Genomic DNA, 229,938 nt, shown 5'->3' with positions numbered 1-229,938 from the left:
TTGATCCAACCATATATATATATTGATCCAAATCGTTTTTTTGAACCAGACATTGTAACTTTTCAGGTTTGGTCCCCCAAATCTTGAGTAGGCTAACTTGCATGAAAATCAGCATCAACTTTCCTCACTGCACCCACAGCAGCTCAGATACATAATTTCAAAATCACACTCAGTTGGAGCAAGTTCACTCAGATGATCCCAGCATTTTGGTTTCATTGTGAGCAGGAGTGCTGACCTGCACGAACACACTGGGGCCAAACCCTTTGTGTCTCCTGCTTTCACCCAAAACGCACTGCACTTGTCAGTGAATGGGCTCACAACACCCATGTGGCACTTCTATAGTATGTGCTGAGCTGGCGACCCTGTGGCCTGTCCGCTAGCCCATCAGAAGGCAGTCCACGCGCACCGCGCGCACAATGGCGGGAGCGCGCATTGGAGTGCGCGCACGCGGCGGTCGGTATAAAACTGAAGCGCCAGGTTCTCTCAAAGCTCCACGCGAAACAGGCGTTAAGGCGCGTGCCACTCTCTAGCTCAGTGACTAAAACGGTAAGAGTCCAAATTACATCTCAACGAGCTCATGGCACAATTATAAACTTATTATGGTCTACTTTACAAACATCTTCTTAGTATGGCCACATTATTATGCGAATGGTTTTGATTTAAATTTAACAATTTTTTTTTTTTTTTTTTTACATTTTATTATTAATAAAATACCTAATTAATCTAACATCGATTATTGGGTGTTTTAAGTAACCGTTTTTATTTGTAATATTGATAAAAACAGTTTACTTCTAATACTAACAAATTTATTCGAGTTAATTTCACAATTTTTATCTAAATATTTTAAATGATATTTAATATGTTTTTTCTGTTTTTTCCCCCCCTGTTTGTTTTTAGATATAAAGATGTATAGGTTCAATCGATCCGCCATGATGCAGCCCATGATCAGCTCTGGCATGGGAATGGCTCCTTTCTTCAAGGTAAACTGTCATTAAACACACATACATTCAATCTCTTTTGAAATTACCCATCTTTAATCCCAAAAAAGGATTTGTTGTTATAATGATGCATCTGGATCAATAGAATATGGTCACTTTTATTTTATATAGCAAACAAACCCATTCAAGTCATTTATTTGAGTACTTTTCACATATATATTATAAGAAAACAACATTTTCACACACTTTACATTTGTGCTTCCACTATCTTAGGTGACTGTGTTTGAGCAGGAACACTTCCAGGGAAAATGTCAGGAATTCACCTCAGAATGCTGCAACATTCAGGAGTGTGGCTTCGACAACATCCGTTCTATTCGTGTGGAGAGTGGCGCGTGAGTTGTAGTGTTGGTCAAATAAATGTGTGCCTATGGAACCTTTCAGCCAATAGAATGTGCCCATGTATGACTGGACGTTCTTTTACATAGCTGGGTGGGTTATGAGCACCATGACTTCCAGGGACAGCAGTTCATCCTGGAGAGAGGAGAGTATCCTCACTGGGATGCCTACAGTGGAAACCTGTCCTACCATGTGGAGAGACTCATGTCTTTTAGACCTGTCTACTGCGCTGTGAGTATTATATCCTTTCTTGTACTAGAAATCTTAATAGTACACAGTATTTTGTGCAGGCCGATATTTAATAATTATTCGTCAAGTGTCCATAACAGATACAAAGCGAGTAGCCTTCGACTGGTCATGCGATCTCAACATATCATCCCCAATGAGGCGAGCCGCTCCATGTAAAAACAAAAATCAAAAAGTCAAGTCAAATTTATTTGTATAGCCCTTTTCAAAGTACACATTGTTTCAAAGCAGCTTTACAGAAAATTATGATGTTAATGTTTATACTATCTTAATATCTTCAAGCCTTATAGTCACATTAAGCAGATTAGAGTCGGGCGATAATATAGTTTACATTTTGCAACGACACAAGCAATCAAGCATTTGAGATTTGTAATATAGTATTATGTACCATTTTGTGACAACACAAACAATCACACAGCCATTATTTGCTATATAGTAAACTGCTTTATGTGAGTGTACAGTATGTAAAATTGGATGTACTATATATCCAACTTTAATTATAAATTGCTGGTCTATAATATAGTTTACATTCTGTGAAAATATAAACAATCAAGCAGTTGAGATTTGCTGTATAATAAGAATCATTTTACATGAGAGTAGTGTATGTATCAAGGTAAAGTTGGATATACATTAAGGTTTTATTAGACTACTGATATGACTGTCTTTATCTCATGTAATGTACAACATATTTATGCAAACTATTCACTATTTATTCATCTCTAAAAAATGAATGCCTGCACCATTATATATTTTTATGTGATATATAATCACTTGAATATGTGGATATAAGGGGTCAAACGCTCTCTCGCTCTCCCCACAGTCTCACCAGAGCAGTCGCATGATGATCTTCGAGAGGGAAAATTTCCTGGGCCGCAATGTGGAGCTGTGTGACGACTACCCCTCTCTGCAGGCCATGGGATGGTGTAGACCTGAAGTGGGCTCCATGCATGTGCAGTGTGGCGCGTGAGTGTCTTCTTTATATTTTCTCTGTATTCATTTCCTTTCAGCACAGAAATACCTGACCCTCATTTCTCCATCTATGTGTGTAGTTTCGTGTGTTACGAGTTCCCAGGATACAAGGGAAGGCAGTACATCATGGAGTGTGAGAGGCACAGCGGAGACTATCAGCACTGGAGAAACTGGGGTTCCCACAGCCAGACCCCTCAGATCCAGTCCATCCGCAGAATCCAGCACTAAGAGCTCAGCCTCACCAGGGGACACTACACCAATCACCCTGCCGCCCGACAAACACGCTTTACACAAACACACACTCACTGTATTTCCTACCGAGTGTCTTTTTATTGCTAGGGCACACATACCATCGTGTCTTACACGAGGGTGCCAATCAGTTACTGACAATGACTAATGTCAGGTGCTAAACAACACCTTCCCGAGGTGCTCAACACAGCCAATGCAAACCAAGCTAAGTTAGGCCATATCCCTGGATGGGGACTGGCTGAGAGCAGCTCAGGTGTAATGTGTAGGAGGACAAAAACATGAATAAATGCTTAATAAATAAACCTGTTCACTTTAGTGACTCAGTTCTGTGCAGTTATTGTGTGTGAAGATGTTACATTAAGTATATTAATTTCTTTATGACAAATGCAAAATCCAGTTCCTTACACAACATTACATTTTCAAATAAACACTATAGATATCTGGAAAGGTGCTATTTGTAAAGTTTAAAATTTATAATAAATCACTGCTGATGCTTCTAATTAAAGCATATGTGATGAGTTTCTCATATATTCATATCAAAATCTTTGCACTTTATGTGTGGTTATGGTTATGTGTGGTCTGCTGTCCTAGACAAATCAAACTGTCAAGTACATGAAATTATTCTTCCACTATACATGATTTAGTATTATCGAACTAACATGTAGATTTGTATTTGAACACAAGAACAACTAAGGTCTGATCCATGTCTTTTTATTCAGAACATGGGAAACGACAAGAAAACTCTGCGGACATTAATAGCAGTCTCATTATTTATAAGAAGGCATGGTTGTCACACAAATAAACAACTTTAACATTCAGAACTTAAAACTATAAAAATTTCTGATGCCTGAAACTGAAGCCACCAAAGTCAAAATAGCAAATACTGCCAACGGTCACATTTGTGTAAACTCTGTATTGAATTATTTACAGGGAAAAGGTACCATGTACTACAAATATGCATCGATGGACATTTATTTAGTACTAAAGCTAAACGGTATTAAACAGTAAAGGAAATTTGTCCATGTTTAATTGGATCCTAAACTTATCACATCAATCTCGTAGTCTTCGTCATCGTCCTCCTCCTCCTCTGTGCTGAGAACAATGTCCGCAGAGACCGGCAGCACAGAGAAGGACTCGGACAAGGAACTAGAGACCTCCACGACATCAACATCCTCATCCTCCTCTAAACTGTCTGTGGCCCCTTGTGTATTTCGGAGTTTCTCAAGAGGCACGGTGGGATCCAGTGCATGCGAGACAAAAGGCATGTCTGACCTGTTTTTAAACATGACGCCTTCTGTGCTGCATCTTTGAAAAGGAGCATCATTGGGAGAGGCAGCAGTCTCAAGTCTTGCTTTGTTGTAGCTGTTCTCCATCGGTTTCTCTCCATTTGACATTCTGCAATCTGTGAATAAATAATAATTACCAGAGAAAAGTACTAATAAAAAACTGATCATTCATGTTATTGCTAATTACCAATAAACATGGAAGTTTGTTTTCCACGGAATAAAACAATTTAAAAGATAATTGAGACTTTTTATCTCACAATTCTGACTTTATAACACGCAATTGCGAGTCTATATCACGCAATACTGAGAAGAAAGAAGAAAAAAAAGTAGTAAAAAAGTTTTATTTTTTATTTAGCGGCAGAAAGAAGCTTTCATTAATAAACGACCAATCATATATTATCAGTCTAATAAATCTATGAAACTTTGTCTAAATGTTTAAAGTCTGGGTGGTTGTTGTAGTTTTGCTAATTGAAATAAGATTAAATAAAATAAATATAAATATTAAACAAAAGACAAACAAAAATAAGTTGTATTGGCAACTAACTGAAAAAATATAGCCAAGTAGAAATATTTAAAAAACTAATAAAGATGATAAAAGCACAAAACATTTATAAAAATATGAATAAATAATGGTATAAATAATAACACTGCTATACATTAATTTAGCCAACAAAACAATACACAGTAAAAAAAATCATTTTGAGATTTGCTAAATATTGCTTTTAATTAAATTAAACAAATTAATTTTAAGTGAGCACTAGATAGATACAAAGGTAATATAAATGTAAAATAGGGGAAATGAGCATGACCAATTACACATCCAATATCAGCCAAATCATAACAAAAAATCTCTATTATCGCCAAATAACTGAACTGTTGTGGGCACATACCTTTAGCTGAAGGCAGAGTCTGCTGAAGGCACATGGTCATCTGGTTGCCAACCTCCTCCATTCTCCCTTTTGTTTCCTCATCTTTTTGGTTCATTCTGCTATTATTGTGCTCTTCGACCATAATTGTACCATCCATCTCTGTGTTGTTCGTCATTTGTACCTCAGCTCCATGTACTTGCGTGTTTTTCAGCCTCCCCTTTCCTTTCGGTTTCCTCACAGTTCTGTGAACTTCTCCCTTTTGCTCTTCCTCTCTGTTCTGCTGATTTTCCAAGATCTTTTTCATTAATTCAAAAGCAGACAGAGCTGGACGGGACCCAGTGGTTTTTTTCTTTATGACTGGCCGTTTGGGTTGTGAAGTCCCTGTACTGCACTGCACCTTTAACGTTCTTCCTTCTAGAAGAGTTTTGGTCGCGTCTCTTTTAGCATGACCCACTTGTTTCTTTTTTACAAGACTGGTCACTTTGCGATCATGCAACTCTGAGGTTTTTGACCCATCTAAAGTCTTCTGAGACGTTGTTTTTGTGGTACATTTCACATTGCGAGCACTGGCTGTGTTTATGACTCTCTTCAATGCGCTCGCAACACTGCAGCTTGAGCCAACTGTGCTGCTGGTGCCTTTTTGCTCACCGTCCCTCGGTAGAGAAGCTTCCACCTTTGGCTTCTCTAGTCGTTCTTTTTTCCTTTCTCTCTTCGGTTTTGCGGGGAGCTCGTTTCTCCTAGGCAGTTCTTCAATAATTTCCAGCTTCCTCTTCCTACTCTGGCTTCTGGTCATCCTGACATTTTCAGGCTTCTCTTCACCTTGCTGTGTTAGTGATTTCTCCATTGTCAAATCTGACACCTGCCAATAACCTGATGGTTTCTGCGGTTTATGAACAAATGAGACTTGTGGTCTGTTCTTGTATAATGAGGCATTTGCCCCCTGAGTTGTTGTGTTCATAGAAGTAGCATGTGCATTTGATGTGTTTGTATGTTCACAGGTCTGGCTACCATCTGTTCCGTTGGACACCATCCCATCTCGAACATCTGATTCACTTACACCAACGTGTTGCTCAAACGTTCTCAGAAAACTGTCAAGTATGTCAGTCAGCTCACCTTCAGACTGTGGTTGGACTAAACCAAGATCTGTGAGCTTAACCGTAGACTGCGCTCTTGGATGATCCACGTTGGAATCTACATTGACAGGATTTGTTATTCCGTGCTGATTGTTGGGCATGAAAGGGAGCTGTGCAATGACGTCATCTATCAGCCAGTCCATTGGCTGAGTGAGGCCGGTCTGATTGACGGCTAGGAGAGGTGCGGTGTGCATCAGGGATGGAGCTGGAGGGTTCATGGTCTTCTGCTCAGGTGCTGATGTTCCACTAAAATTTCGGGAAACATTTTGTTGGGGCAAGGGATGTTTGCGAGGGCGACCTCTTCGTCTTGGGGGCGGAGCGGCATCCTACAGAAAAAGTGACAAGTGTTATTTCAGAGAATATTTGAGTGACTGCTTTGTTGCATTTGTATTTACAATTTGAAGAGATCATATCATGCATTTTTTAATATATTTTTTTATTTTTTAAATCAAAAGTTTGGTGTTGGAAAGATTTTTTTTTTTAAATGTTTCTTAAAGAAGTATCTTATGCTCTTATGAAGTCCCAAGGCTGCATTTATTTGATCACAAATACTGGAATATTATGAAATAATATTACAATTTAAAACAACTGTTTTCTATTGGAATATATTTTAAAATGTAGTTTATTCTTGTGACGGCAAAGCTGCATTTTCAGCATCATTACTCCAGTCTTCAATGTCCCATGATCGTTCAGAAATCATTCTAGTAAGCTGATAATGAGCTGAGATTCTAATTCATTTCTTATTATTATCAATGTTGAAACCAGTTGGGCTGCTTAATTATATTAATATAATATAATTAATCATATTTTTACAAGATTCTTTGATGAAAGTTTAAATTAACAGCGTTTATTTGAAAATAGAAACTTTAATTGAAATAGAAACTTTTGTAACATTATAAAATGTCTTCACTGTCACTTTTGATCCTTTCTGGTCTTTCTGACCCCAAACGTTTGGAAGGTAGTGTATTTTTAATAATTTAAATATTTTTTTGACATACAAGCATCATGCGTCATTGGATTCATCTATCAGACAATGTGGAAATTCGAAACGAGACATTTTAGTCTCAATGAATGGTCTGGGATGATGCTTTGAACACTGCAAGTTACAGTATGTGTCTATGTATTCATTAAGCAGAAGCACCTTTTCCACAAAAGATCAAGGGAATTTTGATTGATCACGATATGAATCATTTAAATCATTTATTCAAACTTTAAAGTGAATAAAAATCAAGGATTTTTGTTATGTTTTAGTCATACCTCCTTATACCTTCTTTTCTGAATATGTCGTGAGACACCTACCTGACACACTGGTTCTACCAATCTGCCTCTGCTCCCTGTCTTTCTCTGTCTGGCCCTTGATGAAGACTTGCCTTTCTCTCCTTCCTCTTTTATCACTCCTCTGCCTTGTCGTCTCCTCCTCTCTTGATTTTTGAACATTTGTCTCAAATCTAGCCTCCTGCCAACCCTACCCCCACCTTGCCCCATCCAGGCGGACCTTGGCACCCTTCCGAACCTATTCATATTTTGCTCTCTTTTACAAATATTCAATACTTCTCCCTTCAGAGCGAATCCTTCGCTTAACCCCGCCTTTCGCCCCCTTCTTGCCCTTCCCTCAGTTTTAATGTCCCCTCTCATCCCTCTCTGACTCTGCTCCCTTTGCCCTACGCCCTGCGAGATGTTAGTGTCAAGGAAGTAGTTGATAAAACCTGGGATATTGTTCTCAAACTGTGCAAACGCTTCTAAAACACACTCATCGCCCTCTAAAACGCTCCCCAATGTTACTCTGTCCTGATTAGCCAATTGCTCAACACATGTACTATGAGAAGGGTGAGGGTGAGTTGGCAGTGGGGTTGGAGGCTGCTGGTACGAAGCTGCAGGGGGACATACGTAGACCTGGGGCAAACAGGCAGGTCCACTCACTGTGGGATACATAGGGGTTTCAGGGACCACATCCATGACTTGAAAGGAAGGAATGTTCTCTGGATTACCCTGGCCGTTTTTAAGTGTTGCTAGGGTGATATCAGAGCCATCGGTATACGTGCAGAGGCCCTGATCACTCCTACATGACGACGGACCAATTACAGTTGCAATTGTTTCTATATGGTTTCGATATTCAGAGGGGAGTGTCGGAACAGACTCGGTCTGGCACTCTCTCTCCGACACCGCTTTGATCCACTCCGTCTGTGTGTTTTTCTCAGTTGCCAACCTCTTTGCTTCTCGTTGAGGTATGTTGATGCCTAGTTTGCAGGCTGCTAATAGGACTTCCTCTTTGTCCTCCTTGAACTGACCTGAGTACAGCAGACTGACCAGACTGAGCAACGTGCAGGCCTCTACGGCTTGGACTTCAATCAGTCGTCTCTGTCCATTTAGAGGTGATGGCATGGCTGACAGAGTTCCACAGAGCTTTGGGCTGAAGGCAGACAACACACAGCTGTGCACTGGCACTGAAACACCTGGACAGGGGTGGAGAGAGTACAGTAAACATAATGGAAGATGGAAAAGGATCGACTAATGAGCAGAGGATGGACTTCTGTGAGATGCCTAACCTTGAGTCTGCAGCACAGTATCACAGAACTCTGCCCTGCTCTGCTGTTTTTGCAGCTCTTTCACGAGAAGCGCCTCGAACGTCAACATCTGTGAGAAACGCAGGCATACACAGACACAAATGTAGAGGATTATAAATATGCAATTCCGTTTTGCGTGCATCTTTGCTGGAGTACAGACACCTGTATAACGTTAGGGTGGGAACCGTGCACGCTGATCACATGGGATGTCGCGAGACATGCAAAAAGTTGTTAACATCATGATTTAATTTTCATGCACTCCAATGGAAATTATAAATAGATAAACATAAAATTGTGTTTAATCGATGTTTGCATCGTTCCATGCTTGATATTGACACTAACCCAGTCGTCAACAGTCAAAACAGTTTCAGCGAATAAAAAATATTTACTGACCTTCTGCCGTTATGACATGAGAAACAGAACCTGCAATAACGGCTGTCTTTTATCCAAAATTGTCTCTCCTGTGTGTGTCGAAGTCACTAGACTTTAAGAAAGGTCGCGCGTGCATCACTACAAACTCGTGGAGCTCTACAGGCTTGCGCACACCGCCGCGCTGAACTGACTCAAGCATTTCCACAGTGGCTCTGATTGTCTGTAGGATGTAGCTTTCCAACTAACCGCTTTCTGTCGTATGTTTTTATTTTATTATTTTTCAAATTATTTTATTATTATTTTTATTATTATTATTTTATGCGTCCGCGTGAGAGTGATTTTTTTTTTTTTTTACATTTTCCGAATAAAATGTTAATTGAGAACGTGCAAAACTGGACACGATGCTAATGTCTTCTGAGTGGTTTTATCGTGTTTCTGGCGTGGTTTATAGGTAGTTATTTATAGTTGTTTATGTGATTTGTGGTCACAAACAGAGATTTTTATTATAATTATTATTATGTAAAATATTTGTTATTTATATATTATATTATTTTGGAGTATGTGTGAAATATTTTAGGCAGATATTTGAAATAAAAAAGCAAACAACACAAAACTGACAACGGTGGCATCTTATGGTCCGAAATATCGCGAGATTTCGGCAATCTGCAGAGGTCGCGAGACGCGAGCGAGGTCGCCTCAGCTCAGCTGACCAACCTCTCGTACATTATTCCAGAGTGAAGCGTGTGCGCCCCGAGCGGTGAAATAAAGCCGATTTTCCTCACAAAAACTGATAATTACCGATATATCACAGGTATTAATATTTATCTTTATCTATCTTTTATCTATTTTTGGCAGTATTAATACGCGCACAAGTTGGCGGTATTTCAGGGCTGTCAGTGGTTGTAGTCGGGCTGTGTGAAGTGTTAGCTTGTCGGCTAACGTTACATTGCTAGCTCCTTAGGGTAACGTTAATGAAGAGTGTTCTAGATTTTTCCAACATATTTCAACTGAAATGAATTGACTGCTTTATAACTACCTAATGGACCACACTTTTAATTTATTTAAGTATTTATTAAACTGTCAAGTGCACAGTAATATTCAGAAATCTGTAATTTGTCATGATGACTAGTCAGCAGTTAACGTTACATTGACAAGTGTAGTTCTGGTTTGGGTCGATATTATGGAAGTAATTCTTATTGCTTTGTGGTAGCGCATCGGTGATAAACAAGACAAATATCTTTTTCTCCCCAATAATTTGTTGTAAGAAAGCTTCATGTTTAATAAGTATAACTAATAAACATCGAGGTTGTTAGAGCTAATGTGCTTGTGTCTATGCCCCACCCCCACACACCTGACAACCACACAAAGAGTAACTGCTTAAAAATTGTTTCAGGGTTTAGAAAGATTAACTAAAGTCATTTTGTCTCTTCCTTCATTCCAAGAGTTCATAAGAAACCTGAGTGCATGATTGTGTAAAGCGTATTATCTAAACTATTGCATCCAATGCAAGCTTATAATGTTATTTCTCTCAAGAAATCGAGCCTTCTAATATTTGAAAGATGGCAGACACAGAGCAAAGGAGTCCACCTCCTCCCCCTCAGGCTGGACCTGTGGTAAGTACTACTTTTTTATGTATATATATTTTTCCGTGCCTTTTTAATTGCTTCATTTGAGAATGTTATGATTTATTATCATATCAATGTGTTACAGCAATTCCTCTTGAGTAATAAGCTGGAAACGGCTATGTGGCTGTCACGGCTGTTCACTGTCTACTGTTCCATCATGTTCATTCTGCCTCTGCTTGGGTGAGTCATGTTCTTTTGCAAGGCATTTTCACAAGCTTCTTAACTGTCACCCCCCTTTTTGAGCATAGATGAGCACTATCCCAACTTAAATGGTTTAAATTCATGAATGCTTTGGAATACAGACCTAAAGTTGGGTACATTTGCTGTAAAGCCAATGTACTGTACTAAACATTTTTTATTTTATACAAAATATATATTTTACAGGTAATTTTTAATCTAAAAATGCTGTGAAACCAAAGCCATATGTCTAACCAAGTTGTGTTCCAAATTTAAAGTTGATATCTCAAAAATTGAAATCTCTATGAGATTTGTATGCGCTATACCAAAAATAGCCACCGGGTGACACCCACATTCTATTGAATTTTTTCTGATGCGTTTTCCTGTCACAAATGAATACATTTTGTCACAATATCACTTCTATCACAAAACAATCACCAAATATGGACCTTGAGTCTCAGACCTTTCTGACGATATGTGTTTTGTCAAGATTAGAAAAGATTTGATTATAAAATTGCAGTAAATTTTGTAATATGAAACATGACACTGCCCACTAAGGGGAGGAGCCTGCTAAATTTAATTTAAAGGGTTAGTTTACATGGTTAACGGAAATTGGTCGTTCCATTGCTGTCTATGTAGGGGTCAGAAAGCTCTCGGATTTCATAAAAAATATCTTCATTTGTGTTCCGAAGATGAACGAAGGTCTTACGGGTTTGGAACGACATGAGGGCGAGTAATTAATGACAGAATTTTCATTTTAGGGTGAACTAACCCTTTAAATACCTGGAAACACAATGTTTGATTTCAAAATGGTTTTCACAGGATAAATATGGAGGGTGTAAGCTTTGAATACCTAATTTATGATGATTAGTAAAATATGTGAAAAGAAAAAGCTAGCAGGACGGTGACCGTTAAGGGATTAAAAAAATGATACATTGTGGAATCGCATTATGATGATGAGGACTATTTAGGGTGGTAAGGACACATCCACGCTCATACATTTAAAAAGAAGTGAAAGATTGGGAGAAGAATAATTGCTTTTTCTCTGTCCAGGCCCCAAGCAGCTGCTAACTTCTATCAGAGGGCATTGCTGGCAAATGCCTTGACCAGCGCTCTGCGTCTGCACCAGAGACTTCCTCACTTTCAGCTAAGCAGAGCCTTCCTGGCTCAGGCCTTACAGGAGGACAGCTGCCACTATCTCCTCTACTCCCTCATCCTAGTCAACTCCTACCCTATCACAAGTATCCTTTCTTGAAGATATGTTGAAGAATATTTTAAGGGAAAATATCAGTTTTTCTTTGTGTTATGGCATAATTTTGTCTTTATGCAGCCTTGACTTGTGTTGTCAGTGAGCATATTTCCTGTGTTCCTCTTCTCACTTCTCCACGCCACCACCTATACTAAAAAAGTCCTTGATGTAAGTCTCTGCCCTTCTCATTTCCATAGCTGAGATGTGTTTTTGTTGTAATTCCAGCCTGATTTTTTTTGTCTGTCATCTGTCTTCAGACCATGGGCCCAAACAGCCTTATGTTTGTGAGGAACTTTCTGAACAAGCTCACAGCCAATCAGCAGAACATCCTAAAGTTTATCGCGTGCAATGAGATCTTCTTGATGCCAGCCACAGTCTTCATGCTCTTCAGGTAAGGATTCTTAACCCAGTGTAAAGTCTGACATGAAATAATAGTCAGAAAATCAAATTCTTATTTTAAATGAAACCATTTCTTGGACCTTTAGACAATCTTTTTCTTTTCTTTCTTTCTTAGATTTATGTTGAGTATCACAGTTGATACATCAGGTCTTTATGACTCAGATAGTATGATATACTGAGAATATGAAGCTCATACTAGAGGTGGTATACATTTTATTAGAATGCCAAAACTAAGCAAAAATATGTAATCTCGTGCCAAAAAGTAAAATGAAATTCTGATAGCTTGTACTGCAAATCAATACAGTAAATCAGTCTTGAGTAAGATGATATATAAATGAATATTTTTATGATCAAAGCTCTGTAGTTACTATTGTGGGGGCAAAACATGTAATGCAAAACAATGATGATGTTGATGTACAGATGTACAATTAGATGTTCCTCAAAAGCCTAATGATCATATTTGATGCTCACTTTTTAACATGTTTTTTTCTCAATAAATAAACTGTCCGCACACTCAAATCCTTATAGCAAATTTAATAGACCATGCTTTCAGTCAAAAGACCATCCTCAGGGCATCCTAACATATTTTTTCTAAAAACATTATGTATGGATAATCAAATTAACCTAAGTTGCTTCAGTTCTGCAAGTGTTCATCTTGAAATATTACCAACAATATATGAGATATTCTTATGTTTACTTTCTAAAAACCAGTAAAGATTTCACAGCAAGTTGTGTACCACAACCTCAAGGTTGACATTTTTAGAATTATACTAAAAAGACTTTTACCTGCTAAAAAAAGAAGTATAAACTAAACTATCAATCAGATACAGAAGGCATGTAAGTAGATTGTGTACAAGTTTTTAAGCAAAATTTTGAACATGTTGAAAATGTAGAGGCCTAAGAAATGTATGTATCAAATATAATACAGTGGGCTTTATAGGGTGAAAAAAAAGAAGTTGTTTTGTACCGGTAAAAAGCTTGATTAAAGCCAAACTGTGTTTCTTGTAATAAGATGGAATGAATTTTGGTTTGTGGTTCACAGTGGCCAGGGCAGTTTGCTTCAGCCCTTCATCTACTATCGGTTTCTCACTCTGCGCTATACATCAAGACGCAACCCATACTGCCGGTAAGAATCATGTACACACTGACTAGTGTTATTTGTACACATGCACACTAATCCCAAAATAAGGGGAAATTTATATTCTCATTTCCTTGGAAAATTAAATATTTAGAGCAAGCTAAACTATTTAATCAGATCATTGATGTTTAAATGTATATTTAATCATGTTTAAAAAAACATGAGCCCTCTATCAGTGTTTGATTTTTGTTTGTGTCCTGTCAGGACTCTCTTCACCGAACTGAGGATTTTACTGGAGCATTTTGTGATGAAGCCCATTTGCCCTGCCTTCTTCAGGAGGATGTGCCTCAACAGCATTGCCTTCATTAGCCGCCTTGCTCCCACTGGCGTCTAACTGCTCTCTCTGAACATTCACACATTACTACAGTTCACAGATTGGGACAGTTTCAAGATTGACTTACAAGCAAGATGGCCAAGTCTGATCGCTCAGAGATGGATGTCCTCCTCTGCACTGAGGCGTTTGGAGAGACTCTCAATCTGACTGCTTCCAAAAAAAAACAAATCAGCCAGAAGATGTATCTCTGTGCACAGTTGTCTGTTAAGGGGGTACAACTTTTTTTTCAGTTCATTAGAGCTTTTATATTGATTTTGATTTTTTTTGGGGGGTAGAGAGGATCCCTTGAGACATTGAATCTTAAATGCTAGGTTAAATAGATATAGCTCTTAATAGCTTGTCCTTCTAATGAGATCAGTCTGGGAACTCAAATTTCAGCTGTCGTTACACTTGTCTGTTCTTCAGTTTGATTCCATTTGTATGTTCTTGCTAAGAATTTTTTTATATATTGTACTGGATTACCTTGAAAATCTTAATGTACCTTGCCCCCAAGCTTTTCCCAATATTTGACCATGATCTAAATGCCATTTGAGTCCATGAAGTTTTAAATGTTACTTCAGGATGCCTTCTTCATATGAACAGATGACTAAGGTGTAAATATCCTGTGATTCTCATCTATCACATAGAGAGCCCTATACTTAACTGTTCTTTGCCTTCAATGCTATTTATTGTCAGGGCAAGTTTTTTTTTGCATTTTAGAATTTGTCAATTGTTTGCTTGTTCAAGGCATGTTGTCTCTGTATTTATTGCCACTGTTTATAACTATGGTCTGTGTAGATTAATAAAATCTATGATCTAATAATAAATTGTAACTAACATTGGTGATGGTTTAATTTCAGAGTTTAAAACCATTAAACAATTGTTACTGAACAAGATAACGTAAGCAATGGCTTGCCTGTGTACTACAGCTGATGTGTAACTAACCGATCATTTAAAATACCAAGACTAGTATAAAAACGATTGGATCGTTCAAGGATATCTGTCAGTGACAGTTTCTGTTGTATGTAAAACATGTTATGGTTATGATAGTACTGGCCACTATAATATATTGAGCTCTGTATTTTAATGTTAAGATTTAATGTAGTTCATAAGTAGGATTACAAATGCGTGAAAGGTTTGTAGGGGAAGATGTTTCCTCTGAGATAAAGGATTAAGTGCCCATGAAGCAGGTCTACAGAATTTGCACATGCAGAACTTTTTGATATGTCTTTTATGAAATTAAAAAAATAGACAGTTTTGGTTTGGGATGCTGAGCTCTTGTATTCCATGATATATTATATATACACAGTATATTATGTATATATTCCGTGATGTAACAGTTTTGAGCTATGTTCAATTACTGTAACATGCTGTCAAGGATTATATACTTGTGGATTTTGCTATTCGTATTAATGAATACATTTTTTTTGTGGCAACAAAACACTTAAGGTCATGCTGTATTTTAAGAGACTATCATATTTATCCAAAGTATATATATAAAAAGATCCCACCTTTCCAAAAGAAATAGGTGGTAATGTAAGAATTATGAAATTCAGAAATATTAATTCAACCCCATCACAGCAGCATTTACCTTTAATGTATTACCAGGATAAAGTACATTATAAACTGTTCTTTAATTTGTCAACATTTTAAATTGTACCCAACAAAGAGCCATTATGCTGCACAGCCTCTGTACTAGTTCCTTGTGTAGTACACGCAACATTCAGATTCCTTTAGCATTTCTTTTATAACACTTTACAGCAAGGACCTATTATCATCAGCTTAATTGCTATAATAGCATTTCATTCTTTAAATATTAAAGCTTAATGTTAATTTCAAAAGTTGTATCTCATATTTAATGGACCTGAGCTAACATCAACCAACAATGAAGAACTGTATTTTTACCTATGTATTTTAATAAATACTGCAACATTTACTGCTCATGGTTAACATTAAGACCCAAAGAATCAATAAAACCATGTTGGTAAATTAAAGTGTTGTCTATCAAAACCAGGTTATACATTACACAGCCCATGAGACCCCCTTCAACATGGTCTAAAGCTTCAGGGATCCCACCTCCTCAACTTGTACAAGTGTGATAAAGAGAAACAAGACAAAGCATAATAAAGGCCAGCAGCACTTTTATTAAGATGTAAAAGGGGAAGGTCACTTTAACAGTGTAGAAAAAAGGATAAAGTGCACTGCTGGAGTCTTTCATAAAAATAGAATACAAACACTGAAATATAAGAACAATGCTTGATTACCTAATTTACAAATATCTGGTTGTTTCAAGCATTAAAAAGGCACAATCCTTAAGGACTGCTAATAAAAATGTACATATCACTAAAATCTCACCATTCCCCCAAAATTGAGGCTATGGCTTCAGTTATTGGAGATATGGAAATAAAGCATCAAAGGTGTACACAATTCTCATGGAGGTATGGAACCAATGAACACAATGTTGATGGTTAGTTCAGCATTAGCTTCTCAGGAGGCTCAATAAGAGAGACTTCATGGTACCTGGAAGAAAAAGAAAAAGTTATTATAATCTTAAGCAATCTTCCAAGACTTATGCTAACACACAGCCATTGGGCATTCAGGTTAAGTGAACTTACTTCGAGCCCTTGTACTTCTCCCTAACAGCCTGCTGTGCATGCTGAGCAGCACTGAGGTAGGTCTGATGTAGATCCTGAATGCACGGCATAAGATCCTCCAAAGTGTAGCCGGTCATCTCAATAAGTTCCTTTGACTGAAATGGAAAGTTGAAAAAAAAAAAAAAAAAAAAAACCAATCTCGATTATAACATTTTGGTGGGTCTAGTTTGACACCAAAAGAGTAACTACACCGTGGCTAACTGCTAGTTGGTCATACTAATTCTTAAAACAGTCTAAACATGATGGCTGTTCATACAACTTGCTCCAGCAGTCTAGTTTAAGAATATTCAGAATTGCGCAACCTTACCCATGATCCACCTGCAAGTGTGTGGTTGGCCAAAATGAAAGCCGCAGCAGCCGTTTGAGATGGGAGGTACTTCAGGGAAGGTTCACAATCTATCAAACTCAGCTCACCAAGAAACTGGTGGGGAAATAAAAAGGTGTTAAAACAATTTTACGTTATAATAGGGAAACTCCACACAAGGAAATGGTCTCACCATTGATAAGCTCTCCACTTTGCTGCTCACAGGCTGGTGCAAGAAATACTGGGTGAGGAACTGATTGATTGTTGGAGCAGCAAGATCAAACGAGAGAACGGTCAACACCAGATGCTCCATTCTCAACACTTGTTTCTTTGTGTAGGTGTCGTCAGTGATGTAAACAAATTCTGACACCTCTGGAGGGTAGATCTCCTCAAACTTCCTACAGTCAAACAGGGAGAGGTGAGCGTGGAGAAGGGGAGAGGTGAGCGTGGAGAAGGGGGTTTGTGTGGAGTCTGAGGCTGTAAGGCAAAGATACTTACGAAGCCAAAAGCATAGCAGCTGTGCCCACCAGCTGTAGTTTCCCTCTCAGTACAGACATGGAAGACAGAAAGCGATCAATGTAGTTCACAGCCAGGTAGAGGGTCTCGTTCTGCAGCTTGTACTCCTCTCCCACCTCCACCAACCAGTCCACTAGGATGGCACGCATGCTGTTTGTGATGTCGGGCTGTTTCTTCATGTAACCTGCTTTTGGTTTTGACTTGACCTGCATGACAGGAAGCACAAGCAAACACTTTAATGCATATTCTCTAAAGCATTGTCCAGAAGTTCAATATTCAGAAAGTAATATTACTTTCAACGCATCCACTTCCTCACCTCCATTTCCCGCAAGTGCGTGTGTATTTCTGCGGCATAATCTGAGACTTCATTGACATTTATGGGCCTCTCCTCACCATCAATTACTGACATATCCATAGGAGAGTCTTTATAAAGAAAAAAATATTGAAGTTATTTACAGGTTTCATATAGAGAACTACAAGACGGGCAATGAAATAGAAAAATACACATCTTACCAAAACTAGCTTCCATTGGATTTGGCAGATCGATAGTGGCGAGGGGCTGCCTTAGGCGGGTTACGGTGGGATTTAGAGTGAGTGGGGAGCAATCCATGGTTGCTCTTTGTGTAGACAGTTTCTTAGCGCAAGCACCATCAGGCTCATCTACATGAATCTGAAAAGCTGGTGGCTTGGTGGAGGGCTTCTCTCCAAAGCTCCTGCCATGTTCTTCAGATTTGCATGCAGTTATTTGGGGACCAGAAACCTAAAAAAAAAGAAAATTGGATTAGATGGCATGTAAAAAAGGGTGTAATAAAAGAGTAGTCAATTATAGGCCCTGTTTGCAGTAACCTTTCATATTATGTAGAGGGGTCAATTTGACCCCATTTAAATTCGAGTTGGTGGAAATACTGGTTAACCCATGTTGTTTTTCTTAACTTTGAGGGTCATGTAGAGTTTTGTGAAAGATCAAGAGCGTGTACACAATTTCTATTACGATTATAATTTAATCATTAAACGACAGCTGCACAGAGAACAAAAACAATTGTTAGTTTCTACCATCTTTTGAGGGCACTTACATTTATGCATTTGGCACAAGCTTTTACCTGAAGAAACTTACAGCACTGAAGACATTAATTGCATCATGCATATTTATTTCACTGGGAATTTGCACCCATGATCTTAGGGTTGCAATTAAACACCAACAAAAGAGACTTGTATAAGTATTACAAGTATAAGTATTGTTCAAGATCAATTGTTTTTACCTTGTGTGATTTGTGAATTGTATAGAATACAATTAGGGTCATTTTGACCCGACTCAAAAAACAAAACCCAGCACATTTAGAACCTAATAAATGGGTTGGACATTGCACCTGTCGAAATATTAACGAGTCAGTTCGCAAAAAGCTGAAGTGTACCTAAACTATCAATTCTGGAGAGATGTTAGGCAGAATGACAGCCTCAGTCAAACATCTTTTGTGCTTCAGAGAACATGTATAGTCATAAGACTGTATATGATCAGGGGACGTATAAAGGTCATTTTTATTGAACGATGCCTTCAAACGACCCAGTTTACTATAGCAACAGTGAGTCGGTTTGTAAAATGGCGGTCAGCGCATTGGGAGGGAATAAGCATAAGCTGCGGGCATTTAACACTGCGTTTCATTTTAACATGTGGCGCCATAAATGCCGTTTGACAAAAGGGAAAACGGATTAGATTTATTCGTGATTCAAAGGGACAAAACCTGCGAGCCGTATGACTGGTTAAACTAAAGCAACTTTCAATGATCTAATCATTATCCAGTTAGCAATACTTATTTTAAAGCATAACACTGATTATAAACTATCATGCATAAACGATAGATCATGAAACCAGTCTGTATTAAGAGAACACACTTTATAGTCATGTGCCCTGCATGCTCGAACCTGTTTAGCGGCGCGCAGGACGGGCTGTCTGCGCTGATTGTTCTCCAGGGCGCCCAATACAGTCCTGTTGCCTGGCTTAGGGTTGACATTTTCCCGGTTTTCAGTCCGATTCTTTGCTGCGCCGCGTAGTCTTGTAAGCATGTTTTCCTGATTGTGAATATCTGCTCCTGAATCATGAACCGCGCTTCCTTGTGTTTGGCCGACAGATGACATCCTTCCAGCGGTAGATCAGCTCAAGACGCCCTGCAAAAAGGATCGATGGTTGAAAGCATTTAAAAGCAGATTCTGATGTTGTTTTAACACGTTTATATCAAACACACGAACGTGAACATCGAATAAACACGGTTAATCACACTAACCAGGGGAACTGGCAGAAGTGAGCTGTTGAAATCCGGACAAAAACACAAAATAAACAGTTGCCAGCGGCGTCTTACAAAACCGAGATTCAAAAATAAATCATGCAACTATCCTACAGAAACCGCGCCATGCCGATGTGTAAGCCCCTGCAACACGCCTCGGCCAGCTCACAAAAGATGCTTCTATGAACTCAAACGGCGCCTTGTTGCTTTTTGCAGCTGCCTGGTTTGATATTGTGGCTGTCCCAGTTCAAGTAGCCCGCGACTATTGAAACGGTCCAATCAGAATGCAGCAAACCCAAACGTCATTGATTATACGGGAACCCGTAAAGCTCAAACTGCGATTCCGCTTTTACTAAGCGAGCCGTTGAGAGTTGCTTTCATTGGCTCAAAGGATTTTTTAAACTGTTTGAGGACAATGTAACTAAAGATGAATAATGGCACGTTTATACGTAATTTACAAGCTCAGAAATGATAATAAGAGTATTGGGGCAAGCAATTCTTCAATTTGTGGAACTTATATATATATATATATATATATATATATATATATGTATAATATATTAAAAGGTACATGTACTTAAAGTAGCTTTATTATGGGCCACCATTACTCATTACCAAATCTGCTAGTATTTGAGAATTATTGCTTGTGTAAGACTTATTCCAAAGTTTTTTTTTTCCTCCAAATTATTTCATTACCATCAAACACAACAAACATCTCCACATCATCCATTATATCAGAAATCACTAAAAGCTCAAATCTTAAATTATATATATATATATATATATATATATAGAAATCACTAAAAGCTCAAATCTTAAATATATATATATATATATATATATATATATATATATATATATATATATATATATATATATATATATATATATATATATATATATATATATATATATATATATATATATATATATATATATATATATCAAACACATAAGCCAAACAGTACGGAATAGGAAAAAACAGACATGAATTTTTCATGAGTTTTTTTATTTCTGTAGAAATGCATCTAGACAATGGATGAGTATTCTAAAAAATATAGTAAATACCTGTAGTCACACATAGTTTTTATAATTATTACATTGCACATTTTAATGTACCAATCTGTATTGGTACAATCTGTATCCCTATAGTATAACATATGTTTGCAGTATAAACTAAATTCACAAACACATTATTTTGATTGTGATTGAATTTTACATTCCATCAAGCTTCACTGAAAAAATCCATCAATGAATCAAGTTCATAGTTGTTCAAAATTGCAAGCAGCTGTGAAACCTTTGTTTTGACATTCTGTCCTTTAAATTTGAACTTGTCAATGAAAAGATCAGTGATCATACCTGTAAAAACAAAACAAAATGGTTTGTTTACTTATAGATGTGTCATTATTTCATTTGCAAAGACCTCATTGGAATATACAGGGGTTGTGTGTAAAAAACTTCTTATGGAATTCCACACTTCATGTAAATAATCAAAAATTCAGATTTAAAATTATATATTGTAAAATACAGTCTCCTGTGCTCATCTGAGTTCACTTACCGTACAATCGTTCTAAGTGGGCAGGTTGTTTCTTATATTCTTCTAAGAGCTGGGCAGATTCATCCAGTATACTGCGATACTCTGGAATCAGAAAATCTGCATTCCCCTCATGCACCTGCAGCTCCTGCATACAATACACACGCACGCACACACACACACACACACACACACACACACACACACACACACACACACACACACACACACACACACACACACACACACACACACACACACACACACACACACACACACACACACACACACACACACACACACACACACACACACACACACACTTAGTAGGCTTGTTTTTTTTAGCAGACTTTGTTTTTGTTTTTGTTTTTCTTTTTAATGTTTTACCTTTAAAGCATCAATAAGCTGAACTTTTTTGGCCAAAATCAGCTGATACTCTAGCTTGGGATGAATCATTCGAAGAGTATGGCTCACAGAGTCTTCATTCACCTCTGAAACCAACATAACAACAAACACAGCAAGCACTTATCACTCATATTTGTTGCATGAATAATTAAGATCACTGTAGTCTGACTACATCCATCAGTTAAAAGATCAGTTTGTGAACTCACCGTAGGATATATTCAGATTGATTTTTCGCTTAGTGGCCTCTTTGGACAAAACATCCTTCAGTATGGATATGGTAGAAATGTTGTCTGATTTGAAGTTTGCTTCACCTTTACTGGAATCCATTAAAATAAGGAACCAAAAACTATTATAATGATTCATCACAAAACTTTCTCTAATAATGCAATCATCTAGTAGAATCTTTGTCCAACTGTTATTGGCAAAAATAGATATATGTGAAATCAACAACAGCTATGTTTCCTTCCACTTTTTTTGATGCGAATTTTGGGATACCGCATAACAAAAAATGCTGGAATGGAAATGCCAACATACACATAAATAAAAATGCACATAAATAATGTATGTGCTCAATTAAGGAGGATAATATTTGGATAAAGGTGGATAAAAAGGCGCATAAACTAAGATGGAAACACATTTACCAAAAAAATTATGTGACGCACAACAAAATGACTGCCTCAACAGAGGATGTGATTGGATAACTGGTCTAACCAGCGGAACAATTTCATTGCACACCATCTCAAATGTTGGTTTGGTCGTTCTGAAATGCCTGAGCATGTCATCAAAATGATTGGGTATAATTACCTCCCAGAACTGTCTCACACGATTGCGTTCACAAACACCAGGCATTCACCTCTTAATGCAGGATAATATGACAGTTGTGCTTTGTCTGCACACTAGTAATTTATGATGTATTAAAAAAGAACCACAGTGGCTTCTTTTATATTTTATTACAGATATCTGCACCAGTTTCCAAGAAGCGACAATATAGTTCTCTAAAACGCATGGGATGAAAAGTGTGTTTTATGCAATATTCCAATTTTGCACACAAGTTAAATTCGCAATTTTGGATGGAAACATAGCTAATGACAAAACATAATCAGCCCTTTAACATATGCAATTGCAAACATAGATAGATAGTATTTATTTATGGACACTTTCATTTCATTAAGATGCATTTGGATATTGAACTGGTTGGCCTCACCAATAGGTGGCTTCTAGCTGTGTTCCCAAGAAAGTGTTCTGAAAGTAGAAGGTGATGCTGTCTCCTGCCGGGGTTTTCTCTGGGACCTCAGGCAGACAGAACACAACCCAGGAATGGATCTCGGCGAAACTGAACTGTCCTGTCAGTCTCAAGGTGTTCACAGGCCTAGCGATGAAGAGGGAGAATCATGTTAATGTTCATTTGGCAGGATAAATGCATGATATGCAAGGAAGAAACAGGAGTGGTGTCTAAGCTCACCGCTCCTGGTCGATTGAGTGTGTCCTCTGGTGGAGGGAAAGCGGTTTGATCTGGTACTGTCGCACTTGGCAGGTTTTGGGCTGAAGCCTTGGCGTCACGTAAGCCTGAAGGGTGCCATACTGACCCTCAATAGACCTCACCTTAGAGAAAAATCAGGACAAAAGCTCAAACGCAGCAATTTAAACAAAATACAATATATGTTATTATAATGGGAAACAATCCAAACACAAAATTACTATGAAATAGAAACCTTCAGTTCCAGCCTAGTGGTATTTGCTTGGCACCTGTAGGTGGCGAGGAGGAAGTTCCCATTTGACTGTGGGGTTAGATGAACAAACAAAAACAGTTTGGCAAACACATGTGATGTGATCATTAAGTAAGCTTAATGATATGGCACAAAGGATGGAACCCATGTGCATTACCTCTGAATCACATTCACTGAAACTGACCACTGCTGAATTCTTATCAACATCCAGCAGGTCAATTGGAACATCACTCTGTCAGAGTACAAAAACACATGTAAGTGAATGTAAGGAAACTTCAGTCTCACAATGCTGAAATTACAACATATGTAAAAAATAATGCTGAATTAATGAAGACGAGAAGAACTTTGGTTAAAATACATTTTTAATTAAAAATGGATAGTGCTGGTTCTGACTGCTGATACAGTAATCCAGGCATGCTAAAATATACTATATAGCAGGACCAATAGAATAACATTCTGTTCATATTTACATGCCATAGACTATCTTCTAATAAATTAATCAAGTGCACCTTTAAGCAAATACTAGCATGGGGTTATTTTTTACTGAAATAAATTAATACTTTTATTCAGCAACGATGCGTTAAATTGATCAAAAGTGACAAAAAAAATCAAACAAATTAATAAAAATGCTGTTCTTTAAGAATTCTGAAAAAAGAATGATTACCACAAATATATTAAGCCACACAACCAGTTTTAACATTGATAACAATAAAAAATATTTCTTAAACACCAAATCAGCATATTAGAATGATTTCTGAAGGATCATGTGACACTGAAGACTGGAGTAATGGCTGTTGAAAATCCAACTTTGCCATTCCAGGAATAAATTACATTTTAAAATATATTAAAATCACAGGTGTTTTAGAATTATAATAATATCTCACAATATTACTGCTTTATGTTTTTGATCAAATAAATGCAGCCTTGGTGAACATAAGAGACTTCTTTAAAAAAAAACATTAATAAATCTTACCAACCCCAAGCTTTAAAACACTAGTATAGATAATATTAAGCAGGATGAATCAGTGTATTTCTCTAACCTGTAACAGCAGGTTGTCAATGGCGGTCTGCACCTCTAGTGTGAGGCTGTAGCTGGCATCATCCTGGCACAATGTGAACTTGTCATTGATGCTAAAGACTGGCACAGCGGACACAGCCGTGCTGGACTGAGAGCTCTGCTGATATTTTTCTCTCCCCTGCAATACTTTCGCCTGCAACTGCTCCAACTCAGCCCTAAACACGCACAAGCAAACTAGGCATGTCAGAAGGCATTTTAAAATCTATACCAGTTTAGTTAGCAGATCTTTGGTGTTTTCATAGTCGAGAAACAGCTGGATGTGTAGTACCGGAGTGCAGACACCTTGCCCTGGGTCTCCCGGCTCATCTTGATCTCATCCCCCGGGCCTGCTACCATCTGCTGAGGCTCTGTGGTGAGACCTGACACCCATCCTGGAAACCAGCCACATGACCACATATTGCTTATGAGCTCTCAGACAGCACAGGTGAATGATAAACTGTAGAGTTTTAAAGTGTCCCTCTTATGATTTTCAGATATTTCCTTTCACGTAGTGAGTAATATAGCTGTTTGTGAATGAAAAATGTCTGCAAAGTGCATGATAAATGGAGTTATTGTCTCCCACAAGAAATAACCTATTCAGAAACGACTTAGTAATTCAGTAATTCCAGTCTTATTTCCTGCACGAACTACGTAGGTTTGTAACAAATTTGCATAATGCCAGCCTATGGTCTTCATTAGCTGCCTGTGAACATGAACAATACTACTGTCTACTCTGACCCGTCCTCAAACACTGTTGTTGTAGCTGAGGCTTGGAAGAGTTTGGTTTGCGTTGTTTTCTGCACAGCGAAAGCAAATCCACTTCACATGCACATCCAAAGGATGAGGTCTCGGGTTTGAATTGATATGGTAAAACCAATGACATCGTTACAGTTCGTATCAGTGTGCATACAAGTGTTGAGGAAGCCTCCGGAGCTAAAATACAAATATGGTAATATGGGCGCTTTGTTTCCAACACGTGCTGTGTAGACCATTCACAACAGACTGAGCCATCTGACCAATCAGAGATGAAAAGGCTCTTGGAAAGGAGGGATATAGAAAGACTTTATTGAATTTTGTTCCATTTTAGATGGCATGAGAAAAGAGGTGATACTGCATGTAAATTATAAGAAAATGTTTTTTTGACCTTGGATGCATGTAAAACTATTGTAGAGGACTTTCAAAACAAATTTAGGAACCTTTAATGCTGTTAATGCTAATAATAGGGTCACTTTAAGCACTGACATCATCCACATAGTATTGTTGTCATAAAAGACATGGTAAAATGGTTTTATCTAGCAGCCACAGCTAACCTGTGTAAGTTGTTGTAAGAACTTCATCGTACATTTCCTTTCCGACGCAGCCACCCTGGATTGATGTGACACTCTCAGACAAAACCTTGAAAACACAGAAAGACAAATATCACAATTGTAGTGTGGCAGAATTTAATTTGAGACAACGTCTTACTTGCTTTTTCAGAAACAAAACGAGGGTTTTTCATGCATCTCATATGATTTATTAGACACTCACATTCTCAAATCGCAGTGCTGGTTCATTTGAACCATCCAAACTGTAGACCTCCATAGTTCCATCATCCCTTCCCACCAGGATGTCCTTTACACCATCACCAGTAATGTCAAATGTATCGATGCAAAGCACACCTTAAAAAGACCAACACAGACTAGCATGAGTACAATTATATGGTAATAAAACAGGCATTATAGCTCACCCAAAAAATAACAGCATAAAGGTTTGGTAATGCACTACAAATAAATAAATATGTCTCAAATAATAGTGCAGCTAAATTAAATATTTCAATAAGTAATCAGTTTTCTACATTTTCAGTTCCTACCTCCTTTTTTCTTCTCATTATCCAGTTCCCAACCAGTAATGGGTCCAGATTTGGTTATTCGCACAAGACCCAGTTTCCCATCAGCTGTTCCATAAAGAACCTCTTCACCACCTTTTCCTGTGGACCGAGATTTTATGCATTATCAAATTCTTAGAACAAACCAATACACGCTTTCACACTAAAATGAATGATCATATTTTAAGCACATACCTCCATCTCTGTTAAGAAGTTCTAGAACAGTTGGAGGTCCGGGCACTTCTACTTCGTACTGAAGGTCAGATCCCTGATGGAGCACAAAGTGTAGAATGACTGTGGACCTGAGTCTGTTCTATTATGTATATTATGACCACAAGCGATTGCTAAATTATAACTGGGTAACAAAGTACAGACAGAGGGTGGCAATTATGGACAGGACTGGAGGTTGTGTCTGACTACCTGCAATACTCGAAGTACTCTGTCCTGGCAGGCCAGGATGGGTACAATGCGGCCAACGGTCTCCACAGGTAAACACAGGACGTCATTGATCTTGTCTCCTGAGAGGTAGTAGTCCTGATCCTTGCAGTCACAGTAATGGTTATAAATGTAACTGGCACACACAAATAGATCTGCCCCTGAGACATGCCTGAGGAAAAAAAGGGCAAATCTAGAAGAGATGCATCCAAAAAGACACTGTCAAATCTGCTAATCATTAATATAGAGATAGACACAGTCTGAAAAACAAGAAGCAAGATCTCACATGGCATTGATGCTCTCTGTTAGGTTGGCCTCAAATGTAAGGAACTGTTTGCCCTTTTTAGTGTATCCCCTCACTTCAGACCCAGAGCTCACAAAGATCTTTTCCTGTGGGGTGCCCAACGCCCCTCCAAGCTCAAGTCTGGAGATCTTTTGTCCTGGGAGCGATTTGAACACAGGCTGACAAAAAAAAAACCCAGACATTTATTCTTCCTTTGAAAAGTTATTTTGTGCGTTAACATCAATGTATTTTTATTGGTAATAAGATTCCATTCCATTATGGTTCTATTTCAATTTATTTGTAAATGTAATTTATTCCTGTGATGCATATCTGAATTGTCAGCAGCCATTACTCCAGTATTAAGTGTCACATGAGCCTTCAGAAATCATTCTAATATACTAAATTTGGTGCTCAAGAAATATTTATTATCAATTTTGAAAACCGTTGTGCTGCTTAATATTGTTTTGGAAACCATGATTTTTTTTTCCAGGATTCACAATTTATTTTAAATAAAAATCTTTTACTGTCAATTTTGATAACTTTTATGCATCCTTGCTGAATTGAAGTATTAATTTCTTTAAAAAAATCTTACTGACCCCAAACATTCGATCGCGATTGTACATTGAAACAGGAAACACTTCTGATACATACCACAGCCTCCCCTTTTTTCATTCCAAAACAGGTCACGACACCATCATGATCTGCAACAGCCACCTGAAATGAGAAAATGACAAACTAGAATGACAAGATACACAACAGCTTCATTTGTAAAGCCATCAGGATGGAAATGAGGGGGGAAATGTCACGCACATGCTCAAATAAATAGGACATGTCGCATGCTCTTTCACAAGTGGGGTCTAATCTCCAGCTTACCTTGTTCTATACTTTCAGTCAGTTTTAAGGGGGAAGTTTCTATTACAAGAATATTCCCTGTTCAATTAGATTACTGACAATGTAATTTAATGTAGGTGAAGTGAAGTATGATTAATATTATCTGTGCTATGAGGTATGGTAGTAACTATTTACTGAGAACAGATGATGCAGATGAGTTTGATTTACACTAAACCTGGAAAATTATTTCAAAAGGGATGTAGATATACCTTCTGAGTTGCTTTTCGCCCCACAGAAGGGAGGAGTTTCATGGTTTTTTGAGATGTCACTCCAACCTGAGAAAACAAAGACGGCATAATCATTAGTACATTTTCATTCTGATAATTAAACTAACAACCCTGAACCCATATATCAACTTCAAAATGTCAATAATCCACTCAGCCACATGACTCACAAGTCAAAGACCAAATGCATATTTGCCATCACTGTAAATCACAGATGTACAGTAGTGACCAAAAGTGCTGTCCATCCTAGGAAAAATTACATCTGGAACCTTTATTCAAATATTACTAAAAATGTGTTAAAGATTTTGTAAGCATATTTTTTAGTTGTGCTTGGGGTCAATTGTTTTATTTGTGAAAACACAATGAAACATGTGCAGGCATAATGTTTGGTCAGGCTGAAACTAACATGCAAAAACAAGAAAAACCAACGAAATATTAATAACTGATTATCTTAAAGTCAGTGTATGCTTTTTCCTCCTGTAAGCTTTTTGTTTTGTTTTTTTGCTTAGTAAAATAAAACCCGTAGCTTCCCTTTTTGTGCCAAATAATTGTCAGATAAATACCTTAACCAAGATTAGTGTTTTGTTCTTTCCTCATATTTAAAATATATATATAAAATATTTACCTCATGTTTTGATGGTTTAAACGAACTTGTAGGGTCATTAAAAAATATACCCTCCGTACATTACTTTTGACCACTAACGTTACTGAACAAATGTGTGCATATAGGAATGTTTGAGGTCTTACCTGGAGATAATCAACGTGGTTTAAGTTTAATTCCATTTCGTTTGATAGAATAATCACTCCACAGATCCTATTGAATTATGACAGCTTAACTGTTTTTTTATGCTTAGCGTTGATAATTTAAGATGTTCTAGTGCAGTTCCCTGTAATTCATTCCCTAAGATGGTACTTTGAAACAGAAATATATTTCGAGCTTTTCCGACAGACATATAACACAGTGGTCCCGCTATTAGTCACTCACAACCGACTGGATTATCCTGCGGATTAGTTAGTTAGTGGCTGATTCTGCTGCAGATGAACTGGCTAACGTTAGCTGTGCCAGTTTGTCCGCTTTACAAGATGATTCATGTCGCGTTAATATAACGTTATAGCAACCCCCATTCCGCATATTCGTAGACATTTATCCGAACAATATGCTTTGATCCGCAGATAAAAACAATAATTCGACTAAGTACAACAGCAAAAGTGTTTTTGTTTGCAGCTAACACGTTTCTTCTGTAGCGCCGCCATGTTTGTCAGCCACCCAAACTATCTCTGGTTACCATAGTAACAGCAACGAGATTTGTTCAAAACACTGGGAATATTTTTTATTTTTTTAATTCAAGTCAGAAGCATTTGAACACAATTTTATCTGAACATTATTTTTTCCTGATACCCTAAAAACCTGATAATACAGTCTTGAAATGTGGATAAAGGAAACTGGTTTCACGAAAATCTTATTACAGTAAGAAAGAAGTTAGGATTTAGGAAAGTATTTACTAAGGGGAAGAATATAACTAAAAGTTATATCCTACTAGAAAAAAAGACAATTGCAAAAACAATTGGATTTTTTTTTTTCATTTACCAATAAATGTTTAGGTTTGGTTTAAAGATGATTCTCAACTGGATGTGTTATGAAAGATATAACGGAATGAATATATATATATATATATAGGCTACCATATATATATATATATATATATATGGTAGCCTATATATATATATATATATATATATATATAGGCTACCATTTTACTTACTGCAGTATGTGAGTAAAATGGCCATAAATAAATACCATTAATTCAGATTTGATGGTAGAGCCATTAAATAGGCTACAATGTTTCTATACACTCTATCCAATTAGCATATTAATGTGTTCATGGAAAAAAAGAAGAGTTATAAAGGGAGTAGAGCGTTGTAGAGCGTTGGCGCTTGCAACGCTAAGGTCATGGGTCCGATTCAGGGAAAGCAAGAACTGATAAGAATTTAAAATGTGTAGCTACCTTGAAATGCCATGTAAGTCGCTTTGTATAAAAGCGTTTGCCAAATGCATAAATGTAAATAATTTATTTCCCTGTTCACTTGCCGTCTCTCCCAAAATGCCTGATACACATGATGTGTCCACATGAAGTGGACATCTATGAAATCAATGCCCTGTTTTGTAACAGAAATTCATATTTTGATTAAAAAACACATAACCCATGAGATGTTGATGAATGACAAACAATTAGACAATTAGTCAGATTTAAATAATAATTACACAATGATATTTCCATAAGAGTGCAAAATTTTATCACTAAATGAATGTCAGCAGAGACTATTTATGATGTCAGTCATTTTAAGGACCAAGGAGAAGTTGTTGTCATTGTGAAACCTCCAAACATTTGGTATCTCTGAAAAGCCATGAATGTGCTCTTTACAGGACATCCAGACGGTGACATGTATGTTGTCATAGAAATTCACTAAAATATAATGTCCACTACAGAGTACAAAAGTCTATTCATGTAGGAGGATATTTTATTCCTGAGGAATATTCATTAACTAATTCATTCACATGTTTTTAGTTGTAATTTTATGTAGGCCTAGTTTGTTATTGAAGCTTGTATGTTTTGTGGATACAGCCCAAATAAAACTAGGAGGAAGAACTCTGCTGACAAACCAGTCTGACTGTGGGTTGGGAGACCAGTGAAGACCAGCAAACCATTTTAGGCTGTTTAATATCGATCCATTGTGGATGCTTTTTCAAAAGCAAAACATACATTTGTTTTCCCATGATGGGGATTTTCCATTGACCTCTGTTGTTTTGGCTATTCATATTTTATTCGTTTTATTTATGACCTCGCTCAAACAAATCTTTCTGAATTTTTACGTTTTCATCCGTTGTTGCACCATATAGTGTAGGTGATTTTAGGGACATTTGATCATCACAATATAGTCACAGACACACACACACACACACACAGTGGATGAAGGGAGTGGATGTGACTCAACAACAGCAGGAGGGGGTGCAGCTGCAGAGAGGACTTCAAGCATCATTCTCATTTTGCACAACACCAAAGAGACAAAGCATGCTTCCTTGTGGATTACAAATTAAGATTTGACAGCGGGACATCAAGAACCTGTCATGGATAAATCTCGCAAACCAAGTTACATATCACCTGGCTTCATCAGAGGATTCCCTGAAGTGCTGCAGTAGTTTAATGCAATTTTATTGCAACTGATGCCTTCCCCAAGGAGGTTCCTGGTGGCGTCCACATCCTTGCCTCTCATAGCGGGATGGGGCTGGAACCTAAGTGTGTATGTGGGGCTCTTCACAGTCCTGCTGGTTCTGATGGGACTTCTTCTGTGGATGCTGATGAAACAGCTCGGGAACTCTGTAGGCAAAAGCACCCTTCAGCCACATCTGGGTTCCTGCAGACGTCAAGTGTTCTGAGGGAGAAACGTCGGATAAAGATTCAGCTCTGATTTCTGAAACAGCCGGACAATCAAAGATGTGACTGAAAAATATAGTGCATGGGAGTGATGAAAGAATGCAAAACAGTGTTGAGGATTTTTAAAGCTTTGCAAAGGAAATGTGAGATGTATTTACTGGCTTTCATCTATTGCGTATGCAGATGCTTATGTTCCAGCACACACAATTGTGTTTAGGAAGCGCACATTTTCTCTAAGGATTCAAATCCAAAATATCAAATTGTTATTCTGACATCAGTTCTTTGTAACACAGATACACAAAAATGAATTTACTATGCAGAGTTTTAATAACATTAATTCAATTTATATTAGAACACCAATATATTCACTCACAAAATTACACACACACATTTAAAAAAAAAAAAAGATTATTGAAAAGTCAGTCAATATTTCTGCTTATATTTTCAGAATAGATTTTTTCCCCCTACTGTTTGTCCTTGGCATGAAGAGGGTAATTTATGAATGAAAGAGTGAAATCAATTATGTTGCATATTAAGAAAATGTCTTGAATGAAAAATGACTTTCCATGACGCAACCCTTAATTCCTTTAGGAATTGCTAATTACAAAGGGACCTGTCACACTCAATACTGGTCAAACATAATGTTTGTGTTACAAAATATTCTGATAGCTTTGTAAAAGAAAGCGGCAAATTTTTACATCATTTCCCCCTGTGTCCTTGCATATCTTTCTGTGGTCCTTTTATTGTTGTTTCTTTGGCAGACTGAGTGAGGTGGATAAAGTTAATAAACATAATGATTGAGACGGAGAAAATAATATGTCTCTCAAAATGTTAAATGTTGTTAAAACAAAAAAAAAGCTAACCAAGTTTAACTAACTGTCAATGTTCACACCTTGATCTGCACACGGATGAAAGATTTAAGCACTGTCTAAACATGCATTTGCATATGTGTGCATGGAGCAGTCATAAGACACCACTCAGAGTGATATTGTAATGTTCTAATCAGTGGTCTAGTAAATAAAATCTTCATCCATGAAGTCAACTCTGTTGCTTTTATTCCACCGTTCACAGAAGACACGTGTGTTTATGTGTGTGAGGCAAGGGAGAAAATTAAATTCACACCACTGTCTGCATACTTGAGCAGTTTAAACAAACACAAACAGCAGGGTTCTTCTATTTGATGAGTGATATTTACATACGGTATGACTGAACTTAAGTGCACTTCTGCCACTGACGCATTAGTAATTGTCTAATAATTATATAAATATGAATGTTCATGGCTTGCTTGGCAAGTCACAATCCATTTTGCAGCAATGAGCATGATTTATTAAATTACCTCAACACAGCAAAAATACGTTGCTGTGTTGAAGTGATGTACTATAAATAAAATAAGCATCTCATTAAAAGTCACTGGCAAAAGCATAATTCTTTAAGGAAGGCACTGGCAATAATTCTATTATTGCCCATCATTCACTGTTCGGAGAGGGCTGTTCAGTGCTCTGGTTATTACTTCTGTCACAGCCTGAAAATGATATATAATAAATAATATTCAAACTATTGATTAAGTTCAAATCCAAGAAAAGACATGAAGAAAAGACAAACATCATCTGAACTTCATCTTAAACAATGATAATATCTTTAGTCCACACACAAACAACAATTTCAGTTAATAAAGTTGTCAAAAGTTGCTATTTATACAATTTTGTCAAAGTACGCAAAACACTGAAAATAGTTTATATGACATATTATTGCATAAGTAATTTGATAATTATTTTATTACATAACCATTTTGAGAGCTCTTATCTGAAACAAGAGTCATTTTATTTAAAAAATGTTTAAAGTGTAATTTCCACTGCAGAATGATATTAAATGTAATACACAATTCATGTGATGGAAATTACATTGTTGTGAAAATGGCCATGTCTTTCAGAAAAAATAATGAAAAAACATTACATAGGCCTAATTATTCAGTGATGCATAAAGACCTACATGCTGTTGAAATTCAATAACGAGAGAGTGAAAACTGTAGTATTTGAGCGTATATTTTCTGAAAACCAAGGCTAGGAAGTGCAAGAAGTGCGCATGTGTGGACGTTTGGAGTTTTGATGTAAAACAGTTTAAAACGGTGCCCTCGTCATTTCTATGACTATTTAGCCTATACTTGTTTTGACCAGTAATATTTTATAGCGTCTTATCTACTAAATGCTAAAAAATATAAAGTTTGTCACGTAAAAAGAATATTAAGCCCACAGTGTTCTCCACGTCAGTCACTAAGATTGACAGCTGTTTTTGTGGGCGTGTCCTACATCCTGCTACAACTCCCTCGCTGTTGACGCGCCAGAAGTCTGACCTCTCGCGCACAGGTGACAGAATACATCAACACCGCGGCTTCAACAGGTACGTTCGCTGTCCTGAATAGATGACGTAGCCTACTGTAATTTATGTTATGTATGTAGCGTCTTTCAGTCATTTCGCTATTTAAATGTCGATTAATTTCACAGTAGTTTCCGTAAATAGCCTACTGAATTGGTCTGATATAACGTTTCCTAATAGCCTACTCTTTCTTTTCAGAACTTCACATTGTGCTTCCTGTACCTGCACAAATGGTAAGTGAGGAGTTGCATTTGTATTAACATTAACATTTTAAATGATTTAGATAGCCTACATGAGTTTTATCAGGCTCATTTTAGGACTTGGTCTTGTGTTGTTTTGCGTGTTTAACTCCGGTCTTATATGTTTGTTATAGGTTTTTATCGGTTGAACATTACAAAAACAAGTAGTATAACGACTGTGATAATCATTAGTGTCATCAAAATATAGAAAAAATGTGAAATGTGATTGTTTTTCACGTACATTAATCCCCATAAATAAGGATACATGAGTTAAGTTATTAGATCCATGTTGGCATGGATGGTGATGGATGATTGAATTACAGCAGATGAGACCTGTATGAGGAAATCCACTGAATAGGTAACTGCGGCTTTATCATTCCACTCCTGCCAGAACCAAGTAAACCCCTATACTTTAGTACATAGACAAGGATTAGTAATGCTTGGGCTGGCATATTGATATCGTGTGTTGTTTCTTAAAACTTTAATGCTATGGCACAGGCAGTTTTACAAGATCGAATAATTCCAAGACATAATCCTACATGTGCTTTCTTAGCACTTCATTATAGAAAGCATGGGAGCAAGGAAAGATTAAAGCTACTGCTTTTGGTATCGAATTGGACTGGAGGTCTCAGGGTTAACTGATCCCTAACCTTCCACCTGAACTTGAATCCCAAACCCAAACCCTATACCTTATCTCATCCTTCACCACAGCACTATCATTAACCTGAGCCATAGTCCTGGTCTATCTTTAATCAGTCGTGTATGGATTACAGACACTCTGTGTATGTATGTTGTTTACAGAGCTTTTAAGTGGCTACCAGAAAGATTACAATCACATTGCTAACAAGAACTGTGGATTTGGTTGCTTCCAGCCTTTGAAAGGTCATCTAGAGACTGAGAGCACAGTTATTTGATACAGAATTATTGGTTCATATGATCACTTGTCTGCTATTTGGTGTATATTTAGTATTTCCATAGGATAATGATGAACGACATGAGGCATTGCATGCAGCTTTAATAATGAGGTTGATGTTTCATATTCTCAAACACCTGCGCTGGCTAATCCATTCAGAACTCAGCCGCTCCAGATGTCATCAGATTTTTTTATTGTCTTGAATTATGTAGCTTAATTATTTTTGTGTGACATTTTCCTATTTAGCCACAGTAAAAATAACAAAACCCTGCAAATACCAAACCTGACTTTCTGCTTTTGTTTCAATATAAAAAATATTTTGCCCTGCAAACTTTAAAAACTTGCTATCTTTTCTAATGTGAGTATATATTTGACAACCAGCAAGGGCTGCAAATAATTTATGATACTAAGAATATTGTTGAATATTCAAATAATATTTGTAGTTAACCTGACACATTATGCAGTTTAGTTGTGAAGAACAGAATGACGCCAATTTCCATTAATATTATATACTGGTATTATAATTGTATATTTTTTGGAATACATTCATTTTGGTTTTGTATTTTCTGCAGGCAACCCGAGGCAGTGTGAAACCCTTTGTGAGCTTCAATGCAAAGCATGATGCAGAAGTTTTGCGCAAGGCCATGAAAGGAATTGGTGAGTTAAACAAATCAGACCTTTATAACACACTAGAGAGTTCACCATTTGTTTGATCTAGGTGTTTTTTCCTGCTGATTTTGAATGGTCAGTGGACAGAAGTAAACCATCTTAAGCTCACACCTACACAATCTCCCACTCTTGTCCTCTTGTCTAAGCTGGTGTGGATGCTTTGTTTTCAGGCACTGATGAAGATACCATCCTCATGTTACTGGCAGCTCGCAGTAATGACCAGCGACAGGAAATAAAAGCAGCCTATAAGAAAGCTCATGGCAAGGTGAGTGAGTGTATTACATTATTATCTTGTGCCAGACCACAAATAATCAATTTTTTTAATCTAATGATGTGTCTTTTAACTCTATACATTCGTATACATAAAGTATACATTTGGAAAGTAGGGTTAAAATGATAACACAATAGAAATGCTGTTCAAAATGAAGACAAAATGTAGTCAAACATGATTGTTGTTCCATTCAATTGCTTAGGAATATTGCTGTGCATCAATAGCAGTACATCTAGATTACTTTTTTCTTTTTGTCCGTCGTTTTGCACACACCCATTTATTGATGTTGATATAATTCAGTGCTGACATGAACATCTAAAGCGGTGTTAAAATGCTAATGAGCTTTGCATCATCAGTTTAATGGCCATTATATTTTCTTCTGTTTCATGGTTCATGTTCTCTCTTTATTTCTCTCATGTTGTCCCTTTCTACAGGATCTAGGGAAAGACTTACGATCTGAGCTTGGAGGGAAGCTAGAGGATCTCATTGTGGCCCTCATGGCTCCACCCGCAATATATGATGCAAATGAACTCCATAAGGCCATCAAGGTAACGTCAACAACATTTTCATCATCTATGGGATATAATTAAAATTAGAAAAAGTAAAAAAGAAAGAATTACAAACAAATTGTTATGAAAATGCTTTCCCATTATGATACACTTGAGCTGATTGGTTATCTTTTTATTGTTTTTATTTACTTACAGGGAGTAGGTACTGAGGACCAAGTTTTAATTGAGATTCTGGCATCCAGGACATGTGATGAGATAAAAGATATCAGCAAAGCTTACAAGAAAGGTAATATTCATTGTGCAGGCACAGGTTTAGGCTGAATTTAAAATATCTCACCATTGCAAGGTTGATGCATGACCTCGCTCATTTATATTTAGTTTGGACACTGAAAATAATTCATTTAAAATGGTAAGGATCAATCTTTTGGTAAATGTCCATTGTAAGCTGTGGGTTTCCCTTACCCAAATATGCCTTATTGTCTGTATTGCAAACAAACAGGCAACCAAACAAACAAACAAATATGGAGCACAGATCTGATGATATTTGAGAGGACTTGATCATAATTACTGCAGGGCATCACTGTTACAACTGATCACTTCCAATTAGACTCAGTTCAGACCAATAAGCAGCAATTGTCGAGATAAGTGTGAACTGTCAATAGACCCTGTCTCATGTGTCTTGACCTAGAACATGGAGGCAAGCTGGAAAAAGACATAATCGGTGATACATCAGGACATTACCAGAGGTTGCTGGTGATCCTTGTACAGGTAAAAGAAAACAAGCCAATGGGTTCTCAGTTTAAAAGGAAATTGAATAGAGAGGCTAATGTTAAGTGTTAAGCAGTAGGATGGCACATTCTCTAGACAGAATATATATAATAATTTCCATTATTTCCAATCAATAAATCATTATCAAGAGCCTATATAAAATGACTTATACTGTGATATATGAGTTTGGTCATCGTCTTGAATAGGATCAGAGATAAGAGGCGAAGATTCTAAAAAAGGTAAAGAAATGAAACCGAGCATCTTCCTCTTAGAATGATAACACGAGCACCCTTGAAGTCATCCTTAAGTAATTAAAACAGCTCTTGAGTTAATGTTGTGGAAAAGATTAAATGTTTCTCAGGGGTAAAGTGTAGGTAATTCAATATCAGAGTTTAACAGGTTAGGGGAAATTCCACACCCAGTCCCAGCATAAGTGGTGGGTGGAGGAGGGCTGATGTTTCTCTGATGTTCTCTCACCTTGGTTATGTTTCTTTTCCTATAACAGGCAAACAGGGATGAGGGAGTGGATGAGAGCAGAGTGGAAAAAGATGCCAAGGTAAAGTTCAAAACAGTCACAAAAATGACGATTCTGTATTTTACTATACCCCGTGTCATTCCAAACCTGTATGACAAAATAAAGAAAATACATTTTCATTTTTGGGAGACACAATTTTGTGATTTACTCACTCTCATAGGCAGAATATACAAGCTTCTGTTTCCTTTCAAAGTGGATGGTGATTTATACAGTCAAGCTCAAAAAAAGACAAAGAAGCACCATAAAAGTAGCCCATATGAATTATTCACTATATTTCATGTCTTCTGAAACCATACAATAGCTTTGTCTGAGCTTGTATGGTGCTTTTGTATCGCTTTTATTATACTGAACACATGCTTGGACTTTGTGCTTAGCAACTTTTGTGTTTCACAAAATTAAGTTTTGAATCTCTTGTTATAAATTGTGCCCAATGGTATTTGATGAATCATTAGAGTTGCGTATGTATGTTGGTGTAAAAAAGACGTAACCAGATCCTCAGGTTTAAGTTGCGAACCTTAGAAGTGTTTGTTTGTTGATTGTATTTCAGGAGCTGTTTGCTGCCGGAGAGGAGAAATTCGGCACGGACGAGGACAAGTTCATCAACATACTTGGCAATAGGAGTGCAGAACATCTGAGAAAAGGTGCGCGTTTGTATATGTGTGTTCAAAGCCTTTTAATGCATTCAGAATGGCCTTGAAGGGCCATCCTAATGGCTTTGGTGTTCTTGTTTCAGTGTTTGATGCCTACAAAAAGATTGCCGGCTGTGACATTGAAGAGAGCTTAAAAGATGAGTGCACTGGGAACCTGGAAGCACTGCTGCTGGCTGTGGGTATGAAAATTCCTGCAGTATGGCTATACGTACAGGATTAAGTTAACCTGATTTTGCTATTTGGATGGACTGAACATAACTCTACTATGAAAATTAAAAGAGTAGTTCACCTATAATTGCAAGAATAAAAAGGCAAACTATGATGATCAAGAGATCCAAGAAAATGCAAAGGAAAGTATTTTGTAAGTAAGTTGTTAAAGTTGACTTTTTTTTTACTGATAATGTTGCTCTTTATGAAAGGGATTAATTTGGAGACAGGCTAATAATGGTGCTTTTATGGTCACTATTAACTGTAGTTGCATGACAAGAGCTGCATAACTAAAAACAGCATACAGGTTAAGAACAACATGTGGGTGAGTAAAACCCTTTTAACTGAAATTTAAAACTGATTTTTTCCTCTCTCTCTCCACTCAGTTAAGTGTGCAAAAAGCGTGCCTGCTTATTTTGCTGAAACCCTTCGAGAGTCAATGCGGGTATGATGAAGGCTTATTTCCATGAGATTCTCATCAATTTCCACCCTCTGACAATCATGAATTGGATCATTTGATGCTCATTTTGGATTATTAAACGATGACACTTCAAGTGGAAAAATAAAAACAACTTGTGGCCTGCTTAGTAAATGAATGTGTTGATGTGAATGATAATGAAACAGCAGATTTCACACCTTATTGGTTTGTTTATTTACAGCGTGCCGGCACTGATGATGAGACTCTCATAAGAATCATGGTGTCAAGGAGTGAGCGAGATATGCTGGACATCAGAGCGATATACAAGAAGAAGTATGGAGAATCACTCTATAGCACCATACAGGCAAGTTATGCGCAGACGCACACATATTCTCTCTCAGACAGAGAAATCTTAGCATGGCTTTTGTACATATTTTTAGGAAGACACTGACGGAGATTACCAGAAGGCCCTGCTCTACCTGTGTGGTGGTAATGATTAGAAATAGTTCATATTTTGTGCTTATTCATGTTAGTTTAAAGGATCTTGCACACTGAGGCCGAAATTTTCGTATGCGTTTTTTCGTATTCGTGATTCGGTGGCTCTGAATTGTCAAAACACCATTCAAACCCCATTCAAACTGCTTGCTACGGATGCGAAAAACGCAGAAAGCTTTTTTTATGACGGACGAAAGTTTCGGAGGCAGTGTGCAAGCGTGATTGACATAACGTGAGGTCGTATTTATTTTTTAACGTGACGAACGCGAATTTTGGACTCAGTGTGCAAGGGCCTTAAGTCCTTATCTGATCTTCAGCTTTCTCATGTATATTTTCTCATTTGTGTTTATCTTTACATATTTATGGTTTGAGAATAAGTAGTGTCAGTATTGGAGAATAGGAGGTTATTTGATGGTTTTGATGTGATGTTTGATCTATTTATTCTGTGATGTTTGATCTATTGATTCTTTAACAGAATTTGGTTGTTTAGCTTGAATCATTGTTTCAAAATAGAGACTATGAAAATAAAATGTAATGGACTATATCAATGTTTTTTTGAATTCTTATGTTGTTCCTCACTTTGTTTCACTTGCTCAAAATAATACTTTTTAATCAAAAAATTGTCAGTAGATGGCAGTATTGTTTTACAAATTCTTTTAGGTTTACTCAGCCTATTTTGACCTATCAAGTGCAGTTTTTCTTCTTAATAAAAGTGCTTGAGATTATTTCCTCGTTCATACATGTTAACGTTTGAAAATAATTTATACTCCAGCTTAAATGCATTTACAGTACTTAATTCACACATTAAAAACTGAAGAAGTGATACTGATAAGTAAGGGAGTTAACACCTGACAAGATAATATTTCAATAAATGCTCCTTCAACGAAGTCCCATTTATCTATTTAATGCAATGAAAAAGTCCCTGACAATAATAATAATAATTCATTACATTTATTAGGGCTTTTCTTGGCAGTCAAAGCGCTTTACATAGAGGGGGGAATCTCCTCAACCACCACCAATGAAACATACACTGCTGTTCAAAAGTTTGGTGTCAGTAAGATTTATTCAGCTATATCTTTCAAACAAATGCTGTTCTTGGGAATTTTCTATTAATCAATGAATCTTGAAAAAAGTTATTGCGGTGTCCTGAGAAAAATAAGCAGCAACACTGTTGATAATTATAAGAAATGTTTCTTGAGCAGCAAATCAGCATATTATAATGATTTATGAAGGATCATGTGACTCTGAAGACTGGAGTAATGATGCTGAAAATTCAGCTTGGACATAACAGGAATAAACTACATTTTAAAATGTATTCAAATAAAAGCATACAAAAACAAAGTTATTTTAAATTGAAATAATATTTCACAATATGACTGTATTTTATTTTTGATCAAATAAATGCAGCCTTTCTGAGCATAGATACTTATTTCAAAAACAAAACTTTTGAACAGTATAGTGTAAATGACAAAAAACTCACACAGTTTCTACAAAACTTTATAACTTATAGAATGTAAAATTGATATGTCCCCATCCTGTATATATTATACGTGGGTGAATTATGTGCTAGTGAACACTTTTGTTTCATACTGTTATCTCAACACAAAGTATGATAGATTTGACTCTGTGGTTTCAAAAATGATTTCTCCAAATTACTTTTTCAAATGCTCCACACTGCTCATTTTGTAGTGAGTAGGTTTGGGTTAAAAAGCAAAAACTTTGCTTCATAGATTATCACTGGCACTTGATTTTACTGTTAAATATTATGTGCTTCCTCAGATATTTACTTCAGCAAAGACTGAAAACTTTCATACACAACCTGATAATAAAAGGATTCTTTAAGTATTGGGAGAAGATGGAATTAGTTGTGGTGCCAATTATTAACTGTTTCTTGGCGGTGTAATTAAAATCTTTCCTCCAGTCCTTCTCTGTAACTAATGATTTGACTTTTTCCCCCAAATATTACACTTGTTGACTCTAGACTGAAAAAATGTACTGCAGCAGGGCCGTAGCTAGAGGATTCGGGGCCCCCTGACAAAATTTTGATGTGGGCCCCCACCACCCTCCACCAATATCATACCGTACAATATATTATGAGCATGGAGGCCCACATATAACAGAAGAGGGTGATGTTGTTGCAAAAGCTTTATTTTAAAAGTTAAATGTTTATATAAAAATTACAACTAATAAAAACTAACAAAAAAAAAGAAAAGAAATTGTTAAATAATAATAAAACCAATTTTAAAAAAGTAACAGCAAAATAATGTCTTTTTTCCCATCAGTGTGTAATAATTCATAAATCAAAAAGTAAACATTTAGAAATTGACAAGAATGCGGTCAAATTTAAAAAATAAAATAATTTATTGTCTTATTTTTTAATAAAGATCATATGGAACTGGTAATATTATTAAATAAATCTAATAATTGTATTCATCCAAGTGCAGTGTGTTGTATTTGTGTTTTCTTGATGAAATAAATAGCCTACATCATCAGCTGGCAGGTCAGGCGCATAATGCAATGCGTCGTGACTCGTGTACATTTTTTAACTCTATTTACAATAGTGTAAAAAGACAGGAATTTTGACCACGTAATCATTCGGTCGATTGTGGTGCGCTGCGCACCGATAATGAAAAGTGACAGTACCCGGCAGGCTGTAGACGGTAGTTTTCTTATTCCCAGCAAAATAACAGCAACCTGTTTTTAAGAACATTTTGTTCGACTGGGATACAACAACTCTCCTGGCCTCCCTCTCCTTCTTTTCATGGCGTTTCTGGTACCTTGATTTCTGTTTTCTTTTCCCCGTCAGTTAGTCTCCTGCTCTTCCACCAAGTTCATTGTTAACTTCAGGCAGCTGCCGCCTCAACTCTGATTACTTCTGTTCACGAGCTGGGGTGGGACAGCTGGGACTTACCATTTTATTTGGTCCATCTGATGTTTGTCACTGATAAATAAATACTTTAGATCGGACTAAAACATTTTTAGGGAGGGAAGAGAAGCAGATATTTGGGAAAAAAATGCATGTTTTTGTGCTTTTCATTTAAATCTCAGGCACACAACTAATGTAAATATTCGAATTATTCATACAACAGGGGCCTATATAGTATAACTGCTGGATTTTGTGGGCCCGCCCGCCCCAATCTGTATAATGACCAATTATAGGCCCCCTGACCTATGATTATCACCACCTTTCAGCGACGGCCCTGACTGCAGTATGAGCTACAGAGATGTTGAGACTCTTATAGGATCACATTGTTTTACCATGTGTGGTATGTGGATTCTGTGTTTGTGCAGATAACAAGCTCTAAAACGCTTTACTAAATCCCAACACTGGCACTCTCAGCACAAAGCCCTTAATTTCTCAGGAGGACTCCACTATTTCCAAGATGGAATTTATTAAGGTCATCATTTCAGCCAATCAGAGTTCAGAATGTCAGTGTGTGAGATCAGGCCACCTCAGTCCACATGGAAACCATTCATGAAGCCCCACCCACAGGAGCCACCAGGAAGTAAAGGATCCCCTTGAGAGGTTACATGAGAGCAGTGTTTGAATTAATCACAGTGGGAGATGAAAGCATGAAGAATATTAAGTGACAATTTGGCATCACACACACACAAGTAAACACCACACCTTCATTAATCGATGAAAAGATAAATATTTGATAGTTGGTTCTATGAAACATGTCATTGTTTCAAAGAGCTGAAATCTAAACAATGGTCCTTCTTTTATTCCAAAATGTCACGCAACACAGTATTTATCTGGGAACCTTATGAGCAAATTAATTCTTCATGTGAATACCTGTTGAAAGCTTATCCTTGGGCAAAAATAATGCGGTTTTGGGCGCAGTCATATTCCACTAGATTTTCCCGTTGCTGTTTTCAGTTTAGTAATCACATTTCAATGAGTCCAGAAATGTTCCTTATTGCTGCTTTCTTTAAATGACATGATGAAAAAGTCAGCAAACAGCGATGTTGTTTTTGGAAAGGAAAGGCCACAACATATGTGAGCGTGTTTAATGTCATAACCATAGGCTCTTATGGTTACCATAAACCCACAAGATGCTAAAATCAGTTTTGTGTGCTTGAGTGTTTTGGTTCATGACTAACCAAAGTATTGTAGAAAGAGCCGCATCCTAGAATATGTTTATATCTGAAGCTTCAAAACAGTAATTTACTGCTTTCATAGAACATATTCAAACTCTTCATGATTCAGAATTTTTTTTATCATTAGTAAGAAACAGTAAAACTGTAAAAGCAAATTGTAATACAACATCAAAATTAACGATTTCCAATTGCAATAAAGGTATGCCAAATGGGGTGGATGAAAAAAAAAATCACAGATTGAGTTTGTTTTTATTGATCAAGTTATCTTGACATTTCTCCAGCTCTAAACATGGAGTTAACATGGACTCTTTTCTGGAATTATTTCAGAATATTGGTATATTGTGGCCTCAATTTTATTACACATCAGAACTTGAGGAATAATAGTTTCTAAGACTTCATGTAAGAAGCACATGGCTTTATGGAATGCAAGGATCACTGTTGGAGTAATTAATCTGGGTTTAAACAGGAGATCTAAAGTTATTCATTGTTTCTATTTGAGAGTACATGTAAGAAACAACCACTCTTCACCTGAGCTAAAGCTACAACTGAAACAATAGGAAAAGGATCTTTCTGGGTCAAAGTAACAAGAGCAAAGTCATAAGTTCCACACTTGCCAGTTTCCATCCGGGGCCCAAAACCTTTCCAAACTGTAATGAACATTCTTGTGAGGATAAGAGATTACTGTAAACTGAAAATTAAGGCATTTTATTCCAGTGACCAATCACACAAACACAAACACAAATTTAGTATGAATTCTGCCTCTATTACACAGGTTTTTCCTATAATGGCAAGGACTATTGAAATATAATGTTTCAAATTTTTGTCGGTACATTAATAGCCTACATATTTTTCTTTTCTTGTTGAGCGAACCATATATTTGAATGGTGTAGTAGCCTATAGCTTTTGGATTAATGTGTTTTGGATGATGGCCATACAGTTTAGCCTACATAATGGAATTAATTTAACCCTACAAGCCAAGGACCTTATGAGTGCAGAAATGACACAACAGGAAAAATACAAGGGTAATGAAAAATCAGAAAATGTCATATTTTTATTCCCAATAGTAAGACAAACCATTTTATAGAAGAACTGATTACGTGAAACCTTTACAAAACTTTAATCTCATAAATTGGTACATTTAGAAATCTTTAGGCTATATCAATGGAATATAAAATAATTTTTCATGTCAATCATGAACATTCATCATTCTCAAGCATCAAGAAGAGAAATGTACACAGTGAAGACCAGGAGCTGCTGCAGTATTCCTCGGCCACTTTCAGTCTCTCGATCCGGTCAGGACAGTGAGTGTTCCCCGCGGGCGACGGTAACGGGACTCTGGAAGAGGGACGCCTGTCCTTCAGTCTGAAGTGCGCATCCGCGGGCGCGCTCCTGCACATACCTGCTTTAACCATCGCTGTAGAGTCGCGACACAATCTCTTCTGCTTTTTCAGCGAGCGGGCGATCTGTTTCCAGTAGGCTATGGCATTGGATGCGTATTGCTGACATGCGGTGGGCTCTGCTACATATTCGCAGCCGAAACTCTTTGCCCCCTTTTTGCAGGTGACTCCCAATACAAAAGCATCACGCTCGCGCGCAGCGAGCCACGAGCACCGCGCTCCATCCTTCTGTGAGAATCTCCCTTTTAGACCATTTTCATTCCGTTGACCTCTTCTCCTCCCCTTCCCATCTGTCTGTGCTCTCCTCCCTCTATCTCTCAGGCTGTTCACCTGAACGAATTGTTGCAAAATACAGGCGAAACTCAGAACGAGAGCAATGTCTGTCACGCGCATCATGTCCTAGGAATTTATTTAAAAAAAACTTAAACGGAAACCGTACGTGACATTTGTGGTCACAGATGATTTTATAGAAAATAGAAAAACTCATATGGTATAATAATGCACTAGAACAGCGAAATGTTTGGTTTTGCACCTGCAGTTTCTTTGTGTGGCATTTATAGAGCATCTCGCGCACGCACCTCCCTCTTCACTCCATTCTTTCATCGTGTCTTGTTCTGGGTCTGGGATATTAAGTGGCGGTTCTAGCCCATTTCAACTGGGGGGGCCAAGCTGGGGCCAGTTGTACTGTTAGAGGGGCCAGTTACATTTAGACCTTATTGTTGTCATATCATTTTCTGCACTGCTGCAGGCATTAACAGGCAAAATACCGTGTTTATAATCATTCAACAATGTATTTGCATTTCCATTATATTTTTACATTTGCATTACATATTCAGTATTAGTCACAGTAACTGTAATAGACATGATGTCCTTCTTTCTCTTCATTTTGAGAACTATAGAGCAAAAGCAATGGGGACCAAGAAGCTTATTAATTCATTTACTGAAAATAACTGACTTGATATGTCTAACCGTTTACAGGGTTCCTGCACACTTTTTAAAGTCAAATTTAAGGCTTTTTAAGACCTAAAGAAATCAAAATTAATACCGTACATTAGGGGTGTGCAATATTGACAAAAATATATTTCAATATTTTCAACATTTTGTTAATAATTAGATGATATTTTACTGATTGTGTTTTTGTGCTGGTGCCATGGCTGGTTTAAGCCTGTTGTTGACAGCTGACTCACGAAGATATTAATATTTTTCATATTCTATGCAGTGGTCAGTTCACAGCAGTGACAGAAATACATTTTTTAATTAAGGGGCAATATTTCCCACCTTAAATTGATTTCCAGGGGCATTTTCACCTATATATGGACATTTTTTCTAAACTTATTTAGAGTTATGCATCACCTTTTATGTCAAATACTAACATTCAAATTATACAGTAATTATACTTATTTATACAATAATACTTAATTATGCAATAATTATACAGTACCACTGTTACCAGTCAAATTAATTAATTCAATCAAAATCCATCTTTGCAGTGCAGAGGTGACACAGAAGTGGCATTCATATATTTACACTCCATTTACAATTGCATAAATAAAGCTATGAGATTTTTTTTAAATCAATATTTAAAAATGAAATTATTTCTAATTTTAACGTTTTAATTAAAGGATACTTTAAATATGAAACTAAAACCGCCAGTAGGCGGCGGCAAGTCCCTGTAAGAGGGATTCATTCATTCAAACGATTTGTTCAAACGGCTGATTTATTCGGGAAAGAAGCAAGTGATTCGTTCAAAACGCGGATTTCAGTCATCGCTGTGTTGCATTGAGACTCACTACGGTTTCATTATGAAATTCTAGTCGGCGAAATAAAGGGAAAACAAACAATATTGACAATATTGTGTCTAAAAAGTAACTCCCAATGTTAACTTATTGTTAATTTAACTGTTGTATAACATAAATATCACAGTTGCAATTGTGCACGGGAAAACGGCACTCTTGCTGATGTGATAATATAAGAACATAATATGATATAAATATAAGACAAAAACTAATTTGGGGACATAGCCTACCTATGAACTGCACACAGCAGTGAAAGGACGATAGACAAATGCTATGTCAGCTCACAGTGCCTCGTACATAGTTAAAACAATGATTACAATATCATAATAGACAATACACATCGCACACCCCATACGCACATAAAGAATGAACTTACAACTGAACTGACATTTACCAAATTTCTTCTTCTCTCCTCTCTCGCGTGCAGGAGACAGGCGTTATTCTGCCGCGATTCCCGCGAATGTGATGCGAATTGTCACGTGAAAATGCAAATCCACAAAGATAGAAAAATAAAAAAAATAATACGCATACAACGATAGCAAAAAAACAGTTTTGTAAAAATTATTTCAAACTCCACATTTAGGGGGGCCACAAGGGGGGCCAAGCTTTTTGTCACAGGGGCACGGGCCCCCCTGGCCCCCCCTCTAGAACCGCCACTTGGCAAGCTGTTGCCTTGATAAGTCAATGTCTGAATAGGCATACTACAGCTTATGTGAACAATTAACTGTTACAACTGTAAAATACACTTTTACAATCTATGAAGTCAGCCTCAGATTTACTTTGGCGAATCGGTTCTGTTGAACAGTCCAACAGTCGGACTCAAATTCTCGAAAAGAGTAGGCAATATGGAGGAAGACAATGGACGCTTTCGTGCTCCTTACTCAGTGTAAAGACGTACAATAATGCAACAATGACCAATGACTGAAGAACAATGGCAACCGAATAGCAGTAGGCTACCCTAGCCAGGCCTATTAAATTTTTTTTAAAATTAAATTAACAGTCATAATTATTTGAAAGCGACGTTCATAGCCAGGCAATCCAACTTAAGTCAGCGACTGTAGGCTATTAGCCTACTATAAGCAGTTCTGGACTGATGAATCGGACATGATCGAAATACGGAACTTAGTTCGAATCACGAGTTGCTGTCTCGAGATCAACTCGGACCGATTCAGTAGTATTGGTCAAAGAATCATTCAGACCCGTGAACCGGTTCACCTTATTCATTAAAAGATCCGATTCAAACGAACGATTTGAATAACGAATCAAACACTGCTTTTTATTCCAATTTTTATTTTTATTTTAAACAGTGGTATTAAAACATATAGCCTAACATATAATTGTAGAAAGTATTTTGGTGGTAACTGTGGTTATGGTAACATTTTGTATGGGAAATAAATCCAGCCCTGTAGCCAAAAGATCTTCCTCGGTATGAAGCCTTTCAAACACAAAAGCGCCATCTTCTGCCACGCTCATGTAAATAAACTGCCACACAAAAAGCTAAGGTAAAGAGCCCAAATTTAATCAGAACATACACAAAACATACAGCTATACACTTGTGTATTACAAAAACATATATAGCCTGAGTATTACCTCACTATAAAAATGCAGTAAACAGAGACATATCCATGTACATTATGAGTTTTCACATGGATATATTAGCCTACAGTCTGAAGTGACCCGTGGTTCCAATTTTCAGAAATACTGACCCATAATTGGTCAGCAGTCATAAATAGGCTACATAATATAGCGGTTTAATACACATTAGTATTCAGTACACATGATAAGATGAAGTTCCTCATCATATAGTTTAAGGATTGGAAAACAACATCAGTATAACATCAGTTGGCAGCATTATGCTCAACAGCCAAATTCATTGCTAGCTTTGTAATCCTGTCTATTCTGATACATTGTGCATTAGAGTCTGAGCATTTGCAAACATAAGAATATATTGTAGAGAATGGTGTCTCATTTGTCTCTGTCAGTCCGAAACCTTCACGTTAGACATTCAGAGTCATCTTGAATGGGGTTTGTTGTCTGCGGAAATGTGAGTGACTGCAGAGAGGACACACACTTTTTTAGATACAGTTTTCAGATTTACAGTAACTCATATTGTTTTTGGTAATTTAAAAAAAGAGTCCTACCTTATCCTTAATTTCTGAACCACCCAATGACCCAGGAACACACACCATGGAAGGAGCGCCAGCAGTGGTCCTGAGCAAGTTTCTTGGCCTCACTCATGGGTACCTGCGTAGTTGGTTGTGGCACAGTTGGTTTAGGTGTAATAACTTTCCTCTGAGTGGTGGATTTGAGAGCATTGGGCTCTCGTCGTCTTTGTTGTGGTTTCATCTGCTCGGTTCTGACAGGGGCTGGTCTGTTGGGCCTGTCCTTTGGCTCGGCGTCTGCTGAGGATGCAGTTGTGAAGACCATCTGGGCCTCGTCGGATGCTCTCTTGCACATCTGAGGCTTTAATACACTTTGGCCCTGGCAAGCATTCGGCAGCTTGCGGAGGTTCCACATGATCTGCCTGAAATAATGCTGTGGATTTTTGTTGTAAGAGAGGCAGACCTGAGGCTTGCCCTGGTACTCGCACCAGTATGAATGCTCCAGGCCCTGGCAAGAGATGCGGAGCTTTGTCAGATCCCCATGTCCTGTCACGCTCAAGTAGCATTCATCTTTGGTGCCTTTGGTAAGAAACTCAATCACATCCTCCCAAATGTTCCTCCTGCCTCTTGGTTTATCTTCATCGCGACCCTGTGTTTGAGCGAGAGCTGCCTGGAGGCAGCATGTCAGCAGGAGCGTGCTTGTGATTGTCCACATGTTGTGAGTCGCTGACATTGGTGGAGAGACTTCTGACTCCACTATTTAAAGGCTTTGTTTGCCCCACATGTTGGCTTCTCGCCTGGGGTGTGTATTGTTGGCATGGCTATCTGGCGAATGTCAATGAAAAGCAGGCACACATATGTAACCAATTGAGAAAAATGCTCAATAAAGTAAGTGACAAAGAGAGCAGCCATTTACACACCCAATTCTGGAACTTTCTCCGCATTTGTTGTGTAATTCTCAATACACCACAGCTATATTCGTTTTGTGATTGTGTTTTTGTTTTTGATGTTGGGAAACAATCTGTCCATGCTCTTCATCAAGAAAACCTATTCTTGGGTTATGTGGACTTAAAAAATAACCGTTTTAGTGGACTTCATTGCAAGACCGTAAGCCAGTCAAGTTGGTTCAAATGTGATAAAAAATGTGATCTGCTTCGCTCACTAAACTATTGAAGCCTTTTCCACCTCAGAGTAAAGAATAAAAAGGTAATTGCGAGAAAAAGTTAACAATAAAGGTCACATTGTGAGATATGGAGTCACAATTCGTGGCAACAGGGCTTCCATGATAAAATATATAGTATTAACCTTAATGCTAAAAAGAATATTTTGACAGTTCTGCATGAAGGATCAGAATCATGCATGAACATGATTAGATCATTATATGAACATTTATATTATATGATTATATGATCACTTAAAGAGACGAGGCATGGAGAAAAATGAGAGAAAACACCTGAATTACAGCAAAAACATTAAACTAATCACATTTTTATTTTTCAAGCAAACAATCATATCTGGGAGAAAGAGGTCTCTAACTGATGCAGAAATTGAAATGCAAATCAGCTGAAATGCGTGAAATCAAAGGCTCTGTGACAATTACAGCTCTTTTTCCGGCTTTCTTTGAAGCGTTTTACTGGCTTCTACAAGTCCCAGAGTTTATTAACACATGGGGACAACTGACAGACACAGATGACGGGTGTTATATTAAAAAATAAACTAACCTTCTTGGATAGAGCAAAATCAGGTGAGCAGAGGTGGACAGTAACAAAGTACATTTACTTGAGTATATTTTACTTGAGTATATATTTTTTCTTGAAACTTTTTACTTTAACTTCTCTACATTTGAAAGACAAATATACTTTTTACTCCACTACATCTCTGTCAAGGTCCTTGAGTAGAAAGTAGTAACGTCAGTCAGGGGATGATTTTGGATGCAGGGGTTGCATTTTCGTTGGAAATGAAAGCCGGGTTGAAGTCAGAACCATACTGATGTTGGTTTATAACGTCAACCTAATTTTTATTTTCAACCACAATACGTCTGTCCAACGTTGGAGATTAAAGTCAATCTGGCGTTGGATTCTGACATCAACCTGATTTTCATTTTCAACGTTGGGTTTGGTCTTCTAAATGCAAATTTTGTCACTGTTTTGGAGCACACTAGCTTATAGATAACAGTAAGGCTAACATTCATACTAAAAGACAAAAAACTTTAAATAGGGCAATATTTGAGGGTACAGCCATTTGGGTGTCCGAAACCATCGTGGACATTATTGAGTGCACTTATTCAATCTCACATTCAATCACACTTCTGGAACTGTGGTCTAGAAATAAATTTGATATAGATATGAGTATGGGTAGGTAGGCAGGCATAGATTCAGAGGCATAAGGTACTAAGTATTCCATTGCCACAATAATAAAAAAATAAAACAATGCATTGACATTTACTTTTTACTTTTGATACTTAAGTACTTTTAAAAACAAGTACTTCTGTACTTTTACTTCTGTACTTTCACTTGAAGCGGAGTAATATTTGACCAGTTGCCTGTATTTTCACTCAAGTGAGAGTACACTCTTTCACCAATAGTAACAAAAAATGCTGATACAGTTCACACTATTCCATTATAGGCCTATATAGTGTTGGTTTTAGACACACTATAAACACATTTCAATTAAGTGATGCAGTATTTGACAAAATTGTTCTTTTTATGTTATAGAAAAAAAGTTCTTGTTAATAGTAAAAAGGCACCATGAAAACCAATTCCAGAGGGCACCTATTGCCCCTTTAAAGTCTAATAAAGTTCCTAACACTGTTTTTGTGTTTTCATAACATTCTAGTCTTTGTAAGCTATAACTTCACCTCTTAAGAAACAGTCTGTTTACAAATAGAAGTATTTCCCTTGTTTTTATTTTAAAACCTCTCCCTTTATTTTTGTCACCAATCTTATTGTAACTCAATTTGAATGCTATGTACAGTGGTTGAATTTGGAATTTACAACACCAGAGAATGTTATTTTCATCTGAAATTTTATTCACAATATTTTACAGTTTTAGCCAGCCTAACCACAAGGACTTGAAAGCCAACGGCACTGACAACCAGGCCCACCACAACTAACATCTTCGAGCAAGCTTGAACACCAAGTATGCGCATGCTACAAGTGGTATGGCAAAACAGTGAGACTGTGAGGTGAAGGGACCTTTCTGGGTATAAATCAAGTACAACATTTTACCTGAGGCCCTGATAACACTGTCATATACACAATGTGTGAAGGATCTGAGCAACAATATGTAGCACCTGACATGTCTCTAACATTAAACAGCTGAAATATTTGGTGGAGTAATTGTCAATGACTATGACAGCGTTAAATAGGCTCTGTAAAAGTCGTCGTAGAGGGGCTCTGTTGTCTTCCCTTGCTCTCGTACCAGCAAATGTCTCCGCGGTACATTCACTCGCTTTAAAGCTGACTGACAATAATTTCACATAATCAGCATATGTCCACCACAAATATGGTTATATCAAGTAAACAAAAAGCCCTAAGACCTGAGACCTACAATGGAACAAGATTTGGTGTCAAAAAGCAATAAGCATACAGTAATCCAACAATGTGTTGGAGAACAACTGTTAGTACAGTCAGCAAAATTAGCAACCGGAATATCATTAATAACTGTGAAAGTACATAAAGCTACCAAGATCTTTTAGTGATGTTACTAAAACCAAATGCATCATATCTTAAATTTCCAAGTACAAAAGAGAGCATAAACACATACAGACATCTTAAACGGCTAACCAGAGATCAGTATCAAATGTGGTTTTGCGTTCTTCTCAGTCTCAATAGTCTAGGTAAAACTAATCAAAGACCTTGTGACTGACTTGTGGCATGGCTTACATGTACCACGAGCTAAAAATCTGAAAAGGCAACAATGCATTCACCCTTGAAATGGCTTGACAACATCTATCTGTACCGTATTAGCACTAGTTAGCACTTAGCATGTTTTCAAACACCTAAACACATCGTTTATGTGTAATATTTGTGGCTCATGGGTGGCTGGCTTGCTCTGTTTCAACAAAAATCCCTTCGGACTCTCAGTGGTCTCGACTTCAATATGTTGAATTCTCCACAATGTTAAAAAGCACTATACAAAGAAAAAAGAAACGGAGCATTGTTATGCCCGTCACATGTGATTTATGACTGTAAACAAAGACACATGTAGTAGTTAAAACAGCCGTATACTTTGAAGCCTCTCTGACTGACAGGATGTGACATCAGAGAATAGCTCATTGAGGGGACAGTCCATAAGATTTAAATCATAAGGGTGCAAAATAGTCAAAACAACAACAACAGTAAGGACATTTCGATTAAAAATTCATCTTGATCGATGTCATGGGCACATGGACAGCAGGTCCCAGCTTCAAGTATACGAGTTTCCTTTTCTTAATGCCGTCTGTTTGAGCTGAGCCTGCTGTTCACAGAGAGAGTCTGTGGTAAAGAAGAAATTCACAGTGAGAGAAAATCATTAGTCTTGTACAATGCATGCAGTATTTTTGGTAGATTTTATACAAGCTTTTTTATTCTGTTTAGTGCAGTGGTTCTCAACCAGGGGACCGGAACCACTAGGGGCAGTGGTGTAAAACCAAAACATGATCTCTACTGAGGGGGAACATGATTTCTACCCCATCACCCCCCCGGAACACGGACTTGCGGTTCACTACTGACTATAGGGGGCCTCGAGATGATTTAAAATTAGACTAAACAAGCATTCAAATAACTAACTAAAAATCAAGATCCATCTTATTTTAATTCATCCCTCAACAACTGTTTTTTTTTCTTTTCCTTTTTTTCCTCCCAGCTAACATGTTCCAAGAACGTTTGGCTAACTTTTTGGTTATGCGAATGTTAAAGAAACATTCCATTTTATCATTCTTCAAACATTACAGGAATGTTACTTTTGAATGTTCTTTAAACATTCTGAAACAAGTAGTAACATGTTCGACGAATGTCCAACTAAAACATTTCAGAATAAAACGCTCCATGAATGATGTATAAAGAACGTTTTTGTGCTAACGGTTTGAGAACATTATTATGATGCATAGACCTGATAACTTTGAACAAATGTTCTATTAATGTTACTGGAGGTAACCTTGCCAGAACCAGTGGTGGACGAAGTACACATACCATGTACTTGAGTAAAAGTAAAGATACTCAAGGTAAAATATTACTCAAGTAAAAGTAGAAGTGCTGCCTTTAAACATTCACTTGAGTAAAAGTACAAAAGTATTTGCCTTCAAATGTACTTAAGTATCCAAGTACTTTGATTTTTTTTTTATGGCTATAATGTCCTATTATAATTTGTCACAAGACTCTTGCTTAACTCAGTCTAAGTGAAGACTAATGTCACTCTTGGCACACCAATCTATTAATGAAATGACATGAATTAGTATGATATATATATATACTGTATGTATGTATATATATTTGAATTGAATTAATTTTTTGTGTGTTTAATTTTGGAGGGAAGGGGACTGTTCCCATAAGGTATAAAACATTTACAGTATTTACTGTATATATTTTTCTCCAGCGCCTATGGTCATAATTATTAACATCTTAATGTTAAGATACATTCACATAAACCTGCACAACGCCATTAAATATATATATATATATATACACACACACACACACACACACACACAGACACATACACAGACACATACACACACACACACACACATATATTCACACACGCGCGCGCGCACACACACACACACACACATACATATATAGGCTATATATAGCCTATATATATATTCTATATATATATGTTATGGGAGCAGCCAATTCCCTCCAAAATTAAACACAAAAACGTATTAATGCAGTGTTTCTGCTAGGCTACTCCCCAGAAAAAAAAGCTATTATATGCAAGTCATTTTAGTGGCAAAGTAAGCAGTACATTATGCGTCAATACTTACCAATAATTGCTGCAATAACAGCTGCTGCTCTCTGTCCCGCTTAAAATCATTGTCAACGCGATTTGTTTGGAACTATTGAGAGCTACATGAATAACGTGACCGCGCGTCGGCGAGATCACTGTCACAACCATCTATGTTCGCAACTCTCATATTTAACGGCTCTGGGGTGCGTTTCCCGAAAGCATCGTTATCCAACTATGATCGCAATTTCCATTGAACTCTATTGTTAACGACGGAACTTGCGACCATAGTTGGCTTTGGGAAATGCACCCCTGGTTCGCGCTTAGTAGATTCCGCCAAGGCAACTTCAAAACAAAGCGCGCGCGCGCTGTACTGTGATTCATTGGTGGCTCGTTTGACCAGTTACGTTTTTATCCACTCATAAAAAAAAAGGAACGACTGATTTTGAAAATGTAGTAGAGTAAAAAGTAAGATATTTGACTTTGAAATGTAGTGGAGTTAAAGTAAAAGTCTCCCAAAATTTAAATACTTGAGTAAAGTACAGATACGCAAAAAAGCTACTTAAGTACAGTAACGAATTACATTTACTTCGTTACTGTCCACCACTGGCCAGAACATTAGCTAAAGTTCTGAGAATGTTCCCTGTTAGCTTGGCTACTGGATATATGAGGAAGGCTATTTGTAAAAGTGTGATTTTCAGACCTGGTCATGTAATTAAATTTTTTTTATAATTCCGTGCGCATTTTTCCCCCATAAAAAATCAGGTCGAAACTGTGTAAAAATATTTTTTAAATCCTTATCCTTAATCCTTATCCAGTAAATCACAAACAACTGGAAAAATCAAGTGGGCCTTTGAATATTGTTGTGGACAGTGGGAGGCCTTGGAGTCAAAAAGGTTGAGAAGCACTGGTTTAATGTAAAACAAGGCCAATTTAAACAACTTACATTCCACAAAGGTTCAATTCCAGTTTTCAATAGCACTGTGAGAACAAAGTAAAGAAACAATATTGCAGAATTACACCTGCTGCGTAGTTTCAAATGCACGATAAACGGCAAAGAGTGATACGAATGAACTGGTGGACATGAGACGTGAGAGGGGAGATGAGATTTTAGACCAAAGTAAAGAAACAAAACACACAGTGAGCGCTGGCATCTATCTGTTTGCAGAGGCGTCAGGAATGTTTGAAGTCAAACATCGGCGGATCACAATGATACGCGCAAGTGGTTAGTGATGGACCCTAAAAAACACAATTCACACAAAGCTTGGCAGAACTGTCAGCAGTTATCCAGGCGGAATGCTTCTGAAAATGGAAAGAGAATGCAAAAACGAAACATGCTGTTGGTGTAATGACGCTCACTAGATGATACATAATCAAGAGTGAAAGGTTAGGAAACAAATCAAATAAACGCATACTAAAATGTAATTAGTTGAACGGGAGGAAGATGCACATGCTTGTTAGAGAGGAAGAGCAAGTCCATTTGCTCTTATCTGCAGCTCCCAGTACCTTTCTGTTGTTAAAAACAGAGCGTCCTCCTCAGAGTCACCAGTCGGCATGGCGCGGGGGCGCAGAGGCCCGTGGGAATCGAGTCATAGTGTCATAGGTAGGGATGCTTGAGGCACAAAAGGAAAAACTGTCAGGGTCAGAGTGTATTAACATCCACACACAGCCCTTAGATGCCCCCCATCATCTCTCCATCCATTTTAACCCATCATTCTTATAGAAGAGCAGGACGGGGCTTTCAAAATGACACATACAGCACTAGTACTAATAATTAAAGGTGCTTTAAGTGATTTTTGATTGGAATGTCACACATAAAATGTTTCTTGAGCACCAATTCAGCATATTAGAATGATTTCTGAAGGATCATGTGACTCTGAAGAAGACTGGAGTAATGATACTGAAAATTCAGCTTTGCCATGATAGGAATAAATAACATTTTAAAATCTATTTAAAAAGAAAATAGTTATTTTAAATTGATTTATTATTTCACGATTTTAAGTTTATTTACAGTTCTTTTTTTAATCAAACACACGCTGCCTTGTTGAGCACAAGAGACATCTTTCAAAAACATTTCAAAAATCTCCCAGACCTCAAAAGTTTGAATGGTATGTATGCGTTTATGCTCTGTCATTCTAGCCCACCGTCCTGACCTCTGTTACATGTTTTGTTGCTGAAACACATGCCATTAGTGATGAGTTAGAGAAAAAGACCATGCACAGCCATAACAGCCTAGTGAGAGACTCAAATTCAGCCAATCAATAAATTCTGCAATATCATGCATGCATTAATATAAATTCAAATATTAAATGCAAAACACAAATTCTATTACTGCTATTGAGTTAGCCAGCATGCAAACACCACTGTAAAAAAGAGAAAAAAAATGAAATAGCCAATTCCTAGGTGCATGTTTGTGCAAAGGGCACCTTCAAATCACGCATGCATCAGACCTCTGACATCTCACTATAACCTCAATCGATTTGTACCTCCAATGCATGCAATTTATTAAGCGTGGATATGGTTCTGATTACCTTGCCATTACAGGGTTTTGGATACCTTCTAAATGTTCATTATAATAACCATTATTACCAAATTCCATACTGAAAAAAACATTACATAGATAAAAAAAAAAAAATCAAACAAAACATGATGTGACATAAGAGAAATGGCATGCGACTGACTATAAACAAGGTTCATTTTAAAAACGGTCTTGAAAAATGTACACGCGAGCTTGTGCAGTAGAGTATGATTCGGTATAAATTGCAATCGTATCTTGTAAAATGTACAGCAATTCTTTTGAAGTGTGCTCTTAAGGTTTCTGTTTTAACAGCCCTTCATGTTAAACAAGGGAGCTTCAAAGATAACACACCAACACAAACAGCGCCCTTCCCCGAAGAAGCATTCCCAGGCTTAGAGCTTAAACCAGCACCATTAAGCAGAAAGTTTTATGTACAAAACAGGAAAGGGATGTCGTTTTAGCGGGAAAGTGGACAGCAAAATATAAGGGGGAAAAACAGCTTACGTTTTCATGGGAATTGTCTCAATGCTAAAAAGATACAAGACAAGCAAAAATGTTACAGAGATGCACTGTAGTGGCGTACAGAGACATCACATGGATGTCAAAATGGACGTCTTTGGTCAAGACACTTGGTGACTTGTCAATCGCAATGGTTTTTGACTGTAAACGTATGAATGCTCGACAAATGCTAAAACAAACACTGTTTGAACAATATATACAGGTAGTTGTCATAAAGTGCAAAGTGCTGGACAGAAAGACGAAGAATGAAGAAAGATGGAAATAGCAAGAATGGTTATCATAACGTGAAATGCCAAGTCCCCGAGACAGAGGAACTAGAAAGAACAGAGAAAAGAAACAGAAAAAGAACACAGAGAGAGAGAGAGAAAGAAAAAAATTACTAACTACTCTGAGGCAAACGAAAAGAAAAGAATGAGGCATTTGCACTTTCATATATTAATGCATATTATTCATTATACAACATTCATCTGACTGAACAACTGCACTTTGGGTTTTCGTTAGCAGAGAAAAACAATATACAAACGATAATAACTGAACTGTAATCAGTGGGGTGATAAATAGCAACCACAAACTTGCTATATTTGGGATGCTTACTCGTCATAGACATCCTCTGTGTCCATTCTGCGGTAGAACTTGGCAAGCTTGATGGACAGGATAATGCTAGGGAGCAGAAACAACGAGGAGCAGCCCAGTCCAAACCAGAACGTGTTCTGCAACAAATAAGCACAAGATTACTTAAAGCCACCCAAAAACTGCACTCCACTTAACCATAAATGACATGTTTGATCAACATACTCTCTGTATGATTGCTTCTGAAAAGTAGAGTTTTTCAAAACACAGAAAGTAGAATTCCAGCATGGGAAGCTTTCTACATAAAGAGTTATTCACATTCCATCAAAGTGGGGGATCTGGTCCAGCCATGCAAGATGTCGATAAAAGTTGAACTTTATACAAATAAGTAGCCAAAAGGATGCAATGACTACCAACATGAGTAAAAATAAAAGAGAAACCAGCTAAAAGAAGAACCCACTGGCCCACAAGTACAAACTTGTTATTTGTTCTTGAAATTTGTACCCAGAAGTGAGCAAAATCTGACAAAATCTTTATTTAGGGACATCCTCATTTGTAAAAGGATATTAAAAAAAAGTAAATAAAGTTTTTGTTGTTGTAAAAATGCAGTGGGTTTTCTGTTATGGGTTAGGGTGTGTTTTAGGGTTAGGTTGTAGTGTTTATAAATTGATGTATATGAAAACAATAGAAGGTTACACCATTTTAAGTTAAAACATTAACCCTGGCCTGAAATTGTTCCGATCATATTATTGATAATTGGGAACTCTCAATGTGTCCTAGGATGCGATGCCTTCTCAGGGAACCATGGTTATATTTGTAACCGGAGGCGTTTTCTCATTCCACACTTCGTTTTTTCGGTTAAATAAGTGCATCATCCGGGTACTTAAAGTGCACTTTTTCTTTTTAGAATTTTCAGTGTGAACGCACTACTCGCACTATTTATACTACAAAATGGCATAGAATAGTGGAAAAGTACACGATTTGGGACACACCTATAGTGAAAGAGTAGTTTTTGTACTTTTTGAAGCTATGGCTGATAAATCACCATCCACTTTAATTGTATGGAAAACACTTCTGTATTTCATGGATGTCAGAAAAATTGGGGCTTGACATGAAGGTGAATAAATGATGAGAAAATGTTTTGAACTATTTATTTCAATGATTTTCATTATAGTAGCGATGGTTCTCTCACCATTGAATCCAGCAGGAAACTGCAGCCCAGGATCTCGGCAGTGTCCACAATGTTGCTGAGCGGTTTACAGGTAGCGACCTCCAAGGCCAGCTACAATGAGGCAGCAAAACAAAGGGGTTTCAACCCTACAATAATGCACAATAACTGATCGATCGCCAGCAATCTAACATTGATACTACTACAAGTGCATAGTTAAAAATACTCACAGACGTTCTGATCCAGTCCATATACTGCTTGAAATAGCCAATGATAGTCTGCTTGTATTTCTCGGTTTCCTGTTTAAGCATATATTAACCACCAGTACAATACAACCAACGCACCAATCATTCTTACATGGTTTTATTTTTTACGCTCGCATTACCTGGTTGATCAAAAATGTTGCATTGTGGGAAATAAGGAACTGGGCGGCATCAACGGCTTCTAGTACATCCCTAACTCTGAGCTAAAAAGCAACACATTTACAGCTAATCAGAAAGCATGTTCTGAAATGCATCTGTGATGATATTTTTGAACAGGTGGCAGTTTTAAAATGAGCAACTTACAGGCAGGTCTGAGGACGTCCTCTCCAGAAGTCTGATGCTCTGATTAAGCGTGCTCTTTAATAAGGAAGATAATGGAGGTATAGAAAGTATGAATCATTATGTCCAAATTATCTCATCTATAATGGTGCAAAAAGTACTGTAAATGACCATTTTGGAAACAAACTGACAGCTCAAGGGAACCAGAAGGGTGACAGAGGGTCATGCAACCTAACAGTTGCATTACATGCATTTCATGCACATCATGTCACAATAAATAAGAGATGTGACACAAAACAGTTGGACTAAATGATATATTTGGGATACAGGGGGAAAGGTCATCAATTGATGAGATTTATATTTCATATAAGATCACATCTAACCGGTAAAACATCTAGTATGGATGAGAAAATAAAAGTCCCAGTCCTGAAAATGCATTTTGAAAAGGTAGTGGTAACCTCAGTTAATCAACTCTCATCACATCAGCATTGGCAATATATGAAATGGTGCTTAAATTGCATTCCAACATTGTTTTTCAAAGGTGAAGAGTGAATTTTTCAATTTTAAAAGCTTTTTCTCATTCCATTCATTTCTGGTTTGATTTCTCCAAATGTGTAAAAACAGTGACACTGTACTTTTTTTTTTTTTTTTTTTTTTTTTTTTTTAGCAAAGCGACAATGCTTTAACCAATGGTCTGCAGACAACAGGAAGGATTGTTTGAGCAACATGTTAGAAAACATGACTATTTTCTTCAATTCTGTTTGATGCCACTAGAGGGACAGAAATTCCACACTTCACCCTTTTTATGAATCTGAGTTTATGAAACTGTATATATTAAAAAAAACTAATAATTATAAGAAGACCAATAGGACAAAGACAGGATGAAGTTACTCTAAAAAGATGCTTGTTTTTTTATGATGGCGTCAGAAAAAACTAAGTAGAAACCAAAAGGAGCAAACAACTTGTAAGTTATTACTGGTAGATACAGGCTTACCCTTGCTTTCACATATTTCTTCGAAGCCATAAATCAAGTTGAATGTGTTAAGAAAAATTCAAAAAGATCATTGAAAATCAGACAGGTGCAAACAGCAATATGAACATTATTCAGATGCTTTTCATTTGCAAGCGATCCAACAGAATGGAACTGATTCAGCAGAACCATTCATGAATAAGGAGGTAAAGAATCAAAAGAGAATCTATGAGACAGGAATAGATTACCATGGACTGCTCCAGCGGGATGACTTGCTGGATGTGGATCTGCCTTATAGTGTTAGCGTGTCCCTTTAATGAAGTCTGCAAGGTCCCTTTAGACTGGAAAAGAAAGAAACAGTTATTATTAGAGCAGAATAGAATATTAGTTATTCACATTGGTACTAACTAGTAACCATGAGTGTGAATTTCATGTAATACCTAAAATTATTGTAATATTTTTTTTTATATTATTTTAATTGAACCAAAAATAAATAACTTACCAACAGATCAGCTTGAGCATCAAGTTGACTGGCGAAATCAACTAAATTAACGCGAGTCACTCCTTTATTAACCTGGAAGATAAACAGAAACACATGAGAAGCCACAGGACACAGTTTCTATCTAATCTTGGACTGTACATGCACCAAAGCCTGTGGAGCAAACGTTTCAATCAAAATGTGTATGTGCTTTTATGTATGTTATGTACCTCCTCCGAATAGGCAGCAAAGTCAATATCATTAATGCCAGTTTCAGTAAAGCTGATAAGATTCTGTTTGCCTTCTGACTCCAGAAGAATGATGCCACGCAGGTCCACCTTCATCCCTTCAAACTTCTTCGACACATCCTTGGAGTACTGCAGAAAGAAAAGAGGCTCTGTATATGATTCTGACATGAGTCTAAGAAATTGGTATGGGTTGTCATAAGGAAATATTCTAGAACTAAACAGTGGGACCCTGAAGTCAAGACCACTAGTAAATAAAAATGGTAACACTTTGCAATAAAGTTCCATTTGTTAACAATAGGTAAGGTATTAACTGCATTAGTTAAGATGAACTAACAGTGAATAATTCTTCTAAAGCATTTATTAATCTAAGTTGATGTTAATTTCAGCATTTACAAATACATTATAAAAATCAAAAGTTGTATCAGTTAATATTATGTAATGGACCGGAGTTAACATGAACTAACAATGAACAATTGTATTTTTGTTAACTAACATTAACAATGATGAATGCGTTAGTTAATGCATTAACCAATGTTAACTAATGGCACCTTGTTGTAAAGTGTTACTATATTTTTTACTAATTTTTATGTATTTACTTAGTTTTAATATTTACTAGTGGCTCAGACTATATATATATATATATATATATATATTTATTTATTTTGTGTGTATATATATATATATATACACACACATACATACATGCAAAATAAATATAATAAAATTATAAAAATTATATATATATATATATAATACATTATTATTATTATACATTAGTGATTTGAGATGATCCAAAGAACATCTCGTGCTTCAATAAAAGCAAAAACATCTGTCTGTCTGTATAATGCAGTTCACAAGATTTCCTTTGTTTTATAAAATCCTAAAATTTTCCATTCGATGTGGTCTCAGATTTTTGAATCCTATGTTACAATGGATCAAGAATGTTGGCTTGCAGGATTTTAACTGAAAACAAAAATCATTCTGAAATGAAGGCATTTATAGACGCTGTATATAAAAGTTTCAAATGAAATGTTTTGAGATATTCTGCCAATTGCAGAGAACAGAGAGAAAAACAACTAACACTGGACTGGAAAAACTGCCTGTTCTTTTTGACCACACCACATCAGAGCTCTAATAAAACTGTATTTCACAAGAAATATATCTAAAGTTGGCAGAAATCTGCAGGAAAAGAAAAACAAGTATCATCTGCTTCAGATAAAAATAAGACAGACTCAAAAATGACAAAATCTATTATCTCCTTTCTTGTAAAAGTGTGTATGTGTGTATTTTAATGCAAGAACTCATAGTCAACTTAAATTAGTCTGAACAACCAAATTTGTCAGATAGTTATCAGTTCACACCAAGGACTCAAAAATGAATTAGGAAGTTTGCATCTCACTCATTAAACATTTCAATATACCCTCTTCATAATGGCATCTGGTGTAAACAGTAACATCACTAATCTCAGAGTGGGATTTTGAAAGCTACTGCATATTTAGCTGTGATTTTCGTGTTCTCGTGAGATAAGCCTTTGATCCACTCACCACACTGGTGTTAAAGAAGGCTGAGATGTTGAAGATCTTATCCAGATGAAGAGCTGAGTAAATCCCTCTGTTGTCCTTACAGTTACTGAGAAAGGAGAGAAAAAGGGAAAGCATTCAAACCATACTCTGCTGCCATCTGCTGGACTACGAACAAAGACAATTCTATTGTAAGATGGCTCAGAAAAGTTGGTTCTGAGAAAATGTCAAGCATCATTTGTTTGCATATGCCATTTGATTTAATATTTAGTTTTTAGTGCACTAAAATTCATACATTTGTCTGTTCATAAAATTCATAAAGACTTTTATATAGATGTGGTCTGTTATGTTGAGTTCAAAATTTGAATATTTTGAAATAAAAATCCTTACAGCACTTTAAAACAGTCGTTATTAGAGTAATATAAATCTTCAGTTTGATTAGATATACATGAAAAGGTTACCTGTAAAGAGAATATGCTGTAAGGTCAATCTCAGGGTCATTGTACAGGTATCCTGGTATGAAGTTTCTCCAAGCAGAGTTGACAAGGTTGGGCGTATCTAACACCTACAAAGAACATGATCACACTAAATGAGACAGATTTTTTCCTTGTATTTATTAGTCCTTTAGCTTTGTATTTCACTCATTTAAAACAAATTTAAACTAAATTAATTACAAATTATATTATCAACATGAAAATATAAGGGAAAAGTTTAAATGGAACATATATTATATTATTTAATATAATAGTAGGTAACACTTTACATTAAGGTTTCATTCATTAACATTAGTTAACTACATTAGTTAACATGAACTAACAATAAACAATACTTCTACTGCAGTTATTGATCTTAGTTATTGTTAATTTTAGCATTTACTAATACATTATTCAAATCCAAAGTTATATTTGCCAGAATTAGTTAATGCACTGTGAACTAACATGAGCAATTTAACATTAACAAAGGTTAATACATTTTATGCTAATGAGTCCTTATTGCAAAGTGTTATAATAATATAATATAATATACAGTATAATATAATATTTATTATTATTTTATTTTAATCTAAGGGGAATGATGAATTGAAAACATGAACATGAATTTCAGAATGCAAAAACATCTGACTGTCAGTTCACATGATCAATGCTGCACATTCATTTATTCGATGAGTGACCTAGAAAAATGCAGAATCTCAAGTAATCCTTAATAATTTTGCATCATAACTTAAATGTTTTAAAATCCTAAAACCCTATTTATTTCCTGGTTTTAAATGTGGTCTCAGGCCTTTATTGTTTATGAACCGTACTGCGAGATGCCGTGTCATTTCTCTTACCTTGAAAAGCTGTCGGGTTTGGAAGGGTTCACAAACAAGCTTCTCAAGATTCCCCCCTGCCAAGAACAGAGCTGTTATCACTCCCATGAGCACCCAAGAGAACAGGAAGCTGAATCCCACACCACTGAGAAACACAGGAAGAGTGTGTGAATGAGTGAGTGCAGACAAGTCTGTTTTATACCACATCCATTTGATGGGTTTAGAGACTGATATTACACTCAAACTCACGCCATGAGCAGGTTGCCTCCTGTGTTAGAGACACATCCACGTGTGGTTGGAGAAGCGTGCCTGTCAAATCCCAGAATACCACACAACAATCCCAGAAAATTGAAGGCGAGGATAAGCACAACCATACAGCACAGGGTAATACAACAGATCCACCTGAAGACAAAACATTATGAACAACGTCAAGGTCACATGGAAGACTTTTTACCTCGAAAAACAAAGAAGAGAGAGAGAGTTTGAAGTTGTGTAATTTAATATTCAACAATAATATTGATCTGCCTGCAATGACACCATTATATGAGAACTGAACTGAGCTGGACGTTGACATCACGGTTTTCTCCAGAGCGGCTATATATATATAAATGAAGTAACTAAATTAATAACTTTTTTACAACAAAAATGAAACATCCCTGAACTTACTTAAGCTGGACTGTGATGCTTTTTTCTTCTGGAAACAAACTTTGTTGCATTTTTTCCTGTTATCTCTGTAAAGCTGCTTTGAAACGATCTGTATTGTGAAAAGCGCTATAAAAATAAATGTGATGATGATGATGAGAGCTTGTGAAGTACCTGTAGAAATCCATCTGATCGATCTGTGGGTAGATGTCCTCGATCTGTGAGTGTGTGTGAGTAATCATTTTGGTGAAGTTGGTCAGAGAGCTGTGAACCGGGAAGAGCTTGGTGAAAGTGGTGATGTTAGACCCAATGTCTTCCAGCAGAACCTTCACCCCTACAGGAGAACAACCAGACACAACCGTATGTTTAGTATTTGTCAAGTGCTTCTCATAATCCATGGTATTTTCAGAGAATTTTGTTTTATTGTCTGTGTCTGGGTGAGCAAGCCAAAGGTGACGGTAGCAAGGAATAAAAGCTGGTGATGCCCATCATCCTCAGGCCTTACAAAGAATTAACATGCTAAATATTATCTAGGTACATATCATTTATAATACAAGTCATGTGTTAATTAAATCAATTAAATGATTCAATTTTCACTATGGGAATGTTTAAATGATAACATTTTACAAAAAGTTAAAATTTGCTAACATTAGTACAATTTTCTACAGCGTTTATTCATATAATTTGAACTATTGTTACAAAGTTTTGGGTCAGTTTATTTGATCAAAAAAACAGTAAGACATTGTTAAATATTATTACTATTTTGCTGCTTTATATATATATTAATATTAAAAAAAAATGTAATTTATTCCTCTGATGTCAAAGCTGAATTTTCAGCATCATTACTCCAGTCTTCAGTGTCACATGATCCTTCAGAAACCACTCTAATATGCTGATTTGGTGCTCAAGAAACATTTATTATCAATGTTGAAAACAATTATGCTGCTTAAATATTTTATGGAAATCATTTTTGATAAATAAAAAGTTAAAAATAACAGCATTTATTTGAAATAGAAATTTGTAACAATATAAATGTTTTTACTGTCATTCTTGCAGAATAAGATTTTTCATTTCTTTAAAAAAGTTTTGGACAGTAGTGTACTAGGTTAACTTCAAATGTTAAAAATGTATTAGTACAGTATATGTAGAAATGAACATTAACCTAGATTAATAAATGGTATAAAAGTATTCTTCCTTGTTAGTTCATGTTAGCTATTGTAAAGTGTTTAAATTTATTAAAAGTCGAAAAATATTTTTACAAATTACTGAAAGGAGATTTTGTATCAATCTTTGGGGAGATCTGAATTCTAATCTGCATTTGATCTCTGAACTCACCTTCAACAATATTTCGGGTTTGATCTGTTACCATGGTGGGAGTGTCATTGAATGATGTAAACCCCTGTGTGGCACAGATGAAAAGCAAAGCAGATCATTCAAAACCTTATTTATTTCTATATACCTTCCTGGTCTTGCTGTAAACAATTAAAAAATGTATTTGTAATTTTGTATAAAAAAATACTGAATGTACATATAATACTGTTCAAAAGCTTGGGGTTGGTAAGATTTTTTTTCATATTTTTGAAAGAAGTTTCTTATGCTCGCCAAGGCTACATTTATTTGTTAAAAAATAAAACACATTTTATAATGTAATTTATTCCTGTGATGCAAAGTTGAATTTTCAGGATCATAACTCCAGTCTTCAGTGTCACATGATCCTTCAGAAATCATTCTAACATGCTGATTTGGTGCTCAAGAATTTTCTTTCTGAAAAATAAATCTTTTGTGATGTCTTTGTTTTTGATCAACTAAATGTGTCCCTGCTGAATAAAAGCTTCGATTTCTTAAAGGTCCCCTGACATGAAATTTTCACTTTCTGAGGTTTTTTTAACATTAATATTAGTTCCCCTAGCCTGTATTTGGTCCCCTCGTGTCTAGAATTTTCAATCGGTGTAAACCGAGCTTTGGCTATTTTTCTCTTCTCTGCAGCTCAGACGCGCTGATCTTGAATCTCCTCGTTATGACGTCATAACGAGGAAAGGTTACCTCCCCTTTCTCTGCTTTGCCCGCCCGGAGAATTTGGCTCGCCCATGAGAAAACGAGCTAGGAACAGGAAGTACGAACGCGCCGGCGCGATTTGAGTTTTTCCTCGAGAGATATCATGGCTTGCAAACGAGCGAAGCATGGCAGTTGATCAGTGTTCGGATGTACAAATGAACACAAAAGTATTTTTTAGTTCCTTCATCCGAGCCTCTGAAGAAACAATGGGTTAATTTTATTTTCTCTGGAAATGCGCCGACACAACTTCCCAAAGTTTTGTATGGTCCAAACATTTCACCGACGACTGTTTCCTCAACTCGATGAACGTCTGAAAATAAATCGATCGAGCTACCAAGCAACAATTTCTGATGTGTAGCCTAATTGTTCAAGTTCAGACAGGTAATCTTTCTCTCAAAATCGTTCAATACTGTTTATGCATCAGTAAGTCAAGCCAGTGACTAAAATATCAACTTCACATCGTTTCTTTTAGTAGGATGAAAATAATCTTATTTAAATTCTGAACAAATTATACAGAAAGCGATCAAAGAACAATCTTTCCACAAAGCGCGAGTTTATCTGGACAACTCGTTATGAAATCAATGACGCACGTTACACTGCACAACGAAGCTCTTACTGTATGTACATCATCGTGTTTGCATTGGTGAAAGCATTAGAGAGAGTGCAGAAACTGCGTTGCAATGATAAGATCTTCAGTCTCGCGATCAACAGACTGTCATCTGCTTGCTCAATGCTCATCACGGCAACATTTTACGTGATGGGAATAGATCTAAATACTTTAAAAACTTCTCACGATTCGTTAATCTCGATAGCTGTAATAGTAAAAACGTATAATAGCTGTAGTAAAAGTTTTCGAGAGAGTTTCACATGTAATATGTAGCTATTTCATATGCAAGCATGTCAGCCAATCACAGCAGTGGCCGCGGTTCCACTGAATCCCACACCGACACGCCCCTTCAAACAGAGCGTTCAAATCAGAGGCTAAAATCAGGCTAGGAAAATTGCCTTTTATTTCTAAATTATGAATGCTTTTGATCTAAAAAACATACTAACATTATAAGGGCAACCCAGGAAACATTATAAAATAATAAAATAACCCCATGTCAGGAGACCTTTAAAGCTGCAGTCCGTAGTTTTTCCTGTTTGTCGCCATCTCTGTTCGAAATCTGCAATTGCAGTCATTCGCGGATTTATCAACTTTACGTGAGTTGTGCTTCGACACGGCACAGTGCGGATGAACACAATGTTTGAGGAGAGTGTGAGGCTGTCGATCACCGCGCCGATGTGGATACTGGCATTCAGAATCACAGATTATTCTTTTTGGAAGTATGACCAACATAAGAATTTTCACCGGAAAATGTCATCTGAACAAGTAAGAAACATCCACCTTTGTTCTGGTTCTGACATTGCAGTAAATCGCGCTGATTAAATCTAAAAATCGCTTATCATATCACGCAAAACCGTGCAAATTATACTTTGTTCTCAAATTGTTAATGTTAACAACGTCAGCATTGCGTGACTACATGTAATGTCCTTCCAATATGTGTCCTTGTTTTCTCATGGGTCGGTTGCAGTCTCTTTTTTTCTGTAGCCACTCCAAAGTCCGAACGAAGTCTTTTGCATTTTACAGCGGGTGAATATGTTGTCACTGGTGATTGTCGTTTGAACCTTTCTGGATCCGCCATCAAATTGATAAGTTTAATTATATCAAGTGCTGTGAGAAAAGGCTATAAATCTCCACCTCCAACATCCTCACACGCAATATAGCCTACTAGCCGAGAACCTTCTTTATGTGTGCAGATGTGACGTAATGATTCAATATAGCCTATTAGCTGAGACTCCTTCTTTATGTGTACAGATGTGACGTAATGATTCAATATAGCCTACTAGCCGAGACTCCTTCTTTATGTGTACAGATGTGACGTAATGACTCAATATAGCCTACTAGCCGAGAACCTTCTTTATGTGTACAGATGTGACGTAATGACTCAATATAGCCTACTAGCCGAGAACCTTCTTTATGTGTACAGATGTGACGTAATGATTCAATATAGCCTACTAGCCGAGAACCTTCTTTATGTGTACAGATGTGACGTAATGACTCAATATAGCCTACTAGCTGAGACTCCTTCTTTATGTGTACAGATGTGACGTAATGACGCAAAGACATGCTCGAATCTCCCGCGGAAATCCACCAGTACCACTGGAATTAAAAACATTATTACAAGCGTACCGCTTTGAATCGAGCTAAGGCAAGCAGATAGTTTTGAACACTGGCTGGTTATGTATTTTCTCAAATATGTATTTTGGATAATTTTTTACCCAAAAAAAGCTACGGACTGCAGCTTTAAAAAAAAAAAAATACTGACCCCAAACTTTTGGATAAAATTAAATTTTTGTCTCTTGTTGAATATCCTATTGTACTCTGAAATATAATACTTTCTGTCCTGAATCTATGCAAACACCTCATGTGAAAACTGGATAAAAGTACCTTTTCCACAATCTGGCTGAGATCCGTCTTCAGAACTTCGTTCACTTTGTCTAACTGTTCGGTCACATCAGGCAACTAAAATCAACAAAAAACAGCCATGCGTTTTGGTTTTCTGCTTATTTTCTACTTTAAAAAAACTTCTGTCAACCACTGTGGTAACACTACGTAGGAAAAAAAGATGAGAAATCATTTTCATACCGATGAGTAGTTGGCTGCAATTTCTAGCCTGGGAAGGGTGATAAGTATGTTGCGACAAATCTCCGACGAGCGCACATCTTTGCAGAGAGGATCGTTCAGGACGTTGCTAAGGCTGCCGCGCACCAGGCTGAGGTTAGCCTGCAGTTTGACCGTTCCTTCCTGCAAAGTCTCCAAGGTCAAATTCACATTCTCTAGAGCATCCTTGGTGTCTCGCATTGCTAAGAGAGGGAACAAATGAGCAAAGAAACACAAATGAACATTCAAAATAGAGACTGCTCAGTAACCAAGGCACAAATAATTCAGAAGATTTTGGACACAAAATCCACACATGCTTCTTTGATTTAAATGTGACATTATGCCCCTTTTCACAAGATGTAATGGTGTCCCCAGAATGTGTCTGTGAATTTTCAGCTCAAAAATGAAAATACCCCACAGATAATTTATTATAGCTTGCCAAATTTGCCTCTTTTTGGGTGTAAGCAAAAACGTGCCGTTTGTGTATGTCCCTTTAAATGCAAATGAGCTGCTTGTCCCCGACCTCTGTTCAGAAGACGGCCAATCCTTAAAGTCCCCGTGAACCGGAAGTTGCAAACGACTTTTCTCCAGTGTTGTGACGTATTTCCGAGAGAAACGGAATACTAAATGAGGCAAAATGGTGGGCGTGGCTTTTTCCCCAAATAGCACCTGATTGGATCTAGAAAAGTAGGTGTTTTCATTCAGCCTGTCTACTGTCAGTTGGAGGGGCGTGATTACGGATGTTAAGAAGACGCCCAAACCGTGAAACCTACGTCATCAGGCAAGGTCCTCCAACGCAGAGGGGAGGGGAAATTTCAGATTTTGATTAAAGATTACGAAGCCAAAAATTTTTTTTGTGTGGATTGACTTGCATGGATGAATTGTTCACCACAAAACGATCAATTTAGGCAAACAAAGTAAGTATGGTCAATTTTGAATTCATGGGGACTTTAACACGAGCTTCAGATACTCCGGAAATAACAAAACACGCGAATCTCACTCATCCAAAATCTCAGAAATAACCAGTAGCGGAGTGCAGCCTTACGGAGACACTCATGAAGAGGTTGCAACTTTTAGACGCACCTGGACGTTTCTGAATGGTTAGTGAATACATTTATGTACATAGTTGTTGTGGAGTTACATTGATGAATCTCATCGACTTGCATGTACATCATGTTTAACTTTTACACAAGTTGACAGTTCCCTGAGGTCTTTATAAGACAGCTGTGACATTTTTTGGTCATATAGTGTTCTGTGCTCGTCTGTGCAGCAACGACAGAACAGTTTGCATGCTTTGCTCGAACTTTCGCCATTGCGTTTGAAGTGGTTACACTGAACGGCGGCTCCGTGGGTGAAAACGTGTGGTTTAACCGGTGGTAATATTATAATAAGATCCCCTTACGTCAGAAGGGGAGCTAAATATGATCGGCTTATTTTTTGACATGCTTGCAGAGAAAGGCTTACAAAAACAAAGTTACTGGGTTGTCACTTTTCAAGCTTTCTGGGTTGGTAGAAGCACCGGGGACCCGATTATTGCACTTAAACGCGGAAAAAAAGTCAGATTTTCATGATATGTCCCCTTTAATAATGCTATAATAAATATTATCCATTGAGGTGAGATGACATTGTTGGCTTTGCATCTGTCAATGTATTTCATAACCGTTCAGATATCTTGGTTTTAAGACACGGGATGGGCAGGTTCCACCAAGGAAGGATACAACAATACACATGGGAAAATAACTGGGCCAGGTTTTGTTGGGAAAGAAAAAGGAGTCAATCACAACTTTGTTACAGATAGAAGGTCACGGGAAGGACCAGTCAGGGTGTATTACCACTTTACCTTTAATGGCTTTCTCCACTTTGACTAACAAATCAAAGACAAAACAGTGAAATAAGACACTACCAAAACCAACGTATTGTATATCAACATTATATTCTCATTTGATATATGATATATTACAATATACAGTTTTCCCAGAAAAGGTGAAAACAAGAGAAGAAAGAAAAAACAAAAGCGAGTGACATACTTCCAGTCATGCTGAGAGCAGCGTCGAGGGAGGGCTGCACGTCTTTTCCCAACTCCTCATGTATCCTTCCACCCAAGAGAAGACCTACATCTGAAGACACACCACAACATCAGTCCTCACATCAGCAACACCTTCTATTCCTCTAAAGAGGACCTGTAGCAAACTTACTCTCCAGGTCATACAGCACATGGTGCTTCACGGTGCCATACTGAGAGATCAGGTAATCAATTTGCTGTGGAAGACATTAACACATCAATATATTTAGCTGTCAAGTCATCACTCACCAATTCTAAAACATCTACTAAAAGAATACTTTCGGTCAATAGCAGCATTATGCAGTCAAAAATGCACATATAATGATCTCTGAACTGTTCAGTTGACCATTGTTTCAAGCAACCAGTTAACCATCTATCTATCTATCCATCCATCCATCCATCCATCCATCCATCCATCCATCCATCCATCCATCCATCCATCCATCCATCCATCCATCCATCCATCCATCCATCCATCCATCCACCTATCCATCCATCCATCCATCCATCCATCATCAATTTATCGATCAATCAATCTATCTATCTGTCTGTCATCCATCCATCAATTTATCCATCCATCCATCATCCATCTGTCTATCCATCTGTCTATCCATCTATCCATCCATCCATCCATCATCAATTTATTGATCAATCAATCTATCTGTCTGTCTATCCATCCATCATCAATTTATCCATCCATCCATCCATCTATCTGTCTATCCATCTATCCATCAATCAATCAATCAATCAATCAATCCATCCATCCGTCTATCTATCACAGTATAATAGTGTATGTTGGTTATGGTTGTATTACTCACTGCAGGGGTCTGATTGGCGAAGGTGTGCAGGTCTCTTAGGTTACTCTTCACCAGCCTCCTCACGCTCTTCAGCTGAGAACTCAGGTTCTGATTGGCTGCATATGCACAAAGGACCCCTGCCCTAATGAATAAACAACACAAATTATATCAGGCCAGAAAAGGAAAAATGGGACCATAATATGTAAAAGAACATGTTCCCCTCAATGTGAATAGTTGTCTATGGCCGTAACCAAAAGCTACTCTCCGGAGTGCCAGAAGGGGGCAGCACTACAGCACAATTACAAAATGCATATTCCTCACAGCTGGGTGAGGATACTTCCGTTAGGATACTTTAATTGCCTCGCTTTGGGAATGTTCTCTTACTCTTGCATAGTTTTATTGAGAACTGCGAGGCAACATCATACTGCTGCAGGTCTATTCAGGAAGACAGCACTTTTGTTATGCAACTCGGTGAATAAATCCAGAGGAACCTTCGTCTGACACAGTTGGCAAAGCATTTCAAACAAACAAGGGTGACTGTGAGCTCTCCTTAATTAGACTGAGAGACACTTCAAGGAAAAAACAGCCCTCTATTAGTACCTATTCATGATTCACACATCCTAATGGGTCTTTCTTCATTTGGTGCGCTCATGGCTACTGTGGGAGCAGCTGAACATTGGCAGCACCGTCTTCTATCATGCTAGGCTTTCACTGCAGTCTGGGACAAAAGCCATGATTGACTTATGCAACAATAGCGCAAACAGGAAGGCTTTTTATCATGTTGCATCAAAATGTGTGAATCACTCTTTTGGATTTGTGCATAAATGTATGCACCATACAAAGATGAGTCTGTGGGTGCTGCTGCTGCACATGAAGAGTATCAATGCTTCAACACACTCCTGATTTACTCCTTAGGTCACTTTTTCAAAACTCTTCACACAGTGATCACAACAGCAGTCTATGTGGGCTAAACTGTGGATCATTTATCACTACTTTGACACGAAATGCATTGAATGATTACATATTTCAAATGACATATGACGTTCTTTTCTCACTTAGACACAAACACAGCAAAAACGCTATTTACCTACAGGCTAATTTGCACGTGTTTACATACTCTTTTCAAAACTCTAAGGCTAAACTAAACAAAAAAACTACAGTAATACCATATTTAAACATATTCTGAAATCTAAAACAATTAGAAAACAATTAGATGTAGTTGAACACCTACACAGGTATTAGTTTATCAATTTCACTACAAAATATCATTAAATTATTTCGCAACATGGGAATAATTTTGTACTGTAACTTTAAACATGGACCATGTAACATATACTGCAGTGAATTTTAAATAGAGTGTCATTCTTGTTTTGTAAAGAAATTGTATACAAAAGAAAAGATTGTATAATGCTACCCATTTTTTAGGTCGTTGCTTTTATGAGTTTTTATTGATTTGCAATTTAAATACATTCTTAGTATTACATTGCTTAGAAGGCGACATCAAATTTAACATTTAATTTAATATTCAACAATAATATTGATCTGCCTGCATTGACACTATTATACAAGAACTGAACTGAGCTGGACGATGACATCACGGTTTTCTCCACAGCGGCTATATATGTAAATGAACTAAATTAATAACTCTTTTACAACAAAAATGAAACATCACTGAACTTACTTAAGTAAGTTGACTATGACGCTATTTTCTTCTGGAAACAAACTTTTTTGCATTATTTTCCTGTTATCTCTGTAAAGCTTCTTTGAAACAATCTGTATTGTAAAAAGCGCTATATAAATAAATGTGACTTGACTTGACATCAATAGACACACAACCGAGGAATTTCATTAGAGCAATAAGCAAACTGGCCAAATTTTAAGATGTGAAATCACTCACATGTGATGAAATGTTGTGCTTTGTATGCAGATAGGGGGGATTGCAGAATGGTCTCAGGGCGGGAAACAGACCACAGACTGATAGAGAATCAAAATGGGTGGCTGGCTACAAAGCACCATTGTTTTCCTCTTTCTCACCCCCTTATTCCCCATGTCCTCCTCTCTCTGTCTTCACTGTGTGTTGGTAAGCTGCTATCTGCTCTGTTCTGTAAGGTCAGGGAAAACATAGCAGGCAATGAACAAAGAGGCTTTGAAGATGGCGAAATGCATTCCACACAGAGGGCAATGAGATGGCCTAAAACTCTGCAGGGAACCTCATATGAACCAGCAAAGAGAAGTTTGCTTTTTAACAAGCAACTTTGGATCTACATTTCTGGTAAAAAAAAAAAAAAAAAAATCAATAAATGAAAAATATTAATTTTTTAAATATAAAATAATATACATACATACCATACATACCTACATGTGTCGACAACAAGTGACAACAAGTCACTTAGATAAGATATCTGAGGTACAGATAGACAGTACCAAAAAAGTTAGTTTAAATAGTTTTTAAACTATTGTGTGCTTAACTCCACCTGTATGATATTTCACCAATACATATTCCTCATTAAATCTTTCCTTTAAAGATGGCTCTGAGCTCACTTTGGCACCATGTTGAAAATAGGCTTTATAACTTGGGTTGGTTCAGTGCACTGAAGAATGTCTCCATAGACTAATGGAGGCAGGAATCGCGTTACTTCCACAATGATCGCTGTATTCATCCAGACTGGACCCTGGGGCAGGTCCCACAGCGTCCCTGTCTATAAATGCCTCTTAAGGGGGGTTGAGGAGCAGGGTGGGGGTGAGAACCTCCTTGACTGCCTCTTTAAACAGAAGATGACCCACCGGGTTTAATTTCGCCCTGCCGTGAAGGCGTTCCAGGTCTACCTGTTGGTTCCTCAGTGCTCGACAGACCTGTAATGCGATCGGCCCACCACAACGACACCACCAAGCTACTGACCCAGACAAAGACAGCCACTGTCGACTGGAAAATGAGGGTCAGACGTTTATTTTGTAAGGCTGGATGGAAAGGATGTTTTTAACTACTTTTCAATGTACTGAATACCATGACTGCTAAATGAAACATATGCACTAGTACCAATCAAAAGTTTGGACACCTTTGACAGAATTTATATTACTGTATGTTATTTCAGTTAAACAAATGGATTGAATTGCACTCGATAAACAGGCAACAAGTGTGTCCAGCATACATGTCAACCTCTAAGTAGTTAAAAAGCATTTCCGGATGCACCTGAGGACTTTGAAGACGCTAAAATGTAAGATGGGTTTGATTTGTTCATTCAATTTTGGTCAATTTATAGAATGGAAATGAATTAACAAAGCAAAAACATATTATATTGTATTGTTGATGACTGCTATTATAATATAAAATGAGTCCAAACTTTTGGCCAGAAGATTAATAAAAAAGCATTTTTTTTTTAAAATTAGACTTCAGATGTATTATTCCACAGGAAATTGAAGTTCATTTAAAGGTTTCCACAAGTTTTAAATTGAATATGTTTGTGGAAATGGAAGTGGCAAGCCCCATATGTGCAGTGAAAGTAGGCCAGATCTGGCGGGTAATTGAAGTGTGAGACAATCATTTCTCTTTTCCATTCAAGTGTAGGACAGAAGGAGGACACATGATTAACCACACAAACAAAAGCATTCTCTCTCCATTCTGTGCTACCAAAATACTGTGGGCGTTTTCTTTGAGCTGAATATTACAGCTAAAATACTCATTATTCATGATCATAACTGACAGAAGAAACTCTCGACAACGACTGATTTTTATTTGTATTCGGTGGACTGATGACGGTAATATCTGATGATGTATCTATTTAAAGGCTGCTTTATAACGCAATCACAACCCTGTAAATACACTGATGAAAGTCAACTGTACAGCTATGTGCCAAGGAGAGCTGTACTACACACACACACACAGTCACATCAGGACATATTGTCACCATAACCATGGTTTCTTTCTTACGCAAACACATTCACACATATTGCTAACCAGATATAGACAATCCTCAGGCACTAGTCACCTTAAATCAGGGTTTCTAAAATGTATTTACACCAAGGACCCCTTTCATAACTCCAAACTGTTCGAGGACCTCACAATAAGTCAGTGTGATTTCAATTTCCCAATTCTAACTGAAGTATCACAGTAGTCAAAATCCTGAAGAGAGGTCCACCAATCAGAGTAGTCGCTGTTACTATAGAAACTGAGAATGATGTCATGAAATCAGACTCCCCAACACTCAACTTTGCAGTCATGTGTTTATATACGTATGTTAAGATTTTGCAGTATATTGTGCTGACAGCTTAAAATCTGTAGTTATCTCCATTGCTCAACTACTGTATGCTACGGCTGGTGTGGTAAACAATACGCACGAACAGGAAAATACTCAAGGGAGTCTTTAATATAGATCGTTAGAGATGCAAACACAGAAAACGCAGGAGAAATGTAGACGATACCGAACACTGAACTGAGAACACTGCAGAGTCTAATTAAGGCTGAAAAGGTGGACGCTCATGCTAACTGTCTCTGATCACACACACATGCTAAACAAAAATGTAAAAATACAAGCACTTACACATATGTGCCTACAACGATTAATTACCAAGACTGAATCAAGATCTATCCAAGCATTATAACATTTCAAGGATGAACGAATCAAAAACAGGCTAAACTGACATTTAACAGCACAAATACTGTGTAAATGTAGCTTTTCTATGATTAAACGTGGGTGGTTTAATGAATGAATGTGTGAGTATTGCACAGCCCAGCTGCACTATGGATGTCATGTGGGTTCGCAGGCTCTACTGTATTGAATTTGACAGGCCGTCTCTGCAAGCTGAGCCCCGGGGTTGGCAGAGGAGCAGTGGCCCCGGTGACCTCCAGTGCCCTGAGCATAACACTCCTTCTGAGTAGCAGCCGGGTTTCTGCTCTACATCCAATCACAGCTAAGAAACAGTCAGCCGAGAGAGTCCCTCACGCATAGAGCGCCACACAGCAATGACAAATCACAAATTAGACCACTTTAATATCTCAATGGTTTCAACTAGATAGCAACGAGATTAAACTGAGAGCAAATGGAAATATTTGCTTCAGATTGTCCCGCAGTGAGCTTACATACAGGTCCTTCTAAAAAAATTAGCATATTGTGATAAAGTTAATTATTTTCCATAATGTAATGATAAAAATTAAACTTTCATATATTTTAGATTCATTGCACACCAACTGAAATATTTCAGGTCTTTTATTGTTTTAATACTGATGATTTTGGCATACAGCTCATGAAAACCCAAAATTCCTGTCTCAAAAAATTAGCATATTTCATCCGACCAATAAAAGAAGTGAATACTGAACATAATTATTTGAAGGTTGACTTTTTTTTTTTTGTGTATTAACACACAAAAAAAAAAGTCAACCTTCAAATAATTATGTTCAGTTATGCACTCAATAGTCAATACTTGGTCGGGAATCCTTTTGCAGAAATGACTGCTTCAATGCGGGGTGGCATGGAGGCAATCAGCCTGTGGCACTGCTGAGGTGTTATGGAGGCCCAGGATGCTTCGATAGCGGCCTTAAGCTCATCCAGAGTGTTGGGTCTTGCGTCTCTCAACTTTCTCTTCACAATATCCCACAGATTCTCTATGGGGTTCAGGTCAGGAGAGTTGGCAGGCCAATTGAGCACAGTAATACCATGGTCAGTAAACCATTTACCAGTGGTTTTGGCACTGTGAGCAGGTGCCAGGTCGTGCTGAAAAATGAAATCATCTCCATAAAGCTTTTCAGCAGATGGAAGCACGAAGTGCTCCAAAATCTCCTGAGAGCTAGCTGCATTGACCCTGCCCTTGATAAAACACAGTGCACCAACACCAGCAGCTGACATGGCACCCCAGACCATCACTGACTTTGGGTACTTGACACTGGACTTCAGGCATTTTGGCATTTCCTTCTCCCCAGTCTTCCTCCAGACTCTGGCACCTTGATTTCTGAATGACATGCAAAACTGATCAACAGTCCAGTGCTGCTTCTCTGTAGCCCAGGTCAGGCGCTTCTGCCGCTGTTTCTGGTTCAAAAGTGGCTTGACCTGGGGAATGCGGCACCTGTAGCCCATTTCCTGCACACGCCTGTGCACGGTGGCTCTGGATGTTTCTACTCCAGACTCAGTCCACTGCTTCCGCAGGTCCCCCAAGGTCTGGAATCGGTCCTTCTCCACAATCTTCCTCAGGGTCCGGTCACCTCTTCTCGTTGTGCAGCGTTTTTTGCCACACTTTTTCCTTCCCACAGACTTCCCACTGAGGTGCCTTGATACAGCACTCTGGGAACAGCCTATTTGTTCAGAAATTTCTTTCTGTCTTACCCTCTTGCTTGAGGGTGTCAATGATGGCCTTCTGGACAGCAGTCAGGTCGGCAGTCTTACCCATGATTGGGGTTTTGAGTAATGAAACAGGCTGGGAGTTTTTAAAAGCCTCAGGAATCTTTTGCAGGTGTTTAGAGTTAATTAGTTGATTCAGATGATTAGGTTAATAGCTCGTTTAGAGACCCTTTTCATGATATGCTAATTTTTTTAGACAGGAATTTTGGGTTTTCATGAGGTGTATGCCAAAATCATCAGTATTAAAACAATAAAAGACCTGAAATAATTCAGTTGGTGTGCAATGAATCTAAAATATATGAAAGTTTAATTTTTATCATTACATTATGGAAAATAATATAATATGCTAATTTTTTGAGAAGGACCTGTATGTCTTCCCTAGACACAGCCTCCAACTGTGTATCTTCAAAACCAAGAGATTTCAATGTCAAAATCAAATATTTCTCATCTAATTGTTCCAAAGAACAATAATTTGAGCTTTAGAGCCCCTACTTTCCATCAGCAATTCTCATTTGTGTCTATTTTTAATTCCCCTAAGGAATTTCAGGAAACATCTGAGGAAAAAGTTGATCCATTAAGTCTCATAGGCTTTAAAATTCAAGCTATTAGCAATGAAATGTTCCTCTCTGTGAATATGTGTGTGCGACTTTACATATAGGACCACGGTTAAAGATTATTAATTTAATGAATGAATCTGCCAATTTAAATGTATGTAAACCCTGATGTCTTATCCATGTCAATGCAAAATTTATGATCCATGTTTTGTTAAACTACTACTTTGATTTAGGACTGTTTAAAAAGAAATGCACATACGGAATTAAATAAATATATAATAAAAACGGCCTGCAAAAGCATCAAAGTGTATCATTATGTTTTAAAGAGCAGCTTCCTCAGAACGAGGACACACATTTATACGAGCGGTCATTTGTAAATAACGGCAATAGCATCTATTTTTAACATAATGGCACATGCCGTATACATAGTAAGACGTAGTAAGAAAACATGTAATATATGTTTTATATACACTACCATTCAAAAGGTTTGAGTCAGTAATATTTTTTTGAAGAAATACGTATTCAGAAGGGACACATTCAATTTATCAAAAGGAACAGTAAAGACATTTACAATGTTAATTAATTTCCATTTCAAATAAATGTTATTCTTTTGTACTTTCTAAAAAATGTGTCAGTTTCGACAAAAATATCCAGCAGCACAACTGTTTTCAACATTGATAATAACAAGAAATGTTTCTTGAGCAGCAAATCAGCATATTAGAAGGATTTCTGAAGAATCAAGTGACACTGAAGAATGAAGTAATGATGTATTATCATTAATAGTGACAATATTACTGACAATATTTTGAAGTCACGACAATATTACTGTTCTTACTGTATTTTTGGTGAGCATAAGAAACTTCTTTCAGAAACATGAAAAAAAAATCTTACCAGCTTTACGAATTAGTTACACAAATGACATCAAATTATCTTTCACTACTTGCAGCCATCTGAATCATGCATTTTAAGCATAAAACAAACAGATAGTCACGGATGTCAGGGATACAAAAAGTCTAGAAAACCGTAAAGTAAATTACTAAAAATACAAGTAATAGATGCCTAAAGCTGTTATTTTGCCTGACCATCACACACACCATTGTGTGCATGACTTGGCTGACAGTGTCCCTAAGAAATGCTTACTTAAAAGTAAGATGGCACTAATGATGAATTTTCTTGTCATAATTGGGTCACTTCTTTAATTATTCATCAAGCCTACATTACGCCCAATGTTTCAAAAGAAAACCGCAGAGTCCTCAGAAAGCGGCCCGAGTTCATCAAGCAATTACAATAAAATTTCTTGGACAAGACGGGTCAACAAAACTCCAGGTTTCACCCCGTTACTAAGACAAACACTATTCGTATTCATAACCTACACCCCTGGAGATGCTTCATACTCAAGAACATTTCCATAATCTCTCTTTGAGAGTCCTTTTAGGATGATCACATAATATCTGATTTTCAGTTAAACTTCCTACAAAGAGACTGGGTGGCGCCTGTCTTTCCTTTAAACAAGATTGACCCTAAAGAGAGCAGTGTGTAAAGTAGCCCCAGTTATGGCTTGATCAGAATCATGAAGGTTGAAATCCCGGGAGGTTTTTGCATGAGGAGACAAGCCCATCTCCAGGCAGCCAGGCATGTGCTATGGAATCTTTAATAAAGAGCCAGCCAGCTGAATCCATAAAGCAGAGGCACATCAAACACTCTATTCAGTGTGCCGTTGCTATCCTGGAGTTCCCGCTATTGTGCGATCCTGCTGTATTTCTTTCTGTAGTGTACACTCGTCTACAATATGCTTTTGGGAACATGGCGACTTTAGGACAGGGAGATTAACTGCAAGCTCAAAAGTATCCATGCTGAGGTCTTTGATTGAACTTATCAGCTTTTGAATTTGCTCTTGATGATTTAAGGTCCTTGCACACCGAGTCCAAAATTTTCACACGTTCAAAAATAAACACGACCTCACGTTGTGTCAATCACGTTTACACACTGCCTCCGAAACTTTAGTCTGTCCAAAAATTATTGTTTTTTGGATCGGGTTCGATTTTCTGTGTTTTTCGCATTCGTAGCAAGCATTTTGAGAGGTGTTTTGACAATTCAGAGCTACCGAATGACGAATAAATAAAAACGCATACGAAAATTTCGGACTTGGTGTGCAAGGACCTTTAGGCTGTGTTCCAAAAGTACTGAGCTGCCTTTGCTGTCTACTGCATACATAGTTTGCTGCCTTTTAAGTGGCACCTACATGACCAATTTGTAAGGTTTGCACAATTAGAGACATAATTGATTTCAATAGAGCTTGATGTTAGCATGTTGCTAAATTAAGAATATGACACTCTAAAAATTGGCAACACTTTATTTTACGTTGATGCAGTTACACGTTACTACATGTACTTACTATTGTAATAACAGTGAGTTTGAGTAAGTACAATGCAACTACGTCACCTTAAATATTTTTTTAAATTAACATTTTAATATTGTTGCCATTTACTTAATTATATTTACAATCAGCACATCTAAATTTAATTAATTTAAATTACCATCTTAAATGGTAATCGTTTTTATTTTTCATTTAGCTTGTTGAAAGCATTTAACATTCCACCAAAATTATATACAGTATGTGATGACTTGAATACGAATCTGCTCAAAAGAAGGCATCTTGGTAGACAGACCTTTTGGAACATCCTTTGCCTTTTTGTGCATATGAGACCTTAAAATACTGCCTATGTAGGCATCACACTAGGTTTTGAAATGGAAACTTACCGTGTTAAAGGTTAGGGATGCAATCGCACCTGCGCATTCAGACAAACGCAAAAAACTTACGTGATAATGAAGGTGGTTGTGAGTAACAGTGTGGTCAGCAGTCCTCTAAGGCAGTCTGCGTTCTTCCGCTGTCTCTGGTGCATCTCTCCTCCACAGTTATCACAGCAGCGGCACAAACAAAAGAGAAGCCCCACCAGCGGCAGCAGCACGGTGAACAGCAGGCCCAGTGCCGCACACACCACAAAACCAATCTCATAATAAATCACCTGCACACAACACAAAGTTTCACAGATTAGAATTTCTTAAATGTTTAATAAATGCAAACAAATTGAGTTAATATTTGAGATAGTTTCCTCAATGCAGTATAAGCCTGATCCACAATGAATGTCAGGAAAATAAATCTCAGTTAAGTCTTGATTTGCATCCAGGAAGCCATCTAAGTTATATAGGTTTAAATTTTCGGATTAGTTCATCCACTACTAAAAGGAAGCAAAGAGTGTCATGTGTGTAGCCTATGTTTTAGAACTACAATTACACTAAATGAGTATTTCATATGGAGACATATTATTATATTATAATGTTATTGTTATTATTATAATTATGTTAAACTGTATTTTAAAAGGAAGATCAACATATATCTAAGATACAAAATATTTTCACGGTTCATCATTTAAAAAAAAAGACAAGCAAAGCATTTGCTAGAGGAAGCTTTTTTCCAAGTGAAGCAAATATCCTCGTCTCAAAAGCCTTCCAAGGTAACTGCATTTCAAATGAGGGAAATTAAACCATGCAAAATTTCCATACTGTATGTAACATGATGGTATAATGTTAAACATTTTATCCATATGCTGCCATTGAATCCGTTTGCACGTCCCGAGGCATTATGGACACTTCTGAATGAGCAGGGCTCTCCTCAGGCCAGTCTGCGGATAAGCTTAATCCGCTGAATAAACCAGAGGCTTTGTCTGTCACCAAGAACCCTTGCTTCTCCTCAAGGGTAGAGCCTTTTCATATTTAAAATTCTCTAAAAGTGGTTTTAAAAGCTCATTTCCCATCATGCCTATGTGGGTAAGAACTGAAAGTCTCGCTGTAAATTACACAAAAGCTTAGCAGCTAAGACTATCAAGGGGGAATTCACACCTATAGGGTATGAGGTTACTGACCGTTCTACTCTGAGTCTCACTGACCCTCTGCTGAGCTTCTCTAGTATCAGCATATTCAAGCTTCAGACTGGCTCATCTATGGATGTCATCCTCCCTGTTAGCGCAGCCGCACACCTCACTGGGTTATAGCTGAGCTAAAAACTGCCGACAGCACATGAGGAAATGTCTGTGTATCTGTGATTATCTTACCAATTACAGAGATGAAAGAGACATTAAATACCTGTGATTTTAATATAGGATGGCCAAGAAAAAAGTTCAATGAATTCAATTCAATTCAATTATATAGTTCAATTATTCCCCATTTTAAAACTGTATTAAAAGTGTGTAATGTTGATTTCGAGCTGAGGTGTAGCAGTTAGAGCATAGATATGTGGTTCTAAGGCAATCAATAATGTCATGATCCCAGCCTGTGTTGAGTGTGTTCCCCTGTCTTGACTCTTGAGTGAGGACGTTTGTGTTATTTCCGGTCTTGTGCCATGTGTTGTAGTTCTCCCCAGGTGTGGGTTGTTAGTTCCCTTAGTTACCCTTGTGTGTACCCATGACAATTAGCCACTGTTATTTTGTTAACCTTGTTTTCCCTTTGTGTATATATACCACAGTGTTTCTTTTGTTCCCTGTCTAGCGTTGCCAATATACAGTTGTATCGTGTGCGTTTGTTGTAACTTCTTGTTCATGTGCTTGCTGGATTTATCTCGTTCCTTGTCTAGAGTTATTTCAGTTGTCCTGTTTCAATAAATGTTTGCTGCTCTTGGATCCAATGCCTCTTGTCTGCAGCAGCCACGTTAAAGATAAATTGAATTCAACTTGCAGCATCTTAGAAGAAAAATGTTATAATATGCTGCTTTTTTATAGATTAGGAGTCTTTATCATAAATAATGGAGGCATCAGGGCTCGATAGTGCGAGCATTTGCGACCAAACAGAGGTGTTTGCAAACTTTAGAATGTATTTAGGAGCATGTGTGCGAATGAAAAAAGTCCCTGCAGGTTCTTAGTTTAAATGAAGTTTAACATCATAAAAAAACTAGGGCTGTCAAACGATTAATTTTTTTAATCGCAATTAATCGCAGAAGCTTCATAGTTAACTGCGATTAATCGCGGTTTGAATTGCACGTGTAAAATTCTGTTATTTTGCATATCAAGGCAGTTCTAAGCCCATAATGTAGTATATCTTACCAGAGTTTTCATTGGGAATCAAAAGAACACATACAATTTCCTTTTTGACCTTTTTTTATTAAAAAAAAGGTGCAATGTAGACCAACTTCCAAATATTAGGAGGAATAAAGTAACGCAGTGCTTACTTTGAGAGATTACATTTATCAGGCCACTCTCATAAGCTACTTCAAAAATAAACAATAACATCATTAGCAAAACAATTCCTAGCTGGAAATAACAGCAATCAAGTGATATGTAACACTGGTAGGAAATTTCTAACTCGCGTTATGACAAACAGAACAGTCTAAAACATTGACGGCCACAGCGGGATATTTGTAACATTTTCTAGTTTTAAATGAAGAATGTCATCCTTGTAATTAACCTGTGCTGCACATGGATGAAAAAAAAAGTCCAAATGACAGTAAGATGAAATGAAAAATATTGCATGATTGGACATGAGATTCAGAACTATTTGAGTTCTAAGTTGTCTCTCCTATTTATTTTCTTTAACCCAATTGCTAATACACACCAGTCTGTTGACATTAGCAGTGGACAGTGCTGCTCTCTTTTTTTGCAAGATGTGACCAGAGAGTGAGAACAGTCTTTCACACGGTACCGTTGTTGCAGGTGTAGCCAGATATTTTTGTGCTAGAGGTGCCAAGGTTGGGTAGGCCCTTGCGTGTCCAGACCACCATTCCAATGGACAGTCATCGATGGAGATGCTGGGCTCACCTCTGTACCGATCCACAGACGTGTCAGATGCTGGGTCTTCTTCGTCATCTGAATCTGATGCAGCAGCTAACAGAAAGTGCATCTTCTTTTTAGGTGGACCTGGCTCAGGTTCTCTACGAGGCTCAGGTTGCTGGGCACTCTCCTCTTTAATCAACTTCCAGACTTCCTCCCTTTCAGATCTGGGAAGGCATTTCAGATCCTTAAATCTGGGGTCAAGCGCTGTTGCCACTTTCAACCACTGGAGATTGGTGCTTTGTTTTCGCTTTGATAGGTCAGATGTGAAGGCCGCTTTAAACCGGAGCACATAACCTGGATCATCGTCAGAAGCAGTCATCAACCGGAACAAATGACACAGTGCAGGCAGGACCACGGAGCAGGATATGTACTGTTCTCCTCCTAAAAGCTCAGTCACATACCTGCCAAGAAACATAAAGTGCAATCAATGACCAGTAATAAAAAAAAAAAAAAAGAAAAAAAAAAGGATGAAGTTAAGCTCCAGTGAAATAAAATTCTAAAAACGAAATTTTTAGAGCATGTGTGTAGTAGGCCTTCCTCCTCTTCATCTTACAGTGCTTTTCATATTCATATAACCAATGTTTAAAGCTACAAAAGCAGCAGCATCTAATTTTAGCAATAACTAAATGATTAAAGAGAGACTAATAAATCAGTCACATTTTAATTTTCAACAAAACAAATTCAAAATATTTACCTGCATGGTTCAAGGAGTGTTTCAAGCTTTTCGATCTTCTCCAGTTCTGCATTAGTCAGCATGGCTGGTGTGCCTCTTTGTTGATGGAGTTCAAGTGTAGCCTTGACAAGGTCCTTGTTTCTCAGAAGCCGGGTGATCATGCTGAGAGTGGAGTTCCACCTGGTGGAAACATCTTGGATGAGGGGCTCCTGTGGCTGTCCCAACTTCTCTTGTTGTGCTCGCAATTCAGCTGCATTTGCTGGACTATGCTTAAAATGTCCAACCAATTTGCGGCATTTTGCCAAGACATTCTCAAGACCACTGTCACGGAGTGACATTGTGATCGATCGCTGTAAACTGTGCGCAACGCACGGCATGTGCTCGTATGGCAGGAGTCTTGCTGCTGCTGTCATATTACGGGCACTGTCGGTGCCAATTGTTGTCACCTTCCCCGCAATTTCCCACTGCTCTGCAACTTCAGAAAATTGTTCGGCACATGTTTCTGCAAAGTGCCGTTCTTCTGAGTGTTTAACCGTTAAAGCAAACGAATGCAACTTCCAGTCAGCGTCTATATGGTGTGCAGTAACTCCAAGATAATTCTGGTTTCTTACTGACGTCCAATGATCCCCGGTTAATGCCACAGCATTTGCATTTCGCAGGAGATTGATTTTAGATTGTTTCTCAGCTTCATAAAGCTCCTCTATGCGAGCAACAATTGTTCCCCGCGATGGTAACATGTAAGCCGGTTCAGAACTTGCCAACCTGATTACATCCCTGAGACCCGAATCTTCAACAATGTTGACTGGTCTGCAATCAGTTGCCACCCATCTGGCGATCGCTGTGGTTAACTTATTTTCATCCAAGGGTCTGCTGCGACGCCCGCACTCAGGAATAGTTCTTTGGCGAGGCTGCGGGTGGCTTGGCGGGGAGGCGTCAGGTGAAACACCGGGGTGTTTCGCCTGGAGGTGGTAACTTAGACTTGACGTGCTCCGATGGTAGCTGAACTCCTTGAAACAAATGCTGCATTGTACCTTAGTGTTGTCAACGGAACCGTCTGTTTTTTTTTTTAAAGTTAAACAGGCTGTTTAAAAATCCGGTCGTACTTTTTCTATCCATCACTTTTTACCGCTTCACAAACCAAAGGGGCTGACTACGGGCTAATCAAAGGGACAAAAAGGCGTTCCTTGAAATGCGATTAAAAAAAATAACGCGTTATGGATTTTTTTTAACTAATCGCGATTAATGCATTAACGCTGACAGCCCTAAAAAAAACTTAAATGGAAAAAAACCTGATTATAACCTGAAAACTGATTACATTAAGAGGTATTTAATTTGGGGATTATGAATTATTGTTTTTTCCTGTTTTTTTTTTAGCACACTAAACGATATCTGGCATTTAATTCAACGTAAACACTTCCTGTAAAAAATATACACTCAAAGGATTATTAGGAACACCATACTAATACTGTGTTTGACCCCCTTTCGCCTTCAGAACTGCCTTAATTCTACATGCCATTGATTCAACAAGGTGCTGAAAGCATTCTTTAGAAATGTTGGCCCATATTGATAGGATAGCATCTTGCAGTTGATGGAGATTTGTGGGATGCACATCCAGGGCACGAAGCTCCCGTTCCACCACATCCCAAAGATGCTCTATTGGGTTGAGATCTGGTGACTGTGGGGGCCATTTTAGTACAGTGAACTCATTGTCATATTCAAGAAACCAATTTGAAATGATTCGAGCTTTGTGACATGGTGCATTATCCTGCTGGAAGTAGCCATCAGAGGATGGGTACATGGTGGCCATAAAGGGATGGACATGGTCAGAAACAATGCTCAGGTAGGCCGTGGGATTTAAACGATGCCCAATTGGCACTAAGGGGCCTAAAGTGTGCCAAGAAAACATCCCCCACACCATTAAACCACCACCACTAGCCTGCACAGTGGTAACAAGGCATGATGGATCCATGTTATCATTCTGTTTACGCCAAATTCTGACTCTACCATCTGAATGTCTCAACAGAAATCGAGACTCATCAGACCAGGCAACATTTTTCCAGTCTTCAACGGTCCAATTTTGGTGAGCTCTTGCAAATTGTAGCCTCTTTTTCCTATTTGTAGTGGAGATGAGTGGTACCCGGTGGAGTCTTCTGCTGTTGTAGCCCATCCGCCTCAAGGTTGTGCGTGTTGTGGCTTCACAAATGCTTTGCTGCATACCTCGGTTGTAACGAGTGGTTATTTCAGTCAAAGTTGCTCTTCTATCAGCTTGAATCAGTCAGCCCATTCTCCTCTGACCTCTAGCATCAACAAGGCATTTTCGCCCACAGGACTGCCGCATACTGGATGTTATTCCCTTTTCACACCATTCTTTGTAAACCCTAGAAATGGTTGTGCGTGAAAATCCCAGTAACTGAGCAGATTGTGAAATACTCAGACCGGCCCGTCTGGCACCAACAACCATGCCACGCTCAAAATTGCTTAAATCACCTTTCTTTCCTATTCTGACATTCAGTTTGAAGTTCAGGAGATTGTCTTGACCAGGACCACACCCCTAAATGCATTGAAGCAACTGCCATGTGATTGGTTGATTAGATAATTGCATTAATGAGAAATTGAACAGGTGTTCCTAATAATCCTTTAGGTGAGTGTATAAGTCGTGTTAAATATAAAATAACAGATTAATGTTAAATATATTTGCACATTTAACACATAAATAATTACATAATTATTAAATACAGTTTGAAGTAGAAATATTCAAAATCTAGTGTGCTTTTTGTATAAATTAAATAGTTTTAATCATTTGCTATCCATTAAATGGAATATTAAACAGCTCTGTTGTCATAATTCCTCCTTCTCGAACTTCCTGTCTCCTTTCTATTGTACCTGTACTTTAAATAACATTAAAAACATAAATGCCAGAAAATATTAGTTCTGCTTTTGTTCATAAATACCTGCAGTGTTATTGATGATGACATGACAACAGTTTCGTTGTCAATGTCCCAATGTGTAGTGAGCCAGGGTCCTTACTGTCCTTACCAGTGCCGGAATATGTGTACACGATATACTGATTCAGGAGCTAGGAAGCCAGGGAGCTTATTGAGACTATCTCTATTACAATTTTTGTCTATTACAATAGACAAAATGTACAAGAGACTATGTCTATTACAATTTTTTAATCTACCTAATGATGCATTATGGATGACACAATCACAATCAAAATTAGACCAGAAAGTTACACTGAAACAAACTTGTGAACAGCATGAGTACAGGGCTGGGTTCTGTAAGGGTTAGGAGGAACTAAGGAATAAGGGTGGTCAGTCAGACTTGGGTCCGGTTTGGCCCTTGACACGGCTAGCAGGACACACACATTACCTGTAGCGTCAGAACAATGTTTTCTGGCTGGGAGGTGCCAGATGATGAGGCATGCAGAACAGCAAAAATAGAAAAAAAATACAGAACAGATGGTAAGCCAAATCAAATAAACAGTCAAACAAATAAAAGGCAAATAAAATCACTTAAGAACCAGGAAGAACACTTGTCATCTGTAATGGGAACCAGACCCATTTTGACAGTCCCAGGGATTGAGTGAATCATGTATTTGGCCGACAGTCGCATCCATATCCAGCTTTCCATATTCTTAAGTGTTACAGAGCAAAACAGCAAAACTGAAAAGTGAAGTGTGATTATAGGTTAATTGGCTGATGTTTGACAATTTTGAGATAATCGTTCTTCAGCCTTATACAATGTCACTAAATAATTTGTAAAGACATGCTCATTTAAATTAAGGCCAAATTAATAATACATTTTAAGTGATTACCCTTGAATAACCCTATGAATAAAATAATATAAAAAAATACATCTTCATTCACATTCTTCAGTGTCACATGATCCTCCAGAAATCATTCTAAAATGCTGATTTCTTCATATTATTGATGTTGAAAACAGTTGTGCCGCTGGATGAATTCAAAAGAACAGCATTTATATGAAATTGAAATTGTTTGAACAATGTAAAAGCCTTAAATGTGATTTTAAATCAATTTAATGTGTCCTTGCTGAATATAAGTGTAAATAAAATAAAAACATTTAAATGATAGCCATTATAATATATAATAATTGTAATATAATATAATATAGGCTGTTTGCTGAGAAATAAATGTGGTAAATTGAAGCACTTTGAGCACTATAATCGGGCTGTGCATCTCCGGGATCATATTTCCTCTCAACAACACAGGAAATGTTGGTGAAACTGATTCATTAAGGTTTGCCCCATATGTTTGTTTGTTCCCAAGAGTTGGATGCTGAAACTTCAAAGCAAGAGCTGTTGTTTAATTAAACTCATTTTCGTTATTAAAAAGCAACAAATAGTTTCTTCCTCTATTTACTACAGGCTATAATGCCAAAAGCAATTAACAGCTCTTCCAGAATAAGAGCATAACAGGGCAAAGCTCGCTCCGTGGCTTTCATACTCAATTAAAATATTGTTTCATAATAGATGCGTTGAGACAATGTCCCCACAACTCAACTGCGGTGGCGGAGGTACACGTAATGGCATGGAGGTTCAGGTAGGCACAGTCACATGCACTTACCTTCTGGTACTCGGATTGTATGGCTCCGAATTTATCCTTCGCCACTCTGATGACGAGATCTGCAATGACAGGGGAAAACAAAGTCAGCATGCTTCGGCCTTGTTCAGTGCCGCCACGTCAGAACAGGTTACGTAATGTTATTCAGCATCCAGATGAAAAAAACACCAACAACGAGCCTACTGTGGATGAGCGTAACCCGTTTCATCGAGTGCTTAGCCCCCAGCTGCCCCCAGTGCCACAATCTTGAGAGAAAATGTTAGTTGTCTTCATACAAACAGACATCACAAAGTTTCCTCTGGGAGCATCTGAGTTTTGTATGACTGTGCTGATAAAATTTGCATTATAATGCATTAAACATTTAGATTACAAGCAAAAGCAATGACAAATCATCTTCAAATTATGTGAAAGACAAAAGAGAAGGAAACAGTTCTCTGTAACATTAAAATGTATGTGCAATCTGTGCAATGCATCCACAAACAGAGACAAAGTACAGGGGGAGGTGACAGACCACTTGTACAAAACAAATGAATGGGAGAAATCTTAACACATAGTAGGTCAACTGTAAAAAACACAATTTTTCAGATTGTATTTTGCAGATTTCGTTTTTTCTCCATTGAAGTATAGACATGAGCTGTAGTATCACTCTCTACATTCTGAATGTTCAGCTTTTCCATTCCCATTGCACCATAGTCTAATAACCCCCAGCATACAACCAAATCACCTGGATACAACTTCACAAACAAAAGAAGCAATGATGGCAAACATCCCAAAACGCTGAAGGAACAGCCTGCAGTCCCACAGCTGTAGACAATGAATCAGCACAGAGAGGGAAAATGTCTTTAACAAGCCATTACAAATTAGATAGAATATCAACAATGCAATGTGATGTAATATTTGAACGATACAGTAACTAAATTGGCCATATAAAAATTAATGAATAAATAAATTAGAAAAATATTTGTCTTTGTAAAGTTTGTATTGCCTCTTCTTATTTTACAGACACTCCTCTCAAACAACCTGTCATATAGAGAGCAGTTCTTCTCACCATCCAATCAGTTCCCCATGGAGAAAATTAAATCTCATCCAACATTTCTTTTCTCATTAAAAGTCCCGTTTCAATCAGAAATGCCACATTTGTAGTAGAACGCATTTCTGTTAAAATTGAGGCTAAGCCTCATAGTATTAAAGTGGGTTGAAAACATCATAAGAAATGAGTGAGAGACAGAGAGGTACATCCTCCATTTGGTGCATTGCAGGGATTTTCAAAAAAGTCAATAAAGTATTACTTAAGCTATTTTTGAAATGCTCAGGGCTCTGAACAAATATGTTTTTTAATAATCATCACTGTACCTGTACAGCCACCATTAAAGTGACAACTTGACAAGTCTTTTTTTGTTGTTGCAATAATATGGGTCTTATTGCCTTCATGCATTTTCTGTAAAACTTTAGAATACAGTTCCGTCATTAATGAATAACTACAGGAAGCTAAGATTAACTAACAAGAAACTGATTAATGAATTATAATGCATAGTCGAATGTGGTAATTCAGCTAATCAATAACTACTATTTTTCATTCCTCCCAGATGACAACTAAGAACTACCATATACAGTTTTATAATTAAAATGAATAATGCATAATGTATAATTAATTCTAAAGTGAAGGTAATGACAACCCACTAGTAATGTTAGTAGTTCACTTTTAGCTAATAGTGAACAACCTTATTCAACTGAGCACTATTACTAATTTATCAATCAGAGTTTATTTATAGTTAATAGTAGTAACTAGAATGTTAATAGTGTGAAACTCATTTGTTCCTTTGTAGTTATTCATTAATAACGGAACCGTATTCTAAAGTGTTACCGCATTTTCTACAGAGACCTCCAATGATTCCTGAAGGCCTACTCATCTTCAAAGTCAGACAGAAACAGTAATGTTTAGGGGATCATAGCATGTGGCCATGAACAAAACATCACCAGTCACTGCATTAGCCTGTCTAGCTATATTTTGCCGGTCCCTATAAGTCCCTGGTTAATTAGCATGACCTTAATTCAAGGAAAGAAATCTTCTTTAAAATCCCTTGGTACATGATTGCCTTACTTTTGCATCATACCCAACAATGAGGAATTAATTATACAGGAAGGAATGACTTTCTCAAAGAAATTTGAAACTCCTTAATAAGTGGCTCCCAGTCATCATGTCTAACTTCTTTTTTACCTTGAAATAACCCATGAAATAGCTTGATTAGCAGTTTTTGATATATTTCAGACTGAAGCCTTCACACCTTGTGTAGCGAGCTTATTTCATGTATTATGAATGTTGTTCTGTTGGTATACCTTGGTTTGGCTTGTTTCTGTTTTGTCATGTGATCGATGTAACCTTATGACTTCTTATATTAAGATGGCTCCTGCACTGAGTATTGTTTATTAGACGTTAGGTGTGTTCGACTTCACACGGCGCTGCTCAGACTGATCCGTTTGCAGTCGGGGTGGAATTGAAAACAGAGCCATCAAGTCAGCTAGTTTCTGCTTCCCGTAGAGACGCTCACGTGGTGTTTGGGTACTTTATCGCAGATGAAGTGGATTAGATGCAATACTTGTCAAATACACAGACGTTTCAGACGTTTTCATGAAGCATCAAAAACACTTTTCATGTACCGCTTAATACAGCGCCATCTGTACAAGAATAAAGATCAACATAAGCCTATACTATTTCAATACCAATAAAGTGGGTCTATACATTATATTATTTAACTTATGTTATTGTGATAAACATGATACAATATAACATTATGGTTGCATCAAAAGAGTTAACACGAAATAAACACGAAACACACGTGATCGTTGTCATAGGTGAATCTGGCCAATCGTGGGACAGCTGTGTCATTATCAGAGATTGTGCAGCCGTTCTGGAGAAGCTTGAAACGTTCTCGTGGTACTTTGATGCCATACATCACAGTGATGTGGCGTCGGCGCTGTCTCAAGTCGGACAAAATTTTAACCGGCATGCACTGCTTCAAGTCAGATGCCATTAAAGTGGTGGGTTTTTTCTTGCAATTGTCGGTTTCCTGTAGAATTTTAGAGGCGCAGTGAGTCTCTGGGGCCGGTTTCACAAAGATAGACTTTGACTATGGCTTAGAGATAGTAGATAGTCAGACTTCAGATAGACATCTAAATCAGACTGTTGCACAAAGCACATAAGACTCTGACTATAATTAGGATTACACTGCAATGCATTCTGGGTAAAATAAGACACTTTTCAAAACAAAAAACATGGCGGATCGAATAAGCGCATTCAACTGCTCAGTGCAGTTTACCCCAGCGGAAAATATGTGTTTGTTGGAGGAGTATAACGGAGACGGAGACGGACTTTTTGACTTGAGCTCGGCGACTTCTAAGGGCCCCCCCCCCCCTGGGTACTCGGTACCCCTTTTCCCCCCGCTACCACGCCCCTGCTGGTTGCCAAGGTAACATAGAGTCTTAGACCTAAGTTAGCCTGGGGGTAAGGTGTCTAATTTTTTGGGTCGAAATGAAGTCGGTCGTTATTTTTGTGAAACAGTCTAACTTGCATTAGACTAGTCTAATGGGCAAATTTTAGACTTGTCTAACACTATAGACCGGTCTAAAATAGCTTTGTGAAACCGGCCCCTGTGGTTATTCTTCAGACTGAAAACTTTAGACATCATTTAATTATATATGATAATGGTAGTGAGTGGCTGGTGGTATTAGGGAAAGAATAACATAATAAATATAATAACAAATACACAACAACAGTAAATACAATTAATAATTAAAATAAATAAAAAAATAATATAATAGAGACAGATAAGCCATAGATAGATAGATAGATAGATATTCATGTAGTCTTTAAATTTATTATTTATTTGTCAAGTCAATGCAATATAATCATGTTGGAGGAAGTCCTGCAGGTAAAATCAGCTGATGATTGTGCATTTTTGTCTAAAATATCATAGTCTAAGTAGGCTATGTACTACAATATTTTATGTTGGTCAAGCATTTCATCCAAATTTACCAAGAAAAAAGCATTTTCATTTCATAATATCACCAGGCAGACAGAGAACGAGAGAGTTCAGTGGTCTGTGGGCAGATTGGATTGTGGGTAAGGAATCAGTGGGGCATAGTCCTCCAGCTGTCTCTTCCAGATAGCTACAATTCTCAGCAAAAGGAGAGGACAAAAATATTGAAGAGTGCTGAGAGGAGGAGAAAAAGAAGATCAGTGTGGAGAGGTGGAACAGAAGCATGTCTCTTCTTATCCTTCACCGATCGATCGGGCTGTCGCATACTCACATACTCACACACAAACGCACAAGCAAATACACACTCAGAAATATACAAAAGCATATACTTTATCATCCAGCCACTGTCTGAAAACACCCTACAATCTCTTGCATTTCCAAATGCTATCCACCAAGCCAGCTGACTTCTTAGGGTGCGTGCACTGACAGCGATTTGCAGTGACAAAGCAACTGGAAGTCATTTGTTTTCAATGAGAGAGGGCGATTTGAGGTGACATGACTGGCAGACAATGATGTGGATATGACAAGGTTAAGCAGAGTTCAACTTTACGTGATGCACCGACTATAAATGCATTTAAACGTTTAAAAATTCATCTTGTCATGTGCTTTAATGTAATTGTAGCCACCTGAATAGCCACTTCTTAATGGCAACATTTTACTTTCCTTTACTGTCGGTCTACCCTCCATTAATCCCACCCGCAGCAGCACTCAGTCAGTGTCCAGAAACTTCAAAAAGGCTAAACAAACTGTGCTGGCAGTTTCTCAGGCCCGGTCTATTTCTCATGGACCTCTGTGAGTACATCTTCTCGTTCCTCTCTCTCTCTGACCTGGTTTGATTGGCTGTGCTTCCATTCATCTAACAGGAAGTAAACAAGCTACAGGGCACAGAGGTAAACAAAAGAGGGGCCAAAGGTGCTGAGTGACTCAAAATACCAGCGCACAGACACACACCTTGGGGGTTACTTGTGGTTCCCTGAGGTGATGACAAACGCCTAGTGTGTTTTGATAAATATTACCATTCAAAAGTTTGTTGTCAGTATTTAGTTATCAGTTTAAAAAAAAAAAATATTTTTTTTTTATTAACAATAAGAAATGTTTCCTGACCACCAAATCTGATGATTTTTGAAGGATCATGTGACATGTCATTGAAATATGAAAATTAAAATGACGGGTACATATTTTACGACCCTGTCCGCCAAAATGACAGACAATGAGAAAGTCTACCGTTGCTCTGAATGTAGTTTTGTTACTTACAGAAAATCATGTGGTAGAGAATGAACATCTGAGCATGTCTTCGCATGTACATGACTGTTTGTTCACCTATTGGTATGCAATGTATGCCACAGTCCTATTGTGACACAAATCCCTGCACATCATCAACACGTTTACTAGGCCATAATCAAGATGTTTGCTTCAGACTAATAGCTTCCTTCCTCTTTCTCTCTGTTAAGCTTGATAATACACTTTAGCAAGGAGTTGTTTGTAGTAGTGGTTCTCTTTTTTTTGTCACACTCCCCATTAAATCTGGAAAAACTGTTTTTTCAGGACTTTTTATCAGTTGGCCTGCATTGTTATTCTGAAATTAAATTTATTGATTTAAAAAATAAAATAATTTTGAATGAAACATATTTTTTATTGATTTAATTTAAAAAAGGGCTTTAAATGTATGTATGTATGTATGTATGTATGTATATATATATATATATATATATATATATATATTGAATAGCTTATAATATATTAAAAAATATAATAATAAATGTAATTATTTTTGTCAGTGGAACACAAAAGCAGATGGAAAAGGAATAATTGTTATTATACACATCAAGCTAAAAGTAAAAAATAAACTTTACTTAAAAGTACCTATGTGATTTGTACTTATTTTGAGTATTCTGAAGTCATACGACAGCTCTGTGTCAGGAAAAGAAATAATTTTTTGAGGCTTTATTAATATGCAACAGTGAGCCCACTATAGAGAAATAAGGAGGACAACGCAGCACATTTGAATTTAAGTATGTGCCTCCCACACTTTGAGAACCACTTAATTATAGATAAATTTTTGTCCCGGATAAAATGTGGCACTTTGTGGTACATCACAAAAACGTGTATTAATTCTAGTCTTGTAACGGCACGCAACACATTCTTTCATCAGGGCAACCTTCTCTTTGATGCAGCCATTTTCGTATCCATCCTCCACGGCACTCGTTCCTTCCTCCTCTCATCCTCCCAGCAGGACGCACTCTCACACCCACGACTTTGCTTTTGAGACGTTTCTCTGCTAGTGCAGAAGAAAGAAAGAGATTTTCTCAGAAGTACGCTATCCCTTTTTTTAAAAGTTAAAAACCCCACCATATCTTCATAAATATTTCATCATGAAATCTCCTCAAGGTTGGCTGTGGAGATAAGCAGCCTTGAATACATTTGTAAGCCACATCACCTCACATTATCATGGCACGCCAGAGACGTGAAACTCTAAAGGTTTTTACATCTATTCAGTTACACCTAAGACTAATATCTGTCAAGAGAAAGAAAGTGATTACAAATGCCCTTTCAGGGCACAAGTCTTCTGAAATGTGCCAAGCAATAGCTGAGATGACAATCTTGTGCCAAGAACGTACTGAAAATTGTATATGCTAGTTCAGCTAATGTTTAAATTATTATCTAGCTGAAGACAGCTAAATATTAACTAAACTCTATTACTCAAAGTCTGCTTTTTATTTTCAAGCATTTGGAAAAAAAAAACAGCAATTAGTAATCACTTTCAACTGAATTTAATTGAGAGGTCAGAGTGAAGTAACCCATGCCAAAGTGCCTTTAAGGGGACATAACATCCTCTGGCAGCTATTATATAGGCAACAGGCATTCATATATTTTAGGTTTCAGAAGAGTAACTATCTTAAATCAACTATCTAATCTCAAAATCTCAAAAACTACTGGCCAAGAATACATCAATAACATGTCAAGTCATGCTGAAATCTCAATGATTGAGTCAAATAAAAAAACACTTTCTTTAAGCATACTGGACTAGGTTTGTCATTGCATGTTACATGACTGATCACGACACGGCAGGTTTGAAAAAAACAACTACTACTTCATCATCATTTCATTCTTTTCCTCACATAAAGCTACCATGTGACTTATAACTATATTGTAAACGTACAAATCGTATTGACCACTTTTATGATACTATTAAGAAAATAACATGGTGTAGGAATAACATGACAGAGTAAATGATTTTCTGGAGTGAAAAAAGAACAGTTGTGCTGCTTAATATGCTTGTGGAAACCGTGATAGTATACATAATTTTTTTAGGACTCTTTGATTAATAGAAAGTTAAAAAGGGTTGCCATTGAAACGCATAAATTCGAGTCTCGAACCACTCAGAGTATAATGTCACAGGTTTCCATCCCTTCCAAATTACAGTAGTTATGGCGTGAACGCAGCAAAAGCTTGTTGTTTTGGTTCAGGAGGAACTGTAAAAAGTGGCTGCTGTTTCGTTTGCGGTACTTGTTGACTAACGTCTGTCTAACTCTGCATAGAAACGTGAAACATGAAATGTGTTGCTGAGCGTGCTGTATGATGTCTGCGCGAGCAGGGTGCTTGTTGAGGGTATGTAAAAACATACGTTGACAGGCAGGTAGGACATCCTTTCGTATAGCCCTCGGAACGCGGTCTATGATTGGACAAACGTTTTATGGTCCTACGCCTTCCAAAGACGATATAAATTCATATAAATACATTTAGACCACTTAACTTAGGCCCTGTCCCATGCACTTTCGTGACATAACACCAATTAGACTGTCGGGAAGAAGTCTGCTGTGGAGCTCGCTTCAGTTTGGGCTTGGCAAAAGTGTGCATCGAAGGTGCATATTGACCGCAAAGGGGGGCGCTAGCGAGCACCCTTCTGAAACATAAAATGTTAAATGGGACACCCTACGGCACGCGGCAAGTCCACAAGACCGAAATTGCATATGAAGTTTGCCATTTGGGACAGGGCCTTAGTGATCGCTATTGTGATGTGAAGAGACTTTCAACCTTCCATACCAAAAAAAGTTTTTGAAGCAAATCACATACCCTGCCTTTAATTCCTAAACAATTTCGGAATATTTTACATTATCTTTTATCATCAAACATGACATTAATCCTGTGGAAGATAAAATGGAGAAGTACAATAATCTTTTTAGAATGGGACTGATGGCAAGTCAATGCTAATAATGCACCAAATGTCTGCAAAGTCACCAAAGATTCCTGAGAGGCATTACTGTTATTACCAGGTTTACAGAGCTAACAGACGTCCAAGAGAACTGCATGAAGAAGAGGATTATACTGTAAAAAAGTGCATATCAGAGAGATGCATTTCTATAGGCGTTCTAAATTTTGCTCTTGTATCCTGTTTAGTGTGCCAAAAGCCTTAGGGAGATGCACAGAGAGCTAGAGCTGCCAGACGTCTCTTCCAAACCAAGCTATCGGTGCTCAGCAACCAGACCGAGGCATAGCAGTTGGCTAAACATGTTGTAACTACTATATTAAAACATTCATTCAAAATTCATTCAAAGATGAGTCTGCCTTTTCTGAATGATGCGTCTTTATGGGTTTTGAGTCCTCATAAATACATCAAATTGAAGAAAAATACTACTAATTTATAAAAACTGATTAGATAACATACAATACTGTTCAAAAGTAAAAGGGCCAGTAAGATTTTTAAAAAGAAAATTATTGCTTTAATTCAGAAATAATGCATTAAATTGATCAAAAGTGACGGTACAGGCAAGACATTCATAAAGATTTCTATTTTAAATAAATGCTTTTTTGAACCTTCAAAGAATTCATCCTGGAAAAAATGTATCATCATTTCCACAAAAATATTAAGCAGGACAACGGTTTTCAAAATTGATAATAAGAAACGTACATTTCTGAAGGACACTGATGACTGGAGTAATGGTTGCTGAAAATTAAGCTTTGCCATCATAGGAATAAATTACATTTTAAAGTATATTAAAATAGAAAACAGTTATTTTAAATTGCAATATTACAATACGGTAGTTTTTTTTTTTTACTGTATTTTTGATTAAATAAATGCAGCCTTATTGTCCATTAGATACTTCTTTCAAAACATTAAATAATCTTACCAATCCCAAACTTTTGCCATTTTCAGCAATTTTTTCAAATTCACTTGATTACCTTATAACACCAAGCTGGAAGCGTTAATTCTCAATCTTAAAGTCGGAATTAAAAAAAGTTTTTGTCTGAAGCCTCTCAGCTTAAATTTGTTCTTTTTTAGTATTATTGCAACACTGTGACTACATTCACACTACAGCAAAATATGACTGCCACTCCTAGTAAATGTTAATCTCGTTCTGTACAGTGTTCATAAGGTGACAACTGCATTCAACAACCAAAATCACTCTTTTAAAAATTCATCTTGTGACATTATATCGACACACTGTGTGAACTGAACTACTACTTCTTAATAATGTAAAGATACAATTACCGCATATTACTGTCACAACTCAACTGACACTCTTTTGGACACTGACAGCTCACCTGAGATGTGTTTTTCTTTTCCTTGAGGTACTTAAGTTACAGTAAAAGCAAATCGCAGATATGGAGGTACATGTCTTGTCTCCATTGCAAATTTTGATATGGTCTGTCTTGCTCTATCACAGTCGCTTCCTTCTGAGCCCTTCGGTGTAGAGGTAACCTATGTATTACGTTGGAGTGAACAGCAGCTTACACAAAACAGCTATAAACAAAACACTGGTTTATTAAAAAATGTCTAATTTTGTTAATTCACATAATATTAAATTGGTGAAACACAGCTAACACCACAGGTGTTTCTTGTTTATACTCTACTCAAAAGTTTGGGGTTGGTAAGATTTTTGACGGTGTGTTCACACTTGTAGTTCGGTTCGCTTGGTTTGTTTGGTCCAGACCAAAAAAAACCCAAAACATTTAGTCCTGGTCCGCTTAGTGTTCACATTGGCATTTTTAACACCGGACCTAATGATACAGAGCTTAAAGGCATAAGGATAAGTTCACAACTTGATTGGTCGAACCGAACTGTGATGGGCAACATCATGATTATGACGAGAAAAAACAGGTATGCTTGAGCATTCAGTCCTTTTTAGGGTCGCATCTTGTGACATCATGTCCTGTTTTTGGTACGTTTACATGTCTTTGGTCCGTGTTGCACTCATATTTCATTCGAACTGCACCCGAGTTCGTTTGGAAGCGGACCAAGACCCATCTTTTCAGTGGTCTTGGTCTACTTTTTTGGTGCGCACCAGGGTTTAGATGATAGCGTTCAAATGAACCGCACTAACAGAGCAATCACACCAGGGTTCGTTTTAATCGAACCAAACATGACAAGTGTGAACACACCCTGAATGTTTTTGAAAGAAGTCTCTTATGCTTAACAAGCCAGCATTTATTTGATCAAAAATACAGTAAAAACACCAGCATCATCATTACTCCGGTCTTCAGTGTCACATGATCTTTCAGAAATAATTGTAATATACTGATTTGTGGCTTAATCAACTATTTAAACTGTTGTCTTGCTTAATATTGTTGTGTAAACTGATATTTTTTTGGAATAGATGAATCTTCTTTGATGAATAGAAAGTTCAAAAGCATTTTTTGTAACCCTCTAAAGGTCTTTGCTGTCATTGGGCCCTATCATACACTTGGCGCAATGCAGCGCCAGGTGCGAAGCAAGTGTTTTTTGTTAGTTTCAGTCTGACGCAGTTATCAGTTTCACATCCTGCGCCACATTGTTTGAATAGCAAATGCATTTGCGCCCATTTGTGCACCCATGGGCTGCTGGTCTGAAAACGAGGTGTGTTCAGGCGTACTGTTGGTGCGTTGCTATTGTGAGGCAACTGAAATAGACTGTGCCGTTGACCAACAAAAACCTGGTCTAAAGTCAATGGCATTTATTTGTTTGTTATTTAAAGAGCACGTTAGTAATGTGCGCCTATAGGCGGGTCCACAATGCACGTATACACACTGCTCTACCAAACTTGGATGTCTTTTAATAAACAAACACTGTTAAGTTGTTTTGATTGATACTGTGAAGCAGCTTTGATACAATCTGTATTGTGAAAAGCGCTATATAAATATATTTGACTTGACTTGACTTGACTGCTTATTACACGCAGGGACGCGCAGCAGCACACAAACTAGTCAAATATTAAAAATAAAAGGATTACAATATAAAAGATTAATATTGTGTACATAATTTCCTCTCTGGAGAAGTGTTCAGTCTTTCCGCTTGCAAATTCCGCCATGTAAATATCGAATCTGCCATGGTACAAGCGCAACTGGCTTTTAAAGGGAATGTGAAATTACATTCTGATTGTTTTTTTGCACGTTACGCCCAAAACACACCATTTACTCATTAAAAGAATAGGGACGACCCTTTTACACCATGCGCCGGGTGCGCGACCATTTTTCCCGTTGTTAAACTAGCAAAAGTGGATTTGGACACGCCCTAAATGCACTTGCGCTCTGCGCTTTAGACTATGCACTTAGATCGTAAAAATAGGGCCCAATGTGTTCTTGCTGAAAAAAAGTTTTAATTTCTTTAAAAAAAAAAAATTTAATCTAAATCTCACCCCAAAAGTTTTGTGCCACACCAAAATTTTGCTATGGTAACCACTGTCAACCGTCATGAGTTCAGGAGTAACTCCTGTATTCTGTACCCAATCTGAAGTGTCACACAAATGTCAGCGGCTAAGACAACTTAGCTGATGACACCACAAGCACAAGCTCAGTCCCAACCCCTTCACTAGCAAAATACTGAGCTGTGCCATACGAACATCTGTTGTTAGTGACTCCATTACGTGAAAATCTTCAGTTGCAACTTGGTGACATTAGCCTGAGGTTTTTCACACAGTAGCTGTTGCACAGCAGAGAGAATCAGATGTGTTCAGAATATTCTGAAGGCTTCATAAACCATTGAGACATCTGCTATCTATTTAACATGAGTGATCAAGCATGTCACCTAATGCCTTGAAATCAATGCTCATGACTTTTCTCATCTACTCCCTGGTGCCTGGTTAGAGTCCCAGAGGGTTACAATCTGTACCTGAACATTAACAATAACAATCTGTTGAAGCACACATAAAGCAATAAGGCTCATCTGTAACCAAGGAGTCAGTTACCAAGAAAGAGGAACCCGGTGTCACAATCAGAAAGAACGCAACAGAAAACTAATAGAAAAAAGAAATTGGGGGTGGTACAAAATGTACAGTTCTCTCTTTCAAGACCAGTATTAATAAAAATGGAATTAAATGCATGAGTGAGTTCAAGCCGCAGTTGGAAACAACACCAATCTCTTCACAGCATCTACAGGCTTGGACTGCAACACAGAAGGTCTTTTTAGATAAATACAAAGACCAATTTGAGTTGCCCTGTATTCTGATACTCACCGAGGAAGGTTATTTTGTGCATGTGTATGTGAAATGAGTATGTACATGCATGATATATAATATCCTCACATTATCCCTGTTTTTGTCAGTTGCAGTGAAAAGGTAGCAATATGTTCTCTGTAGACAAAATAAAGCCTTCCACAAACAACACACAAAAATACATGTAAAGTGTTACAGTGCTCTATGAGTGTTTTCATCAGGAAGTCAGCAAAAACTAATACCGTATATGCATGCATCATATGCATGATATATTGATTATTGGCCAATATAGAATAAAAAAAAAAAAAAATCCCTAATAATTCAATAACACTGTTACATGTAATCCTTAGCAAACCTCAAAATGAATATCTAGTTCTCATAACTGCACATTCGAATAGTGTGATGCCTAAATTCACTTGTACCAATTACAATTACCGATTCTATTTTGAATTTATTTAGACAAAATAGTATAGAATGGGTTATTTTTTTTCTAGTGATAAAGTTTGTTCACAAGCTGTTTAATTCATACAATTTACTAACTTATCCATAAAAGGATCCCATGATGGGAACCCCTAGATTTAAGGTTCATTATATATGAAGCACCTGACAGAACCCTATAAAGTTCTAGAACCTTTTCTTCTAATAATGTGACGTAGAAGTGAATAAACCTATACAGCAATTATTGGACTCTGAGTGACAACATTAATCCAGCTAGCTTCCTTGTAAGTGCTCCATTTCTTTTTGCAACATATATCTCACTTGTTTACATCTACACAGAATCACTTTTTCAACTCTCCAGGAGACCTGAGGGACAATAACTGTCACTTCCTTGTGGTGAATTTTTATGAGAACAATGGCTTTTGGGTGGAAAGGAAAAACACTTGCTCAGAAAAGAAACAATACACACTATCCCTGGGCCATCTACTAATTAACGCACTGTACATGGTTTTTAACAGACATAACATCATGGTTTATGGCACAGATCCACATTTATGAGTCCATCTGTGCCCATAGCCTGTTTAAACCTATAAGGAGATTCACACATTGCTGATGACTTTGCTAAACTGGGCATTTGTGTTTCAGTTCACACACGAATAGGGTCCAAAACAAAAAGAAGGAAACGGAAACAAGTCCGGTTAAATGACATCTAGTTTCTCCACAAGCCTGTCAAAATGTATATCCATTTCGGTAACACTTTATTTTAAGGTGCTTGTAATAAGCAGTAATTAACAGTTAATAAGACCTTATAAGATGCATATAAGATGCATATAAGCATTAACTAATTATAATAAATAAATAAAATTAAATAATACATTTCTCAAGTATCAATACATTGCACTTTTAGAACAGCCGAACAAACATAAATGGTAACACAAACTCCCAGTCCCTTAAAAATTGATCTTCCCAAGAGGGAGTAGTTTCCCTGATCTCTTAAGGGCCTGGACCTTTAATTAACCCTTATATGAAGTAGTTAATGCTTATATGCATCTTATATGCATCTTATAAGGTCTTATAAGTGTCTTATTAACTGTTAATTACTGCTTATTACAAGCACCTTAAAATAAAGTGTTACCTAAATTTCAATGGCATTCCGAATATTTATAAAAGCAAATATTATAGAAAATACAGATTTATACTAAATTTTATTTTGAGAACAATCATAACCTCAAACTATATAATTTACTAAGCTTGAACGGTTCCACATTCCTGGCCCACTGTTTATGTCCTTACAAACTGTGCAATTCACGAGTCAGCTGACCAGACTATGTGCCCTACTTACATACTGTTTTTGAAAAAATGTATTATTTTTAGGTCCACATTCAAGGTTAATGAATTAGGTTGCAGAAACTGTGCTGGTGATCATTATTTTTGTGCACACTTCATACTGGATTGTGATGTTTTCCATTGTTAGTGTTTTGGATCTGTAAAATGTGTATATTCTTTTATGTTCAGTTTGAGACTTGTTTGCTTTGTTCCTGTTTCCTGCCTGTCTGAGGCCCTGTCCACACGGACACAGGTATTTTATAACCGTGATTTTTTTTACGCGGTTCGGCCGTTCGTCCACACGAAAACGCACTGAAACCAAATTTTTTTGAAAACCCCTGCCAGGGTGAGGATTTTCAGAAACGCCGGTTACAGTGTTGTCGTGTAGACAGTGAAACCGGGGGTTTTGCCTTGCGACGTCAGAGTGTGCGCTGTTATCAGCTGTGTTTGACGTCAGATTTGCGCTTCTGATTGGCCAACGTGGCTTTATATCGCCGCCTGCTGGCGTGGCATGCTCTTGACCGCGCTTGATAGCGTGTTTTTGCTTTGTTCCTGTTTCCTGCCTGTCTGAGATCTCCAGTCTCCTTGATTGGTCATTCTGTTCAGCTGTTTCCTAATTAGTTCCCTTTGTTTGTTCTATGTATTTTGTACGATGTTTTGTATTTCTCCACGTTCTCCAGAGTGTTTGTGATTAAAGACTGTTTATTTTGATTCTCCTTCAAGTTTCAAGTTTGTATTTATTTATATAGCACATTTAAAAACAGCAAACAGGGCTGACCAAAGTGCTGAACAATAGACAAGATAAATAACAAGGACAAACCACACATTCATGACAAAATATCACAATGAATTAAAAGCTAAAGAAAAAAAAAAAGGGTTTTAAGAGAGGATTTAAAAACAGTTTGAGATTGAGCCGCTCTGATGTAAACCGGAAGGCTGATCCACAGCCTAGGGCCAGCAATCGCAAATGCTCTGTCCCCTCTATTCTTTAACCGTGATCTGGGGACAGACAAAAGTCTCTGATTACCAGACCTCAGGTTTCGTGTGGGATTGTGTGGACAGAGTAGCTCAGACAAATAGCTCGGTGCCAGATTATTTACGGATTTAAAAACAAAGAGAAGAATTTTAAACTCAATTCTAAAATGCACAGGTAGCCAATGCAGAGATTTTAAGATAGGTGAAACATGATCAAATTTACGTTTTCTTTTGAGGAACTTTGCAGCAGCATTCTGTACTAATTGGAGATGAGCAAAATAGTGTTTGGGTACGCCATATTAAAGAGTGGTGGTGTAACGATACACAAACCTGACGGTTCGGTTCGTCCCACGGTTTTGAGGTCTCGGTTCGGTTCGGTTCGGTTCAGTTCATTTCGGTGGGGTGGGGGGGGTTTAGAAAGCTAAAATTGCTTTTATTTTTTATTAAACAGTGCTTTAATGAACAAATTGTGTCCTTGTCATTAAATTAATTCAATTACAAGTAAACGTTTCTCAAGGATAACAAAATGATCTGCTAATGCTGTAAACTACAGCCCTTACTTGCACATTACTATAACATTAAAGCTTAACAACAGAGCCTAGACTTTTAGCCTAAATGATATAATAATAATCAACACTCAAATAACAAATTGTATGAAAACATGTAAACTGCACATAAGGCAATTTTTGCATTAACATGTTTTTACTCTAATTTGTTATTGTTATATAATAATTTACACAGTTGCTGTTATTTTCATGACAACTATTTTAAACATACATTAAATAATCAAGATATCATAAACAGGTTAAGTAAAATATAATATATAGGCTAATATATAGCATTTATTTAGTGAAAGAGTTAGCAAACCAGCAAGCTGTGGACACTGAATGACTTGCCTGAGGTATAAAGCTATGTGAAAAACTAAGCGTTTTATTGACATATTTCCGCTGTTGAAACACTGATTGAGTGTTTACACGAGTTATGATGCCTTTCAGTAAGTATACTGTATCTTTCAACATACCTTCGGGTGTCCATTCATGTTTATTCTGTAACTGAGGAAGAGATGATCGCGCTCCGCGCTGCCGCATGCATACAGTGATATCTGTCACGCCACATCTAAGAGCGCCAAAACGGCATTTATTGTTTGCATTTCGTGATCAAATAGACATAATTTGAAAGATTACACCTTGCTTATTATCAAAAGTAACAAAACACTGAGCTTATTGCGATTATATGTGGTTAATGGTGGTTAGGCAACAGCCCTGTATTCGTTGTGTACACATAACACATGAGGTGCAATGAGCCGGGGCAGCAGGGGGCGGGGCGTGTTCGGTTCGCCATGAGAGTATCGCGATACGTATCGTGGGTGGTGTATCGCGGTTTTTCGGTTCGGTTCAAATATCGTTACACCCCTAGTAAAGAGAGTTGCAATAATCCAACCGCGATGTAATGAGCGTATGGACAGCAATCTCTAAGGTTTTCTCAGAGAGAGAGGATTTGTTCTTAGAGAGAAGACATAGCTGGAAAAAGCAAGAACTAATCACTGCATGTATTTGTTTTTCAAATTTGAGGTTCTGATCCCAGAGAACACCTAAATTCTTAATGCAAGATGAAGTTGGATAAAGATAATCCAGATCAATGTTACTGCTACTATTATAGTTGTCATGGGGGCCAAAGACTATAACCTCGGTTTTGGATTCATTCAAAAATAAGATATTTTGAGAAAACCACATTTTTACTTCTTCTAGGCATGCAAAAAGAGATTTCAGAGCAGTATCTTTGTTGTGTATCATCTGCATGGTAGTGAAATGATACACCATGCTTTCTGAAAATGGAGCCCAAAGGAAGTAAATACTGTATATGGAAAAAAGAATGGGTGGGAGAACAGACCCCTGCGGCTCTCCACAGGAGAGTTGGGCTGGCGAAGAAGAAAAATTACCCAGTTTGACAGAGAAACTTCTATTTGTTAGATACGATCTACTAAACCAACTGAGGACAGTTCCCTGGATGCCCACAAAATATTCTAGTCGGGATAAAAGAGTTTTATGATCAACTGTATCAAAGGCCGAGGTTAAGTCTAACGGTATTAGGATCACGGAGTCACCAGCGTCAGTCGCTAAGAGTACATCATTAGAAACCCTTAATAAAGCAGACTCAGTGCTATGCAGAGGCTTAAAACCAGACTGGAAAGTTTCAAGAATTTGATTTGAGCTAAGAAAAAAACTGGAGTTGATTGAGAACTGTTTTCTCCAATGCTTTTGTAATAAAAGGAAGGGTCATTAAAAGTGTATACTATTACTACTCTAAGGTACTAAAATGCACCTTTTAGGGGTAAGATTGGGTACAAAGTTGTCCTTTTAAAGGTACTACCCCAGCGAAAAGCTGTTGTACCCCTAAAGGTACAATATTTGCATATTTTTTCTGACAGTGTATAATACTGGTCTATAGCATTGCAGAAGTGTTAAAGGTAAGGTAAGCAAATGCGGAGAGGCTAGCGATAGCAAGTTAGCATAGAAAGCATGAGATCCCACCCTCCCTTCAGAGCGTCTCCAAAGCCACGCCTCCTTCAAAACACATGAATGCACACAGCAGAGTAGGGATGCGCCGATCCGATACTCAGTATTGGTATCGGCTCCGATTCTCCCATTCTTTGCCGGATCAGGCATCGGTCAGATGAGACCCATCCAATTGGGATATTGTGAGAATACTATTCTGTGTTATTGTTAAGTCCCACAAAAGGCACAGAAACATTATAAAGCACCATAAAGTTTTCATGCACGCACTATAAGTGTTCTGAAGCCAATCTATAGTATAATGTGAGGTAGAAATTAATATTTAAGTCGTTAAATTCAAGTTAACGTAAACTCTGTCTATGACAGTCAACACGATGAAACTGTCTCTAAGATGATTCAATGTTACTATTGTTGAACTAGATACTGTATAAAAGTCTATGGTTTCACATAAAACATCTTTATCTTGCTGGACTTTATTGCTGTACCTTATCATGTTACTTTCTACCGGGTGTCTGTTAGATCACAAAACTGGAGTAGAGAGCACTATAATTGTTCTTCACGCGCACAGTAACTGAAATTTAAGACTGTTAAAATAAAAGGCTCAATAATAGATACTGTATAATACACTACGCATCAATATGTCTTTCCTTTGCGCTGATGACGTGCGATGTCTGTGCGAACAGGTGCGTGGAGGTATGAAAATACATATGTTGACGGGCAGGTAGGACATCATATGCAATGATTGGATGGAAATGTTTTTGGTCCTGCGGCATCCACAGAAGACATATGTACATGTTTTAATGTCTAGGGACTCTCTCTCTCTTTGGACACAGAATAAACGCAATCCCTGCTTAATATCAGCTTACTGATCATGGCAAAGCTGATGTAAAGATAAATAAGGGTCACGGAGGTGTTACTGATTAATACTGATCACATTTTTGCCAGTCTTTGTGTGTCCACAGTGGCCTTCCCTAATCTACTTTGGGATGAATTAATCGCACAATTCTGACATGTGCAAAAACACTCTTCTGTCCCCGTTAAAAACTGCAAAAGAACACACAATTCTAGTCAGGAATATTTTTTTTTTGATTTTCCCATTGATTCTAATGAACATTCAAGAAGCCCCAACTTTTCTTCATGTGAACATTTGCTTACTTTTAACAACGGCATAGTTTAAAAAAAATCAAAATGAAGAGTGATATTCAACTGACATATACATCTGAAAATGCTTGAAGCAGTGCTAAATTAGATCAAAGCTAGAGGAAAGGATGAATATATGTGTGAATATTTGGATTCAGATTGTATCTGTGTGGGCCAAGTTTTCACAAAACCCACAAAGACATTCAAACCTGAACCATCCTTTTGGGAAGCAGCCAACAGAATAGGAAAATAACTTAATAAAGATGCACTACCATTACAAATTTTGGGGTAAGATTAAAAAAAGAAAACACTTTTATTCAGCAATTAAATTGATCAAGAGTGGGAGTTGTAATAGACATTTATAATGTTACAAAAGATTTCTATAAAAATAAAAATATTAAACTTTTTATTCATCAAAGAATCCTGACTCACAGATTAATCTTAGAATTTGATCGTAATTCAATTATGTGTGTCATGTTAAGTATCTGTTCTGATATACAGCTATATAGTAAGCTAATATTCAAGAAATCTGAACGAACAGCTGAATTCTGCCACATACAATTGATTTTCTGAATAAGGGGATTTACATTTATATCATGCCAAACATGCATGCAACGTTACGTGACATAGGCACAAGAAATATGTTTTTCCCCCTATTCTCGAGGCTCTAAAATTACCACAAGAGAATAACGTGAAAGAACGCGTATATCACATTTCTCTCTTATTATTCTCTCTTTTCCTTATCATTTCACATTCTCTTTTGTCTCTTTCATTTTTTCATTTCACGTATGCTCATTTTAGCTTTTCTTTATCATTATTATACACCATTGTCGCTCTCACTTACAGTCTATATAATCCTATCAGCCATCTCACTCTGCCCATGAATAACCCCTCTGGATTTTCCCAGAAGCCCTAGTGACGTAGCTTTAGAGCCCCCCTCTCCTCTATTCCCAGCTGGGATGCCATCTCACCCTTTCAGAAGCACTGCAACTCCCTGACCTCATGTTCATGACATTCTAGTGTTACCTGGAAATGTCCCAGTATGCTTACATTCTGTTAACCAGTTATCTAAGGCCACTTTGCAGACGTCACCTCATAACGAGGATTTCTTGCCTCAGTTTTGATTAAAGTGGTCATATGATGAGGAATATTGGGTGCATCACTATCACGCCTATTCGGTGATCAGATATTTGATATTCCTAAACTAAACTAGAAAAAAGAACAAAAACAAGAGTAAAACATGTAAAAATGTGAAATGAAATATGATATTATGAAAATCCACACTTTTGGATGTAGAACCTGCTGTTCTACATATGCTTCTGAAAATCCCAATATTAAAAAAGAGCAGCTGAACTTTATTTTTAATGAGGTCCCTCAGACTGTTTGAATCTGTGTTTAACAATTTGAACGGTACATTTCAGCGCAGAATGGTTTGCGAATCTGCAAAGAGACTGTTATTGAAGGATGGAGCAGCTCTAAATATTTGACTCAAACCCACAGCTTATAGCAAAAATCACTATTTCTCATTTCAAAAGCAAAGAGGGTGTTTCCATGGAACTCTTAAATGAATCAACCTAAAATGACCCCATTTAATTTTAAGGGTCAAAAAAGGATAGGCAATGGTACTGCCTAAACTGATATCTTAAAGGGGTCTTATGAAAATTATTTGAGTAGATCTTCATTCATCTTCGGAACACAAATTAAGATATTTTTGATGAAATCCGAGAGCTTTCTGACCCCCCATAGACTGCAACGAAATTTGCAACTTTAAAAGCCCAGGAAGGTAGTAAAGACATTGTTAAAATAGTCCATGTGACTACAGTGGTTCAATCTTAATTTTATGAAGTGACAAGAATATTTTGTGCACAAAAAAAAAAAAAAAAACAATAATAACCACTTCAACAATTTCTTCTCTTCCATGTCAGTCTCTGATGTTGTTCACGTAGTAAACACTGCTGTGCTTCAGGGTTCAACGTCAGAACGCCGGCTCATTATTGGCCGGCTCCTGCGTCAGCATCACACGCATACGTCATTTCTTTTTGTACACTAAGGCCCCGTTTACACGAGAACGATTCCGGGTGAAAACGTAAAAATATTTTATCGGATGTGCCTTTCGTTTACACGGCAACGGCGTTTTGGGGGCTTAAAAACGCAAAAAAGTGAAACCACCCTCCAGCGTGGAAATCTTAAAAACGCTCCACCGTCGCGTTCCCGTCTAAACGGTAAAAACGCAAATCTGCACACGGTGGCTCTCGTCGCGTAGGCGTTTACGTCACATGCATGCGCCAGTACAGGAAAATAACAACCAACATGTCAGATTATTTCCATTCGTCGGACCTTCAAGTTGCCCTAGCAGCTCTGAAAAACATACAAGAGTCTTTTCAGCAGTTGTACAAAATATTCTAAGATATTGGTGTTGTTGTAGCAGTGCTTGACATTGCCACCTAGCCGCCTGGAGTGCATACTACATCGAATTTCACACACTTTCGCGTCACCATATGCACGCGGATTTCCCAACCTAAACGCAGAATAAAAAGTAATAACGCAACGCCACTTTTGCGTTTTCTCTTCAGATCGTTTCCGTGTAAACATAGCCTAAAATTAAGGTTAAACCACTGTAGTCACATGGCCTATTTTAAAGATGTCTTTACTACATTTCTGGGATGAGGGTGAGTAATTAATGACAGAATTTGAATTTTGGGTGAACTAACCCTTTAATCTTTTCCTGTTTTATAATGTATTTCAATAGCATGATAATATTGTATACCATGATGTAATTATTGTGATATGAAAAATTTATACCGTCACTAGTAGAGGTCTACAAGATATAGGTCCAATGACCAACCCTATCACAGATTCAGAGAAAATACTAATAATAATCATTTTACAAATATGTGATAAGACACCTTCAAGATTTGAACAAACCTTTTGGATGATGCAAAAGTGTTTTTGAATGGTCTGTCTTTGCTAAGACTTTTGTATCTCTGGATGCCTAAATAGCCCCTTTGACTTGGTTGTATAATCGAGGGCAGTATAGCTCAGGATCACTGCCAGTCTTTCATTACACTCTCTCTCAGTTTAAGTCTTTGTTTCCCTCTCTAGAGAGAGAAATCCAACCCACACAACATACTGGAGAGAGAAAGTAACTGTGTGTATGTGTGCAGCTCTTCTAAAAATAAGTATTTCATTCAGAGGCTACAGCAATCCCACTTTCCTCTCAAAAACGCTGCGGAACAGAACACCTGATGGGTTCACTGTCTGACATCCCATAATGCCTTGCTAACATGAGGCAGCGGAGGAAAACGCTCACTGGAGTTTAAATGTAAATGCGATCATCACATTAGCAGCAGGAGCAGTTTAGTTATGACAGTCTAAATCTGAGGCGCTCCAGAGAGGCTTACCATCAACACACAAACATCCCTAATGTGGGCGACACAAATACAGAGGTTCCCGTCCCACAACATATTTGGACACTATACACACTAACTGTATGATAGATAACACAATATCAAACCAAATGGTGTCTGTAAACAAAAGCTTAATTCACTTTTTCAGTGTTGGTGGTAATGCAAGTTACATAACCAGATTATTTTTAATTAACTAGTAACTAGTAAAGTAATGCATTCATTTTAAATTTACAACAAAATATTTACTTTATATAAAATAAATGTAAAAAACTTTGCCATTTATTGACTGACACCTCTCCATTCCCCATGTTGAGAGAAATCGGAAGTGAATGTTTGTGCGTGGTGTAAACGTGATGGTTATTGTAGTTCTAGACTAAATGTAAACATTTACTCCTCTCACTTGCACAAAAATAGATTCAGAATTACTCAAAACTAATAAAAACAGTAAAATGCAAACTCAGAATATTACACAAACCTGTAATAAATATGTTAAATAACAAAAAATACTTTATGCATTTAATCACTTTATTAACCAATATCTTCGCTGCTGACCTTTGATGATCCAATTCAACCATACTAATAAGCAAAAATGACAAACTTCACATTTGTGTTTGGTTTGTTTGAGCTGCACCCTCTACTGTACAGGCGTGAATGCAAGGCCAAATTTAGACACAAATAAAATGGTTTTCTCCCATTCTAGTTTGGTTGCTAGATGTGTTGTCACTTTAGACAGTCATAATTTATCTGTTGAGAAGCGAACATATGACCACTCATGACCTGGTCATCATTATGCAATCAGTCTTTGAGATTCACACACCATGCACAGAAGCCTATAGCCACACTCTCAATATGGCTCAATGGCTACTAACAGTTTGAAATCCTCTTAAAGTGTTCTTGTGAATTGGCTTTCAACCAGAACCCCAGGTAAAGCACACCAAAGGTGACAGAGTGTGTGCGGGTGTATGTGTTGCTGTCTATCTGAGCAGGGCAAGATTTAGGGCAGCTACAAGCCCTGCAGTGCTTAAGCACATCCAGACAGGAGCGTATCAGCTCTCAGATAAGGGACTATGCTGCAAATAACCCTTTTGCTTATAACGTCTAAGCCAGGACTGGAGTGTTTAAGCTGTAAGCATGTCCAGGTGGAATCAGCATACTTATTCTGCGCTGATGTTGGGGGGAAACCTGCCAGTCTGAGGTAAAATGATCAGTTGGTAGCCGGAAGCATTAGTAAAATGCACTTAAATATTTAACACTTTTTAAATAAGAATAATCAAATATGTGACAGAAAAAAACACACACAAAAAAACAGTCATCCTCATCTATTCACACTTCAAAAAAAAAAAAGATTCCACTGCCTGCTATATGAAAATGATAAATTGACGATGTAAGTTACTGATAATAACATTTTGTCTGATAACAATGAGGCGATAATTATTTTTTAAAAGATATTCAAGTTTGTCTAAACAGATTTAAAATAAGAACACTATAAACAAACTTTTAAATGCTTCTTGTGCAACAGATGACAAAACTCACGGTTTCCATCATATTATGGTTTTTGAGTAACTGATCGGATAATTGAATTTGTTTGTTTCCAGAGTTCAAAACAGCTTCTTAAATGTTGTACTTGAGTCCGAGGCTCAAGTACAACTCAAGTCCTCTGGAAGTCCTCGACTAAAGTACAACTTGAGTCCTCTGGAAGTTGTAATTCTAATTGAAAGAGACACTGACAGTTTTTTAATGTTTAATACCGTAACGCTGCCTGCTTTTAAACAATCTATTAGTTCACGAGTTTGTACTTACATATAATAAGATAAAATACTATACACTTTGCAAATAAAATACACTTCACAGTGAGTATATCAGGGCCTTCAAGTCATTCAGTCATATGATTCAACAGATTCATTCAAATTGCTGATCCATTCAGGAACAGGTCACTGAATCAATGGCTCACTCGATGAGTTAAAAACCGTGGATTCATTCAGTAATGCATCACCAGCAGTGTGTGTTGCTCAGAGACTCAATTTTTTTACCAAAAAGCTTTTTTGGTAAAAAAAGCTTGGTAAAAAAGATTTTTTTACCAAAAAGCCCTTCTAGGGACAAATGTTGTAAATTAGCTTTGGCTAAAAACATTGATACATGCATCAGATCACTGTTAAAGTGTACCTATGTTATTTGTATCTGTCCCTATCTAAATAAAAGCTTAATAATAATAACTCACGACAGTTCTGCTGTGGTTTTGTTTGGAACCATTTTCATTGGTGAAATTTAGCAAAAACATACAATATTGCATCACATTTGCAATATCACTGTGCCGAGCAGGACGAGGCCGAGGGACGTGAGAGAACGGTGCGAGGCCGGTGGCGTGATTGATAATGAGCGACACCTGCGCGACGCACCGGTCTCGTATCTCTCACGGAGGAACGAAAGCATAAAAGGAGGAGCGACGACAGTGGAGATGGAGAGAGGCCTGAACTTATGTTGTGTTTTATTTTATTATATGTGACAGCAGTCGTCCGTGAGGGGCTGGTGTCTTTTACTTTCGATTTGTATTTGTTTTATTTTGTTATTAAAGTCAGTTGATTGTTCGCCAGTTTCCGCCTCCTTCTTCCCACAACAACGAACCTTGTTACAATCACATTTGCAGACATTCGGGAAAAAACAGCACTCTTGCTTGAGTGACATTGCTAAACTATATCATATGATATAAAAATGTGAGAAAAAAAACAACATACAGCGGCATTTTTGGGTCTGGGCCGGGATTCAATTCAATTCAATTAAATTAAATTCACATTTATTTGTATAGCGCTTTTCACAATACATATTGTTTCAAAGCAGCTTTACAGAAAGTGCATTTCAGAAATGTACATAGAAAAATACAGTTAATCAATCATGTATTAATTTAGGGTATAACATATCGCCGGGGTTGAGTCGTCTCTTCACAGGCGTTTAGTCATCTCATCGCAGGTGTTGGGATGACTAAATGCGTTAAAGGCATAGACAGTAAAAGAAATGGACACAGCGACCCCATAGACTTCAACGGAGAAAAGTGAAGTCAATTAGAAGCACTGACTTCCTGATTGCCAAGCGAACTGCGCAGGCTCAAACTGAGCTGGGCGACGTAGATGTGACGTGAGCAACCTGTCTCGCAGTTGTACGTCTTCTAGTAGCTGTGCCAAGAGGAATCTGAATCATTTCCTTCCGAATCTTGCAGAGCCGGAGATCGTGAGTATTAGCTGTCCATGAGCTCGCAGCAGGAGAAACTTTACAACTCTCTATGGGCTTCTCCCTTGACTTTATGCCTCCACGTCCACCCGATTGTGCGCGAGCTTCTACTTCTATCTATACGGTAATTTCTCTACTGTGCGACAGAGAGTCGCGTGTTGTGACGCAATCGTTAGCCTATTTTTACAAAAACGGCTTCTATGGGGCCATAACGTAAGATACAAGGTAATGGAGCCTTTTATACATTGTCGTGTTTCTTTAGAAATAAACAATGGACAAATGGAGTCTTTAAACGCCTCAGATGTAAAGTTATTCGCTGTCAAAGTGACGCCAAAATGAATGGGAGTCAATGGAATGCTAACAACAGGTGAAGGCTTGTTAGCCAATGGTGGCCCCCGGGGAGACTTCAGTTTCCGGTTGATGGATTACCCCCTTGGTTAAAGGGTAACTAAACCCCTGGTCAGAGCCTGACTCCACCCACTGGCAATATTTGAAAAAATGCTGGAAAAGTGGGCTTAGCCCAGCGGAGGAGGGGCGTGCACCTGAGACGTGTCTCTCTGTAGGCAGGGGCGTGGTGAGCTGGTACCCTCTTACATTACAGGGCACTACAACTTCCAATAGGAAAATTCAACTGCAATAGCCACCATTCAACCTGAAGAGGGCAGCACTCAGACGCTTTTACACCATATATTGTGGAATTAAAACACTTTATACCCATGTAAATGTAAAAACAAATACTTGAATCAATGAACAGCATTAATAAAGCCCCAGTCTTAAAGATCATTAACTAAAAAAAGTTGTTTTAGGGTTTAGTTACCCTTTAAAAGCATTAATAATTTTTTACTTTTTTTATTCCCATAATTAAATCACACCAAATTAACGTGTTAAATCGATAGCCATCGTTTTGATACATTGGAACTCTATTTTACCTTTTCAATTTTTAAACAATTACTAACAAAATTCAATTACTAACAAAATTAAATGCAAATTTTATTTGACACTTGATATACCTAATTTTTAATAAAATTCCTTAAAATCTATTTTTCAAAAAACATTCAATTCAAAGCATTTCCGTGAGCAAACTAACTAACTAGCCCTCAAAATGAACCAATCACTTCGAAAAGCTTTCATTGATGATGACTAAATCGAGCCACAAACAATGCAAAACAGTGCCAAATTAGAAGAATTTGCCCTAACATTATGCATTTGTATAGCGCTTTATAAGCTACATATTCAAGGTACACACTTTATCCGTTCAAGCATTCCCTGGGAATCGAATTCATGACCTAGCACCATGCTCTACTGCTTGAGCTACAGGAATGCATTTAATAGTATTATTACATTAAATGGTCACACTTTAGATTAGGGTACAGTTTTCACTATTAACGAACTATTAACTATGACTTTTGCCTCAATAAACTCCTAATCACTGCTTATTAATAGTTAGTAAGGAAGTTGTTACGTTTAGGTATTGGGTAGGATTAAGGGAGGTAGAATATGCAGGATAAGGCATTAATGTGCTTTATAAGTAAATAGTAATAGTGCAAATAGTTAATAGTGAAATAAATAAATAAGCAAATAGTTAATAGTGAGAATTGGACCCTAAACTAAAGTGATACCAATTAAATATCAAAAAATAAAAGTAACCAATATGCTACTGAAACACCAACATTATTTCAGGAAACAGAAATGATCACATTACTGGAAACCAAAAATAAGGTGTTTTATTAAGAATATTTTTAGAATATTCTTAGGATGCCAGCTCATTTTGATAATGCTGACAGTTAGGCACTGGGTTTACTGGAGCTCATGGGTCTCATGCTGGGTTAAAGATGCCCCAGGAAATCTAGTGACATGTGCCAGTCCCTGGAGCACCACAGTCATGCTGGAGTCATGAGAACACGTGACAAATCACACGCTCCCAACATCTCCAACTTCCTCCTCAAACATCAATAATGCTCACTATATTCAAATATGTGGGATGCATTTCACAGCTGCTCATAAAATAACAACCATAGTCTGGCACACACCCACTGTAATTTTAATGTATGAATATGATTTATTACAACAACTTATTTTTGAAGGTTTCTCTATTCCATTCTATTCTGAATTAAACATTCCATTCATTTGGATTTGTGTCCAAGTCCCTAGCATCGGAATTGAATATATTTGTAATGACTGTCTATTGTTTTGTTTTTTTAAGCCACCTCTAAAAATAACAGCAACAGCCCTTAAATATGAGTCTTTTTGAGGACTTTTGCACATGAATATGTATGGGAGGGCTTGCTGAGTGGAGGCAAGGAGGAGAAAGAATGGAGGTCAAGCAGAATGAGATAACTGGGGTATGGAAAGAGGGAAAGGGAGCAATAGAGAGGAAAAAGTTCAATTTCATTTCCCCTCAGCCTCAGCGAGTGTCATAACTGCCTCTCGAGATGTAGAGGAGCAAGAGGGAGCACAGCAAGCTGGCGGCCATCTGCCATCAACACTGCGGCTTCATCCTTCAGCAACCCTGCTGGCTGAATTTTTCAAAAATATGTCTAAGTTTTAGTTTTATTTGGTTTTACTTTGAGCATGCACAATTTCTTCGGACACTGCAACAGTCGCGATATCATATGACGTCACGCTCTGCAGCGTCTTTTTTTTTTATAAACATGCATTCAACATAACAATTAGTAATACATTCAAAATGTAAGAGTATACAATTGACTTTACTGCAAAAATATATACGTTTTATTAAATTATAATAGCCCTGGTATAAGCACTTTTGCATACTTCCTGGCACGAAAAACATTAATATAGTCTTGGTTGTCCTGTGGTTAAAGAAGGATCTGTTAAGATCTACTAAAGCACTGCTTTTCTCGCAGAAAGCACTGGCTATTCACACCTTGTATAACACTACAGCATTCAGACATATGTAGGCCAATGGGAGAAACTTATGTTGCCCTGGCAACTGCCTCCACTGCATATGTCTACTTCAGATGGACTCAGTTCATCACCTGGAATGCTGGATTTGGGATCATATAATCTGAGATGGAGCTCAAGGGTGTCCCCATTACAATAGCCCCCTAATGGAATTCATAAATGACTACTTATACACAATCTTTCAAAAGTTTGGGGTAGGTAAGATTTTTTAGTGTTTTGGGGGGGAAAAGTATTTTCTTTTGTTTTAAAACAGTAATATTGTGAAATATTGTTCAAATAACCGTTTTCTATTTTAAAATAATTTAAAATCTAATATATTCCTGTGATGGTAAAGCTGATTTTTTTAGCATCATTACTCCAGTCTTCAGTGTCACAGGATCCTTCAGAAATCATTCTAATATGCTGAATTGCTGCTCAAGACATATTTCTTATTATTTTCAATTTTGAAAGCAGTTGTGCTGCTTAATATTTTTGTGGAAACCGTGATACACTGGTTAAGGATTCTTTGATGAATAAAAAATCAAATAAAAATTAATTGATTTTTGTAAAGGTCTTTACAGTCACTTCTGGTCCTTGCTAAATAAAAAAATTATTTGAAAAATAAAAAGAGAGAAAAATGAAATCTTACTGACTCCGAACTTAAGCCAACAGGAGTTTTTAAATTGTGAAATCTGGAGAATCTTCACAGATTTTCTTTCACATCTCAAACCTGCACACACTACAAGATTTGAAAATCGTGCCGCATCACACACTACAAGATATTGTTAAGATGATCATGCCAGATTTAGCACCTCACTTGATCTCACGGGGAAGCTGATTTAAACTAAATGGATACTGTGTCGCGGCAAATTGCTGTAGACATTATATAAGGAGACATTATAAAGGCAGTCGTGTTGTTGGCACATTTGGACCAGCCGTTCCTCCGTCTCCGTTGTCCGCTGGACCCGTACAGCTGCTTGTTGTTTCATGGTCGCCATTTCAAAAGTTTTGTTGCGTCTCCTTGTACACTTGTCTCTTTTTGGCTATTGTGGAAGTACTAACGTAAACAGTCGTATTCATCCCGATTTAAAATCCTAAATATCAAACATCAACCGATTGATGCCCTGGACGCGATTTCGGGAGGGGTAAATCGGGCATAAATCGTCCCGAAACCCCTGTAGTCTGAACCCAGCTTTACACGACCAGTGGCAGATGTGGGAAATGTTTGATAAACCTGTACAGAAACAATCATTACTTTAACATTCGATTGGTGACACTAGTGCTATTGAAATGGCACAACATCTTAAAAGAGAAAAATTTGCTTCGAGGAGCAAAATGAGACACAGCCTAAGGCTCAGGGAACAGAGAGAGAGAGACCAAAGGTGGCAGTCATGACAGCCAGGTCAATGTCTGAGAACCAAGAGATCCTAAGTGCTCCCTAATATATTTCCTGGCAATATAACTCTGCGAAACCAGAGACCTCCACACGGAGCAATTAATAGGCCATTACCGAACCATCCTCCCCCAGCGCGCTTTGATCTTACGAGTAGTTTTGTAGGTCTAAAGACACTGTTTCTTTTAAAGGAGACAGGGGGTTACCATCACACATCAGTGTCCTTACTTTCACTTGTCAAAGTCCATTCAGATTTAAGGATCAAAGGATTTGAGCATGTCTGTCTACTCTAGGTGTGACGTGACCAGGCTTCTTAAACCAGCCCTGAAAATCCATGCTAAGAAATTACTTCCAAGAATGGCACAAACATAGTGGCAGAGAACAAATCAAGCAGGATTGGAGTTATGACGAGACTGCCGCAGCTCTACGGCTGTCTCTTTACTGCAAATCAAACGCAGCGGGCTGAATTATCATATACTGGAGGCCTGTCAGAGAGCTTTTATCATTCTAATTAATTTGCCGAAAGGCTACAGCTGTGGCTATTTTTATTTGAGAACGAAGGAGGAGAAATGAAAACAAAATGCCGACAGTGTTGCATGCGTTCAGAAGACGTATGCATGCACGGATGACTTGGACCTACTGCTAGAGGGGGGCCTTCACTACCAGATGAGAAATGAACGAGCCGCAGAAAAAGAAGGAATTATAACCTTGGAGAATTAAGTGAAACACAGAGAATGTAGAATAAAACAAGTATAATCCTTGCAAAATTATGCAAGATCTATACACTCTTAAAAATAATGGTTCTTTATTGGCATCTACAGTTCCATGATGAACATGAAACATCAATGGAATCATTCCACTGGATAAAATGTTCTTTATAGTGGAAAGAGGTTCTTCCGATTAAATGTTCTTAATGCTAAGAAAAGAAATGTCATCTTCAATGGCATTGCAGTGAAAAGCTTCGTTTTGGCACTTTTATTTATAAGAGTGAGGGTGCTTGGTGGCTTCTATTGTTGATTATACCAGCCCTTCCCAACCCTGTTTCTAAAGGATAACCAATAGCACACATTTAGGATGTCTACCTTATCAAGCACCAGATGCAACAAACCAGCTCTTTAGTAAAGTTCTCCAAGATCTACTATGTGTGTGTGTGTATGTTTGGGGTCCCTCCAGGAACCAGGTTATATCCACCTGTGGCATGCTGGAAAATAAAAGCGCTGCAACATATGGCATTCAAGATTAGCCTTTTAGCTCATTAGGATAGTGACTCACAGGGTCACTCACAATCTTAATCTCAAGATTTACCAAATAATGACGAACACAGTGGGGGTGGGTGGAGAATATGCCAGACCAGCCAAATTTAACCCCTCACACAATCTTATTCACCATGGAGAGATATCACAGGTGGCAGCTCTCTCACACTAGGCTACGCATGATATAGATGCTGTTGGAGAAATAGTGTGGTAGCATAGAAATAACCTGCTTTAAATTAATTAGTAAGTGAGGGAAACATAAAATTGATTCTTAAAGGTGTCCAAAAGTTCAAGAAAATCACAGGATTGAGCTCACCTTCAGGAAACGGGTTAGGCTGAACCACATAGAGGAAAGCGTGCATCATGTTAAATAAAATCCCAATGGCCCCAGGCTCGTAATAGGCGACGGTATCGTAAACTCCGGAGGGGACGAAGCCGAAATCCAAAGTTCTCCGCGCTGGAGTAGCAGGAGTGCCGGACTGCCCGTCCTGGAGTTCCCCGGACGACAAGCCCCAGCACAGAATAATCAGTCCCGTTTTCCACAGCATGATTAGTTCTAGTGTTAAAGCAATTCCAGATGATGAAAGTGGAGGAAATTCTGGGTGTACTGTGGAAGGACAATCTCGGCGATTGCGGATAAACCGCAGGTCTCAAGTCCTGCTGTCCGGCGAGCGATTCATGATGACCATGGTCCCCCGTGGCGAGCGGCTCCTGCAGGTTCACCTCGCGTCTCTCTGTCGGCCAGTCAGTCAGATGCCCCGCTGTAATAACACGGCTGGTGAGCGTGAGCCAGTGAGGTGTGAGTGAACACAGACTCGCTCGTGCTCGTGCTCCGCCTGCCGGGTGCTAAAGATCAGTGACGCGATGATTTCATTTAGGCAGTTTTCAATCATCTTTACCACTTTCAAACACGGATGAAAATGTGACTTTTTAAACACCCCTTTGTCCTTAATGGTTCCCTCTAGTTCAGAATATGACACGGCATAGTTGTTAATTTGATTTCAGTTTCATCTTGACATCAAACAAAAGTATCCTACTGAAATGACTCGAGGGAATTTTCTTCTTCTTCACATAGGCTATTTAAATAATTCCACTACTTTCCCGTCTTTTTAAAATCTCCCTAATCAAAAAAAGTAGGCTAATGACATCATCCTCTAAGCAACATTTTTTTGTTAGAAAACGACAAAAACATCTAATATTAGCAAAAGATTTAATAAAATATGTGTTTTGTGGTATTAGATGGGTTGTCTCACTCAACAAAATAAACATTATAGTTAAATATCAAAATGAACGTAGTCTATGTCTAAAATGGCCCTGATATTTTATGCACTATTTGATAGTAACATTTATCTTAATTGCACCAAAATAGCACTGTTATTATAATTCTTTGTGTGGCAACTAAAGACTCTAAAAATGCAATTAAACAGACTCTGAAACTTTCCTATTCGGCCTGAAGGAAAATCTTAAGCCTATATTTATTTTGATTTAGGCCTAGAACAACACTAATTTATATAGCCTGCATGTATCTTGGTGGAAACATCATTAGTGAAAAACTAACATCTTCCTTATGTCAGAGGCTGAGTAGAACATCATCCTGGATCAGCATCTTTTGTTGGTCCAATGGTCCCAGAACATTGTTTCCTGTCACACGAACATAGTCATATATACAGCACATTATTAGCCATCTCTGAAATCATGAGGAAATGGGAGGGTTGATAAAATTATTGTTCAAGCCCTACAATTCAATTTATATATGGGAATCCTATCCTGGCAAAATCGATCTTGAGAGTCATAAGGTGCAGCACAGGGAATATATGGATGGTATCATAAGCAACACACATGGAGGATGTTTATTTCAAACTTCTGAATTTGATCTACTTTCTCAGCTTCTCATGTGTTAGCCAAATAAGTTCACCCACTGAGTGGGCTCAGATCTCCTACAACATGACTCATTTGATTTCTCTCAGATTTTATTAAGGCATTAAAGGTTTGAAAACAAACAAGACCAGAAAGTACTTCATGTATTTCATTCATATAGGCCGACACATGGAGAGTACTTTATATTACACAACTAACTAATTAATCGATCACCACAGACCAATTTAACGTGACAGCATTATGTTAGATAAGAGTTATCATTCATAACTTGGTCACCTCTTACTGTGCAATTCCAAAAAGCCAATGGGATCAAAATCTACCCGACTACAGCAAATGGCCTTTCATTTACCACCAGGAATGTTATTCCTTCACTATACTCTGGGAAACAACTGCTTAATTCATAAAGAATGTGAGGAAGGTTCAGAATGCTGGGAGTACATGATATCAGAGCTGGAATCCACATGATTACATTCTCTTTCATATTGTGGATTAAAGGATTCTGTAAAGAATGCAATGGCTGCAGAATGTTCTGTGTGTCAGACATTTCCGAACAAAGGCAAAATCCAACAGTCAAAACCCTGACGATCTGTTTGGAGAAGGAACAATTCTTTTCCGACATGGCAAACAGTAAGATGACAGATTACCATGGTCGCATCAGTGGGCAAATATACTGGGTAGTCCAGCAAAAAAACTCTCATTAACATACATACTTTGAGATAAAATACTACTAAGGATATCTATATTGATATACTTGATAGATACTCGAGAGTAAAGATACAAGAGGATTTCTTTATTCTAAAGCCAAATGGCCATACAGTTGTCTTAGAAACAACCTACTGCTCTACCTCCTCCACACTTACAGTGTGTCTAACGTCAAGTAGGTATCTGTAGGTCATGATGGAGAAGGACAGGAAGGTTTGTGGTGGGTGGTGTAAGGGAGGCGAACATTACCTCATGAACATAGAGATGCTGGCGGCGGCTGAGGGCGGATTTACTAGCTGTCCATCAGTCTGTGAAATCTGTAGGAGAGAAGGTCACAAAGTGGCAGATTACAGTCTCAGGCTGCCTGATACAGTTTAAACCAGAGCATAACATGGACTGACAAAACTAACTAAAAGGTGAATAAAAACGGTAAAATACTTACAAGATGATGGCCAAGAAAAATACACTTTTCCTAATAAATGTATATAAAATTTCACCTAAGACTACAAAACAATATGGACATAGTATTGGACACTGACAGCCAAACAAAAATTCAAGAGATGACTGTCAAAAAAACATAAGGCACAAATTGCAAAACAACTTTTATTTGCCATCCCAAAAATGGCATTACATAAAAATTTGAGTCGTCACCCTTTACGTATGAAACCACTTTTTAGCATTATGGTACATTTGAAAAACAATAAGGACAACAACCTGTGCAACCCTGTTCAGAATCTTTTCGAAATTCGTCTTCCAATTTTTACAATGATAACGGAACAAAATACAACATACTGAAATGAAAATGACGCACATTTCAAAACATAGCAGGAACACTTCTATTAAGTTATTAAAAAACAGTTTCAGTCAAAAGAGAATGACGGAATATCCATTCAAGTCACTTGGCTTTGGGCACGTCTGCACCACATGACTCTATACTGGAGGTAAATTCTAGACAGGCTGCACGGACTTAGATTGACATTCAACTTTTCTCATTGCTAAATCAACTTCTACGCAACATTATAAAATAGTATAAACATGTTATTGAACTATTAATTACTCTATAATAATTTACTTACATTTAAAACAACAAAATAATTATATCAAACAATATAGTCTCCCACTATGTGATTGGTCACAGATGAGTTGAATTTCAAAACACAATGTGCATTCAAAAAAACACTCCTATGTTACACTTCATATGAAACAATTATTTGCTCTTTCATAGCTGGTGTAAACAGGTCAATATTATACTCATAAACAAAACAAAAATACTCTGTACCGCTTAAGACAATATGGCAAATCAGTGCAAAGTTAAGTCTGCTGGGCTGGCACCTTGTATATTATACAGAGCTAAATTATCAAGCAGCCTGGCGTTAGGCTAGACAAACCTTCCCTTTCTTTTAAATAGACAATGAAAAAACACAGTAATGTATCTAACCAAATAACACCTTTACAACTTCTAAAAACAAATCTTTGGCAGACTGAACAAATCTAATGGCAGCATTATTGGCAAATCTGTTTAGCATAATATTCTAAGCCAAAAGTGTCAATATGTAGAAATGTATCTATTCATTTGAATCAGATGGGAATTAGTAAATAGTTTAAGTGTTCAAAAATAAATAATTTTGTAATTCATGTTTTTTAGTTTCTACTCAGACCAATTTTGAGTGGGAAGAGTCTAGTTTGTAAGACGTTCATGCCTCATTTATTGTTCAATGTGTTCTGTCTCGGATAAAAATCGAGACAAACATATCCTAGAGCAACATTTACTAGATTCTATTCCACGTGATATGCCAGCCTGCCGAGGGTGAACAGATTCTTGGTTTTGATTTGAAATGCTTTACGCACTCGATCTGATTCCTTTAGTAGATATTCCACAGGAATAGAAGCAGACTCATTTTTCAGTTAGAGATAAATAGTAGCAACCTTTGAAGAACTCACTCGAAAGCCCCTCGCAATTATGTCAGACTTATACTCCTGAGTCTCCTCAACTTAGTTCCTGAGCTGTTACTGTGGTGATGGGGTTAAAGTTCACCCGATTCGGTTGCCGCATATTGTGAAGCGGTCGATCTCCAACAGATCTTTATTTGTGGTTCTGTGTTTAAGTTCAGTAGATTGTTGTGTCTCGCTGCTGCTCTCCTCTGGTTTAGGGGGAGAATCTGGTGGCGGATCACTGGTCACCACAGTTACAGGGGGTGGAGCCGGGGGAAAAGGCTTCGCCCTGGGGGTCGGCTGTTTGGTGATGGAGGTGGAGGGCTGCTGAACCTCAGGTTCAGCTAAAAACAGAGGTAAAGAAACAAAGCAGAAAAGCAACATGATGCTTTAAAAACTCTCCACACAAAACATCCTGTGTTTAGAATGTCTGAACAATAACTTGAATAATCCAAACTGGTGTTACCTGAGGGTGGGGGAGATTTGGCAGGGTTGGCTTTCTTGGGAGTTTGCTTTGAGGTCTGAGCAGTCGGTCTTTCAAACAGCTTACCCTCCATGTTAGCTTCTTTCACATATCGACAGGACTTTCCCAGAATAATTATACTATTCAACACTTTCAGTGTTATCAATCTGCAGAATCAGACCAAACAAGTAAAAAGAGTAGAGCTAAAACCTACAACTTCAAGCTTGATTCAGGCAGGCTTCCCCCAAAATATTGCCAAAATGTTACAAACTACTCCACAGAACAATTAGCGAAAGTAGCAGGTCAGACTACATTACAGCTAACCTCACTACATTAAGAAATGTTTTAGTAAAACTTAAAATACACTGACGTGTACACAAAAGTTTGGGGTCGGTAAGATTTTTGTTATGCTTTTGAAGTCACCATGGCTACATTTATTTAATCAAAAAAATACAGTAAGAAGAGTCATTTGGTGAAATATTACAATTTAAAATAAATGTCTATTTTAATATATTTGAACAATTTATTCATGTGATGGCAGATCTGAATTTTCAGCATCATTACCCTAGTCTTCAGTGTCACATGATCCTTCAGAAATCACTCTAATATGCTGAATTGGTGCTCAAGAAAAAATTCTTATTTTTATCAATGTTGAAAACAGATGTGCTGCTTAATATGTTTTGTGATAGCCATGGTACTTTCCTGTTAAGATCCTTTGATGCATACTAGAAAGTTCAAAAGACCAGCATTTATTTGAAATGGAAATCTTTTGAAATGTTAGGATAGTATTTACTATAAATTATGATCAATTCAATGCATCCTGGCTGAATAAAAGTATTAATTTCTTCTTAAAAAGAAACACATTACTGGCCCCAAAATTTTAACAATAAAGTATAAAAAATACCCCTTCTTTCACTACATGATTTGAAAACTATACTGGCACAACCACCTCTACTGAGAAATGTAGTTTGTATTTGTATTTTTACTACTGCCCAAAACTGTTCTCAGAATCCGTTCACAGACTGTATATTAACACAGCAGGAAAACAAAACATTCAAACACTAGGTCTGTCGAGATTGGGTTGCACGGTGAGTTATGCAGTAAAAATGATAGATTATGTGATGCCTACAATTAGGTCATTGATTTTACCCAAGATAAAAGAGGAGCAGACAGACAGACGAGAGAGCGCCCTGGATCTTGACTGAGCTCATCACCACCCGAATCAACTAAAGGAGATGAAAACAAAACCGTATCCTCAGTATCAGTAATATATCATTTGTTGTTTAATGTGTCATTTTACAATTTGGAATAAGCATGTTGGTAATCTAACAGCATGATACTCTAATAACCATTACAAATACATAGTACACATTGTTTCAGAGAGTATTTTTTGGCAAAAAATTAAAATAACAGGAGTAGCTAAACAAGTGAAATATTTTCTCACCAGTACAGCAAGAGGCAAAGGAATGAAGCCCATCCTTCTCGCCACTGAATCGCTGTAGTCTGTGTAGGCCTGTCCGCGAATAAACCGCATTTGTATTCTATTATTTTCTAACTTTTTTTGCCATTTTATGCTGTTTACAGATACTAGTGCTGTCAGATTTCTTTTTCAAATAAAAAGTCAGACAATAAATGATCACTTACATTTTGTTGTCGACTGCTGACAAGTTCAAAGGCCAAGCTGGCTTTATATTCACTGTAGACCTAAAGAACATGATGGAAATTAAAAGTGAATATGCGTTGCCTGTGTTTGTGTATATTTTAGTGCAATTTATGGCCCTGTTTAGAATGGCACACTTGATATGTACTTGTGGTCTTGAGATCGATTATCGTTGAAAAACAAATGACAAATCTGTGGCTCTCACATCAGCTGTGATGTCATTGAATTTTGTGATGAAGGCATGCTTGACGATGTCAACCGCAATCTCAGACATGATGACCATGAAGACATCAGGAAGCAGAACCCAGAGGTGATCTGCAAGCAATATCAACACTATTAACAGATTAACCAAGCATTTTTGAAATAGTAGGTTAAGTAAGTATCACAGTCATTATGAATCTGCCTCATAAAGATGCCAAGGATCCAAAACCTTCATTCTGGCACTACAATAAACCAACTACTAGACTAAAAAGAAAATAGATTCTACTTAAAAAATGTCTGCCTTTTAAATCAAGACTAGTTTTAATCAAGACCTGAGTTCCATGAAAACTGCTCCATGTTTCTCAGGCACACGATGAGGAGCAATACGTAATTGGTGAACCGTTCCTTGATATCTGCAAGACAGAAATATAAACCCAACACATGAGCAACAATGTCTGCACATCTTATATATTATATTCTCAAAGCCACTCTCCTGCGAAATGTGAGGGGAAACCACGGTCAACAAATAAAGCTTTTAGATTGTAAGACTTCAAAGGATGGTAATCCGTACGACACATGCAGATTGTGTATGAACAGTAACTTGAGGATTTCTTCCATCACAAAGACTTAAATGGACGACCACAAGACTTAGTGGCCAATTGAAGGTGGAGAGAGAGTAAACAGCGGAAGGCAGAATAGGTGCTGATTACAGTATTCATAAAAGGATGGGCTCTGTAGGAAAGAGGACCTCAAACGCACCACAGCCTGTCAGCATCTCACAGAGCGTTATCAGAAAGCTCTTGTGTGCTTTGATTAGCATTTCAAAAAGATGCTATAATGTTTCTGAGTCAGCCCACACACAACTTCACCTGCTTGTCGATCAAAGAGTCTGTAAGTGATTATAATAATGTACAGCTTGGTAGTCATTTTGAATAACCAGAACTGAGGCACACTGCTGTCATATTTCCTGACTGTATAATCTACATTAAAATGTGTTGCACAAATAAAAAGGGTTTGCATGGTTATAACAAAGTATTCTTTGCAGCAACTTAAATAGTATGGCACATGGACATAAAAATCACAGAGTACCAGGACTTACACTAATATTCATCAGTTTGGGGTTGGTCAAATTTGAATGTTTTTGAAATTAGTCTCTTATGCTCACCAAGGCTGCATTTATTTGATCAAAAATACAGTAAAAACAGAAATATTTTTACAATTTAAAATAACTTTTCTATTTGAATACATTTTAAAATGTAATTTATTCCTGTGATGGCAAAGCTGAACTTTCAGCAGCCATTACGCCAGTAATCATTTTCATATCAAATCATTCTAATAGGCTGATTTGGTGCTCAAGAAACATTTCTTCTTATAATCTATATTGAAAATAGTTGTGCTGCTTAATATTTTTGTGGAAACTGTGACACATTTGTTTTTCTATGATAGAATAGAATGTTAAAAAAAACAACATTTATTCAAAATGGAAAATGTTTGTAGCATTATTAATGTCTTTACTGTCACATTTGATTAACTTGATGCACCCTTTGATACTCTTATTAATCAAGGGTGCATTAAGTTGATGAAAAGCAACAGTGTATATACATTTACATATCCCAATATAACTTGGTTTTAAGACTCACCGCTGTTAGACATCTGAAAGAGGTTGTTCTTCTCAAACTTCTTAAACACACTTCCCTTGATTTCCACAAACTGAAACATGAACACATGCCTGTAAAAACCATGTTTACAAAATTCTAAATGTATATAGTGACACAATCGTTCTTGAACTAAGATTTGAAGATTCTGCCATTTGCAGAATGAGTTTGTGTGTGTGTGTACACTTACGTTGTTAGACATCATAATTGTGAGCAGAGATTTATTATGTGAGTTGAAGGCCACATTTAAAGTAGAGGCCTGGACCATGATGAGGATGGCATGCAGAACTGAGACAAATATTCACTGAGGAAAACAATTATATTGAACTACTTTTGTCATGGATATTATGTTATGGTGCTACAAGTTGCAGTAATCAGATTCAACAGAATATTATTTATATCAGAATCTTGAAAGTTCAGGCAGGAAATTCTGTTTTGATAAGAAATATGAGCAGGGTTTGTGGAAATCACTAAATTACAATTACACCACACCTCTTTCAACATTAATATAGAATTAAAGAATAATGATACCTACACTAAATTATGACACATTTGATCAAATGGGTTCTAATTTGCATTATCAAAATTGTCTCAAGTATCCTAAACACTGTAGACTGAAAAGGATACAGACATAGAAGACAGCCATGAAAAAATGAGGGATGACTCCAATGTGGGCTCTCTTCCGTGACTTTGGCTCAGTGGCCGTCCAGTAGAGAGCGTCCAGAATGTCTTGCCCAAAAGAAGAGAATAGACGGTCTGCCACCTGAGAGATGAAATAACACAGATATTTAAAGAATAGTTCACTCAAAAATGAAAATGTGATTAATTACAGACCCTGATGTTGTTCCAAAGCTGTATGCTGCTTTTTATTATATAAATAAATGCTGCGAGAAAATGTGTTCATGTGTTCAGAATACAGGTTTGAAACAAACCAAGTGTGGATAGAGTTTTCATTTTTGGGTGAATAATTTCTTAATAACATGATCCAAAAGAGCAGCTCGATACCTCCAGCATGTTGTAGATGATGTAGAGTTTGATGACCGACTGGCCACGGATCAGGTGGTACATCATAGCATAGTCGACATAGTGCATCATGGAGTAACAGAGCACCATGATTAAACCTTTCAGCAGGTCACACACCTGAGCCGGCTGCAGGAACCGAGAGCCACTGGTAAAAACAAACACACACAGCAGAAGTGTATTAAACAGGCCTGGGAGTCAGAACAAACTGCAGAGAAAGCTTACTGAATACATTCATTATAAATAAACCTTATGAGTTTACAAAATGAGGCCATGAAGAAAAGCTTTGGCTTTCTTTCAAACTAGAGAAACACACAGATGGGCATTTCTTCAACTACAGTCCAGGGACTAACTAACACACTTGAATGCCACATCAAAATTATTTGCATTATAATGTCCAAGACTTAAATCATTAAATATGAAAACCTATTTGAATTTTTACAACGATAATGATTCGAACACATGAAATATTAAACGATCAGTGTGTGAAAAGGATTTACATGATTGTTTTTCTGTGCATCTTGAAAACAAACTAGCAGAGTGTGAAAAGTGTGTTTAAAGTGAGTTAATAAACAACAACACAAGGTCAAAAGTGGTAGTAGTTGGAGAAACACCCAGATGGAGAAAAACAGCAAGGAACAACTCAAAACCCATGCAGATGTCTGATGTATGGTCCTCATGTACAGACAATGAGAGTTTAGCACTGACGTCTACCACAGCCTGCTTAGTTCACAGTTAAGACACTTTCAGCAGTAGACAAATGAACAGAAGGTTTCAGATTTATTTGAGGAGCAGAGCTGCGATTTAGAGGTGTGCAAAGATCCTGCACCCAGGGTGTGGGAAGGAGAATAAAAAAGGAAAAACTCGACACGTTTCATTTTTACTTGAGGCATCACACTCCCACTCACGAGGGCAAATCTACATAAACATCCTCAGGAAAACGGCAAGACTGAGAACCAGCAACAGAAAGCTAAGGAATATATACATGTTTTTAATAGAAGTCCCTTATGCTCACCAAGGCAGGATTTATTTGATCAAAATGAAATATTATTACAATTTAAAAGGACTATTTTCTATTTTAATATATTTTATAATGTACGTAATGTATTCCTGAGACGGCAAAGCTGAATTTTGAGCATAATTACTGCAGTCTTCAGTGTTACATGATCCTTCAGAAATCATTCTAATATCATAGGAAAAACTTCATATTATTAATGTTAAAAATAGTTGTGGCTTAATATTGTTGTGAAAACAGTGATACAGTACATATTTTTCAGGTTTCTTTGATAAATATATAAAGAACAGCATTTATTAGAAATAGAAATATTTTGTAACATCTTTACTGTCACTTCTGTTTAAAGTCCCCCTGTGGTGAAAATCAAGCTTTTAATGTTGTTTATGTCTATGTGGTATTTTTAATATGCTTTAAAACAAACCATGTGCAAATTCATAAGTCAACACCATTACATACTGAGTATTTTCTCCTTAAAACTGCAGTGAACCAAAGACAGTTTAAAAAACACGATTTGTAATCACTGGTGTTTCTGATGTCACAAACTACCTTGTAACCAATCACGTCAATGAGTGGATCTCTGAACTGGTGTGAGTGAGTGGAGGCGGGGGTAATTTGTAAATTTATTGAACAATGTATACTAATTGAGGCAAGGGTTTAGAGTTACATTCAAACTATTTTAAAGAATGAAGATTTTTTTTCCAAGGAAAAAACTTTTAAATATGTCATTTTGGTGATCAAAGATGAGTTTTAAGGGATACAATTATTGACTACAGAGGGACTTTAAAGCATCCTTGTTAAATATTAGTGTTATTTATTTTTATGTATATATATATATATATATATATATATATATATATTTAAATGACAGAGCAGAATTTGTTTACTTTCTGAGTATAACTGTGAAGCTCAAATACTACATTACCAAAATACATCAGATAAACTATATTTGGCACTACAATAAAAATATAATGAAATAGCTGCACAAATAAACTTCTTCATTTCTTTAAAATATTTACATTTTTACATAAGAAACTCATAGAAAAGTACTCAAGATGACAGCTGGGATATGAAATCTGTCTCTATGTAAGCAAAGACTGCGCACATACTGATATTAGCCTTTTATCTGCGAGAGCTTCTGCTTGTGCTAAAGTGCCAGGCTTAAGTGTAAGAAGGCGTTTCTATCCTAGAATAATGTTGAGGTTATGAGAATTTTAATGTTGAATGGTTTTAATTCTGCAAATGAACAGTAACATCTCAAAGGCTACTGAAAGGTCTCTCTCATCCATTGTGAAGGAATTTGTAAATTTAATCTTACCAAAACAGGAGTGTGACTGGTAAGCTCTTCAATTACATTTAAATAGAAATATTTTTTAACAATCTCCTGATGCTGGAGATATGACCGGGAGGTATTAATAAAATTAAAAAAAGTGTAGCTATGGATCTGAGGATCCAGTTAAACCTCTTTGCTGTTTGATAAAGCAAAGGGAAAAGCTGCTATGACTCGAGAGATCGTCACCAAATGCACCAGAGAGAGAAAAAAAACACATTTTAACAGTATAAACCAGCCTATAGTGGATTGCTGATCTTAAGTTAGTCTAGCTTGTTGGTTATGGCAGGTGGCTAGACAACAAGATATACCAGCTTAAACTAAATTTACCAAACTATATTTTTTCTTTCAGCAGGATGGCATATAATGTAGCACTTCAATGTCATACAGGTGCCAGACACACACTCAAGTCACACTCTACAGAAATGAAACACAAACACTGCCAGACAAGACACTTAACAGTTCAAAATTCAACCACTTCACTTGCCAGCAGCTGACATTTAAAATTAAAATGACTGCACCGTCATATGGTAAGCTAAACCATTCAATGAAGAGAGTTATCATGGGCAGTGACATATACACCCTACCAGGCTGGCAAATGCTACAGTGACATGCTCGTTATATAAAATATATGGATCAAACAGAATGAAGAATGGGTCACAGTCAGTGAAGGCAGGCGTCCTACCTGCTCCGTCTGCAATAAGGGCAAACGTTAGCGCTGAAGGGAGGAGGGAGAGGCACACATTAGGCACTTTACTGCACTCTGATATGAGGAAATGTCAATACACAATTGTTCATTATGAACATGGCATAATCAAAGCACAATGAGAAGAGAGCAAGATTTGGGGCTTCATTTATAAAATGTTGGGAAGAAACTGTCCTACACTTCATCTTACGATCATTCCTCCAATGTGCGTACATGTGATTCAGAGAACGAACGTACGCAAAAAAAAACGTGTCACAATCTGATTCTGAAATTATTCACAATGCATCTACAACTTTTATGTGCAGTCGCAAATCTTTTCCAAGTAAAGGTGGGTCAATGCTAAATACACTAATTTCTTGAGTCTTGTGGTTTGAAGACACTTGGCTTCACTGCATTTTACTGTCCTTTATGATTGTTGTTTGTCAGATTGTAAAATGTGACACTCCCTAATTTACCTGTGAAATTGAAATGCTAATGTTGGCAATGTTTTTCCACAGACGAAACTCTAGCTTAAAAGGTTATAAAGATGTGCATATGGGTAATAACTTGTGGCGAGAGATGTGCATGCGTACACGTCAAATGGAGTATACCGTGAAAGGATATGTGTACAACTGTACACTTTGGGCTATATATAAAAAAGTATACTTTGATACATATTACTACTTTAAGCTACTAAAATGCACCTTTAGGGGTAGGCAAGGAACAAAGTTGTAATTTTAAGGGTACTGCCCCATTGACAAGCTATTTTAGCACATTTTTTTGACAGTGTACTGTTCAAAAGTTTGGGGTAATTTTTTTTTCTTTTTTTTTCTCACTTTTATTCAGCAAGGAAGCATTCAAATGATCAAAAGTGACAGTTTATAAGACATTTATAATGTTACAAAAGATTTCCTGCTGTTCGTTTGAACTTTCTATTAATCAAAGAACCCTTAAAAAGTATCAGAGTTTCCACAAAAATATTATGCAGCACAACAATGTTTTCAACATTGATAATAATAATGTTTCTTGAGCACCAAATCAGCATATTATAAAGATTTCTGAAGGATCATGTGACACTGAAGCCTGGAGTAATGATGCTAAAAATTCAGCTTTGCATCACGAGAATAAATTACATTTTTTCTATATATATTTAAATATAAAAGAGTTATTTTAAATTGTAATACTATTTTACTGTATGTTTGATCATATAAATGCAGCCTTGGTGAGCATAAGACTTTCAAAACCATTAAAAAATCTTACCAACCTCACACTTTTAATGGCAGTATATCTTTTTGAAGATAAATGAGTTTTGTGTGTGTGTGTGTGTGTGTGTGTGTGTGTGTGTGTGTGTGTTACCCAAGGCCGCAGCAGGGTATCGTTAACACCCTCAGGAAGGCCAGTAGAGTTCTCAGGGGCAGCAGAGTGAACACGTACAGAAAGGCATCCAGACACAGGCAGACCCCGAAGATCATCAACTGTAGGAAGACACAAACCGTGCTGTTAGCATATGCGCTCACATTATGCGATATGCAAACCAGAAATCCATTTGTTTAGTCGCATTCAGTCATGTTATACAGAAACCACACTGACATCATACTAAGAAACCCCTCGGCCCTGAATCCTGATGCTTTACATGCTTGAGCGCACTGAGGCGTGTAATGTGTTGAAGGAGGCTTTGAATATGTCTGCCAGCACTCCGTAACCTTAAAATATTTTTCATCTTCAGAAGGCACTCCTTCGTTCGGAGAAAGACCATTAAGAACAAATTAAAACGTTAACATACACCACAAGCAACTGGCTCTTTAACCCCTTAACTGTCACCGTCCCACAGGTGGGACGTTTGCCATTATATTTTTAAAACAATAATATCTTAGTTAAAACCTTAAGTAATATTGACAAACTATATATCATTTGAAAGCTTACAATCTCTAGTTTCCATATTTGGTGATTGATTTTCAAAATAAATTACAGAGGAGCCGTAATTTATCAATTTGCAACAATAATATTTTCATACTCCTAGGCGTGTTCAGACCTTTATTTTGAAATAGCAATGAACATGAAAAATCATAAAAAAATAGTAGAAACCTAGTTTGTTTTCATGCCAAGAGTTCAAAAGATAGCATCCATTCAATTATTTTAGAAAAAAAGGTCTGAAAATGTTTTAAATATAAAGAAAAAAATAATAAATTCACCATTTGTGATGTGGCAGCGAGCTATGACGCACATGCGTGTTCTTTGTATGTGTTTATTAGAGGTTGAATTCATATCAAAATCTGCCAAACTTTCCCATACTACTTCTGAATAGGATCTCTACTTCATAAATTGTATGAAAATTGTGGAAATAATGGTTCATATCACTCAAAACACATTTGGAAATGGAGGCGCCCTTATATGGGCAGTAATGGAGTCTGGTTGTGACCTAGTGAAAAAGTTTGGTACTGCGCCCAAACAAAATCTTACTGAAAGCTCATTTTTTGAGATATCAACCTAAAATTTGAAACACAACTTGTTCAGATTTTTGGCTTTGATTTTTCTGCAGTTTTAGAGTAGCCCAGGTTTTGAAAATATATATTTTATATAAAATATGAATAATTAATTTTTTTACATTGTACATTTCCATAAACTCAAACTTCTATAACTTTTTTTCTGTTTCACTTTCTTAATTTATTTCACTTCTACATAAATCTGCCAAATGTCTTCTTTAAAACAAGACCAATCTTACGTCTATATTCCAAAGCATTCTTGAATTACAACCATTTATGTTCGAAATGTGCATTTTCATGTCAATTAAAAAAAGGGGGGTGACAGTTAACAGGTTAAAGTCTGAGTGAGAATCCTGAGGGACAGTTTTTACCAGCAACTATAAAATAAGGAGTGCTTGTTGGGAGATGAACACAGACCACTAGAACCCTCTCAAAAAAGTACAACGAAAATAAAAGGCCAATACTTTTACAGACCTCTAAAAAAAAACTAAAATATTTTTATTTATATATATTTTGCAATAATACCGTGAACTATACAGTTATGTAGCTCGGTAATCACTACAAATTTATAAACAAACAAATATGTAAAAGAAAGTACACCAAACAAAGTTTTCCAGAAAAAAAATGTTAATTACATTTTGTGCAAAGTGACAGTAACAACATTTATAATGTTACCAAAGATTTCAATTTTTTTTAATCTTTCTATTTATTATAATCCTAAAGGTGATGATACACAGGGCAACTTTTTGAGCAATGTTGCTGGGCAATCTTGCCGAGCGATTGTTGCTTGGGCACTTTCCCATTGAAAATGGGCAATACATTTCTATCTGGATACTTTAGGTCGGTCGTGGGCCCTGTGTCTCATCTGGTTGCCAGTTGACGGCAACATTGCCCAGCAACATTGCTCAAAAAGTTGCCCTGTGTATCATCACCTTAAGAATCCTAAAAAAACAAATGTATCAGAAAATATATTAAGCAGCACAAATGTTTTCAACATTGATAATAATGAGATTTCTTGAGCACCAAATCAGCATATTAGAATGATTTCTGAAAGATCATGTGGCACTGAAGACTGGCGTAATGATGCTGAAAATTCAGCTTTGCCATTGCAGGAGTTGTAAAATATTTCACAATTTTACTTTTTTTTACTGTATTTATGACCAAATAAATGCAGTCTTGGTGAGCGTAGGACACTTTTTACAAAAACATTTAAAAATCTTATTTAGTGTTGGAATGGTAGTGTAAATATATGACACATTTTTGACAAAACTCTTTAATACAATCTCGAAATCCACTGTTTAAGTTTGCAAAGCATAAAAACATAGGCCACGACTTTGGCCTCAATAAACTCCTAATTACTGCTTATTAATAGTTAGTAAGGTAGTTGTTAAGTTTATGGTATTGGGTAAGATTAAGGGATGTAGAATATGGTCATGCAGAATAAGGCCAATATCCCAGTAATATGCATGCTCATAAGCAACTAGGTAATAGTGAGAATTGGACCCTAAACTAAAGTGTTACCAAACATGTTGGGTGGCAACTATAGTGGCAACAACTATAGTGAACAAAATACTGGTCAATATAGTCAAGTGCCAGTTTCATCAACCAGGGCCCATCAGCCATCTTTATAGTTGAGCCCTGCGAGATGAAGGAAGCATGAGCCTTACCTGCTCAGAGAAAACACACTGGCAGAAAGCGATCATTCTGAATGAAGGTGGATATCTATTACGAAGCTCATCATTGACTGAGTGGATGTTAGTTCCAGAAAAGCATGTAAAATCGTGGCACGCGGGAAGCAGCAAAGCTGGTTTTGGGTTGTATTGTCTTCAGTCTGTCTGTACTGACCAGGAATCAGTAGTTCCAGATCTAGCCTCTCATCTGTGCACTGGAAACATAATGAACAAACTGTTCCCAGGTGAGCACTTGAGTGTCGTCTCACTGGTGTTTGGAGAGTTTGCTGAGCTCTTTCTAGGGTTTGAGGGGCGGAGCGACTTCAGGGTCACAGAGCCGTCTTTGTGTGCACATACCTCTGTCAACATATCACACAAACCTGAGTAGTGCGAGTGTGATCCTGAGGTCTTGAGGTGAATGGAAAAATGCTATGAGAAAATATGAAATCTGACTATATGAATCATTACATATTTGACCATCCTTCAATAACTCAATATCTGTTTTCAATAGCTCAATATCTCCATCTGGTGGCAATAAACACTTTTATTGTGTTTATTAAAGGCACACTGTGGAACTTTTCAACCTTTATAATATATTACCAAAACCCATTGAGATGGTACATCGACTTACAATAGGTTGAATGACACGTCTGCCGAAGCCTGAAGGTGTCTGTATCGCTTTTACTAGCACTATGTAACTTCGGGTTTCGGGTAGGAACCCGAGCACAAAAAGAACTACAAAATTCGACCGCTTTACGGCATACGTCACTTCCCCCACCACCCCAACTTCCTCATATTCTAACGTGAGAGCTCAACTCGCGTTTGATTGCCGGCGTCTGTATGTTGTCATCATGACTGAATCAACAGCTACTCGGAAGAAAGCGAAGAAAGCAAAGATTTTGTCAGAGGAGACCAAAAAAAGAAAAAGGGAGAGTTTAAAATAAACATCGGCATAAAAGTGTATATATAATGTAATATTTACTGCGAATTCGTGTAACAAAACTGATATAAGTCACAACATACTGCCGTATACAAATGTAAATGGTTTTTTTTTTCCTTTCAGCTCATATATGTTTGTATTTGTGTAAAAGGAAAAACAAACTGAAGACTACAAAAACGGAAATATGTAGTGAGTTATATCAGTTTTGTTACACGATTTCCCGACTACTCGATTTCATCTCCAACCCATTGCAAAGAGATCCTGAAGACGTTAATTGTTTGCTTCAGGTGTGTTTGATTAGGGTTGGAGATGAACTGTGCAGGACAGACGATCGGCAGGAGCAGGATTGGGCAACCCTTGTCAATGCGACTTACCTCAGACATTGTTTTCTGCGTATGCTACTTTTATTCAATTTGTTTTCTTTATAGGATTTATATTATTAATCTTATATTTATATTATTATTTTGGTCAGTAGTGAATCGATTAACTTTCTCCAACATACAAATCAAATGCCGTCTGCACACACATAAAGACACGGGAGGTTGACCGGTTGACTGTTTGTTGACTTTTGCGACAATGCTGCGGTGCTTGTGGCCTCTAGGGGCACTAGACGTGAAAATTACAGGTCGAGCGCACCCTAGTGGCCAAAAATTCCACAGTGTGCCTTTAAGAAAAGGTGAAAAATAAAGGAAAAGGATCTTCAGAAAATGTGGACTAAACCGCTCAATTCATACGGATTAGTTTTACAATCTCTTTATGAACTTTTTGAAGCGTCAAAGATATAATAAATAATATCTTCATTTGTGTTCCGAAATGAACGAAAGTCTTACGGGTTTGGAACGACGCGAGTGTGAGTAAATGACGACAGAATTTTCATTTTTGGGTGAACAAACCCTTTAAATATTTGGAAAAGTATCCATGCATGAAATACATGTGTTGTATTGTATTTGTATTTGAAAATGCAGCAATTTGTCCTCTGATTTACTCAATTCACATGGGTCACACTTCAGAATCGTTACCATGCTGAGGTGTTCCTTTAGGTTACACCTCAAAAGAAAGCAAAGAATTGTGGGACCCACCCTCTCCAGCTCTCTGGGGATCCTCATGCAGGTGTACACCCTTTCCCTCCGCTCCGTGTACTTGGCCTCGTTGTGCTCCAGGAAGTAGCCCCTGGTCAGCTCGGCACACATGAACCTCAACAGAGACGGCTCGTCAGAGTCATCCAGGTCTATGGGGTACAGACGAAATAACGGGTTCAATGCTATTAAATTAAAGGCTTAACATTTAAAATGGTGATCAACATAGAATAATTTCTACAAAAAATTGCTAAATTACAAACATAACATATGCATAATAGATAAAATAATTATTTCTATGAACTGGAAAGTGAAAAAAAAGAAAAAAATCAAGCATGCGAGTGGTGAGAAAAAAAATAGTGATAGCAAGGCTAACTATTCAGACAGTTTGACATTTTCGGCATCTGAAAAGTGCAAAGTCTGACGACAGCCTTCTCAACAGATAATAGACATTCTTTTAGGCTATATCTATTTAGTAATGTCACTGCTCATGTTAACTTAAAATACAAGCTTATTTAACTTGGATATACAAGAAAAAACATTATTTGTATATTTGTATACATTATTTGTAACTTATTGTATTATTTTGATTGGTGAAAGCGCACACAACATTTTTCCCCCCTCATAAGTTCAAGTCCCGAAGCTGGTTGCCTCAAGTTTTTGAGTTCTCATATATAGCCTATATATATATATTTTTTTTTTTTGGTAACACTTTCCAATAAGGTTCATTAGTTAACTACATTAATTAGCATGAACTAATAATGAACTGCACTTATTCATTTATTAATCTTTGTTAATGTTAATTTAAACATTTAATAATACATTATTAAAATCTTGTTAACATTAGTTAATGCACTGTGAACTAACATGAACAAACAATGAATGACTATTTTTATTAACTAACATTACCAAAGATTAACAAATACAGTAACAAATGTATTGCTCATGGTTAGTTCATTTGAGGTAATACATTAATGATTTTTTACTGTGTATTAGGCCTATCTTCTCTTTAACTATCTGGCTGTTGAAAAAAACAAATTGTGGATCGTTGACGATGAGTTTGCACCCCTGATATTTCCTGCAACATTAGGCTACATGCTGCATTTGAAAAGTAACTAGTTGCAAGCAATCCAATGATTTAAGTTGTAACATCAGATACTTGTAAATATATTTGGGGGGAATGATTTTAGGATGCCCAAAATCACAATAAAAACAACGGGCATTCATGTATACCCCTAGATAGATGAAAAATAAATAAAAATTCCAATTTGTTCACTTATTGCAGTACTTTCTGTAGCGAATACATCCATAGGGCACAGCTAGAGGACACCCTCGGTCAGCTTTTAAGTGCACATTTCTCTCTGGAACTGTTCCGAACACGACTTTGGAACAGAACCAGACCGGCTGTTTAAGAGAAATTATTCAAAGACCTCAAATTACCCACTCAGGCTTCCCATGAGCACTTTAGACAAGACACAGAGACTAGAAACGTTGATATCTGAATGAATGCAACAACATCTGCGTTCTGTAAACATTAAATTAACACAATTTAGAACTGGTTTCAATGACTGCTTATTAAGAAATATTCACCTAAACATCATTGTAAACACTTTAGATGTGGCCACATTAAAATACTTTTACATCCATTGAATTAGGAAAAGCAGGTAAACTAATGCCACGTTGGAAGCAAAAGGCGAAGGTCAGTTGTCAGATGCTCAAGCTCACCTGAGTGCTCGTGCTGCTCGTCTTTAACGGCGGGTTTCTCGTAAAATCCGAGAGTTTCCGTCATTTTCGCTGCCGACCCAGATACGTTTGTCTTCCTCGATATCGCTGCAGCACCCCAGGAACATTTGACCCTTTCGTGATCGTCATTTTCAGAATCTTTTTCGTCTGACGTCCCGATACCCAGCGAATCCGCCATCTTCGCTGTGGCGTCATCACACATTGTGCACGTGATATTGATAAACAGTGCAAAATTGTGATCAAATAAAAGTATGCCAAATAAGCACGTTATAGAAATATCACAGAAGTTGTAATATAAATTATAGTACATAAATAAGTTATATATACTTACCTCTGAGTAGTTTTTACCCCAAAATAAATGTAATTTATTCACTGAAAATGGATAAATTTATAAATTGAAATGTATACATATTTTTAAAACATTTATAATTATACAAAATAATACAAGCAGGAATATAATGCATTTTTAAGGCGAGACACTACAGGTGAATAGGGTAAAATTTTTTAAATAATAGATATCACCATGAAACTTTTTCAGTTGATTATTTACACAAGTATATAAAAAAATGTATTACAAGTTTTTGAAATTTGTATGTTTAATTATGCAAATTAGTAATTATCTCATTAAATATGCATCATTTTGCATATATTTTCGGTAGATAGATCTGAACATGTGATAAAGCCAGGCGCAAAATTATTTTTTCATTTTGTTTAAAAAAATAATTTCAGAGGGATTTCAGGATATATGCTTTCATTACCTAATATACTGTCCATAGCCTTAAAATATCAATTCTTGACATATTTTTTTATTATTAAAATGTCACATAAATCAGGCCAGGAATGATTTATAAACAAATCCCTCTGAAAATATCTTCAGAATACTGCTAAGTGTATAACTGGAAAGTTTGGTGTACATAGGTGCTACACAGGCTGAGATGTTTCTACTGGAGAATGACAAAAAACTCATTTTGAGAAAACAGCATTTAAAGATTTGTAATGTAAAAATTAATACTTTTTTTAGTGACAACAACTATTTACAGACACAATATATTATCAAATCATTAGCAACAACAATACAAACCACCTAAATCACATTACAACTTGCTTATAACACAGCATTTATGGCCTTCAACTGAACAGAAAAAGTGTCAAAAACACACATCTAAATGTCAGAGCACGTCACGTGATGTATCTGAACGAATCACGTTGTCAGAAATTGACATCAGCCAATGAGATTTCGGTTTTAGAGTTAAATGCCCATTGTACTTTCACGATTGGTGGCTGATAAAAAAGAAATGACCATATTTGGATCCGACAACATTGTGCAAGAGATAGAGCTTTCCAACGGTGTATGTGATGACAGACGCAAACAGACAAAGTGTAGTAAAATAAAGACCTAAATGTGTATTTTTGGAAATTTTTTCACCACAAGTCTGAAAGAAGACATGTTATTGAAGACAAATAGCTCAAAATCTCAAAATTGACCAGTGAAAAAAAAAACGATGTTTTTGCCTGCCTTAAGTAAAAATCTTTTACTGAGTGCTTAGTGTGTGAGATCATATTGAACACAGGGTGGCGCTATTGGGACTTTCTTGAGACTCTACAAGAGTCAGACTCAGAATGAATTCAATCCAGAACGGTGGATTTATTTACCTGGCTGTTGTCAAAACTGAACTCAGGAAGATTAAACTTAAGTACTTCGACGAGAAATCTGCAGCGGTATTCCATAAGTCAGGTCAGACACAGACACACACAGACAGACAGACACAGACTACTGGAAGTGTGGGACAAAGTAAACCCCGAGTAAGAGGGGGCAGAAATATTGATGCAAAAAGTTTTGTAAGCACAATTTATTGGCACACAAAATGGCAGAGCATACACAGAAGAGTTTTGGATATGACACAAAAAAACACCTCTGCTAAATATTTTACAAACTGTGCAGAGTTTCAATAATACAAGGATAAAACGGTGGGTGGCTGATATTGTGTCTTGTCATTTTGTTGGTTTTGGAAATATCTCAGGCTTTAAGGAATATTCAGGAAATACGTTTTGTAATAAAGTACAGAAACAAAGAAACTAATTAAAAAAAAGAAATATTTGGCTCTTCGTCGTCATCATCGTCCTTTCAATCATTAAAGCACACCGTATGCAACCTTTAAAGGGACTTACAAATCCAATGTACAGTATATGGAAAAGGTGCATGTATCTAGCTACATAAATTACATAAAGCTGTATAAACGTGATCACATAACTTGCTGAAAGGGGATTGCATTTTTTAGAATGATGATTTTCAGATAAAAGGGCTGTTTTCATACATATTAAAAGCAGTGTAAAGCTTGCCATAATGAATGTTATTTAAACTCATTTAAAGCTAATGAACAGAATATTTGTGGCTGGATTTGCAGTAATCTGTATTTAACATTCTCATTTCTCAGTATGGTGTTCATTCCTGAGTATGAAATCCATTATATAAAAAAAAGTCAAATAATTCGTAAATGTCAAAACAGCTGTCGTTTACATCAAGCTTTCACGACTTCAATGACATCAGATGAAGCAGAATGCATTTTTACTGTCAAAGTCAAAACCCTGGTTTACTGTGCTTTCAAACTGATAACCAAAGTCCAGCATGACCTCAAAAGTCTGGCAATAAACATGTTACAGATTTCAAAATGTCATGCAGAAACGTAACGTGTTCCATTTAGAAATTAAGTCAATACTGGGATAGAGACGAATATGCTTTTCACATGTGCCTGCCTGTCAAAAAAGTAATTCCTAATCTTGATGGTACAGTACGAGGAGAACACATAATAGTCACAAATTAGTAAAATAACACATTGACTCTGAAATCAAATAGGAATATTTCAATTAAAGTACAATCTGTAAATGGTAACTGCCAATGTTTTTTCTTCTATACAAGCTGTCTTTGTTAATACAGTCTGTTGTGTTGAAGAAATGCAAGGCGGTTCACTTTTAATTGAAAGCAGAGGGAAGAAGACAATAGCCAAACGAATTTCCAATAAAAATGCAAATGTTCAGGGATTGGTCTCGGTGGATGCCTCTGCAGTTCCAGTCTTCAGTTAGAGGACAGCCAACATGACCATCTCTTCAGCATTGGTTGACGTTGAGTGTGGTTGCCAACTGAAGTCACTATGGAGATACGTGATGAACTGCGAGATAGACGGTACTTTTTGTTTTTACAATGATTATTGGGCCAAAGTTGTCCCAAATTCAGGTCTCTGTTAATTCAGACCTCATTCAGCCTTAATAAAGTCAAGTTCCTCCAAGAGTCACATTACGTGCGCTGCTTTGTAGCCTAGCTAGATGATTTAAAAAAAAAAATCCAGTGAGCAAATATTGCTGCCAAAGTTTGGACAGTGAAGTTCCTAAATGTTACCCAAAATACGGCGTGGAACCATCAGTTTCTGGTGAAAATGGATGACATCATTAACACCATGACATGGGATTTACATCATTGAGGGTAAAAAGTGAGGTCAGAGAGAGAGTGCGCCGCCCTGGTGGTTTAACGGGGCATTGCACATGTTGTCTCCTACTGAGAGGGCTGCGAGGCCGTACTCTCGGGCTTGCTGTCCTGCCCTGTGGGCGGCTTGCTGTTCCAGGGACTGTTGTTGCCGAGTGCCGGCGAGCTCGTGAAGTCGTCGTCATCATCCAGACCGTTGGTGGCGTCGTATTGTGTGTTTTCTAGCCGCGTGATCAGACGCTCGTCCTCATCGCCAAACTCCCCGCCCATCAGAGTGGGCTCACCTACCACCATCACATCCTGCAATAAATACTTACACAGTCAAAAAAAACTGACAAAAGAACAACAATATTAAAGACAAGTTTCATACTTGTGAAGAAACTTGTGTGAAAAAACTACCTGTAACAGAAACTACATCAACACTACCAATGTTGGACTGTGAAGGACCTGTGATCCCTAACCCTGACCTTAGCAAGCACCAGATAAAATGGTTAATATAGGGTTGGGAAATATACCGATTTATATACATTATTAGTAACACTATTATTTAAAAAATAATGTATTAAATATAGTATATAAAAATATATATTAAATAAAATATATAAAGATTAGATGTGATTAATTGATTAAATTGAGATTAATTAGTTACAACCTTTTTTAATTGTATTTTAATGTGCTGAAAATAATGTATATATATATATATATATAAAAAGTATACAATATACAAACATTATATAAAAAATATAATATATATTAAATCTACAAACATGATAAATAGCAATCAATTGTGTGATTAATTAGTTAAAATATTTGAAGCCATTCACAGCTTGACAATATCAGACCTGGATGTTTGTTTTAGTGCAGCACAGGTCTTTTGTTCTTTACTTTCTCTCTCTCTTTCTCTTTTTCTAGTTGAATTCTCAGGCTCAACTGATCAGTTAACTGGAGCACATGCTTTGTTGATCATGCGTGTCGACACGCTGCAGCATGGGAGCTCTTTATCTTTACCTGTCTGCCTCATTGTCATTGTCTAGCTCCCATTGCCAACAGTCCAATTGTCTCATATTGAAGCGAACAGAATATTAGATCCATATGGGACAAACCTACATCAGCATACGGAAGTTTAGGAGCCCCACAATCCACATGAGTGAGGAAACACAGATGGAAACTCAAACAATATTTGCCTTATCGGTAAGAGAGAGAGAGTTCAACAGATCATTTCGGTCCCAGCTTTAGCATCGGGGAAGTGAATTTGCATTGAGCGTGGTTATAGTAGACTGCATTCATATCCGTTTTGCTGAGACGCATTAATGTGGGCAAATATAAATGACATGTGCATTTATAATCAGACACCAATCAGTCAAAATGCAAAGTGACTAATTGTAAATAGGCTGACCAAATTACTGCTGCAAGAAGAAAAAGTGCACATGGAAAAAATGAGTACTAATATATTTGTAGCACTTTTATTTGTAATCTTTTTGCACTTTATACTGTTATACAGAATGTTCTGATGAAATGCAGAGAAACCTAGTGAAATGGATGTGGATTTGTTGCTTTTAATTCAAATGTCTAAAATAAATTTTAAAATAATTTTTTTCATTTTTTTCCACAGAATTTGTTGCTTTTAATTAAGATAAATGTATCTAAAATACAAATCATTAAAATGAACTATTTAAGCAGTCAAGTTCTCTAGTGTTATAATTTGGGCGAAGCTAAACTGAAGTGTGTGACACTTTGGTATGACATTAAAATTAATAAAAATGTTTACAACAGAAGCAATGAAATTGAATGTCAGTGTGCCTATTAATCATTGTGATTGCATTTCAAATGCAGTTTAGCATTTAATTCTAATTTCTGCAAATGTGCTATCAGCCCAGTAACACTTTAAATAAGGTCAATTCAACTAACAATAAATAATCAACTAACAATGAACTTTACATCATTTATTATGTTGGTTATGCATACAGTACTGTTCAAAAGTATGAGGTCGGTCATTTTTTTTAATGCTTTCGAAAGAAGTCTCTTCTGCTCACCAATGCTGCATTTATTTGATCAAAAATACAGTGAAAACAGCAATACTATGAAATATTATTACAATTTAAAATAGATTTTAAGCCATATAAATTTAAAGTGATAGTTCACCCAGAAATTTAAATCCTGTCATCAATTACTCACCCTCATGTCGTTCCAAACCCGTACGACTTTCGTTCATCTTTGGAATTTAGTCACATAGTGACTTTTCATTTTTTTGGCTGAACTAACCCTTTAACATTAGTAAATGTATTGTGAACATATTAACAACCGTAAATGCATAAATTAGCATTATTCTAGATTCATAAATTAAATAAAATGGTTCATTGTTAGTTCATGATATCTAAAGCAATCATAATGTTAACCAATTGAACCTTAAAAGGAAAGTGCACCTTGTTTTCCTGTTAATTTTCTGTTTTCCAGATGTGCGAGTCCTCGTACCCTTCACACTCCTGGAGCTGCTCACTTTGCATAACCTGTCTCGTGATTCAGCTCTTTTACCGTTGCATCTGTGTTTATTTGTGTGCGATGACTCTCGTGTCGTTTCGTGAGGGGTTTGGCTGAGACCCCAGAGTCACTGTCAGTCCTTCCCACCCCTCTGCTTCTTAATTACTCTCATTCATTAAGGTGGGCTTTTTGACTAAATAACAATATCCACACACTGATTTGTCAATTTGCATAGCTAATTAAGTCATTAGCTGAAATGTTACCGATTAGAAAAAAAAAGAAAAAAGAATGGCGCTTGCCAACGAGCCTTGAATTTGCCATCTGTTTTTGAACGGCAACTGTCGCCCTGCAGTCTGGGTTTTAAACCAGGGGCCAGGATCACAAACATTAACACTCTCTCTCACACACACACACACACACACACACACACACACACACACACACACACACACACACACACACACACACACACACACACACACACACACACACACACACACACACACACACACACACACACACACACACACACACACACACACACACACACACACAACCTACATGTTTCCAGCTGGTGGTTTGATGAAGAGCTCTAATTGCTATCAAATGGAAAGGCTGTCCAGTGCTCTTGTCTAATTAGATGTAGCCTGTGGCTAAACCCACACTGAGCCGCCCACAGCTATAAAAACAGACTACCTGAATGAATGATCCCAAACTGGCTCAGCATCACCTGGATCTGAGCTCGAGGTGCACATTTGAGCTGGACATTTTTTAAGACTGGAGAAAATTTCAATCCATTCACATATCCAGGCATGTTACACATGCACAGCTATCAATTAAATCATAATTTCAGGCCAAAAATATGATCACAAGAGGGCACTGTTGTAATACTGTTGAACACAAGACCCCCTCCCCAATCCGGTGATCACATGATCAGCTCATTGTGATTGGGCTCACGTAGGAGGCCGATCAGGCAGCATGCGATGACTGCACAGACAAAGCCAAGTGGCCACGCTACATATGTAACCAGCGTGTTCCTCTCCACGACGCACGGCGACATTGGTTACAACGAGGCTCGCTGCTTCGAATGGGGAGTAAAATGAAGAGTGTTGTGACACACACCCGTATGACCACACACACACACACACACACACACACACACACGCACGATCTATATGATAATGAGTGCTGGCACAGAGCCAGTTGCTCACACCAACAATTTTCTCACTGCTTGTGTGAATGTGTCTGGTGTCCTTAAAATGATGGACACTGGCTAGATACAAGCAGGACAAAATATATGCAATTAGAGTTACCTACACACAGAGAGAGAAATTATATATATATATATATATATATATATATGTTTTATGGTCATATAAATGAATATATAATGGAATTATATGGAATATTTAATTTAAAATTCACTTATATCATACAGATCAGGGCTGTTATTGTTAACTAAATCTAAAAAGCTGAAATAAAACATAAACATTATATGACAGGCTACACTTAAAAAAATGAAATTAAATAAATTAGAAAATGAATAGAAATATTCTGAAAAAAACGAATACCCCCCCCCCCCCCCACACACACACACAGAAAAGTTCAAAGGAAAATTCCTAAAACTTAAACTCAAAATTGAAAAAAGCAAATTCATTATTTTAATAAATAAATACTATAGTAGTATATTTGAAATACTAAAATAAACCCTGATATAGATACACAATATCATTTTACTATACAATTAAATTTTTTTTTTCATATTTTATATACTACATTTATTTATTTTATAATAATATAATATGAACATATGATTTACTATATATTAGGCATTGGCCATCCTGTTCACTAGATATTAGCATTGGATTTAAAAAAAAAAAAAAACCTGTACACATGTATAGTGTTCGCTCATTATTAAAAAGCTGAGCTGAAGAAAAAAGTTCAAATAAAGGCATGATACAATTGTATTTTTTTTTTTTTTTTGCTGAGGATTCTTCTTGTAACGAAAAACACATTTTTAGCCATCAGAGCATGTAAGCAAACAGCTCTGGTTTTGACAGACTGGGCTGGAACACGAGGGTGTCTCTTCTCTTTAATCTCCTCTATGGCATTCATGTATCCAAGTGTCCCTGAACTCCAGGGGAAAAGGCACGCACTACAAATCCCATCATCCATCTGCAAACAAATTTACCGCCTCACAATACCACTCCCCAAAACAGCTTTAGCACTCGTGTGTTGTGCGTTTGACCCTGTGCGCAAACTGGGAGAACACATCAACCACTAGAGTAATGCCTGTAAAGGAAGCCTGGGGGATAAAGAGGCACTCTGGGATAAATGCCTCTGTATTGGGGTTAAACACTGTGAGTGGGTAATATAGGAATTGAAAATGAGGGCTAAGGAGTCTCTCTCTGTGAAGGTGCTGAGAGTGTATTTACTTTGGCATTGGAATTGAATACGTTTTATATGTGTTTCATGGCCCAAAACTCAAACCATGAACAAACTTTACATTACCATAACATGTCATTACAACACAGTAATGTGTGATTAGTTGGTAAAGGTGCAGAATCAATACAGACAAAATACAGTTTAAAGGAAAGTTCACCCAGAAATCTGTCATTTACTCACAATGATGCGGTTGCAAACCTGTATGAATTTCTTTAAGTGGAACACAAAAAGAGAAATTTTGATAGTGCTCGTCACTTGTAATGATTGCACTATTCAATGCAATTACAATAAAACATCATAAAAGTATTCCATACGACCCATGCGCTATAATATGTCTTCTGAAGAAAAGAAGACTGAATTTTAAGTCATTATTCACTGATAATCCCATTCAGTGTGCCGTTAACAATTGCAAACATATCACTGTGAGTTGAATTTGAGAACCAGGTTGACTGAGTCAGATTTATAAACAAATAATTCAATCTGGTTTTATAAAAAGAATCAGTTGATTCACTGAAAAGACTTTACTAAAAAGAAAGTTTTGTTTATGAATCAGACGTTTCTACTTTTTTCATGAACGTGCCAAGGAGAGCTAAGAATATTTATATAGCGCAGAAGTCATATGGACTACTTGTATGATCAGTTTTTGGTACTTATGTAATTTTGGAACTTGACGGCCCTAGTCATCATTAGTTTTCATTGTATATCTATATATATATATAGACACACACACGGCCCAAGGCATTCCATAGACATAATGATTTTGATACTGTACAAACTGTATATTCTATCCCCAACACTAACCCTACCCATGAACCAACCCATCACAGAAAACTTTATGCATTTTTACATTTTCAAAAAACATCACTTGGTATGATTTATAAGCTGTTTTCCTCATGGGGACCAAAAAATGTCTCCACAAGGACAAGGATTTCGGATATTACTAAAAAGCTGAGCTGACAGAAAAACAAATAATTAAGACTTTTATGCAAATAAATAATTTTCTCAAAATAAATTCACCTTTTGTGTTTTGACAGCATAATTATAATCATATCCTTAGGAAAGCAACCTGAGCAAAATAGCATTAACGTTTTTGGATGGTTACAGTGTGTGTGTAAACTGTAAATAAGAAGATTTGATGCTTACAGGTACCTGGCTGGCCAGAGTGAAGTTGTTGGCAGGGCTGCGTTTCTTGCCGCCAGCGCTGTTGCCTAGGCTACTGTTAGACGCACTGCTGGCGGAGTTCTTCCTCTTTCTTCTCTTGGTCGTGGTCTGTCGAGTGGGCTCTGCTCTCCACCAAACACACAAGCACACACAGACGAGAAGTATTAATAAAAGACAAACGCACACATCCACACTCACAAACATGCCACAATGCGAGTGCATGCACACGGAGGAAGAAAAAAGACTTTTCCAACATATAAGAGCACACAAACACATACGGGCGATTACACAGGGAAACAAATGCACCATACTTTTTTTCTTTTTTTTTTGAGAGAGAGAGAGAATCAAAGAGCATTTAAACTCCCAAGACATGCACTAGTAAGAAAGAACCTCTGCTTTCATTTGCATAAATGCTCAACAGTGCGCACTGCAGTCTCTGCAGCCATGCATGCACGCTTATATCATTAATGTATAAATGCTGTTTGCTTTCATTAAATATCACAGTCTTTAAAATGAGATTCATAAGTCCTGGATAACTTATGTAACACATTTATGTAACCTGTTTGAAAACACCCTTTAATGAAGAAATTAAACAATTTTGATTAAGTTTTAGTCAAACAAATTGCCTATTTATAGTGACTAATGAAATATCCACCTTCAATATCTCTCTTTTTATGCTGAGCATTCATGATTCAAACAGAGAGGAAAATGTATTTCATAGGTTTCCATTTAGACACAGAATGTGGTTTCCCTATTAGAAGATGATTCAGAAGATGAGACAAGTACCTTTTTTGTGATTTGAGGGGAAAATTTCCGTTTTGAAGTTCTGTGGATGTCCAGCTGAAACCATATCCAAAGCAAGATTTATTTTCCAGGTAATACTTATAATAAATTAAGTAGTTAAGCATATCCAGGACCAGAAGACATATGCAAATGTAAATGGCAAGACTGCTGATAACAGCAGAAAAAAATAATTACAAAAAATACATATATAACTTTAATTGGACAATCAGTGGGTTTTATTCGCACATGCAGAAATCTTTATCATAAATTAGTTTACACGCTTTTTGTAAATTGATGACTAAATACTTATAATAATAACAATACATGTTTCTTGAGCAGCACATTAGAATGATTTCTGTAGGAACATGTGACACTGAAGACTGGAGTAATGATGCTTAAAAATCAGATTTACAGGAATAAATAATATTTAAAATACATTTGAACAGAAATAAATCACATTTAAAACATTAAAAAAGAAATAAAATGTTTCATATTATTTCACAATATAACCGTTTTTACTGTATCTTTCATCAAATAAATGCAACCTTGGTGAGCATCAGATACTTCTTAAATCTTTCCAAACCCTAAACTATATACGATATACATAAAAATTAAAGTTAGCTAATGTTGTAAAGAATGTTCTGTACAGCCATGTATTATTAATATTATTATTATATTAAATTTCATTTCAGTATAACAATGAAAATATTTGGCACATTGTTAGTCAATGTAAATTTGAATGCATTAATCCCTTCAAATGAAATGCATGTTAGAAGTTCTGTGTCCAATTAGTTTTTGTATGACAGATTTCACATAAAGTCGTATCCAATAATAAACAGTCTGTACAAGGACATTGTTTTGGGTTTTTTAGAGAGGAACCTTTATTTTTGTATTTTTATCAGAGCAAGTGTGTGAATGACGTACTAAAACGTGCTCATTTCCACACATACACATATACATGCGAAAAAAGGGGCAAAAAAAAAACTTATCAGTGTTTAAAGGCAACCTTCTTTCCTTCCTGTTCCTGAACACAAATGCTCTCCAGATTTTAAAAGAATGGGAGGAAAGAGGGAAGCAAAGCTAATAAGGAAACGACAATTACAGAAGATCCACTTCGATACGAATTGTGAGAAGGCCAGTGCTGACGACTAATGAGTGGGCGAGGGTCGTACAGGGTTTCATCCACAGGGAGCGGATGAAGGATGTGTTTTCAGTCTCATACATGTCATGTTGTCACTGTTTAGATCATAATGTATGGTAAACCCTTTGTGTGTCCTAAAGACGAGTTTAAATCATTGTTATTGATTGATTTGACCCCCTGAGGAATATGCAAGCGACATACATAAGGCGTCAAACACAAGATATATCTACTGATGTCTAATCCCTTCGTCATCTGCCAAATGCAGTGTTTTTAAAGTCCCCCTGTGGTGAAAATCAAGTTTTTTAATGTTGTTTATGTCTATGTGGTGTTTTTAATGTGCTTTAAGACAAACCATGAGCAAATTCATAAGTCAGCAACATTGCTGAGTATTTTCTCCTTTAAACGACAGTGAAAAAAATACTGAATTTTAAATCGCCGGTTTTTCTTACGTCACAAACTACCTTGTAACCAATCACGTCAACGTGCCGGCGGGCTTTAGCGTATCATTAACTGCAGCGAAGCAGAGGAGTCTCAAGAGAAGCCAGGTTTACAGGTATATTTTTCTATTGATATGACAAATCAGGCACATTTAGCAATATAGCGGGTGAATTATGTACATGATGTATATTACGATGTTATGATACATGCCTATATGCCTTTTAAAGCGTTGTTCAAAGGGAGCTGTACGACTCTGAGATGGCAAACGGGAACATGGTTTGTGTAACATTAGCGACACATTATTAGCTGTTTGATAACGTAGTCAAGCAAAAGGATAATCTTATTAATTACTGTTATGTGTCCGATGTTGTAGAGAGCGACACATAAAATGCATTACCATTCTAATACATTGACATCGAGCATGTATAATTCGCTCTTCCACTTCTTCTTCTGAATCAGTTTCTGGTTCAAACATATATGGCTGAATTAAACCAGTATTTCCACTTACCATCGTGCAGCGTTTATACAGTAAAACTGACCGAGTGGATCTCGGAGCTCCGAGCTGGTGTGAGTGAGTGGAGGCGGGGATAATTAGCATATTCATGGCTCTGAGTATACTAAATAAAGCAAGGGTGTAGAGTTACATTTAAGCTATTTTAAGGCATGAATAAAAAAAATTCACCGAAAAAAGAAAAAAAAGTGTCATTTTGGTGATCAAAGATGAGTTTTGAGGGATACAATTATTGACAGATTGTCTAAATTATAAAAGGCAACTATATAATTACATGTATAAAGACCCATCTTATCTGAAATATGATTTTTTTATGAACGTGTAAAATGTTATCTAGAAAATATTCTTTCTATTAAGTTGACACCGATCTTTTTGATGTATTCTATCTCTCAATAGAATACAAAACCTCATAATAATCATAATTATTTCTTTCTTTATATTACAATATATTATGATCTTCATTATAATAGATTCAGAAAAAAATTCATTAATATATTTAATAAATGAATTGCTCTTTAAATACACTACAACAGACACTGTGTTTCATTTTTTTTTAATGCTATGACATTCATTTTTAAAGTTTGGCTTAAGTGTCCAAACATTTTGGGGTCACTTTAAAACTAGCAGGTTGTCTGTTCTAGTATGATATACAGTCGATAATAATGGAGAGGCTCACCTAAGAGTGTAAAACCACAAAATTCCCACTCGATAGGTCCCACCGAAGAGCTGAATTAGAGCTTATATTCCCAAAGACCATGACGTTAAACACACACATCCGTGAGGATCAGATCAGATCACAAATTACTGCCATTAGGAGTGTCCCCGTCCCGTAATACAGTGGACAGTGATTTGCTGTTACCTGGAGGGGCCACCATTCTTTGCCACTTCTGGAACAGACAGGTCTTTAGACAGTCTCTCGGGCTAAGGTTGTAGGTCTTGTGTCGAGACATTAACTCTTGCATCGGCTCCAGAATGACACACAACTGGAAGAAACACACATAAACATACACATGAAACATCATCAGTTACCGTCAAGTTACCCATTTTAAAGATTTAACAATATTAGCATTAAAATCACACAGCGGGTGGCCTGAAATTCACACGGATACGCACACACACACACAAATCATTTCCCACTGACAGGATCGTATCCCAACGCTGCTGTATCCTCTCACTTCCACAGGTCCAGGGAAACAATCTCTGGATCCGTGCCCACAGAGCAGGGCTATTTCTAGTCTGAATGTGAGGAAACCTACAAGCTTCCTTGTCCATCTCGCCGGACAGTGGTCTTATTGCGTCCGAGCACAGGAAACATCCTCGGTATGGATCTACTGATAAACGTGCTGAAACAAATGCAGTTTTTTCAAGTGATGCTAATGAGTCACTTTTACGAGGTGTTTTTACAGCAAGCCAATGCAAGGATCGTGAGAAATTACCCCGGAGAGAGGAAAAATTATCTTGTTTACGGGAATTACAGTGCACTGCTAAAATCCCAGAGGTTGACCCCACAATTAAGTCAGTCAAAACAATTATGAATTATTCATTTTTTCCAGAGCCGAATGAGTCTTAGGCTTTTTTTAAATAATGGGAACATGAGACAGTATATATACAGTATACGGTATATATAAAATACATGAAGGTATATACTACTGTATATGCACCATGGCTGATCATGTGCAGTGAAAAAAAAAAAACAGGTGCAGATTTAGCTGAGGGCGCATAGACTTGCTGTTACAAGAGCTGCGTATAATCCAAATTTAATTCACAATTCAGCTTAGGCTGCACCGCCGCATTTTAACTCTGCGTTTATAAGTGAGACTGTGCGTTTAATGCGAGCAACAACAACAACTGAGAAAGACACACTCAGTGGGAGAAAAAACGGCTGTTCCGAAAACCTTGAAAGGGCCTTTTTTCCTTCGCTTCTCCCAGCAGCTCGCGATAAACAAGTTTGTGTTTTTTGCTGTGCTCGAGCTCAGTGCAGAGAGAGACCCACAATGCCACACCTCAAACGGGAACACTCATTAATGTTATGCTAATTCTCTCTATCCAATTCATTTTCTCTCCCTCTCTTGTTCTCCCATTCGCAAAACGGAGCTGTCACTCACACTGAAATGACGAGAATAAACAAAGCACACCATGAAGCTGGCTAATAAATTCTGAGCAGTGTTAACACACATACACACACACACACATTTAGTCACATATAAGTGTACAAATTTATATACATATTTTACATTACATTTTTCACTATCTATGCACAGTCTAAGAATAACAGTAACATACACAAGTTAAAAGGAATTACCATGTTTGATTACCATCATGAGTTTTTGGACACAGTGGTTCTCAGCCTGTTTCACTTGAAGGCATTCTGTTAATAGGATGGATGTTTGCTGAGGGCCCCTAGTGGTCCCTGGCCCCCTGGTTGAGAACCACTGGTATACAAGATACCACAATACCATAGAATTGTCATCTGATATCCATCAATGGACCATGGTATCTTCACAATACTTTTTTGTAAGGGGGGACTGAACAAAATCATTTTTGTTCTGCTTACCCTGAGGTAGTTGAGGGTGAAGTTGGTCAATCCCATGCGGGTGATGTTTTTCGAGAGCTGCTCCAGGACTTGAGGGTCTTGTGCCTGTAGGTGGACAAAAAAGGAACGTCATCACATACAACCTTAATACAACCTCCCCCCAAAATCCGCAGCATGTTATCGACCAAAAGCAACTCATATAGCTTTTCTAATGCTTCATTTATGAGACCCCAGATGTGACCACATATTCACTGTTATATTCAGATCTATATTTTGAATATCTGAGGGGCGAGGATTGGGGGACATGTGTCTTTCTCTGTGTCTATGGTGGTTGTAAGATTCTTGTGAGATTCTAGTGATGCAATTTATCTGAATCACTGTGATTACGCTGAAAACATTTTTGATTCAGATTTTGGGCATTGGATCAGGGGTGTGCTGCAGCTGCTAATTAATATTGATTGACTAAATGTAAATTGAAATGTTAGAGTGAATTTCAGTATGAATTACAAACTAATGCAGTTTTTGTTCTTACTGGTAAATTATTGACTAGATTCATCAAGGTAAATTGTGTTAAGCAGCATGAGATGATTGATACAGCAATGACATCAGCCAATCATTGAGCTCCTGTCACTTGATTGGTCTGGGCAGTGTAAACTAGCAGAGTAGAGCAGGGGTATTCAATTACATTTCCAAGTGGTCCGGTCTCTACATATACTTCCCAGTGAAGTTCAAGACAACACATTTTGTAGAATAGTTCTAAATTTCCATCTTGACAGCAGTAGTACTTTGTAAAAAAAAAAAAAAAAAAAAAAAAAAAAATTCTATTTGGATTTGAATATTAAAAGGTAAGATGAGATGTTTTATCAGGCTATTATTATTTTTACACTACAGTGTGTATGGCAGAAGGCCATGTGACAGAAAATACTGTATACTGTATGGGGGTTCAGGGTTTTTCTCTTGAAGTCAGGACCATTTGTATATTTAGCTTAAAATGAGTATCTAAAATACAAACAAGCAATGCACATAATAATCAAAACACTCTCATCTTGAGCAGAAAACAGTAATTCTAGTCATTTCAAAGTTTTAGTTGTCTCCTTGCCATCAACAAATAATTGTCCCAATTATAACATTGTTTATTATGAAATGCAATTGACACATTGATTAATAATGTTAAATGTAGATAAAAAAAAGTCTTATAAAAACTTGTCTATTTGGACGGGCCGGAATAATATAATCAAAATAATTGTATTTGCTGCATTCTTATTTTCGGCAGTGTTTTAGAGAAAATATCAATCTATTTGCTGCTCACCGTGTTTCTGCTACTGTTGTTAAAATAACTGCGTCATCTCTTATAGTGGCGATTTAGCGGGAGAGAGAAGCAACACGCAAAGAATGGAAAGGGCTCGAATCAAGCTCTTGATAAAAAGGATATAGCGCCTAAAGATCATTACCATATACACGACCCTGAGCGCTTGAGGTGTGTACTGCTCTGTTTTATTTTTATTTTTATGCGTTGCTCACTTTGAAATCTAGAAACGGTTAAATGGTGCTACCGCTGTCAGTGTGTCTCATGGTCCGGTTGTAACCAGGCCAGGGTCCGGAACAGACCGCAGTCCGCTTTGAGCATCTAAAACACGGTTCCTCCAATGTGCTCATATTCTCATTAGCCTTGATCAGATGAGTTTGACTCAATTTCTTTGCAGCTTTACCCATGTGTACGAGAATGAGTTGATCAAACATGCTGCAGTAACTTTTGCACTATCCTTGTCAAAAATCTTTCAAAGCCCTTTCTCCCTCATTCACTCTCTCTCCCTCTCCACCAGAATACAAGGCCCCAAAGGGCCCAATTTAAGAGCATGTGAATTTTATAAGTTGCTGTGAACAAACTTTCTAAAACTACACTATCTCTGAATCTACAAGGGGGAGTGATGAGTTAAAACTCAAATGTGATTTAAAGCTAAATATATTGCTTGAAAAGCGATGAGTCAATAAAAGTTAAGTTTTAAAATGAGAAAATATGAACACCAGATTTTCAGTTGCTTAATTTCCTTTATCGCAGCATGTCTGCAGTGCTCATTAATTACTCATTTAAAATGACTCAATTGACCTTTTGATTGTACTTTTTTAAAAATATATTTTCCATCCAAGGCAGCTTTGATGTCTCATAAATAAACAGTTTAAAAAAAATAATTTCTTAATTTATGCCAGATGTAAAATAAGTATAATTATTCTATGCTATGAGTTCCGTTTTCCACCGTTATTTTAAACTGTAGTAATATTTCACAGTATTACTGTTTTTACTGTATTTTTGATCAAATAAATGCAGTCTTGATGAGAATGAGAGTTTGAAAAAAATTTGAGATGGTAGGTTTGAAATGGTAGTGTAACATATAAGTTAAAGGGATAGTTCGGCCAAAAATGATATTTAACACATGCATTACTCACCCTCAAGCCGTTCGAGATGCATATGTCAATCTTGTTTCAGATGAACACATTTTCAGTTATTTTAGAAAATGTCTTAGACCCTTCAGTGGATATAATGTGAAGCAATGGGGTCCACCTCCTTCAAGTCCCAAAATGTGCATACATCCTTCACAAAAGTAATCAATCCGGCTCCAGGGGGATAAACAAAGGCCTTCTGAGGGTAATCCGTGCGGTTTTGTCGTAAAATCGATCGACGCGCATTCACGGGTGATGGAAGTCGGCGTACGAGGTAGGACGTAGCGTAGGAACCGTCGTGACGTAGAACGAACGCGCCTGCGCAGCCAGAGAGCAGAGCAAAACAACGTCTACGTCACGACGGTTCCTACGCTACGTCCTACCTCGTACGCAGACTTCCATCACCCGTGAACGCGCGTCGATCGTTGCCGGAAGTCAGATATTTTCATTTATAAAGTTTTAAATATGTATATTTTTATGACAAAACCGCACGGATTACCCTCAGAAGGCCTTCGTTTATCCCCCTGGAGCCGGATTGATTACTTTTGTGAAGGATGTATGCACATTTTGGGACTTGAAGGAGGTGGACCCCATTGCTTCACATTATATCCACTGAAGGGTCTAAGACATTTTCTAAAATAACTAAAAATGTGTTCGTCTGAAAAAAGATTGACATATGCATCTCGAACGGCTTGAGGGTGAGTAATGCATGTGTTAAATATCATTTTTGGCCAAACTATCCCTTTAAGAACCAAAGATCAAAAACCGCTAAACTAAATTTTATATAGCTTTGCAAAATAGCTGATATACTGCACACACACCTCCAACCAAACCATGTGGTAGGACAGCCCTAGGATGGAGTGATGATATCAAACTCACGTGCATGGCTAGAATGCTGCGTGGGATGAGTTCCCGATACTGTCTGATGTTGAAGTGCCACGTCTTGATCCTCATCAGATCATCGAAGGCAAACTCCAGAATCAACCTGCCCTCCGTACACACCTGAGAATGCAAACATTGAGAAATCTATGATGTCTTCAAAGACTACAGTCTGCTGATATGTCCTTTGTGTTAAATGTCTCTCTCATCGTGATAAATAAAAGGTGTTTATGTTGTATACCTGAACTGAAGGCCAACGAAATGGACATACTTGAGAAGAGCTTACACAAAAACAAAACAACAAAATGCTGAATACATGCAGAGGTCATAAACCATTAGCAATTACTTAAAAATCAGGATGAGAAAAACATTTTGCTGAATTTAGAGCTGCGCTACTCATAGCCCCAATGTTCTGTTGCTGGGGCAACCGGAGGATGAGGAGGAGGAAGGGAGAGGAAGGGGGATTGGGGGGTGGGAGCGTCAGCTGATTAGTTGGCATGGCAACGGCAAAGATGTAATCCCGCCAGAGCCACTCTAATCAATGCCCTCAGCACAGATGGTCTCTGGAGGATCAACAAGAAAAGAGGCTGGCGGGAGAGCACAGCGCCATCACATGACCACACTCTTTCACATTCTCTCGCTCTCTCTCCCCACTTCTTTCATCTTCTGTATGCTTTTCCTACCCTCTGAATCGTTTTTAGCTTGTTTCACTCTTTCCCCGTCTCTCCCTTTTTGTGTCCGTCTTTCCATCCCTTGTTCAGCACCATCGCTCAACACCGTAACATGCTGGGGAAAAACTAAAAGCCTTTTCCTCTCCCTCTAAAACTGTACTGCTTCATAGCTGTGCTTCAGGATGGGTTTAAAATTTCAACCGGTCTAGCCAATCATTAGAATATTAAAATATAGGGGATTCTTCATATGATTCTTCATAGGATTATATGTCCAATAGAGGATATACACGCATAACATTAACATAACATAACATTTTCATCACATCATCATTCACTTGATTTTGGAATCTCCTTAGTCTGGCTAAAGCTAATTTCATAGCTAGCTTTTTATGTATCCTTAATACTCACAACAATACAATTAAAAAGCTTGATTGCAAATAAAACAATATGGATTTTTTTTAACAAGTTGGTTTACAAGTACACTAACTTTTAAATAAACTTTATGGGTGAAAAAGTTGTTGACAGGTGAAATGTGTTTAAAGAGTTTATTTTCACACACTACATATTCAAATGGCTTATGTTTATTTTACTTTTTATTTAGATACTTTTAAACTAATAATTTAATAATGAATTTTCATACAGTAGTTTAATCCGGATAAGAGTAAAACTATAATCTATAGACAAAAGCCATTAAAAAGTGCCAAAAATAAAGAATGCATGCTGAAATAAAATCATATATATATATATATATATATATATATAAAATAAAATAAACAGTTTCCAAGACAATTTTGACCTTTATATAAAAAAAAAAGAAAGAAAAAAAGTTTAAATCTGCCAGTTTTTATTACCATGGGACATAAAAAAATAGCCTGTAGGAAAAAAATATATATATATATATGAATTTGGTTCTCCACTCTGTACAAATACACAAATAACTACAAAATATCTGCTATTATGTTTTTGGACTATTTCTCTGAATGCAGCACAGCTGAGATTTTGTAATCAGTTCCTCAAAGACTAGTGGGTCTCTATTCCTCTGTATCTGTAATAAGTACATGGGCTCTTGTATGGATTAAAGTGGATTAGTCCATAACAGTATGTAAAAATAATCTAAAGTGCTCGATGGACAAGGTAGAAACGTAAAATCTGTTGATAAGTGGTTTAACCCGGCTCTGATGCATGATGTCCACTACAGCTGACAGATCTTTAAAAGTCATTTTTTAACCATTCAGGGTGTGACATTACATCAACCACAATGGGCTGATGACCTTTCACCTTTTTTCATAATTCTATGGCTTTTTATTATTTTTATTACTATAATGACATTTTATTATTATTTATTATTTTTATTACTATAATGACATTTTATTATTATTATTTAAGACAGCAGGAATTCAGGCTGAAAAAGTTATGAAGCATCAAGTACCTATATCTTATATTCCAGATGACCTAGACGGCCTGACCGAGGCATAAACATGTCAACAGGGAAGTGACTAATAAAATAATAAAATAAAACTGCATATTTAATCAGTAAAACAGTTAGCTGACACCTAATTTTGTCTCCCCTTTCAAATGCAAGTCTGTATTATGCTTGCTTTTGTGTCCTTGTTTTAGTGCATTCAGACAATGCAGAAAATGAAATCTCACCAACTTGATTTTATTATGTTTTTTTCTTACCATGACTATGAAACCAATCAAACGTATATGACAATACACTGTATACACAGAGTGAGTACTGAGTAAAAGATTCATAAAGAGCTTTCTCAGCAGAGTCCTAACAACCTCCATCAGTAAACACATAGAATAATAGCTGTGATTAAAGTAAATTATCAAGCCTGCCATGCACACACACACACACACACACACACACCCTCTTTACCTTGGTGAACATGGGCTTGCCGTGCTGTGTGACCATGGTGCACTGGTCGCAGTCTACAGTGATGCAGGAGTTGTGGAAGGACTCTTTGGAGTGTTTCAGGATGTAGTAGAGGTCTGACACGCCACCTTCAAATACCGTGCTGAAGTAACGAGGGATGAGGGTCCGCCCGATTGCTGAGGAGGGAGATAAGAGGTAATTTACATTGCATTTCATTTTAATGCATTACTAGATGACTCAAAATGTCTCAACATCTGTTAATTTCTCACTGTTTGTTGCGTTACATTATTAGTAAAGTAAGATGTTGATCCCCACATGCAACCCATTTCTTCCAACTCTTAGTCCTTTCAGTTTCTACACATTTTTCACAAATATGTGACATCATAGTTCAAACACACACATTTTAATTATACATTTCTATTTTTAACAGTAAGTATTTTTGTTTTTGGAGCATTTTCATAGTATCCCAGCTAAGAAAAATTCCATTTTATCATTTTGCAAACATTATGAGAACGTTGCTTTGGAATGTTCTATGAATCTTCCAAAACAAGTAGTAACATTCAAAAATCTTTAGACAAACGTCCAACTAAAACGTTTCAGGGAAAAAATGTTCCATGAACTATGTACAAATAACAATTTTGTGGAGAACATTATTAAAGAGCAGATAACTTACATCCGCACATCCTATTAACATACTGGAAGAATGTTTGTTCATAACTTGAGAAGAAAACCTTTCAAGAATGTTAGCCAAAGTTCTGAGAATGATCCCTGTAAGCTGGGATGCTTGATTTTGGGGTGGCAAACCCCTGGATTTGACTCCTAGTGCCAATCTCAACATTCATCATTTATTTATTTATTTATAAAGCACAATTAAAACAACGTAATGTTGACCAATGTGCTGTACAATCGCACAATAAAATTACACAAATAAAATGTATTTTCACACAAACAATGACTAACAACATCTGTTAAGAGCCTCTTGCCAATTAGCCTACTGAACCAAAGTATCTGGTTGTCTACTTCAAAAATGCATGTGCTTTAAATATGTACACAAAAAACTTAAGGTACAATATAGTTGGCCCCCTAAAAGTAAAACTGGGCTCTGCGATGCTGTCATGAAACATTCCTACAACATTGAAAATAGTCTGTGACAGAAAGAAAACGAATAGAAAATATGAATAGAAAAAGACAGATGAAAGGATCCTTCATTCCCACACCAAGACTGGGAATTGTTTGTTAACAATGGTTGAAGATTAGCCTAACTGATATGAAGTATGTTAATTTATTTTTGTAAACTGTTTACAGCAACCTGCCTGAGGTCTCACAAAAAGTTAAGTTGGAATACTTATTCTTCCCTGCAGCTGGAGATAATTATACAACCTTTTTGTTGTTGTTTAACAATGAACAAAGACAGAGCCCCTGTCTGGATTTGTGGCCTCGGGAATATCTGCATGGTTCTTTCCCCCCCCCCTCTTCTTATATTCTTGCTTCACTATATATATATATATATATATATATATATATATATAAATCCAGAAAGTTTGCCCTGTAACAAATCATTTCAAATCATGGTTTCCAATAATAACAAACAAACAACATCTAAAACATCAATACATTTAATTGGGAAGCAAAATTGTAAGATTTATTTTTTGAATATATCTAAATAAGTTTTTTAACTTTAACATAGATCTCACTAAATTTAGATAGAATTAACTAAATGAATTACAATGGAGTGAGAAAATTAAACTTAAATTTTTGGTAAAGCTAAGAAGATTTAGTCAGGGTTATGCTTCTTGGATTGAGTAATAGAATTGGGGAAAGACAAACTTAATTTATTATATATTCTCTCTCTCTAGAAAGAAGTGAAGTGGAGATTTAATTTTTTTTTTTTTTTTAAATGCAATGTGATGCAAAGCTGAATTTTTAGCATCATTACTCCAGTCTTCAGTGTCACATGATCCTTCAGAAATCACTCTAATATACGGATTTGATGTTCAATAAACATTTCCTATTTTTATCAATGTTGAAAACAGTTGTGCTGCTTAACATTTTGGGGAAACCCATGATACAATGTAATAATCTCTGCTGTCACTTTTGATCACTTTAATGCATCATTGCTGAATTAAAATTACCAATTGCTTTCAAAAACAAAATCTTACTGACCCCAAAAAGAATATACAGTACATATGTCTGAGTCACCTATTGAAAAGCTTTACAAAACATTGTAATGCACATTTAGCTGGACATCTTTGGCCAAGAAAGTAGCAGACATGCCCGCAGAAACAACTTGTAATTTTTGCGAGTGGCTTTGCAGTCTTAACTTATCATTTTAATATTGAAACTGAACGGACGAGCAGCCTTATCCAGCTTAGCGTCTGATTTCAGGCAGAAATAATCCATCTTACAGTCAAACTCCCCTTTGAGAGAAATTATGTTTGTGCCTCCAGCCCTGAGGGAGCGGAACCGGGGTGGTGAAGGGAAAGAGAGAGAGAACTTCATTTACCCAGCTTCCCTTAAGACAGACGCCACTGCCGCCACTGGTTAAAACTGCACGGGCAGGAGGAGAAAATGAAACAGCTGCAAACGCGGCCTGTTTCTTAAATTGGCTAAAGTCTGGCATGACTAAATCAACACATAAATACTTGGCAGGGGGAGAGAGTGAGAAAAACGGGAGAAGAGGAAAAGGGGAGAGGGAGGGAGAGCCCTAGCTTGAGCGTATAAATGAAGGTCTCCCTAGTGGTTAAGACACAGAGTGAGCCGACGACGAGAGCTGACTGTTAATGAGAGAGTGCGAGAAAGAGAATGGTAGAGCGCTTCGAAGGGACAGTGAAAATAAATATGAAATGATCATGAATGGAAAAAAATGGCACAGAATACAGGTGCACAGAAAGCACTACAGGGAGGGAAGGAGAGGAAGAAAGTGAGAGAGATACAAAATGAAAGGCTGACAGGCAGGGTGACGGCGAGGGGTGTCATGCTGAAGGGAGATGTTGTTTCTGCAGGCACACCTGACTGCCTGCTAAAGTTCTAGAGCACTGTGGCATAGCGGACGCTATGCCTAACCAAAGGGCATAAAATCACACAGACACACTCGCACACACCAGTGAAAACTAAAATAACAGGCGAGCGTGTGTGTGTGTATGCATGGTGGTACCAGGGCAGCTTGAACACACAAGGAGCTCTTTAATTCCTAGAGAAAAGCCATCCAGGAATAACTGGATTGTGCTAACCAAACAAACCTTAACCAATTGGTCTATTTTAACATCATATACATCCAGTCTTTAAATACATGGTAACCTATTGCCAGGAGTCCAGGAGTCCTGTTGGTTTTCAACTGCTGACATTTTTTAATGAAAATTTCTTGAAATACCACTATATTATCCAGGGATTGACCTCCACTGCAACAGAGATTATGGATATTCTATAAATAAGACTTGCTTAAGTGACTTTTCAAAGTAATGCATTACAATTCTGTGTTACTCCATAAAAAGTAACTAATTGCATTACTTTTTATGGAAAGTAATGCGTTACTTTACTTTTGCGCTACTTTTTCTCACCTGGGCATAAAGTATATTTGTGTTTTTTAACATATACAAAGTTCTGTAATGAAACTTTAGATGGCGCAGGCTAATAGGTCCTTAACTCAAACGCTTGGAATCATATCATTCTCTATAGGGCACAGCTGATTGGCTCCTGCTGTATCAGTAGCCAATGAGCTAGTGTGCCTTAGCAGTGCAGAACGCTTTCTGAAACCCTCCACCTTCCCCAGCTCCACCTGTATAGATCTGTTACGGGTAATTCATGCTATATTGTACAACAGCAGCATGTCTGTCTTGCTCACAGCAGCGTGTCGTGTATGTATTGGCAGTAGCAAGTCCTGAACTTTCTCTGCAGCAGCAGCAGCAGCAATAACCAACAGAGCAGCATAGCAGATCTATTCCGCCAAGACCAAATACTGTATATCAACATTGTCATACCCATTACCATGCCAAACACTTTTAGTTTATTCAGTGTTAATACTGAATCTGGTTTTGTGCAAATCAGATGAGTAAATGCATGCACACATTTTAGTCGATCTACAACTCGATCTATTTAAAAGTAATGCATTACTTTACTAGTTACTTGAAAAAAGTAATGGATTATGTAACCTGTGTTTCTTGTATTGCGTAACCCCCAATAATGTTAACGCCTACACACAAATTACCACATTACTCTGAAATATATAGGCCTACTGTATATATTAGGAGTGGGGGAAAAAATAGATTCTTAGATGCATCGGACGTGGACGATTCTGAATCGATTCACAAATATCAAAAATAGATTTTCAAAAAAAAAAGAATAATTTTATATATATACTGTATATATATATATATTTATAATAACGTAATATTGACGGAACGCAAAAGACGGAACTCTGAAGCGCGGAAGTGCAGTGCCCGGACCGTCTGTGGCGTGCACTGTAACAGAGACGCGAGTCACGCGATGGCTGAGCGCGAAATCCAAACACCCTCTTCGTTAAAGCTGCAGTCGGTAGATTTTTGGGGGTTAAAAATGATCCAAACTAAAATCTTAGCAATGTTAATAAAATATATTGTACGTTAATTCTTTATGGATCATTACTTGGTACTTTTAAAGCAAAGTATTTATAGTCTCACACACACACACACACACAAAAGATTCTGATTAATCGCTTTAGCATCGAATCGCAGCCCTCTGAATCGTAATCGAATCGAATCGTGAGGTGCCTAGAGATTCCCACCCCTAGTATATAACCTGTAACTTCTTGTGCCAGTAATAACCAATAAAAAGGAAATACTTTTCTTAGGTCTTTTTCAGTGAAAGCTTAATCTCCCCACTCATACTGGCACTGTTGCACACTTGTTTATTTTTTCATGCTGTATTCATTATCATTTGTGCCAGATAAGAAAGAAATGGCGAAAGGTCCTAGTGGGATGTAGATTTTCCTTTGCTACCTTTAGAGGGAGCACTTCAAACAGTCTAGCCTCAGTGGGATTCTGACAATAACCCACATGTTTTTCTGAATCTTTTTTGCCTGAGCATGTGTGGCTCTTTTTGCGTGTTGTGAGGGGACTCCAGACTGATTGGCCCATCAACAGAAGCGAGCACTCCAGAGATTGGATTAAGCAGTCACTTGTTTCGGCTAACACGTCGTGCAACATATGCCTCTCAAGTAATGTGTACCCAAACACGCAATTTACAAATAATTAACGTTGTGTTAATTAGGCACATTAATTCACGCAGTGCGTAAGCTCCAGGACGGATGCCAGCACTCGCAGCCAAAAAGACAGGAGAGGAGTTTCGTTTCAAGTGGCACAGCAGACGGAGAGGAGAGGGTGAGAAGGACAGAGAGAGAGGCATTGAAAGACACAGAGGGGTGGACAGAAAGGTTATGCAGAGAGACAGGCAAAACATACGTAAATAAAAGACAGACCGAAGTGATTTTGCATGCAAACAAAGGTCAAACTTTTCTCTTTTTAAAATAAAAACCATTGTGATTATTTTCTCACCCTCATGTCGTTCTAAACCCATATGACTTTCTATCTTCAGAAATTCTGAAGACTTGCACCAGTTGCTCTTATCCATGCATTTACAATGAATGGTGACTGGTGCTTTCAAGCTTCAAAAAGACAACAAAAGCACCATAAATGTATCATAAAAGTGGTCAATATGACTAGTGCACTATCTTTTAAGTCCTCAGAAGAAGTCATACAAGGGCTTCATGTGATGCCAACATTTAAGTCGTATTCACTGACAATTTTGACATTATGTTCTTGCTGCATTCAATCAGATTCTTTTCAATCAGAACCTATTGAATCTCATCATTTCAATTAATCATAAATCTTAAAAATGAATCAGTTCTTGAATTCACTGTGAATCACAGCTGGTCACAGTGGTTTCCAGCTCACTGGAGCTCACTGTCATGTGCATCACTTATATGATGTTTTTGCTTCTTTGTTGAAGCTTTAAACCCTCAGGTTTCAAGGCGACTGAATATATGGAAAAGTTCAACCAGTATAACTCTTCAAAACATCTTTTGGTGTTACACAGAAGAAATAAAATCACGGTTTGGCCTGCTCTGGTATGATTATAGAACAAATGCAGTGCTCTGCAGTAAAAAAGCATGCTGGGAAAAGAGTATATTGTGAGAAGGAAAAAGAAGTGCATTACCTCCAAAAAGCTAAGTCTGACCTATACTTCATCACTTTTAATTTTATAAACCTAAAACCACAGAGCTATGTTATAAAACATCTGGAAAGGTTTTAAAATAATAATAATAAAGCCACTTACACGCTCAGTTCTGAAACCTATGGGAGTTGTCTTTTTATGGATCATATAATGTAGGCAACTTAATTTTGACGCTTCTTCACTGTGAAGACAATCCCATAAGGCACCGTGACAAATTCAGGTGGAAAAAATAAATACAAGATGGCGGATGAAGGTAGAGAATGTTGACTATAAACACAATTAATTCAATACTAAAAAGTAATCAATACAAATAGTTTAAAATAATTATTATAAATAATAAAATAATGATTATTTACCCCAAACTATTAATTTCTATTATTAATATATAATAGAATTGGGGTTGGTAAATAATTTTTGTTTCTGAAAGAAGTCTCTTATCCTCACTAATGCTACAATTATTTGATCAGAAATACAGTAAAACAGTAATATTGTTGACTATTACAATTTAAAATAAATTTTCTATATTAACATTTTTCGAAATATATTCGTTTATACTTAATTCCTTCAGCAAAGCTGAATTCTCAGCAGTCATTACTCCAGTCTTCAGTGATGAACATGATCCTTTTTTGTGGAAACAGTGACAGTTTTTCCCCAGGAATTTTTGATGAATAGAAAGCATTTATTTTTAGATATAATTTTTTTTAACAATATATAGGTCTTTACTGTGGTTTTGGATAAATTTGATTTCATATTTTTATAGATATATCAAATATATTTTATCCCAAATTTGTTTGTTTCAAAAAGTAGGCATCTCACTAGTTTTTGGAACAGTGGCTGGGATGGCTTTCCCCGGGTGAGATCCCATTAAAAAACAGGTGAATATTTTTAGAACTGAGGAAATGCTGAAAAGAACTGCAACAACAGCATCATTAATTGTGCTTCAGCATTATGGGAAGGGAATATTGCACCCAGTTTTTAGGTCACACTGTGACTTTCCAAACAGCAGGCCAAAAAGTGCACAATCTTGCCTGCTATGAGCGAGCTAAACTTTATTTCCACCATTACAAATAACTTGTTATTTATAAAGTGTGCGCTGTAAGAACTTACGAGGTTGTAGCAACAAACTATGAAGAAAGTAAAAATGAAGAAAGGGTGTCAAAGCTCGGCACAACAGTGAACTTATCAAACACCACAACTGCGGTTTTACTTATTTGACTTCAATATTGACTGACTGGAAGAAGCATCCAACATTTTCATTTGGCACGAGACACTCACAGTCAGGGTTCCAAAAAGAATGTGGTTTTAAAAAAAGGTTAAAAAAAGAGAAGAACAGCTCTCACCCTGCCCTTCCTTGTCAGTAATTATCTCTCTGGGGACAATCGCTCCATTCCAAAACACAACCCACACTTACATTCTCTCTCTCTCTCTCTCTCTCTCTCTCTCTCTCTCTCTCTCTCTCTCTCTCTCTCTCTCTCTCTCTCTCTCTCTCTCTCTCTCTCTCTCTCTCTCTCTCTCTCCCTCTCTCCCTCTCTCCCTCTCTCCCTCTCTCCCTCTCTCCCTCCTTCCCTCTCTTACACACACACACACACACACACACACACACACACACACACACACACACACACACACACACACACACACACACACACACACACACACACACACACACACACACACACACACACACACACACACACACACACACACACACAATAAAAATGCAAAAGCAGCTCCCATGACTCCATGTTTTACCCTCTCTGGTGGGACAGTTAGATTCAAAGTGTGAATTATGAATAGGTAACGATTAGGTATGGGTTCAAATAGAGATTTGAGAATATACAGCCTTACCCTCTCAGAGGAGAACCTGGAGAGGTGAAACTAGAATAATAATATATACCAGAGAGAATGATTTGTCAAAAGATTGTGTAGTGCTTTTGCTATCTATCTGATCATTTGCTAGTTTCCAGTTCAATCAACTATTAACCTCTGTTTGAAATAATTCTGCTGTTTACAATATGCAATTCAAAATTTCCAGGGATGTCAAAAGTATAGTCTAGTAATAAGCCATGCCACTGTTTTCATTTACATAATTAAATATAAGCAATTGGTTGTATATTTGCCAATATAAATCTGGTTCCATGCACCTTGATAATATAAAGGCAAGGAAATAAGTGAGGAAATAGTTAAGGAGGAACCTAAATGAACACACAGACACACGTTGGGTGTCCATGATTAATGGGGACTTTCCATAGACGTAATGGTTTTTATACTAAAACTAAATTCTATCCCCCTACTCCAACCCTACCCCTATACTACATATCACGACCAAAAAATTACCCCACAAGGTCAAAATTACTTGTATATACGTATATACTATAACATAGAGAATGGCAACACACACACACACACACACACAGCACTAGTATGGAATTTAGTGCCCAGAATATGAAATATTCATCTTTCATAAAACTTTAATTCAATCCCTCTTTCTCTCTCTTCCTTCCTTTCTCCCTATCACTCAAACTTTCGTCAAAGTGCATTGATCTCAGAGAATAAAAAAATATTTTGGGCAAAAAAAAAAAAAGCTAACATGAAATGATGACATATACATAGTCGATTGGGCGAACAAGAATTTGGTTAAGCTCAAAATGTCTGTCTGGAGTGCCTGAACAACCCAAACGCTTGGGTTGGTCTTCCTGCTGATGAGTCTGACAGTTCCCTTTCGAGAGGTCTCTCGTATTGCGTAAGTTAGCTTACGCTATGGGAAAAACTCACACGTGAAAAGTTGCACACGGGAGCTGCAGCTGAACAGCGGACATATAGCTGAGCGTCTAGCGCGCTCACTGGCTGTGCTGCGGCAACTGTAAACATATGGTGAGGCGGCTAAGATGCGCGAACCAATCAGGTCGCTTCGCACCAGGGCGCATTATAGTCCGCCAGTATGGGCATGGCTTATAGCTATATAAGCCCTCATTTTCGCCATAGAATTCAGATTTAATCTCCTTCAGTAAGTTCCACTTCGCTAACCTCCAGTTGAGAAGCCTTCACCGCCGCCGCCGAAAAGCCTTCAGCGGAACAAGCCACCTGCTAAGCAGCTCTGAGGACGCCGGCTTCCTGGTTTTTTCGCTGTGGAGAAAGGATATGAGAAAATTCCCCCCCTCGAAGATGCAGTGGCCGCGCACCTTTGCCTGCCACCGCTATGGGATGGAAAGCTAAAGCAACTCACCGGTCTAAGCCTTGCCGTACCACTTCAGCTCTCGCTGGCCGAGCTTATACGCCTCCGCTGGTCAAGCTGCTTCGGCGCTTCACACCATGGCTGTCCTCCAGGTTTTTCAGGCCAAACTTCTCCGCTCTATGGGCGAGTCTGGTCCTGACCCAGAAGCTTTCAGGGACCTGCGCAGCGCCACAGACCTGGCTTTGCGCGCCACTAAATCAACCGCCCAGGCGATTGCTAGAAGCATGGCGAACTTGACGGTGCTAGAGCGACATCTCTGGTTGAACTTAACGGAGATGAAGGATGCAGACAGGGCTGCCTTCCTGGACTCCCCTATCTCCACCACCGGCCTGTTCGGCCCAGCGGTAAAGGGTTTCGCGGAGCGTTTCACCGAGGTACAGAAAGTGTCCCAAGCAATGCGCCACTTCCTCCCTAAACGTTCCAGCTCTTCTTCGGTCCGCCACAAGAAAGCGCCGCTCCCTCAGCCAGCAAAGCCAGCGCCACCGGTCTCTCAGCCCCGCCCAGCGGCTGAAGTCCATCACTGCTCTCATTCAACGAGACAACAGCAGTTCCCAGAGCGCCGGGGACCCCGACCCAAGATTGTGTTGGACCCCGAGCCTCGGAAGCCTTCCTAGCCCGGATGACAGGAAGGAAAAGAGAGTGGCTGAGTCCTGCCGCGGCCGGACCACCCTCCAAAAAGCCTTTTACACATCTCCCAGTCCCCTCTTTAGTTCAGGCGGCTGGAGAGCCATCCTCGGAATATCAGAATGGGTATTGAACATAATAAAACGAGGCTACTCGCTACAGTTTGCTCGCAGACCCCCGCGCTTTCTAGCAGTGGTCGAGACATCAGTGAGAAGCAACGTAACTCACGAACGGGGAGTTCAAGTGTTGAACTACCTCTATGATTGGCTGGTTATAGCCCAATTGGAGGCGCAGTTAATAACTCACAGATACTGGCTCCTCAGCCATCTAGAATGCCTAGGTGTCAGGATCAATGCTTCCAAAAGCGCACTGTCTCCCAGCTAGAGTATATCTTTTCTGGGGACAGTCATAAATTCTATACAGATGAGAGCACAGTTTACGTCAGTGCGAACGCTCACCATCCAGCGTCTAGCGGCATCGTTCAGAGCAGGCGCTTGCGCGCCTCTGAAGAGATTGCAGAGGATGTTAGGCCTCATGGCCTCAGCATCATCAGTACTCTAGCTGGGTCTACTGTATATGCGTCCCCTCCAGCACTGGTTAAAACCCCGTGTACCGGCTCAAGCGTGGCGATCTGGCCACTTACGCATCAAAGTGAACCACGGCTGTGTTAGAGCCCTGGCTCCTTAGAAAGCAGCCGGCTGGTATCAGTCCGGCGTGAGTTTGGGCGTGATTTCGAAGAGGAAAGTGATCTCGACAGACGCTTCCAACATAGGTTGGGGGGCCCTATACAAGGGCAGGCCCATCTCCGGCCTTTGGTCGAGCCCGGAGAGGCGCCTACACATAAACTGTCTAGAGATGAGAGCGGTCACTCTTTCACTAAAAGCTTTCCTCCCATACATAAAAGGTCACCACATCTTGGTCCGGACGGACAACATGTCATTGGTTTCCTATATAAATCACCAAGGTGGACTCAGGTCGAGCAACCTGCACACCATGACCAAACACCTGTTGCTATGGGCCCAGCTCAACCTGCGCTCGCTGAGAGCGGAGCACGTGCCAGGCATTCTGAACCAGGGTGCGGATATGCTATTCAGAGACAATGTCCCCCCGGGGGAATGGTCTCTGCACCCGCAAACGGTTCAGCTGATATGGAGCATCTTCGGCGAGGCAGAGGTCGACCTCTTCGCCTCAGAAGACAACGCTCGTTGCCAAACATTTTTCTCCGAGGGCAGGGACGCGCTGGCCCATGACTGGCCAAGCCGCCCGCTGTATGCATTCCCTCCGGTCACGATGCTACCTCAGGTCATCGAACGGTTTAGGGAGAGCAAGTGTGCAGTGCTCTTGATAGCCCCTCTCTGGAAGAACCAGCTATGGTTCTCCAAGTTGACTCAGCTGCTGTAAATAGCCCCTTGGCCGAGAGACCTCCTCACGCAGGTGAAAGGGACGATCTCGCATCCCCGTCCCGACTTGTGGGCCCTCCATGTATGGCCCTTCAACGGGTATCTGGGAACCTCCCGGAAAGGGTGCTAAATACCATTACTGAAGCAAGAGCGCCTTCAACCTGGCGTCATTATGCTCTAAAATGGTCAGTGTTCTCCGGCTGGTGCACATCACGGAGCCTGGACCCCTACTCGTGCGGAGTGACAAGGGTACTTTCCTTTCTACAAGAGCTTTTGGACGCGGGTCGCACCCCCTCCACGCTCAAAGTATATGTGGCGGCCAGAGCAGCACTTCATGTGGCCGGGCAATCACTGGGAAGAAAGACCTAGTCTTGCGCTTCCTCAAAGGGGCCAGAAGGCTAAACCCGCCTCGACCCCCCTCTGTACCTATCTGGGACCTCTCCATGAAAGGAGCCCCTTTCGAGCCGCTTCAGTCTGCTGACCTGAAGCCTATTTCGCTCAAAACTGCTCTCTTGCTAGCACTGGCATCAGTCAAGAAAGTGGGTGATTTGCAAGCACTCTCAGTGAGCGCTTCCTGCCTTGAATTCAGGCCCAACGACTAGGGATGTCCCGATCAGGTTTTTTGGCCCTCGAGTCCGAGTCCGAGTCATTTGATTTTGAGTATCTACCGATACCGAGTCCCGATCCGATACTTATATAATACATAAAAAAAGAATAAAGAAGGGAGAAAAAACAGATCCAGGATGTTCCTTATTTTTTATTTAATTCACCTTATTTTAACATTCAACAACTCTGTTAACAAACAGAGCACTTCTGTGAGGTAGCTTGAACAATCAAGTAATAAATAACATAAAATCTTCACTTTTGGACTTTAGTGCAACAGTAAATATAGAAAAAAAGTCTAATATAAAAACAAATAGCACCTCAACTTAAAATACCCGGCAGGCATGTAAACAAAAAATAAAAATGTTTTAAAAGTGTAAAAAAAAAAAAAGAGAATATAGATACACATTAGGGGTGTAACAGTTCACAAAATTTGCGGTTTGATGCGATACAGCAATAAGAAAGAAATGCCAGAGAAATGTCCTATTTATTAAAAGAAAAACTATTTTTAAATAAGTTTGAGTTTTCCTACATCTTGAAACTTTCAGGTTTATAAATGGGGGTAATCTTTGAAGGATGAACAAATAATGTTTTGGTAATCACATTAAAAATAACATTTAAATATATATTTATATAATATTTGAGTTTTGAAGTGCAACATTAAATCCATGTTCATTCACGGCACAATGTTTCTCCTGGTGTCCACGTCAGCGCTGTTTGATCATCTAATAGAGATCTACGGTTAATAACAGAGAAATGTGAATGCTTCTCACTAGATCTCGCAGCGATGTTATTACTTCAGTGGCGAACTCAAATGTTTTCTTCACTGGATCTCTCAGCACAGTGTCGCTTGATCTCGCGCTGCACAGATGTTGCTGGTCCGAACTGATAAACGGTCCGTGAAGCACAATGAGTAGCGAAGATTCGTTCCGCTTTCATTACGTTTGCCATTTGATGTTGCGCAACGTTGTGGTGATCGCGCCAGCGCGGATTTTGTCTGCAGGAAAAATGGTCCTAGGAATCGTTCGGTTTGTATGCGTACCGAACCGGAAGCCTTAGTACCGAAACGGTTCAATAATTACGAATACATGTACCGTTACACCCCTAATTTACATATATCCGAGTCCTGATCGGGAGGTAACGTCCGATTCCGATCGAGTCTGAAACCACGTGATCGGGCCCGATTTCCGATCGCGTGATCGGATCGGGACATCCCTACCAACGACTCCAGAGTTGTCCTTAAGCCAAGGCACAGGTACAGCTTGGCCCTTTATACGGCTCATTACTGGTCTGGCCTCTATTAGGACTCATAACTTTACTCTTCTATGAGCCTCGGGCACTTGGCCCTAGGCAATAGTTTGGGGCAAAGTTTTTAAGCACGCACAGCGTTTTGAAAGGGGTTCCCATGGCGTATGCTAACTTACGCAATACGAGAGACCTCTCGAAAGGGAACGTCTCGGTTACTAACGTAACCTCGGTTCCCTGAGAGTAGGAAACGAGTATTGCGTAACCCACCGTGCTACTGTGTTTCGATCAGGGGATCGCTTCAGTTGATTTAACCTGAATTCTATGGCGAAAATGAGGGCTAATATAGCTATAAGCCACGTCCATACTGGCGGCCTATGACGCACCCTGGCGTGAAGCGACCTGATTGGTTCGCGCATCTTAGCCTCCTCGCCATAGGTTTGTGCAGTTGCCGCAGCACAGCCAATGAGCGCGCTAGACGGTCAGCTATATGTCTGCTGTGCAGCTGCACTGCGTTTTAAAAAATGTGGCTTCAATATTCTCGAGAAAAGGAGTTTTTCCCATAGCGTAAGCTAACTTACGCAATACTTGTTCCCTATACTCTCAGGGAACCGAGGTTACGTTAGTAACCGAGATGTTTTCTGCGAGTCATATCGACAACTTTTATGATACTTTTATTCTGCTTATTGCTTTTTTTGGAGCTTCAATATGTTCAGATTCAATATGTTCACTATGAACTGAAGTTTAACAAGAGCCACATAACGATTCTCCAAAAAAAATATATATTTTTGTGTTCCACTGAAAACAAAACAGCATATAGGTTTGGCACGCAAGAGGATAAGTAAATGTTGACCTAATTTTACATTTTAGGTGAACTACTAAAAAAATTCTTGGTCATATCTCAATGTGGGTTTGAGTTATTTTAGAGGTCAGAGTGTCTCAAATGATCTGTGCGACGGTGACTGATTGGAAAACTGACCCAGCAGATAAAAATATTGTGATTGTGATACACCACAGAGAATATTCTGACTCATCACATCTCGTTCTCATTGATGTGGAGGATGGGTAGAGAGCGAGAGAGGGAGGTTGTCTGATAGATTCCGAATTCTCCCCTCTTCAGCGGTAATCCCTGAAGACATCCGCGCCAAAACGAGACACAGGCGAACAGCTCCACTCACCCACAACCGCCCTCACAACACGCTTGGCCTCACACCACTGCCTTTGTGTGTGTGTGTGTGTGTGTGTGTGTGTGTCTGAATGTGTGCTGTGCTTTTCCCATGAGTCCTGATCCACACCTCCCCCCTTTCCCCTCCATCCATAATTCAGGAGAGGCTGGCTTGGCCCACACTCTCTCCCAGCTACACTGCTCATGGGGCACATGCTTCCTCAAGGGCTCCCGGACGGATGCCACCAATACCGTATCAACCAGTATGACTTCCCATCATCTTCCAGATTTGATTTATTGAAATCTCTATCCTCCATCAACATGGAAACAGTGACTAAATAAGAGACAGCTGGAGTTGCACTTTCAGTATGGCAATATATATGGGGAAAAGTTTTGGAAGTGAAAAACACATTTAACCATGTAAAGCCTGACATATGAAATAATCAAAAAAATGGAACAGTTTATTGAACCTTTAGACAAAATATTTTAAAAAGTTTGGATGTTTTTTTGTGTGCTTAGTATCACATTACATTAGGCTTTTACGGCTCATATATTATGATATAGGAGAATATTTAGATCTTAAGGAGGGGGGAAAAACACCTCAATTTTATTTAGAGGTCCAAACTGAGCAAAAATGCAATTTGGTCAGTTGCAGATATTTACATGGCCAAAAATTAAGGTGAAATTCTGTAATGTAAATCAATTAGACCTTTATAAAAGTATAGAAGACTACTAACATAAAATGCATATAAAAACATGGCAAAACATATGATACAATGATGACTGAGAGATAAACAAATAAACGTTCCTCAAAAGTATGATCACTGTTATTCACAAAATAATCTCTAAGGCTTGATTACTGTAACGCTTATATGCCAGAATTACTTCTCACCTAAAACTTACATATCAGATCTTTTGAGCCTCCATTCTGCTGCTAACTGTTCCAAAATTGTGATAAAAAACTAAAGGCGACAGGGCTTTTTCAGTACGTGCACCAAGGCTTTTGATTACCTTCCCTTTCTTAAGGTTTTCTTTTTCAGATATCTGCATTTAAAGAATCTCTTAAAACGTATATTTTCTCTCAGGCTAATTCATAACTTGGTTATATTGGTATTTTCCTAGTCTGGTTTCGCTCTGCATTATATTTATTAGATCTTTTCTGATAATAATAGTATTTATTTGTATATTATTCTTAGTTTTTTTGCAGGATGATGCTCTATCCTATGTAGTGCAGAACTTTGGTCATCATTCATGTTGTTTTTAAGGTGCTAAATAATTGAAATTTGACCTTGATCATAATTGATTCTCACATTTGACCTTTTAAGCCTGTATCAAATACGATAAATGATGGAGTTAATTCCTAAATTATCGCAATAACTACAGCAAAGTTTTGGCATCTTACATTTGTAATCACGAAACATGGAAGGCAACAGTTGAACAATTTCTGTCCATTTGTGGAAGTCAATGTAATCCAAAACAAAACTGAACCCCATTGACTTTTATAGCATGGACAAAAACATTTACATTTAATCATTTAGCATATGCTGTCAGTGTCATCCAAATCGACTTACAAATGAGGAGAACAATATAAGCAATCAAACCAACAATAGGGCAACAATATGCAAGTGCTGTGACTAGTCCCACTTAGTCTAGCACAGTACACGCAGCAAATCTTTTTTATATATATAAATATATAGAATAGTAAGTGTTAGTATTAATGAGTCAAGCTGTTAAAACTGTTTTAACATTCTCCTAAATATTACAGAACAAAGAAACTTTCTGGGTTCTTTAAAGCACCAGTACATAAAGTAGATACTAAAGAACATATTGGAGAGAATTCAAAGATCATTGTGGAACATAAAAATGTTCTCCTACAGCATCACACTGTAAAACACCAACTTTTTGTTCGCAATAGGAGCACATTTACTTTGAAGATATGGGCACAATGTGATCCAAGACAATCTCTTCATCAATTATTATGTGTCAGAATGAAACATCTCCAAAGTTTCTGTTACACCACAGGACTCTTGAAGCCTGTATCATTGTCACTGTCAGGATTCAGTGCAACATTTAAGCCTCTTTTAGCCCTCTGCTGGGCTCAAGATGATGCTGTAGATATGGCCTTGTCTCTGCCGCTGATAAAGAGCATGTGGGAAGTCTTGTTCCAAGAGGTAATTCCTCCCTTTGTGCCACGATCAATCCGACACCACCCTCCCATTCCTCTTGAGTGAATTATGAACTGGGAGGGAAGGTTCCCTGCCGGGTTTGTTTAAATAACCTCCGACTTTACTGCTGTGTGCACCTGACGCCGGGCCTACAGGAACAATGCCTCACATCAGGTAGAATAAGAGATAGAATGCTTGAGGATGAGATCGACAGAAAATGAGGGTACTATGGAAGGAGGGTCAAAAAAGTACAAAGATAAAGGCTTAAGGAATATAACAAATCTGGTTTCTATATCACATTAATGTTTATTTTACTTTTAATTAATTATTTTTTACCACCAAATAACTGATCATATATCAATTTAATATACACTATACTGTTCAAAAACTTAAGGTCAATAAGATTTATTTTAAAAGAAATTAATAATTTTATTCAGCAATGATGCATTAAGTTGATCAAATGAAGAGATTTATAATGTTACAAATGATTTCCGTAAGTTCTTTTGAACTTTCTATTCATTAAAAAAATCCACAAAATATTAAGTAGCACAACAGTTTTTAACACTGATTAGGAAATGTTTTTGAACAGCAAATCAGCATATTAGATGATTTCTGAAGGATCATGTGACACTGAAGATTGAATTAATGGCTGCTGAAAATTCACTTTTGCATCACAGGAATAAATTACATTTTAAAATATACTATTTTAAATTGCAATAATATTTCACTACATTACTGTTTTTACTGTATTTTTTTATCAAATAAATGAAGCCTTGGTTTGCATAAGAGACTTAAAAAATCTTTTGAATGATTATAAACAAATAAAAAATGTAAAACAAAAGTCTCAGGTTTATGTACTATATAACCCGGTTCCTTGAAAATAGGAACGAAACGCTGTGTCAACGCATCTATATCTCTATATATCCCAACCTCTATATCTTAATATCTATAGTGTGTCAGCCTGTTCTCACGTAAATGCGTCTCTATAGCACGCATTGTGTATTATCGTGCAATTTATACACGAAAATGAGTTTTTACGTGCATATGATACGCAGTTTTCGCGTGCATTTGATCCGCAGTTCATTTGCGTGTAATACACACGCACCCCACACCACTAATTCTACCCAAACGTATAATACACACGCACCCCACACCACTACTAAACCTACCCTAACCAACTCATGCGTATCCTATGCACGTAAAAACTAATTTTCGCGTATAAATTACACGATAAACACACTGCGTGCTATAGAGACACATTTAGTGTGATCGGGTTGAGTGTGTATATGGCTGGTGACATTAGTTGACCAGTTAGTTAAGTTAGCGAAGAAGTCTGATCAACATCCCTTGCTGAAGACTGGCATGTCAAAAAGTAAATATGCTGGTGACCATACTGAACTTTTTCGCAGAAGATATATGTTTCAGTCAATGGGGGAAACAGGACTTTGGGGACATCAGCAGAAAACAAAAAAAGAGGGAGTTCAGGAGTGAACAAAAAGGAAAACAAGAAGCTGGGGGTTGAACTGAGTCCACATTCGGCACACAACAGCGGTGAGGAGGGGAAACAGAGCTACATAAACATTTAATATCCTGATGACACACATATATATCCTCCATCCATTAGTTTTACATTAGTCCATTATAAGAGCTTGACCAAATGCATGCATTATCAATATAGCTAGATATGTGTCTCTGCAAGAGTTTGTGTACGTCTACAAACTACTTGCCAAAGCTTGTGTGTCCTTTCCATAAGGTCTCTGAGTGTATAAGAAGAGAGCGCCTCACGTTCATTATGCATGGGCCATGTTGACTTTCTGGAAGGTTCTAGGCTCAAAAGTGCACCAGGCTCCTCATAACTCCTAATTTTTTCATGACTCTGTATTTACCAAATCTACCATGCAGTGTGACTACATGTCTGCCCCCATTCCTGGGTAAAACACACATGCACACACACACTACAATAACAGTGCCCTGCTCATTTCAGAGAGCTTTAATGGACACGGTAAACACTCAACCAGTTACCTGTTTGACATGATCGACCACTTTTCAGGGATACACTTTTCTGTGTATCTGTATTAATACGAGGTTAGAGCAGGATACAGATGTGCGTATCATGGCAGTGGATGAATCAGGCACACACTGACACATGCTCTCGCAAACACGCGCACAAGTCTGATGCTGATCCGGAGGTGGTTTAAGACGGACAGTACGGTATTGTTTTGTTATTGAATAAGGAGTTGGGAAGAGAGACAGCAGGAAGAGCAGAGAAAGACCCATCCTATCACACAGCTGTTCTCTTTTCCTGCTGCCCACACACATACACACATATGCTCAGAAATAGTGCCATTAGGCACACACATACATTTTCATCCAGTGCACAGATGCATTTAACATCTCTGTAATCTCGACGGTATCAATCCAGACCCGCAGATACACCATACGAGAGCGCTCATATAAAAACACACAGAGACCATCTCGAGGTTGTTTTGAAACTTGGGCTGTCAGTCATCGGAGACCTGTGTCTTTGCCAGCGCCGGACTGCAGCTGAGCCTGCTCAACCCCCCACACTGTCAATCACAGCTTGCTCGGTCTCTGTGTTTTCCTTCACAAGTCATCTTAAACAATAGACTCTCCACCTCAAAAAAGTTTGAAAGGTTTATGTAATCTAGGACTGGCAATTAATTAAAATGTTTCAAATGAATGATATCATCGCTGTCGGGTGGAAACCTTGTATGCCCGAAACCACTACTTTTCAGGAAGTGGAAAAAACACTGTATTTTTTAAATAATTAAACACAGTCTTATTGATATTGTGGCTTATTTTTAGTTATATTGTGGCTTGATTATGGTCAGACACTTGCAGGTGTCATTACATTATTAGCATTGTACCAAAATCAAGCAAAATCAATGGAGTTACAAGGTTTTTGACCAGCGAATTTCAGACATACATGTTCTTTCCATCATTAAAATGGCCACATCTGAGGCAGTAAGTGCATCACATTACATTTCCATTAACTTATAGGTTGTAAAGTTTACTGTAGCTATGTGTGTGCTTTTTTTGGACAAAATTCTCATGTTACAAAAGATGACAACAAATACTAGAATAAGGCACTCTTCTCCAGTACACAAATACATAAAACATTAGCCTTTACATAGATGGATAGATGGATAGTGTTTCTTGAGTACTGTGGGAACGGCTCATATCTCATTCTGTACTGCCTGTTCTCAGTAGAAGTGTGGTCACATTAGCAAAATTTCAACAAATTCACATGACCAACTTGAATTCCTATCGAAATGACTAGACTCCGCATGCAAAAAAATCACAGAAGCATAATTGTGGTTTGGAAAAGCATGTAGCAGCAGATGACTGGGATGAATGCGGAGGCACTATCTGCTTTAAGCCACGACGAAAGGAATACTGTTTCAATTGAGAATACCATCTTCAACAGCTGTTTATGAGCACTGTTTATTTATTTCACCCATTTTAAGCTAAGCATATTAAAACTCACAGTGTATATACATTCTTTGGGGTCACTGCATCCCGGACACCAATAATTGAATGATTCATAAAAAATGAATCCCTGTCTGGCCATTTGAAATTTTGGTATGGCGATAAAGGTTTGGATCATGATTTTTTTGATAGTATTACAGCACACTGTGAGTGTACATTAGCATAATTTGTTGCATGCTTTTGGCATCTTATTGACCCAGAAACAGTGATGTGTGTGTGACGTTGGAATTATGCAGATATTATAGGTGAAAAACAGTACATGAAAAGAGCTAAATCGCTCGTAACTCCAAACAAACACAAAGACGTTCAAAAGCAATAAAATGTAAAAGAGCATGTCAGCTTTATATTAGCATTAGGCAATGGCCACCCAGCAAGTAACAATTTTGTAGCAGGCACGGGTGTCATGCATCAACAACAGCATAAAGTGTTCAATTTCTAGTCACTTTGGGAACAACATTTTTACATTTTCTTCATTACTCCTATTGTGTAACGTTACTGTACCTATGAGCTACAAACCACTATCAAAACTCCCAATAACAGCGCAAGTTTTAGTTAAAAAAAGCAGCCTAACGTAGCAGTACAGTGAGGGTACCCTGTACACTGCTGGTGTTTTGATACTGTTTCTGTTTGATGGAAAATGTTTTACCTGTAATACAGTTTCACAAGTTTCTCATGCATTTGTTCATCATAAAATCCAAATTCAAATCGGGCATCACAAGTTCTGGGCTGAGTTTCCCAAAGCATCGATCTACTTAGGTTTTGCGCATCGACAGCCCTTATTTACTGTATAAACTTATAGCAGAATACAAAAGAACACATGGCATGATTGCTGGAATTATTGTCAAGTTTCTCAGGTCGATAAATGGTAATCATCTTCGAAATTTATCAGTGAAATTTTACTGGGGCTTATAACGTGTTTGTTATTTCAATTCGAACCTGATTAATGAGTGTAATGTCCTCAGCTTTTTGACTTGAATTGACATTGAATCGCAGATGTCACTCTAAAGCAACGGCAACCAAAAGCAAAGCAGATTCCAGTCTCCATCCAAATCTGCTAATAAATTCCTCTTTGTTTTGTTTGTTATTGTCTGATGAAGTGTTGTTCAGTTCAGTGGTGGAAGTTTTCTAGGGTGTCACAGTTGCAGGGGCATTGCATCACGCTTTGAAATTCGTCCCCGCCTTGCCTCAACCAAAACAAGAACAGTGTTTCAGATCAGATATTAATTATTCCCCCGCTAATAATGTCCATGAGGAGAAATGTGAAGAAGAAACTGAACTAAAGCACTTCACAGTATTTCAGGAATCAGCTAAAAAAAAAAACAGAAACAGGCTATAGTATCGGTGATGGTCTTCTGTTCAGGTTTAGGTGCTGCAGATCAATGAGCCAAAATGTCCATTTGTAAGATTCCTATCTTCAGGTGATAAATGAGGTGGTATATTTCAAATGAAGTCACATACATTCTAAGCCCTATTCCAAAGACAAGTGAGTTTCCGTCTCTAGCCTACATACTAACATACACAGCTGCCTTCTAAGGCGTAATGGAAATGCACAAGTGACTGATTTGGAACGGTCTACATGGCAGCAGCTCCACGCTCCACACTCTTACGTGAAGCACGCAGGGGACTTGATCCACTATTGATTTCAATGGGGTTTGATATTGTGAACTAATATTCACTAAGCTAATGACACATTCTAATGTGCATAAAATAGTATACAAAAATATTGGGTAAAATATGTTATGGATGTATTATACATAAATTATAATTTTTAATTACTTTATTAAAATAGATATAAATATATAATAATGTTAAACAAATACATATACATTATGATACATTATTACTTTAAAGCAGAGGAGACAAGACATGAGAGTGAACTAGAAGGAAAAGACTTGTCCTGGAGAATGAGATTGAGAGAAATAGAATAGAGACAGAGAACATGAGGGCATTTAAACTAATGTATTTCAATAATCTATCCATTATCCATCCCTACACAATGGTACTGCGGTGAAATAACGCCCACATCTTACATCGTACATGTTTGTGTATATAAGTGCAAAGTCCTTGCATCTTAAACTTCAATGCCTCTTGTTTTTCTGCTTGTAAGGGATATTTTGAAATGTTTAGAGATGGTTTGAGGAAATTTCTCAGTACTGAAGGAATCTGCTGAGGGTTTTTATAACTACATGGAATTTTTGTAACCATCATATTAATGTTAAGCCTTCAAAAAAGATTCATTAAAACAAAGATATTATTAAGATTCTTCGTATTTATTTTAATAACATAAAATATAAATTATTTCAGTGTGACTAAATTTAAAAGAACAAAACATATGTTCAATCAGAGTCCTTGTTATTACCCATTTACAATAATGACTTGCTACTGACTGTACATTATCCTGTTTATTCGGCTACTTACCAAATAAATAAATAAATGTACATATTGATTTAAGATTAAATTATTTTATTAGTTTACTTGTAGATTATCTTAAAGCTTCCGCTAAGGTTACCAGGGACAACAAATCAATTATACAGGTTAGTAAAACATCTGACCACAGAATCAAGTATTCCAGAGAGTGCATTAAAAATGAGACACCGGATGCGTACGATATGACCTTATTTCGAATAAATAATTCATAAACAGGTAAATACATTAAATCAGGACATGGTAGACAAAAAGTGGATTAGATTATCTTTGATCTGATATCTTGCAATGTAAAGCAGAGGAATGAGTTACTCAATAAAACCCGAACAGTGATTACTGTAAACATGTCATACAAAGACAAGCAAGGATAAACAAGCATACTGATGTGAGGCTATACTGAAGCAGAAAATCCTTAATGATCCTTGGTGGAGTGAGGATCGAGAAATGTATAAAGGGCCCGAGCAAATGTAGTATGCAGTGCTTGTGTATGTGTGTGTGTGACAGTGATGGAGTGAGGGTGTATGTTTGTGGCTGAAACTAAGAGGAGTCATTTCTGAAGACTAAAGATGAGCTGTCACAAGAGACGGACTGAACTCCCCCTTCAATCGATATGGGGGATTGGTTCCCTTTAGGCCTCTGGAGCCGATGCAAGATTTCGGTCTTTCCACTTTTAAACACTATATCTGAGGATTACAAAATTTTACTTTCTGAAATATAGACTTAACATACAAAAAAACCCTTTGAAACTATATTGGGGAAAATACATCTTAAATGACAAAATAAACATTTTAGTGTTTGAATTTTACATCTTTGTTCAATTATAAGAATTCAAACTGTACAAAATTAAGAAACATATTCTGCCATGACTTGAAAATAAAGCTGCTATTGTAATGCTGCCCACAGTGAAATGGCATATTCATTTGGCATAATAAAAATATATATTTCTGAATCTAGCAGCACTACAAAGACCTCTGGGAAGGGAGGGGGCTTCAGTCAATGTTTGACTCACTCGTTCTTTGCAACAGGCAGAGTGTTCTGCATGACTAACCAAAAGCAGAGAACTCAATAAGGACAGACAACGCAGCTCAAATCATCAGAGATAGAGATAGAGATAGAGATAGAGAGAGAGAGAGAGAGAGAGAGAGAGAGAGAGAGAGAGAGAGAGAGAGAGAGAGAGAGAGAGAGAGAGAGAGAGAGAGAGAGACTAGGGAAAGTGTGCAGAAGATAAAAAAAGACCACCACCAAAAAATAAAAATGGACAGACTAGCAGAGCTTTAGCAAATACAGCCAAACCTACATTAGGGAGCTCACTGAAACAATAACTCTCTCATGGTTTTTAAAGTGGCAAATTCTAGCAGACTTGCAGATAAAATAATGAGTCAGTTTACCAATTATAACACTTTCTTAGTATAGTTCTCAATATGACAAGGAAGGCGATTAACACCAGTGTTGTTTTCATGGGACAGTTTCTGAAAACTTGTTCCCTGGAAGAGCAATAAAAGTCAATAAAATCCGGAACTGGCAGGTTTAGTTGAATCAAAGTTCTCTACTGATTTTTATAAAATTGGTATCTTCCAACATTTTCAGACTCCATAGACAATATCACAATCATGTACTCTTTTACTTGTTTTTTTTAACTGGCACCAGTTCAAGCACAATTGCAGACAAGGCAACATGGCACAAGAAAAAGGCTTGAATCTTACTGTATCTTTTTGGTCCATCCTCCAAACAGAAGGAGAGGGTCAATGTAGCATCCTCCTCAAAGAACTCCGTAGCAAACGCATCCCACCACAGACTATCACTCTCCTGGGGAAGAAGGAGAGTCACGGTTAATTAATGGGAGTTAATTATATGGTGAGATATGCTTTGTCAGTCTTAGAAGTCTATATTTAAAAGGAGGAAAAAATGTAATGTTTTGTGTATAGCTCCACTTGTTTTTGGATTTTATACACACTGGCATTCAAAAGTTTGGGGTCAGTACGATTTTTCAATTAAACCATAAAAATATGAGGAAAATATTTATTTATTTTAAAAATATTTTAAATATGAGGGGAGAACAAAACACTAAACTTGGTTAAGTTATTTATCTGATAAAATTATTTGTCAAAAAAGGCAAACAACATCAGCTACAGGTTTTATTTTACTATTTAAAAAAGCTCACAAGAAAAAACACACTGACAACATAATCATTTATTGATATCTATCTTGTTTTTGCATGTGTTCATAATTTCTTTGTAGGAAAAATGATGACCACACAATTTGGCATGTTTCACTGCAATATCACAAATAAAACAATTGATTCCAAGCAAAACTATGAAATATGCTTACAAAATTTTCATGTGACCACGAGAACATCAGTTCAGCGGAACCTGCCATCCCTGATGTCTTCTTCCTTCTCTTAAAGGGGTCATGAATTGAGAAATCAAATGTTCCATGATCTTTTGACATATAAGAGGTCATTGCTTTGTTTTGAGTTTCAGCTTTTATTGAAACAGAGCTTAGAAAACGGCTAGTTTCGGATTTGATCACATTATTACGTCATAATTCGTCGAAAGACCGTGTCTGCAGAAGATCAAAGTCTACTTTTACATAATTTCCTCTTTAGCCCCACCCACTGATTTGCACATGTCATGTAGTAGTAAATATGAGACAGACGCAAACACAGGATTACTCCAGCAACAATACGATAGAGATGTGTCTGAGCATTGCAAGAGTAGTTATACTGTAGCACCGCAGTTATACTGTGAATAGTTGTGATAGTTGTAATTTGCTGTTCTTTCCTTTTCTTCAGCATTTGTGGTTAATGAGAATAAAGCATGTAGAGAACGCTGCTTTTGTTATTGTTTTGATCTAAGCCATTCAATCCTGAATAAAAGCTTCAGTGAGTGACATCTGTTTTGTCATCTAAGACATTACAACAGGTTTCATTTTATTTAAAACACGACACTGCAAACGACAACGTATATGTTTTTCCACTTTATCGAATAGGATGAACTATGAATAGCCTATAAGAATGACAGTGTGACAAACAGTGGCACATTCATTCCTAATTCCATTCATATGAAGTTATCATTAATATCAAAATTAAGCACTTTTTGAGTTACCACAGTTATAGTTGACAAATTTTGTCAACTATAACTGTGGTAACTCAAAAAGTGCTTAATTTTCCACAACCAAGACTGATAAAGCATTATGTAATAAGCATAAATGTAGCACTTTGTAGGCAAATGTTTCAACTATGTTGCAAGATATTTTTCAACGTCGAAAGTTTTCAAAACAATGTTACACTAGGGATGCACCGATACCACTTTTTTCAGAATCGATCCGATCCGATACCACAAATTCTGAGTATCGACCGATCCCCGATACCGATCCGATACCAGCACAGTTTTTTTTAATCAAGTAGAATTTTTATAACTCTGTGTGTTGAACTGATAATCACTCTTTTGTGTATTAAACACAATCTACTTAATATAGACAACTTCATTATAAAGAAAAACAAATCAAAATATATGATCATAATCTATGACAAAAATGCTATTATAAACTAGATTAGTGGATAATTCAGCAGTAAAATGTAATCTATAAAAATCAAGAGTGCACAGTATACTTGTATAAAATCTGACCATTTAGTGAAAAAAACATTTAGTGGGGAACAAATAAGAGACAATAAGTGTAACACTAAATCTGGTAAAACGTTACACATTGCTCTTTGTATTGTTGTAAAATATATTCATGAAAAAACAAGATAACAAAAATCAAAAAGATAAATTATTTTATATATAGCCTAAAATTGAGACATGTTTTAAATGTATAGCACAGCTGTTTAACGAGGCAGGAACATAATAGATAGGACAGAACAAGAAAGGCTATTAATAATCTTTCATTGCGTCACTGTATTATGATATGAAAGGCTCCAATACATTGCGGCACACAGCGCTTTTGCGCATCCCGAGCGCAGAATGATGCGCTTGAAGCAACATGAGTCACAGCGCGCGTCGAGTCCGCATTGAAAAGTTCAAAGCACAAAGGAAATACATATTGATGCGTAGTGTATTATACAGTATCTATCTATGCAATCGTTTATTTAGCCTTTTCTTTTAATAGTTTTAAATTTCAGTTAGCCTACTGTGCGCGTGAAGAACAATTATAGTGCTCTACTGTACTCCATTGGTGTGATCTAAGAGACACCTGACCCGGTAGAAAGTAACATGATTAAGTTACAGCAATAAAGTCCAGCAAGATAAAATTGTTTTATGCGAAACCATAGACCTTTATCTACAGATCAAGTATAATAATAGTAACATTGAATCATCTTGTTCTCGTGTTGACTGTAACCGAACGCGACGCGCTGTTTGAATGCTGAATGAAGAATGATTGACAGATTGACGGATGGAAAAGTTTACGTGATCTTGAATTTAATGACTTAAATATTCATGTCTATCTCACATTATAATATATAATGGCTTCAGAACACTTATAATGTAGTGCACGAAAACTTTATGGTGCTTTATAATGTTTTTGTGCCTTTTGTTGGGCTTAACAATAACACAGAATATATACGCACAATATCGGATTTGGATCGGCCTCTTCTGAAGGATACCCGATCCGGCAAAAATGGCAGTATCGACCCCGATACCCGATACAAATATCGGATCGGTGCATCCCTAGTTACAACGACTAAATTATTTTTAAAAAATAGCTTAAAAAACAGGATAGAAAATAGCTTATTACAGTAGGCTACTTCTAAATTAGGATGGTTTTTATGTAAAAATCTTGATAACATCATAAGTGGACCTCTTTCATGACCCCTTTAAAAGCTCATTTTGCGTCCATTCTGCGATCTAGCATTCAAATTACATGAGCCCAGAGCTTATAAATGCAAGATTTTTCCTTAATTAAAGACTGGTTATGTAGAGGGCACCTGTGCACTGTTATTAAAAGTCGACAACAACAACAACAACCAAATTCATTATAAATAATGTACATCCAGGGCACCTAGAAACTCCAAATCCACTGCTAATGGAAATATTTACTAATTCACTTGAATTAAATTAAGGCCACTCCATCAGATGGGCACGCTAGCTGAGAACATCCTCAGCGTATGTAAAATTAGACTCCACAGCGTCCTGTGATTGACAGAGCTCTGATTCTAACAGACGTCGTTTAGGCCAACGTTGCCATCTAGCCGATGTTGCCTGGTGACAGATCACAAGCCCTCTCAGATGTTTACAATTAGGGCTGTCGACTTCAGGCAGCGTCACATTCCACAGTGGCCGACCCTGGAGACCTTTACACCCGAGTCATGTATTCGAGAAGCGCTGTTTTCCAGCGCTGAGGAAGCGTTCTCATCTGCTCTGCGTTTTGGGAGTGAGTCAGGGCCCTATTACGATCTGCTGTCTTAGTCACTTGTAAGTGAATGATCAGTTTTGACACCTTTTTCCATTCAATAAGGCAGGAGGCTGATGTTGTCCAACACAGCTGGTTATTAGCACAGCACTATCACCCATGACACACACACAGTTTTGGCTAACACTCTTTTCCTTGCTTTCTACTTGTGTATGTGTGTTTTCATGTGTATGTGTGTGAATAAACCTGTAGTCACACTCAGCAGGATGCATGACTTCATCAGATAATCATGTTTTCTTCATTTTTAGCTTTTTCCCCCCATCTTGGTTTCTTGAGGATTTGCAAATATTTGAGGTTAAAACAACCTTCCTTTTCTCTAATCATTAGGCCTGGGTATTGACAGATTTCATGAATCAGTTCCCAAGATCCCCAAGCTGATTCATAAACTATTTTGTATAAATATACTGTCATGTGGTATATTACTATAATATTAAAGGTTAAAATTCACCAGTTCAAATTTTATCAATGTTATGTACACTATGTACACTAACATTTAAATTGCACAGTTAAATAGCAGTTTTTATATCAACTTTTTTAATGGTTCTCCAATAATAATAACAATTTAATGGTGGCTATCATAACATTAGCTTCTCATTACAAATGTATTCAAACATTCAATAAATGAGACATCACTAACATGATACGCAAGAATATAATGAATATGGATATATTTATTAAAAATTCTCCTCTCTAGAGTTATTTTTTCGAGCTGACTAATAAGCTATGGTCATTGAATGGCTTTTCTGAGGTAAATGTAACATTACGTGACATTGTTTACAAGCTGTTTTATTGACGTCTTTATGCAGGTAAAACACTGATTAAGCGATTACATAAGAGATTTCAATAAGTTGTATTGTCTCTTTCAACATACCTTCTGATGTTCATTCAAGTTTATTTCGTGCTATAACTAAGTAATGAGGGAGAGGTGATCGGTTCACGTGGCGCTTGAACTGAGGCAATACAGCGATCTGTCATGCCACATTAAAGATTCAGTGTTTGAATTTGATGGTAAAATTGACAGATTTTGAAAGCTGAGACTGTTTCATATCAAATATAACAAAGCACAAAGCTTATTGTAATTATTAGATGGGATGCACGCTACAAATGTTTGGTGAAGTTTTGTTCACGCATCAACCGAAAACAGCATAGACTAAGAAATCAATCTTGGGATTTAAGTATCAATTTTGATCAAAATTTCGTCATTAATCGTAACTCAGCCCTACAAATCACTGTCTCTTTCTCTCCCTTTTAGGTCTGAAAAACAGATCTTGTTGATCTGTATCTTTGGTCAGTGAGTCTCATCTCCTTTTTAGCCATATTGCATGACAATCATGTAGTTGTGATTGAAATCCCACGACTCCCTGAGCTCTCTGCAGTTCAATATCTCTTTGCAGCTCATTGATGGATGCTCTTGAGCTGAGTTTATCAAACCGTGTTTGTATCAGCAGGTGTTGACTGCTCTCTTTGAGTGTTCATTGATCTCCTCCACTTCAACATCTTCCTGGTGCTGAGGTCAATGGCCTGCAGGGGGATCCATCAATGCTGTACAGTCACCACCAATGACCTCAGCACCTACGATCTTTGACCTCAGGTTAGGTCCTAGTGCATAACACTGATGAAGTAATAGTTTAAGTAGGCGTTTTAGACTATAGACTTTTTTTTTTGTTATGGTCACTATCGTTCTAAAGTTTGTGGTTAGTCAATAATTAATCCTTTTATTCAACAAGGACACATTAAATTGATCAAAAGTGACAGTAAATAATTTTACATTGTTACAAAAGATTTTATTTCAAGTAAATGCTGTTCTTTTAAACTTTTTATTCATCAAAGAATCCTGAATTAATGTATCAGTTTCTACAAATATTTTAATCAGCACAACTATTTTCAACATTGATAATAGTAATAAATGTTTCTTGAGCACCAAATCAGCATTTTAGAATGATTTCTAAAGAATCACGTGACACTGAAGAAAATTCAGCTTTGTCATCACAGGAATAAATTACATTTTAAAATATATTAAAATAGAAAAGTTATTTAAAATTTCAAAACTTCAAATGGGTGATCACATACGTTAGATTTTAAGAAACTGATTTTTAATGTCATTAATAATAATAATAACTTTTATTTTTATATTTTTATTTATTTTTATTGCAGCTTTTTAAAGTTACTAAAGGGTCAGAATATAATAAAACGCATAACAAATCAAATTAATATTATATGTTAATATATATTTACAATAAATATCTCATGATTACATAATCTATTATCTTTTCATCCCTATTTTAATCTTGTAAATCACAATCAACAAAGACATTCCGTGAAATCACTTCAGTACATAATGAAGACAATGACATGTACAAAAGTGGTGTAAGGGTCTTCCATTATGCTGAGAAAACAAGATATCGAGCATATAGGTTGAGATAACATGGACGAAATATTGAGTTAGCATGTAACATAATTACTTTACACTGTGATTGTTTTAATTACTTTGATATAAGCTAATTACCGAAGAGCATTAATGGCTGCTAACAGCATTATCAGTATCTGCACCAGGACTCCAGAGTTATAGGATTTCATTTATCTGGAAGGCAATCTGCACTGTCACAATCGATAGGGAATCTGATTGCCCATTTGCACTAATTAACCCTATTTAATGCCTCAGCAGCCATTGCAAACAGTATCCGTAAACTTGCGTACAGGTGTGTGATGATGTGCCAAGTTGGAAAGGAAGGACTGGATTTTTAACAGTTGAATAGGATCATTTCTTATACTGTACAAAAGTTCCCTAGCGATGTGATTTGCATTTATATTAGTGATATATCTGTGCCCCCCTGCTGCGCTGTTCTTGTATTTCTTTTTTTTGTGCTCTTGACAGACTGATGGAATAAACCAAAGCTGCTGCATTTCAGAGACATAGATCATGTTTGATAAAGATGACATATAACACTGCAGCCAAGAGAGAGAGTCGGCTATAGATCAGTAATCTGTAGCTGACATAGAAAATGAGAGGTTCCTGCCTCCAGTGCTGATTGTAGCTGTCTAGCATGCTATAGGTGATAGTGAGCTTTGATGTACTGCGCACAGATCGGTCCTTCAGGACCTCAGGTGAACTAACATGGGCGTCTGCACGGGCTGCCGGAAGATAAAGCCGTATTGATTGGAATGTCTAAAGGGATTCATCAATGTGCCAATGGTGGCTCTCGACCCAGTCACCGCTCCGCAGGGGCCAAGCAGCTCATATTTATGGTAGATCCAAGAGCTTAGAGAAACAACAACGTCCCGTATCCTTTGTAAATAACAATAGCAGCTGCTTTTTACAACACATAGCTACTGTGATAGACACAATAACTAACTGAACTTTTTACACACACACAAGTTTTTTGGGGGACAGTGGCCCTCCAGGACCCGACCCTTGCTCTAAACCTAGCCATCACAAAAACTTTCTGCATTTTTACAGTTTAAAAGAAGATGGTCAAGGTCAAAAATGTCAACGTAGGGTTTAAACAGACCTCACACACACAGTCAGTTTTTTTCAACAATTTCACTAGTTTTTATTTTCATTTGAATTTTTGACAAATTTCCTCAAGTTTCAAAATGACTTTAATTTCAGTTTTAATGCTGCACATTTTTATTTCATTCAAACAAATGCAATGTAATAAAAATAAATTATTGGATAAAAATTTTTTTTTGCTAGATTTGCTAAAAATTTGTAAGCTTAATCTTCATGACTTTTGTTTGAGACTGTTTGCAACAATAAAGTGAGATTCAATTATTTATTTATTTTAAACTCATAAATTATTTGTGATTTCCTGCATGCTGGTTTATTATTGAGGTGTCACTGTTTTCAGATTGACCTGCTGTAAAGATACAGCAGTGTACCTGCACTAACTGTAGCTGTTTGTTTTACAGTAGATGACGATCAGACTGGGCGTCAGAAATAGATTGCATGTCAACAGTCAGGCTTAGGATATTAATTTACTGAAAATAAAAAAACTTTAGTCATTTTCCTGTAATTCGAAGTAGTTTTTATTAGTATATATATATATATATATATTTTTTTTTTAATTAATTTATAATTTTTATTTTAGTTTTATATTATGAAAATATTTACCTTGTAATATAGTTTTTGTTTACAATTATAACCTTGTACGGTTGGGTATCGAAAATCGATTCAAATTCTGGAATCAGATACTTAAGGTCAGGAATCGTATACTTGTTATAAAATTAAAATTTCTATTCGTCATATCAAATCCTTTGTGTGCATTTTAAAATGACTTTAAACCATTCAAGTGCAAGACGACTCGCGGGGCGTTTTCTGTGCTGCACACACATCCAAAACGTGGAAAGCCGCCTATCACACTGTATACAAGGCTCGAAATTGCGACCATTTTGGTCGCATATGCTCCTGAAATTTAATCTGTGCGACCTAAAAATATATTTGGGAGCATTTGTGCGAGTGCAAATAATGGTTGTGGTGCGACCGGTTTTAATTTCTCTACAAAACGTTAGCAAATTACTGCACAGTGTGTACCTTGTGTGCGCTGATACGCGGTGGCCGGACCATCATTCTATTCAAACTTCATCCTTATGTTCTTTACTTTAAAGCAGATTTTAGATTGGTTAATATTAGCTGTCAATCACTCCCACTCCCTTTCACTACATGTTGTCACGTGACAGGGAGCTGACTACCACGCAAAATTTAAAAGGCTGAATAAGAGAGAAGATGAAACGAACGCTGACAGATTTCTTTAGTAAGTCATCACCTAAAGTCACAAATAATCCTGGAGTTGGTGATGTGGTTAATGTGGATCCACCAGCTGAAAAGAAATCGTACAGCTTTCGGAGAGAGTGGCTAAAAGATTTCGAGTGGCTCCGCTATGCTGATGGTTCAATGCATTGTGTTCACTGTAAAGCCTGTGGGACAGAGTTTGCAGGTAACACAGCGTTCGCAACTGAATTAATACATTTTAAGTGCGAGAACTTAGTAAAACACGGAGAGAGTGCCAAGCGCAAAAAATGCAGGGACAAGTGTGTGGCAAACAAATCAAGTTCATCAGGTTCGATTATTAAGGCTTTTAATGGATGCTGGCAGTTGTTCCGCTCTACTGGCAGAGCTAAGCGTCAAATTTGGTGGGTGCTCCTACATTTTTGCTTGTGCTCCTAACTTTTTGAAGTTGGGAGCACCAGTGCAACCAAGTAAAAAAGTTAATTACGAGCTCGGTGTATAGCGTGCGATGCCGATTGGAGTTCTCTTCCGTGTCTTTTTGCACTTGAACAGACAAATACAACAAAAATGTGTCAAAATATCCTTGTAAACAGTCTGTTATGTCTAAAGTGAACGTAAACAGTTGAAAAAAAGAAAACGCATGTGATCCGTGCAGCTCTTAAACTGACAACAGCCTAATATTTCTACTGCCGTCTCTATAATAACGTTAATCAAACAACAAAAAACAAAGAGAAAATTCACTCTTGCCTACATAACTTTTGTAACTATATTGTAATGTACATTTTATTTAACCACCGTTTATTTCAATTGTATCTTTGTTCAGTTGTATTTATTTTTTTCGGTTGCTAATTTGTTTATTTGTGCTTTTTTAATTACTAAGTGTTCACTTGTTTTTAATAATGCTTGAAATTTATATTAGTTAGGCTAGTTGTTTTTGCTGTGGTATTTTTAAACCGTAGGCAAAAGTTCCTTGTGTAAGTATTCTTTAGCCTGTCGATTTTTGGTATTTAGCTACAATGAAATGTACAAGAAGATTTGGAATAAATGTGAATGATAACTAAGATTGTTTGTTTTCTACCTTATTGGAATCGAAATTAGGAATGGATAAGAATCGGAATCGATAAGCAGAATCGGACTCATTAAAATTCAAACGATATCTAACACTATAACCCTTCTGCCATTCTCTACATTTAAATGTATAGCTTGGCAAACACCAGCTTCCAACGGTTGTTGGGTTGTGCTGGCTCAGCGTGTTCACCCTGTTGGTGTTTGTTGTGAACGTTTGAACAAGACAGCTGTGTTTCATAACCACCTAAATCTATAAGTCTGTTTTGGAATGAATTCCGATTTTATTTAGAGGCAGTGTGTTACAGCATTAATAGTACTACGAGAATCAACATTTCTGTTTTGAATGGTACAATGCTGAAGGCAAGCTAATCGCTCACACAACGTGGGAATTGGTGTAAATTGCCCTTATATAGCCACATCTGCAAACTGACATTTAAAAAGTCCTTAGCCAGGCAGACTCCATTTAGACTCACCTTTCAGGACTCATGAAATGTACACAAGGTCTTTGATGAGCTGAACAGAGCTGTGTGTGCTGTGTGGGCAATCACGTGCAGGGTTTGTACAACTGCTGTTGAACTTCTTCCACCTACATCAGTGACAGCCACCGACAGATCTCAGGGAATACTAAATATGTAAACAAGCCAAAACCGCAGTAGAAATGGCAGTAAAGCACGTAAACAATTCATGCATCAATTCATGATACCTCATTTTAGTAAACAAAGGCAGCATAAACAACGTTTATGGGTATTATTTTAGCAAGCTGTTCTCGTCTGCTTGTCCTTGTTCTTGATCTGCTGTTGTTTTAAGAACAACAGAATGTCGACAATATTTGAGTATAAGGTTAAGTGCACATGATCTGAATTATGCAAATGCAATAAAGGCACGGGGAAGTGAACTAACATCCTTCAGAAAGTCCTCACCCTATATGACACACAGCACTGAAAACAACTCCAGAACTGTGCCAACATGTATTTTTGTTTGTTTGTTCAAGCAGTTCTAAAGTTTGGGGTCAGTTAGGCTTTTAAAAAAAGAAAGAAATTAATATATTTATTCAGCAAGGATGCATTAAACCGATAAAGAAAAATGACAAAGACTTTTTTATAAATGTTCATGCTGTTGCAAATGTGCAAATGCTGTTCTTTTGCACTCTCTATTCATCAAAGAAATTAAAGTTCCCGTAAACATATTTAGCAGCACATCAGTTTTAAACGTTGATAATAATAATAAATGTTTCTTGAGCCCAAATCAGTATATTAGAATGGTTTCTGGATCATGTGACACTGAAGCCTGGAGTAATAAGGCTGAAAAAAACGTCAGGAATGGTAGTGTATTTCTAAAGGCATGTTGTTGCCATAGTTGACACAACATTAAAGTCGTTTTCAGCTATTTTGGTGCAAATAGGTAAAGATGCATGAAGGTTCACAACCCGTCCGAATATTGATGAAGTGCAGTAAAAACCAACACATGCAGAACGTTGACAGCACAGAACTTTTCACTGTTTTATCAATGATAATACATCTGTGGCTCCTCAAAAACATCATCACTCAGGGCTGGACAAAAGGAATCAAAAATATGATCTGTACAGAAAAAGTCTAAAAACAGGAAGTTGGTCAAAATGGGCGATCCCTCTTTATCTGTTATCAGCGCAACAGTGTAGCCTGGAAGGAACTTTGGGAAAGCCGCAGGAAAAAGGTGGGACTATTGTCCTAGTATCCTGCCAGTTTGAACGCCACCTTATTGTTCCAGAGAATCCATTTTTTACTTCTGTTTTGTTTTCAATGTAATATGTCACATATCAGCCAGGACCCCATAACCTGTTTTTGCATAATGCAGCCAATTGATAAGGGAGTTGTGCGTTATATTCGTCCCATAGTGAGTGCAAAATAAAGTTTAAGTCCACTGCTACTACAAAAACCAAAATGCATTGCTGATGATACATGTGTATTAATCTGAACACAAATTGATAGTAAAATAATTAGATAGATTTCGGTCCTATATGGCTGACTGCTTAACAAAACTCGTAAATTTGGCCACGTCAATTGATGCTAGACTTTTCATGTGCTCTTAAAACACAATCAACGTCCATCACCTGCTTTCTACAAAATCAATTAAGCAGAATGTAATATAAATGATGATGGACATGGTTAGACTGATTTGCCGTTTGGTGCCATTTTAAGCTCTAATGGGACTGTGGAAGATCTGTGATGATTGGTTTACCTCGAGGACTTTGATACCGAGTTTCTCCACAGTGAAATGCATTATCGATCGCCCTCAGATCAAAACGAAACCCCGCTGTGAACTCGCACTGCTCCTTTGCATAAATGCATCCCATTCCAAAAGCATTAGACATATTAATATAGCTAGTCTTTCATTTGTTGTCTTCCTGGCGACCTCTTCTTTTTTTCACTCTCTCAGAGCTTGTGAATATTAAGACGCATTATGCTAATTATCTTATACCAGCGGAGGTCGACAAAACTCCTCCTCTGAATGTTAACCAGCATGCTTGTTTGCATATGCTTATGTGGCAGGTTATGCAGCAAACCTTTTAAACGGCAGCAAACATGTTTGATGCTCTTTCAGAATGCATGCCTCAAGCCAAACAGGCAAACTCTATATGGCTTCTGTTAAAGGAGCACACATTTTTTTGTTTATGCAGCACAGGCTCATACAGGAGTCAGAATTAACCTAGCGGCATGGATGCAACATAATGCAAAAGCATGCTATTGTATATTATAGTATTGTTCAGTTGGCCATGATTAATTTTTTCAGCAAAAAAGCATGGTAACTAAGATAAAGTCTATACAAAGTATCAAAGTCCATTTCAAGGAAAGTCAGTTCATTCGGTGGCCATATTTGCAATAGTCATGTCCAATTCACAAATCAATCATTCTTTTGAACTCGTTCTTATTAGTGAACTGGAAGAGCCAATTGACCAAATTGGACTGAACTGTCTGAAACAGTTCGCAACTCAAGTCTGCGCAGATCTACAAGTTACTCAATCCAAACTCACTTTCGGATGTGCCTGACAGTCCCTACTCAAAATGAGCTGATATCCAGGAGAATATGATCCTATGAATGATGCCCATTTTTGCCATCTCAATCAAGCACTCCAAGAGTGCTCAGACTGAACTGAGAACAGTCTTTCGGACATTTCGGACATGCTAAGGACTGTCTGCTGAGGTAAATTAAAGCTTTTTTATGGTTTCTCATGGTTTATGCAAAAAGGTGAGTTGATTATGACTTGTTTATTTGATTTAGACATTTAAACATCTGCATCATTATAGGGTGCTTTCATCATAGCATTGCGCGATTACTTAAAGGGATACTCCACTTTTTTTGGAAATAGGCTCATTTTACAACTCCCCCAGAGTTAAACTGTTGAGTTTTACCGTTTTATAGGAACTATACTCTCATTCCTGCGTAATAATCAAGAAACTTCACTGCCGTACCATGAGAGCAGCAGGCGTAATGATATGACGCAGCGCCTGAAAATAGGCTACCTTCCGTCAACACAACGGAACTATTTTCAGGCGCTGCGTCATATCATTACGCCTGCTGCTCTCATGGTACGGCAGTGAAGTTTCTTGATTATTACGCAGGAATGAGAGTATAGTTCCTAGCCATATCAGCCTAGAAAATCGCAACTTTACATTTTCCGTCGGTCTTAGTGCACGATGTAACTACAGAAGAGTCAAGTTTTAAATAGGAAAAATATCGAAACACTTTGGTCATTTTTTAATGAGAAATGCTAATGGTCTTGTCCACTTCAATGATGTATGCTAAGCTATGCTAAAAGTGGTACCGCCAGAACCGGAGATCGGCTGAATGGATTCAAAAACGGTAAAACTCAACAGTTTAACTCTGGGGGAGTTGTAAAATGAGCCTATTTCCAAAAAAAGTGGAGTATCCCTTTAAACAAACTGGTGAATCAGTTTTTTTAACAGGTTTATTGTAACAAACTGTCTCAAAGAACCAGTTAGCGGAAAAGAATATGACTTCCCATCAATAGTTTACAATGCCACTGGGCAGCAAGCATTTTGGGCATGCTAGAACTCCTATCTAGTTGAATGGGGGAATACAATTTACATTGATACATTTAAATCAACAACAAAATCTGACATGAACTTCTAAAGCTTCTAACGGCTACAGTGATGCGATTAATTTACCTATTGGCTCATTTATTTAGAAGGACTTATTCTGCCATATTACGCATTGCACTTTTTCAAACTCATAGTAATACGAGAGAATCATCTTGGTATATATAGGCACTGTCCTAAATGGCACCCTAAACACTCGCAGTCTTCCTAAGTCCTCACTTAAGTAAAACCGCTTTGACTGTCGGGAAGAAGTCTGCTGCAGAGCTCGCTTCAGTTTGGGCTTGGCAAAAGTGTGCATCAAGGGAGCATATCGACCGCAAAGGGGGCGCTCGCGAGCACCCTTCTGAAATTTAAAATGACAAATGGGACACACTAAGGTCTCATGGACTTAACAGACACGCGAACGCGGCAGCCATTGTAAGTCCACCAGACCGAAAGTGTATATGAAGTGTGCCATTTGAGACAGGGCCATGCAGTCTTTGCTAGTATTGAGCTGTATGTGATCTAGGGCTGTCACTTTACGTTCGGAAATCGATTGCACAATCGATCGGACCAACCAACACAAGTATCGAAAACGAAAATAGGGAATCGATTTTAACGGCCTTCTCTCGGAGCGCGTCCAGCTCGTCACGACACGCCCGCAGCAAACGCGCGTCACACAGCAACTGCAGGCTCTGACAAACACACATACAAACTATACTATACTTCTGCATAATGTGTCTCTTTTTGCAACAAAAATGTGAATTCTGCCGTTATTCAGACAGTCTCATGCATACAGATACAGATGCGGCCTACAATCGCCTACGTAGGCGAAATTTGTTTGACATTTCTAATCGTAAACACAGCCATGTTGAAGCCTGCAGTAATGTTTTTCATTGATGTTATGGCATCAATGGATGCTTATTGTTTTTCGAGAATCTTGCACTCCCGTGTGTCATTGTGCACGAAACTTCATGCCAATAAATCATCAGAAATATTGCTGACTTGTGCGCGTCTCAAGCCAAGCGCACTCTTTACGCTCGTCCCAATGCCTGTTAGTTGTCCGTGGATTTGCCTATATTTGGCGCTGAAAATGGAAACGTCTTTAGACATGGAAAATCGATTTTACAATCGATTCAATGAACATTTACGTCTCAAAAATCGATCAGGATTTTTTCACAAAAGTGACAGCCCTAATGTGATCTCAACACTGCACCCCCAAGTGGCGACCCACTCCACGTAAAATAAAGGCGCATTTATTAGACTACTCATATGAGTCATGCGACTGTAGCGTACTTGATATTTTTAGAAATTACTGCTCATTTTTGCAATAAGTTTACACATTTTTCAGAGTTAAAAAAGTTATAAGTTAAATGTTATTGCTTAAATGTTCCAACAGTTTTTAGAGGAAACATCCAGAGGTTTAAGCCTTTACATCAAAAGAAAATGCAGAGATTTTCTTGAACAAGTTAGTTTTGCATGTGAAGTTGGAAATTTCCATAGGCAAATAAGTATCTGTAACTAATGCTAACTACTTTCTTGTAAAGTGAGTTCGAAAATGTTCAACTTTAGACACCTTAAAGGGCTACAACCAACTGTTAACTGGTTGAATATTGCAAGCCACTCCCAATACCAACAAACATACCGAAAAGATAGCCTCGCCCCAAACTCAAGCTATCGGTTGAGCTCAATTGTGATGCTCAAACAAACAGCAATGTTTTGATAGCACCATAGAATCACATTGTTTACAGAATCAGCCAATAAACTACTTGTTGTCTCTGTGAGGCTGGATTAGGAGAAAGTATTTCAACGAAATATTACAAATTTCACCTTTAATTCATTATCGTCCATTTAACAAGCGTTCCGTGACAAACTCTCTGGTGCTCTTTAAAATGCAACACTAACTGCTCTGAAGTTAGTTAGCTGCCAGCAAATGGGCTGAACAGCCTTTGGACAATAAAATACATCAATCACCAGCTTCTGTACTGAGAACTCTCAAGTCAAGAGTCGGGACTCTTGAGCCCTCTTGTCTAGCTTTCCTGAGTTCTTCTTTCCTGCTTTTGTCCAATTCTACTTTCACTGCAGTCATGTGATGTGCACCGTGGAGCTTAATTCCCATGTTAAGCGCTAACATATAGATTATTTAGTCTTATTGGACAGTCATTAAATGACTGATGCAGAGAAATATAGAGCCATGTCATGTGATTATCAAACACCTTTGTTTGACAGTGGCTACTTCAGCGCTGCGCTCCCCCTGTTGTTTCAGTGTTTGCCTGGAGCTTTTAAACTAAGAAAGTCTGGATGTCTACATGATGGATGGCTATGGGGGAACTCTCCCTTGTAAAAATCTGTGCTAAATAACACTGGCTTCAAATACACATCAGCGTGCTTGACTAATAAACATTGCGCTCATTGTTTGCAAAGATATTAGCAATAGCGTTGTGCTATTATTCCGCTGTGGCAAGGCGCTAGACCTATAGGAGCTACAATTTGCAAGAAGGATCCAAGATATCAGACCTTTTACAAACATCTCTAGCATCTGCCAGATGGATTTGTGTGCACAGAGCAGAGATGTTTGTTCATTTGAGTCCTCCATCCTAAACAGAATTCTCAATGAAACTCACATGTTGCATGTATAAAACAGCAAACATGACATCAAAATGTTTGTTCCAAATTTGTCAAGAACGATGTACTCTCTAAGTGGTGTGCATGAACTGACTATTTCATCTAAAGTCTATTTAAGTGCAATGCAATACAATTCAGTTATTTGAGTGAGTCAATTATTGATTTCAATAACACTGTTTATTAATTTCAGAAACCTTATCCAATATTAACCCTTAATGAAAAAAATAAGTGATTTTTCTTTTTCTTAATTGTATTTCTCTTTATGCTTTCTCTCTTTTTACCCCTTTAGAACTGCATAGATTGCTACAGTTTCCAGAAACAAATCACATTTGTCAACTAAACTCATTGTTACCCTCACAATGAAATATCTTATCAAGATCGATCACAAAGATTTAATCTTAGCAAATGCCCTTTTATGCCAAAGTGAGGTTGTGAAGATTAAAATGATATATTGGCACATGTTTATTAGGCTCTTTGGTAAGTGCCGTTTCAGAGTGGAAGTCTACAGGGTTTGGGCCGTTGCTTATGCATTATTCATGATGTTGTTCCATTGCATCTCTGCAATACAGCCCAGGTCTCCTTAAAGTTACAACACCTCCATCAAACACATGGGCAGAGGCGCACGTGTCAGAACTGCGACAGCGATAGGCACCAGTGCCATCATTAGCATATTTAATGCTGTTTTTCAATGGGACAATTAAGGGAATTGTCAAAAGTTGTTCTGTTAATGACATCACAAATGGGCAAGACTGATTGTGATAGCGATAAATGCTATAATTAGATATATTCTTTTTTTTGACAGTTGAGTGGAATACGGAGTAGGTTGCAAGACTTGCATTATAACCAGTGGACCTTTGAAGAAAACATGACTATTTCCCATTGGGATCAGCATTACAGACATGGCCCTGTGTCACAGCACAAATATTGACAGCTATTATTTACAGACGTTTTACTGTTATTTCAAAAGTACAATAAAGGAGGTAAAATGCTGGCAGTGTTTTAGGTGCATATGTTTTGTTGTCATTAAACTGTTGTTAAAAAAAATGTTGTCCCAACTAGCCTAACAGAGTTTGTCAGAATATACAACTTAATATCGGACAATATATGTTAGTTCCTAGCATGCACTGCACTGCAGAATGAATAAATAATGTATTTACTGTTATAGATTTATTGATGCTAAATTTATATGCAGTTTTTGTTGTCACTGTTATTTTTGTGTGCGTGGTGATACTATAATCTTTATGCTTGTTCATTATCACCGTTATTTAGGTTTACGTGCATCTACGTCTAATTCAATTGATCTCTTCTTTAGAGGCAAAGATTGCAGGGTTCCCTTGATGTTAAGAGTCATAAAGTGATGACGATTCAAATATTTTGTGTTGTTAATTGAAAATGTGCTGCATGAGAAATCTGTAGTTGCCTTGACAACAATTAATTGGCTGAATGTATGTGACATTTATTTTTAAATTTGTGAACAATACATTTAAATGGACTATTATGTTGCCTTGATTTTTAAGTTTTCCCCAACAATATATTTATTATTATTTATAATTATTCAAATAAACTGTTATGTGTTCATGACAACATGCAAACATTTAAGTTCTGAATGCATCTAAAATATTCAAATCAGATAATGTGCTGATATCACTTTTGCAGCAAAGTTTGTGGGACTATTCATTTTCTTTTGCACGCCAAATGGTTCTGCTTTGTCAAAGTGCTTTTGCCATCTTTTATACACTTGATCATTTTCCTTTATCCTTTAAACTAATAGTCAGATTATTAGTAGCCACACTTGTATAATTTTTATAGTAGAAGTTCATTTAAAAATTTTTTTATTTAAAACAGCTGTGTTGCTCTAATAGAAGAGCATCACTCCTCTGCGCTCGTGCGCTGTTCATTATCTTACTGCCTCCACGTGGATTTTAATTAGTGATCAAAGTGGATGTTGCTTCTGTACGCATCACCTAAATTATGTAAATTCAGAAAAGTTCACCAGAAAGTCTGAAATATGTCCCTAAATGCGCATTATATTTAGGGACATATTATAGGCTATAATATATATATATATATATATATATATATATATGTATATGTATATGTATGTATATATATATATATATATATATATATATATATATATATATATATATATATAATTCCAGGGAAGTGCATTGGACTTTTGAGGAATCACTATCCCGAATACAAGTGGTCAGAGGCTAAACAATATCATCACAATGCACAATACACTTGTGCAGCCATGCAACTTACAGTGATCACAAAGTAAACCAGTTGCAAAACTAAAACATAGGCTATAGTTTCATCACTCTTAGTTCACACTCTTAGTTTTGTATAATCAGATAAAGTACGAATAATTTTGCAAAAGCACTGGCCAGCATAACTTTTCCCAAACTACAGCTGTCACTGTCTCATGTGGAGCGATGCCAAACTCACCTCTGTCCGGGACTGAAGTCGTTTGTTCATCTCATAGATTCTGTACTCAGGCTGCACCATGTACGGTGAATGTCTCCGGTAGAACGGTCCGAAAGGGGACGAGTAGAACGGGTCGTGCGGAGGGTTGGACATGTTGATTCCGTGTCGCGTTTACAGCAGCGCCGAAGATTCAGCATCCATACAGCGCGCGTGCAGGATCTCCAAACGCCGCGAGACAGCAGCAGCAGTCACTGGCTGCACGCGGAGCGGAGAGATGAGAGCGCGCGGAGGAGGCGGGAGAGGAGGAGAGCAGAGGAGGAGGTCTGGGCTCTCATTGGATAGCCGCAGGCTGCACTGGAACATTGTTGAGGGTGAGCCAAGCAAGTCTTACCATCCCACCAAAAAGCAACTGGCCTTTATGGTAATGTTTGTGTTCGGTAACATTCACATTAGCGTATCAGTGTTGTGCACACCGGGGCTAGTTGCCACACGGAGAAGTCTTCACTAGGAAGACTTTGTCAATAGGTCACTAAAACGTTGTTTTCTTCGTGACTAGCAGTGTTGGTGTCAAGCATTTAGTTCAAAACTATATGAAGACGTACATGATCATTTGTGAATTATAGGCCTATACTTCAGATTAACTTTCCAGTCGTATTTTTTTTTACTGTGGTAAACTTACATACATTGAAGTCAACACGGAAGTTGCGATAGTAGTATTTTCTTCCCTATTGTGACGTATTTCCGAGTGAAACGGCTTCTCAAACAAGACAAAATGTAGGTCAATCACTGATCTGTATAATGATTCACTATATAGATCAGTGAGGTCAATGTTTGATTTTGTCCATCGGAAATGTAATGGATTGTTGTCGTTTGCTATTGCTGTGATGTCATGTGAGTGACAGGTTGTCCCGCCCTCGAGCCAGTAAACACGTCATTAGAGAAGAGAAGAGAAGAGATCTGGCTGCAAGAAAGCGGGGAAGTTATTTTTGATTAATGATTACAAAGACACATATAATTTAATATAAAAATAATGATGTGCATGGATAAATAATTTATAATAAATAGGCTACTGCAATATTCCATAAAAATAAGAATAGTCCATTTTGATTATAGGCCTAGTGACTTTAAGGCCACAGAGGCCTTATGCCAGGGCAAGAATGTAATGGGGCTCTAGCGAACATGCAAAATTTCAAAACGTGGGGGTAAAATGTAACCATAATGAATTATCCTGTTTGAATTAAATTGTAACATAATAGGTATCTTAAAATGCTATGCCTAGTTGATGAATTACATATACTAGACCTATATGGATAATTTCTTTTAATATATTTAATGATTTAATTCAAGCATTCAACATACTGTAAAATAATGACAGGTGTGTTTTATGTGTTAAAAAAAATAATGATAAAATCTGTAATATCAATCTGGATTGAAGAGGATATACAGAGAGTACAATTAAATGACTTCAGTAAAGAGTTATAATGTTTGAAGGACAGAATATGTTGTAATGCTTGTGTACATTTTGACCCATCTTGAATGCACTGTAAATACTATTAACAAAACTATTAATCCTACATTGTAAGGCTTATAGGTTGCATCTATACATGTGATTTTGCCCTTCTGTTAATGCTGTATGGTACAGTATCCTAATACCTTATAGCTCCAAAAATAACCTCTATAATTTAAAACTAAAATAATATAGCAATTTAATGCACCTCCATATATCAGAATAATGGCCACACCTGAGGCTTCTCTGGTGTAGTTGCATCAGTTGTAAATAGAAACTGCACTATACAAATGGGCTTTGAAACTTTACATTACAGTATGTTGCCGGAGTTATTCAGAATTGGAAAATTATTCAATGCCTATTTATTTTTATGCTAATTTATTTTAATGCTGATGTTGATACATTTTCACATTGAGTGTTAGAAGCCTTTTCAAGTCGAGCCCAAAAATGCTCTTCGAAATCCATTTTCTCAATATATGCTAATTAGCCATTATAAGAATTATTCTTATATTGTGTGTTCTGTGGAAGTATTTGAGGCTCAACCATCTTAGACAAATGAAAGTTTAACTCCAAACACTCCAGGCACAGAGATAGGTAATTATGAAAGTTGGGGTGAAAATCTATTAATAAAACTCTCTTAATTAAAAATTACATTATTTAATATCTCAAAAACTTTAAAATTTTTAGAAGAAATGGTTGTTTGCCCAAAGCACATTTCTACAGTGTGACCAAAGGCTATGCAGCTCCAAAAAATAAAAATAATATAAAAAAACTTTTTTAATTTGCCATCTACTTTTAATTTTAGGTTTAATGAGAGAGAGTCTGGAATTGGAGTGTTTTTTTTATTAATTAGAAGTAGAGCCTGAGCGTGGAGTTAGTGGTGTTGAGGGAGATATATGTGGTAAGGTGAAAGAGGAAGAGCACTTCTGGGGGAAATCGAAATGGGTCAGGACACATATAGACAATCCTTCGCCAGGCTCCCCACTGTTACTATGGTAACATACCATGGTGCGTGGCGGATGCCGCCTTTTCGGCAGGTTTGAACCCAAACACACACACACACACATACATAAACATTGCTTTACCTGCAGAAATCTCCTAGCTAGATTTATTGTTTTGAAAATGTACGTTTACCATTACAGGTTTTTTATGTAAACTGGGGCATAGATAAAATAAACACCCTAAAATCATGGCCTGGGCCCTAAAGATATATATATATATATATATATATATATATATTTTTTTTATGATCATAGTCTTGCAATGTATTATTTTACAATTTGTAACTTAATTATATTTATCAATCTTGCATCCATTCTGCTTTATTTTCCAATGCTCCAAAACGCATAACAATAGATTATGTTAAACAACAGCACCATCAAGCCTCAAGAACAATTTACTCTATGAAAAAGCATCTCAGTCTATCAACACAAACAGACTTAGTGAATGTAATAATGAATAATGGTGGGATCTTGTTCTTGAGTAATACTTTACAAAGATCTTCACTGCAGGACACAGATGTAGATGCAATGTGATTTTGACCTAGGACATGCCCCCCCCCCCCCACCCCCACCCCGCACCCCACACCCCACACCCCACACACACACACAGAGAGACACACACACACTAATGTTTTCTGAATATGGATGAAATGTACCCCTGTGCTCGAGGAAGAACTGCTAGTTTTGCTGGAGAATCTCATTAGCATCGTAATAGCTTGCAGCCTTATTTGCATATTGCCAAGAGTGATTTTTTCCCCTTTGGATAAAGGAGAGAGAGAGAGAGTTGGTAAAAAAAAAGCTAAAACTTTGAAGCTCCATATTTTATTTCATTATTTAAGTTAAATAAATTCTAATTGAAAGACGCCTTTCAATTTTGTTTCCCTGCTTGTATTAGATACAAATAGTTGACTTGTTGAGCATTTGCTGAGAAAACATCCATTACTGCTGAGATAAACACTATTAAGTTTTTTCTCATTATGAAAAAAAATCACAAAATAAACAAAGACATCATAGTTTGTCTGTTAATCTGAAACTTCAGGACAACAAATGTGTCACCTGAGGGAAATTTTAGCATTAAGGAACCCAAACACATTTTTGAAGGACTGCAGACATTACCTCAGAATTAAAATAATTAAAGACAGTAATATTTTGTGTTATATGTACAGTTGAAGTGCAATTTCTTGCAGTTCAACTGTAGGCATGAGAAATCTCTTCTGCATACTTTATTACAGTTGACCTTTCCATGTGGTATTTCATTTCAGTGGTGTATGACATGTTTGTAATGTGAAAAAGCAATATTTGCTTAAATACGGTGGCTCTGCTGGTGGTCACCAAACGGCAGTATCTGTCTCTCACTATACTCATTTTCCCTGATGGTCACATTCTAAAGCCAAACCTAGAAATCTGGAAACCTTTTAAATTTCCTACTGTAATAAAAAAAAAAAAAAAAAAAAAAATCTAATTTCACAGTTTAACATGCTCTGCTTTTCTGACTTGTGTCACTTGAGCATGCAAAACCTAACTGTTGACTTTCCCCGAGTGATTTATGGAAAACAATTATCTTGACTTAGTTTAGTTGCAAGCTGCATAGAATAATTTATTTGTGTATTTTATATATCTTGTGCCTGAGTAGCGAACATAAAAGAAAATTAAGGAAGGCTGTACTTAAAGAATCAAGGTAATTATTCTTACTAAACCACAAGAGTAAACTAAACTCATTGGTTTTTATAACTTGTGCTTGTATTTTTTATACCTAGTGCCCATGGAGTAAATATCCCTATATCAGAGTAGTATATTGACAAAAAATAAGACATATTATACATTTAAAATCTGTTTAAAATTATTGTGTGTGTGTATATACACTCACCTAAAGGATTATTAGGAACACCATACTAATACTGTGTTTGACCCCCTTTCGCCTTCAGAACTGCCTTAATTCTACGTGGCATTGATTCAACAAGGTGCTGAAAGCATTCTTTAGAAATGTTGGCCCATATTGATAGGATAGCATTTTGCAGTTGATGGAGATTTGTGGGATGCACATCCAGGGCACGAAGCTCCCGTTCCACCACATCCCAAAGATGCTCTATTGGGTTGAGATCTGGTGACTGTGGGGGCCATTTGTCATGTTCAAGAAACCAATTTGAAATGATTCGAGCTTTGTGACATGGTGCATTATCCTGCTGGAAGTAGCCATCAGAGGATGGGTACATGGTGGCCATAAAGGGATGGACATGGTCAGAAACAATGCTCAGGTAGGCCGTGGCATTTAAACGATGCCCAATTGGCACTAAGGGGCCTAAAGTGTGCCAAGAAAACATCCCCCACACCATTACACCACCACCACCACCAGCCTGCACAGTGGTAACAAGGCATGATGGATCCATGTTCTCATTCTGTTTACGCCAAATTCTGACTCTACCATCTGAATGTCTCAACAGAAATCGAGACTCATCAGACCAGGCAACATTTTTCCAGTCTTCAACTGTCCAATTTTGGTGAGCTCTTGCAAATTGTAGCCTGTAGTGGAGATGAGTGGTACCCGGTGGGGTCTTCTGCTGTTGTAGCCCATCTGCCTCAAGGTTGTGCATGTTGTGGCTTCACAAATGCTTTGCTGCATACCTCGGTTGTAACGAGTGGTTATTTCAGTCAAAGTTGCTCTTCTATCAGCTTGACTCAGTCGGCCCATTCTCCTCCGACCTCTAGCATCAACAAGGCATTTTCGCCCACAGGACTGCCGCATACTGGATGTTTTTCCCTTTTCACACCATTCTTTGTAAACCCTAGAAATGGTTGTGCGTGAAAATCTCAGTAACTGAGCAGATTGTGAAATACTCAGACCGGCCCGTCTGGCACCAACAACCATGCCACGCTCAAAATTGCTTAAATCCCCTTTCTTTCCTATTCTGACATTCAGTTTGGAGTTCAGGAGATTGTCTTGACCAGGACCACACCCCTAAATGCATTGAAGCAACTGCCATGTGATTGGTTGATTAGATCATTGCATTAATGAGAAATTGAACAGGTGTTCCTAATAATCCTTTAGGTGAGTATATATATATATATATATATATATATAAATACACATATATTTATTTATGTGTGTGTAAGAGATAATCCATGGCTAGCTGTGCATTAAACGATTTTAATGTGCGACGTGAAGGCAAAGAACCATAGACAATATAAGAAGTGGACAGAGCCATCTCATTGGAACTCAGTTGAGACAGCCCATTTTAGCGATTTTTGAGCACTTCCGTTCCTGACGCGCAGACTCAAACCGACTCAAACTAAGCTTGATGACGTGAGCAACCTGTCTGACAGACGTAAATCTTCTAGTAGCTGTGCCAAGAGGAATCTGAATCATTCCCTTCCGAAACTTGCAGAGCCGGAGAGCGTGAGTATTAGCTGTCCATGAGCAGCAACAGGAGCAACTTTACATCTCTCTAGTCTATGGGCTTCTCCCTTGACTTTATGCCTCCACGTCCCCCCGATTGCGCGCGAGTTTCTACTTCTGTCTATACGGTAATTTTCTCTAGTGTGCGACAGAGAGTCGCGTGTTGTGACGCAATCGTTAGCCTATTTTTACAAAAACGGCTTCTACGGGGTCATAACGTAAGATACAAAGTAATGGAGCCTTTTATACATTGTCGTGTTTCTTTAGAAATAAATAATGGACAAATGGAGTCTTTAAACACCTCAGATGTAAAGTTATTCGCTGTCAAAGTGACGCCCAAATGAATGGGAGTCAATGGAAATGCTAACGCAAGTGAAGTTCTGCTACAAGATGGCGGCACCCGGCCGGCTTCAACTTCCGGTCGATGGATTACCCCCTTGCAAAGAACCAACGACAACTATATTATATATGATTTATTTATCTAATGCAATTTATTCCTGTAATGCAAAGCTAAATTTTTAGCAGCCATTACTCCAGTCTTCAGTGTCACATGATCCTTCAGAAATCAAGAAACATTTCTTATTATTATCACGGTTGTGGTGCTTAATATTTTTTTGGAAACGGTTATATACATTTTCAGGATTCTTTGATAAATAGAATCTTCAAAAGTGAATATTTGAAATACTGTGAGATTATAAATGTCTTCACTGTCACGTTAGATCAACTTAATGCAGAATAAGAATCAATGCTAAATACGAGTTAATTTCTTACAAAAGAATCTTACTGACCTAAACTTTTAAACAGTAGTATATATATAATTATTATTAATAAATTAGTTTAATAAATTATATATAGGCTACATATAAGATAATTGCTAGACATTTGGTATATATAATTGTATACATCTTTCTGTTACTATTATTCCATTATTGTACCACTACACCACTGAACTACACCAACAACTGGCACTGTATCGATTTAGCATTGAAGCCTTCTGTCTTTCTCTCTTCAGGACTCACAGTTTTTCCCTCTCGACATTTTCACTCATTCGCTCTCACCCTCTGCCCAGTCTTGAAGTCTACATAGATCTTCACCATCATCGAACATCTGTTTACAATTTCAGTCATGGGGTTGAGGCCCTGCACGAACACTTACATATCAACTGACAACATCTCATGGTGATCTGTATCGAAATTGATAAATGACTTTATCCCAGTGTCCTGTGATTTGATTTCATCATTTCGCACAGGGAAACACCCAGTTTTATTGATGGAGAAAATGGTAGAGGGAGGGAGAAAGAATGTCAAATACAGTACACACATCTATAAAACCAGCAACACACACCGATTCCCTCCCCCATCTCGACTTCCTCTCCTCAAGCTTGCTTCCCATCCCCCTGCAGGTCAGTTAATAAGAGAGGAAGCCTGCCTGAACCTCACAGTCTGACTGAATCACACACACACACACACACACACACACACACACACACGCGCGCGCACACGCACACACACACACACACACGCACGCACACAAAACGAGCATGTGAACCATGGCACATCTTTTAACACCCACAGACATGCACATATGTTGAGTGTTCATCCACATAACTATTTAAAAGAGTATGCATTCAAATTGTTTGTGAGTATGTGCTGTGATTTTTGTGTGTATTTGCCTCTCTAGGGCACACGCAGTCCAGTCTCAAGGGAATAGTCTCAGGCTGAACGTTGCAGGAATGAGGGAGTGGAATTTTACCCACACTCCACCTCAGCATGAGACCCGAACACACACACACACACACGTGCACACAAGCGCACCTTCTCTCTCAGCCTGTCTGTCTTGTTCTCCATAGTTGCTTCATGATTATTCCTTCTATTCCACACAACAGAAAATGACTAACATGTGTTGACAAATGTTTCCACCTCTCTGTGGATTCAGAAGCAGTCCTAATGACTAGCATCTTACTCACATCTGATGTTTTGATGTTTCACCTGACTATAAGAAGTAATGCATCTGATTGAAGTTACACTGCGTATACCTTCGGCTGATGTACACCAGACGTGACTCTGTGATGATTGAGCTGAGAACGAAACCTTTTAAGTGTAAATGAGACAAGCAACAGATAAATTATGCCAATGTGTTCTCTGCTGTCTTTATAAACCAAAAATAGTTACACTGTTTGTAGAAATGCATTTGTCTCTTTTTGCTGTGACCACACTCATGTGCAGAGCAAAAATACATAGTTTTCACTGTGGTGAAATGTCTTAAAGGGTTAGTTCACCCAGAAATAGGGTGACCATATTTTGATTACCAAAAACCAGGACACTCGGCCTGGCAAACAGATACTCAAATGATACTCGAAGTTTACTCAAAGATGCCTTATTAATTTCAATACAGGCTATGCCTCCTCTGTATTATATTACAAGACACAAATTCAGATAGGCTTCTCAGAGGTTCCTCAACATGTTTTATTATGACAGGTTTAAAAAATAATGAATGTAATAATGATAGAAATAATGTCTCTTCTGTATTAGAAAAATAAATATGTAAATAATAAATAACTAAAAGAAATACCTCCAAATTGAACAAAAATAGCTCTCAAACTTACAAAAACGAACTAACAAAATATATTTATATCTTTAGTTTTCTTCCTCTTTATCCTGTTTTTCTTCCTCATCCTCCTTGTTTGCTTGCCCATCTATATTTTGCTGTAGAGCTGATCTTTCCCAGCAGTTTTTTGAAAACCAGGACATTTTCATCACTTTATAAAAAACAGCCAGGACAGGACGTGAAAACAGGACATGTCCTGGGAAAACAGGACTGTTGGTCACCCTACCCAGAAATGAAAATTCTGAAATAATTTACTAACCCTTGTGTCGTTCCAAACCCGTAAGACTTTCATTAATCTTCAGGACACAAATGAATATTTTTCTGGGAGATTTCCCTTCATTGAAAACTCTGACGCTTCAAAACGCTCATAAAGAGATCGTAAAATAAATCCATATTGAGTGCTGTAATCCAAGTCTTCTGAAAAAACACGACCGCTTTATATGATGAACAAATTTAATTTAGGCTTTTATTCACATATAAACATTTCTCAGCAAACATAAACAGAAGCTCAACCTTACATGTTTAGGTCAGTAATTGATGACAAAATGTTCATTTTTGTGTGTACTATTCCTTTAATTAGCATTATAAATGGATAGTTTTAAGTGTCACCGGCCCACCGGTGGGCCCAAATCCATTACATTTAAAAAAAAGTAATATCCTATACTAAACCTAAACTAATCTTGACAAACTATATATCATTTGAAAGCTTACAATCTCTAGTTTCCATATTTGGTGATTGATTTTCAAAATAAATTACAGAGGAGCCGTAATTGATCAATTTGAAACAATAATATTTTCATACTTCTAAGGCATGTTCAGACCTTTATTTTGAAATGGCAATGAACATGAAAATCATGTAAGAAGGGTCGAAACCTCAGTTTTGCTTTCATGCCAAGAGTTCAAAAGATAGCATCCATTCAATTATTTTAGAAAAAAAGGTCTGAAAATGTTTTAAATATAAAGAAAAAAATAATAGATTCACCATTTGTGAGGTGGCAGCGAGCTATAATGCACATACTTGTTTGTTTTTTGTGTGTGTTTCTTATAGAGGTTGAATTGATATCATACTACTTCTCATACTACTTCTGAATAGGATGTCTACTTCATAAATTGTATGAAAATTGTGGAAATGATGGTTCAGATCACAGATCGCGCCCTTATATGGGCAGTAATGGAGTCTGGTTGTCATCTAGCGAAAAAGTTTGGTACTGCGCCCAAACAAAATCTTACTGAAAGCTCATTTTTTGAGATATCAACCTAAAATTTTAAACACAACTTGTTCAGATTTTTGGCTTTGTTTTGTTTTTTGCAGTTTTAGAGTTGCCCAGATTTTGAAAATATATATTTTATATAAAATATGAATAATTTTTTTTTTTTACATTGTACATTTTCATAAACTCAAAGTTCTATAACCTTTTTTCTGTTTCACTTTCTTAATTTATTTCACTTCTACAAAAATCTGCCAAATGTCTTCTTTAAAACAAGACCAATCTTACGTCTATATTCCAAAGCATTCTTGAATTACAACCATTTAAGTAGGGGGGGGGGGGGGGGGGGGGGGGGCGGGGGGGGGGGGTTGGGGTTAGGTAACCGAAATGTGGTACATGTGGTAACTAATGGGGTCTCTAAATTAACTGGTTTTAATTAAGTAATAAATAAATAAAATAATATGACTGAATCTATCTGACTAGGTTACATCAATGAAAGTAATTTTTTATCTGTTAGAAAAAGTAGAAATAGATCCTTTGCATGTTCCCAGCTAAGAGGAAATGTTCTTAGACCATTCTGGCAGGGTTCACTCAAAGTTATGAACAAATATTCTTTCAATAACATTCAGTAATCTTTCCGTGACTTATCAAAATTTTCTTACAGAACATATTTTTGTTAGCTGGGTTACTTTTTAAATTGTAAAAGCACCCCTTGGTGAAATCACTAATGCACAGCTTTATTTATGCATACTGTGAATAAAATGCAACAGATGCGTACACAAAAGCACACACAGAGACAGCATGACTGTAGGAACATCAGCGGCCGGAGCTGCAGGCATTCAGACTGAGAGAGAAAGGCAAAAACCTCTATCGACAGATTACTCGCACACACACAACTGGAGATTACCCCGACAGCCCAGATGAGATTATCGCAGATTCTAAACTCATGTTGTTGAAGATAGCAGTCGGCTTCTACACCGAACATTCTGACTGCACACATGCAGAACTGGACATGATTTGGACTGTAATGACTGAAAAATAACATCTGATTTGCAAATGTTCTGATGCACCTTTAATAATGTTTCTTTAATGCATTAAGTACTTTGGAAGTTTATGTAGCCTATGTTATAACAATGGTCCGAAAAGGATTTGGACAACCACATAGAATGCATGAATTTCATTGCATTAGATAATAAATATCAAACTGAGTGGCTTCTGCAAACAAATTATGCCCGTTCTTTTCTGTCACTTTTATGAGCCATATTTGCAATGAGTTTAACTGGTCTCAAGGTGGCTTTGAATGGCTGTAGTAAGTAATTTCCCTCAAGTTCATACAGATGCCCAAGTGGTAACCTCCAATTGTTACCTCAGAGTTCTGCATTCCTGTAACTCAAACAGTATAGCATGCCACTAGAAATGACAAGGTCATGGGTTAGATTCCTATGAATACATTAACTAATAAAATGTACTTTGAATGCAATGTAATTCGCTTTGGATAAACACGTCTGATAAATGTAAAATGTAATTGATCTATCCCATAAAAACTATATTTGTTAGTGTATCATAATTTATCAGGTTGATTTAGCCTGATTAAATGACTTAAAAATGAACTCAAAAATATAAAACCAATTAATAGATGTTCACACATGAAGCACATTCTTGAGGTCACCAGATTTAAAAAAAAAAAACTTATTTCACAGTGTAGCACAGGTGTTCATCACATTAGCTATCAACAGAAAGTGTCACAATATTTATCCATTCGTTTTGAACAATCTATTGTTTTATCATTCAAAATTGAGCAAAAACAAAAAAAAGTGTGTGTATGTGCCTTCTTTCTTATAAATGACACTTGTGAATGGGGGAGGTGTGACCATCCACATTATATGCACATAAAGTCATTTCAGCATCTGAGCACCAAACCGGTTTCTATCTGAGTTGTCTAAGACAACCCCCCCCCCCCCTTCTTTTTTGGATTTAAGCCTTCAAAAATTCCTTTGGGGATTTTCTGTGCTTCTCTGTGTATGTTTCATTCACTCACATTAACATTGACCTCCCCTCTCCCCCTCTCTCTCTCTCTCTCTCTCCATCCAGCTTTTTCGCCTGCTGTATCTCCTTTTCCAGAATTCTAATCTCTCACCGAACTCTCGTTTGTTTTCCTCTCCTGTCACATATATCTTAATGTTTTTCATTAGTGCCCAGTATGAGCGTGGTGGTCATTTCTCTCTGTTGCTGTGCCACAGTGACCAGCCATGATGCGGGTTTGGCACAGAGACCACAGACCGCATGACAGGGGTCATTTGAGGGCCATGTTCCACACTCTAGGGGGCAAAAGCCAGCTTGTTAAACTGGCCCCCGGCCAATCACAGCTTCCGAATCGCTCATTTCTCCCAGTCGGAGCTCAGAATGAACCACTTCATCATATAACAACATATTTAACTACTAACAATTTTGCAATCGCTTAAAACATGACACAAATTTATTTTATTGTGTGTTAGAATTAATTCAATTAGACAAGGCAGTCACTGGAGGGCCATTTTAAAATTTAGCATATGACACACATTTGTCATCATTAAAAGAAAGGAAAAACAATATGTAGGAAAGCAAATGGTGGATCATCATCAGCTCTACTTCTTTCTTTTGTTTTCTCATCCTTTTGAGTCTGGCCGCGGTCCTATGGCAACACATATGTCTTCCAAAGATGGAAAGAGCACAAATAAGAAGAAATGAAAAAAAAAAAACAAGTACTGGAGGCAAACACATACGATGGAAAAAAAAGTGTGTGAGTGAGCAAGAAACAAATTAGCAACAGGCACTTTTTTTCAGTTTTTTTTACTGCAAACATTTCTCAGGTTACGATTGTAACCATGGTACCCTGAGAAGGGGAACAAGACACTGCATCTGGATCGGCGCTATGGGGAATGCCATCAGTGTGACCAGTGTTTGAATCACTTGTATACACATGACAATTTCATTAGCCGACGACAGTCAATGACGTCACTACCGGAGCGCCCGTGATTATAAGGCGGCGCCTGCAATAGACATTATTAACTTCTTTGTCTGAATCAGTCGAACTCGAGGCATGGCAGCGAGACGCAGTGTCTCGTACCCTTCTCAGGAAACTGTGGTTACAGTCATAACCTGAGCCGTTCCCTTTCGAAGTGTAACTTAACATTGCGTCTGGATCAATGCTATGTGGAAAAAATACCCACTCCGCCATGCAGAGGGAATGCCTGCCTCATTAGCTGTGCCTATGCACAACCACAATGGCCATAACATTTGACTTGTTTAGCCGGAGTCAGAAGCGTCAATCATACAGGGCTCATCCTAAGACTCATAGACCATCAAGTGGTAGTATTCCCTCGACCATTATCAAAGCTCATATGCCTTGTGACAAGGAAAGTCCTGGCCTTTTGTAGAGGGAGCACATACTGGGGTTTTCATTTAGAATAAGTATACAGCCTCCTTGTTACAAAAAACTCTAACCTCTAGGAAGCCGCAGGGGAACTTCAGCTCTATTACCCCAGAACGATTGGGAATAGCACTCACACCCTGCCTGGACTAGTCCACGGCCCCAAGACTCCTAGCACCTCACAAATTTGCCTGATAACAAGAACTGCCAGAAGACAAATTAACCTCTACTGTTTTAAGGAACCGATTGAGGCTCCAACAGGGAGTGGACGACCCTGCTTTAAAAACTCTGATAGTAGGGGAGGGTTCTACTCTACACTCAAACCTGTCCAGGGTCCCAAGACTCCCAGCACCTGACAAAAGGCATCTGATAACAAGAAGAGCTGCTAAAAGGCAATTTAATCTCTACTTTTTTGGTTCTCCGGGACAGGTTTAGGCTCCCAACAGGGAGCGGAGGACCCTACTTTAAAACCCAGAGAGTAGGGGAGGGTTCTACTCTACACTCAAGCCTGTCCAGGGTTCCAATACTCCCAGCACCTGACAAAAGGTGCCTGATAACAAGAAGAACTGCTAAAGGCAAATTTAACCTCTACTTGTTAGGTTCTCCTGGACTGCTTGAGCTTCAACAGGGAGTGGAGGACCCTACTTCAAAACCCCACAGTAGGGGATGGGTTCTACTCTACACTCAACCCTGAAGAACAGCTTGCCAAAGGGACCCTGCTAAGTGCTAGTTATGACCCTGTGGCTGCCATCGCATCATCCAAGTGGATACTGCACACTGGTGGTGGTTGAGGAGAGATCCCCTGATATGATTGTACAGCACTTTGGGTGTACAGTAGTACATATGAAAGCGCTATATAAATGCCTCATTCATTCATTCATTCATTCATTCATGACCCTCGACACTGCTATCCTTCTAAGAAAGGAGCCACCGGGGAGCCATCCTACTTAAAGACCCCTCTTGGGGGAGGCAGCTCAACCCTCTGACAACCCTGAGGGATGTTACTTCTCCTCTGCGAATCAATCTTGTTTACCAAATCAATTCCTCCAAGTACTTTCTCCTAGTGTCCAGCCTCTGTGCTCTACTCCTGGTCAGAAGAGGAGCATGAGCAACCACGCTCAGCCTCTGCCCCTGCCTCAAGTCCTAAGCCTCTCCGTGGCCCCCATCACTGCCACTGAACCGTGGCAGTTTATTTGGTAGCCTGGAGGCCCAAATCGATGGTGTGGTATGATGTGGCTCTGTGACCGCCTAAGGAGACAGTCCCTGCCCATGGTCCAAGTCTTTAAGCAGATACGCCTGGTAAGCTTGCAACACCAACATCGTGTGCAAGGAACCAAAGGTCTGACCTGCTGCCACATATGGTCTGCCATTCAAACGCAAGGCAGTCCTTAACGCAAGGCAGGGTCAGAGAGGGGCAGTTATGACCTGATGGGAATTGCTCGTCAAAAGTGCCATGAGCGTCCTCTCTCTTATGCCCCCAAACCAGATCTAGTCTAGTCGTGGCACGGGCCATCACCTCCAGCAACAGTTTTAAGATCAGAAACTGACATGAAAGTGTTGAAAAAGATGAAAAAGGTCTCCCCGTCAGACTCCTCCCACGCTCCGCACAACCCCTGCGATCGATCCTACCTTGGCGCTACGGCGGCTCTGGGACCCGAACCGTGGTGTGCAGGTGCTCAACTCTCATCCCTCAAGAGAGAGTCAAGCATAGGTGGAGCTTTTCACTGCAACCGCATCACAAAGCATGCATTCCCTCAAGAGCCGAACGCGCTCTGTTCAAAGCCAGATTCGTATCACTCAGTCGGGGATGAAATGTGAACAGAGTCTGCTACCATGAATGCAGTGCTATGAGCGCCTTCAATTTGAGAGTGCTTGTGCAAATGCTGACTACTATCCCTCGGGTAAGAATCAAGGATGAACAAAGCTTCTTACCAGTCTCTTTCAGTCAGTCTCGTGAATGCATCATAATGAGCACATCCAGCTTCGAGGAGTTGAACGCGCTCCCCTCGGAGTGTTTGTTTTACATGCGCATACAAACAACCATCTCCTGAAGACAAAAAAGTTGATGATGTCTATTGCAGCCTCTTATATTCATGGGCGCCCCGGTAGCATGGACTGTCGTCGGCCAATGAAATTGTCGTGTGTTGTGTGCTTCAGACATCGGTCACACGGATGACGTTCTTCATAACATCATTCCAGAGGCAGTGTTGAGTTCCACTTTGAAAGGGAACTACTGTTAGTTTGATCTTTGTAATAGTTGTTATGTCCAAAATATTGATGTATAAAAAATAACATATAATATCCATCCACATTTTTTGTTGCTAAGATCTTAGATTTACTTTATGTAATCTTTTATCTTAAATTAAGTTGATATCAAAACATTTCAAAATAATTTAGTCTATTCAACATTTCATTTTAATTAAGATTCAACTTTAATTAAATTTTAACATCAAAAGTGATAAGATTACTTTCTAAAACAAAAAAGAAAAGGAATAATATTTGGGAGAGCACTATGACTTTTATGATTTTATATAATAAAATTACCATTTATTTTCTTATTGAATTATTTGTCCAAGTAAATTGCAGGTGAGGTCTTGACTCCTCGTTATTTATTATTGTTACTTTGTTCACCTCAACTAATTTTCCAACAAAAGTTTGTTCACTGTTACACTTGGTATGGATACACAAGTTTTCCATATTTCATTGCAGTCTCGCTGTGTCTGTACGCTCAGCACAGGTGCAATTTACGATACACCACCAGGACTCAATTCATAACATCATCATTTATTTATACTGTAAATCTGAATATTTCTAAATGCAGTTTTCTGTGAAAAACAAAAAGGTTCATTGTAGAAAACAATGGTACTTGTAAAATATAAAAAGAGAGAAAGAAAAAAAAGGACACAGACAGAGGAAGAAAAAAAAAGAAGATTTTCCCGGGTCCTGGATTTGCAATGGCATCCTGTGTTCTTGGATGTGCCGTTGCCAAGGCAACAGTAACTTGGTGACCTCGTTATTTCAGCCTAATCCAGCGCTGAAATTATGGTTGCTCCACCCTTTTGCCTGGCTGCCCTGATAACATAATCATTGCAAATGAGGCACAGGAAGAAGAGGGAGATAGAGGGAGAGGGAGAGAAAGAGAGTGACAGAGTTAGACTGAGATCCAAAGATGAGAAGAGAATGGGAGAGTGAGAAAAAGAGAGGGAAACACAGCACTAACATGCAGAGAATGACTGCATGAGTGAAGGAGTGTTGGTGTGACTGATGAATAAATCAACAGTGAATCAAACCATAGCATATAACTACTGTAGTTTTTGAATAAAATAACTCTTGAAATTGCTTGGAGACCAACCATTATCTTGTTTCAAACAAGATAATTTGGCCAGCTTGCAAAAAAAGATACCATAACTGCACTTAAACTGTAATCTGACAATACACTCTCTTTATAATGAGGAACTAACAAGGTTGCAAATTCACAATTTACATATCTGACATGCATTCAAAATAACCAGACATTGCAATAAAGTTGAATAGGAAGTAAAACCTAAGGCAGTTTTTTTTATAATCTCAGACTGTATTATGACATATTTAAAGAAAAGGGTTTTAACTGCAGTGATCGACTGTTTCTCTGCTCTTAAACACTTTCACCTGAATATACTCACATTTTAAATTCAAATAAATGGCTTAATAATTAATTGAAATGTAAACTACCATCTAAAGGAGCACATAGAATAATTAAAAAAAATATTTATTTGAAATAAACATGGGAACTAAAATCTATGCCTCTTTAATAATTCACCAAATTTGCATATCATTATCTGCATATCTCATTACCTCTGACAGAGACACTTACATATTCAAAAATATCATTAGGCTTAAATTCTATTGCATAAATTAGCATGAATAATGCAGGGCTGAATTTTAAACTGCTAGATAAAATGGTGCTGATGATTTGGTTTCTTTTCAGATCATCATATAGTAGCTATACATTTGATAAAAAAGTAGAGTGACCCGGGTCAGATGTTTCACAGTAGTGTCGATTATCATCTGCTTAAGTTAAATGAACTGCCACGCTGTAATATGCTGGTGCATGTCTATTTAAAGGGTCATGACACACTACAACATTTTTTTTTGGAGATGGAAAGATATTTGTATGTGTGGCACATTATTGAAAACATTCATATCACACACATGAGGGAGGGAAAATGTTCAAATTAACCTTTAAAAAACAAAGTTGGAGCAACTTTACTGAATGTTGCATGCATGGTGCAAAGAATGGCAGAGAACAGAAATATGTCATTGGGCTATACGCACATCTCCACATTATTCATGAGAGGGAACTCCCTCCAATTGACTGGTGAACTAGCGTTCACAATCTGAAACCACTGTTCGTATGATCATTCACATTCTATTTAAACTTTTGTCTCAAAACAAACAGAAAATGCTCTCAGAAAGGCCTAATAATTATATAATAAACCATTTAAAAATATACAGAGCAAAAGCATTGAATAGTTCTGGGTTTGACAGTGCTGAGAAAGCAGAGCAGTTTAAAGTTAACGCCCGAAAAATGAAGTTTATGCATTTCTGAGCAACTGATAACTATTCTGAAATTCTCTGGCACTGTCTCTACAATATTATCTGAGGACTTTAGTCCATTTATAGCTCGTCACGCTTATAGAGAATCTGTCATTTACTTTGATTGACGCTTGCACATAAAAGGATGTAACAAAGCTATGTAAAACCTTTTATGCATAACTAGTTACAGTATAGAGAATCATTTTTCCAACCACGAGGCACAATAATACAACTGAAAGTAGCTTGAGAAATTATTGATTTGTTTAAAACTGCTCAGCATGTTGACATTCATGAGGATATTGACTCTGTTTGAAAGAGGTCATGGCAACATTAACATGTTGTAATGTCTTTTTACCAGCCCAATTCATAACATTAATTGAAAATGCTTTGCTGTCTTCTTAAAAAATATCCAATATAGTTTTTGCCTGTGGTGGTTTTCAACCTCATGTACTCATCTCTCTTTGATCCAAAATACTGTATAGACAGCCCAGCACAGTTGAAACTAATGCAGAATTTAGCAGAGACATTCAAAATGTGGGAGCAAAACAGAACAAGAAAAAACAAAGTAAATGAGAGTAAGACAGAGGGAGAGGTAAAAGAAAGACCAGTGAATCTGTGAATAACAAAAACAGACATATTTACTTTATCTAGAGTAGGACATATACCGTAGACATTTATTTATTTATAAGTATTACTTTTTTATTAATTATTTGACTGAATATTCTACGACTACCCCTAAAAGAAAACAGGGGTAGTGTGTGTGTATACACGGGCGTAATTTCCTATGGGGACAGGGGATAGTGTGGGGGACAGGGGACAGGGGACAGGGGACAGGGGACAGGGGACAGGGGACAGGGACACAGACAGTCCCCCCCCCCCCCACCCCACACACTTTTCAAAATCCTGTTTGTGTCCCCCCCCCCCCCCCCCCCCCCCCCCCACTTTCAAATTCTTTTTGTTATGATTTTTAACTCAAATTAATTAAGTCACCTGTTGTTTCTGTCGTTTCATTGCCGACTGTGCCGCAAACGAGATACCTGCTCATTAGAACTTTCAGTGAGCTATATTTAGAGTGTGCACGCGACGTTCCTGGACGTGGACGCGCGCGCTCCTCCGCGGTTGCGGCACAGACAGTCCAGTGACAGTCAGCGATGAAACGCCAGAAACAACAACAGGTGACTTAAGCTAGCGTCATATGATCCATTTCTTATTCTTATTCACGTTTATTCATTTATGCGTGACAAAACAAAAGAGAACGCACTGCCAGTGAATGTCCTCCTGATACACACACACACACACACACACACGACGCACAGAAAGACGCGCGCCAGTTCTATTTCGCCGCTTGAACGAACAAAAACACACATGTATGCCAAAATGTCCGTTTTGTCGAGTATCCTCACAAGAACAGTCTTAAATGAGTTAAATAAAATCTTAAATGAAAGTAAAGAGTAGTGAGAGAATGAGATGCATGAGATCCTGTCAGCAGCGGCAGATCTTAAAGTGACAGCAGCCACAAATTCTCTCTGTCAGTAAAGTTAACCAAAGAACAAAGGGAACAGAAAAGAATTCTAACTGTCTTGACTAAATAATGCTTGTAGATTTAATAAGGATTAATCTATATTTAATTTATAAACCCTATAAACGATAAAGAAAGACATTTTTCTTATACATATAGCCTACTATTCTTTTTGGCAGAATTGATCATTATAATCAAATTATTTCCTGGTTTTTGTATCAGCATAGTCCCTAAATGTATGTACATCCAGGAAATGGGATTCAAATCGAAAACATTTCCCCCCATTTTGTCCCCCCCCCACTTCTCAAACCAAAGTTACGCCCTTGTATATATATATACACTACCGTTCAAAAGTTTGGGGTCAGTGAATATGTGATCTTCTCTAAGGGTACACATTTTATTTTTTATTTTTTGGAGGAAAGAAATCAATACTTTTATTTATCAAGGACAGTAAAGACATTTATAATGTTACAAAAGATTATATTTCAAACAAATGCTGTTCTTTTGAACTTCCTATTCATAAAAAAAAAACTGTACAACTGACAGACCAACAACTGTTTCAACATTGATAATAATAATAAATGTTTCTTGAGCATCAAATCCTCATATTATACTGATTTGTGAAGGATCATTTGACACTGAAGACACTGACACTGGTGATGCTGAAAATTCAGCTTTGATCACAGGAATAAATTACACTTTACTATATATTCACACAGAAAACAGCTGATTTACACTGGAATAATATTTAATACTATAACTGATTTTTGTTGTATTTTTAATCAAATAAGCGCAGCCATGGTTAGCAGAAGAGAATTCTTTTTAAAGTATTTAAAATCGTACCGACCCCAAACTTTTGAACGGTAGTGTATATATATATATATATATATATATATATATATTGTTGTATATATCCCCTTATGTTGGGAAAGTTACTTGGGAAAATTAATTAATAACTAGCTAGTAATTACTTCTTCAACAGTATTTTGGATTACTGTACTACAAATTATTGCATTACTAATTAGGGCCCAAGCCCAAAGGGCGAAGGCCCTATTGTTTTCCTTAGGATTATTTATTATTATTATTATTATTATTATTATTATTATTATTATTATTATTTTTCTGCTACCTTTTGGACACTTTTGGAGGCCTTAACATGCTCAAAAACTCCTGAAACTTTGCACACATGTCAGAACCCGCGGCCATCAGGGCCGGGCTGAAGATGGTACCCGGGCGTGGCAGGGGGGCTCGACAGCGCCCCCTGGAACGGGGTCCGAAAACATGGTCCATAAATCAAACACGCTTGCATGTAATAATATGAAACTCGGTACACATGTAGATCTCCTCGTTTCATATATACTTCACACTCTTACTTTTTACCCCAGCCCAACAGGAAGTCGGCTATTTAGGGTTGTTGGTAAAACACACGCAATGGAATGTGAAATACTCCTCCTAGAGAATTCAAACAAACGGCACGAAACTCGGTCAGCATGAAGTCAAGACATTGAGGATGAAAGTTTGCGAGGGGATTTTTGATATCTCGAACGGTTTGGCCGTGGCGAGGAAACAAAATTATGGCGAGAAACGTGAAACAGGAAGTGTGTCATAACTACTGCATACATTAACTGATCTTGATGAAACTTCAACAGTGTGTTCGTTGTAAGAGCCCGATCACATGGATGTGACTATTGTGAGTCAAAGTTATAGCGCCACCAACTGGCAGCAGGAAGTGTGTCACTTCCTAAATGCTTTGAAATCACCCTCTTATTTTTACCCGATTTGCTTCAAACTTTATGTGTATAATGTAAACACACGGCAGATGTAGACCTGTGAAAGGATTATTGATATCTTAGATACTGTTGCCGTGGCAACACATCAAACTTTAATATTCTTGTTTGATGCTTTTGAGACTCTTAGCATGCTTGAAATTGCATGAAACTCGACAGACACAGGTATGCATATGGTTCAGATCAAGCCGGACAACTTTCTAATTAACTGTCATTAGCTCAGACCAAGAGGAAGTTAGATATTTTGGTTTGAATGTGGATGTTTCTGAGAATTTTCTCTCCCTCTCCCTCTGACAGAGAGAATGCACCCTGCCATTCGTGTGTGTCTGTGTCTGTGTCTGTGTGGGGAGGGGGGGAGGGGCTCTTTTAGTTTAAACACAAAATTATACATAGGGCCATACTGCCCTCTTGTGTCCAAAATTATATTTATATATACATTATACATATATTTGGTATGTGACTGAGGACCGAGAGCTTTTAAATACGGGACATTGATAATGGCCACGTGCAGAGCGCTCGAGGGAATTCCTATGGAAGTAGGAATGAACTAAAAAACGTTCGCTCTGTTCTGCTCGCTCGTCGCCATGGACGCGCACCATTATGAATGCCAGTGCAGCCGCATACTTTTTAGTGTCACTAAAATTAGTGCAATTTCGGGGGCCGATTGCTTGAATTGTGAGTTCAATAGTCTATTATTTTTCACGGAAAACACAACAACAAAAGAGTACAATGATAGATTCGCTTAAATAGGGGCTTTTACATAAAATAGCCTATTCCGTCATCATCTTTTCAGTCAGCTCTTCACTCTCGTGATTAATGAAATTTGACTCCTGTTGCTGATATTTGCTGCAACTTTCGTTCCGCTCACAATTTAGTAAGCAAACACGCTTCAAATGTGTTTTTATTTTATTTTTGTGTATATATATGTGTGTGTATATATATGTGTGTGTATATATATGTGTGTATATATATATATATATATATATATATATATATATATATATATATAGCTTATGTTTCAAATATGAGTTAATTAACAATCGTTGGAAAGAATGATACTTTTAATATCACTAAACCGTCATTAGGTGTCGCCAGGCGACCGTCTTAATGAGCGAGTCATTGATTCATTCGTTCAAACGATTCGTTCGAACGGCTGAGTCATTCATGAATGAGACAGATTATGGATTGGTCGTTGAATCTTTGAGTCAACCGATTCGTTCAAAATGCTGAATCATTCAGTAATGAGAACGCGTTGCTGTGAGATGCTCGATGGTTCTGCTGTGATCTTTGTTTAACTATTTTCGCTGCTGAAACAGAAAAAAAAGTCAATATTGCATCTAAAATGTAAGTGATTTGACGTGTGTGTGTGTGTGTGTGTGTGTGTGTGATTGTGTCTGTTACAGTGATTGTTTAACCCTTGTTAAAGTTTAGGCCTTGTCTTTTTGGATATATATCTTTTTATATAAAAAAAAATAGCATACAACCCATGTATTTTAAATGTATTGTTTGCTTTAAATTACATTGAGATTTGTATGTTTGGTAATTGAACCTGAATGAATTATAAATGAATGTGCTATATTTCAGATCATATATTTGTTTTCCTTAAAATTTGAACTAACACTAACTTTATTCTCATCTGAATGATAGATTATTTATTTCTGTATAAAATAAAAACACATTTGATTTTTCTTTTTTAATCAATGTAGAATGTGTAACTGAAAAAATAAACAGATTAGGGCTCTGATCGAGGACAATAATGTCAAAAAAAGAATCAGGGCATGTCTCATATCTTTCTAAAATGTAATTATACACCATTTATTTTTATATAAAATTATACAAATATTAGAACTAAACCCATTTTATTCCTTTTTTTCAATTTAAGAATTATTTTTAAGTTTAAAAACAGCCAGAATGGTTGTTTAGTCAAAAATAATAATAATCCAAATCATATATAGTGCTATACTGCCCTCTTGTGTTCAAAATCAGGTAGGCCTATTGAATTTATATATTTATATATTAGGGATGTTACTATGGGAATATTTTCCCACCGGTTAATCAACGTGTGATTGTGTAAACCAATTGTGTAAACCTCCCGCTGGGGGGTTTAAAAACACTAACTTGAAAGCGAAAGTATAATATGGACGTCCGCACGGACATTGAAATGGTGGCGCTCGAATGAATTCCTATGGAAGTAGAAATTAACTAAACGTTCGCTCTGTTCTGCTCGCTCGTCGCCATGGACGCGCACCGTTATGAATGCCAGTGCAGCCGCATACTTTTTAGTGTCACTAAAATTAGTGCAATTTCGGGGGCCGATTGCTTGAATTGTGAGTTCAATAGTCTATTATTTTTCACGGAAAACACAACAATAAAAGAGTACAATGACAGATTCGCTTAAATAGGCGTTTTTACATAAAATAGCCTATTCCGTCATCATCTTTTCAGTCAGCTCTTCACTCTCGTGATTAATGAAATTTGACTCCTGTTGCTGATATTTGCTGCAACTTTCGTTCAGCTCACAATTTAGTAAGCAAACACGTTTCAAATGTGTTTTTATTTTATTTTTGTGTATGTGTGTGTATATGTATGTATATATATAAATATAGCTTATGTTTCAAATATGAGTTAATTAACAATCGTTGGAAAGAATGATACTTTTAAACATAACACTAAACCGTCATTAGGTGTCGCCAGGCGACCGTCTTAATGAGCGAGTCATTGATTCATTCGTTTGAACGACTGAGTCATTCATGAATGAG

General features: G+C 37.5%; 12 protein-coding genes across 28 annotated transcripts; 3 read left to right on the top strand and 9 right to left on the bottom strand.

Annotated features, from left to right (window-relative positions):
• Nucleotides 1-445: 445 nt before the first annotated feature.
• On the top strand, nucleotides 446-3,100 carry cryba1l1 (crystallin, beta A1, like 1). Its single transcript, XM_056257219.1, has 6 exons — nucleotides 446-546; nucleotides 898-980; nucleotides 1,212-1,330; nucleotides 1,424-1,565; nucleotides 2,401-2,543; nucleotides 2,630-3,100. Exons 2-6 carry the CDS (start codon nucleotides 906-908, stop codon nucleotides 2,775-2,777), a joined length of 627 nt encoding a protein of 208 aa, XP_056113194.1. The 5' UTR covers nucleotides 446-546; nucleotides 898-905; the 3' UTR covers nucleotides 2,778-3,100.
• A 393-nt stretch (nucleotides 3,101-3,493) lies between these two features.
• Nucleotides 3,494-9,173, bottom strand: LOC130089789 (uncharacterized). Its single transcript, XM_056257324.1, has 5 exons — nucleotides 9,044-9,173; nucleotides 8,633-8,720; nucleotides 7,386-8,539; nucleotides 4,975-6,412; nucleotides 3,494-4,200 (listed from the first exon to the last, which is right to left on the bottom strand). Exons 2-5 carry the CDS (start codon nucleotides 8,718-8,720, stop codon nucleotides 3,824-3,826), a joined length of 3,057 nt encoding a protein of 1,018 aa, XP_056113299.1. The 5' UTR covers nucleotides 9,044-9,173; the 3' UTR covers nucleotides 3,494-3,823.
• A 543-nt stretch (nucleotides 9,174-9,716) lies between these two features.
• tmem33 (transmembrane protein 33) lies at nucleotides 9,717-14,762 on the top strand. Its single transcript, XM_056257265.1, has 8 exons — nucleotides 9,717-9,833; nucleotides 10,556-10,635; nucleotides 10,733-10,827; nucleotides 11,878-12,065; nucleotides 12,174-12,241; nucleotides 12,331-12,464; nucleotides 13,515-13,598; nucleotides 13,815-14,762. Exons 2-8 carry the CDS (start codon nucleotides 10,582-10,584, stop codon nucleotides 13,942-13,944), a joined length of 753 nt encoding a protein of 250 aa, XP_056113240.1. The 5' UTR covers nucleotides 9,717-9,833; nucleotides 10,556-10,581; the 3' UTR covers nucleotides 13,945-14,762.
• A 1,285-nt stretch (nucleotides 14,763-16,047) lies between these two features.
• On the bottom strand, nucleotides 16,048-19,920 carry ccna2 (cyclin A2). The gene is made up of 9 exons (XM_056257264.1): nucleotides 19,677-19,920; nucleotides 19,318-19,560; nucleotides 17,911-18,157; nucleotides 17,714-17,820; nucleotides 17,380-17,603; nucleotides 17,075-17,279; nucleotides 16,885-16,998; nucleotides 16,539-16,672; nucleotides 16,048-16,443 (listed from the first exon to the last, which is right to left on the bottom strand). Exons 2-9 carry the CDS (start codon nucleotides 19,528-19,530, stop codon nucleotides 16,392-16,394), a joined length of 1,296 nt encoding a protein of 431 aa, XP_056113239.1. The 5' UTR covers nucleotides 19,531-19,560; nucleotides 19,677-19,920; the 3' UTR covers nucleotides 16,048-16,391.
• Nucleotides 19,921-20,830: 910 nt separating this feature from the next.
• Nucleotides 20,831-29,363, bottom strand: bbs7 (Bardet-Biedl syndrome 7). Its single transcript, XM_056257263.1, has 19 exons — nucleotides 28,844-29,363; nucleotides 28,082-28,147; nucleotides 27,633-27,695; nucleotides 26,985-27,160; nucleotides 26,684-26,870; nucleotides 26,459-26,531; nucleotides 26,249-26,365; nucleotides 25,927-26,057; nucleotides 25,710-25,794; nucleotides 24,689-24,791; nucleotides 24,383-24,575; nucleotides 23,500-23,574; nucleotides 23,328-23,393; nucleotides 23,078-23,217; nucleotides 22,820-22,984; nucleotides 21,822-21,931; nucleotides 21,598-21,701; nucleotides 21,235-21,358; nucleotides 20,831-21,035 (listed from the first exon to the last, which is right to left on the bottom strand). The coding sequence occupies exons 1-19, from the start codon at nucleotides 28,877-28,879 to the stop codon at nucleotides 20,902-20,904; spliced, it is 2,148 nt and encodes a 715-aa protein (XP_056113238.1). The 5' UTR covers nucleotides 28,880-29,363; the 3' UTR covers nucleotides 20,831-20,901.
• Nucleotides 29,364-34,085: 4,722 nt separating this feature from the next.
• anxa5a (annexin A5a) lies at nucleotides 34,086-39,830 on the top strand. The gene is made up of 12 exons (XM_056257218.1): nucleotides 34,086-34,136; nucleotides 35,628-35,712; nucleotides 35,895-35,989; nucleotides 36,430-36,543; nucleotides 36,700-36,790; nucleotides 37,193-37,272; nucleotides 37,778-37,828; nucleotides 38,355-38,448; nucleotides 38,541-38,636; nucleotides 39,051-39,109; nucleotides 39,324-39,450; nucleotides 39,527-39,830. The coding sequence occupies exons 1-12, from the start codon at nucleotides 34,134-34,136 to the stop codon at nucleotides 39,580-39,582; spliced, it is 951 nt and encodes a 316-aa protein (XP_056113193.1). The 5' UTR covers nucleotides 34,086-34,133; the 3' UTR covers nucleotides 39,583-39,830.
• Nucleotides 39,831-44,846: 5,016 nt separating this feature from the next.
• Nucleotides 44,847-45,615, bottom strand: fgfbp1a (fibroblast growth factor binding protein 1a). The gene has a single exon (XM_056257217.1). The coding sequence runs from the start codon at nucleotides 45,469-45,471 to the stop codon at nucleotides 44,869-44,871; it is 603 nt and encodes a 200-aa protein (XP_056113192.1). The 5' UTR covers nucleotides 45,472-45,615; the 3' UTR covers nucleotides 44,847-44,868.
• A 3,024-nt stretch (nucleotides 45,616-48,639) lies between these two features.
• On the bottom strand, nucleotides 48,640-50,030 carry fgfbp2a (fibroblast growth factor binding protein 2a). Its single transcript, XM_056257216.1, has one exon. It carries the CDS (start codon nucleotides 49,704-49,706, stop codon nucleotides 49,020-49,022), a length of 687 nt encoding a protein of 228 aa, XP_056113191.1. The 5' UTR covers nucleotides 49,707-50,030; the 3' UTR covers nucleotides 48,640-49,019.
• Nucleotides 50,031-51,980: 1,950 nt separating this feature from the next.
• Nucleotides 51,981-122,576, bottom strand: prom1a (prominin 1a). Of its 14 annotated transcripts, XM_056257248.1 has the most exons (29): nucleotides 122,291-122,576; nucleotides 90,965-91,023; nucleotides 89,751-89,777; nucleotides 82,704-82,909; nucleotides 73,022-73,142; nucleotides 72,337-72,400; nucleotides 72,169-72,258; nucleotides 71,982-72,005; nucleotides 70,127-70,344; nucleotides 69,929-70,003; nucleotides 66,718-66,781; nucleotides 65,557-65,716; nucleotides 64,990-65,142; nucleotides 64,762-64,885; nucleotides 63,893-63,996; nucleotides 63,456-63,540; nucleotides 61,894-62,040; nucleotides 61,688-61,759; nucleotides 61,434-61,526; nucleotides 61,210-61,227; nucleotides 60,240-60,293; nucleotides 60,059-60,139; nucleotides 59,904-59,972; nucleotides 59,698-59,787; nucleotides 58,530-58,645; nucleotides 57,921-57,944; nucleotides 56,405-56,510; nucleotides 55,845-55,879; nucleotides 51,981-53,448 (listed from the first exon to the last, which is right to left on the bottom strand). In XM_056257248.1, the coding sequence occupies exons 1-27, from the start codon at nucleotides 122,520-122,522 to the stop codon at nucleotides 56,441-56,443; spliced, it is 2,640 nt and encodes an 879-aa protein (XP_056113223.1). In that variant the 5' UTR covers nucleotides 122,523-122,576; the 3' UTR covers nucleotides 51,981-53,448; nucleotides 55,845-55,879; nucleotides 56,405-56,440. The 14 variants fall into 14 exon arrangements, with proteins under 14 accessions (XP_056113223.1, XP_056113226.1, XP_056113224.1 ...); XM_056257251.1 differs by lacking the exon at nucleotides 57,921-57,944; XM_056257249.1 differs by lacking the exon at nucleotides 61,210-61,227.
• Nucleotides 85,423-87,636, bottom strand: LOC130089743 (E3 SUMO-protein ligase ZBED1-like). The gene is made up of 2 exons (XM_056257262.1): nucleotides 86,400-87,636; nucleotides 85,423-86,106 (listed from the first exon to the last, which is right to left on the bottom strand). Exons 1-2 carry the CDS (start codon nucleotides 87,113-87,115, stop codon nucleotides 85,452-85,454), a joined length of 1,371 nt encoding a protein of 456 aa, XP_056113237.1. The 5' UTR covers nucleotides 87,116-87,636; the 3' UTR covers nucleotides 85,423-85,451.
• Nucleotides 122,577-125,143: 2,567 nt separating the features above from the next.
• Nucleotides 125,144-142,602, bottom strand: tapt1a (transmembrane anterior posterior transformation 1a). 2 transcript variants are annotated; one of them, XM_056257246.1, is made up of 15 exons: nucleotides 142,407-142,602; nucleotides 140,685-140,833; nucleotides 135,869-135,987; nucleotides 134,513-134,545; nucleotides 131,471-131,633; nucleotides 131,093-131,228; nucleotides 130,656-130,753; nucleotides 130,451-130,520; nucleotides 129,143-129,223; nucleotides 128,815-128,924; nucleotides 128,594-128,653; nucleotides 128,394-128,462; nucleotides 128,099-128,175; nucleotides 126,953-127,116; nucleotides 125,144-126,830 (listed from the first exon to the last, which is right to left on the bottom strand). In XM_056257246.1, the coding sequence occupies exons 1-15, from the start codon at nucleotides 142,600-142,602 to the stop codon at nucleotides 126,586-126,588; spliced, it is 1,770 nt and encodes a 589-aa protein (XP_056113221.1). In that variant the 3' UTR covers nucleotides 125,144-126,585. The 2 variants fall into 2 exon arrangements, with proteins under 2 accessions (XP_056113221.1, XP_056113222.1); XM_056257247.1 differs by lacking the exon at nucleotides 134,513-134,545 and having other exon boundaries at nucleotides 142,407-142,511.
• A 3,155-nt stretch (nucleotides 142,603-145,757) lies between these two features.
• Nucleotides 145,758-206,460, bottom strand: ldb2a (LIM domain binding 2a). 3 transcript variants are annotated; one of them, XM_056257244.1, is made up of 9 exons: nucleotides 206,194-206,459; nucleotides 187,542-187,644; nucleotides 163,264-163,436; nucleotides 160,711-160,833; nucleotides 157,414-157,497; nucleotides 155,719-155,842; nucleotides 152,773-152,826; nucleotides 151,975-152,108; nucleotides 145,758-146,202 (listed from the first exon to the last, which is right to left on the bottom strand). In XM_056257244.1, exons 1-9 carry the CDS (start codon nucleotides 206,323-206,325, stop codon nucleotides 145,972-145,974), a joined length of 1,158 nt encoding a protein of 385 aa, XP_056113219.1. In that variant the 5' UTR covers nucleotides 206,326-206,459; the 3' UTR covers nucleotides 145,758-145,971. The 3 variants fall into 3 exon arrangements, with proteins under 3 accessions (XP_056113219.1, XP_056113218.1, XP_056113220.1); XM_056257243.1 differs by having other exon boundaries at nucleotides 151,969-152,108; nucleotides 206,194-206,458; XM_056257245.1 differs by lacking the exon at nucleotides 152,773-152,826 and having other exon boundaries at nucleotides 151,969-152,108; nucleotides 206,194-206,460.
• Between the last annotated feature and the right edge of the window lie 23,478 nt (nucleotides 206,461-229,938).

Source organism: Rhinichthys klamathensis, unplaced genomic scaffold (genome assembly GCF_029890125.1).
Source record: "Rhinichthys klamathensis goyatoka isolate OS25496 unplaced genomic scaffold, OSU_Roscu_1.1 h1tg000136l_1, whole genome shotgun sequence".
Taxonomy (NCBI): Eukaryota; Metazoa; Chordata; class Actinopteri; order Cypriniformes; family Leuciscidae; genus Rhinichthys; species Rhinichthys klamathensis.
This window is presented reverse-complemented; position numbering and strand designations above follow the sequence as displayed.

Coding starts and splice junctions, on each gene's coding strand:
- ccna2 (XM_056257264.1), bottom strand. CDS start 19,530: ATGTCATCTGTCGGCCAAACACAAGGAAGCGCGGTTCATGATTCAGGA. Junction 18,158..19,317: donor TCCTGCGCGCCGCTAAACAG/GTTCGAGCATGC, acceptor CTTTTTTTTTAG/GTTTCTGGTCCCCAAATAAC. Junction 16,673..16,884: donor CACTTGCAGGTGGATCATGG/GTAAGGTTGCGC, acceptor TTTCCATTTCAG/TCAAAGGAACTTATTGAGAT.
- fgfbp2a (XM_056257216.1), bottom strand. CDS start 49,706: ATGTCAGCGACTCACAACATGTGGACAATCACAAGCACGCTCCTGCTG.
- cryba1l1 (XM_056257219.1), top strand. CDS start 906: ATGTATAGGTTCAATCGATCCGCCATGATGCAGCCCATGATCAGCTCT. Junction 1,566..2,400: donor TTAGACCTGTCTACTGCGCT/GTGAGTATTATA, acceptor CTCTCCCCACAG/TCTCACCAGAGCAGTCGCAT. Junction 2,544..2,629: donor ATGCATGTGCAGTGTGGCGC/GTGAGTGTCTTC, acceptor CTATGTGTGTAG/TTTCGTGTGTTACGAGTTCC.
- fgfbp1a (XM_056257217.1), bottom strand. CDS start 45,471: ATGATGCGCGTGACAGACATTGCTCTCGTTCTGAGTTTCGCCTGTATT.
- LOC130089743 (XM_056257262.1), bottom strand. CDS start 87,115: ATGTTACCATCGCGGGGAACAATTGTTGCTCGCATAGAGGAGCTTTAT. Junction 86,107..86,399: donor ACACTCCTTGAACCATGCAG/GTAAATATTTTG, acceptor GTTTCTTGGCAG/GTATGTGACTGAGCTTTTAG.
- tmem33 (XM_056257265.1), top strand. CDS start 10,582: ATGGCAGACACAGAGCAAAGGAGTCCACCTCCTCCCCCTCAGGCTGGA. Junction 12,066..12,173: donor CAACTCCTACCCTATCACAA/GTATCCTTTCTT, acceptor TTGTGTTGTCAG/TGAGCATATTTCCTGTGTTC. Junction 12,242..12,330: donor ATACTAAAAAAGTCCTTGAT/GTAAGTCTCTGC, acceptor ATCTGTCTTCAG/ACCATGGGCCCAAACAGCCT.
- tapt1a (XM_056257246.1), bottom strand. CDS start 142,602: ATGGCGGATTCGCTGGGTATCGGGACGTCAGACGAAAAAGATTCTGAA. Junction 131,634..134,512: donor CCTTATTGCAGACGGAGCAG/GTAGGACGCCTG, acceptor TGTTTTTACCAG/TGGCTCTCGGTTCCTGCAGC. Junction 130,754..131,092: donor CATGGCTGTCTTCTATGTCT/GTATCCTTTTCA, acceptor TATTTGTCTCAG/TTCTGCATGCCATCCTCATC.
- LOC130089789 (XM_056257324.1), bottom strand. CDS start 8,720: ATGTTGACGTTCGAGGCGCTTCTCGTGAAAGAGCTGCAAAAACAGCAG. Junction 8,540..8,632: donor TACTGTGCTGCAGACTCAAG/GTTAGGCATCTC, acceptor ACCCCTGTCCAG/GTGTTTCAGTGCCAGTGCAC. Junction 6,413..7,385: donor TGGTAGAACCAGTGTGTCAG/GTAGGTGTCTCA, acceptor CTTTTTCTGTAG/GATGCCGCTCCGCCCCCAAG.
- ldb2a (XM_056257243.1), bottom strand. CDS start 206,325: ATGTCCAACCCTCCGCACGACCCGTTCTACTCGTCCCCTTTCGGACCG. Junction 187,645..206,193: donor GACTTCAGTCCCGGACAGAG/GTGAGTTTGGCA, acceptor CTTCTTCCCCAG/GAGAGTGATAGTCTGTGGTG. Junction 152,109..152,772: donor CCCCTCAAATCACAAAAAAG/GTACTTGTCTCA, acceptor GGTGGAGAGCAG/AGCCCACTCGACAGACCACG.
- prom1a (XM_056257248.1), bottom strand. CDS start 122,522: ATGCTGTGGAAAACGGGACTGATTATTCTGTGCTGGGGCTTGTCGTCC. Junction 72,401..73,021: donor TCGCCAATCAGACCCCTGCA/GTGAGTAATACA, acceptor TGTCTTCCACAG/CAAATTGATTACCTGATCTC. Junction 61,760..61,893: donor TTGCTGCCTATTCGGAGGAG/GTACATAACATA, acceptor TTTATCTTCCAG/GTTAATAAAGGAGTGACTCG.
- anxa5a (XM_056257218.1), top strand. Junction 35,990..36,429: donor ATAAGAAAGCTCATGGCAAG/GTGAGTGAGTGT, acceptor CCCTTTCTACAG/GATCTAGGGAAAGACTTACG. Junction 38,449..38,540: donor TGCAGAACATCTGAGAAAAG/GTGCGCGTTTGT, acceptor TTCTTGTTTCAG/TGTTTGATGCCTACAAAAAG.
- bbs7 (XM_056257263.1), bottom strand. CDS start 28,879: ATGGAATTAAACTTAAACCACGTTGATTATCTCCAG. Junction 25,795..25,926: donor CAGCACTGCGATTTGAGAAT/GTGAGTGTCTAA, acceptor TGTGTTTTCAAG/GTTTTGTCTGAGAGTGTCAC. Junction 23,394..23,499: donor TCAGTGAATGTGATTCAGAG/GTAATGCACATG, acceptor CTAACCCCACAG/TCAAATGGGAACTTCCTCCT.